The sequence below is a fragment of the Rhinolophus sinicus genome, chromosome 17 (genome assembly GCF_057876585.1).
Source record: "Rhinolophus sinicus isolate RSI-liver-muscle chromosome 17, RSI-T2T, whole genome shotgun sequence".
NCBI lineage: Eukaryota > Metazoa > Chordata > Mammalia > Chiroptera > Rhinolophidae > Rhinolophus > Rhinolophus sinicus.
Genome location: NC_142517.1, coordinates 194,001,153 through 194,289,510, shown reverse-complemented (window position 1 = coordinate 194,289,510; position 288,358 = coordinate 194,001,153). Strand labels below are relative to the sequence as shown.

The 288,358-nt window shown below is 36.1% G+C and overlaps 1 protein-coding gene across 1 annotated transcript; it reads left to right on the top strand.

Annotated features, from left to right (window-relative positions):
* Positions 1-55,824: 55,824 nt before the first annotated feature.
* On the top strand, positions 55,825-219,690 carry ABCA12 (ATP binding cassette subfamily A member 12). The gene is made up of 53 exons (XM_019727083.3): positions 55,825-56,210; positions 71,469-71,562; positions 109,983-110,136; positions 118,856-118,947; positions 121,047-121,144; positions 123,931-124,116; positions 124,505-124,683; positions 130,420-130,532; positions 134,959-135,034; positions 138,601-138,719; positions 139,765-139,871; positions 145,644-145,900; positions 145,993-146,105; positions 147,336-147,460; positions 149,104-149,277; positions 152,315-152,479; positions 152,810-153,020; positions 154,018-154,157; positions 156,648-156,767; positions 159,882-159,972; positions 162,127-162,306; positions 162,882-163,197; positions 166,469-166,583; positions 173,493-173,822; positions 174,916-174,985; positions 175,074-175,208; positions 176,086-176,241; positions 177,153-177,339; positions 179,445-179,663; positions 180,858-181,054; positions 181,761-181,921; positions 183,681-183,917; positions 184,284-184,434; positions 186,690-186,942; positions 187,538-187,624; positions 188,420-188,513; positions 191,166-191,293; positions 193,283-193,370; positions 195,119-195,224; positions 199,030-199,084; positions 199,656-199,833; positions 201,232-201,347; positions 202,298-202,457; positions 203,583-203,836; positions 205,884-206,088; positions 207,171-207,280; positions 207,584-207,725; positions 209,527-209,661; positions 211,632-211,735; positions 212,929-213,021; positions 214,132-214,237; positions 216,829-216,966; positions 218,299-219,690. The coding sequence occupies exons 1-53, from the start codon at positions 56,142-56,144 to the stop codon at positions 218,404-218,406; spliced, it is 7,797 nt and encodes a 2,598-aa protein (XP_019582642.3). The 5' UTR covers positions 55,825-56,141; the 3' UTR covers positions 218,407-219,690.
* The last annotated feature ends 68,668 nt before the right edge of the window (positions 219,691-288,358 follow it).

Genomic DNA, 288,358 nt, shown 5'->3' with positions numbered 1-288,358 from the left:
AATATGGACATTTTAATGATGTTAATTCTTCCTTTCTAGGAGCATGGTATGTTGTCATTTGTATTGTCTTCAATTTCTTTCTTCAATGTCTTATAATTTTTCTGAGTACAGGTCTTTTACCTTCTCAGTTAAATTTATTCTTGGGTAATTTTTTTCTGGAATTGTTTTCTTAATTTCTCTTTCTGATAGTTGTTTTTTTATGTGTAAAATGCAACCACTATCTGAATATTAATTTTGTATCCTACTACTTTACTGAACTCATTTATCAGTTCTAATAATTTTTTTGTGGAATCCTTAGGGTTCTCTCTACATAGTATCATGTCATCAACAAATAATGACAGTTTTACTTCTTCCTTTCTAATTTGGTTGCCCTTTCTTTCTTTTTCTTTTCTGATTGTTGTGGCTAGGACTTTCAATACTATGTTGAATAAAGTGGTGAAAGTGGACATCTTGTCTTGTTCCTGATCTTAAGGAAAACACTTTTAGCTTTTCATTGTTGAGTATGATGTTATCTATGGGTTTGTGTTGTAATATGTTTTTATGTTGTAGTATGTTCCCTCTATTTCCACTTTGCTAGGAGTTTGCATCAAAAATGGATGCTGGATTTTGTCACATGCTTTTTCTGCATCTATGATCATATGATTTTTAGTTTTCATTTAATGTGGTGTACCACATTAATTGATTTGCAGATATTGAACCATCTTGCATCCCAGGAATAAATCACACTTGATCAAGGTGCATGATCTTTTTAATGCTTTGCTGAATTTGATTTGCTAATATTTTATTGAGCATCTTTGCATCTATATTCACTAGGGATATTGACCTATACTTTTCTTTTTTGTAATGTTTCTGTCTCATTTTGGAATCAAGCTAGTGCTGGCCTTGTTAAATGAGTGTGGGAGCCTTCCTTCCTCTCGAATTTTAAAAAATAGTTTGAGAAGAATAGGTGTTAATTCTTCTTTGTATGGTAAAATTTACCTGTGAAACCATCTGGACCAGATCTCTTGTTTTTGGGAGTTTTATAATTACTAATTCTATTTCATTAGTAGTAATAAGTCTGTTCAGATTTTCTGTTTCTTCTTGATTCAGTCTTGGATGATTGTATGTTTCTAGGAATTTATTTATTTATTCCAGGTTGTCCAATTTGTTGGCATAAAATAGTTTATAGTATTTTCTTACAATCCTTTTTATTACTGTGGTGTTAGTGGTCACCGCTTTCATTTCTGATTTTATTTATTTGCGTCCTCTTTCTTTTTTTCTTGATGAGTTTGGTTAAAGGCTGATCAATTTTGTTTATCTTTTTAAAGAACCAGCTCTTGGTTTTATTGATCATTTGTATTGTGTTTTTAGATTCCATTTTGTTTATTTCTGCTGTGATCTTTATTATTTCCTTCATTTTATCCAATTTGAGCTTTGTTTGCTGTTTTTTTTTCAGTTCCTTTAAGTATAAGATTAGATTGTTTATTTGAGATTTTTCTTGTTTCTTGAGATAGGCCTGGATTGCTGTGAATTTCCCTCTTAGGATTGTTTTCACTAGGTCCCATAGATTTTGGGTCATTGTGTTTTCATTTTCATTTGTCTCAAGGTGTCTTTTGATTTCTTCCTTGATCTTATTGTTAACCCATTCATTGTTTGGTGGCATGTTATTTAGCCTCCATATGTTTGTGTGTTTTTCCATTTTTTTCTTGTAATTGATTTCTAGTTTCATGTCATTGTAGTCAGAGAAGAAGTTTGATATGATTTCAATCTCCTTAAATTTATTGAGACTTTTTTTTGTGGCCTAACATGTGATCTATCTTGGAAAATGTTCCATGTGCACTTGAAAAGAATTTACATTCTGCTGTTTTGGGGTGAAATATTCTAAAAATTATCAATTAAATCCATATGATCTGATGTGTCATTTAAAGTTGCTATTTCCTGGTTGATTTTCTGTTGGGAAGATCTGTCCAGTGGTGTCAACGGGGTGTTAAAGTTCTCTACTATGATGGTGTTACTGTTATTTTCTCCCTTTACAAGTATGTCAGTCAATATTTGCTTTATACTGAAGGTGCCAAAAAATGTATACAAGTGGACACTTTGGTCAACGTTGCTCAAGCAGTAGTTCGCTATAATCAGAAGTGTCTGGATGCTGATGATAACCACTTTGAGCATTTCTTGTAATTGAAGAAGTCAAATGTGACTTGTATTTTATCTTTTGTTATCGGTATATATTGAGTATTACAATTTTAATACAGTTCCTTTCTTAAAATGAGTATACCTTTTTTGGGCATCTTCTGTATATTTAGGTGCTCCTATGTTGGGTGCATAAATATCTACAAGGGGTATATCCTCCTGTTGGATCCATCCCTTTATCATTATGTAATGTCTTTCTTTGTCTCTTACTATAGTTTTTTAAGTCTATTTTGTCTGATATGAGTATTGTTACCCCAGCTTTTTTTTTTTTTTTCATTTCCATTTGCATGAAATATCTTTTTCCATCCCTTTACTTTTAGTCTGTGTGTGCCTTTCGGTCTGAAGTGGATCTCTTGTAGACAGCATATGTATGGATCTTGTTCACTTAGCACCCACAGTGATTACTCTAAGTGTGATGCTGGATTGTAGCTATCGTAGGGAGTGTAGAGATGAACGTGACCTTCAGGGCTCTTAAAAATCATGTGGTCCAGTGTGGAGGCTCAGACAAGATCACACTATCACAGAAATTTGTGAAAACACCATAAATGAATTGCAAAACATGAGAAAACCTACAGAACATTGTTTCCCAGACTCTGGATTGGCCAGTGTGGTAAAATGCCACCACTAACAAAAATGTTAGGGAAGTTTACGTACAAGAAAGATACAACCACCACCATCCACTTTGACTATCATTTTATAGAAAAAGGACATTTTAATACCAAAAAAATCTATGAAGGAGAATATCAAAGTAAGCAAAAGTTCTTAAAAATGAAATGAATTTTGTTTTACTGAGAAAAAAAAAAGACAGTAATAAAAGCTTAATGAGTGGTGCTAACCGGAGTTTTGAGAAAGACAAAATAGTTTTTTGTTCGTTTGTTTTTTAATTTTGAGGGGAAGTAAGACTCACCTGAATTCTTAAGCAGCTATGCTTGTTGCAGGTATTATAATATAAACAGCCTTTGGGAAATTCACATGTGGGTAACCCACAGACAGGAAAAAGACCAATTTTCTTTTATAATAGTACATCATGGGCATTCAGTGAGCTATAGATACATGATTGGGGTAAATATAGTAAATATTAAATTCAGTAATTTAATAGTGTCTCAAAGGCTTGAACTTAACTTCAAAAGCATTTAAGAAAATTGCTTCAGAGATTTGTTTATTTCAGATCTAAGTTCCTTATTTAAGGAAAGTTGGTTGTATAAGAAGAAAAATGTATAAATATATGTGCATATTTACATATACATAAGCATACATAGTTAGTTCTTCTAAAACTTTTTAAAATAATGTTTATAATTGATTGTAGAAATTCTGAGTTACGTTATGGATACTGGTCTTGACTTAATCTCTTCAAATCTCCCTAGTTTTAACTAAAAAGGGAAATATAATACCAGTATAATATGAGAAGAAAAGATTAAAGGCACAATATCACTAGTTGTATGAATATTGAAAACAACATTTTGGACTATTGATAAATGTTTCCAGTGAGTATATTTAAAATCAGGCTTTTTGACTCAATACAACAGTGAAGCTCATTCTTTTGGGCAATTCAATGAACTTATCATTTAATTAAAAAAGAAGCAGTTGCATGATAGTCAAGCAACTTTGTTGAAAAACAGAACAAAAAAAGTGGCTTCTTTGTGCCTTGTTTCCATTAATACCACGTTTGAAAACAATTAATTTATACATGGTTAAAACTTGCAGACATTGGATATGTATCCATTTTCATTGTATTCTTAAACTATTTCCTGCCAAGTACCCTAATGTAAGCTGTGTAGTAAACCACATTACATATCAAACTTTCCCAGTTGAAAAGTTAGGTTCAATATTAATGGCTCCTTCACTCTGCAACATCCTGCTAGAGCTTCTAGCAAGTTCACTAATGATGAAAGTTGTCTTCTGGCTTTCTGACTGCTGTGTCCTGGAGATGCATTGTAAAGAGTGAGGTGCATATTAAACAACTGAGTGGAAATCTTGCATGAAGAATGTCTGTCAATCAAAGTAGCCCTCCTGCTCTTTTTATTATCAGAAAAATGCAGATAAAGATGAATGCATTTGACGAAATAAACAGGAATGCAAAACTGGAAAAACTTGATCTCCTGACCATGTCCTTGTCACAGATCACTGAAATATAGTTGTATCATGATGTTATTAGAATCAGAAATGTATCTTATTGGATTTGTAGACAGAAATAAATATTGCTTAATATTCTTAAAGCAGGTGACCAGTTGCTCAGATGGTTAGAGCGTGGTGCTAATAATACCAAGGTTGCCGGTTCAATCCCCGTGTGGGCCAGTGTGAGCGGTGCCCTCCTGGAAAAAAAAAGTAAATAAATAAGTATTTAAAGAAACAGTATTCTCAAAGCATTTTGACTTTGCATCACTTGTCTAGTCCAGCCTATGGGATTGAGTAAGAGACTTGTTTACTGATCTTATACACTCAGTCTTTAATATACCTATACTATAGTTGCCAGCCATTGTTACCAAGATCTGACTATTAGCTATGCTATACCTTCTCTCAGAGGAAAAGGGACTTTGAAAGGGTGTTGCATCCATGTTGTTATCTTACCAGAAAACTTGAAAAATCACCAATACTCTACTCTGCCTCAGTTTTTCCATCCCCATTGGGATCATTTCCCACCCTTCCCCCGCCCCACACACTCAGGGTGTGAGCTAATAGCACCATGGACATTATGCTCACTAAATTAGTATCTTCCCTAATGATATGCCTAGTCTAGAAAAATAACTCATGTGGGTTGCAAGGCGTGAATAGAATGCAGGGAAATTTGAGGTACACATACACCGGGAGAGTCTTTCCTCAAACCTGCGGTAGAAAGACCAACAGCACAAGAAATTGATTTGAATAGATTAAATCCATTACTCAGGTATTTTCTGAACTTTGCTTATTTATCCACCATAGAGAAGTAATAGTTGAGAAGAAACACTGTCGGATAATGGGGAGTGAAGCAAGAAAAAATGGTAGGAGATGCCTCAGTGGTGCTCTTTATGGCAAATGCAGTTCATGCTCATGTTTCTTATTTTCCTTTTCTATCCTGAGTTAGAACAGAGTGCCTTTTCAGAGCGACTGTTTTTCGAAAAGAGTCCTTGGAATGTGACGTTTTCAGATTTAGAAGGAAACCACTGGGCATTAATGTTTATACTCTCTGTCCTCAGTTGTAAGGGGGCAGAGGAAAGTGCAATGATAATCTCAATGTAAAAAAAAACACCTAGTTTTGTAAATCTGGAGAACAGTTTGCGCTTTAGGGACAGAGAATCTTCCAATCCCAAACATAATCTTGGTTTACATGTGTGGCTTATTGGGACCAGTCATCAAATATTTTATTTACAAGAATTTAATTTTTTTATTCTGCAACTTTATTTGCAAATCCATAGAATTGATTCTATCTAAAATGTTAGCATTTGATTTCTAAAGCTCAATGCAGAGAGGCGAGAAGAAGTCTTAATAATTTTACTTTGGTATATTTTATATTCAAGTAAATTATTATAAGAGATGTGAACTAAATTGGAAGTACAAATGGATGGTTGGGATCAGTTTAAACTGTTTTCATTGATAACTTTAGACTCACCCAGGGGTACTTTAGGGCAAACCAATCAAATCAGAGTTCATTCAAGTGTCAGCCTAATAATGTAAGAAGAGCATCTACTTTGTGTGAGGGTGAGAGGGAGGGACAATGCATTATCTACCAATAAGAAATGCTAAGATGGTCAGTAGTGTCCCTATTGCTATTTTTGAAAACTATGTGGGTCAGCATTTACAAGCCTGGCAAACAACTATTTCTTCACAGACTAGAGCCAGCTCTTTAATGATCAGAAAGTACTGTGCTAGTTGATCATGATTATTGCTAAAGTGAAGTCTCTGCCACCATTTGATTTTCCTGTTATTTCATGTTAGAAAATGGATCACTCCATATTATTATCCTTATTTAACAGTTGGTATTACATTACATATACATCGCAGAATACATATACAAATGATATTGTAATCTATAAACTACTCTGTAACTTACTCACTTTAACAAAATATCAGGAGCATCTTTTCATGTCAGTGTACATTACCTGGCTCTTTGCGGTGGTTGCAGAGTATTTCATATTCTGGGTCTAATTATTTATATAGACAATCCTGTAATTGAGGTTGTTCCCCACCTTCATTTTTACCCTATTCTTAAAATGACTCATTTAATTAATTTTTTTAAGTTCTCAAGTATCTCTCTAGAGAGCAAACTTTAGAGTGATGGTGGTACTAGATACAGATGGCTTGGCATTAATTAAATACTGAAGTAAACCTAGCATGATCTCATTACTGAGTTCTTGGAAACATTTTTTGACCTGACAGAGGCAACAAAGAGGCTTGATAGTTCTAGATAGTTCTTGATAGTTCTAGATCTCCAACTTTTTAAAGTTCCAAAATATTTTAAAATAAATTATATATTCATTGAAACCTTTTATGCATTGGCCATAGTGCTAGTTTTTATTTAATATTAAACTTTTTTGAATGAGGTATAAAATTAAATAAAATAACAGTAGCTAACTTGTATTCTAAATTTTCAAATTTTAGTAGTGATATATATTATACATCACATGTACATATATGGTATATGCAGTTGTTGGTATGTATAGTTGTATATATCATATATGTACAAAGTAAAGAATCATAATAAAATGAACACTTATGTACTCACTACTCAAATTAAGAAATAAAATTTGATGGATAAGAAGAATTAATATAGTTAAAATGTCCATACTGTCTAAGGCAATATGCATATTCAACACAATTCCTATCAAACTACCAAGGACGTTTTTCACAGAAATAGAATATATAATCCTAAAATTTATATGGAACCATAAAAGACCTCGGATAGCCTCGGCAATCTTGAGAAATAAGAACAAAGTGGGAGGTATAACGATACCTGACATCAAATTATACTACAAGGCTACAGTAATCAAAACAGCATGGTACTGGCATAAAAACAGACACATAGATCGATGGAACAGAATAGAGAGCCCAGAAATAAATCCATGCCTATATGGTCAATTAATCTATGACAATGAAAACAAGAATTTACAGGGGAGTAAAGACAGTCTATTCAATAAATGGTGCTGGGAAACCTGGACAGACACATCCAAAAAAATGAAGCTGGACCACCTCCTTACACTATATACAAGAATAAATTCAAAATGGATTAAAGACCTAAATGTAAGATCTGAAACCATAAAATTCCTAGAAGAAAATATAGGAAGAAACTTCACAGACTTTACCCGGAGTAAGATTTTTACTGATATATCCCTTCAAGCAAGGGAAGTAAGAGAAAAAATAAACGTGGGATTACATCAAACTAAAAAGTTTTTTCACAGCAAAGGAAACCATCAATAAAACAAAAAGGGATCCTACTGAATGGGAAAAGATATTTGCCAATGATGTAACCAATAAGGGGTTAATATCCCAAGTTTATTAAAAAAAAGTCACTCAACTCAACTCCAAATAAACAAATAACACAATTGAAAAATGGGCAGAGGACATGAAGAGACATTTTTCTAAAAAGGACATACAGATGGCAAACAGACATATGAAAAAACCCTCAACCTCACTAACCATTAGAAAAATGCAAATAAAAACCACAATGAGATACCACCTCACCCCAGTCAAAATGGCTATCATCAATAAATCAACAAACAACAAGTGCTGGCAAGGATGTGGAGAAAAGGGAACCCTTGTGCACTGTTGGTGGGATTGCAGATTGGTGCAGCCACAATGGAAAACAGTGTGGAGGTATCTCAAAAATCTGAAAATGGAACTACCTTATGATCCAGCAATTCCACTCCTAGATATCTATCTGGAGAAATCCAAAACTCTAACTGAAAAAATTTATGCACCTCTATGTTTATTGCAGCACGATTCACGATAGCCAAGGCATGAAAACAACCGAAATGCCCATCGGTAGATGACTGGATTAAGAAACAGTGGTACATTTATACAATGGAGTATTACGCAGCCATAAAGAAGAAAGAAATCTTACCATTTGCCACAACATGGATGGACCTAGAGAACATTACGTTAAGTGAAATAAGTCAGACAGAGAAAGACAAATACCATATGATCTCACTTATATGTGGAAGCTAAAGAAAAGAATAAATGAATGAACTAATCAGAAACAATTTCAGAGACATAGAGGAAAAACTGAGGGTTGCTAGATGGGAGGGCGGGTGGGGATAAGGGGGAATGTGAGGGGATTAGAGAGCACAGTCAGTAACCACAAGATTGCCATGGGGTTACGAAAGTAAATTTGGGGAATGTAATCAATGATGTAAAGATTTTGTAGGGTATCCAATGGACACTTAGGGAGACCAACTCAGGGAAGAGGTAGATGCCTGATCACTGCACTGTACACCTAAAGCTGAAGCTGAACAATAATGAATGTCAACTACAATATATATATATAGTTACAAGAAGCAGAGTACAGCATTAGGGATAGAGACCGTGGAAATGCAATGGCTCTGTGCGATGTCAGAGGGTTAGTGGATGGGGGAGGGGGTTGTCACAGTGTGAGGGATGTAAATGATAAATGTCTAGCTATTACATTATGTTGTGTACCTGAAAGTAATAAAAAAGAAATAAAACTTGATAAGCACCTTGGAAGACCTGCAGTGCTCTGCCTCCATTGCATCTCCTCCCTCCCCACCCCAACCCTTGGTTACCACCATATTAATTCTGTCTGAATAATTCCCATGGTTTTCTTAATAGTTTTACCACCTAGTTTTGCTATGGCAGCACTAGCCATTTATGTGCTCCTAAACGCTTTACTTTTCCTTATTTTTGAATCACATATAAATGTGGTTCCATACAGTATATATGCTTCTGGGGCTCCCTTTTCCTGATCATTCTGTTTATGATATTTATCCATATTGATATTTATAGTAGAGTGTCTGTTCACTTTTACTAATATACTATATTTCATAAATATACCACATTTTATTTACCCATTTTACTGGCAATGAATATTTGTGTTGCTCCCAGATTTTTGCCATCACAGCCTAACATAATATTGCTACAATCAACATTTTTTTACTGGTTTCCTGGCACACATATGAGATTTCCTGTAGACAGTAGTCTTCAAACATTTTTGCCCAAGATACATAGTAAAAAATATATTTTTCTTCACAATCCAGTTAACATACACATATATAATGTGTGAAAAAAACAATTTCAAAAAATAATACTTACCCTTACTAATTGCAGTGCAGTTTGATTTTTCTATTCAATTCTATTTTGGTTTTAAATAAGTGGGTCACAACCCACAGATTGAAATATACTGCCTTAGAGTATATACCTAGGAATGGAAGTATTGTGTCACTGTATATGCCTATGTCCTATTTTATTAGATAATGTCAAACTCTTTCCTAATGGCCTTTTTTGCTTCTTTCTTCATTCATTCTTTCATTCCTTTGACTATTTTTCAGTTGGTCTGTTCATCTTTTTCTTATTGATTCAGACTTTACATATTCTGGATGCCAATCCGTCATCAGTTAAATATATTACAAGTATCTTGTTCAATTTGTAACTTATTTTTTCACCTTTTAATGGTGTCATTTAATGAACAAACATACTTAATTTTTTAATCTTTCTTAAGGTTATTGATTTTTAGGCCTTAAGAAGTCCCTTTTTACTCTAAAGTCATGAAGACATTCTCTTATATAATCTTTCCAAAATGTATATTTTGCCTTATAAATCTTTAATCAAACTAAAATTGAATTCTTTAAAACTTTTTTTTCAATTACCCTCGACATTCAATATTATTTTATATTAGTTTCAATTGTAGAGCATAGTGGTTAGACATATATATGAAATTGAATTCTTATAAAGTGTGAAGTAGGAGCCAAGTTTCTGTTTTTCCGTATGGATATACTAAATTATTTCAGAACTATTTCCTGCAGTGCCTTTTCTTCAGTTCACTTTCAGTGCCAACTTTGTTATATTATCTATGTGGCTCTGTTCTGGACTCTCTGTTCTAGTCCATTGATCTATTTGTCTATCTTGTTCCCATCCGTAATACCATCCCTCTGCTGATGGCTAATACCATTTACCATATGCCAGGAAATATTCACACTATCTTAATTATAGCTTTATGATAAGGCTTGATATCTGGTAGGGCAAGTTTCTTTAACTTGCTTCTCTTCTTCAGTTTGTATCTTGACCTTGGTCCTAAGCTCTGTATACATTTTTAGAATAAGTTTGATAATTTCCCCAAAATAACTATGGAGATTTTGATCAGAATTGCATTGAATCCCTAGATCAATTTGGGAAGAAGTAACTTCTTTAGGACAGAGAGTTTCCCTACCCAGGAAAATGGTTTAACTCCCCATTTTATTCAGGTTTACTTGACTGTCTCTTAGTACGCTTTATAATTTTCTCTACAGATATTTTTCTACTCATTGAACTTATTTATAGGTATGTTGTGTGTTTTGTTGTTATTGTACATTTGTTGTGTAAAATGTGATGTATTTGTTGATATATCTGTAAGAAAAGAAGCAAAAATAATGAAATTAAAACAACCTTGATTTAACAGTAACTTTCCTTAAAAAGTCTTAATGGGGGGTGGGGGGTGGGAGATGAGGGTAAGGGGGATCGAATATATGGTGATGGAAGGAGAACTGACTCTGGGTGGTGAACACACAATGGGATTTATAGATGATGTAATACAGAATTGTACACCTGAAATCTATGTAATTTTACTAACAATTGTCACCCCAATAAATTTAATAAAATAAAATTAAAAAAAAAGTCTTAAAATACTTTATAGCATCACTGGGTTTGATACTAAGCCTTTGGTCATTATACTTTGAATAGCTGAGCAAAATATGTAGGCTGAAAACAGGGTATCTCTTTTTAGTCTAATATTCTATCTGTAAATCATTTGAGTTTTATACTTACTTTAGAGGGTATCTTTACAACTGTTTATCACTCAGTACTATGCATATGTGTTTAAATTTTGTGGTAGTGAGGTCGTCTTTGAGCGACACTATCAAAATTTGCCTTCAGCACTTCTTACCCTTGTCCTGCTTTATTTTTCTCCCTTAGCATTTACCGTTATTGGATATAACGGTAAATGCTATATGTTCCCCCTTTTTTATTTTGGATGCTATTTCTGAAGAAAGAAAGCCATGCAACTGTCTGTGAAATTGAATGAATATATGTTAGCTATTTTATTTGCATTTTATTCCAATTATTTTTATGAGCTATATATTCTAGATATTTATTTTGTAAGGCCATGGAAAATTTCTCGAAGTTGCTTTAAAAAAATCACTATAACTGTTTTTATTTTCTCCATCAACCTGATGATAAGCCTATTCTTTTTTTCTAAAGAAACTATGTTCAAGACACATTTTGGAAGTTTCTTGCAGTTTTGATATTTTTTCCTCAGAAATGATATTGTAACAATGGTGTTTGACACAATTGTCTATAGTAACTTCACAATGTTTAAATTATACATCTATCCTATAGTATTAATGTGAACATTTATCATATTTTCCTCCCTAGGAAGATTTCCAGTTCTGAAAAACCAATGTACAATTGGATCAAATATTACTCTATACTCTGAATTTAACATATGCTTGGTTTGATTAAAACTCCCCCCATCCTGTTACAAAAATTTTAATGAGACTGAAATGACTTCATTTTAATATTTAATTTGAAAATAGTTCTAGTTCAGTCTAAAATTATTTTATATGTTGCAGAAAAAGTTATATTTTCACTAATAATGAATTAACTAAGTAGTTGGATATATGTGAGTAAATGAATTCTGGGCCTCAGATTTTTCATCTGTGAAAAAACAGTTGGTATGCTGGCTTATTTTCCTTTACAATCTTCTCCAGTTTTGCTTACCAAGATATCTTCCAAAATAAAGTTGGCACTAGGATTCTTCTTAGAGAGGAACAATATTTGTTTTGAAAAATAATTCTTTAAGTCTGCCTGATAATGAGGAGCAGTGTACACATAGCGAAGTGCCTTGTATAGGGATGGGGACGAGCAGCAAAAAAACAAAAGCATCTGGGTCTAACAACATGGTTGGAGGTTAGAGCCTGAATTGATAAAAATACCTAAAAAGATTTTTATGGAGGGTGTTTAATATTCAATTTAAAATCTTTGGTGTTTCTTCAATATAAATATCCTGCATTTCCCAAATGGTCAGAATGTTACAGTGTAATTTTCAAAAGTTAATAATATGGCTCTCATGCGATTATAAAATGAAAGATTTTATTCAACTCATTCATTAATGCTGGAAACTATGATATTAAGACTAGTTCCAATGAGAAGAAACAATATGATATCAGGAATGCTTAAATAAATTTGCTAATAGATGCAAAATTGGCTCTTTTCTTATAGAGCAGTAAGATATTGTATATATGTATTATATGTATATATATATTATGGAGAGAGAGAGAGAGAATATGGATAATGAGATACATTGTAGATTTTTGTGAATTCTTTTTCTATTAAAAAGGAACTTAATGATAAAGAAAAGAAGAATTCATATTTAAAATGTATTTAGTACTATATTGCATATCTAATTACCTATTGGGCTTGTAACATATAACAAAGCAATTATAAGCAGTGCTTCACTCTTTTATGGCTCTGTTACATGTGTATAGGATTTATAAACTTCCATTTACTGTACTGCAGGGTCAGGCGTACAGGCAGGAAAAGGTGGACCTATTAAAACACGAAAGTTTCTTTAGGAAGTGAGATCAGGTTATCATGATCCATTGCTAGATACTACATAGAAACAAATCCTCTTCTTGTCCAAACCACAAGCAGATGTCATCACTCAGCAGGATCTTTGCTAGCAAGTTCTTTGTGGGTAGTATTTGTTGAAGGTTGAAATGATTTCCAGTTTAGTATCTATAAATCGATCCTTCTTTGATAGACTTACATTTTTTAACCTTTCTTAAAAAGAGTTGGAATTCTAGGACAAGCTCAATCTCAAAAAGTTCATAGGTTTTAGAGCAAAGTCTGTGAAATACCTGAATTTCTTAATCTGCAAAATTTGGGATTAACCTTGTATCACCGTGAAGAGGGTTATGCATTTCTCCATAAGGTTGGAGCCACTGGATGGCAGGGACAGTGTACTTGTTTCTTAGGCACTATAGTACTTGGCATATGTAATAGTGGTAGCAGTTATTTCCATTTATTGAACATTTATTTAATGGTCAGCAATTATATTCATTTAATAATGTCAAAATGTTAATTAACTTAATGAAATCTGTTTACTTAACGCAGGCAAAGCTCTAGGCACTTTAAACACATCACTGTGTTTAAGGCTTGCACCAACTTTGCACGGTAGATTTATTATCTCCATTTTAAAGGGGAATAGACCTAGACCCTGAGAAGTATAAGAATCTAAAGAATGGTAGAAATAAATTTCAAGGTGCGATCCGTCAAATTACACTAGGTCTGCTTCCTTTCTTCCATGGGGTCTGCACTCAATAAATGTTGAATGAATGAATGAATGGTCTTCTTTAAAATCTTTATAAACTATGTGACAATTACCTGGTCTGCATTTAATTTTAAGGAGCTAATAGACATTTAAGCTTGAAGGAATTGTTGCCAAGTTCTAAAGTTGACATTTTGTTTCTAATAGAACGAGAGCACACACCCGGTATTACATTCATTCATAACCTTGGGAGTGTTCCAATGATTCCGATACACCTTGTTTGTCCACACCCCCACAAAACACATTGATTTGCTATTGTACACCTTCCAGGGAGGGGACTCCTCCTCACTCACACAAGATACCTTCTTTTCAGATCTCCACTTTGATAAACCCATGTTCAACTGAAATCATCTTGAGTAAGATTTGGGACATAAAGGTGCGATGAATTGACACATCATTCTCATCCTGAATACAAAGTGAAACATGTACAAAATCCTCCTGAATCTCTCTAGGCAAAGAATTTTGCTAAACACTCTGTAAGTGTCTCATCAATATAGGAAAGAGTGCCTGAGACAGTTTGCAAACTCAGTCATCGATCTCCACGCTTGAATCAAATCTTGAAAGCAAACAAAGAGGAAGTGATCCTATCTTACATGAGGATAACCTAGAATTTTTATATGGGTCTTTACCTTAAGTAAGGTTAAATAAAGCAGTGAGCAGACAGTAAGGTTTATGGTTTTATATAATACCATTTACCGTATGCCAGGAAACATTCAAAGTGGTCTGCTTGTATTTTTTCATTTAACCCTGTCACTTATACTTTCTATGAGGGAGGCACTAGTAACTGTATTTTACAGATGAAGACATTAAACAGAGAGAGTAACTTGCCAAGAGTCACACAAGTAGCAAGGAGTGAAGGCAGGATTCAAACCAACATCTGTCTAAATGCAGCACTTCTTTCCAAAGTGCTTCTGAAAAGTTTTCCTTGACTCAGGGATTGGAAAACATGGACACAGTATAGGATGTCTGTGAACATCTGAAACTTTACAAGTTCACAAGTGACTTTTCCAGTCTCACCATTCTGGCCCTGGTCATCCCTCTGCTTCTTCCTTTCTCCCTTATTTATTTTCACATGGTCCCCAAACTGAAAACACTGGTATCTCTCCATCGCCCTCATATTTAATTTGTCTGTAACTTCTTTCTGTAGTGTGCCTTGACTCTGTCTCTGAGTTGTCCTGTGTAATCCCTACTACTTCCTCTCAGAGCTCATTGCTTCTCATCTAAGAAGCTGCAGTCATTTTCTGACGGGTTCTCCCACCTCTTTATTATTGTTGTTGTTACCAGTACATCCTATCATTATTCCAAGATTCATCTTAGAGCTAAGCTGTGATGATTCCTGTCCTCTGATGTTTAAAACAATTCTTTCATCTCTTTTGCATATGAAATTTTGTCCCAATTTTACACCTGAGGCTTTAGGGAGATGAATTGAGACCTCCTTTCCCAGCTTCTATCAAGAAAAGACTTGGGGATTTTCCCAACCATGCTCACGTAAGATTGTAGCCTCAAATTCAAACAGACACAGGGAGTACTCACATGCTTTTTATCATATTAAGCCCTGGGTTGTTTTTTCACAAACAGGGCGATCAAGGCCATGTTACGAAGACAAATATGATTTCCTCATAGGAGACTAAACTGTGTTGTTTTTAGAAGGCAATTAATGTTTGCTCTAGTGAGATGAGTTTCCCTTTGAGTAAATTGGGAGTAACCTAGCTGTGGCCTTTGGTCGTTCAGCTTCTTCCCCCACCTCGAGGGAGCAGAACCTACTGCCCCTTCTTCAGAGTCTGAAAATCCTAAACAAAGGAAAAACTGCATTAATATCTGGCTGCAGATCAATGTTCCAATGCCTGCGAAACACAAGAAGGGAAGTAGCTTTCTGTTCTTACTGGGAAAGAGGTGAAGCTTTGAGATGAAAGGGATTAGAATTCCATATGCGGAGAATTGAGATGGAAAAGGGATTATGAGATGACATGCAGAGGGAATTAAAAGATGAACCATGGTTGTGAATGAGAGGGACAACCTCTCTCTCTCTCAATATACACTCTTATTCTGATTTTATTGTTTTCTTTCCTTTCCTTTGCTCCTCCTTCTCCTCCTCTTCCTCTCTCTTTTTTAGCATTTATCACCCCATGATTTAAATCAGTTTGTCTGATTATTGCCTATCTCTCTCTACTAAAATGTAAGCCCCATGAGGTCAAGGAATTTTATAGTACTCACTGCTCTCTCCCTAAAGTCTAGAACTGAGCCTGGCACAAATTAGGTGCTCAGCGAATATGTGAGGAAGGAAGGGAGGGAGGGAGGAAGGGAGGGAGGGAGGGAGGGAGGGAGGGAGGGAGGAAGGAAAGAAAAAGAAAGAAAGAAAGAAAGAAAGAAAGAAAGAAAGAAAGAAAGAAAGAAAGAAAGAAAGAAAGAAAGAAAGAAAGAAAGCAGGCGTGAAAGAACTTCAGAAAGCACAAACTATGAAATATTCCCCCCTCATGTATACTGTAAGGGGTTGAGCTGGGCTCTATTTTTCTACACCATTCTGCTTTAAGAAGCTTACCTGATTCTTTAGGACGTGAACTGCTTCAACCTAAAATACAGCAAAAGTAGTAAGGCACAAGAGAATGCGTACAATATGATTCCATTTCTATAAAGTTAGACAAAAGTAAACTGTATTGTTAAAGGATGCCTTCAAAGTTGGTAAGACTTAAAAAAAAGCAAGATGATGATCAAAAATGCCAGGATAATGACAGAAAGAAGGTGCGATTGGCTGGGCTATTGTTCAGCCACTGTGCACCCACACAGCTGTACAGGTTGCTGTCAGTTGGTGATATTCTGACTTTCCCATGAACTTGAAAATATGTTGAATGACACCCGTAGTGATTTGGAAGGTTTTACAGTTACTATTACTGCATAACAATCCCTCTCCCAAACTATTGCCAAGCGGCAGCCTACCCATCTGTCTCCTTGTACCTGCCCCTAAAGCAAGGAGAGTCTGTGAGACGGATCCTTTCAGGGACTTTGCTTCACCTTTGTGCTTGCACCTTATGTCTCCCTGTTTGGCTCCAAAAGATGGCTGGTCAGCTGACGAGTAAGACTCCCCACGGGGGGGGGGGGGGGGGGGGACACAACTCTAGCCAGGCACAGTAGAGTGGGGACCAACAGGAGAATCCACGGGGTTCATAGAGGTGGGCACAGCCCCCCCCCCCCCCCCCCCCCCCCCTTCCCCAGGCTAAGGAGAGCCTCTGCCTCTGTGGCAGCATTCCTTCCCACAACCTGCAAGGGAAGCGATTTGGTGTGCTCTCCATCTATTCATATGCATAAAGGTTTTGTCCTTTGGGAAAGTACATACATCCTGAGACTCTTGGTTCAGCTGCCTGCAGGCAAGGGTGATTGGCTTGAATCAGTTTCCTATTATGATGTGTGGGATTCACAGATCTTGAGATTGACAAGCTTTATCTCCTTTACTTCCCCACCTAACTAATAAAAGCTAATGTGTAGGCCCCATTTGGCCTGTCCAGTCCTTGAAGCTGGAGGTCCCTTGGCCTTGCTTAAACTCTATTCATGGCTACTGTCTTTTCTTAACCCTGCGCCACCCTCCTCGCTCCCCACAACCCTCGTCGTGCTGTACGTGACACCAAACTTAGTGATAAAAAACAAAACAAAACAGAAACAACAACATTTTACTATGCTCACAGGCTTAGCCAAAGATTACAGGACTAATTAACGGCTGAGCTAGGGCTTGAATCAAGGATGCCTGAATTCCAGTAACTTCTCACACTCTGGCCCTTTGCTTTCCTTTCATTGCAGTTTTCCCTCTTCATCTCCAAGTATTTTGGTGTTCAGAGAAGCAGGAACAATAAAGGAGGCAATTATTGTCTCATGTTGTTCGTTAACCAGCCTCTGCTCAGACCAATACTTGGTCAAGATGAGGAAAGAACAGAAGAACCAAAGATAAGTTAAAGGAAACAAGTCAGCTGAAACATTATAATTAGGATAGGAGGAAGGAGGAATGGTTTATGCTAAATTAACTGGTCAAAGAAAAGTTGTAGGTGAGGTTAGACAGAGAGACACGCACATCCTAGAATTCCAGACTTTTAAGCAAGGAGGTTTGTTGCTTTGACTGTAGAAGAGATCAGTGTAACTCATGGTAAAACCTAAGCTAGGATTCCCTCTGGGGTTTAGCAGATTTGTACTGGGATGCTCCCTTAGATATGACGGTGACAGATTTGTGGATAGACTGGTTCTCCCCTCTGTCAGGAGCACAGACGCATTCTGTATGTGGTGTCTGGGGGAAAGGTCGTATGGTAGAAAAATTTTCAGAAGAGTAAAGCAGCATACACTAGGCTGGCCATTTATACTCAAAGTGTTCGTTACCAGTTAGCTTTCTTTAAAATGGATTCTCAAAGTAAAAAGAAACATATACTCACAAAACACTGTGCCAGGTTCCTTATGCCCATGCTAGTTATTGGTAAGAAAATTTCAAAATTTTCTTACACTCACATTTGTCTACCCAGCAGACAAGTGGACATTATCATAGGGCGTGCAGTGAAATTTTTTCAATTTAAAAATTTGTAAGGCAAAGGAACAATAATCTATTGCTTTGGGAGCTGCTGCAGAGGTAAAGTATCAGATAATTTGTCTACAACCCTTGTTCAGGATAGTTTACATTTGTGATCAAAAATAAAACTCCAATGTTTAGAAGGTTGAAGAGAATATAAAATACCTTTTAAAATAATTTTTTTTTTTTTGGTGTGACTGCTAATATACTAAGCAAACGTGTGGGTTAAAATCACAGTAAAATTTTTCGCAGAGATGACTTCTGAACCCTCTTCCTTCAAATAGTGTATGAATGGCCTCATTGCGCTAAGGGACTTTCCTCTTACCTGTGCCCATCAGTCCACATGTTCCTCTCATTTCTGGGTGACCAACTGTGCTTCTTCTCTGCTCCTGTGCTTTCCTACACCTCCTCGCTGGCTCCAGGTCACACATCTCTGGACCTCTTGACCTCCGTGGAGGCAGAGGGCCTCTGCACGGGGAAGGTCTCAGCTCACATTAATCATGCTCTTCTTTCTGGCTCTTCTTCATGATATGGATTTTAAATGACATTCAGTGGAAGTTAGCAAATAGTCACATATCAATAAAAGACTGGCTGTAGGCCAAAAATACATACATACATACATACATACATACATACATAAATAAAGCCAAATAAATTATTGTTAATCACTTTTTTTTAAATGGTAAGAGTAAAATTTTAGAAGTTAGGATATGAAGAATTTTGGGTCAACCAAACTGAATCCAATTCTTTCTCTTTCTGATTTTTTGCTACAATTTGGCTCATGGTATTTTTGAAGTGAGATGCAAATTATATGTAAAATAAAATAGTTGAGTTTGATAGTGCATGCTAGTCCAACAATCTCTAATGTACTTTATTAGGTGCCCAAGGGTTAAATATAATTGTTTTAATTCTTCACTTCAGAAATAGAAGGTGCAACGATTTGTATACAACGTCACTTTTTGCAATATGTAATTTGGTAACCATTCCTAATACATCTGGACTTAAGGGCAATAATTGAAAGAATTGAGCTTCCAGTTATGTACAATATACTGGGCATTGAAATATGTTCCGCAGGCTAAGTATAGATACTGAAACATTTTAGACCATCTAGTACATTTTTCTTTCTGGCCATTTGGTGTATACAGGCTCTATTTGAACGTCCAAATTAAGCTTTTGGAGCATGAGCATATTTTTGCCTGCTAGGCAGCCAATCACCAGTATTGTGTTAAAAAAACGAAAACAAAAAGCATGGTGTGAATGTGAAAAGCTATAGTGAGAAATGACCAGGATGGATTGAGAACATTAGAAAAGATGGAGAGAATGTGGATATTTTGTAGTTTAAAACTAGAAGGAAGCAGCAAGCCACATTTCAACACAAGCTAGATCCTATTTACACAATTGTCCTATTAAAGCTGAAATAATATTGTAGTTGATTGTCTACATTTAGGAACTTTATTACGGAGTAAATTTAAAATCAATACATGTGAAGTTCAAGAGAGGGTTATTCCGTGAAAATGCTGGTAGTTGTAAAATCTCCTGCAATAAATGCCTAAAACACGAAGCTTGACACTAAACTTTGCATTTAGAGGTGAAGCTAAAATAAAGACTAATATATAAAAATGAGTTCACTTAGAGAATTCTTGAAACTTACTTTTTAACAGAATTTTGGAGTCTTCTTGCCAAAACTCGTACCTTTCCTCTTCCCTAGCCTCCACCCGGTAGTCCATTTAACCCAAAGGCCAGGTTGCTCTTTGCAGTTCATCAGAGTTATCCTTTACAGAGACCACGTGGTGAGAAGTGGGATGGTCTCTCTCAGAGACCATCCAGAGACTAACAGTCCTGCTTTGTTCTTTCACTGGGATTTCTCCCCCACTAAGTCAGATTTGTTATTAGATCAAGTGCATGTGTTTTTTATCAGATGAAGGTTATACAGCCTGGACTAGACTGCAAAGCCTCAGAAAGGCCCTTCCAGCCATTGCAACTCCTCTTTCCCTGAATTCTCAGGAGACTCCTTGATAAGGTTTTTGCATTGTTGTGTTGTCTCTTCCTTTTTGTTTGAAATGAAAATAACTTTAATTTTTGTCTATGTTACGAAGTTTCATGATATAAAATATTATAAATAAAATATAAAATAGCATCGTTCCTTTTTGTTGCTGTCACTTTGGTGGGCGATACCTAACATCAAAGGTGATATGTCCTTCTGGCTTCTGGGATTCTTCCTCTTTAGGTACCAGGCAAGTACTCCACCGACCCAGCCAGTCTGCCATTTTGTTTTAGGGAAATCTTGGGCTAGTGTTTGTCCCATTATGAAATCATAGATTTCGGGGGTTTTTGAAAAATGTACTGAGCTGAACTGTTGGTCCAACACTGAAGGACTTTTAGACTCTCCTTTCTGCTTAACAATTAGCACATAGTCCATAAAGCTCACAGACTTACGTGGTGGACCACCTGGAGGGCTTATTTTTTTTTTTATTCTCCTTTTATTTTAGTTTTTGAGTAGACAATATAGGTATATAGTTGAAAACAGGAAAATATTTTAAAAATGCATACTCAGAGAAGTATCACTCCCATTTACCCATTTCTATTCACACGTTCTCATATAAATAAACTTTGTCATTAGTTCTAGTTTATTTTTCCTGTGTTTCTTTTTGCAAATATACTGTGTTTCCCCCAAAATAAGACCTAGCTGGACAATCAGCTCTAATGAGTCTTTTGGAGCAAAAATTAATATGACACAGTATTATATTATATTATATTATATTATATTATATTATATTATATTAATTATATTATATTATAGACCCAGTCTTATTTTACTATAAGACTGGGTCTTATATTAATTTTTGCTCCAAAAGACTCATTAGAGCTGATTGTCTGGCTAGATCTTATTTTCGGGGAAACACGATATGTACATATGTTTATCAATATTATATATATTATTTACCTTCTCTCTTATGCAACAGATAGCATAGTGTATACATACTTTTGCTCTTTACCTCTTAGACTTTTGCTTTTTAATAATAGCAGTTCATACATATCTTTCTTGTTTTTTTGTTAGTAGTTGCATAATACTCCATTATGTAAATACTATAATAAATATTTTTAGTAAAAATCCCCAAATAAACTTACGATGGTGAAAACTTCATATTATAAAATTTGTTGAATATCAAAAATCAATGGAAAAAGCATACTGGGAAAGATTAGACAAAATTAGAGTTAGTGGAAATAGTCTTCATAAAATAAAACTTTAAAAGCTAAAACTTTACATGATAAGGTTTATCAATCACTAAGATATGATACTAGAATCATATCTTTTTGATAAAACTTAGATATATCAAATTTGACCTGGAAAAAACTGGGTTTGCTGGAAGAGCTGCTGGAGCTAAAACACAATGGTAGAATATACAATTGGGAAAATACAATGTTCTCAAGAAATTTGATAGAACAATCGTAGCGTCAGAGTAATATTTAAGTTGGAAAGAATCGATCTCAATAAAAGTAACTTCAGTTACATTAAAGATAAAAATGGAAAAAAAATAACTGCACTGTATAGAAAATTGATCAAAGAATCAAATTGTCTTAATGGAATAAGCTCCAGGAAATATTTTCTTGATGAAAATTGATCATGTTTGTATAATTCAGCTTAAAATACTTTACGCAGAATCAAATTATCTACAAGGACATAAGGTGGTATCAAAACAAACTATACTATTAGGTCCTGGGCTCCTTTTCTACAAGTTCTGTCTTTGACTTTTTTCATCTCCTCTTCTCTTTACTATCTTCTAGAGTCTTTGATATATCATTTCAGAGCTGCTTAACTATGAATCAACAAATCTTTTCTTTGAAGCACTCTTTTCTCCCTCCACTTTCTAAGAACTCCAAGCCCCTTGTAAGCCCCTGGCTTCATCAGGTAGCCGCCTTCCTTCTTTCCATCCCCATCAGCAGTCACTTAGCATCTTTGCTGACATTTGTGTATTTCAAATATTCGTTAACATGTTGGAGAAAGCAACCAGCCTTCCCTGTAAGTGCACTTAACACCTTTTTAAGAAACTTACCCAGCCTCCAATCTGTTCCCTAACCTAAGTTCTTGATTCCCCAAGGCATGTTTAGTCCGTCTCTTGCTAGGGCCAACCCTATTCTTGGCTGGGTGAATTCCAAAGTCCTTGGTGAGAAGCTCCAATGATTAAGCGCTCTCACTAATCTTACTGCCATTTCTACATTGGCACTATTCCCTGAACTTGGTAATCATATTTATTATGCTTTGATGAATCTTTTATCATGTATCCCAATTCCAGACCCTGTATTCCTGTCTTGTTACTCTTTGCCTTAGTTTCTATTTTGATAGCCTGCTTGGTACTCCAGTCTCACTGCATTGTCAGCCTTTGTAAGGGCCTGGAGTCCAACACTTGAACTCTAGCCTCAGGTCTGGGATCCTGTTTCCTGCTTCCAGAGCTTCCTGATGCTTATCAACCACCTACCTGTCTAGACATCTGAATATTACGTGCTCCAGACTACCCATCTCAAGTTTCCTCCTGTGTACTAGAACACCCACCCTTTATCTCATGTAGAACCTCCCAGGTGTTGACCACTTAACTAGATTTCTCTCCAGATGGGGTGTAGGTCAGGTTATGTTTCTTTCCATTCTTGAACAATGGCTCCACACTCTAGGGTCTGCTCAATTCTAGGAAGTAATTTCTTATCCAAGTCTCGGGTTAAGCGTTCCTTTCAAAGTTCCATTTTGACAAAACCTTTAACACATTTAAGTACCGAGATTACCATTTTATTGTATCATTGTCCACTTTTTTGAGGGGGTTTACCCCTTAATGCTTATTGTCTTTTGGGAGAGATGATTTTTTTATTTGTTGTTTTTCTATAATGCTTTTATTTATCCTGAAAAATTATAAATAATCTGCTTACTATCTACATTTATTCAAAGATTCCATATCATTGCTGTTCCTAAGATAGAAAGGTTGTGCATGCTTAAGTTATTGAAAACTTGCTATGTGCCAGAGCACATGGGACAGACACAAAGATAAATAGGATATAGTCTTTGTCCTTAAGGAGATTACGCACCATACAATTGTGATACAATTGTATTCACAATACAAGTATACACACACATACAATAACAATACAATGTGATACAATTTCCACACGATAGGATATGCAAGGAAATCTGGGAGCACAGACATAAGCTTAACTTACCCGCATTGGAGTAAGAGGATCAGAGGTTGCCTCACAGCTTATCTGAGCTGGTTTCCCAAAGATGAGTAAGATTTTGCCATAGAGGGCAAGGTTATACCTGGCTGAAGAAACAGGAAGTAGATACTCAGGCATGCCAGAGCATGATCTATTCCATTGAAGGAAGAATGAATAATTTGGGTGGCCCCATTGTAAGGTCCTTTGAGGGGGAAGAGGCAGGAAATATGGCTGGAAAGACAGGTTGGGGACTGATGGTGAAAGGTCTTACATGCTATGCTAAGGAGCTGAGACCTGATTCTGTTGATGATAAGGACCTAGCCCCGACAGTTGAGCAACTCCTCAACTGGCTTATGGGGTAATCCAGTTCTTCTTGCCTGCCAAAAAATGTATTCACAGCATTTTAAGGAATCAGCAAGACTTCTATGCTCTGGAAGTTACATAATATTGCTATGATTCTTCCAAAAGGCAGGTACCATTCTAAACTTTATCCTTACAAATATCTTTTCTCACATTTTGCACACAAATGCCTTTCCTTATTTTGTGGACACCTTGAGAAAACTACACTTAATATCAGATTGTCTTGATATCTTGGTATTTATTCATTCCCTTATATTTTAATTTTATGGTGAGTATGGAAATTTTTTTATGGAGAGAATAACCTTGTGTGTGTATGTGTACATGCATCCTGTGTGCAGAGTGTATGTGAGCAAAAGGAGGGAGGGAAGAGAAGAGAGAGACAGAGAGAGGTGGCAATGTACATTTTATATTTGTCAAAGTTGTTTTGATCATGTATGGCTTCTTCTCTGACTTACTCATAGGATAAACTCTCAAAATTTTCTGACAGAAGACTAATAACTTTAATTTTATCATATAGTTCTATAAAAGACATTGTCAAGTAACCATGAATATATTTTCCAAACCTTCCCTTTCGCAAATAGTTTTCAACAGCTGTGCTCTAAAGAAGTATCAAAAAATGCTCTCCTGAGAATGGTTGGCTTTCTGCCTTATTTGTACAGGTGGATTTTAATGAAATGTAGCAGGATGGGTCATTTATTTGTTCAACATTTATTTATTCAACATTATTTATGTACTATACACAAGACACTTGGCTAAGTGCTAGTTTATACAGATAAAGGGTGAGTCTCTTCTTTCTGCTGCCATCTTGGTATCTATTAGTGACTTTCTCCTCTATCATCTCAACTTGAGGCTGCTTTACTCTTGTGGACTCGATTCTGCATTCTTCCTTAGAAGACAGTTTTTGGACCCCTGAAATCCATTGCCAAGACCAAGCTGAAACATAAAGTATGTGGGAATTTATGTTCTCCCAGGGAGACAGTAGCCAATGACAGAGAGGTGAGAATTCATCTAAAATTTCTTCTGTGTCCAACTCTCCCTCCTCTCTCTTACTTATTCTACTCTCTACCAGTTTCTCATAGGAACACTCGGGTAATTTATAACCTAAGACAATAGCCATGTGTATCAGTCAGGGTTCTCCAGAGAAACAGAACCAATAGGTGGTAGATATAAATATATGTATGTGAATGTATATACAGTGGATTCTTGTTACAATTCACAGCAGGTATGTTCTATTAAGTTGCTGTAATTAAGTTCCTGCAAACAGTTAAATTAGCAAATACTGAACGATTGTTCCCAGGGGAAATACAGGGTTAGGTTCCTGAGATCATTGGTCACAACATTTTCATCAAGTGATTAATATGTAACCTTGTTCCTATTTAAAGACGCTTTATTTTCTATGCATGTAAACATACATATTTATAAATATAAATTACATATTTTATATATTTATAAATATAAATTACATATATATTACATGAAATATATATGTATATTTCATTAACATTGAACTCAAGGCCAACAGAACTATAACTCATGCCTGAACAAAGCTAATCTAACACATGTTTCTGGTGCAAGATGGCACGTCACAGCCTTCTTTCACCAGAAACACTAGATAGCATTTCAGCACTATGTTGTGTTTGTGTGTGTGTGTGTGTGTGTGTGTGTGTGGGTTGTCAACAAAAATGCATAAAAATCCAAGTAATTGTGGCATGAAATGTACCACATAAAATGACATGTGTTTACAATATCAAAGCTGAAACCAGGAGGCTGAGATTTGCCTGTTTGACCTCTGATGGGAGCATGTGCATTGAGCGGCTCAAAGCTTTTGCTATTCTGCACACATCCATGAATCACTTCAAAAGCATCACAAGTATTGGTTTTGGGGTTACTAATGAGCTTTAGAAAGTAGGCAATAGCAAATATAGAATCCACACATAATGGGGATCAGTTGTATGTATGTATGTTTTATACGTACATGTGCAGTACATACATATATAACTGTGCATATATTACCTACATATATGTACATGCTGTCAATGTAAGAACGTCCAAACTTGTAGAGAATTTTTATAAATGCTTATTTGAATTTGAGCCAAACTGATGACATGCCAGGAAGCAAGATCTCAAGTGCTCCTGAGAATGACAGTTATGCAGTTCCTTTTATACTTTTGAAATGAAAGAGGAAACGTAAGGAAGATTACCTGAAGATGAGAAAAAGCAAGGCAGGGAACTTTCTATGAATGGATTACAGTGTAGTTAATAAGAGTATGTGCTCCCTTGAGGGTGATCATGCCTCTAACTGGTCTGAAAAAGAAGATTACTCTGGCATTTCAAAGGTGTGTTAACCTAGATACACAAGAACAATGGACAGGGCTGGACTACAGAAGTAATAGGCCTGGGGCATGACTACCCACCATGACCCGCTCAGTTAGGTATTTATGATCAGATCACCCTGTGAGGTTATTCTTGATCATAAGACTTGTCAAATTTGTTACAGAGCCCCCTTTTTGTTCACAATACAAATACAGACACACACACACACACACACACACACACACACACACACTCAGAGCTATATACAGGCTGGAAACTCAGGCAGGAGTTAATCCTGCAATCTTGCAGAATTTCTTCTCTGGGAAACCTGTTTTTGCCCTCACGCCTTCAACTGATTAGATGAAGCCCACCCATATTATTGATGGTAATCTCCTTTATTTAAAGTCAACTGATTGTAGATGTTATCCACACTTACAAAATACTTTCGAAAGAAGACCTAAATTAGTGTTTGATTAAATAACTGAGATAACTATAGCTTAGTCAAGTTGACAATAAACCCAACCCTCATACCATGTAAACAACTTCAATCTGAAGTTGTTTTCTCCATTCTGATAATATCTTTTGACTACTTGGTCACCAGATATCTCCATTTGGCTGTTTCCAAATGGCTGTTTCTCTACAAAGTTTCTATTCTACCAATGCCTATAGACCTTTCCTTTTTTTTAGACCTAACTATCATTTTTTTCTTGGGATTATGCTCCCTGGGCATCATCTTCCATATCAAGGAATTTAACTAAGTATTTTCTTACACAGCTGTAAAAAAATAATACAATTTTCATCTTGTTATATCTAGATGGGACTCAGCAATAGAGGGTTAATGGTTGTTTTGAGATGGTACTTGAAGAATGAATAGGATTGAAGAAGGCTGAGATAAACTGGGTATGATACAGTGGAGGGAAAAGTGTGAAGAAAGGCACAGGGATGAGATAAATGCAGAGGATAATTATGGAAGAGAAATTGTTCTGGGCTGGTTGGACTTTAAAATTCATGTTTGTGAGCTGTGGGAGGTGGAGATGAAGAAGTGGGCACGGTCCGTATGGCAGAGACTTTTGAATGAAATGATAAGTATGAACACAGCAGCTTAGGCATTGTGTTTTTGTTTTCAATTGTACTTACCTTCACCCCCTGACCTCCCTCTCTCCTCCTTAAAGGACTAACTCGCTGCATGCCTAGCCTGACTTTCAATTAAAGTCTCTAAATACAGGCTGTTGGGAAGCCAAATTTGCTGCCCCAAAATGTGTCTCTCTGGCATGAGGATTATTTTATTTTTAAGAAACTAAAGACTCAGGAAGAATCTTTGACCATTCTCCTGACTGCCTAAAACAGAGAACATGTTTCAGGAAGGGAGCTATCGCCATTGAGAGCTGTAATATAATACGAACTAGGTGTGGTAGAGGATACTCGGCAGGGTCTAGAAATCAGAGTTCACTCTGTGTCCCGTTGCCTCTGCATGGCCCCAAAATTACTCTGAAGCAGACATGTGCTTTTGCATCTTCATGTGCTTTACCTTCTTCAGACCCTTCGAAGTTCCAAACCACGACCACCTTCTCCTTAGCTCAACATGGCACATAAGCCTCACCTGCCCACCTTGCCCATCGGCCCCACATTCTTACAGAACCACCATGTGTATGTACATGATTACATTTGTTTATTTTCTCCTGCTAAACTATCTCATATTAATTTAATTATTAGACCAGCCAGAAGAACCTATAAAGGTAGAGGTAATTTTTACCTCCCCGACAAGGCTCTTGGCTCTGAATGCCAGGCTGAACGTCTAAGACCACTGGGTGTAAGAAAGAGAGAGATAATACGACAAAAGGGAGAATTTGGGGGCTAAACGCTTAATAAGTTACTAAAACAGAGTGATATTTACCCGACTTTTCACTTGCCACTTGAGTGAAAAACCAGAAGAAACTCCTGTAGAGAGTCCCATGTGAAAACATGGCTGTCAGGGGAAGTTGCAGAAGATTGAAAGGCAAATCAATTTAAAATGTGAAAACCAGCCTACTCCTCTTTATCCCAGAGAGTGACCCTGAAGAGAATTGAATGCACCCTCTATTCTATTCCCCAGTCTGTGAAATACAGAAATCACTAAGTACTGACTGAAAATGGCTGTTTCCTTTGTTCTCCTTCTTAGAGCTAAGAGACTTTGGGAGGTATTTACAGGCGGTTCAAGTGCAAATGGATGTTGAGTAGTTCTCACTTTTCAGAAAAAAAAAACCACCAAAAAACCCTCAAACAAGTTGCCTCCAGGTGCATCCCAAATGGCATGTTGATTGACTCAGTTCAAAAAGAAATTAGGGATGCAAATGTGTTTGAGAAAATTATTACCCAAATCACAACATCCTCTTCAGACAGTTGTTTGATTAAATACTGAAAGGAACATTAAAAATCTTCTAGCAAAAGCCTTTGCCAAAGTATTAAATGATAAACTGGTGTGAATTCTCTTCTTGTCCTCTGAGAAAAGATCTTCTTTGCCTTTGATATTAATTCAGGTTTGTTTGCATGTATAATTCAGACACATTCATAGGTGGCCTTCTGTCAAAATGTCATGAGACTTAATATTTAGAATTGTGAATACTTGAAGTGATATAATGAGTATTAAAATTATTGGCCTAGACGACTGTGACTGGTGTCTTAAAGCAAATGGAGTGCAGACAATGTGTCCCAAAGTGAATATGATCAATCTGAAATGACAATAAAAATTTTTTTTTCATTTGTATGTTAGTTAACCTTTTCAAAAAGTACATTTATTCCTTTTTTTTATGGAGACCTAATAAATACCTGAAGTTTCTCTTGATCGAAGATTTCTGCTTTATTAATTGATCAATTCATTCCTTCTATATAATTAAGGTCACTTATTGTACCCTAGAGATATGGTCGTGCACAAGACAGGGGAGGAAGCTGTTCCTGTGGAGTTTAAATTCTTCTGTGGGAAAGCAGACAATAAAAGTTAAACAAATGTGTAAGAACCTCTCAGAAAATGAGATTCCTCTCCTGCTTCTTACCATTAAATCTGCCATTGGTGATTAATTTCATACAATAACATCATCCATCATTTTAAATTATTGCTTATTTGGTGGAGTTTCAGCTGTAATTTTGTAACACACGTGTGTGGAGTTAGGAGGAAGGAGGGAACGAAAAAGAATGTGGAATAATTTCTGACGTTGATTTTTTGGACTTTCCTGTGTTTGCTCAAGGATGGTTAATGGATAATTCTGGAAATACATGCTGTTATTTTACTATTAATATTACATGGCTGTTTTTTCCATCGTGCTCTGTTCTCGCAGATTTACAAGGGCCAAGGAACATGTATAAAAGCCCATAAACAACAATAAAAAAAATTATATTGATCAGCAATTTATTTATTTGGTCAATGAGCCAAAATTATACTTTGCAAACCTTTCTAAACAATGTCCTGTAACTATTAGGTTGCTGCAAAAGTAATTGTGGTCTTTTCAATTATTTTTAACCGCAATTACTTTTGCACCACCCAATAATAACTGTAGCTTTCAGTACTCAGCCAACTGGAAATGGAAAAAAAATCCATTATTACCTCTTAGTTGGACTGAGTCAGTCTCTCTCCCTCTCCTCTCACTCTCTCCTTCAATGACTCAAGTCTCTCAGGAGCCACAAGTTGAAGGCAGAAGGTCAGTATCTGCATGGCAGGGCCATTTCTATCCTTAATGATTTACCCCATTTGTTGGGACCTTGTCCTCTTTTCAGGGACAATACACTTTTTTTTTTTGTAATATAGTAAATGCATACCAATACTTGAGATTTGGTGATACAGTTAATTGAACAAGTTGAGGTCAGAGAGCAAAATTTCTTAGGAGCAAACCAAGCAGTAACTCACTGAACTGAAGAGTCCGCTCTATATTTCTTTATGCAAATGTGACATGGAGCCCACGCCTTTGATCCGGTTTCAGTGCTAATATAACTTTCTAGACACACGAGGTGGGAGAGAGAGACTCAGCTTGACTGAAAACTATTAATGGATTTTTTTTTTTCATTTGGCTGACTTCTGAAAATTACAAAATTATAGCTATTAGTAAAAGGACATTGTTTAGAAAGGATTACATCTTGCCACTTTAATAAAATTTCCAAATATATGTATATTTCCCCCACTGTATTACAGAGTGCTTAAACTGCACATTGAGTTCTATATCCCCTGCTTTGGAAAGAACAGCAAATCGTAGTTTTGTAGAAAAACAATCCAAAACAAAACACTGGACTTTGAGGCAGAAGACTAGATTAAACAATTTAATAATTCTGTGACTTCTGGCAAGTCACTTCATATCCCTGGGCCACAGTTTTTCTCATCTGTAAAATGAGAAGCATTCTTACATGATCTCTAAACTGCTTTTCAAGGTCCTTAATTTTTCACCCACTTTGAATAATCAGTCAACATTAGTCTACTAGCTGTGATGGATTCCCAGATTCTGTCCTTGTCTGGAATCTACTTCCTTCTTGTCACTTCTTATTAGGTATGCCAGTTGTCCTTCAGTGAGTTACAGGACTACCCATATAGTGAGGGGAAGAACATATTCTTAAAATTAATTATTTGACCCATTTCTGTGAGTTTATTGTGTTTACATAATATTTTTATTAAAAATTCTTTTCATGTGGAACAGCTATATGGAATGCTGGAGAAAATGCAAAGTTCAATTAAAATCAATTCCAAGCACATTTTGTTTTGCTAACTGTCTCCACCCATTTGTTACATGGGACATTCTTTCCATGCCTACATTCCAGAGACAAAAATCAATGCACAATCCTGAAAGGATGTTTTAAAATAAATGAGACCCGATACTTGAATCACGAAATGCTTCTATTTTTCATGACTTCACTCATGCCTAGACTGTGTAACAGAGAATTAACTTCTGGCAAGGCCTTTCCTTTGGCCTTGACTGACACCATATTTCTTAGGTCTTCTCTGTCTTGAAACTGCTTAGAACCTGGTATAGCCAAATTTCATCTTGGATCAGAGTTAGGGTCTCATGTCAGCAAGAAAGGAAACTATGCCTATAGTCAAAGTTACTACTGAAACTCCTTTGGGGTGATGCCAAGTTTGAGGCCACCATCTCCAGCTTTGGAACACATTACTAGTTATTCAGTTGAGTACCAGATGAAGGAGTTGGCTTCTGTTTAGGGGCCATGTTGTAAGAAAACTACTTCCGTGTCTGAGTACCAGAATTCTATTTAGTGTACCTGATTCTTACACTGTGAGAAGCTCAGAGGAACTGAGATAAACTGAGAGAACAGATGTATATCTCCTAGTTTTACTCATCCTGGGCATCCACCCAGCATATTGAGAGATGGCAGGTGGAATTTCTGGCACCATTTTAATTGGTTTTTTTTTTTTTTTTTTTTTTTTGTCTTTCTTGCTTCCCTTTGCCCAACCTCCCTACAAGAAAAATGTTACAAATGTTTGTAAAACTACTTATCTATACTGGCAATATGGTAGCTATGTTGCTACGGTATTCTTTTCCATTTCTTCACAATGAAATGGAAAAAAGTTGATGGACTTTATATACATTTTTGTGTCTAGTGGCAAACTTGGCCAGCCCGACTCTTGCCCTGGGCAGTGCCCCCTGCAAGCGGCACAGTTGATGAGCTTGCCCACAGAGCAGCCATAACCAACACTGTTCTTGCAGGAGTGGGAGACATTCTGCTGCTGCTTCTAGCCTGAAGCTATCGAGTTCTCCTCTTGAGGTCTGTAAATGCTCAGGCAGATTATAGAGTTGGGCTCATTAAAATCTGGCTCTGGAGCGATGGTGGTAACAGAATATGCGTTATTACTTACATTTTCATTTTCTGAAATGACTATGGCATTACTCATTGGAGATGTATTAGACTTTTTGGACATATTTTTATGCAATCAACTTCATGGAATTAAAAATGCCAACAAATTTCCAAAATATGGCAATGAAAATTTTCAAGTCTGGTTTAATAATACAAAATAACCTATAACCTTTATTACATGCTGTTTACTAACCTCTGTTTATGTGTAATAAACAGTTATAATAAAATGTTAAAATGCATTAAGACTCATAAACAAAGTTAATAAACTATTTTAAAAATAGATAAGAGTTAAAAAATTGCTAACACAAAGCCTTACATAGCAGGCCTTCATTAAATATTAATTTCCCTTGTTTTCTTTTATTTTTAACTGTCTGTATTTAAAACATGGTTTTGTTAAAGTCCTATTCATGCCAAAAAGGGGGAAAAAAATGCTGAAGTAAGAACGGTTAGTCCTTGGATCACCCATTTCATTGGAAGAGTGTGTGGTACAACAGAAATAGCAGACAAACCTTATCCAAATCCCAGCTAACTGTGTGACCTTTAGGCAAACTTTAATTATCTGAGCAACCATCTCTTATTCTTAGAATAAGAGAATATTTTGAATACTTATGGCAGTGGCTAATGGCTCTGCCTTACAGAATCATTGTAACAACTGAGAATGAGGCCATTAAACACTCAATTCATTGAATTTATTTAGTTTGGGTTCCAAACAACCTTGTAACTATGCACTTTCCTAGGTAAGTCACTCTCTCGAGAGATTTTGGGGCTAGCACCTGGGCTTCTGGACCTTCTGTCATTTCTTAGCTAAACCAATGATTCTCACTTATCTAACCTTGTTGCTTTACCATAGAAAGATAACACATCATTTTTGCAGGCATAAGCATGCTGGCTACCAGTGTAGTGAGTTCTCATCCTAAATTATTATACCTCATCTCATGAAGGTGATTAAGTGAGTTTCACTGCTTCTCCCAGAGATGGACCTGCTTTTTATGTGCAGGTGAAATTAAGGTTTTGAAGCTGCAAAGCTGAGGACTAGAAGGTGAAGGTTATATATTTAGCCTGGAAAGGAATGTCACCCAGGGAGACCTGAACAGAACTGGTAAACCTCTTCCCAGACTACTCTACTTCAGCATACCCATTAAAATGCAAATTTAATAATTATTAAAGTAATGACTGGACATAATTTAACAATAAAAGGTGGTATGTGGCTTATAATGAAAAGCTCCCGATTCCTGCTACTCTTTAAGCTTTCTTCCAGCTCTTTAAGCTATTTTATCTGGTGTTCACCTCCATATTTCCAAATTTCATGCTTCTTGAAATGATTACTTGATATTTAAAGTTTTAAGCATTTTGTATTTATTTCATACTATGGAAGAAGAGAATTTTGCTATCCTATAAATACCAATCAATCTATATCTCTGCTGCTAACACACACACACACACACACACACACACACACACACACACACATACCCTGTATATAAATATATCACAATTTTTGTTTGGAGCAATTGAATCATTATAATGGTTATATAAATATTAGTCACAGCTGAGGCATTGTGAATATTATAATTACATGTCTTCCTTGCACAATTTTTGCTTTTTTGTAGAATTCACATTGAGGAAGGGCCACACCGTATAATCCCACTGTATGGCCTGGTTAGAAATATATGTATTTAAGTCCTGGAAAATATTCTTGTTTTATTCTAGTCTCTGTTTTCTATTTATAGAACGATTATTATTTAGATGCTAGATTTCTCAGATTGATTCAAAAAATTAAAATTTCCCCTAATTACAATATCTCTGTATTTTTATTTCTACTTTCTGTTTTATTTTTCAATGCTTCTTTTTGAAAGGGTTCAGAATATGCCACCCAAAATATGCTGCTTTGGCATATTATGCTTTTGTGCAAACTGCACTTAATAACAGGTCCCAGAAAGGCACACTGACCTCCCTTTTTCTTTTTAAAAATAGGAGATAAAACTTTCATGTGAAAGTCACTTTTCCTGACCTGGTGGAAAAGAACTTTCTTATCACCAGAGACTGGGAGGAGAGGCTGAAAATAATCTTTACAAGTAAACTTTGTTAAAAATAACCATTATCTTCTTTTCGCCTTCTTATGTATTTCAGTTACTTGTCCACAATTACTCCTCTTTGTTCAACTTAGTATATGAAGAGTTGGCCTAACCACTTTTTGAGTCTTTATTTCTTTCTATGAAGTCTTCTTGTACATGTAAAAATAAAATTTGTATGCTTTTCTCCTGTCAATCTGTTTTATGTTAAATTAATTCTCAGGCCCAGTGGGACACTGTTAGAGGGTAGAGGAAATGTTTTGCCTCCCATGCATGTTGAAATATTTATTTCTGCATCATACTTTTAATTTTTCTTTCTTTCCTGCTTTCTTTCTTTCTTTCTTTCTTTCTTTCTTTCTTTCTTTCTTTCTTTCTTTCTTTCTTTCTTTCTTTCTTTCTTTCTTTCCTTCTTTCTCTCTCTTTCTCTCTCTCTCTCTTTCTTTCTTTCTTTTTTTCTTCCTTTCTTCCTTTCTTTCCTTTCTTTGCTTTCTTTCCTTTTTTTGCTTTCTTTGCTTTCTTTCCTTTCTTTCCTTCCTTTCCTTCCTTTCCTCTCTCTCTCTCTCTCTCTCTCTCTTTCTTGTTGTAGCAAACCACCCTTTGCTTATTTTATGGGTGCTGTATCTTCTTTTTCATTGTTGCAGCATCTGCTCTTAGATTTTTAACTAAATTGATTTAAGTGTTTTAGTTTCCTCCCTTAACTTTGTTTTCTCTGTGTTTTCTTTTTCTGTTTGATCAGTGTCTGTATTTCATGTTAAAGCTTCCTTGGGTTAGCTGGTGATTTCTGGCTGTTCATTTTGAAAGAAAATATTATTGGGGGTTATGTTTCTGGACATAGTTTGCCGATTTGTGGACCTTGCCACAGAGCGATTGAATGTGGGCCTTCTTATGTATTTCAGTTCTGGCTCTTTCATTAGGAAACTCCCAAAATAATTTCTGAAGTCTTTTCTTTTGGATGGATCAGTTTCCTCAGAAAGAATGTCTTCAGCTTTCTACCTAATAATATAAAATTGGCTGCAAATATTTCAGGAGTCCAGTAGGGAAAAGGTGCTAATGAAGAGAGTGGGGCATTTTACCAGCCCCAAAAAGTTAAGAGCTCTTTGGAGAATGAGCCAGATCTTATTCCTTCTAGTATCCCCTGTGGCATTGAGCTAAATGCCTTACATATTGTGACATGAGGAGGTGTGAGCAGTTTGTCTGGGACATTTGTCACACTACTATTTGTCAGTATTGATTTGACAAATCAAATATGTCTATCCCTTTAAACACTGAAAGAGGGTGGATGGCCTTAACCAATAGAGAAAACCTGCTCTTTGATGATGGCAAATATATTGCTGAGCTTTTGGCTACAAAATACAAGATAAAGTAGTAAACATATGTATAAAGTACTTAAGATAGTGCCTGGCATGGGAATTGTTATATTATTAGATTCATAATTATGAATGACTTAAAATCAATTAATTAAACAAATACATCCTTTGAACCTATAATAGTTTTGCTAAAGTGGTCCTTATTTTGAATAACACTGCCCTCAGCTTACAATTTAGGAAAGATGCATGAAAAATTGACCAGTTGAATAATGAGACTTATAATAGCATTAAAAATAATAAAGTACTTAGGAATAAACTTAACCAAAGAAGTGAAAGATCTGTACACTGAAATTTACAAGACACTGATGGAAAAATTTGAAGAAGATACAAATAAATGGAAAGATTCCATGTTCACAGATCAGAAAGATTTTAATGGTTAAAATGGCCATACTACCCGAAGCCATCTATAGAGTCAATACAACCCCTATCAAAATTCCAATAACATTTTTAATAGTAATAAGAAAAAAATCCTAAAATTCAAATGGAACCACAAAACAATAGGCAAAGCAATCTTGAGGGGAAAAAGAACAAAGATGGAGATATCAAACTTTCCTCCTGATTTCAAACTTTATTTACAAAGTTATAGTAATCAAAACAGTATGGAATAAAAATAAACATATAGACCAATGGAACAGAATTGAGAGCCCCAAAATAAGCACACACATATACGGTTAACTAATAGTTGCCAAGACTCAATGGGGAAAGGATAGTCTCTTTAATAAATGATATTGGGAAAATTGGATAACTGTGTGCAGAAAGATAAAATTGGCCCCATATTTTACACCACTCACAAAATTAACTCAAAATGATAACAGACTTAAATGTAAGACCCGAAACTCTAAAATTACTAGAAGAAAAAAACTTCTTGCCATTGGTCTTGACAACATTTTATTTTTTTATATGACACCGAAAATATAAGCAACAATAACAAGATAAACAAATGGGACTACATCAAACTCAAAAGTTTAGCACAGCAAAAGAATAATTAGCAAAATAAAATAGGCAACCTAAGGAAAAGGAGAAAATATTTGCAAACCATCTATCTGATAAGGAGTTAATGTCCAAAACATATAAGAAGCTCATACAATTCAATAGCAAAAAAATGATCAATCCAATTTAAAAATGGGCAGAAACTGAAAAGACAGTTTTCCAAAGAAGACATACAAATGGCCAACAGCTACATGAAAAGATGCTCAATGTCACTAATCACCAGGAAAATGCAAATCAAAACCGCAATGAGACACGACCTCATATCTTTTAGAATGGTTATTATCAAAAAGAGATAATAAATGTTAGTGAGGATGTGGAGAAAAGGGAACTCTTATACCTTATTAGTGGGAATGTAAATTGGTACAGCCACCTTGGAAAACTATGGAAATATCTTAAAAAAATTAAAAATAGAATTACCATATGATCTAGCAATCCCACTTCTGGGTGTATATTTGAAGGAAATTTAATCACTATTTGAAAAGGATATCTGCACTCCCAGTTCATTGCAGCATTATTCACAATAGCCATACATGGGAATAACCTAAGTGTCCATCAACAAATGAATGGGTAAAGAAAATGTGGTACACACTCGTATACATACATTGCAATATTATCGAGCCATAAAAAAGCAGAAAATCCTATCATATGTGATAATATGGGCATTATACTAAGTGGTATAAACCTGACAGAGAAAGACAAATACATATTTTATGTTCCCACTTACATGTAGAATCTAAAAAAAGTTGAACTCAAAGAACTAGAGAGTAGAATGGTAGTTGCTAGGGTCTGGAAAATGGGAGAAATGGGGAGATGTTTGTCAACAGGTACAAATGTCCAGCTATAAGATGAATAAGTTTTAGAATTTAATGTACAGGACGGTGACTATATTTAACAGTGCTGTATTGTAGACTTGAAAGTTATTAAGACCATTGATCTGAAATATTTTGAGCACACACACACACACACACACACACAAATGGTAGTTTTGGGAAGGGATGGAGGTATTACTAGCTGTGTTGTGGTAATCACTTCACAGCATATACGTATATCAACTCATCACATTGGATACCTTACACTTACATATGTCATATGTTAATAATATCTCAGTAAAGGTGGGCAAGATATAAATAAATAATTAGGAAAAAGAACCACAGGATGATACTGAGGGTAAAAAAATAAATATGTTATTAAGGCGAATAACAGCAACCCAAAGAAGTCACCTTGCTCAAGGGGAGAATGAATCCTTTCTGACTCAAAGAGAATCCAGGATTCCTTCCTCCCAGGTGTCTGGGGATTTAACCAATACACTTTTGCTTTTGTTTTTATTGTACTTCAGAGAGCTGCTCTAAAGCTCTTTAATTCAGGTAGCCCAAATATTTCCCTGTGAGAGGCCAGCTCACTCCCACCTCTGTTTCCTTCTTAATAGATTTATAATTTTAAAGATGTGCTAACATTTAAGAGCAGGCTTTATTTTCAGAGAAACAGGAAGCGTATGCCACCCAGGACACTTTTGATAAGAATTTTAGCTATTTTCTGTTACCCTTAAAGAAACAAGCTGCCCAGAGGACTTTCGCAATAGGAAGGTAAAATGATTAGGATTATCCCACAAGAGGATTAAAGAGGGTAGAGGAAAGCATTAGCACATAATATAAAATGATGGAAAACTAAGTTAGACCTTTCAGCAGGTGGGACTGTTGTCCTTTGAGGGGCAACTGTGACAGCCACTGCGTTTCCACAATGACTATAGATCATCACTGCATTTCTATTTCTTACTGAGATCAAGGGCAGCTTGTGTTCTCAATAAAGATGCCAGGCACAAAAAGAAGTTGGTTTTTTTAAAAAAAGATACCTTATTGAAAGAAAGATCTTGCATAGCTATCACATCATTACCAATCTATTGCTTTGCTTATTTGTAATGTGTGCAGAGATGATGCAAAGAAGGAAACATCTCCCCTGTGCAGTGTCACTTGACCGCCTTCAGTTACAACAAAAAATAGTAATGATTTAAGTAAATATTATTCATTCAACAAAATTTACTGACAGCCTCCTTTGGGTCAGGCACTGAGCAAGCCCTGGGATACAATGTTTCTAACATGTCAAGAATTTTGTTCACAGTCCGGTGAGGGAGACAGACAGCAATGAAATAACCACACACAGAAATGTAAATTGCAGCAATAATAGGTGCTAACAGGGTGATAAACCCGGTGCTATGGATGTTAGATTAAACATTTTTAAGGAAGGGACCGAAAAAAAAGAAAGAAAAGGAGTGAGTAGCTATGAACTAGGAGAGGATAGAAAGTGTGTGCAAGGCCCTGGCCCTGGGATGAGAGGGAGCATGTTGAGAAGGCACCGAAAGAAGGTAGGTGGAGGGAATTTGGGAGCAGGGTGGTATAAAAGGTAGGCATCATGTCATAGTAGGTTTGACCATATTAGAGTTTGTGGACCCTTAAGGAATTCTGTCTTTGTCCTAAACATAAAGGAAAAACATTCAAGGACTTAAAAAGGTGTGTGTGTGTGTGTGTGTGTGTGTGTGTGTGTGTGTGTGTGTGCTTTGAAAAGATAATTGTGGCTGCAATCCAGAGAATAATTTGGAAAGGCAAGGGTGGATGACAAGCACAAATCACTGATCAAACCTTCCTGAGAACAGTTACATGAAAGCAGCATTTAATTTATAAGAGAATAAAGCTGTAAAGAATGTCAAGAAATTTAATCCAACGGTCTCCTTTCAGACCAGTGGATGTTGCAAACTTTCAGGACAAATGACTTCATAAAGTCACCAAGAAGAGAAAATCTACCATATCTCTTGGGAACAGATGCTGACATTTGACTTTATTACGGAGGAGCCTGTTTCAGTGTCTTAAAATGTTATGCCTCTTATTGGATAACTTTCACAACAATATTGAGAAGCAAGTTGGCATCATAATTTCTACTTTATAAATGTAAAGTTTAAGAATTTAAGTGCAGAGAGTAAGGACATTTACTAAGTGACGAAAAAAATTTACTAGCAGTGCTAATTGGTAACTTTCTTCCCAACTTGCCAGTTCTCTGGCTTGTCTAGATGACTTTGCATTCAACAGAAATGTCCTGAAGCACTTAAAGTTGGCTGGAAGTCAAGTGTAATGTTTTAGACTTGTTGGGCGTCTCCCTGAAGTTATTCCAAGCATGAGGCTACACCCTTGGCCTCAATTTCTATTTTGTATATACAGATTATGTGCATTTTCCCACTTGATCTCACCAATCCTTCTAAATTACTTATTAGGCTTTAAAGGCAGGTTTGCGCACAATCGTTTTACACATTTATAAGAATTTTGCTAATACCCTGTATGGATTCAACAAAAGCTGTGTCTCCAATGTAGTGTAAATGGTAGGCTTTTCAAAGGGTTGATGCATGTTAATCTCATGGAAAATTGTGTAGATAAACTTTGGCCTTCTCTGCAAAATTTCTCTTTAGGTAGTTTTTTTTTTCCCTTCGGTAATAAAACGTGATGTCTATAAGTATTTTAAAACTTAAATTGTAGCAGTAAAATTCTTCCCTAAAGGTTGATTTTAACTAACATCTTGTTTGATCTAATTTGTAATATTGACTCCCATTTTCTAGAGTTTCTAAGAAGCTTTAAATGTATATTACATTCTAAAATAATTCCTGGAGAATGTCAGTGAGAGCAAGTTCCTATTTTGTCTCTCCTTGCAATGCAGGCATACTTCTGGCCTAGAATCTGAACTCAGGATTTTTCATTAGCTCTTTTTAAATTGCCTCAAGGGAAGTAGCTTGAATAGTTTGATTATCAGGGAAGAAAGTATTTTGTATCATAAAAATATGCTATAATAGATACTAAAATTTATCTTCAAAATGCTGGCCAAGCATATAATGCTCCATCTGGGTTACTGTAATTACCTGAATAATTTAGGCAAAAGCTGTTTATTTGTTTTTAACTAAAACACCCAAATAACAAAGATAAACCTTGGGTTTTGTTGAAATATATATATATATATATATATACTTAAATCTCTATACCATGTCAGTCTGGTACATTTTCTTGAAGAGACTGCTAATTTTACCATTATTTAGTCAAAGTATTTTGAATCCACTGGATCCTGTGATTAAACAGCAGTCTGGAACAGTGAACTTAGTTGGTACAATAAGTAGATACAAGTTTAAGGAGGAACAGGATACTAACATAGTCTAGAAGTATCTTTTCCAAAATAGTTAGTAGACTCCACCTTAACCCAGGGTTCAAGATTAATATCATGACATATGATATGATGGCATTAATGCTGTGTTCTGGAAAGAGAGCCCAACAATGTTTATAAGTCAGGGGCATAATCTTTATTCAACATAGTTATCTATTATACTTTAAGGGCTTAATAAGTGTTCAATTCTAAGCAATTACTAATTTATTTGATATTTATTGAGCACCTACAAGCAAGTCTAGTATAGAACACACAACAAAAGACAAATGTGTTAAGACAGAATTCTGTAAAAAATTCTGCTATGCAGCTTTGGGCCTATACTAGGTTGCAGAATTTTGACTTGAAGTATTCACGCTGAGTCTTCTTGGTCCAGGTTTCTTTACCTCTGGGTTTGATAAAACCAACAAAATTAGTGAAATATAATTGAAGTTAACTCAAAGAATAAAACATCCATGAGTCAATAGTGACATAAATAAATAATTAAATTAACATGTCAATGGGAAACAAGGAACCACACTTCTTTATAGAAGAATTCCATTTAGTAAGGGCTAAGGGGAGGTAGGAAATAGAAAATCACCATTATAACACCAGAGTAATAATTACTGCAGGCAAGATCCTCCAATGGATGCTGAAATTAGTGGGTAAAAGCTTAAGAAGGGATAGGATATTTGTGTAGCCTGAAAGTATTTCTTCTAAAACAGTAACTTGACAGTAGAGAAATCTGGCACAGCCCACCTTGACCAAGGACTCAAGGTTCACATCACCAGCGGTAACATATATTGATATCATGTGCCCTTTGATAGGATGTCCTGAAAAGGGTTCCTTACCTCTGTGCTATCATTCCCAGGAATGCAAACTTCATTCTAATTATGAGCAAGCGAGCCAAAATTGAGGTATATTATATTCTATAAAATGAATAACCAATTCTATACAAGAGTCTCAAAGTCATGAAAGACAAAGAAAAACTGAGAAACTGTAGTAGAATAGAGTCTGGAGAAATGACTAAGCACTGTGGGATCCTGGACTGGTTGGATCCTAGAAGAGAAAACGGTCTTTGGTGGAGAAAAGAGGGAAATTTGAATCAAGTCTGTAGTTTGGTTCACAGTATTGTGCCAATGCTAATCTCCCAGTTGGGATAATTGTGACTATGGTCATAGAATATTGGGGAAGCTGAATGAAGTATATACGGGAACACCCTATGCTATTTTCCCAACTCTTCTGTAAGCCTAATTTAATTCACATTGAAAAGGTTTATTAAAAAAACAATGGAAATGGAAGTGGACACTCTGAAATGAACACAAGGTCACTGTTGAAGAAACACCTTCAGCTGGAAGTCTAGGTCGCTTGAATCCGTCACCGCCTGTCTTCTCCATCTACAATACTTGAAACACGTTTGTTCCTTAAATATTGGCTTTTAGATATTTGGTGATAGCACAATGTAACTGTCTTGAAAGGTAAAAGAATATTCCCTTGATGTTCATCTGTATCTTAGCTTTTATTGCATACAAAACCAATTTCAGAATTTTTCCTTCGAGAAGAATGACGAGAGGATCTTTAGAACAGGTAGCATGTGAGAAATACTTCAGAAATTCTTTCAAAGAACTAGGGTATTAGGTTGGTGCAAAAGTAATTGCATTTTAAAAGGTTAAAAATGATTGCAAAAACCGCAATGACTTTTGCAACAACCTAATGAGATGCAAGGGTGCTTACTTCTTCAGCAACTTCTGGGGCTCAAAGTACTTCCTTTGCAAACAACCATTGGTTGTTAACAGGCCTTATTATGTGGATATTGTTATCTGCAAAATACAATATAAGACTTTTTTATTGTTGTTTCAGCTGACTTATAATATGTAACACCTAATAACACTGTTCCATTTGCTAGAATATGTATATTATAATATATATAATATTATGTATTATAAACATTATATTATATATATTATATATATGCATACATGACAGAGCAGTTCTCAAATCTCTTATATAGCACCCACTTTGGAAAACAGTCTGGCAATTTCTCAAAATGTTAAACAGAGAGTTGTCATATGACCCAGCATATGATACTGGCATACTCCTAGGTATATACCAAGAGAAATAAAAGCATATGTCCACGCAAAAATTTGTGCATGAATGTTCAGAGCAGCATTATTCATAATGGCCAAAAAAGTATAAGCAACCTAAATGTCTAATCATTGATGAATAGATAAAATATGGTCTATTCATACAATGAAATATTATTCACCTATTAAAAGGAGTAAACTATTGACAGATGCTACAGCATGAACTTTGAAAACATATCCTGAATGAAAGAAGACAATTACAAAAGAACACAGTTTTCATGATCATTTATATGAACTATCCAGGATAAGCAGATCAATAGAAACAAAGTATATTAGTGACTGCCAGAGGTAAGAGCAGAGGGAGAATGAGGAATAATTGCTAACGAGAACGGTTTCTTTTTGGGGTGATGACATGGTCTAAAACTAGTGATGATGGTCAATGGACTTCGTGACTATACTGAAAATGATGGAATTGTATACTTTAAAGAGTGAATTTTATGACATGTAAGTTATATTTCAATAAAGCTATTATTAAAAAAAATTCTTGTGTCTCATACGATTATTTGTTGTAAAAGAATGATAAGAGCAGCTATTATCTTTCTCTTTATGGCTAGTATTTTGCTATATTATGCTGTTTCATGATTACATATCTGTTTGATGTATGTTTCTGAACATATGCATACACAAATAGCATATTCAATATTACCAGTACAGTGGAATTCATATAATATTCATAAAATTAACATAATTATGCTATAATACAGCTGATATGATATGATATGATATAATTCAGGGAAAAGATGTTCATATTTTCTAGAAAGAACTTTGTACCTAGGATTCATATCTTTCCCAACCTCAAAATTCTTCATATTCAACCATGAAAAATGTTTCTCAGTCTATAGATTTTTGTTTGCATTTTTAAACTTTTTAGACTCTGAACTATAGGACAATTTCTTTAGTATTAGTAAAGCCTGCTGTTTTGCAGTGATTAATGAGAACAAAATGTGTTTACAGTACCTCATTTTCTTTAATATTTTCTTTTATTCATAGTTCTTATTAAAACTGAATCAAAGCTAATTTATCATAGAATTTTCCAATAGAATTTTGGAGGGTTTTTTTCCTGCTGTAATTCTAAAGAAGTAAAATTGACATTTTGTTTGTAATTCTTCCTCTCAGTATATGCAGATTCCAAACTAAGACTTTTTCTTGAAATATTCAAGGTTTATATGTAATAAAATAACTAATATTAATAGTTAAGTGTCATTCTTAAAAGTTATTTTATTTAGTGCTATAAATACTTGTACATTAAGTAATTCTACAAAGATTAGAATTATGGTATAATCTAATCTCTATTATTGTTTTGTATTTTTTTTTTATAAAATGAGGTGTAATTGACTTACAACATAATGTTGGTTTCAGGTGTACAACATAATAATTTAACAGTTGTATATATTGTGAAATGATATGTCTACTTAACATCTGTCACTGTACAGTTACAGAATTTTTTCCCTGTGGTGAGACCTGTTAAGATTTATTCTCTTGGCAACTTTCAAATATGCAATACAGTGTTATTAACGACAGTCACCACCTTGTGTGTTATGTCTCCATGACTTATTTTATTATTATTTAACTTAAAAACAATTAGTTGGGTTAGGAAGTATTATCTTTGTAATAGTTATGTATTGCTGCGTTAGAAGTCACTCCGAACTTAGAGGTTTAAAACAGTAATAAACATTTATTATCCTCAGTATTTATGGGTTAGTGTCTAATCTTGGCAGTTCTGGTTCAGAGTCCTTGAGATTGCAGTTCAGATTTTGGTCTGGGCTGCAGTTATCTGAAACCGTGACCGCTGAGGGGCCAAAAGATCTGCTTCCAAGTTGGCTCACACAAATGACTGGTTAGCTGGTGGTAATTGTTGGCTATAGGCCTCATTTACCTGTGCTTTTTCACAGGTTGCTGGAGGGTCCTTACAACATGGTGGCTAGCTTCCCACACAACAGATGATTCAAGAGCCAGCAAGGTAAACGCATCAATGTCTATTTTGATATAGACCTAGAAATCATACTATGTGATTGCTTTATAGCAAGCTCAGTTTTGTTCAATGTGGGAAGGTACACACCAAGGGCAGAAATACCAGGAGGTAAAGATCACTGAGCACCGCTTGGAGATTTGTTATCACAATAGTCTTTGTAAAAGTAGCAAGCTTGTGCATTGTCTCTTAACATTCATATTATCTGTCGCTCTGTTTTCCTATTAATGATTTCAAGGTTCTTAAAAATTGTTTTTGTATATTGAATTAACAGCTTTCAAAGTACATAATTGTAACAACATTTTACTCTTGCTATAATGAATATGTATTTATATTCCAATTGACATAGAATTTCCATATGACAAGCACATAAATAAATTTTCATTCCAAATTACATCTAGAAATTTTACCAATATTTGAAAGGAACAATTAAGATAATAAATCCAATGACATATCCTATTCATATTATTATGAAATTCTGGTTAGGTATAATGGTAACATACCCACCAATCACACACAGGTTCAGGGATGTCTGAAACGTCATTTGCTTAAGTATTCAACTCTTCATCTTCCAGTGGCTGAGGCTGTAGGACAGATTTTGGTCAAATAATGAGACCAAAGCCAAACCACAGGGCAGTTCTACTACAAAACGCCTTGGTGAATTCTGATATGAAGCTCCATTTCCTCCTCACTAAGGAACAAGTGCTAACCCATATGGGACTTCAACTGTCTTACAACTGTCTTACGGGGTCAGTCTGGATTGGTTGGATCTCCTTTGCCTTATTCCCTCTCCACATTTGCTCTATGACAGAAGGTTTGATGTCTGGAGGGGATTTAGGCATGTAATTCCTGATTGTAAATGGCCCTCAAACTTTGTTTGGCAGGAAGACCAGTCTTGTTCTTTTCATGCCACATTTTACCACGTGGGTAACAAAGAAATTCTGCTTGTACTGAGAGTTTTACAAAATCTTTTGTGAACATTTCCATCAGGTTTTGACTCAACCCTATGACCTCACTGATTCAAATTTAGTCCAGATTATCTGTAAAGGAACAGATGCCATGAATTCCCTTCCTTTATCTTTCTATTCTAACTTATCCTTAAATAAAATTCCTCCCTCTTTTTACAGTTATAAAACAAATACACACGTAAATATAACCTGTAGGGATATTCGTGGATAATAGTTGGGGAACAGGTTTGGGGGAAAGTACTACATACCATTAGTATTTCAATCCGTTTTTTTTTAAGTAAAAGAACCCAGATCACTTATGTTATCATGAGGTTGAAAATTTACTCATACTGCCATAAAATGTGCAAATAAAATGCAGCTTCTCTATTTTTCTTTAATAGATCATGTCTTCCTTACAATAGGTTAGTCCACTGGATAACATCTACTACCCCTCTGACATCACACACAGCCATTACATTTCCACTGTCTCTATTCCTAATGCTGTACTCCGCTTCTTGTAAGTATATACACATATATATACACAAACTTGTAGTTAACATTCATTATTGTTCAGCTTCAGCTTCATCACCTGATATTTTTTGATATTTAAATGGATTGAGTCTAACCTACAAAGCAGAATCAGTATATTCTAAACGTAGGAAATGCATGTTCATACAAATCATACATAATTATATTAATTACTTTAAATCTTTGTTTGCTAGTTCAGACTTTATATTTAAACAGAGCATTCCAAAGAGCAATCTTCTCTGGATTTAAAGTATAACCACAAATCTCGATTTTTACTTAAATAGTATTTAGAATGTTATGAACAAGTCATTTACTGCTAATTTCCGTTCTCTCTGCTGAAACCATACATTTTTAATACATTTGTATGCGTGTGTTCGATACTATTATAAATGCATAATTTCTGTATAAAGTCCACCTTCTTCTTTTCTCACTGACCCACAATTAAAGTAGTATTTGCTTTATTTCACTATATCATGTTAATAATATCAAATCAATGCCTTAAATATATTAAAAAATGAGAAAAATTTCAGTTATAAGATATCATTGTGGGGTGGTTGGTTAGCTCAGTTGGTTAGAGCATAGTGCTAATAACACCAAGTTTGCTGGTTCGATACCTGCATGGCCTCCTTAAAACAAACAAAAAAAGTTATCATTGCTACAGAGAAATATTATTTTTATAACTTGTAGAGGAATTTAACAATTCTTTTGAGTTACCATAGCAGACATGTAACAATTGTCATTTTCATATTAGAACGAAGGGACCTAAACAAGTTTATCATTTCACTGAAAGATTAAACATTTCTATCACAGATGATCACTTGACGCTTAATTGTTCATAGAGAAGTCATCCAGATGAAGCAGAATAGGCTTGCTTTAAATTTTCAAAGAGAATTCACGGGGCCCTGAAAATATATCACAGATCCCAGAAGGGTCTACACTTCTACTCAAACTGGCTGGGGGGAAGAAAAAACAGAAAGTGACACTATTTCATCTGTTCTGATATGTAATTGAATGTTGCTTTGAGTTTGAAATAATTGCTGTGGAATTAATCTCATTATCTTCCCGGATTGTGATAATTCTAGAGGTTCCAAGTGATCAAGCATTATTTTAGCCAGTAATAATAGTAATTAACGGTAAGGAGTTGGTGAAGTTTTCACTCCTCCAGGAGCTGCTACCGGAGTTTCTTATAGAGAGAAAACAGCCCTTATTCTAGTGATGGAGAAGTGTGGGGGTAAATGCATCCTCTGTAGTCTGGAGGTGAGAAAGAACAGAAGCTTCAGAGAAAAGGGCAAAATTACTCAGCAGGAGAAAAGGAAAGGAATTTCCTTTCTTCTAGAATGAGAGAAGGAAGGATGGAGTGGAGAGAAGGAAATAGGAGTGGGATAGAGAGAGGGCGAGATTGAGAGATCACACACTACTATTTGTGACCCACTAATCTCCAGCAAGGGTAGTACACTCACCAAATGCTTTGTGTGCTGTTTAGGTTTTGTTTTCCTGTACACACCACCAATGGGTTGAGTAGGGTATTAACTGAAGCCACATGCATAGATGTAAGATCTTGGGGACAGAGAGGCCTCAGCTAACATCTAGGTTGTTTATCCTTGTTCTATCCTTTCATTTAATTCCCCAACAAATATGTGCACTAAGCATAACCCCTTTCTAGGTAGAACATTTGAGCCTCAGAAATCAGCCTGCCTGGGAAGCATCCGAATGGCCTGTATATTCGTCTCCTCACTAGACTCCCTGTACTCTTTTCTTTAAGATGATATGTGCTCCCTTGGCCCAAGTCTCCCTTAAATAAGCTTTTGTAGTATTCTCTCCCCTTACAGTAAGTTAGTACTTTCTCTTTCAACATGATTTGACATTTCTCACAGAGCCCCTAGTTTGAGGAATGAAGTTGCTATATCAAAATGGCATCTTGCCAATGACCTCCTGAGACTGCAGAACCACAGCGTCAACAGAACTCCATTTCATGGCCTCCTTGCGCTACACAACATGCTTGTTGTTCGCTCGAAGCAATGAACTTTCATTATTGAAGGAAGGCTGAAGATTTGAGGGTCAAGCTATAGGTGAGAATGGGATTATGGTTCCTATAAGCAGCCTCAGTGGAAGGAAAGTTTGCGTAAGCCTCTTGGAAAATTTTGAGCAAGTTTCTTCTTTATTATAGGCTGTATATGGAGGATGATCAGCTTTTAAAACAATTCCCTGATCCAGAGAGAAAACCAGAGTAGGAGCAGACTGGGCAAGATTAGTTTCATTGTAGTCATTCAAATTATTTGAGATTGAGATATATTTGTGCTGTTACATGTGAGTGCCTCCCCTTAAGAAGAAGGCAAATGTAAAACTTAATAAAAAAAATAATGAGTATGCAGTTATTCAATTTAGAATGGTTTTGAATTTGTATAGAAATTTGGTTAGAAAAATACTGTGGGTGTATTTATATACTACAAAAAAAATTTGGTTCAGGAGATCTGTCCAGTTTCCTGTAGCAAGAGCTTACTGATATCATGACCATATGCTCCATTTTTCATATGCTATTGTTAAAACACTCATTAAAATGCCTATCTGGAGGACCAGATGTTTCATTTTTATTATATACCATTTTCTTCATATTTACAATCCACGCATGCTTATATAATAGCTAAATTCTTGTAGATGTTTCTTTACATACCTATACATATGCTCTGTATCTCTAGTTACATGTTTGTAAAGAAGCATACATGGATATATATTTATGTCTATATAAGCATATACAAAAATGGGTATTTTTTAGTATGGACTTGTGAATTTATTTTACCCTATTTAAAAAAGAAATTCTCTTGTTCAAAAGTAAAACTGTCAAATACCAATGTACATACAATTAGTTACTCCTTTCCATGTCTACCTGCTGTCTTTCCATCTCCTTTGTTTCCAAATATTGCAGGGAGGGGGATGGGGTGGAGGCTGACGAAAGGGAAATGCTACTAAAGGAGCCCAAATGAAAGGGCCTGAACACAAGGTGTTAATTCCATGTAGACTAGCCAATCAATGCTTTAATCATCAGACTTTTCAACTAAAATATTTTATTGTTGCTTTGAATTGAAATCATTGACCAGTCACTTTTCCCAAGTTCTATGCTTTCAAAATAATTTAATAGTAATATACATAGAACACATGTATAAAAATTGTGCGTTGCTTAACATTGAAGGGACAGATAATTGGGTGACTTATTTTTCCTATTCGGAAAATTTGGAGTTTCAAAAGGCTAGGAATGATCAGTTTCTAGTTTATTTAAGAAAAATCTGTTTTTCTAACGTAGTTTCTGTTGCGTTTAAGAGAATGCTTGCTGCCATATAAAATACAGAAACCTTTAATATTTGTGATATTCTTTTTTTAATTTCTCTGGGAACAGGCTGGTCACCAAAGACTAAAACACATGCAGAAATTGGTTTGTTGTATTATTATTATTTTTTCAATAAAGAAAGAAGTGATACTAGATGAAAACAGAAATTTGTCTCTTAAACTGCTTTAGGTTTTACGGAAGAAAAGACATTTATTTTTTCCTCTAAAGTGGAGAATTAAGACTTCCGCTGCAAAAACTTCAGGGTTTGATCTTTCTTAATACTCTACCTCATTCCCCCCCCCCTCCCAGTTTTAATAGATTGGACAAAAAAGACCAGTTATTTCTTATTTCTTATTCCCATAAGATTATAGCAACACGTGTAATAAAATTAATTAATTCAACATACTTTACCAGTTTAACCAAGCAAATTATTACTCATCCTGGATGAGTGGGTGAGTAATTCTTTGCAAGATTCTAAATCACCCTGAAATTCCCAGACTCACACAGCTCAATGATAATAAGTAAGATAATCGATTCATTCATCAATCTGGCTCGCGTAATAAGACCATGTTGTTTGTGATGGAGCATTCTGGACCATGTATCACCTTGGGGAGAAAAGCTGCCTTGTGACTTAGCTTGGAGTGCATGAGTCTTGTTTAAGCCCCTTCAAATATGTCTCACTTGGTTTTGTGGATCTTTATAATTGTTTCTTGAGGTAGTTCTTCCATCACTATCATCATTGGTGTGTCTTGGTGCTGATAAAGCACATGAAAATCCTGAATCTGATACCTTCCTCACGCCTACCTGTTTCATAGCACTGGCTATCACCACCTTCCATCGTGGGTGGATCTTAAGTAATGAGGTATTAGCAATTGGAGCCTCATTATCTTAAGCCTCTGGTGCAGCCCCACCCTCCTCGTAAAAGAAGGATGCTGTTATTTTTGCCATGAGTTAGCTTCAGTTTCCCAACTTATTGCACATTTCCACCTGGGTTAAATGTATACACTTGCCATGTCTTCTAATCCACGCTGGCTTTATGAGGTCCTATTGTAGAACAGGCTTTGCAGACAGAGACCTGGGTTCAAATCACTGTTCTGACCTGGGGAAGCTCCTTGACTTATGCTTTCTCATCTATAGAGCAGAGATAATAATACTGACCTCACAGGTTTATCATAATGATGAGATCCTATATGTGATGAGCATCCCATAGGACTTAATATCAAAATCAATTAATGGATGGGAAGAAAAAATAAGTTGTCACTGATGCTACGGACAGAAACCAATTTGTAAGTGAAGGAGTACAATTATGGATCTGGTTATCACTAAAACTCCTAAACGATTTCATTTCACAATTAACTTAATTCTGCAGTTTTTTCCCATTCAAAATAGAGGTTTTTAGGTCTAAACTTGAATCTCATTCTACCTATATTTCCATCTTCCCACAGCAGCAGTTTTATCTTGCTCTATCTCTTCAGATAACTTGCCACAACGTGCCTTTCTAAGTCCTCAGTATGGCATCCTCTGTTCTTCACCATTAAGGTCCCTCCCTAACTTTTTAAGCTTTATCTTCTACTACTTCAAACCAGCTCTGAGATCTAGTCAGGCCAGAGTTCTCACCGTTTTCCAGGAATATATAATTAATCCCCAACTCTTAGTGCTTAGAGTGTAGATGGAGACAGACTGACTATAATACTAGAAGCTAATAAAGAGTTGACTATCTTTAGGAACAGAGATCCATGCAAAACAGATGAAGAGGTGATTAATTCAGCTGGGGGTGGAGGTGTGGTGGGTGGAAGGGCTGGGAAAGGCTTTGGAGAGGAAGTAACATTTGAGTCATTCCTTCAAGAATGAGCACAATTTCATTTTGGACAGAAGGAGCAGCATGACCAAAGCCTGAAAGTAAATATCCTCATCCAAGACATTGCAGCAGATGGCAGGAGGGATGGTTGAGAGTGGAGAGACACACCTGATGAAGCTGGCAAGAGCCAACCAGGGAAGGTGTTTGATGCTCGCCCAAGAAAGCTACAAAGAGCAGCCTTTCTCTTCCTGAATTTCTGGTGCAATTATTCTTTGTGAACTTATTTTGGTATTAACTTTTCATTTTTAATAAATATCTACATGTGATTTATAGGCTCGTGGAGAACCAGAAACTACTGCAGTTATTGATTTTCCTTCTCAGTTCTTCCACGCAGTGCAGTGCATAGGACTGACTGTAGGCAGCACATCACAGAGATGAGAAATATAGATTTAGGATTTGAGTTCTCTCGCTGCTGTCCCATTGCCCTCACTTCTAACTGGGTGAACGTAGGGAAGTCATGTTACCTCTCTAAATGTCACATTTTTCCTTTGAAAATGGGGATAATATCAATTTCTATATGATCGGCCTTCTACAATATAATGATTCCATTTATGCTTAACAAATGTTTGCTACTCAATTATTCAATAAGCATTAATGGACCACCTACTATAGTGCAAGACTTGTGCTACACTCCTACTATACAGTGATGAGTTAAATAGACAAGACAGGGGCTTTATAGTCCAGTATTTGTCATTATTATTACTACTATTATTAATATAGATCTTTAATAAGTACTACTAGGATAAATTAATGTGTTTCAGCTACATCAGTATCATATGAATGGTTGGATCAATTCCCTCTTGTCCTGGTCCTGGAGTATGCTACATGACAATTGGCTGACAAGACCTTCCATATCCAGTGCTTATGGAGCCTGTCAATTACGTGGTTGTGCAGCCTTGGCAGGGCCATCATTCTAACCAAGTTCAATAAATGCAATGACTCTGGAGGTGGCCCTAGATAAGACCAGCCTCAGTGGGGTGACCATGCAGGCTCAAAACTAATTCTGGGCCTGGCTGAGTCAAATCTGGGCTGCTTGAACTGTTCTCCAAAATTTGTGATCACTAGAATTCAGGACGCAGAACACTAGAATCCTGGGATTAGCTCATTTGGGGGCAAACTTTTTCAAGATAAAGCTATATTTTTGTTTTTAATGCTGCTCAAGTGAGGGCACAAAAGCAAATACTGCCTACATTCTGGTAGACGTGCCAATTCCTCTCTTGATAAAAAGGAATGAATCTGTCAATCACCAAGAAGTAGAGTCACCAACAACAAAGAAAGGGACTGGAGACAAATACTACGCACTGAGACTTAGAAGTCAACCTAAAGACAACCTGGGTCTGCTGGCCTCTGGCAGAAGCACTGGGACAACTGAGTAGTGAGGCCGATCACCATAGTCCTGCCAAACAGAATAATTTAACATCTCGGTACAACTATAGGAATAAAATCTGTAAACTGTTTCCTGGCAAACTTATTCTTTCATGGATTGTATTTTTCTAACTTTGCCTCGGTTTATTTGCTGCTCAGTTCAGCTTTTTGCTTTTTAAAAAACACTTTCCAGCATCTGTGTGTGTGTGTGACCTGGGTACAACTTATTTCTAGTTGTTTTTTCTTCCCTCAGGGGGAAATCCTAAGATACCTGCCCATAGCACCCCAATCTGCAATCAGGAGTGGAGCTCAGAGCTACATCTTTCTCTTTAAATCAATAAATAAAATAGAATTCACTATCTTTAATCTCCTTCTACATTTTCTCTGTCCTTTCCTTTTGCTTGGTCTTATAATTACTTCAAGTTCTCTTCTGATCAGTGGTTATAATTCCTGATTTATGTAAGCTGTCACTTCCAAGATTATTGTTAGCTGAGGCTTTTTCTATAATGAAATCTTAAAAGATGTTTGTAAAATTAAATTTTGAAAGAAATTTGAAGACCTTTAAGATACTACAAGCAGATGTGATCAATATAAATGCCAAGGCATAGAAAAGTACAAGAACGATATGATTTCACTCATGTGGGATATAAAATAGAAAGCAACAAACAAAACAAACAAACTCATAGATACAGACAACAGGGTGTTAGTTACCAGAGGGGAAGGGATATGGGGAGATGGTGAAGAGGGTAAATAGAGACAAATACATAGTGATGGAAGGGGAGTAGACTTTGGGTGGTGAGCACATATACAATGTGGTGGTGAATACAATATAAAAATGACATATTATAGAATCATACACATGAAATTTATATAATGTTATTAACAAATGTCACCCTAATAAATGTAATTAAAAAGATACAGCTATTCAGAATAGGGCAAAATTTGGAGGTCTCGTCTATGTACCCCAACTTTAACTAGTTTGAACTATGTTTTATCAAAGATTAAAGATTACCCCAGTCCCCAAGGAGGTATGTGTGATGTTTGGTGCTATGACATTTTGTGTCTTCAAGTATAAAGGAATATTTGACATACATTAAACACCAAATACATAGTTTTGAAATTCCTTTGAAGAAATAGGTCTTCTGGGTAGTCATAGAATGTGATAAAATGCATCATCTTCATCAGAAAATTAGAGGTAGTAGATGAAGGTGTCTGGGCAAGAGGACAGCCTGAGAGAGACTCTTTCACTAAAATTAAACAAATGACATCAAAACAATCCCAAGAATACACAGGAGAGATGATGAGCAGCTGCTGGGAGAAATCATCTGATACTTTTTGAGTTGACCTCTCGCCTGCATCAGTCATGTGGTGAGTCAGTACTTTTTAACCTGACTGAATGAAGTGACTCTGCCGGTCATTTCCCAAGACACATAGAGTCACATCTCAGATCCCACCCCATCTTCACAACTGAATAATGTTTATTTGTGAATCAAACCACTAGTGAGTTGCAGACTGTGACAGATGGCAGAGAAAGGAGGAAAGGAAGCAGGAGTTCAAGTCTTCCTCAAAGCTCAAGGAAGACAGATGAATCTTGACACTGCTTCCCAGGAGTGATAAAGGAGGGTATTATCTCTGAGGCTGTCAGCTATCTCAAGAACACTTTGTCTTTAACCTTGCCCAGAAAATTAAAGGGCCAACTTCTAGATATTCAGGACTGACTGTCTCATGAGGATTGAACTCATCACAGTAGGGACAGAGCCAATCTTGAGGCAATGGGCATGTGCCAGCATGGCTCTAATCAGCCCCAGGGTGGCTGACATCAACATTGCAGAGTTGGTGTGGGGACCAGGAAGCTGAACATGAGGGACCAGGAAGCAGTGCTCCAGGTTTGAAGGGAGAATTCAAATAGTGTTTTAACCGCTTTCACAGAGTAATGGAAAGGTGTGAGTATTGAAAGGGAGCTTCACCAGCCTTGGCTCAAGTAATCTATTCAATTAAATTCAGCAGTGATTATTGAGCACTGATCATGTGTGAAGTATTGTGAGACAAAAAAAAAAAAAAAAAGAAAGAAAGAAAGAAAGAAAGTCCAGGCTCTCAAAGAACTTGCAATCTAGTGGGGAAAACAAGACATACAAAAATAACAATAAGGCAAAAATGTAAGTTCCTTGAGAGTGACAGAAACAAAGAATTACCCTGGATTCAAAGGCAGAGAGAAGATATGCAGTATATCTAAAAAAGTCTTCATGGAAGATGTTAACTTGGGAATAATTTTGAGAGGTAGGAGCTTAGAGAGGGAGAAATGCATCCCAGGTAGAGGGGGTACCATAAACAAGTCAGGGATCAGAAAGCACAGGTTTTGTTCACCTATTGTAATATATACCAGTTTGGTAGGTGGCCAAGCATTTGTAATAAACTATTGCAAGATGAGATTGGAAAATTGGCTGGACCTAGTTTGTGGAATCATTGAGTATCAGAGGGAATGGGCTGTCATTAAGGTGTGTAAGAGTTACTTCTAGAAGCCTTTATGCCAAATTTATCCATTACATATACCCGTAAAATCACTTAGTTTGCCCATGTCTCCTTTAACCATAAAAGCCTGAAATAACATGGCTTCCCTAGAATAGAGGCGTGAATACACACCTCCCAAATGAGGAATCTATGGGTATTTGCATCAGCTCTAGCCATCTTTTATTTTCTGCATTTTGCCTAACTTAGCAAACTGTGATGGAAGGTGAGACCTGGCCAGCATAGTCTCTTCCCCCCAAATCAAAACAGTCAACTCAACTTTAGGATGAACATGAGACTTTTTCTATGTGTCAAATGATGGGCTGAGGCTCAGAGGTTTTCAGCTGAGCTCTGTCCTTATTGGCTTAAGACATCTTAATGACACTTAAATATTATAAGAGTCACTGGGTTAGAGTCTGTAAAGTGCTCCTCATGCCCTAGGAGCTAGAGCAGGAGCAGGGCACTATGTAGTAAAGAAGGCGAGAGAATGTAGGACAAGTCCTACTGGCCTGGCAAGGGTCCCACCTAATTCCTCATGACGTGTTCAGTGCAGGTGACACCTTCTTGAAGGTGTGGATAGGCAGTTAATTTCATGGAGAGTAGGAGGTGTAGCTTCAGCTTTTTTTTTTTTTTTTTTACAGTGGGGCATTATCTGAATGACATTCATTCTCTCTTGAGTCTGGACTTCACGCAACAAGCAGCAACTGGATGTTCTTTTAAAATAAGCAAAAGCCACTGAAAGATACTGGGCTGGGTCCTTGTTTAGGAAAAAGAGTTAATTGAGAAGTGCTCCCTGGTCAAGAATTAAACCAATCCTTGCACAGGAAAAGAAGATCTGTGGGGAAGAAAATCTGTGGGTTTCTTACCCCAGCCATCAAGAAAGCTATGCCGTGAAAAGGCCATTGACACATTGACACACAGCAAGTTGGACCAATTCTTCTTTTGAGGGGTGAAGGAAAAAAGAGAAGTTCTCGTTTGTGGTGTTTGGAGGATGGCCTCCCAGTTTCGCCAGCTTCGCGTCCTGGTCTGGAAAAATTGGCTAGGAGTCAAGAGGCAGCCGGTGAGTAAAAAAAAAAAAAAAAAAAAGGGGAGGGAGCCCTAAGGGCAATGCTCCAGGCAATCCGAAAATGTGATGTTAATGAGAGGTAAATAGAGAAAAGTTTTAAGGCAATTTTTAAAGCAGAAATAAGGTATTTAGAAACCATCCCTGCATCTATCCTCTAGCTAATGGAATGAGTCTGAACTTGTCCCTAAAGCAGCATTTTGATTTCAGTAAAGTAAAAGGGTGAACCTGGATATGCCCTGGTTAAAGAAAAGGATGCATCTTGTTACTGGTTGACTCAGAACTAGTGTTGAATTCCAGGTTTCTGGCCAAGATGCTTTCAGAAATTTTCTTGATGAATGTCGTTAAAAATGAGCTGAAGAAAAGTATCAAGTGGAAGGTTCAATAAATGTGAGAGAAGAGTACTTGAAAACCAAAAGCAACAGAAAGCTTGGTTGAAAAGTAAGATATAGAAAGTTGATAGGTTGAAGGCTGTTGGTATAGAAAAGCTATGAAACTTTAGTATCAAAAAGTGATTTACTAGAAATGCCAAGCAAGAACCAATGTGTGTGTCATGTTTCCAGAGTATTATTGAATCACTTAACTTTACTGCTGCAGTCTGTCTACTCTGCTCACTGCAACATCTTTTTTGTGCTCTTACATTCATGTTTGCTTTTTAAATTACGAAGCCAACTATTAGATCCTCACCAGATAGGGTCCTGGAGGTTGAGAAAAGATTTGGTTTCTGTGAATTGTCACATATTCAGACGTTTGAAATCCAGAGAAATCCAAAAAGGGACTCAGTATACTTCATTTTAGAGTGGTACTTCCCAAGCTTAAGTGAATAATATAAATATTATGCAAATAGTATGCGTCATAGAAACCAACATTTTATCTGTGTACCTTATCTCACTCTATGTTTGCTTACAGCACCTGACACCTTACTTAAGTGTTCTACTGTATATAGTAAGAGGGAGAAGTTAATGTTCACTCACCTTTGTTAATTTGGTGGGTAGGATTTTAAATCATAAGGCATGTGTGTGGGGTTTGGACATGAAATTTTAAATCATTACTATTTTTATTTCATTGTTTTTTAACTGGAAACACACAAAAGTAAAACTTCCCATAATTATCCCATGGTACCTTCTGTTTGGAGTTCAACAGAGAAAGAGTCTTGGGTAGGTGGATATGGTCAGAACATGAGAGTTGAGTTCTTGGTTTTGCTCCCTACCAGCTACAAGATTGAGCAGTTTACCAGCTACAAAATTGTGATATCACAATTTCTCTGAGCATTGGTTTTTCCATTTCTAAAATGGCCATGTGATGTACCGTATCTATCTCATAGAGTAGTGAGAACCAAATGTGTTTCAAAGTGCTTTATAAATGAAGCACTTGGCAAATAGATTATAGAGGCAGCTGGGGCAACATGTGTGTCATATTTTATTCAATGTAAGGATGAAAGGAGATCCAGGAGAAGGAATTGTGGGAGAGAGGAAGAAATTTATATACAGTAAAGTTCTTAGGTGATGAAAATTCAATAGTCAAAAATAAAAGCAGAGAGGAACTGAAAGCATCAATTATTGCTGATAAACAGAATGCTGAAGTTATATATTTTCCTTACAACTCCATTTTACCTAAAAATTGGAAAAGAAAAAAAAAGCACTCCTCAGGTGAATAAAATTTTTCATTGAGACATTTTATCTTTAAAAAGTTTCTTCGAACTCATCTGTAAAGTAGATGGTATATCAATTTTCTACTTTAGAGTTTATTTCGGCTTCAGTCAATTTCTGATGGACATGGCATATTTGGAGGAGAAGGAAGTTAGGCTTGCTAAAATGTTTCCACTATGATACCTTACATTATTCCTATTTGGCTAAGATCCCTAAAAAACCCCTGGTAATTCTATTTTTGCCTAAGGCAAGAGAATATATATGCTATTAGTTCATTTTGGGACTAATATCAAATGATACCGAAGTTAAGTGCAACTTGACAGACTGGGATCCAGGACAGAAAGTCTTTGTTGTAGGAAGAGAGATCAGAAAAAGACCAGAATTGGGGGTAAACCAGAAAGCTGACCTGAATCCATTACGACCACAAGTGACCTGTAGGAAATAGTGGTGCCAAAAAGCGAAGGACAGACAATTCTAAGTGGCAAGCAAGGGGGGCAAAAAAAGATATGTTTCTTTTTTCATAGTTTTGCCTAAGGCTAGCCCTTTTTCTTGGTATTGGAACGAAGACTCAAGGGCACAGATGGAAAGGCTATTCATGTGCCTGTGTTATTTAAGAGGGGAAAATGCGAAAATCAAGAGGTTGGAAAAGTTAGGATTAAAGATCTAAAAGGAGATGAAATAAAAGAAAATGGTGAACAGAGAAAATACAGACAAATTAAAAGACAGGGAAAAGCAGGTATATATAAATTTGAGGAGAAGATGTAGTTTTTGTGTAGGAACTGGACTTTATCATCTATCAAGTGATTATTTAAAATGCAAGTATTTTAATCTCTGTCTTTGCAATTATTCTGAATGTGGTACTTTAAAAATATATACTTAGATGGAGGAAAACAGAGTCAGTGTGTGTGTGATACTGAAAACATATAGTCCTTACTGAATGTCAAAGAAAAAAATGCTAGCATCGCCACCATGATGCTCACCTACAGTCTTGTTTGAATAGATTCTATACAAAGAGAGGTAGTGGAAAGGACAGTCTATAAAGGAAGAAGTTAGGAATTTATTCATGGAGAAACAAATGCTATATGAAAAAGAATAAAAAAGGAAAACAAAGATATAGTGAAAATATTAAATCAGAGTGGGGATTACTAAGGAAACATAAAAATATATACTACAATAGAAAGTTAGAGAAGAATTTTAAACAGCTATACAGTCTAAAAGATAAAATGACAATGGGATAAGCTAAATGTTGGGTTTGGCTGCAAAAGAGGGAAGATAGGATCTTTAATTCTTGAGGTGAATGCCTTCAAAATGGTTCTTAGAGTAAATGTATCTATCTATCTATCTATCTATCTATCTATCTATCTATCTATCTATCATCTATCTATCTATCTATCATCTATCTCTGTCTCTCTCTCTGTAAAATCATATATGAGAACTCTGGAATATTTGAGATGATGTAACTGCTTTAATTTTATAGGGCTTCAGAGAGTTCAAGGGACTTGTCCAAGGTCACAAAGTGAATTTAAGGACTCAAATTTAGACTTTCCCCAAAATGGATCTATTCTTTCTGTTACTTACTGAGTTGAGCTTCTTTATTGCTCCTGAGTTGAATTTCCTTTCCCAATATTCTCTGATCCCTGCTCAGAGTTCAGCTCACCAACAAAGATATCATATTTGCTAAGGAGGCCTTAGATATTGCTGTTTTTTAATATTAGTGGTAATATCAATTTTCAATTACATTGTTTTAATCTGAAAATAAAAAAGCAAATTAACAGGCAGCAGTGTTTATTTGAGCTCAAAGAGTAGAGCTCAAATTCTGGAAGCACTAATTTAGGCAGAAACACAAATAGTGTTCTGGGTTGAAGGCAAGGGGTTTTTATGAGAAAGGGAAGGGAAATAATTACATAAATAGAAGGAAGGAATTTCTATTGGTGCTAAAAAGCTAAGTTATTCCTTTTCTCTTCATGGCTTTTATTGATTCTAAATAAGGTCTTCAACCTTCCGTCTTTGTGATCAAGATGTTTACTTTCCTGTTAGCTCTACAAACAGTTGTTTGGAAGACAAGGCTGCTCTGGCTCAGTCCAAAGATTATTTTGTTGTTATAGTCAAGCATTTTAAAGGTTTAAGGAGTAAGATGTGCCAGGCCTTTTCTCTGGGAGGGTGGCTCCGGCTCCATTTTGAAATGGCTTCACTTATATCATTTTTCTTATTTCCCTCTTTTGATTGAGATGTTTCCTTGAAGCATCGCTGATCAACCATGATCAGTTGTTGAAAGCTTTGTTGATCTGTCACAGGGAAGGCTCATATCCAGTGTATCACGTCCCATGGAGGAGGGAAAATTGTTTCCTTAGGAGTCTTAGGCCACATTTGAACAAGAGCACCACAACAGCAAAAGGTCTTATGGTCATACTTCTTTACGGGCAAACATCTTCGGCAGTTCCTTTAGGTTTTTCATATGAAGTCTCATAGGCCTTAGTGGTTATCTCAAAGCTCTGAGCAACCATTATGCAAGTGGTTGCTTTATAACATCAAACTATGTAAAGCAGACAAAATTTTATAACAAGAATTTTGATGACAAACAAATTGCTAAGTGGATTTGGAGACGTGACCTCAGGAGGAGGCAATACGTGAGGGTAGCCAGCTAACAAAGTCAAGGACCATGGGTGTCAGTGGGCATTGTACTTAACCCATTGCTCTGTGCTGAATTTTATCTAGTTCTGTCTCTACTTCCCCAGAGGTAGACCTGTGATGTCAGCAATCGGGTATTTAGTTTGAGATATGTCTATGGAAACAAAAGAAAAACAAAGGCTAAGGGTGAAAACACAGTGTCTGAGCCTAAGGGGCTGCCAGTCAAGAAAAATTTTAGATGTCAGGGTCGAAGCATTGTTCGCATTTTGGTTTCTCTGATGATGTCACCAATTGTTCAGGTAAACTTTCCAAGTGGCTTACAGTGCATCAAGCATGAAGATTGTCTAAGCATGAACATTTGTGGTGATTTCTGTGAAGTTTATATTAAATTGTTTACGTTCAGCTTTCAGGGAAAATGGCAGTTTTCGTTCTTAATGATTCCAAGTCAAAAGTGGGATAAAAATTGTAAACGTTCGTTTGTAGAGTTGTAGACCAATATTTGAGGAGACTAGAAGAATTCAGGATGCAATCCAGTTTACAGGTGGAAAACAAAACCTCAAAGACAATTAACGCACCAATACGCATAAGTGTGTATTATAGTTTTAATTGAAACATAATTTTTTTCTCTTTACAATTATCCCCATTTTTACCAAAGATGTCTTGCAAGCAAATTAGTTTATTACTATAACTAAGTCTAGTAAACTTGGCCTGATTAGTTACATATATGCATTAAGTATAACAATTGATCATACAGACTCTTTTAAAGCTGCTTTGCTGGAAGATTTCATAAGAAATCTCCAGGTTGAATTTTTTAACAGCCTCTTGAGGCTAAGAGGCCAAGCCAAATACGTGCCATCAGACTTCACCTGCAGTACCTTTAGATTTGGGTTTATTCCTCTCTTCTTGAGGTCCCCAAAATATCCCGAAGTTCCTGTGCCTGCCAGGAAGTGACCTTCCTTACTCTCCTGGTAAGGCTGTGAACCCTATAACCTATAAGTAAGGTGCCAGGCTGATTTTTCAAAGGAGGCTTAATTGGCTTCCATAAGTCAGTCTTAGTTTCTTAAAGCTGCCTGATCATATCTGAGTCTATGCATGTCTCTCTCAAACATGACATTCCAAACAAAGCCTTGGTAATATAATCAGTGTTTTTAAATGTGTCCAGTTACAAGAAGAACAGATTCTTATTGCACTGAGGCAAATAACGATATGGCCATGAGAATAGGAATACTCACTTATTAAGAGTTTCCAAATTCTGGAGGGATCAGGTAGGGAGAAAAAGATAAGTGTTTCAATTCTGCTCACAAGGATATAATTTACCAAATTGCTCTAATTCATGGGTAACTTAGGAAAAAAAAAAAGAGAGAAATGTTTGCTTAAGTCTGGAGAAACAAAACATAAAAATTCGGCAATATTTCAACAAAAAGGCATAAAAATTGTAATCATCCTCTTCAGTTCATTTAATCTCATGTAATTAATTGTTGTCAATCTTTGTCCTTTCTATGAAGCCAATTAGAGCTGTGTAAGTTCTTACCCAGTTCAGGGGTGTGATCTGAAAGTTAGTAGAAGCCGTATTCTAGGGTACTTCACGTGAATTTTTTTGAAGTTGAAGCACATTTGTCAAAGCATTAGAATAAGACAATATCTGTCTGTAAAAAATAAAGACTTAAGAAGGCAAGGGAGCCTTTTCAGGCGCTTGTACTTTATAAAAAAATTCTACTTTCCTATTTTATTTTTTTCCTTTGGTTTCAGGTTCTATTAATTGAATTAACTGGGCTCAGTCTCTGGCAGTTGTGGACTATGTGTACATTTCCAATTTTGTAGAGATTTACAAGACAAAGTTGTTAGCCCTTGGACATTGGCTTCCAGCTGATCTACTTCCTGATTATATATACACTGGCCTGGGAAATAGCTGAGGAGGCTTAAATTTTCTGTCAGGTTTAGAATATCAGCTTTCAATTCTGTCAAATTTCTGATCATAGAGATATTAAATTCTTTAAAATATCTTATCAGATTTCAGGGAGGATAAACAGTAAAAATATTTTTTGAAGTCTTATGGAGACTCTTGCATTTAAGTGCCTCAGATACGGTTACCTGCTCAGATGGCCAAAGATTTTTTAACAATATCCTAGGGCTGTTTTTGAAATCATTTTGTCTTTTAGAAGCTCCTGCATACCAATCAAAGAATGCAGTCCTTTGTCTCTGAGAGGTTTGGAATCCTTTCAGATTTTGGGGAGAGGGGGACTTTAGGTTGCCTTACCAAAAACAAAGTTTGTGCAGAATGGCCAATAGAATTTTAAATTATTTTGGCTAAGTTGGTCCATTTTAAAAAGGCACAAGAGGGGGGACCAAAATGTATGTACATATAAGCAGCTGGAATTCCTCAGGAAGGGACTTCTTGGGAAATTTTAGAGGACGAAAGTCCCATGTTAAAAATTCCCCTGGGAGCTGGCACAGTTGGGCAAAAAGATAAAGAGATGGAAGTCATAAGCCCAGATATTTCCTGTGCTTCTGACCTATGGGATGCAGCTGTTCCAAATCCCCAACATACTTGTCGGGATGCCAGGTCCCCACCTTCTAGAATGCAGAGGCCAAAGAAGGTATTCTCATAGGGCAAAAAGCCAATGTCTCAAGACTAAAGGAAAAACTTCATCTGGTTTCTTCAAAATGCACATTAACAGCTTTAGCTAAGCCTTGAGTCTCTTGGAGCCAAATTAATACCTAAGAGGAATATGCTGTGGGGTTGGGAATTATGTGATGGTCTACAGAGTACCTCATTGCACCGAAATTTTCTTGAGGTTGGTGGGCCACCCAATATTAATCTAACCCATTCCGTGACCAGTTTATCACAGGTGCTTGAATTTCAAGTGTCGAGCGCCCTTCTGGCTCTTAAATGTTCTACCTGTGTCCACTAATTTTGCAGCTTTGCCTTCCCAGATTCCCTTAGCAGCAGCTTTTACCTCATTTGCATTTAACCCACAGTAAAGTTTGTTTAAATAGACTCTGGTCTGGTGAGATGTGCAAAAACTGTCAGTTTACAGGTGGTGGGGGGCAGCCTGGACAACAGGTTTATAGGATTTTACCTATGTTGTTCCCTTTGGAATCTCTTTCTTATGACAACACAACAGACAGATGCAAAGAGAAAGAAAAACAAAACAGCATGCAACAAAAGTGCATACTCACCCACCAGGGGAAAAAAAGTCCCTGTGAGCTGCTCATCCCCCAGGGAACTTTTTATAAGCATGAAACAAGCCCCTCTTGAGGAAAATTCTTCATGTGATAGCAAGCACCTATGGCAGCTGTCACACCAATTCACATATAATGGTCCCCAGAGCAATGCCTGATCTCAAAAGAAGGCACTGACCTCAACCAAAAAGGAGGGAGGTCAAAAACCTGAGAGGATTCAACATCGGGGTGCGGGGGAGGGGGAGTGTGCAATCTTTGGAAGCACTGAACACAAAAGAGGCTCGTGTGGGTACCTTACTAGGTTTTAGGGGACTCTGGTCCATGAAGGGAAGGCCACTTCAGGTCCCAATTCTGACACCATATTTGTTAACCAAAAAGTAAAAAGCCAAAGTGGAAGGCAACAAGCATTTATTTGAGATAAAAAAATAGCTTTTCTGGAAGCACTGATTCAGGCAGAAACCCAAATTGTGTTCTAATTATGGGGTCAAGGCAAGGGGTTTTTATGAGAAAGGGAAGGGAAATAATTACATGAATAGAAGGGAGGAATTTCTGTTGGAGGTAATAAGTTATTCTTTAGCTCTACATGGCTGTTTACCAATGCTAAAGAATAGCTTTAATTTTCAGTTCTTGTAGTCAGGATGTCCAGTTTCCTGTTAGCTCTACAAACAGTTGTTTGGAAGACAGTGCTGCTCTGACCTGACCAAAGGTTATTTTGGCCAACTCAAACATGTCAAAGTTTCAAGAACCAAGATGTACAAGGCCATTTCTCTGAAATGTTGGCTCCAACTCCATTTTGAAATCATTTCGTTTGTATCATTTTTCTCAATTGCAATGAGTACTGAAAGAATGTGAAAAAAATACTTTAAGCACCAACAGAAATGTTAGGCAATAGAGAAAAATCAATTAGATGTAGTTGCTACCCTGCTGGGTTTGTAATTTAATTCTAAAAATAATGGAAAAATGCAGATACATTCCACTGGAGATGGTTAGCAACAGGGAGGCTCACCTAATGAGATGCTAGTTAATGACAGAAAACAGAGTCCTAGGACAGCAAAGAGACTATAGGCTGAAAGACTAGATAGTGTACGATAAGAGTTTATCTTTCATTAAGAAGATGGATTCTAAATAGGCATATCAAGGAGTGAGTTCAAATGTCTATTGAAGTGGAATCTAATTCCAGACTTATGACCTGAAGAAGGAAAATTAACTTCAGCTGTTTATTTTCCATTGTAACGGTTTATCTCATGGGTCACACTTTAGCTCAGTTGGTGATAGAACTATTTTTGCTATCATAGACATTCCCACAGCTTGATAAACTTCTAACACTTTGGATGAAATTTGACACTTCCTCCCCAATCCCTGCCTTGCTCCTATAACTTTCTCTCTGAGTGGCAAAAGAAAGAGAAAGCCTTCGCTTCAAAATTGTGGAGCAGGTTGGTCTATAATTTTTTGATTAAAACAATTTAGGATTAAACTCTGATCCCAAATTTAATCTAAATCATATTAAAATGAACTAGGTCTTAAATAATTCACTCAACTCCGTGCTCAAATGTTGCAGGACCTCTTACCTCTTCTGGATCTGTACCATGTACTCCCTTAATACCTTTTAATTATTCAAAAAAATTAGATCTACCTGTTGACTATGGTCCTTGGCACATAGACATGCACACTTTATTAGGTCAGTCAATCAATAAAAAGTAAATGAGATGAAGATGTTTTAGAAATGAGAGCAATAGAGAAATAAATTAGCGTAAAGTCCAATAAAAATGTGTTGTTTTCACATACATCATAGACAGTTTTCCAAGCTCCAAAATGTATTATAATCTGTAAGTACAGAAAATTTCCTTGATCTCAGTTTTTTGATGGGTCGTGTACATGGATGACAGTGTTAAATAGAAAGCCCAATTAACAGAGAACGCTGTGTCACTTTCCCCCATTGTTCTGGGGGTGGAACTAAGGTTTATTTCAGATCTAACGTATCCAGCTCTTACTTCAGAATGTGAACTGTGGGATCCTCTTGTTACCCTCTAGCAACAGTCATCCCTGACTTACGGGACAAGGCACCAAGGTAGAAATAGAAGAGGAAGGAAGAGACTGTACTTTATAGAAGGTTGGACAAGCTTTATTTTCAAGTTTGTAATAAAAAGTTATGATTTGAGGTTACAGGATGACCTTTAAATGACTTTTAATGCTCTTATAGGCTGAACTAATACAAGTATAGTTTTGCGGTCACAGAGAGCTTATAATTTGTTCTGTAGTGGTTTGGCTACATAGCTTAATGGCTAACCATACAGGTGCTGAAGCCAGGCTCCCTGAGTTCAAAGATCAGCTCTACCATTTAGTGGCTTATAGAATGAAGGCTTATTTAGTCTCTTTAAGATTCTAATTTCCCATTTGCAAGAGGAAAATGTGATGATTATATTAAATAAGATGATGTATGTTAAGTCTTTGACAGAGCATCTAAGCAGTCAATAAATATTAGCTGTTATCATTTATGATACGGTATTGAATTCTGATACTAATTATGAAGAGACCACTTGACTACAAGAATTTATCCTGGGAAAGACATTTTCAAATCATATTTAAAAGGAATTGCTGAAGGAACTGGCATTGGTACCCAGGAGAGGGAACTTTGTCTCTCTTTGAATACTTGTAGAATTCTCATGTGAAAGAGGAGACCAAGTTAAAACAAATAAGTGTTAACCACAAGAAGGGAGATATCACCGTGATAAAAGCAAAAAAAAAAAAAAAAAGTCAGGTAATATGAATTGTTCAATAATAAAGAAGTCTTATGAAATAGTGAACTTCTAGTCACTAGAGGCATTCAAATAGAGGCTGGATAACCATATGGCAGAGATGTTTTTCCTGACTCTTGGTGCACCAGTTGTTCGGGATTTAATTCTTTTCTTGGAATATTTCACCCCCTTTCCCATCTGTGGGTCTTCACCCGTATGTTTCCTCTGCTGAAAAGACTCCCACTTCTTTTTCACACTCCATCCAACATGCATATCTTTTCTTCTGCCTGACCCTTTCCATCTTTTAAAATTTAGACTCAACTCCCCTGCGTTTTCTTCCTTCCATACGCTTTACTTCCTATGTCTTAGCATTATCTATTACACGTGGTTGTAATTTTTTTTTTTAATGTTTCCCTTTCTCAAAAGGCTGAAAAAATTTTTTTTTAATTTGAATTTTTCCCTTTTTTCTTTTATTAGTTTCAGGTGTACGAAACAATGTAACAGTTAGACATTTATCATTTATATCCCTCACACAGTGATAACTCCCCTCCCCCACATCTACTACCCCTCTGACATCGCATACAGCCATTACATTTACACTAAAAGACTGAAAATTTTAATTACCTTATCCTGAGTGCCTGGTATATAGTAGATCCTCAATAATTCTTGTTGTATGAGAGAATATATAAACCTTATATAAATGATTACTGCAGTTCATGTTAAACCCTAAGTTTTCTTAAGACTCTCCAAGACTACGATTTCATGAAGGTGAAAGCAGAATTTTCATCCTAAACATTTTACTTTTATTTATTTTCAGTTAGGCAAAGTATTCCCCATTGCAATTTGAAAATTATAATGATAATCACTAGCATTCATTTTGGATACAACCGACTACAAACCACTCTAGTGCAAGAGATGCTATCACCTATTTATTATCTATCTATCTATCTATCTATCTATCTATCTATCTATCTATCATCTATCTACCATCTATATTTATCTGTCTATCATCTATATCTGTGTCTCCATATATTCTACATATATTCTATAGCTCTCTCTTGGCTGGAAAACAGTGATACTCCAATAGCAACGGGCACACTTAGCTCTCATCTGTCTACTAAAAGAACTTAGCGTTTCTTGGAAAATGGGTATTTTCAGGGCTGGGACACAGAAAGTACACAACGAGGCAGAAACAATTGTGGAACCAGAAAGAGGGAAATAAGTAAATTATACATACACATTTATAGCTATATTTCATGTCTCTATGTGTTTTCGAAACCAATTCATACTCAGATTCTTAATTCTAACCAAATACTAAAGAGTTTATTCTAGTTTTCTCCCTTTTTCATGTTTATAATTCCCCTGATGGATAGTGAGAAACCTGGCTCCTCTAATTGGGCATATATTTACTTTTGGCCAACCTCCCTATATGAAACCAATCGCCTACTCCTCACCCTGCACAGACATCCTCCTTACCCCACTTGGGCGCTGACACCCCCTTTCTGGCTACTGCTCTGTGGTGTCCTCTTTACCATACTAGGGGTTCACCTCCCTCACTGTGTCACTGTTGTGCCCCAGGTCCTAGTGTGGACTTCCCTTGCTGGACTCCACTTAAGGACTGTTGGGCAGTGCATTTTTCAGGAAGGGGAAGGGAAGAGAAAGAGAACAGAATGGGACATCTCACAAGAAAATAATCCTTGGAGAATAAAAGGAGACAATTGCCATGGCTCACTAAGGAATATAAACTACTCTATAGGCCTATGCCCTTTGATGTCAAGAACGCAGGGTGGGGGATGGGGGGATGGAATGCAAGTGAGGCAAGTTGGTGGGGATAATTAAAATATCAGCCAAAATATGAAACTCTTAAAAACTGCTTTTCCCAAAGTTTCCCAGTAGCCCCAATATCTGTATGTGTAAGATCAATATATTAGTCCTTTCTCTAAACAAACAAAAGAAAAGCTATGGCTCATCTTTTAGTATTTGGACCCTTGGCACTACCTTTGCTTCTCAGTTATTTATGATAACAATTAGAATAGAGAGCAATACTGCTGTTATGAAAATTTACATTCTGTTTATTTCTTGCTTTTGTGAACAACTTGTCAAGCTTAACATTCCTGAGATCACAATGTGAATGACTTTGTATTTATTATCCTTCTAAAATGCTGTGTGCAGAAATGTTCTTCAAACCTCTCTGACCTACAATCCCAGGGGAAATCTTGTGATAATAAATCGCTTATGGGCTTGCTGTGGGTTTTACCTATAACAGTCTAAATTGCCTTAAACTACTCTGTCTAGATTACATTTTGGTCTGGATTTAAATCGTGTCTAAAATGAATTTCAAAGCTTACCAAAACATTTTGATCACTTAAACGATATCCCACAACATATGCTCCTTATTTGAATGTGAAGGTATATTTTTGTTGGTGCAATTGAACTCAGCTGCTCAATGAATTCTCATAAGGTTACTAAAGAACAACGAATAGACTCTCCTGAAAGTAGCTCTGGGGGTACTAAACCCACTTAGATGAATCATTTCTTAAAAGAATAACTATGGCCTCAAATATAAAATGAATAAATCCACAAACATTACATTTTTTTTAACCTTTATTCTTCACTCTCTGTGTTTCAGATGAGTCACATAGAATAAAAATGATATCTTGGATCTAACAGCTTTGAAGAACAGACTCTAATTTTTGAGTATATGAGAGACTAGGCTAGAATAATAATCTATCTTATAATTCTATAGCACTTGTGTTTTTCTAATACACTTTCTGTAATGTTCTCTTATTTGTTCCTCAGAGCAGTAGGATAACTTTTTTTTTTTTTTTAATTCTAGCCTAAGTATTTTGATATTCAGATCTTGTCCCCTGCTCTGTTTCCCAACTGGGTACATGGCTTTGGATAATTTATGCTAACCTTCTGTACCTCAGAGAAGAAATAAGGGAGTTGAATCAGATCAAGGTTTCTTAGCCTCTTGTATGCTGTGGATGTCTTTGGCAGCCTGGCGAAATGCATGGCTCTTCTAAGAATAGTGTTTTTAAACCAATGAAAAAGGATTGCAACTAAAACCAATTATATTGCCATTCAGTTATTAAGGTTTTCAAAAGCAAATTTATCCTGTGGTAATATGTGTTTCTTTATTATAGCATTATATAAATAAATACATCTCCTGAACCTATAACTATTATAATTTTCATGGCGTGACCAAGTATAAACAGCACTTGGAAGTATCTGCAACAATGTTAATGTGATTTGAAAATATCTGAGGTTCCTATTGGTGGCCAAGTCACCGGTGCTTCTAATACATTGTGGTTCTTCGCCTACTTTTATCATCAACGGAAATGCTAAATTTCAATCACACGCTAGAGAAAATAAAAATGTAATCTTTTTTTTTTTCTAGCCAAGTTTAAGAATGTCCTGAATTCTGTCCAGTAGATGATCTAAAAGAACTTTCCCAAATAAGTAAATAAATAAATAAATAAATAAATAAATAAATAAATAAATAAATAAATAAATAAAAATTCTAGGACTCTATAAACAACCCTGCTAGTTAGACCGGGTGGCATACATTTAGAACTGCTCTACTCCAAGTGTGGTCCTTGCACCGCAGTACCAGCAGCGCCCACCTGGAGCTTGTTAGAAACGTAGACTCTCTGCCCTCTCAGGTCTACTGGGTCTGTATCTGCATGTGTACAAGACCCCTTGGTGACACAGGATGCACGCTACTGCTTGAGAAGTGCTCCGTAGATCAGGCTGTTTGGCCAGTCTGCGGCTATGATCACATCCAGCACCTTACATCAACAGTAAACTTCTGTTTTTACAAACTTGCTCTGAAACCTGAAGTCTGAGAAGTTGGTGACAGGCCTGCCAGCAAAGAGAGTGGTACTGTTAGACACACAATGGAGATTTTCATAGAAAATTTAGGTTCAGAGTTTCTTAAGGGTTAATAATTAGGTGGGTCTAGACTGTTTTGGAGAATTGAAGAGCCCCGGGCAGTAGTTTGAAGTTTGGCAGAAGCAAATTGTCTCTGAAAGTGGGGGAAGAATGATAACAAGTCTGACTACAGAACCAGATGGAAACATAGTTCCAAGTTTTACTTGATTAAGTACAGGCACAATCTGTTCGGTACGGTTTGGTTTGAACACGGTAACAGCTTGCATAGCTTGGTTAATATTCTTGTGAATACATGTTTGAAAAAGTGTATTTAAAAAATTTTAGGCATGTAAAATATTAATCAGTTAATGTCTTATGAACTAAGTCATGTCTATATGGGGGAGAAAAGCCACTTCTGAAGTGTCTTACAGTGACATTTTCTAAAGAAATTTCAACACAGTATACATTTTTTGAGCATCTCTTTCGTACTAGTGAAAATTTAGTGACAAATAAGACACTGTTCTTGCCATGTAAGAATTGCCAATTTATTTTGTGAGCCAGTCAAAAAAAAAGTATTGCTGATAGGAGTATGTTAAGTTCCATGATAGAAGCTGACACGATACTATTTATAGTGGTACGGGGGGTTGCATACAGCTTTTAGTTCCTGTTTACTCATTGACTCAATTATTTATTCATTCATTTGTTCAACAATGTATATTGGGCCATTATCCAACATCACACACTAATCTTGATGGCTGAGGCATAGAATGTTGACATTGGATGTGGTAAGATAGGTCTGGATTGAAATTACGTTGGGTTTTGTGTGCCCTGGATATAATATTGAGCCTGATCCAAAAGCTACTGGGAAACTCTTAACAGATTTTAAGACAGGAAGTTACTGATCAGACTTGAATTCTAAGATCATCACTCTTGGAGCACCTCCCTCATGAGAGGTGCCTGGGAAGGGGTCTTCAGAAGATCATTTTAAGGTTTTAAGCCTGGAAAAAATCATTCTTGTGTTCATTTCTAGGTCTCTTGAATTTTTAAAAATCTCTCATTTCTTTTTTATTAACAATATTTACAAACAAATACCTGTCGCGTGTTGGAATTTTATCATACGATGTACTTGTCAGGATTTTTTTGTTTCAACAATGAAATTAACATATTTTCCTATCATTATTTTGCAGCTTTGGACACTTGTCTTGATTCTATGGCCAGTCATTATTTTCATAATTTTGGCTATCACACGGACCAAATTTCCTCCAAGAGCAAAACCAACTTGTAAGTAAATGAGATTTGTTTGTTTCCCTAACTTTTAAATTCCAGTTAAAATTTATTTTGATACCCCTTTGGTGTTTCATTATAAAATTTATTTTTTTGAATAGTGTTTCCACTTGAAAGTATTTATACAATACTTAGCATGTTTTTTCTTCAGTTTTTTGAATTAGAAAGGTGAGCCTGTAATATTTACCTAGAAAAATACAAAGCATGTAGGAGCCAGAATATATTTTAAATTTTACCTATAAAATTTCGACTCCTTTATTATTCACCTCATAAATCTCACCATGTTATGTACAACAGAAGAAGTAGCAATCTCAGTTAGATCATTCTTTACTTTTGTGTTGTAGCAGAAACCATAGCCTGGTATTTGATTAACTGAATGAACGAAATCCAAAGCACTACTATAAAAATCTCTTATCTCTCTTCAAGGCTAATATTGGAGTGGTACAAATATATAATTTAGTTTAAAAGAGGATTGTTTCCAATTAGTGTTGTTTCAGTTACATTAAGCATTGTCAAGTTATAAATTGGGCATAATGCCCAGCTCTGTCACTATTTTCTTTTGGATCCAGAATGAAAATGCAGAACAGACTCAGACAAGTCCTCAGAACTGAGGGGGATGAGTTTTTTTAACCCCAATGATTTGACCAATGTGGTTTTTGCTTTTGTTCTTAAGCTTTGGAGCCAGTTTTCTTCGTAGAAATAGTTATTAAGTATTTTTATAAGAAACACTTATTAAGTATTTTACTCAAGTAAATGCTTTTACTTAAGTGAAAGTCAGGTCAGCTGTTTTACATTTCATAAAGCAGCAATCTTCTAAAGATTCTTGTTAATCAAATTTCTGCAAATCAGATTGTATTTCATATAAATTATAACAATTTGCTATGTGAAAGAATAGTATGCTGAATTATTTGTAAACAGAATAATGAGTTAGTGACATTTAAAAAAGCACAGTGCTTTTCAATTATCTAGCCCTAAGAAATAAAATGAGAGACAATGTATTGAATTACACCCAAAAGGATAACTGAAAAAAAGAAAATCAATTCAATTAGTGTAAAGAATAAGTAGTTCTTTACATTTGAATAACACCTTGTCATTTCTAAAGGACTTTTGCCCAAGTCATTATGTAGAGGTGTTGATGAGATTATATTAGGTTGTTTATAAAATACAGCATAATTTTGTGCTCTTCATATTATGCATATATTATAGCAGATTAATTCCATTGTATGCTGTTGGAATTAATGTATTGTTGCATATCTTAAGTAGCATGGACTTCAGAAATAAATGCATTCATAACTTAAGGGCAAGTGACTCTTTGAACTATTCTGATTTAAGATGCTAACTATTAATTTGCTAATGATAGTGATAGAAGGAGTTTATAGCTCCTTTCCACAACTTATTTCTACCAATTTCTTGTTTTAAAAGATTTTTCAGTTATGTAATATTCCTCTTATGAAAGTTCCAAGAGAGAAATATAAGGTGTGTTGAGTGAGCAGTCTTAATGTAATTGGTCCTACCTGATAGGATTCAGAAAGATTCATGGAGAAAATCGTGAAAAGCTCTTACAATTCCACTTACTTATGAAGAAAATATTGGGAGGACCATGTGCCAAATGTATCATACACCTAATCTAAAAGGCTCTGCAAAAGAAGGTGAATAATCAATTTTTACTATGGACTCATTATCATATTCTAATAATAATTAGCTACGAGGTGATTACCTTTCTGTTTGTGGGTAGGAGAGAACAAAATTATCGGAAAGTTCAAATATTAAAAGTATTTTTGCCAGTCTCTCAGATTTTATAAGCTTAGTCTAGAAAATAGTTTATTGGTTTGTTATTAGAATTGAAAGGGACATTCTGACTTTACAGATGAGAACACTGGAACCCAGGGAGGTTGCAATTTGCCAAAACTCAGTCATGTGAGCTAGGACAGAAAGGTTTCAGAAACTGCCTTTACTTATTCTTTGTCCATGAGATTTGTATCATATTTTACCCTTTTATAGACAAAGAGCCAAATCCAAATTATGTCCAAGATTTCAACTCATCCTGTAATCCATAGGGTATAAAATGTAATCTCACAATTGAAGGTGTTACTTTGTAATATAGAAAATCTAACACTAGTATAAACAGTTACTTTTTCTCTCTTATGACAGAAAATAACCCTGAGATGACAATTTGGATTTAGGTATTTTTATTTATTTATTTATTTATTTATTTAGTTAGTTAGTTAGTTGTTGTTATTTTTCTTTGTTTCCCACACCTATGATACTAAAAGATTAGCATGCACTACTATGTATTTTTTTTTTTTTTTATCTCATACTCTGTGCCAGGCACTTAGGGAGGTAATAGCAAAAGCTTTTCATTTCCCAGTTGAGAAAACCAGTGCACAGCGAGATGAAGTAACTTGACCAAGGTTACACAGTTAAGAACGGGTGGCGTCAGGATTTGAACCTAGGTAGCCTGGCTCTGGAATCTGGTTTTAAGCTCATGGACTCATTTTTTACATGTGGTAGTCAGTACTAGTTTCTCAGATTGCATTATCTAGGATTTGCAAAAGTAGCCTAAAAATTAGAAACGATTATCTGTATCATGAAATATAGAAATTTGGGGAAGAGACACAGTCCAATATATCCATCAGAGTTATCCTAAATATTAGTATTCAGTGTAGAATGCATGCTTCCTCTGTCTCATGAATTCTGCATGAGTCATTGTAGTTGCAGTACCATAAAAATCAGGTCCCTCTTAACAGAGTTAAAACCCTTTCTGGGCTACAGTGACTTACTTCTTCAGTGCTAGTTGGGCAATAGAGAAATGAAACTTCAGACTACACCCCAGCTGAAACTCAGTTGTGGTGAGAACGGGAGTTGTCATGCTGTGGGCACATTCTACTCTCAGAACAGCCCAGCAGGTCTGTAGGACGGAGAAGTCATTCAGACCAAACGTAATTAGCAACTCAAAGGACTCTCTCTGTTTTTTTGAATGATAGGTGTCTGGATTTTGGGTGAGTAAGGTAGCTGCTGTAGCCTCTGCCATGGTGAGCGCCAGTCCAGAGCAAAATGCTTACTTCTGGCATCTTCTGCTTTCGCTTACTCCCTTTGGTGTTGCCACTGACAGCTTATGTAACTAGCCTTCACAAATAGTAAGTTCCAAGTAAAGAAAGCTTCCAAAGCCTGGCAGGGAGGCCCCAATGCTTCGCGTTCACACAGGGAAGAAATGGGCTGAGGCACCAAATTTGAATCCATTCCAGCCTCTTAGAATCTCTACGTGTTGTGGCTTGTTAAGAGGCAAACTTTAAAGTCAACATACTATGCTTAGGAGCAAAGGCAAACAAAACAACACTCTCCAAAACTCATTTAGACTAAGCCAAGCTCTCATGTGCAGTGAGTTAATTTTGTCTCTTTTTAGCACATACATGCCTCTGAAAGTGCAGGCAACCAGTTCCTAATTACTGCGGAACTGACTACTTTTCAAGAACAGTAAAACCATGCTATAATGAGATAAGTGGACTCCAAAAATGCAGTCTTGCCAAACAGGGAGTCTCATTTTTAAGAAGCTAATGAAAAACGATATTTTTCAAGTGGTTGAAAATATCACTAAAAGCACAATGGAAATTATACTGTACAAGTATAACCACAAATTGAATTAAACCCTAACTATCTTGCGGCTGTCACTTTCTAAAACCTCTACACCTATAGAAAATAAGAAATTCAGCCCATCCCACACCTGAAAATAGGGGCTGGTGGAAGGCAGAAGCCCACTACTAACTGAATTACATACACATTTGTGCTATCGCATGTATTTCCTTAGTCAGGACTCACATCATCTCTTTGAACTCTGGTATTTGATTACCCCTATTTTACAGATGACAAAACTGAGGCCCAGAAATGTTAAGTAACTTACCGACGTTCACATGGTTACTGTATGCCCGAGTCTGGACTTTAACCTTACAGTTGTTACCTACAGACAGAGTGGTTTTATCCAGGTCATGAGTGCCAGCAATAGCAATACTGAGGTCTGGCTCGTTTGAATTCACAAACTGTGAATTCTTCATACCACTCACTAGCACTATCATAGATGGAACATGGCTGGAAAAGAGATCTCAACAGTGTTTTCCACTTGTCAGCAGCACTATGGGAAAAATGTGAAAAGGAAGATTGAAATTGTTGATTAACTGGTGGCTTGTGGGATCCATGCATATTGTTATACCTACACTACCTGAATTGTTAAGAGGAAACTACTGCGTAGTTTTAGGTTGAAAGAGTCTACGAGGCATCTCTCTGGTGAGGGTTGTGAAAGTCGGAGGAGTGAGGTTTCGTCTGGTCCTGCTCTTGCTGCTGATTTTTCATGTGGTGTTTCATCATGGAAGTGAAGGCAAGTGCCTGAGGAGAAGATTCTGGGTGCATCAGCACACTCATGATTTAACAGTAATAGTTACAGTAGAGGGACCTATAGTAAATAATTTCCTTTCCTGTCTTGATTGGCTCAAAATTAATGTAGATTTTGTTCCGGGAAGCTCACAAGTCATCATCATTCTTCTGCTGTCAGGGATTGCCCCATCCGATTTCTCCATTCTCACATGTGCCAGTAACACTAGGCAGCCTCTCAGGTTAGAAACATCTGAGTCATTTTTGACTCCTCCCTTTCCATCACCGCCCATAACCACTGGCCTTCAAGTCAGAATCTATCTTGTGAAATGTGTCATGGAGTTAATTCTTTCTTTCCATCCTTCCTGCCACCCCGTGGCCCCGAAATCTAATCGTTTCATGCCTGGATTTCTTCAATTGCTTTTTCAAGTTTCCTCATCAGATAATTCCCTTAAATATTCTTCGGGCTTATCAAGTTTCAACTCTTCTTTACGTAGCTTTCAAGACCTTCATAATCTGAATTCACCTAACTTTCAGCTCTGCAGTACGATGCCTGTGATTAGAGAAGCAGTATCTGATTGTGTCCTGCATATGCCGTACTCATTCCCACGTGAACCCACATGCTCATGTACCATCCTCAATGTCTATCAAAAGACAAGATCACATCTAAGTCTTATCCTTTTGCTTTCCCTGCTCATCCAAACTCCAATTATCCCTCTTTTATATCTCTCTTATTGATGTATTGTATTATAGTGGTCTTTGAGTGCTTTATGCTTTAATCTTGACTCCCTCGTTGGAAAGACAGTACATTGATAGCAGAAATCACATCATAACATCACACTCATATTAGATACAGCATGATTCCTAACATAGGAAACAAAATAGGAGTTCAATATATTGGTCAGAATTTGATACAATTTGAAAGATTGATATGGGCAATTGAACTACAAAAGTCACCCAAAGACAGATAGTAAAAATAATTCAGAGTGAGTCTGAGAAGAATAAAGGGCAAGAAGTTAGCTTGTTTCTGCTTTGTTTTACTTCTCAGGTCCAGGTAAATCTCACTGTGTTATCAAAAATGTCTATAATGCTAACATTGGGGGAGGGGTGAACATAAAGCCCCCTGACTACCCCCCAGGTAGATCCACCTGGGAATTTCCATCCTGACTACTTAAGTGCTCTTGTGAATGCATATATAAGATTTTTGTGTGGGAGAGACTTACCATCTGCTTCTTGCTTAAGTGCTAGAAAATGTTGGAACAGCTTTTGATTTCACAGCCAAAGCCCCATCATTTACCTCTTCCATCAGCAAGTCAGGAGTTAACAACTTTTCTGGAAACATTACTGACCCTTTCGATGAGAGCATGGAGATAAATTGTGTGAAACACATAGAAACTGAGATTGAGATTAGATTGTGACGTTGCTTTCTCTAGCATTCTCCACAGTTACAGGAAACAGGCAGAAGGAAGGGGAATATGGTCTCATCCCACTCGTACACAAGGACGGCTATAACTCCTGCTGGTAGTTGCCCATCTTTCCCAGCCCCTGACTTGAAATTCTTCCATTCTCTCATGCAATGCAGAGGGGCACACCCTAATGCCAGATGGCATGACAAAAGGATTTCCCAGCTAATGCCCTCTTAGGCTTACTACAGAGTTGCATCACAGAACTGGAAGTATCTTGAACTATAGTAAAACTTAATTCAACAAGGAGAAAAGTAAAGATGAAAGAATAGCTGTTGATTGTACAGTGGTGGATTTTTTTGTTATTTGTTCTTTTTTTCTGTTCATTCTACATCATTCTTACTTTTGATGATCTACCTTACAAGCTTCTCAGAGATGACTGCCTCACTGAAATCAGCTCTAGGAGCCACATGTCTTTTCTTTAAAACTCCTTTTCTCTTCCCTTCCCTTTATAAAGATCAAAGAGGCTCCTGTCACTCTCAGAGAGGGACCTCTAATATCCAAGTCTATATGATGCATAAAGATAAATAATTGATAATTTCTAAAATTCTCACAAGTATAGTAACTTGCTGAGACAAGTATGTCACTTGCTGAGGTTGCCAATATCAGCTGATGTTTCCAATATGGCCTTGAAGCTAAGAGCCAGATTTAACAAAGTAAATTCAGCCAATTCGCCTTCACTTATCAGAGAGCAGAGAGCCCAGACACAGGCTCACAGTTAAAGGTCTGGCTCCATGCTTGGCTGACAGTGTGTTTTCCTGAGTGACTGTTTTATTAAACCTTCTTCTAAGCATCACCCAGGAAATCTGGTCTACCAAACCATAATCATTTTATGCTCCTCTTAGTATTCAGCGTTTCTCTTTTTTTTTTTTTTTTTTTGATTGGGTCACATCATTTCCTTTGCTTTGATAAAAGAACCAGTGTATTTTTAGAGTACAGTAGCCCTCATAGAAGAAATGACACAGCACACAATTTTCACTGGTCTCCGGTCAGTTAGAATTTCATTGTGAATTAGAATTAGAATGACCTATAATATTTTCACCTTTTAAAAAACAAAATTTTTGTTTTAGTTATATATTTACATATTTATAAAATTATTATTATTGAGACAGACAATAGAGGGGATTAGAGCATAGATCCATATCCAGACTTCTTGGGTTCTCATATATGCCTTAAATAATCTCTTAGATGCTCCAAGCTTCAGTTTCCACATCTGTATATTAAAGCTAATAATAGCACCTACTTATAGATTAGTTGTGAGAATTAAATCAGTTAATACTTGTTATATACTCAGAAAAGTGCCTGACACATAGTAAGAGACACATTAGTGTTGGATATTGTTTTTTGTTATTTATTTTTGTGTATGTTATTTTGTTTATAATATTATATAACATTATAATATTACATACACATTTTAAGAAAGGAAAAAGCTGTATTAAAATTATGCTGATGGTAACCACTTTGAGCACTTCTTGTAATTGCAGAAGTCAAATGTGTATTCATCTTTTGTTAGCAGTATATATTGAGTATTACAATTGTAATGCAATTTGTTCCTTTCTTAAAATGCATATACATTTTTTGTACCCTCTGTATGTATAGAGCATAGAACCAGTCATTGAGTATTGAGATAACCTAGTATCATATTATTATTTGACAAATAAGGAAACTGAGGCTTAGAAAACTTAAGAGAATTGAAGTTTCACAACATTTATTCTTACCATTATCACATATTTAAAGGGTACCTATTATGTTTGTGCTGACCATGAGCACAAGTCCATGAGCCCTCAGAGCAATCAAGTCTATAGGAAAGTAATAAATACATGAGAAACTATAATGCAATGTGATAAATACCACAGTGGAGGTACGTCAACGAGCAGAGACAGCAGAGAGGATGGAGTCCAGACAACTTCCTCGGGATCAGAGCTGGAACTGTGGAGAGGCAAATGCAGGGCAAAGTTTGAGGGGTTGACAAACAAACAACCATGAAAAACAGTAATCAAGATAAATCTTATCTCAATACAATATTATAAATATCAAAATTAATTTTTAAAATCCACAGTGAACAAAATATCACCATTTTAAATAAGGTCAAAATCAGTATTATTGATTTTTCTTTTGCATTGGGCCCTCATGTGGCTCATATAGCACCGTCCAGGATAGCAGGGAAAGCTTCACATGGAAAACCTTCGCCTTACTTTGACTCCTGAAGAATGAGTAGGAGTTTGTCAGCTAGACAACTAGTGTCTCTGTGTTCCTGACAGAGAGTGACCAATATAACTGAGGATACAGGATATGAAAGAATTAGATGTGCAGGAATTGCCCTGGAAATGCTATGGGGCTAAAAATTCTGTAGATTTCTCCATCAGAACTAGCTATATTTCCCTAGAATTTTTTTTAACACCGCCTTCTTCAATCCCTCACTTTCTTTCCAGATTTATAAATCTGGTTCTAAAAAAAAAAAAAAGAGAGAGAGAGAGAGAGAGAGAGAGAGAGAGAGCGTTACCCTTTATAATAAGGGGGTTTTCAATGCACAATTAACCATGAACCCCCAATTTAATATTGTCCAAATGAGATTAACACAATCTAGGACAAATTTGGGAAGTGGAAATGCAGTTAACTAATGAGAAAATAAATTAGAAATCATACCACATTACCAGTATTATTCCTCTTTGCCTTTTCTCTACCTTCATGATTTACAAATAGATATATTCAACCACTCTACCTTAATCAAAATCATCTCAATAAGCCTGTTGAAAGATGTAGATTCCAGAGTCTTACCCCAGGCTTTCGGAGATGCCTTCTGGTGGAGATGATGAGACGCTGATGGTCATGTGTGGGGTGATATTAGGACCCGACCACTTAAGGAACTCTGGTGACTCTTAAGCAAGTTAACGTTGGAGAGTGACATTTTCCTTTCTTTTCAACTACCTTTTCCAATTTTAAAGCAGTTGTATTTTTTACGAGCTCACTAATGTTACAGCAAATCAGGAATGGATTTAATTCTTTGAACAATTTCAGGGAAGAATTTGCTCTTGCCTGAGTTACATTGCAGCACTTAAATGATTGCCAGCATTCCCTGCTTCATTTCAGCACTGGATCTTCCTCAGAAAGTCAGGAGTCTTACACCATTTTTCATATCTTATGTTGACAACATCTTCAGGACACTTGAGAAGAGGAGAATGCCTCCTCTCGAAGGGAATTGTCAGACTGGTGACTAAGGAAGGAGGTGTTCATAATTTTCTGAATTTTTATGCACAGGTGTTTTTCCAAGATGATTTCATGGTTGAGTTACATGCCCAGGGGTACCCAGTTCCACTTAAAAGACTGCTACTTCACACTCTAACATTGTATTACTATGCTTTTTAGTTTCCTGAATATCAGGATAATAAGAAAATGATAAAAAAAATTGTTTCATTACCTTGAGATTGCTGCCCTGTGTGGAGATGGTACAAAGATGCTTCTGGAGAATTACATTCTGTAAGAATGTGCCAAAGGCTATAAAGAGTAGGTCTGCTTTCTGTCCTCAATTGCTTATACCCTAATTGTGGGTGAAGAAACACATACACACACACACACACACACACACACACACACACGCGCACAAAATTGTGTGCCATAATTAGATTTAAAAAATAAAAAGTTAAATATAACTAAAGTGAAAGTGTTAAGTATAGCTCTCGGCAGAGGGCTTTGCATATAATAGGAACTCAGATATTTGTTGAATAATTAATAGTGACATGTAACAACAGTGCAAGTATTTAGGGAAATATGTATTAAATAAGCAGCATTGGTAATAAAAACTACTGCACATTTTAAAAAGGAAGATATTGATATGAATTAGTACAACCAAGAATTACTCCAGGATTTAAATTAAGCTTGGAAGGGAAAAATTGAAGATGCTGAATATAGAACAAGAAGAGAGGTATCCTTGAAGAGGGGGAGAAAGTGATCAAAATCTCAGAGGCAGGGATTCTCAGGGGTAATTAATTGGCTGAGGATAGGTAGACTTGTCTGTCTGAAGCAGAGTTTGTGCTGGAGAGGAAAGGTGATCAAGTTGGGTGGGGTCGCTCATGTTCGGTTTTCAATACTGGAGCTAAGAATTTGGATTTTCTTCTGTAGTCATTGAAACACTGGAACTCTGTGAGGAGTTATGTAATTTTTCTTTCCAACATGGGTGGTAAGCCAAAGAAAGTTTGAAATCTTTTCCACCATAATTGTTTAGATTCATCCAGATGTTTCTATCACAGGCTATACTAGTTATCTATTACTCCACAACAAATTGCCTCTCCAAACTGAGCAGTGACAAAAATAAATATTTATTTTCCTTCAGCTCCTATGGGTCAGAAATTTGGAAGTGGCTTAGCTGTGCAGTTTTGGCTTGGGGTCCCTCATGAGATTGCAGTCAAGATTTGGGTTAGGGCCACTCTCATGTGACAGCTTAATTAGGGCTGGAAAATCTGTTTCCAAGGTAAATTGCTCCCATAGCTAGCGAGTAGGTACTGATTGCTGATGAGACACCTCAGCTTCTCTCTACAGGCTGCTTCTGTGTCCTCGTGACAAGGCAGCTGGCTTCTACAAGAGACAGTCAGGCGGAAGCTGTCCTTTTTATGACCTCGCCTCAGAAGCCCCAGAGCGTCACTTCTGCCACATTCTGTTCCTCAGAAACAAGTCACTAAGCTTGACCCATATTCAACAGCCGGGCAATTATGCTCCACCTTTTGAGGGAAAAAGTGTCAAAGATTCTGTGGGCACATTTTAAAAGCACGACTCAGACGAGCAAGAGGCAGTGGTGCAATAACAGTGTGCACTAAACATGCTTGAAATATTCAACCCATTGTGGCAGAGTCATAATACACTTGGGGGCCACGCTGCATTCCTCACACCTAGCCCAGGACCTGCACATGGAGGCATCATTAAGCATTTTTTCAACTATTACTGTTTTAAGATGAAGACGCTTATTTCCAAGGGTTTTTGTGACAGATTTCACTAAGTGTCGAAGCCAAGATGTGATTCAGCCTTACTACACAAATCCCCTTTCTCTTCACCATGCTATCTGTCAAACTGAATGACTCATCTCTATTCGAAACACTCACCTTGCTGTTGGCGTAGCTAACAGAACCACTCTCTGGAATATCGCCTGCCACTTAGTAGTCACCCAAAAAATATTTGTTGAACAAACAAATTTGTGGCAATACATGAAAGCTAGAGATCTGAAGAAATCTGTACACATTTACTTACAAGTCAATGGAAACCTAAGGAACGCAGGCCACAATGCCTGCCTCTTGTGCAGGTTATTATTTTGTCACTTTCACTGGAAGGATGCCATGTTTAAAGTGAGAAGTTAGATACTAAAAATACAGAAGACGTGGAGCTCCTGTGTTTTGAAAAGCAGATGACCACACACAAGGATTCCATTAAGAATGAACTTTCTATCATTACAACATTATTTTAAACATAGTCTTTTCAAGAGTGAGAGTGGAGTAGGGGGGAGACACAGTATAGTTCAGCCGGTATTCCTCTCCTATGAATAGCATTAAGCTTTGACATTTAACCCACAGACAAAGGGAAACCAATGCATTTGAGTAAGGCTTGGCGTACCTAAGCCCTCATACACCTTTCTATGCAACTTTAACACTATTTATTCTGGCAAAATTTTGTACCAGAATTGAACCTAATCTGCTTTGCAAACTTCACTCACTTCCACTGAATCCTGTTAGCTTTAATTAGCTGTTTTTATGATTGCATACTAAGCAGAGCTCTGAAAACCCGGGGAAAAAAAACAAACCAAAACAGAACCTTTTACATGGATTACATTTCTTTCAGAGGCACATCAAAAGCTGAAAGTTAGTCTTCATTTTGTTGATTTATTTTTAGTTTTATGTGCAAATTTGGCATTAAATATGTAATCTGGAGGGTAAATGATAGGGACCAGTGAATTTCATAGGCAGGTTCAGTTTGCAGGTTATTATGAATTCAGTGTTAACATTGGGCGATGAAGCCAAACCTCCAGAACAATGAGAGGGTTTTCTGCAAGGTTAATGCAAACAGTAGCAAATTTAAGCTAAAATAAAACCTAAAGCAAATGAACAAGAGTGGGATTAAGTTAATCTCAAACATTAGGAACATTGTTTAAGGTATTAGAGCCACGATTCTGATGCCTACTTCTGTTACACAGATTTCTAAATATCTAGCTGTGTACACCCACTAAATACTCAGCTATTCATTAAATGAACACTCCCATGTTATAGCACTATGTGAAATCTAAAGGAGAAGAACACAGGATTTTTTGATAAAAGCATCAATAATTAAGTTGTGGAGGCAAGATATACTGTCCTTGATCCTAAAAGTCATCATCTATTACATAAGCAGCTTTAATAGCAGGAACGAAGAACCAACAAATGCATTAAGAATTTTTTAAATTCGATCTTTGGAGCCTTGAGAAGTTAGCAAAGCTAAATATTATATATACGTAGGATTTAAACTGCATCCCGAGGGAGACTAATAGGATAGTTGGGTTTGCATGGAGAAGAATGGGGAGTTTTTCAAGGAAAGAAAGAATCAACCAAGTTCATGGTGGTGGAATGTAGGTCAATGGTCTTATTTTGCCTCAGGGAACCTTTTATACTAGGTTATTTTTCACCCCACACTACCCCTTCTTTATAATTGTAATTTACTATGTGTCTGTTTATTTGTTGTTTGGGTCCTGATCTCTTCTTCATGAGTCCTATGCCTAAGCCTGTCTTTCCTACCAAATAACAGCAGCTCCAAGCACATAACAGACACTTTATAAATAAATGTCTCCTCCTGGTTCCATTAGCTTCTACTGAAAAATGAGTTTGAATGTGTAATATAGGACCAGAGACCCAGAGTCTCAAATACCAGGGTGATGAGGTTGGGAATATCTTTATCTGATAAGCAATAAAGAATGACACAAGGAAATAGGAAGATGGCACGTTGTGTATATTAATCAGATAGTGTGAGAAAGGAAGATTGGCCAGGGTGAGAAAAGGCTGGAGAAAGAAAAAAGGTTCACACAGTTATTGAAATTATGAAAATTGATGGACACGTACTAAAGTAATTAGAGAAACAGAAGTAGAAAAGAATGAATGTCTTAAAGATATTGGGAAGAGAAACTCAATAGGCTATGGTGGAGATAGAATGTGGGGGACAAAGGAATGGATGGAAATGAAAGCACTCTCCTAGATTTTAATCTGTGAGTCTGAGAGACTAGAATAGCAGTAACTATAACAACAACAGTGATCGCTTTTCTGTAATATTGTCTTTTAATTCTTGTAAAAGCCCTGAGTTTCATTATTGTGATTTCCATTATAGATGAGAAAATCAAAACTCTTGGAGAGGTGAATAGGGCCTAGTGATCAAACCCAAGGCCATTTGGTCAGGATGCTCAAGTCAAGTCCCAGCTTGACCTTGAGGAGACATTTCACTTCTCTGAGCCAGCCTGTTTCTTCATCTGTAAAATGGGAATAATTAAAGAGCCTACCTCATAGCATCTAGGGGGAGAGTTAAATAAGACAAAAACATCTAATAAGATAGCATATAAGATAATTTGTGATATCGCAGGGGATGCCTGTAGTCTACAGGTTCATATAGTAAGTGCTCATTAAAAGATTATTATGATTAGACGACTTGGCCAAGATTAAACATTAAATATTTAATAAGTGGAAGAACTTCGGACTTGAACTCAGGTCTTTTGATATATTTGTAATACATATCATGTTGCTATTAGAGAGGAAAATAAAGGCACGCGATAGAGCTGTGAAAATATTAATTGTTTACTACCCAAAGGATCCTACTTGTTTATTGCCGTCCATGTTTTAAGAACCACTGATCTGGTGTTTGAGGGGGAAAAAAATCGTTGGTCCTTATCTTAGTTCTGCCAATCTAGCCTCAGATTTGGGAAAAGATATAAATTGTTGTTTTGTTTCTATACTTACGTACTGGATCATCTATATGAAATTGTGCCAAGAGAAAACACACTTGGTAACAATTCTCTTAATGCTAAATTAGTTCTATAATCTTTAGCAACAGCCACTGTCAGTGAAACTTGTTTCTCTTTTTGAGTCTGTACTTTAAAACTGAAGTCAATAAAGATGCTATACCAACTGTTTATAGTTGTGAAGCCAAGTATATTTTAATAGAACCAACATCTGAACGAATTCTACTGCTTCCAGTAGGCCCTAGACAACAATCACACAGGAGAGGGAAATTGATGTGAACATGTTTTCTGAGAGCAGCAATAGTCAGAGGCTTTCTGGTCTGCACACTGATATGTGAAAGGTAACCCTTGTTTCACTAGCATATCCTTCCTAGTATTTGTCTTGATATGCTTGGATATAGGGGTTTCTAATAGTTTTAGACTAGTAACAGTCACTCTTCATTTTGACATGCTCTTTTCCCATTCTGAGAAGAAGGGACATAAATGTCATGAATCAATCAGCAAGGAAAGACTATGTCTTTTGTAAGGAACTTCTTTGAGCATAAGCAATAATTGAAAAAAAAAAACACAGCAACAACACAGCTGGAGTCATCGCTAAAAAGAATTCAATCAAGCCAGAGAAGGTGTTAATTTATATTAGTTATTCCTATCACATCTCTGGGTCCCTTATTTATACAGCGGAGGTCTGAAGTACCAAAGCCTTCTCTGAGTGTGCTGACCAAGATTTGTTTCTTTTCTTTTTAAGTTTGCTCAAACTCTTGCAGCTCTTTCAACATGCATTGCTCTTAGCAGATGTTCAATGCATATTTATTGATGGATGAATGCTTTGTGGAATAACTAAATCAATGCGTCATTGAGGTTTCCCCCAAAATACCAACTCCTTGTTTGCTACTGAAACTCATTTGAGGTGCCATTTTTGTCACATCGCCAGCACCAGTCAGCATTACTAATGACAAATGCATGATCATAACTCGGAATTAACTAGGAATGTCTCCATTCTCATTTCCTTTTTCTTAATAAAATAAACTTTTCCTCCTCCCATTTGTTAAAATCCTAGGTTGGGTTGCTGACAAATACCCCCAAACTAAGCTTCTGACAGCTTGGTTTCCAAATCTGCCAGTCAACTCATGATAAATGAATCTAATCCAGCTCACTTCTAGCCATTGAAATCTAATGGTTTTTCATTAGGTTAGGCTAACCTAATTTCAATGCCTAAAGAAAAATAATTAAGGAAATGTGTTTGCTGTAAGTGTTCAACAAATCCATTCCTAAACCCTTTTATCTTCCCTTTCTTCCACAATGGCCAGTGTGGGGAGGATCCTCGTCCTGACTCATCCAGAGCAGCACATCTATAGCCTTCCTTTCTCTTCACTTTCACATCCTTCAGTCACGAAGTCCTGTGAATTCTTTCTTCTTAATGTCTCCATTTCCACCGGCACTGCCTTAGGTTAGATCTCCATCCCATCTCCTGCTGTAAGTACAGTAGCTTTGTATCTGGTTTCCATCCTGATCGAGCCCTCTTCTTTCTCTCATTGACACGGATCCAGTTATTTTTCTAAACGCACATCTATTCATGCCATTTCTGTACTTAATAGCCTTCTGATTCAACATTGCTTTCAGGAGAAAATCTAGACTCTCTCATGTGGTGCCTAAGACCTGTTCCGGTCAAGTTCTGACCTAACTCTTCAGCACCATCTTTGGCTATGATCTCACAACCACATACTTTACACTCAGCCACTTTCAACAAACTGAAAGGAAATGCTGCCATAGCATTGTAAGTGGGGTCCAGAACATTCAGTCATGTAAAATGCAACAATTGCCTGTTTTGCAACGATAATGAAATGACCTGGTGAGCCAATTGCTTTATATCTGAATTCAAGTTATTGCATTATCATAGGGTTTTATTGTACTTCAGGCTCCTCAAGGGCTTTCTGACATTTATGCCTTTGCATATATTATGTTCTTCCTTTCCTGTCATTCTCTTGGCTACCTCTAACTTGTCCTTCAAAACTCATGGCAGGTACTGGTACTACCTTCTCTAACTCTCAGCTGCTCACATTACTTTCTGCCACTAAATTGTATTTGGAGTCTAAATTTCATCCTTTAATAGCATATCCAGTGTACGGGCCTATCATCATAGCATGCCTTGTGCCAGTTGTAATTGTTTGGACACGTGCTTCTCTCTTTGCTTTTATCTTCCCGAATCCCTCACCACACACACACACACACACACACACACACACACAGAGCTTGTATGCCCATTTAGAGTGAGAATTTTATTTTTTCTACATCTTTATTTGCTCTTAATATGCAGTCCAGTGGCAAGCACAAACAATACATTTGTGACCTAAATGGAAGCTAAAGATTTGCATTTGCAGTAAACCATTTGAATCAGTATTTGCTGTTCGTGTTTTCCAATCTGTTACAAATATCCTACGCCAATTTGGCCTTTCATGATCATTAGGTTCTTCTTGGTAGATAATATTAATAATTGTCTGATAACTTGAGTAAGTGAGCTCTGTGGGTTTCCTGCCTCACAATCTTGCTGACACTTGGTATATTTACAATGAAAACAAGTCTCACAGTTTGCCATCCACAAAAACATTTATTAGCAAGCATGCACAAAACTCAGTAAAGTCCTAGCTCTTTGTCCTTGCAGACACTCCAGCATTGGCGGCACATGCAGCAATATTGTTAGCATCCGTGGACATCAGCCCCAGAATCACTGAGCCAATGCTGGAGCACAGGGCTGAATGGGACTCCTAGGCTACACATGCTCTCTGGAGGGTATTAGGACCCTGGGTTTGCGGAATCCTACACCCTTTCATGCATAAGTGGACGTGCATTTACAATATTTCTAGCCAAACCACATTAATGTGGACACCACTCATTGCACTGATGAAAACTAACTTCGAACACACCCTCTGCTATCGAACACACTCCAGGGATGAGGAAGCAAAGGTAGGAGAAGCATTCATTGACTTTATAGAGTACCATTCTGGCTCAGGTCCTCCTAGAGTTTCTCATTTAGATTTGACTATTTCTGGACTGTGTGGATTTGAGAACTTCCAAAGTTAACTAACAGACTCTGGATTGGAGATTAGAATTAACTTTAAAAATTAATGGATAGGATAGCTGCTACGTTAAACTTAACCAATGCACTTAATCGACTGTATCCTGATGCATTTCAACATAAAGCATAGGGTATATAATATCCATTAACTCTTGGTAGACCATATAACATCAATTAACTCTTGGATCCTTTGGACAGTCACAATGGATTTTACCAGCCCCCTCCTAAAAATAGTGCACTATAAGTGCTGCTAACAGTAACTGATTCTCGCTGGAAGGCTTGTTTAGCTGAACAAATACTCTCCCATCATAGTTTAAAATATTTCCCATTCCCTACTCCCTCCCTGTGTTCACCTTACCTTCAGTTGTGAGTGCTCTCTCATTGTCCTGTCGTCAAGGTAGGGGTCCTGACTTCCTCCACCACCATCATTACCTTTTATGCTTTAAATGAAAACTGTATAATGGTGTTTTCACTTATATCTGAGGTCTGTCAAGGATACTTGATTCTCCAAGTGCCATGTGTTCGATTTTCTTGTGGAAGCAGAGTGATGCTATGTTGACCATTTCTGCCCTTCCTCCTCCCTTCTGCTTTCCCCTCTGTATCACAGTAACTCTAGTGCCCAGCATAGATAAATTATATATTTACAAATACAAACTGCTCAGATGGTTATAGAATGGTTGAGTGACATTCCAAGTCATAGAAGGGAGAAACTTATCCTTGTGTACATAAGGCTAAGATGAAAAAGACAGAATCGGTACACATAAAAGCATATTAATTTAAGTCAGGTCTTGTTGAAGTCAATCTCATCATAAAAAATATTTATGTATGAAGAATTAACATTTATTGTGCTCAGGACTCTGGTAAACCTTTTACATACAACGTCTCATTTGTTCTTGATGATATCACTTGGAGGTAGATTCTGTTGTCCACTTTTTGCCCCCGAGGAAAAGAGAAAGTGAAATCAGTTGGTTAACATTGTGCACTGTGAAAGCTGGAGCCGGCTTGGAGTCCAGGCCTGGGCTAACGTCATACAAATCCTCATTATACCCTGTTGCCAAAAATGTTGTGATATCTTGATCTGGTTCACTTAATTTCAATTAATATTTGCAACAGTGAAAGTCTAGTACATGTGACGTACAGGGAGCTTATTGTATCTGAGATTTGGAAGTTATAACATGAGCTTCTTACATAGGCACCAAACAGTGTGCCATTCACTCATTTGTTCGTTTGTCCCTTCAACAATGACTTTCTGTGTTCGTACTTCAACCACGTTATGACAGATCTATCTGTGGTGGATACACATATGAAACCTTGCCAGGAAGGCAAGTTGACCTTCATGGCAAGTAGTAACTGTCAACAGGTTCATAGGATCAAATGAGCACACTGATCTTTGTGAAGGCGGCATAATATTTACAAGAAACGTCTGGACAAGCTCCCTCTTTTGATGGTGAAGGGTTTCAATGCAGCCTTGGTAGTTGAAATGCTTTAATCTTACAGCCATTTCAGGTCAGTAGAAGATGGTCTTTGACCTTAGCTTCTGCAATTTCTTCTCCAATTTTTTATCTTTGGTTTTAAAGAATCACAGGAAGACAAATACAACCATTTTTTAAAAAAATTTAAATAAGACAATCAACTGTTGAGACTCAGATTGACATTTGATAAATGAAAGGTGACTGCACTTTTTTTTGGTGTCTGAAATAATGCTGTCTATAAGTACAATGTACGATTCACATGTAAATTCTATATTGACATCTTGGATGCAGATTGAAAACATTCTTTATAAGAAAGATAAAAGATAGAAAGAGAAACCCCATAATGATTTCATGAAAATCATAAAGACCAAACCATACCAAAAATATTTCCATTTTGAAATGATAATTTAAGGGCAAAATATGCATAGCAGTTAAAGCTAAGATGCTTAGCATGGCAGCCCACATATGTTTGTCGTTGAATTGAATACCCAAGCTAAGCCACTTGGCATGTCATGGGAGCTACTCTGCCTCAGTATACCCATCAACCTCATTGTCCCCAAGAGAGCACCACAATGGTAAAGTGACTTCTAATTAGTGTACTGTAGAGAAACAATGAAAAAGCAGTATTACACTAATCCAGAAGACAAGAGATTCTGGTTAATTTTTGTTCTCTGTTCTTGCAAATGTTTTGCTGGTTGTCCAGTGTGAAAGGATATGACACATAATCTCTTATGATGTCCAAAGGCCGTACTTTTGGACCATGGAACCCTCTTAGCCTTTCTCCCTGTTTCTCATGATACATCCTGGCCCTTTGTACCGAACCCCGATGTCTAGATCTCTCACTGTGATGTACTACTTGGGGGCAGCCTTGTGTTCAGGAGTTCCCAGCTGCCTTTCTCTATCAAAATTTCACATTCCTTCCTCCATTCATTTCTATAGATATCTATTCTGCTAGGTGACTCTACATTTTAATGTCGAATAGACAGTGATCCCTGTGGATCTGTCAGGCATCCAATATTTTACACGTCTTAGATAACATAATCTATTAATCTGGTTTAAATGCACACATCTCTAGGGAGCCATTACTATATGGAAATGCCTAGCATATTGTCAACTTAGTGGAGAGGATTTAATTAGAGGCGGGAGGGGGCTTCCAGCATTCCATCAGCTTTCAGATCACACAATACAAACAGAATGCAAGAGTAGAGAGAGTATAGGATTAAAAATCAACTCCTTGTTTAAAGTTCCAACTTTATCTATTTACAAATGTCACTGAGCTTTTATTACCTAATCCATAAAAGGGGAAATGATGCTTTCCTCCCACAGTTATGTGAATAAAGCTAAAATGTGATGTTATTTGTGAAAGTACTTTTGAAGCTAAAGAGCATTAAAACATGTTATAGTTACAGTTGGTTACATATGTTATGGTTATAGTAATTGAAAAAGAGACCCCCTTGAGCCAATTCTTCAAGGAGATATAACAGGTTATATGTATTCCAGAAACTGCAAGGGACTGGCAGTTAGCAAGCGGCTTGTGTGTGGAACAGTGGGTCACAGACTTTTATGCCTCAGCCTCTTCATTGACTCCTTTTTTTTCAATTACAATGGACGTTCAATATTATTTTATATTAGTTTCAGGTGTAGAGTATACTGGTTGGACATTTATATAATTTTACAAAGTGATCCCCCAATAAGTCTAGTACTCACCTGGCACCATACATAGTTATTACAATATTATTGACTATATCCCTCATGCCATACTTTACATCACTGTGACTATTTTGTAAATACCAATTTGTACTTCTTACTCCCTTCACCTTTTTCTCCCAGTCCTCCAACCTCCTCCCATCTGGCAACCATCAGTTTGATCTCTATGAGTCTGTTTCTGTTTTGTTTGTTCATTTACTTTGTTCTTTAGATTCCACATATAAGTGAAATCATATGGTATTTGTCTTTCTCTGTCTGACTTATTTCACTTAGCATAATACCCTCTAGGTACGTCCATGTTGTCACAGATAGTAAGATTTCCTTATCTTTTTACTGCTAAGTAATATTCCATTGGATAAATGTACCAAATCTTTATCCACTCATCTATTGATAGGCACTTAGGTTGCTTCTATACCTTGGCGATTGTAAATAATGCTGTAATGAACATAGGGGTACATATATCTTTTTAAATTAGTGTTTTGGATTTCTTTGGATAAATATCCAGAAGTGGAATTGCTGGGTCATAGGGTAGTTATATTCTTAATATTTTGAGGAACTTCCATACTATTTTCCATAGTGATTGCACTAATTTTTAATCCCACCAACAATGCGCGAGGGTTCTCTTTTCTCTGCATCCTCGCCAACACTTGTTGTTTGTTGATTTATTGATGATAGCCATCCTGACAAGTGTGAGGTGACATCTTATTGTGGTTTTAATTTGAATTTCTCTGATGATTAGTGACATTGAGCATCTTTTCATATGTCTTTTGGTCTTCTGTATGTCCTCTTTGGAGAAGTGTCTATTCAGGTCTTCTGCCCGTTTTTTTAAATTGGATTGTTTGTGTTTTTTGGTGTTGAGTTGTATAAATTTTTTATAAATTTTGGATATTAACCCCATATCGGATGTATCATTAGTGAATATCTTCTCCTATTAAGTAGATTGTCTTTTTGTTTTGTTGATGGTTTTCTTAGCTGTGCAAAAACTTTTTAGTTTGATGTAGTCCCATTTGTTTGTTTGTTTGTTTATTTATTTATTTTGTTTTCCTTGCCTGATGAAACATATCTGAAAAGAAACTGTTACTCAGAGCAATGTCAGAGAGTTTACTGCCTTTGTTTTCTTCTAGGAATTTTATGGTTTTGGTTCTTACATTTAAATCCTAGGAGGGAAATTTGTAGCAATACAGGCCTTGTTCATTGACTCTTTACAGGCCATCAGTCCTTCTATCCACTCAGCTCAGCCTTAAGACCATCAGCCTCCTGGATACAGTAAGGAGAAAGGAGTCAAGTGGTTGAACAAGAAATACTGACTGTCTTGAACCTATTTTTCAATGATCTCTGTGGCACAATTATAAAAGTTTTGTTGCAAAATATTTTTTTTAATGATTTATTTTAGTAGGTGAGAGACATTCTGTTGATGGAAGTTAGTAGAGGGTGGGGGTAGTAGGTGTATTACTCAGTGCGAAGGGTTGGACTTTGTCCTGAAGTTGGGAAGGCTGCTCAGAAAAGAAGGCATTAAACGGCCAGGAAGAATTGGGCTACTTCAGTGTAGTGTCTACATAACACGTTAACTGCATGTGGACTTGAGAAGAGGGGCTCACACATTCATCTGAGGTTACACAACTGTGTAACACTCTTAATAAGGACAAGTCTAATAGTCTAGTAACAAAAAAATTTCCAGCGCCTTTTGAATATTGGTATTGTGGTAGAAACTTCAAGATCCTCTGTTTAATTGGGGAACAACACTCCATTCTGTACCTTTTCTTCCTGAACACCCCTTCTGTATCCTGTTTCAAAGTCCCCTCCTGCATTCTTTTGGGCTGTCCTAAAGACACACGCGCACACACACACACACACACACACACACACACACACACATAAAATGTTATATAATACATAATGAAATATATATACCCATATACTTAAATGTACAATTCTAAATATTAGCTTCTGTGATGACTTATAAAGTAGTGTTGTCAGAGTATCCCTATGTCTAAGAGTAATTCAAGAAGGGTTATGATAACCTGGTCACCTTTATTTAATGGGGGGAGGATGTGCTAAATCTAAATCCCTTTTTCCCATTGTTGTTTGATCATTTTATGAAAGAAAAAATGAAGGTAAGTAGACTAAAGAGCCAAGTAAGATAAATTTTAACTGGAACTTTTGAATATAAATGTGGACAACATGAAACTTAGTTGATATCTTTCTTTTCCTGGGCAGATATTGGCAGCAGAAAACTAGGCTTACTGTAGGAAGCAAAAATTAATAATAAACCAAGCATTTTTCAACTTCAACGGACTAATTCTCAATTCTTGATCAGATAATCAGGAAATATCTCAGCACTGATCAAGAAAATATTAAAACTAACATGGCTCTAAGGGGAAAAGAGAGGGGCTTGATTTGAACTCCCTTGGAGGGCTACCTGGTATTTCTAGTATTGTCCGTATGAAGCCCAGTTACTGCAGCAAGGAGGAAAAATGAATCACTGAGTGGGCTATGGCACTGAAGGTACAATTCTGACTTCCCAGTGGAGCAGCCCACTGGACACGGGAAGGAAGGGATGCTAGTCATGCCCACTGACTGGGCTGCTTCCATCCAGCGTATCATTGACTTCTGCAGTGTCTTTCTTTTTCATCTATAATGTGTAAATAAGTAATTTTTCTCTTTTAAGCAGCCTAGGACAGTTGTTTCTTAGATTTAAACATATGTTTTAAAAGCATTATGAAACTTAATTAGGGCTATGTCTTAGTTCTATGATAAACCCTTTTAAATTTTGGATTCTTTTCGTTACATCTTAAGGGGGTATCCACTTTATTTTATTTTATTTTATTTATTTATTTATTTATTTATTTATTTATTTATTTATTTATTTATTTAGTGAATATTGGGGAACAGTGTGTTTTTCTAGGACCCATCAGCTCCATGTCAAGTCATTGTTTGCAATCTAGTTGTGGAGGGGTGCAGCACACTGGCCCATGTGAACTGGCGACCTTGGTGTTAGGAGCACTGAGCTCTAACCACTGAGCGAACCAGCCTACCCTCACTTTATTTTTTAAAGGAATTCTTAAAAATTACACTAAAGGTATTAATTGCAGACCTCACTGCATAAACAAGCAGGAAAAAATGATGTGAAAATGAAGATGTGAAACAGGCTTTCCAACTACATATGCAGGAATCTTTGGATTACTGTAAGTAATAGGAAAGAAATCTCCACTCAGAAGAGTTATTATAAAAATTAGAAACAAATATGTCACATGAAGAAGTAGATATTAATAATAGACTAAATTGTAGTTATCCATTTATTCATTTATCCATTTGTCCATTGGGGCATCCAGACACAACCAATATTTTGGCATTATTTTTATTAGTATATGTAACATTAATTTCTTCCCAACTTTCTATACTGTACCTAATTTCATCAGCCTTTTTTAATGTTGAAAGTCACTTGTCTTGAATTTAAAGTTTCTGTTATTTTTTTTTTCTAAACATGTTATTAAGTAACACAAAATGAAGAGCTGTGCAATGTTACCAAAATGAATAATTCAAAAGAGTCTGGTGCTTATGGGGAAATCTGTGTTTGTTTAGTAGCAATAAGCAAAAGCTGGCAACTCATTTGTTGACATGAATGATACAAAACAAGAGAGACAATGATCAGGAAAAGATAAAATTGCATTGGAAGAAATTAATGGGATTCACTCTGAGTTCACTGTTCCTTTAAGCATATTACTAATATGCAGTCAGTAAAGTTGTACCAATTCTGATATTTGAAAATTGGACATCAGTTTGAGCTTTCAGATGTCTTCTATGTTTCATTTTTATTATTTATCAATATTCTCCAGGGCTGGCACTGATGATTTGATACTGGATATTTAGAAAGGCCCATCTCATTTGTACTTTATTGTCTCAGAGCCAGAAAAAAAAGCGCTATGATTTCATGTTCTAAATCTTACACAGTGGGTCACCTTTTTCTGAAAAGAGACCCACCACTGTCCACAGGAGGATTTTCTTTTGTGTTACAGCACAGCTTTATGCTTCATTCACCCTTTCCAGATATTGAACTGGGAGGAGAGAATGGTGTGAGGAATGCAATTTTAGTATCTATTATCTCTGAAGACAAAACACTTGAAGACTGTTCACATCCTTCTGTTTGTCTCCACATCATTAGGCTAAGAGAATAAAAGCATCTGCTTGCCTCAGACACAAAAGGGGCTGCTACAAAGTCCACTAAATGTGCATAAAAAGGGACAAGAAGGAAGAAACAAAAACTTCGTTACTCACCTAGTTCATGTACTGATTCACATTCCAGTTTACTGATTGGACTTACGGGGAGGATTTTATTTCATGGTTGCCTCAGAGACATCTAATCCCCCAAGGCAGTTAGAAAATAGAAAAGAAGGGTTATTGCCTGGAGGTTATTGTGTTATTAGGAATAATTCTCAGATATTAATGGCCCCAAATCAAGATGGGGTGACCAGGGTTTGTTTTGCTAACATGATGAACCCCATGTTTCCTCCTGTCACTCATTGGACTTCCTTATGGTAGAGACAGTAAGAGTTCTCTTGTCCACCAACAGCATTTCCATGTTAGGTACATAAAAGGTATTCAGTGGCCACTGGGGAATTAATTGAATGAATGAGTCACGGTGCCACATTCGCGGAGGTAGACACACACATGGAAACAATATCCACTCAAGAAAGGACAACAAAAGGCACACATCAACAGGGTTGTGTAAGAACTAGGGCTTTTAAAATTAAGAAGGGATTTGAAGGCAACGTTGCCCACAATGTATCAGAATAACAAGAATCTTAGGATAGCATTAGTGAGGTCAAGTCAGAGGAGTCTGTTAGATCAATACTCTTTCAAATAGTCAAGGCTAAGCTCCGGGCTCCATGATCTTGAGTGACTCTTGTGTCCGCAGTGGTGGAGACAGACCACTGACCTGAATTTGGCAATGAAAGCTGGAGGAGTCTGGGGGAATGAAATGGCATTGTTCCTGCCGGTTATCATTTTTAAAAATCTGAAGAGACTGCAATATGAAACTGACCCACTAATGCAGCTGTGTCATTTACCATTAATTGTGCGACTATCTTTAAAGAGCTGCCAGCTGGCTAATGGCTAACCTGTTTTTTTAAATGTGAGGAGAGAGATCATGGGAATTCACATTAGGTGGCAGTAAATTTTTTTCTTTAGCAGGGAAAAAAAAAGACTGCTCAGGCAGCTCACTTGGTGCAGTTTTAATAAATGAAATGATGTCTTTCTGACCTATGGAATTTCCTTGAAAGAATTAACTGAATATTTGTAGTTAGGAAAGCCAGTGTTGTGATCTTCTCACAAGGCTCAGAATGAAGGATCCTCTAATTAATTGAGTTATAACTTAATAGTAGATGAAAGGTCAGATCCAGGATAGTTCCAAAAACTCAGTTGAGATAAGCAAATATATAAAGTGAGAGCAGGGTAATCAATGTGAACAGTGAGATGACTTTTAGAAACCTAGAAACAATTTAAAAACATTTATTAATAATTCAGAAGCAATGCAAATAAATGGCGCAGATTTGCCAACAACAACAAGTTTGGAGGATTATGAGAAACTCTTGAAGGACTCAATTAAGCTTGGTAATGGGGTAAACACAATAGCAGATGAAGCTCAATAGAGAGAAGACAGAGGTAATACATAACGAACAGTTTGGAGTCGTGCATTTAATGAGTTCTGAATTAGCCCTGTCTCTCAGGAAGCGAGATTCCAGCTAGGTCATAACAAACAGGGCAAGGAGGATGCAGGCAAGAAAACCTAGGTCAAGGAGTTACAACACTTGTGAACAGTGGATGGAATTTATCCAGCCAGAGAGCGTTGTTATAAAGCTATTTTGAACTGGCTTGTAGGTAAGATTACATTATAATGAGTTTTCTCTGGTACTTTTCAGTAACTAAAACCTCCTGGTTAAGGTCTAATGTAATTCCAGTATATTATCATTAAAAAGAAAAGTGTGAAGTATTTCAAACACATTGGCAAGCATTAAAATAACACAAACATTCATGTGTCCGCTACCTAGCCTTATCAAACCGTAACATTTTTATGCCATGTGTCTTTCAGAATTCTGTTTTTTGTTTAACAGAAATCACACATCAAGGTACCACTGAGGGCCCTGTGTAAACCTCCTGGAACAATTTCTCTCTCTTCCTGCCTGCCTCCCTCCTTTTCTTCCTGAAGGAACCTGTTCTCAATAATTCAGTGTATAACATTTCCAAGATTTCTTTATGTTTTTTTACTACATATTTATATGCTTGACTACTTACGTAATAGTACTAGGTAGGTTTTCAAACATTCTGTGATTTCTGGATTTTATTTAATTTTGTTGTTGTTGTTGTTGCACCAGTTGTGTCTTTTACTCCTTGCAGCTTGGGAGAGTTCACACCATGGAGAACTGTGGCGTATCTCAGTCAGGGGGTATTAACAAGAACACGTTATAGGATTTGGACTTCGGGTGATAATTGAGGAGGGTCCTAGGAAGCAGGGCTTTGTTCAGAAATGGGTACTGTTAGGAATTGGGGAGAATTTTATGATTCTTTTTAGAAGAGTGTCTTTGATTCATTCCTTGCTGTGTAGTATAATCAGTTGCTCTTTTTCTTCTTTTCTTATTATGAACAATGCTGCTCCGAACGTTTGTTTTATATTTCTCCTAGTATAACTATAAGTTTTTTTGAGCTATAATTGACAAATAACATTATGTTAGTTTCAGGCGTGTAACATAATGATTTGATATATATATATATATATTGTGAAATGATTACCACAGTAAGTTTTGTTTAACATCCATCATCTCACATGGTTACAAATTCTTTTTTGTGTGTGTGTGATGAGAACTTTTAAGATCGACTCGCTTAGCAATTTTCAAATATACAATACAGTATGGTTAGCCATAATCACCATGCTCTACATTAAATCCTCAGGGTTTATTTACTTTATAACTGGAAGGTTTCACCTTTGACCACAGATTTTTAAACTTTATGTAAATAGTACCCCAATCAAGCATCCTTTTGCATTATGCCTTTTGGGTTGAACACTGTGTTTTGCTCAGCATTGCATTTTGTATGTTTATCTCCATTGATTTATGATGCTTCAGTGTATTCCTTTTAACCACATACTCCATGCATAGATGTGTCACAATCTATTTATCCATGATCTTGCCATAAGCATCTTGGTTCCTTTTTCAATTTATTTCCAATGGTATTTGATGAATATTCTTTCATATTTCTCTTTGGGCACATGTATACCTAGAGCTATGCACGTTTTAAACATTGTTGAACGTGGCCAAATGCTTTTCACAGTGGCATTACGAAGTTACTTTCCCCCTATCATGGGATAAGAGTGCCCACTGAGGCATATCCTTCCCAGCACTTGATGTTGTCAGACTTTTTAATCTTTGGCCAACCTGATAGGTGTAAAATGAAATCTCATGGTTTCAATTTGTATTTGTCTGAAGCATTTTGTTTTCAGAAAAAAAGAACTTTTTTTTTTTTGTTAGACACAGTAGAAAATACTAATTGCTATGTTAGTATGTTTTGGCTCTACAACTTAGGAGAATGCCACTGGGGAATTTTTCTGTGTTTTTTTTTTTTTTGCTAATGAGATGGTAGCTTTGATGAAAAGTGATTCTACATCAAGGGAGGGAGAAGGCCAATAATATGTTGCGGGTTACAAAGCAAGTCACAGGTTACTTAAATTGTCTCATTCTGATTGGCAGAGGCCTTGGTAAGAAAATCTTTGGTGTAGGAGAAAGTCAAGCCTGACAAGAAGATGAGGTTGCTACCTGCCAGTAGTCGTCCTGCTTGAAAGAAAAGGTTGTGACATACATTTTCCACTGGCAGGCTGTCACACCTATCATTTGTAAATAGACAGAATGTGAATACCAAAGACCTAAACATTCCACAAGCTATTGAAGAGTGATGGGACCCAGAACCAGACCCTGTTCTTCCCAAGTGAACAGACTGTTGAATTAGAAAAGTTAAAAAGCTTCTGCCTTTATGGGCCTTTTTCCCCCTATACAATGATCCTAGCAATACATTTCACTGGCTTTTTATTTTTACACTACAATACACAAAATTCTCTGTGATAATAACTGAGTCAAATTTCTGAATGAAAAAAATTGTTGTTAGTTACATGCCTCTATAGGGGTAATTATTGAAATCCTTTTCTCTATATCATTACTCTTAATGGGTTACTAAGATTACATTTTAATTTCTAATCATAAGTTTTATCTTATATTAAGTGCTTATACTTTAACATGGTTAATTTCCTTTTAGAGGAAAATCTTCTCCATGTAATTGTGTGATGGATGGGTAGTCCAGATTTACTTTTCCTGTGTAAATGAGGAAATGACAAGGTAGAGGGTCTTGGCTACAAAACAAATCATTTGCAAAACTGGGATTAGAAGAATGCTTTTCAACTCTTGTCCAGTACTTCACTCATGAGAGTAATTCTTAAAATTTTTGCCAATATGTAGCTCCTGGCAACAACTCGTAACTTAGCCCAGGCACCAGAAAGGCAAATATTTGAGAAGTTGACTAACCACCAAACAACTTTACATTATTTTCATTGTCTTGCTTGGTATTCTGTATACCATACCATCATGTGGCACCACTTTCCTAAGTGGTGTACAGAGAATAGTCCCTCAGTTTCTCCCTACTCTTTGCTTACCTTCAGATTGGGTCACTCACTCCCCATTAAGGATGGGTCACTGGGATGGTGGATCACTTTCATTGGTGCTCCTGTTGTGGGTTGGGGCAAATACACTCAGACCCACTGAAACACAGTTCTTGGTGACTGAGAGGTAAGGTTTCTCTCTGTATAGAAAAAGCTATACGTCTCCCACTATAGTTATTTATTTTTATTTTATTTTATGTGAACTGGGTAAATGCTCGTTTCTTTAGTTCCTTAGGACATTCAGATTCAAATTTACAGTCAACTTCTAATAACACACAGACATGTGGCACCTACTATTGTGATGGCTTTGTTTTTTCCTACCCTTGTTTGCTCTTATTCTGATTTCCTCATTATCTTATTTTGTTCCCCATTATAGTGTGTGTAATTTTATAAGCCTCCCCAAATCCTCTGGGAATGAAATTCTCTTCTCCAAGCAATTTCTGAGACCACTTTTGCTGAAGGGCTACCACCAATAGTGATGCTGGTTTTGTAATGGACTCCCACAAATAAACGCTAAGGTGCTTGCTGAACAGCTATAGCTAAGCCAAGTTGGTCAGGTGGCAGTTTTTAAGTAAGTTTTAGCACATTAAGGTTCAAAGCCAAAATATTTCCTTATGTAAAAAGTTTCCTCCTGGGGGAAGATAAATACATTTTCAGTTCTAGGTCCCTTTGCAGTTGGGAATATGTGAGATCATGGGTTAAGGCCCTGTTTCGTAAAGTGTACCCCATGAAATATTTGTTCCCAGGGTATTATCCTTAAAAACAGGAAGAAAAAGAAAAAAAAAGAAAGAAAGGATACAATATTCTGTGCTCACATATGTGCAAATATGAATTAACCAAAGTTATTCGGGTTTTTATACTGAAAAACTTCTTAGAGACTTTAATATGAAAATCTATTCTGGCTTTCCCAGAACAGGAGGCAGAATTTAGTTTCCTAAACTCATTTGGACCCAGAGTCTGGCTTATGTGAGTTCTGATGCATCCCACTTCCCTATCCCAGCATCACATTGGGGACTGTCCTGGACGGAAGAGGAGTTAATTCTTCATTTCATTCCCCCAGTGAAGGCTTTGGTAGTTAACGGCCTAGATGGCTGAGGGATAGGGTTTCCGGGCGGGAATTCCTGCCTGTTCTCGGGAATTTTTTTCACTTTCCCGTTCCCGAATCCCAAGATATAAACTGTTTTCTGTTCTCCATAATGAATCGTTTCCACAAAGTGATGGCCGATACTACCAACCACCTGGGTTCAAGGAGCTGATTTTCCCGATTTCCTGACCAACTTTTCTCGGGATTCGGGAATGGGAAAGCGAAAAATAATTCTCGAGAACAGGTGGGAATTCCCGTTTGGAAACCCTACTGGGAGACACCCGATGTGGTTGACAATTAGCACAGCACTTGTATCACAAATCAGAAGAACGTGGTGGCACTGGAGAAAGCACCGTTGGTCCAGAGTCCCCCCTCTCTTTGCTAGATGTTAACTAATTGCAGGATCTGTGGAAATGGGGAATGTCTCAGGGGAGGGGCTGCAATGATGTGGCTCAGCGCAGGGGCTCTCAGCCTACCAGAACCAGCCCATTCAGCCTGGTCATACCTGTGTGTATCCCGCTTCATATCAGCCATGCCTCAGAGGTCATAGGGCACTTCCCTGGTTAGCCACATCTAAGGAGAATCAGGCCACTAAGTTTTATAGGAAGAATGTTCTATAACGAAATCAGGACCTCAGGTTCATTCCTCTTTGAACTAATTTAGATTTAGAAGGAAATAAAAGAGTTGCCAAGATTGTGTTTGCAAATGGCCGTTGGCAGGGAGATTTTTTAGAATACAATTGTGAGTCTTGGTTATTGAAAGACAAGCTTCAGACAAGCAAAATGTTAGTTACTATTAGGCCCATCTAACAACACAGACATCTTGTCACCCAAGATGAGCCATAGGACTCAACATTCCTTGCCAGGTGGGAATATTTTGAATTTATGAGATTTTTATTTTTAAACTTTTCCAGGTTCAGTCCATGTGGGAGTTTATTATCTGGCATCTGTGTGTTACTGTGAATGCGTCCATGCCTTGAATCAAACCATTTCGTTTACAGTTTAAATAGATCAGGCCATGGCCGTTGGAATCCATCACCCAACAGGACCACTTTAACAGTCAGAAAGGTGGGAGGCACACTCTGTGCTGGAAGCTCAATAAGGTGGATCAGAGCCCTTTGGGCCGACCATCCATTCAAGTGTGCAATTTAAGATCAAAGAGGTAACATTTAAAGCGATAGCAACATCCCGAGCGATAGCAAGTGCCTCATCTTCTTATCTTAAAAAAATAATAATAGTAGTAAGCCAAAAATATAAAGGAGGCAGGAGATATCTTTCCTCACTTCCTTTGCACCTGCCGTGTCATACCCAGAGCCCCAAAATTATCTCCACAGGGACATTTTTTGCACCTTTCAAAATCGGTTGGCTGTGGTACTTGAAAGAAACTCTGAGGAATGTACAGGATGTGGGAACATCTCAGCATGTAGGACAATATCTCAAGTGACCCAAGGTTTATTCTTGTTCTCTGTGGCTCTAGTCATTAAACATATACAGATGCCAAATTTTGAGTATAGGATCTCCTCACCCACTGCGTTAGAGATTAAGCATCTTGCTTCAGCCTTTACTGACCCAAAACAGTTTACCTTTTTGCCGATGGATTTGAACTTGGAAAAGCACCTGCCCTATGAAGCAAGACTTGCCTGGGGAAAATTAGGAAGAATGTGTCATGGCACCACACCCACTGAGCAAGCAGTAATTGAAGTATCACACCAGTTGTTACAGGTACATATTATGAATTAGTAGGGAGAGAAACACGTCATGCAATACTCCTAACCAGTCATTGGTTCAAGGCACAGAGAAGGGAGACAAGGCAGAGCAGCAAAACCCCAGCCACTGTGTGGAAAATAAGACAAATGTTACAACAGAAGTCTGATGAGCAATAGTAACTCATGATTCTATGGGGCCTTCCCTCTTCATAGCACCTTACACAAGCTTCATCTAATTAATCTTCCTTGTACCCTGTGAGGTGGCAAGGCCCATTATCCTCAATTTGGTAGATGAGGAAATAGAGACATAAAGAGGTTAATTTACTTCTGGTGATTCAATGAATCAACAGGAAAACCAGAAGGGGTACCTGTTTTTCGAATTCTCAGTCTGTTCACTCCAAAATATACTGAGACTTAGCTGAACACAGTGTTGTTTTCATTAATGTCATATATCATGTAGTTCTAGCTCCATCTCTGGTATTTTATTTTTCATGTGACCTTGAGCCAGCTACATGTTCTCTCTGAGGTTATCAACAAAATGGGTATAACACTTGCCCTGCCTATCTTATAAGACTGTTATGGGGCTCATATGAAATGATGACTGTTTACTTCATGTAAAAATCATGAAGTTTCTTTAAACCAATGTTTTACTATTTACTTCCAAGTATATGTTATTTTCATACATAATATTTCTGACAATTCAAGGAAACAAATGACTTCTACTTATATTTTGTTTAATGAAAGTGTGATGAGCTTTGAAACCAGGTGTGCGTTTTCTCTCTACCTATCTATCTATCTCTATCTCTCTCACACATACACATACACACACGCACAACCCAGAGTTGTATTTTTTAATGTTTAAATGGGAAAAAAAAATTAAATAGAAGAATGAACCTTACGTAGTACCTTACTCAGTGCCAGATACACAGTATTTGTTCAGTAAATATTTATTGAATAAATGATGGACGGATTCACTTTGTGGATAATAAATTCAGTGGTTGATATTATGAATGACAATGTGTAATAGCTAGATTTTTTCAGGACACCAAGATAAAAGCCTATAACAATAAATGCTATTAGTTTTATTAATCAATATTATCTATTTTTTATAAGGCACATGAATATAATGCAGCATTATCCAACGTACTTACTACCATTGAACTTACTATATCTATTGTTATCTTTTGACCTTACTATAACGTTGGGTTCAATTTTGAAATTTTGTCCTACAGATAATAAAGATAAAGATGCATATTATGTTAAAGTTCTAAATCATGCAGTCTTCCTGTGACCCTCGGGGGGTTCATCCATTCATTGATTCATTCATTAATATAATTAATAATTTATTGCAATGTGTCAAACATTGTGCTAAGAACCATGTGAGGACTTTCCTTTCTTTCAAATAGCTTATTCTTTATCTAGTCTCTCAAAAGTGCAATTTTATTTAAGAGTTAGCGTCCATCTGCAGATTCAAAGTCGTATCCGTATTTAACCCTAGCCTAAGGTCTCTCTGGCTCACAAAGGTAAAAACCAATAGCCCTTATTCTGAGGGACTGAAGTGAGAAGAGCGAGTATGTTTGCTCTAACCTGCAGATGGACGGGGAGAAGGACACCTCCCCTCAGGAAACAGCCCGGTCCCACAAATGGAAAGTATTTGTGAAGGAGAACAGTGACATTCCTATAGCTTCCTGATGTAATGTTATGAAATAATTTGAAAGGTTAGTGTTATGTCATTTATAAGTTCAATTACATCTTTAAAAATGTAATTGGGAACAAAATATGCTCAAAAACTACAAGAAGGGTAAAAAGACTTTATTTTAATAAAATATTACAAATATGCTTCAGAGATTCATTTCCTTTCCCATATTTTCTTTATTCATATTAGGCTAGTTGATTATTTGTAGGTGATGATTCTGGACATGCTTGTTTTATTTTGTATGCTTGTCATGGTGACACATTCTTATCATGGTATTTCACAAGGAGACTTATCATTTGCCTGATCAGAAGACGTGATACTTATTCTGCCCATGTGACTGTGTATCCGAAAAGAAAAATATAATGCCTCAAATAAATAACTTCATATTTTAAAAAGTCAGATTTTTTTTCTTCCAAGATTTATAATTCAGGTCTTCACTGGGATAAAGACCAAATTCTTTTAACCTGGAAATGCAAAAATACCACCTAGGTGGGTTTCTGACTTGCTTTGAGAAAAACACAAAGAAACACAGTGGAAGTTCTCCAATTCTACAGTTACTATGATATTTACAAATGTCACCAAGGCAGCCTACACAATGCTTCCTGAGCTTAATGATGTCACATGGAAGTAGCTTCATTACAGAAAAGACTGTGGCATTTCTTTAATAATGCAAGAAACAGGAAATAGCACTTCCGTATTAGATTTTGCCAATGAGCAACATACTCCTGAATTTATTATGGAATTGGGTAACAATCCTTCTGCGGTGGTGAAACAGGAAAAGGAGTAAGGGAAGATGTTGGAAGAATGTGCATTCTTGGCTGTGTCAACGAGTAAAGAGACAGAGGGGTAGGCGAGAGAAAGAGGAGCAGCAGGAGGAAGAGAGAAAAGATGAATTGAAAACTAAGTAAATACAGGAGGTGGTGAACAGAAAGGAAAGAAAAAAAGATAGAGAAATAGAGGTAAAAGCATAGTAAGTAGATTAGATGAGATGAGGGAAGAAGAAAAGAAGTGAAAACAAGAAACGGACAAGACAGGAAAGGGACAAGTGTAAGAAACGTTATCCTTCCAGGAGTCAACAAACTACAGCCTGTCGGCCAAATCCAGTCTACTCCCTTTTTTGTAAATAAAGTTTTATTGAACCATAACTAGGATCATTGATGTACACGTTGTCTATGGCTGCTTTCATGCTGTAATTTCAGACTTAAGGATTTGTGATGGGGACAGTAGACTGTAGCTTAAAATACTTTCTGACTCTTATGAAAAAGATTGCAGTCTAATTCAGTTGTTCTCAAACTTTAGAGTATAACAGAATTACCTGGAAGGCTTGTTAAAATAAAAATTGCTGGACCTCACCCCCAGAGTTTCTGATTAGGTAAATCTGGGGTGGGATGTCAAATTTTCATGTCTAATAAATTCCCAGGTGATAATAATACTGTTGGTTCAGGGACCACACTTTGAGAACCAGTGTTCCAATCTTTACGTTATGGCACACTGAGCTTGTTCTAAATAAGTGCTTTTGTGCAGAAAGGGAAAGGAAAATCAAACTGGATCCTTCTATTAGGTAAACATAGATGTATTGCTTTATATCGCAACTGTTTACAAATTATCTATTTTTTAAAAATTCCTAGAGTTGGATCTTTTTATAAGACTGGTTTCATTCTCAACGAAAAATAAATTCAATTTAGTTAGAAGCTTAACTCATTGGTTTTTTCCTAAAAGTGTTTGATAGTCTGGTTTGATTCAACTCCCTGAAATAACATTGAACCCTGTCAATGTCATTACTGGACTGGGTCAATAATGTTGACAGTATCCATTTTATGAGAATAGCCTCTCCCCACCCATGGATGGCTCCTCATACAAACTCATTGTCTTTGAGCCCGGAGCCCCTAAGAAACGAACCGTAAGTGGTTTGAATTTTGTTACCTGCTTGCCCCACCTCTCTCCCTATGCTGGAGTCTTCTGACTCTAATTTCTCCATGAAATTGCAAGTTCTTTAATAGCTTTTCTCCTAGAGAAGGGCATGACTTTTCTCCTGGGTGTGAAACCTTTGGGAATCAGGATACCAAGAACTTTATTCTGCCTCAGCACTCTATCTCAAGACCTTGAGCTCTGTTTTGCTTTCCTCCCCTACGCAACTATGCCATGGCTTACGCAGTTATGAACTTTCTCTATTTGTATCCTTCAGTCTGTGCTCTGGCTGTAAACATGGGCAACCAATTATTAGCCTTAACTTTGCATGATCCACGCTTGATGCATGGAAGTTCTGTGCGATAGAGAAATGTTTCTCCTTCTCTTTTATCCAAGCATTTGGGAATGCAGAGAAACATAACTTTGGAAACGGAATGTGCCAGAGACACCTTCAGAATAGAATGAGTTCAACTTAGAATTAACAGCTTTTTAAAACAGAGGATGGTTTCATTCCACCATTGCTCTGAGGGGTTACTTTGCACACATAACCGAGATGGGCAGAAGATTAAAAAATCAATATGGTTTACAAGAAAGCTACAATAAAGTTTAATTTTAGTTAATTCTGACTTGTTAGCTCTAGAAGATTTATAGACTTTGTGAAAGGTTGATGTGCATCAGAAAGTATGTTATGGATGTCAAAGAAGGATGCATGACATAAATGTATATATTAGATGTCTAGAATAGCATGTGGAATACAGCAAATGTTTAATAAATCAGTGCTAATATAATTGTTGCAACAATCTTCCTCATCTTAATGAGTATACACTTCTTGGTTAAAGGATGATGGAAAAATAAATAATGTAGGCAGCCCTTGCTCTGCATTAGCACTGTGCTAACTGAAAATTGTGCACACCTAAACCAATTCCTCATTTACATTAAACCCATAGTAACTGGTTAAATACTAGTTATCAAAAAATAACCATGCAAAGCATGTACTATCTGGACTTTGTACACCATGGCAACATGTTTTTAAGGAATTACTGTGATGAATTTTCCTGTGTAGTAGGCATATGCGTACCTATAGTTAATCACATCAAAGAATATTGTGGGTTTAAATTCTTTCAAATTCCTCTCTAATAATTTGCAAATTATATTCAATGCAGCATAAGTAAAATTGGATGTAATGTGCCACCTCTTCTCAGGTCTTCTTTCCTTGACATCGCTTCCCTTTTTTGCCTCTCTTCCTGTTACACTATGGCTCCCCTTGAGCTTCCGTTGTTTTCAGCACTACCTGGCTCACTCCCACCATCACCTTGATTAAATAGCATAGAGCAGAGGGGTCATCTTTTCGGTTGCCCTTCTATTTGCCTTCCATTTCTGAATGGACTCACTGCATGTATTTGGAATAAGAATAAGCCCATTTGCAGACCCACACCCCAGTAAGTGACTGCAGTTGTGATCTGTGTAACAGGGTGGATCACCATTAAGGATGAAATTTCACTGCCGAATTGTAAAGGTCATGCTATGTATGCAGTTCACTGTGGCAGAATGTTGTTACAGGGAGATGATGTGAAACCGCTAATGGGCAATTTGACTGCTACTCTCTAGCTTATTCAAGGAGTTGCACTACAATGAAAACATTACAGGCTCACTGCAGTTTTCACTTCGGTTTAATATTAGGAGAGACACTGGTGTTTCTGGTGTCAGAAAGAGAAGCTGCTTAGGTAGAGGTAGTGAATAATAGAGTGGTGGTCTTTCTAATTTCTAATAAATTTTCAAACTTTAATTCATACTGGTGTTATTTTATGTGTTAGTTTTTCCTTTGACTGCTGTAACAAGTCACCGCAAACTTACTATCTTAAGAACAACATCAACTTATTGTTTTACAGTTGTGGAGATCAGAAGCCAAAATTTAGTCTCAGCAGTTAAAAATTATGGTGTTGGCAGAGCTACATTCCTTCTGGAGGCTCCAGGAAAATCTGTTTCCTTGTTTTTTCTAGCTTCTAGAGGTCACCCACTTTCCTTGGCTTTTGTCTCCTTTTTCCATCTTCAAAGTTAACAACATAGCATTTTCCAATCACTCTCTCTCTTTTTTTTTCTCTTGACTTTTCTTCTGGCCAATTTTCCTATTGCCCTTTCCCTTTTATTTCCAATCTTCTTATTATTTTTTTAATGTAGATCTGTATTTAAATTACTTAGATCAAAATTCTATTTACTATTCTCTCTGCTAATATATTAATGCACTCTTAGCCATATTGCCCTTACTGGGGTTTTTATTGTTTGTTTTTGTTTCTACTTTCTTTCTCTCTCTTTTTAAATAACAAAAACAAATCTTTTTATAATGAAAACTGATACTCATTTTAACAGACTCATGAGGAAGTTAAGGTTTTGCGTTTTGGTCTTCAGTTTGGGATTACCCTTATAGTCTCTAAATCTGCTTTTTTGTCCTTGTGTTCTCCCAAAGGGGAGAACCTAGTGTTTCAATATCAAAACTAACTGTGGAAAGATTTGTACTTCACAGCTTGCCTATTGTCTTGACTCGTGTATGCCATCGTCACATTTTATAAAGCAAATGTTAAAGTAAAGTTTACAAAACCCTTTGCTGTTATAGTTCTTGTTTTCTGTGGCAATAATATTGGGGAAAGTTTGCATATTCACTCACACTATTATTATTGGTTTTTAAGTAGGAAAAATATTGTGTATATAGGATAATTAATTTAGCCATTGTGTTTAATTTTGAAGAGTCCAAAAATATCTCCTGGCATCTGGAAGATTGGCTGTATTTATGACTTTGATTATAAAAGAAGATAAGTACATTGTGGGAAAAATAGTTAATATATAGTCAAATAAAATAAACAAAATTCATGTGGCTTATACCACCCAGGGGAAAAAAATCCTTCCAGATTTTTAAGTATGCATATATTAATATATATTTTTTTTAAATTAGGAATATTCCAGTGATACTATTTCTGATCTGCTCTTTTTAATTAATAATATATTATAAACATTTTCTATATTATTTGACAACATTTTTATTGGCTGCATTGTGTTTTATCACATGGGTGTATTGTGATTTATTTTAAAAGCACTCTAGAAAACATTTTTGCAACTATTTCCTTAGAATAAATCCCAGGAAGAGAGATTTAGGGAATTTTAAACTCTTGGTACAGGGGACCCAGACAGTCATAATCCAGAAGGTAATTTCACAAAACAGAGTTACTGCATCTGTTTGTCTTCCTAGGCAAATGTCACAATGATGTCATTATTGTCTGTTTGTTTTTTCCAATTTCAGGTTACCTGGCACCTCGAAACCTTCCCAGTACTGGTTTCTTCCCATTCCTGCAAACCCTACTCTGTGACACAGACTCTAAATGCAAAGACACACCCTATGGCCCCCGAGATCTGCTTCGTAGGAAAGGGATAGATGATGCGGCATTTAAAGACAGGTAAGAGCCCTTCCCAGGTGTGTTTAGTGGTTTTGAGAGGTCAGAGCTTATTTCTGTATGAGATATCCAGGAAGACATCCTAAAATAAATATACCTTTATTTTATGTATCTACAAATGTGATGATCTAAATATGAATGAACAAGGTTCTTACAAACTGGAATGACGATGTTTATGTGGGATTAAGCATAATCTACTTTAGATGAATAATCCAAACTTTGCTTTTCAAACTGGGTGGCCAAGTCCTCCATTACTTCCCTCAGAGTTTCTCTATCCCACCTCAAATTGTCAGGGACACATTTCCTACAACTTGATCACAAATATAAGATGTAGGGAGATGTTGCGGCATTATCTTCTGGAAGAATCACATCTCTATAGTACTCTATGTGGCACTTCCAGATATAATAGAAGCCAGAAAATGCAAATAAGGAAATTATGTGTCTAGAGATCAAAGTAATAAAATTGAAAGTATACTTAATTAAACAACAACATTTAAATGAGTTTAATGTGTGTCCTATTTTATGATGAGAGAAGCAGATCAATGAAAATAGAGAATCTAGACAATGTACAAACTGACCAGCTATAATCTCAATTTTCCATCCTGGGATTCTATACCTAGAGAGACTCCCAAACCCCACAGGGACCCACCTGTCTATGGAACTGAAAACAATATTGTAGTCTGAATTGACCATGATATAATTCTGGCACAGATGCTTTTTTAAGTGTCTCAAGAAAAGATTATACTATTCTATACAGAGTTATTTGTTTCTAAAATTTTAATTTAAATTCCTTGACATGTAGCACCATTTCTCCTTTAATATCATCATTGTAATTTTGGTCATCAAAATAGAGAGAGAAACTACAGGCTGTTTAGCATAAATAAAACCATGTGAAGAATTGTCATGGGAAGTGACTTGAAACATACATAATTGTTGGGTTGCTAACTCACATTGGTTTTGTTATTTCAATTAGGCTGATGTTTAAAACCTCTGATGTTCATTCATCCACTTACTACTTTATTCAAGAAATAATGACTGAGAAATTTCTATATGCCAGGCACCATTCTAGGCACTGGGACACAGAGGTGAAGTAGACAAATTCACTACCTATTTGTTGCTTGCACTTTAGTGGAAAAACAATTAAAAAAACACACAACAGGGCAGGCAAATAAATAAACAGCATAGTTACTGATCATAAGTGTGATGGCAAGAAAATAAGCCAGTTCAAAAGATAGAAGTTGAAAGGTACGAATTTATTAATAGGGTGGTGAGAAAAGGTCAAGGAAGATGACATTTGGGTAAAGACCAAAAAGGACAGAGAGAAACTAGCACCAACATGTGAACATCTGTAACAGAATGTTCCAGGCAGAGAAATACCAATGATCTTGAAGTGGGGACAAACATGACCATTTAGAGGAACAGAAAATCAGCTAATATGGCTAGAACATAGTGAGGGTTGGTGAAACTTGTAAGAGGTTTGTTGAAAAGGTGCACAGGAGTTAGAGCATGCAGAATCAAACATGTAGGGAAAGGGAAAGCATTTACATTTTATTTTTAGTATAAAAATAAATTGGAAAGTTTTAAGCAGAGAAATGACATGACATAGTGTCTTTGAGACTAACATGTTCGAGGCATATACAAGCATTTCCTCCACTAGCACTAGTTGGGTTTCTCTGCAAGGAGACCAAAAGCTAACTAGAGCCTATGGCCCCTTGTGTAGTTAGGGTAGAGGTGAGGTGGAAGCATGGTGCTTTGGTTGTTCAACCAGTCCACGGATGGCCTATGTGTCCCTGTGTGACTGGTGAGTTGGGCATGATCTATGCCTGTGTTCTAGCAGGGGAGGGAAAATGTTAAATCAATAATGATAATAGTAGAGAGTATAGTGAAGAGTGGCAGAAGGATGCTGAAGCTAGATACCCTCCATATTTAAAGTAGAAGGACCTTCAGCTGGGGTAATCAGGTTACTCTTCATGAAGAGGTTGTACTTCAGACGGGCATTTCATGAACCAAGCGTTAGAGAAGACATGGGGAAAAATGAATATCCATTATTTTAAAATTATATTACAGCTACACCTGGGGCTCTTGTCTTTGTAGCTTTTTCTTTTAAGTGAAGGACAAAGTAACTATGAGGGAAATAGTTAATAATATCTAAGAAATATATAAATATATGTCCCCCCAAAGGAGTATTTTTCTGTTATATAATAGAGAACCAGACTCATGAGAGTTGCCTTAGATGAGCCATTGAATTGGGTTTGGAACTAGGATTAAAGACCCGGCTTATTTCATCCTCTGTTGATTGTTCTTTAGACTGCTGGCCACGTCTGCTTTTTAAAATTTTATTCTGACTTCCAGATAGTTCGTCTCTCTCAAGCTGTGTGTTGCTGTATATTCAGTATTTTCTCTAAACTACTAAGTAATTGGAGCTTAATTTAGAAAATTATGTACAATAATAAAATTGCATTAATGATATTTCCCACCATGCTATTAACTTTTATGCTTTATATAGCCAGGCAATGAAACTGGGCATGGTTAGTGGGTAAGCTGTTCCACTAAATTGCTTCCCTTTGGTGAAGAAAAATTCACCAAAATAGCTTCATTAAGAAACAAAACAATCTTCCTTTTCTCTTCTGTAAGTGAAGGGGGGAAAATGCCATCTTTGGTCTCATCAAAAAAGGCCCACCATGTTTATTACAATAGAATACTCTCTGAAAGATATGATCACACGGCAGTAACTTCTTGCTGGCCAGTTGCCAATTGTTTTGATATGTTTTTGCATTGGCACTAGCCTTCTGTTATTAAATTCATACTTCTCTAGGCATTAGCATCAGAATGGAGTGCTTTAAAAAAAAAATCCAATGCTATACTCATCCTCAACTCTAACTAGCTTTCTGAAAAAAAGAAATGATTACCTTTATGGTTTTTTTGCTCATTTGCACAACGGATGATCCAACATCACAGGGCGTACCCTTGTGATCTTTCCACTCAGCACCGCCTCTAAGAATACATCAGAACAGTGGGGGACCTGGCGGTGCTCTTGCTCACACAGCTGGCGAGTGGCAAAGACCATTCTCCAGAGCTCAGGATCATTATGTGGAGAAGTGATTCAGCATTCCTATAGCTCCTGTAAATACCCTATGATTTGCTCCCTATCTCTCATCCATGACCAGTGGTTTCCAAATTCCTACCTCTGCTCCTATTACATGGCTCCTGTAGAATTTGAAACATAGCTAATCAGGTTTTATTTCGGGATAGCTTTAAAGTGCCAAGGCTTTTGTTTAGTATTGAAAACTATGTCTTCAGAAACTGACCTAAAGATATTATTGGGAATGTAAGGTAAGGGGAAGTAGAAAAGCACGGGTCCTCCTTTGACTATAAAGATGAGGTAGGATGTATCCAATATCAGGCCTAATATTGGATTCATTCCAGAGTAATTTATAAACACTTAGTAATCATTTTAATGAGTATTTGTGTAAAAATACAAATTAAAATTTTATTTATCAAAAAACAAAGTGGCAGGATGTTTCAACTGCCGTATATATATTTGAATTCTCTCCTTAGAATAGAAAATACCCTAGGACAAAGTAACATATTAAGGTATTTCTAAATCTTCTCATCTTAACTGATATAGATCGTTGATTGGTAAGTGAGCCACCTAGAAGACAGGTATATTTTGAACATGGGCAGGCAGGATTACATCTGAAACGTGGATGGCCCTGAAGGAATAAATGTCAGAATGAAATACAAGAAAAGAATGAAAAAAAATTAAGAATTTTTCTTATGAATGACTTGTGTTTGGGGGTAGCCAGAAAAGACAACTGCATGAAACCCCTGAGAGGGTCTTGAAGCCATTACAGTGTCCTTATTTGTAGTAACAAGTCAATAATGAATATCACCTGGACCTGGGATTGAACAAGGACTGGTGCACAGCCCACACCTTTCTTCCAGGTGTCACTACATACTCATATAATTATACTTCTGGGGAAAAAGAGAAAAACGTATAAAACGTTTAACTAACCCTTAAAGGCAAAAAAGAAGAATATCAGAATTTTCTTTCCAGAATTTGCCATATGTGTCTTTTCTGGTAGGAATTCCTTTTATAGACAGAATGTACCATGGCACACATGGATACCACCTACACAGGTAGTCTTTCCACTCACAGGAAGTACAAAGACACCCAGTAGAACTGCATAAGATGATACAGAATTTATAGAAATGTGACATTTCCCAAATGTAACTCTTGGTAGACATGTCTGAGAAGAAGTAAAATCTTCTCTGGGCCTAAGTCTCCTTCCCAGTATCTGAAATTTAACATTTTTGAGTCCAAGATGTTTCCTTGCAAATTCTGTTCCAAAATAGAGCCTTACAAGTGCTGCTGAGGCAGAATTTGCTTCTTGAGCATCTTAGAGGAGAGGCCCTTAGTGATCTCCATGTTACTGTACCTGTGACTGAGTCTGGTAACAGGTAGTTAAATGGTACCATGGGCCACTTGGAGATTTGATTCAGTCTTTCTTGCTTCATCCAGAAGGATGAATTTTCTGGACTCATGTGAGCTTACATGTGGGATTCAGGAGGCATCTAAGTTTTGCATAATGCTCTAACATACTGCCTAGAGGTATCCAGTCTGAGGCAGATTCTCTGAGTCTTCATTAGAACTCTTCAGAGTTCCTGAATAGGATTTGTAATCTCCTGAGTTGGTCCTAGGGAGTAGGAATGGGAATGAGTCATCATGGAATAAATTCATATCTGTCGTAGCCTAGTACAGGGTGTTTCAACCTCAGCATTATTGTTACTTGGGCCAGATAATTCTTTGTTGTACTGTGCATTGTAGGATGTTTAGCGACAGCCCTGGCTTTTACCCTCCAGATGCCAGTAGCACTGCCCCCTCTAGTTATGACAATCAAATATATCTCCAGACATTACCAAATATCCCCTGGGAAGGAGGGGGCAAAATTATCCCCAGTTGAGAACTACAGGTCTAGTACAAGGGTGAAGAAAAAATTTAAGGTAGCAAGAGGTTTGAATTAAAGTTATAATTCTATAGGATCTTGCTCTATAAGAAACACAAATGATAACTCTGATTTAGTGGCCCCTATCATTTGTTCAATCATCTCTTTTGCATACTTTTACTTAGCTAATACCATTAATGAATTATAATTCTTGGATTTCTCATTGGACTTTCTCATTATATTATATAGAGTGGGAATTTAATAATTGTTGGTAAGTTAATGAATGAATATGGTGAGTACAGTGTAAGATTATACATTTGTGTCTGTGGTGCCATTCCTGGGTGTTCTAGGACCTTTGCCGAACCAGGTATGCAGCATAAGTGGGCAGACTAGGCTATGTAAAACACATGCTTCCTTAGCTATTAGTTCTCCTAAGTGATAGTCTTTATTATCTAGTATTAAATGCTTGTTATGGTTATGTACTAAACCTCCTACTATCTGCCAACACAGTGCATGGTAGACTTTTCTCAAATGTGTTTAAGTCTAAGAAGGGGAAAATTAATCATTACTATGAATGGAAAATTCATTTTATAAGTAAACTGGTAAAGAAATTAAATAATAAACCGAACAAAGGGTTACAAAACCCTGGGTGAGGTCCTTGGCCTTGCCCCACCTCACTAGCCAATGCTTGCAGGTTCTCTGAGTAGACACCTGAATAGTAGGAGTGCATCCATCTGGTGTCCAGAGACAGTGAAGGTTCTAGTGTTCTACAGGGGTTGTATGCGGAGCATAGGTGCTTAAGTATGGGGCTTCGGCTCCATATTCATGGTAAAGGCTCTGTCTTTGCACCATCTTCTTTTGTGGGTACTTTGACAGTCAATATTAGTAAGTGCCTATGATGACACGGCACTTACTAATGTGCTTATACTATATAAGCACATCTCATATAGCATTTACAACAACCTTGCAAGGTAGGTGTACTATTCTTAATCTGCAGATGAGGGAGGCAATGACTGAGATCTTTTAGGAAGAGGCAGAGCTGGGAGTCCAAAGGTATCTCCTAACTCCAAATCTCTTTCTATCACTCCCCAGCAATATACAGTCTTTTTATTTTATTAACCATCAACATACAGTCTTTTTATTTTATTAATGCAGCAATATACAGTCTTTTTATTTTATTAACCATCTGATCTTATGGTTCAGTACTGTGTTAGGTGTTTGGAATAAAAAAAAACAACACACGAATGAGACATGTTGCCTACTTCCAAAAATGTTATAGCTTAAAATGGAGAAGTGGTAAGAATAGGTACACAAACAAATATATTATACTTAAATTGGTATAAAATATGCACAAAGTGTTTAAATTGTGTCAAATAACAGAAAGGGGACCATTTTCTCACCTGTCGTTCTAAGAAGCTTATAGTGCTCTGTCTAGAAGCATGGTCATGCTGGTTACAAAGTTCAGAGTTTACCATTATTAACTCAGTAAGATTGGCTATTTCCCCGCCCTCCTTTAGTAATTTAATGGGAGTTAATAGAATTAATTGCCATTGGATGGATGAAGTAGCTGTATTTCAACCTCTGTTTTACATTTATATTGTGTTTTCCATTTTAAGAGTTTAAAACCATTAGTTTTGTTGCGCAGTGCCAGTGGGCACATGCCATTGTACTACACGTTGTACATACAGAATGAAACGGGAAAATCTGTAGGCAGACGCACATCAAAGCACATGATATCCTGAGCTTTCACCCCAACAAAAAGACCAGTCAAGGCCATGTAAAAGGAGATGCACCACCTCCCCATTCCTGGTACATGGCGTTCATTTGTAGGATACCATGTAACCATGTGCACTTCCAGATCATGGACAGGTTCTATTAGAAAACAGTCCTCCTGGTCTGGAAGCAGCCATTTTACTATTCAGCAAATTCAGAACTGCAGATCCGTGGCTTGCTGGGAAGAGGTGAGCTTGTTTTTCTTTGGTGTTTAAAGAATAGGAGTAGTTTCAGGACTCTTCCTTGAGTGTGGGAAGATGGGCAAGGTGTCCTCTGTAGAATAGATGCAGATTTTGTTTCCGAGCCCACACTTTCTTCGTTTTCTATCTCCTCTCCTTTTTCTCTGTCTTCCGCTCCCATTTATTATGCAGTCTCTGTTTTCTCTTGCTCTTTCTTTATTCATTTTGATCTTTGTCATTTTCCCTTTGATTTTTGTTGCTGTCCCTAACCCTTAAATTTTTTATGAAGGCAGTTTTTCCTTGTATTTTCAAAATGTGTTGATATTCAACAGTCTTCCTTGTAGTGTTTCAAACTGAACTTTTAAAAAATGTTGAGAAAAAGTAAAGTGAATCTGACTTTCTCAAATTTTCTAAAACTTCTGTGTGAGAGAAGGGGAAAAGTTCAGGTCAGTTATTATTTTTAGCTGAGTGCTTTCCCATCCAAATAGTCATTGTAAGGAATGTAAAAAGGTTTAGGGAAATACAGTCATGGTCATGAATAATTCAGATATGCATTAAGAATGCAAAACTTTGGAAGCAACCAGTACATTTTATAGAAAGTATTGAAAAAACACTAGGGAATGAAAACAAATATTACCTCTTCTTATCATATGTCTTAAAAGAACACAGTGAAGGAAGAAAACACAGATTTTTTTTTCCAATTACAAATCACAAAGTACCCTGGAACCAGGATTTAGATCTCATTTCTAAAAAGGAAGTCAAATTGAACCAACGGTAGTAAGCAGAGCTTATTTTTCCATTATTGTTACCTTTTTGTATCCATCCTTATATACCTTAAGTAAACTTTTTTTTTAAACAGCTACACAAAAGTCACCAACTGGTAGGCATTCTGAAAAATATTCAATTCAGGCATCTGGACTGATTTCACTCTTGAAATACACATACATTTATTTTAGGCAATATTTGTGATATATCATGCTTTCACGAAAATAAGATTATCTCCATTTTAATAATAATCAACTAAACGGGAAGTGAATTTTTAAAAAGAGGGTTACTAAATTGTGAGGATGGCCAATAATGTTTTTTTCCAAAAGCTAGTGTGATCACATTGTACAGGGAGCCCTGTCACCACGATGCTATTATTATTGTGTTGATACATTCAGTACAATTAAAACTCAGCTTATATCATCATTTCTTTAACACTTGGTGCCACCTGTAATGATATCAACCACAGTGCCTGGAACAGACTAGACATACAATAAATGTGTGTTCTTTTCCCTCTTCCTTGAATCTGTCTTACAAGTATTCATCTTTGACAATCTTCAAAATGTCATCTATAATTTAATATAGAAAACTTGTTTTTCTTTAAAGGTTGACAAATAAGCAGACCTTTGATTCCATTCCCCAAGCACCCTTGGACTCTTATCTATTTGGGATCTATCATCTTTTTAAAAGAAAAAAAAATATTTACTTTTCAATATTTACTTCCAATGTCTTTTTTATAATTTCAATATTTACTTTTCTATATTTACTTTTCAATATTTACTTTCAATGTCTTTTTAAAATAATTTCCTTTCTACAAGATTAAAGTAAAAATAACTAAACCTCATCTAGGTTATTTTCTCTGAATAAAATGAACCTTGTAGGAGACCTTATGTATCCATTGGTCTATGGTTAGGTGAGTTCTTTCATTAAAATCCTAGAAAGTAGATTAAAAATTTAAAAGTCCTCAGAGAGCCATGGAATTCGGCACATAATACATTGCTGTAACTAACTGAAGTTAATGTGGGTGAAGTTATAGAGTTCTTGCTTTTTCCTCTCCAGTGCAATTCTGAGAAAGTCATCCAACCTGCAGAAGCACAGCAATTTATCACTCCAGAGCACCGAAGGTCCAGAAAGAAGGCACACATCACCGGGTATGCTATTCTCTTCTGCCGCATTTAGAACGGGCCTTTTGGAACAGCTGGTAAAGGTCCACTCTTTAGAAGGGTTTATACTTTTAACTTTTCAAACGAAGGCGGAATGCCTACAATATCCCTAAGAGATCTAAATGTTTATTATGGCTGCCTAAGTGTGGCAGTGCAATTACACAAAGTTCTCAAGAATAATTGGAAATTAAGTTCTTCCTGAAATACTCTCTGGGAGCAAAAGCTTAGTTGGTAATCATATGATGTTGAGAATTGCATACTTTCCCAGGATTGCCTAGGGACTCTTTTTCTGTGATTAGATGATGCTGGGATGGTTAGAAAGCCCAGGAATAAAAATTATTGGCTGGAATCGCAGAGATTTATCCAAACGTTTCATCTTACAGATGAGGGATATGAGCCGCAGCAAGGTTAAGTGCCCCGTCTGTAGTCATCCAGCAGACCTGGTATTGCAACCACTGCCACGCTGGGACTCTCTCAGCTAGATTCTCACCATTCCCACCCAACGTTCAGTGTCACAGTCATTTAGTGTGACTGTACTTTCACCATTCACAGCTAGGGCAGTGGCCCTCAAACTTTAGGGCAGAAAACTCTCTGGCAGGGCTTCCTGAGCCTTATGCCAAGTGATTTTGATGCAGACCATCCTGAGAAACACTCATCGAAGCCACCCACTGAGAACAAACTCTTGAATAGCAGGACTGTTATACATTCATTTGACAGTTTTTACTGGGTGCCTGCTATCATGTAGGCCCTGTCCTAAGTCCTGGGGGTATATTAGTGAACAAAACAAAGATTCCTGTATGTTGGAATAGGACTGTACTCCGGAAAAAAAGAAGTACCTTTAAAAATGCCATGGAATATTTAAGATTTTATGACATTAAATAATTCCAATACAAGTTGATGGACAAAATGAAAAAAGTCCTGGGTTAATGTGGTAGGAATAAAGTGGTGAGTGGTTCTGAGGAGTTAATGTTCTGTGGCGAATGATCTATGGGTCTTTGGCTGAGTAGGTTAAAGCAAAGAGCATAGTGTTGCAGTCCAGTAAGCTTTGCTTTGCTCGGTAGCCACAGATTACGTTTCTCATCCGGGCCAGTCCTCTCGCAAATGTATTGCCTTGGTCAAGAAAAATGCATTCGTAATGTTTTGAAATTGAATTTTTGGGGGTGATGTTGGTTAATGACACTGTATAAGTTTCAAGTGTATAGTTCTATAATACATCATCTGCATATTGCACTGCGTGCTCACCATAGTTGGTAAATTCTTCAGCCCCGCAGGCCCTATAATCAAGCCTAGGCCCTAATGGTGATAAGTTACCATATCTTTGAATATTAAGATTCTTTACTGTGAAGATAACAAAGTATTTTTTGTCAAAAATGTATAAAAGATAACATACTGGCTTAGTGAGCGTCCATGCTATTGATCTGAACATACTCTTCTCACCGATGTCCCTGACCTGGGGGTCTGTGCCACACCACACAGAGTACTAGATGAAGCCACTTTGGGAACTACTTAAGTAAAGTATACTATAGTCTGGACTAATTGCTTTATCCCATTTATTTGATCTGAAATATCATTCAGAAGCCACTTTGGGGAGAAGAGAATTTATGATCCTAAGCAGATTTCAGCCTCCCAATTGAATAATTAAAAAGAAAAGCATTACTGCCAGATGTGCATTGGCAGATCCTTTGAACAGATGTTGGGTATGATGGATCTGTGGAGCTAGTGGAGACACCTCACATCCTCTAGGCCTGCACAGAAATGATTCAGTTTATTAGGCAATAATATTGGTGATGAAGTTTAACGACATAAACTGGAAGGAAAGCAAATCACATCTGAAATGATTGGAAAACAACCAAAACCATCACAATTTTATGGGAAAAGAAAAAGCATGGAATTTGCCATTTTGCCAGTATATAAAACTTTCGTGGAAGATGCATATTTGAGCACATTCTTGCTGTGGGGTATATGAGGGTGCAATGATATTTCTGGATTCTTATGTGAACCTGTCCCTTTATATTTGTGTGTGTGTGTGTGTGTGCATGCGTGCATGTGTGTGTGTAGAATCTAATCTGTTCTTTCTTCTACTACAGCCACTGTACTCCCCAGTCCAAGTTCTGATTTGGAAAGTACTGGAACAGATTCTTTCAATGGTAGTCAAGTCCTTGCCAGGATCCTTGATTTGGAAAAGGTAATGTTACTCAATTTTCTAGTGAACTGATAGTATAGAGCAGTTGAACGAACGCCTCTTAAGTTAGTAGAGGAATGGTCTAAATAGGAAGAGATTTGGGCCATCTTTCCCATTTGGAGAAATATCTCAAGAAGAATCTTTTCTTAGGAGCTCTTCAATTAAAAACAAACAAACAAACAAACAAACAAAGCCAGCTTAATTCTGAGACATTCTGAATTCTTTAAGATCTTAGATATTTATTTACTTTCCTGTTAAGTTCCTTAACTAAACTTGAGATTTTCCTTCAGTAAGAAATGGGGTGGTATATATGTGATCTTTTTATTTTCTGAAGCAGGGAAGGGAAAAAAGCTATATGAAAGCAAATGAAGGTATAGCACTCATTAAGCTGGCTGCCTCATTCATACTGATAACACCTTTGGAAAAATTAGAGCAATGGAAAACATCTCTCTAAAGTAGTAAAATCCTTTTCCTTCGCAGAATTTAGAGAGCTTATCTATGGATCTCCCTCTGTCTACTAGTCATTTTCTTTAAGATTCCAGATTGCAAGATAATACACATAATTTCTGTCAAAGGTGTAAACTGGCAGCCTGTGAACTAAATGTGTGTGCGTGTGTGTGTGTGTGTGTGTGTGTGTGTGTGTGTGTGTGTAGGGATTTTAAGAAATGGAATTTTAAGGCCTTTAGGCAGAATAGGTACTCTTCTATTAACTATAATCCCCACTGTCTTTCATCCATCCAGTTTCATACATTTAAGTTATTTGGCTGGCCCCTATAGGCATTTGAGCCCTGCTTTACATGCTCTTCAGAAATTAAGAAGAGGTCATGTTAAACATTTTGCAATAGACAAATCTCTCTCTCTTACTTACACACAAGCATCTTAAATAATACATCCATATCTTACGTAGTAGATGTTTCTGCTTTCTGACTCATGGGGACATATCTCTGACTTTTATTCATATTCCAGTGAACGTAACCACTGCAGCTCAATGTGTCTCTGTTAGTTACCCTTGAGTTAACACTCTGTGTAACTCAGGCATCTCAATAAACAGGTCTATGTTAATAAGGCAAAGGACAACACAAAAGTGGATGCCAGGAAAAGGCACCATACCCACCAAAGCAATTCTGCCAGTGCTGATTGAAATATAAGACTTTTCCATTTAGCCCAGTCTAGACCTCTAGTTTCAATAATAAATAATACTTGAGATATGTAAAGCACGCTGTCTGGCCTGGAAAGCCCTCAATGTGCCCAGTTAATCCCAATTTAAAGCCATCCCAAATCAGACTACTGTGTAAACTAGGGAAAGTTATTCTATTATTTTTTCCATACTGGTTCCTAGAAGTAAAAGTCTTGCATTGGATCAGTTAAATTGTTTAATATCTAGAAGAGCAATGCTATTCACAAAAAACTCCATTTCTTTTGTTGAAATTCCCAAGGTCTCTTTCTCATATGGAATAAAATTACAGAATTTCGTGAGGCAGCGCAGAGTCATATATCCAGTGGAGATAAGTCAGAAAGGAATTTTCTATGTATAGATATATATTTTTAGAGTAATTGGAGCAGGGAAGGGATGTAAAAATTAGGATGACATATTGATGCCCATGTCAGCAATCTCTCTGATTCCTCTTTCTTTCTCTTTACTGCTTTCTGCAACTCTTGCAAGAATAAGTGGAGAAATCATTTTGGGGTGAGTTTATGTGCAGCGTTAGGGAGGAGATATGGATGAATGACTGGAAAACCGGGCACTTACAGTACATCCTAGAATAAGTGTATCCAGTTTTTTCCCCCATTACCTTTAGAAGCTGGGTCACTGGAAAGCAGAGTGTAGATTTTGTGATGTAAACTTAAGGGGAGGATGAAGTTAGTTGGCCACCATTTCCCAGGGCTACAAGAATTAATTATTAAGAAGGACCCATTCACTATTACTACTAAATATAATTGGCTCTGTAGTTATCTAAACACATTCATAATGGTGAATGTGCTCAATATTATAGCTGAAAATAGTTCTGTATCTGTGATTGGTCTGTACTATGAAATACATGGGGGGGAAAAAAAAAGAAATACATGGGGGACTTATAATGATTCCATGATAAAAATGCTTTCCATTTGCTTTTGGTAATTACATATCTTTATATATTTTCATATATGTTTTCCTTTTTTCTTCATATGTATAACTCTTTTTTTTTAATTAAAGTTTATTGGGGTGACAATTGTTAGTAAAGTTACATAGATCTCAGGTGTACAATTCTGTAATACATCATCTATATATCACATTGTGCATAACTCTTAAATGAAATAATTGCTTTACAAATGAAACATAATCTATGTGTGTCCACTTCTCTAAATGAACACTGTTGGTCTTGAGAATAGATTCTTAAGCTCCTACTTTCTGGAAATCCTCCAAAGATCATGGCCAATTTCGCATGAGACACCTGAGTCTCTGCTGATAAATGCCCAGGAAAAACCAAGATTTTTAAGTCTGAAGATTTGTGTCAGAAAAGATCTGGTGCATTTGTGTTATTTGGCCACAGAGGAAATGAGTGCAGTTAAGCAAATCATATGAAAATCATTTCAATCATAACAATGACAAGAATGACTACATTCACACACTCTCTCAATGACTTTTCATGGGTAAACCCAGTGTTTTTTAGTGTTATTTTCGTAATTGCTATAATGCAGGACCTTAAAATGACTATTGTGAAGATAGGTCAGTTTACTTGAAGACTTGAATACTTTAATATCTATATTTGCTAACATTATTATCCCACTCTTCTCACACACAATTTTAGCTGTTAAAGCAAAATTCAACTACGGAAGATATACGAAGAGAACTGTGTGAGAGCTATCCAGGGTATATTGCTGATTACGCCTTCTCTTGGACCATTCTAGAGAAAAACATTTTTAATAAATTTTGCCTGTCCAACATGACCCTTTTAGAATCTTCTCTCCAAGAACTAACAAACCAGTTTTCTCAGGTGAGTGTCAATATTTTAATATGAGAAAATCTCCCAAACCAGGTCCTAGGGAAAAACAAAAATATTACTCAGAAGCTAATTTTATTTTAAGAAGTTCATTGTAATTTCCCAAAATACAATTTTAAATATTTTGTATTAACTACAGCTCTGTGACTCAAACTTTAAATATGCCAATTTCTGTAGGTATAGGAAAAATATGCAATTATGTTTAAGAACATTAGATATGTGTGTTTTTTTCTCCCAAGTAAAAGATGACTTCAAACTGAATGAAAACCCAAAAGAATTATTTATGCGAAAATCTAGAATTTCAATGCTTTCAAAGTCAATAAGCCATGTGATGACGTGTTGAAGTTTCATTTTGTCCTATTTGTGGTTTTATTATTTTAAGATATCGAGGGATCCCAATAACCAGAGGACAGTATTTCAGGAAATGGTGAAAGTACTGTCCTTCTTCTCACAAGTGCAAGAGCAAACAGCTGTGTGGCAGCTTCTCTCTAGTTTTCCAAATGTGTTTCAGAATGACACAACACTAAGCAACGTATTTGATGTTCTTCGAAATGCGAACAGGTAAGAAAATGTAAGAATTAAGTGAGATGTACCTATTCACACAAAAATGTCCTTTTTTTTTCTTTAAATGTTACCTGTGAGGGTCACGGGTAGGTAGGTAATTTAAACACAGACCAAATAATCCTTTGGCACCTTACTGCAGATTTTAGCAATGAAGGTAAGGATATTAGTTAAGCAAAGAAGAAACACACACTGCGGTCATCAGGGTTATCAAAACATACATGAGAAAGTGAGGAGGGTTACTAATCTTAACAACGAGATTGTTAGTTGGTATCCCGAGCTTTTGAGAAAGAGGTACATAGCAGGACCAACGGTAGATTGGAACCTTGGCTCAGGCTCATTCAGAGACAAGAGCTCTGTGTATCTAGCATTGAAATTGCCCAAGAATAAACTACCTCATTGGGTTTTTATTGATAGCATCCAATGTAAAACAGCACTGTTGGTTAGAGTTTTGAAACAAGCCACCTCAAGGGTGTTGACATCCCTCATGTGCAGCCAGCCTATAAAATGATCTTTCTAAGCCTGCATTTTGGGATGGCTTCATTTGACATAGATGACAAAAATATTTGAAAAGTTTTATAGAAGAAACCCCTTTAAAGGCTGCTTTCCTCATAAAAGAGATCAGAGTATTGCCAGCATTTAGAGTTTAATAGTCTGGCACTTAGATTTTGACTGCCCTGTCTAGTTAATTTGAAAATGTGCATTAAAAGATCAACAACTTGATCTTTTGCCGGTTGGCTCAGTTGGTTAGAGCGCAACAACTGTTGCCGGTTGGCTCAGTTGGTTAGATCGCAGTGCTCATAACACCAAGGTCACTAGTTCAAGTCCCACATGGGCCAATGAGCTGCACTCTCCCCAACTAGATTGAAAACAACGACTTGACTTGGAGCTGATGGGTCCTGGAAAAAGACACTATTCACCAGTATTCCTAAAATAAAATAAAATAAAATAAAAGTAAAGTAAAGTAAAATAAAATAAAATAAAATCAGGCCCTAGGTCATAGTTAAAAAGAAAAAAAAAAGATCAACAACTTAATCAACAGCTATCAGTTATTGAGTGCTGATTACAAACCAGACATTTTACTAGGCCCTTTATATATACATATATATACATATATATGTATATATATGTATATATATATATATATGTGTATATATGTATATATGTATATATGTATATATATGTGTATATATATTACATTAAATCCTACAACTAAATTATTATTTATTTTATAAATAAGGTAACAGAGGGTCATAAAATTTAAATATTTGACGATCACGCAGCTAGGAAGGTTTAAATCTGGGTTTTCTAATTCCAGAACCCAGGCTGCCTCTCTCATATGTTATTAAGAGTACATTCCATCTCTAATGTCTGAAGCACCAGACGAGAGTATTCTCATCTTCTTTGGAAAACTTCCAAGAGTTTATGTTTGTTCAAAGACCTTATAATAAGTCATTATGTTGGCACATTAATCTCATTTAATCCTCACAGTAGTGCTTTGAGATTTAGACAACAGATATCCCCATTTTATAGAAGAGGAAACAAACCCTCATGAACATCAAATGACTTCCCCAAGGTTCGGCAATTAGTGCAAAGGCAGGACCTGAACTCAAGGAATCTGAATCTCAGTCCTGTACTCTTTCAACAATAGCATGTTTTAACTAAAACAGGAGCAAGATACTAGGAAGTCTGAAGTTTGAATCTCTAGATTGGCTCTCATTTTAGCACTTAGGGACATTGTCACTCACCCAGAATTTTGACACTCGATCCTCTTCCTCCTATTTATATTCTGTCTTAGAAAACAAACAGATAAATCAAAGGAGAAGAGGGATCGTTTGAATTGTGTAATATAGCAATGAAAAGATTCCAAATAATAAGCATATACAGTAAGATATCACTACACATTCACTAAAGTGGGTAAAATTTAAAAAGATGGACAACCCCAGTTACTGGCAAGAGTATAGAGCAAATCCAACTTACATACATTGCAAGTGACAGTGTAAAGTGATACAATCATTTTGGAAATCAGTGTGACAGCTTCTAATGAAGTTAATAGATCCATATGAGATAGCATTCTACTCTTGGGTATTTACCCAAGAAAATGAAAACATGTCCACGTGAAGACTTGTATGTTAATGTTTATAGCAGATTTATTCATAATAGCTAAAAATTGGGGAGAAAAACAAATATCCATAAACAGAATGGCAAATAATTGTAGTTTTTTCATACATTGGAATTCTACTCAACAAGAAAAATAAACAGATTACTGAACCACACAACAAGATGAATAAATCTTATGAATATTCTGCTGGCAAAAGAATCCAGACCAAGACAAAACAAAACAAAACAAAACAAAACAAAACAAAACAAAACAAAACAAAACAAAAATCCCACACACATACTGGATGTGTAAAATATTGTATTATTTTATTTATGTGAAGTTCTCAAATTGACAAAATTAATTTATAGTGTTAGAAATTAAATCAGCGCACCCTGGAGCAACTCTTGGGAGCATGAGGAAATTTGAGGGGGTTATCTAAATACTTTGTATCTTATTAGCATGGTGGCCACATGAGTATATACATTTGTCAGAATTTACTGAACTGTAACCTAAAATCAGTGCATCATTGTGTATGTGAATTGTACCTCAATGAAATTTGGTTAAAACAACAAATAAAAAACAGAAGTCCCCCAAAACAATATTCAGGAGAAGGTAGAAAACCCAGAAAGTACTTTAGGGTCAAGAAGAAATAAAAAAAAAATACTTTAGGCATTATTTTGGTAAATTACATAGGAAGGACATTGCACTGTGGCTTTTTTAATTCTCTTAAAATTTAAAATATAATGATTGCATATTATAGCATCAGGCAATAGAGTAGGCCGTAAGGTAATGATTACAAATGTTGTAAACCAGCCTACGTAATAATAAAGAAGAAAATAGAAATAGCTGAAAGAAATAGCTTCAAATTATTTATAATGCAGATGACATTTGACTTTTAACCAATCAGAACAACTCTTTTTTAAGTGTTCAACTTATATTTATTTTTTAATTTACTTTTATTGCTAATTTATAATACTTGTTCTTTCTAATATAGTAGTCCTTAGCCATATGTGGTTTTTGACTTAAGGAATCATATTTTTAACTTTATTTACCTTTAATTAATTTAAAATTTAAACAGTGACACTTGATTTAGTAAATGGTAAAACTTTTAATATGTTTAGAACGACATGGGTATGTGAACTTACTTTTTCACTTGTAAATATAATGAAATCTAAATGCAGATGAATTATTCTTAAATGAAAACTTAGCATCTGAATTGAGATGCTCCATAAGTGTGAAATACGTGGTGAATTTTGGAGATGTAGTACACCAAAAGACTTAAAATGTTTCATTAATAATTTTTTATGTTGTTTAGCTGCTTAAATAATATTTTTCAGATGTATTGGGTGAAATAAAATGTTATTAAAATTAATTTCCTTTTTAATGTGACTACTAAAAAATTTAAAATTGAATATATGGCTTGCTTTATACTTCTGTTAGGAAGCCATTTTTTAAACATTTTTAAAAGTTAATTCTTCTTTACTATTGTTATTAAACTGACAGTGTCATTAAAAGTCATAATTTTCTTACAAATGACTATATGTTATCACTAAATTATGGTCTCATTGACTTATCTTAGTCTATGAATGCCATACACATTTTCATCACTTCTTGCAGCAACTTTTTTTAAGTTGCAAGTTGGTATATAACAAAATGACCAAAACCATATTATAAAATGTTAGGGTTATGATAAAAATAGCGAAAGTGAGCAATCGCAAAACATCAAGAAGTGTATATGAAAATATATTCATGATTTTCACCATTTATGAGGAAGAAGCTATGTTGAGATATAAATCAGAAAAACTATGTTTTAACTTATTTTTATTTAAGAGGCCACTTGTTTTGGGTGACTTCCTTTTTTATATGATGAACAGCAGGAAATAAAATCTACTGACATTTTATTAATGATATTCATAACAATAGTGCTGACAGTTTTAATGAAATTGCCAAGTATTTAGTCTTTGAAGGTGTTACTTTAGGACGGCAGATCAAGGAAGTCAGTCCAAGAACCAAGTTGGGAGAAGGCTGGCAGAGTCTATTTAAATGGTTACCATGAACATCAGGGGTCAGATACAAACTAAAGTCTGAGAACCAGGAAATTCTCGGGGGCAAATATAAAAATGTCTGAGGTATCAACTGTTATGTATAGAGAGCAGAGATGAAAATAAGACAGCCATCTCTATGGCCAAACACACAGCTGGCATAACAAGTTAACAATGCCTGTGGGCTATGTGCAGAAATGCTCTGCCCTCCTCCTCCCCTGCCATGTTGGGGCAAAGTTTCTGTGCCAGAGGCAAGGCGTGGAGTGGAAAGAACACAAACAAGCTCTACTTATTATTAACTCGGTAAAATTGTGTAAGTTATTTAACTTTTTGAACTTTAGTTTTTCCATCAGCAAAACATGTAAATAAAATTGACTTCATGGAATTATTAGAGAACTAAATAAAATTATGTGTGTGTGTGTATACATATATATGTATACATATATATGTAATATGTATACACATACACCCTTATCTATATGTATATACTGGAAACTAGAGGAAACCCAAAATTTAGCACTCTAAATATAGCTTTCACTCATTCCTAGAAAGGTAAAATTAGAATAATCTTAATCTAAATATTAAAAATTCCAGAAATATTATAGACTACCGTGAACGTATATGCACATACTATATCTATTGCTAGAGTGAGCCTTCAGTTGGCTAAGATACATGGGAAAAAACTATTAGCTAATTTGTACTATATTTATGATTACAATGCAAATTGTTAACAAAGCCTTTTGTTCTAGTTACTAATGTAAATTGAAGCATTGCCTCAGCCTTGAGCATTGGCATAAAACACAGTCTTTGTGAAATTCAGGAATATATGTACAATGCCAGCATTTTTTAAATGTACTAATAACAAAAAGGGGATTACATTTCTTAGGTAACTAATTGCTTTTTCGAAATATGGAGTGAACTCAAGCATAAGTGAATTTGCTGATTGTCCATCTCCAATGCAGACTGCCCTTCTTATTGGTAACAAAATAATCCTAGGAAGACAGTGCCAGTTAGGCTGGGTATTAATTTTGAGCTAAGTGCCTCAAAAGTGGGCCACTTAGAGGATAGAATTTAAGGTTAGCTCCATTTTTGTTTGTTTGTTTCAAAAACAGTACCATTTATTTAGCAAAAGACAAATATTTATCAAATGCTTAAACAGTAATTATTCCTGTAACTGAGTCCTTTATATGGGCTTGACTTTTAATGAAAATAATTTCCAATATTTAACTTTTCGCTTTAATTAAAAAAGAAAAAGAGTGGTATCCTTTTATTGGAAGTTGCTGTTTCTAACCACTTATTTTTAAGACTTAACAGAAACAACTGATGTGAACTCTACTCCCTTACTTTAAGTCCTTTGAATCCCAAGGTTTTAGCATCCTGGAAACGTGAAGTGCTCTGTCTGGTTCTGGGGCGTTTTGTTGGGATTTTGTGCATGAACGGACAAACAAGTAATTAAACAACAATAGCAGCACCTTGTTCTTTATGTTATAAGAATAATTTTCTGTATCATAGACATTTTCTCCTTGAATAACCTTTTGTTTCTCTCTGCAAACCTGGAAATGCAAACTGTTTCATTGTTTTTCGACTCATTAGTGTGCTGCTGGTTGTGCAGAAGGTTTACCCACGCGTCACAACTAATGAAGGTTTCAGAACGCTCCATAAATCTCTTAAACATCTGCTGTACACTCTGAACTCCCCAGCTCAAGGTATTATATTTTTATCATATTGTATTCACTTCTGTGTCTCAAAGCCTGTTAAAAATGTAAAACAAAGTGCGATGAAGTAATCATTTGTGGATGACATTATTCTTAGGTGGGGACATATGCTGTCGCTAAATCTGGACATATAGCTAATCAAAGTGTGGAGAAAGGGAGAAATGGCTGGAAAAGAGGTTGTGACTTACTAGGGCTTTTATTTAGGGGGAATGTTCTCTCTTAGCTTATCAAACTATGTTTATACATGGTAGGAAAAATAAATGTCAGGGAGCAAGCCTCAGCAAATAAATTTTTATCAGTAATTTTTAGAACAAAAGCCTACCCTGAATTTAAGTGTGTTTTTGCCCTCATTTCCAAATTTTGGCTCTTATTGGTAAAAATATACCCCTCAACCAGCCATCTTGAAAATGCATGATGGAGATCAATGCATGAATAAATCAGTGTACATCTACTGTCAATCCCAGGAAGACAAGCTATAGCATGTAACTAGTGAGTCAGGAAATATCACCTTTGCCTGTATAGAATAGCATATACCACACACATGGCAATACATGACATATACACACAGACACACAAACACAGAGATTCAGCGCTGTGAGGAATAAATCCCTATTCCCCAAATAAAATGTTTGGTTAGCATTTATCTCTTGAGTGAGTTTAGAATTAGGTTCTCTCAGCTGAATTTGTCAGCTTTTACGCATAGACTTTACCTTTGGGTTACAAATAAGTATCCTAAGAGCATCAGGTCATAAGCTGATTGTTTATTATAAGGTCTTAAACCATTAGTTTTTATATGAAAAGCAGATTTGGAAAGGCTTTAAAGAATTCTCACAGGAGGGTCTAATATGCTTTTGGATACCAATTTATATTAGTCCAGAGCATTTTTTTTATATCTAAAATTACAGAATTAATGACTAGCTTTCAAGATTGTTGTTAAATTCAACTGTTTTAAAGAACATTGGGCGGGGGGGGGGAGAAGAAAGGCTTACTCTAAAAAAAGTCCAGGTCAGAAAACCAGAGAGTGAACTAACAAACACCAATTATTTCCTCTGTATTTTTTAAAAATATATTTGCATTTTAAAGACTTGAGAACTTCAATTTTCTCCTTACCATTCTTTCCCTTTTCATCTTCACACTCACACCTGGTAATTATATAAAATAAAGGGACAAAGTTAAAAATGTTTTTACAAATAACAAAAGCTCATCAGTGCCTTAGAAGCCAGAGAAGTCGGCAGCACTTCCTGTTAACTCAGGCAAAAAAACGTTTTTCCTGGTGAACAACGTAACTCAGTTTTTCTGTATTTAACAATGGCCATGTCTCACGTCTATGACGATGCTAATGATTTTGGCATGCATTAAAACATGCCATTGAATGGTCAAGATGACAAGGCAGTAACATCAAGAAAACGTGTTTTGATTTGAAAATTTGATGTGCCTAAATCTGTTAGTTTCCTACACTTGTGACTTCATCAGTCTGAGAATACCGATGCAGTAACATTAACGTCAATTCCTAAAAGTCATTAACCCCAAGTCCCTACCTGCTTGAGTAGAAATTTTGTGGCCTTTGAAAAAAATCCTTGTAATTATTTTCGGAAATCCTTCAGTCAAGCCACACTTATGCTTGAAGGCTGAATCTGTGACTCTGGTCAACAGCACAGGGTTCTCTAGCCCCATGTATAGCCTCCTGCCACATTGCCCAGGCCACCCTGTTCTTAATGTTCATGGCATTTGTGAAGTGAACATATTTTTCCTCCTTAGCTTTATATTCAGTTGAGCTGGAGTGGGGTAGTATCTCATAGCAGGGTTGCTTGGGTCCTCTGATGTATGACAGGGTTGATATAGCTTTGAAAATCCTGCACCACTCTTTCAAAGAAGGACAGTAAAAAAAGATAGTATGTTTTTGTGTCAGTAAATACTTTGTTATCTCAAATCCCTTTATCATCAACACAATCCTATGAAATGTAGCTATTACCCCATTTTACAGACAAAGAAACTGAGGCAAAGGGAAGCTGGACTCTTTGCGTATGTTATACACTCAGCAAGTGTACAAACTGAGATTAAATCCTGGTTCTGTCTATGCCCAAAGCCAGGTCCCGTGAACTCTTTGCTAGATGACCTTGCTCATATTTACTATCTGGGACATATACAAACTTGCTTCCAGGATATTTCATGCAAATACCAGCCACTACCAAACCTCAGAATGTCTGCATTTTCAGCCACTGATGGAGTTTGACTCATTGTGCCAGATTCCTTTCCACATAATATGTTTTTCTATAGCCATGCCCCCATTCCTTTCCACATTCTGATTTCTACAACCTCCCCTACCCATGTTTATTTCTGATTCAACCTTGATTATGAACATACTTCAAGATTTCTTCAGGAGCATCCTCAGCAAGCATGAAAATATGGAGATGCTAATAAACTCTGAGGAAGGAGATTATCTCCTTAACTCTTGTCTTAAGGAATCTAATTCTCAATGAGAATCCCTGCTTCACAGTATAATATTTAGCGTTTCCATTTATAAGCACTCAGTTTTGAGAGCAAAGATTACCTTTGTGACTCATTGAAGTTTGTTCTTTTGCAAAGAAGTAAATTATATGCAATTACGTCTTTAACTAGAGAGCCATCCTTCCTGGGGAAAAGAGGTTATCTGTGCACTAGATTTCTATTGCTATGGACACCATTTTTAAGCATTCCTAATTCTATAAATTAAAAAAAAAGTAAAATCTCCCGTTTAAAAGGTCTATAACATTGCCCCCCTTCATTAAAGCCTATTTAGTACAGTATTTCCTCCAAGACACTTTATAGTCCAGAAGGAAAAGTGGCCAGAGGAAAAAGTCCCTGCTAACATCAGGGGCAAGTCTATCATTGATATGTATGAAGTTAATTTCTATTAGTGACCCATTATAAACACTTGATGAAGAAGAGAAATTCCATACAATATATTATACAAATGCCACTGAACTTGGCTGAGCATCACATACGAGTTCAACGTGAGGAAGATTTGGTCAGAGAAAAGTGGTTTTATATATTTTTACATTGCAAAAAGCAAAAATCACAACAGAGTCCTATCCTTGATTATTCTATATATGACTGTCAATAAATAATCAGTATTACCATCATTAATTAGATTGATTTATTCTGTGTATCTTCATTCTTGGTCCTTTAACTCAGTGATGCATAACACTCATTAAGACACTAATATTCAGTTGCACCTTGAGTAGTGCACAGGAAAATTCTGCTCTGCTGAAGAGGAAAACTGGAAAAGCCACTCTGCCAGTCACTAGGGATGGTGCAGACATTACTCAGATATGACTGATACAGACACAGATAAGGAGGTCTTTAATTCTGTGATACTCTTTACACACACACACTAATTTAAATAAACTAAATGATCAGCACGAGAAAAGTATGGATGATTGCATAGTTTTGCACAAGGACCTTTATTAGAAGGCTTTAGGGCAAGCTAAGTAGAGATAACGGGAGAATTATTAATGCTGATAATAAAATTTCCTACTGAAAGTGATTAGGCCAATGTTAAAAATGACTGCACCAAAACATACTTATTCATAAGGAATAAGTAGTGTCTGAAGAGAAGACTGAAATAAGTGATACCGTTTCCCTAAGGGTACTGAATGAAAGCATTGGATTTATGATGTTTTTGTTTATGCAGTAGCCACTTAAAGTATTTTCATTTTCTATTTTTCATGTGAATGCTAATGCACACTTACTCTTTAATGATACAGCGTTACGCGGCAAGCTGACTCAGCAACCTATTTAACTTCTAGGGGCAATTCTGTGTTGAATTAGATCTTCACATATGGTTTCCATTAGACCCAACTTAGTGATTACCTTCCACACTCCAAACATTCATATTATTTGAGACCAGTCAGAATCGTTCTGTTAACATTAGCCAATTTGCATTCACAGTTGCATTCAATTGAAATCAGTGGCTGCTTTTTGAAAGATAAAAAATATAGATTAGTGACAGCAGATGTTCCTGAATTCTAGACAACTGAAGGCAAAGAAAATTCAGTGATCCATGACTGAAACTGGCTTCATTTGATTAACAAGTCACATGGTAATCAATCTGTATTATAATATTCAAGAGTCATCTATGCATACAGGTCTTAGGATAAAATAATGTAACAGTTTGATGCACGGAGAAAGAATTTGTTAGAAATGCATGAGCTCGACGGTTGGGATTGTTTTAAGTATAGGCATCCATTTCCTATAAATATCCTAAATGTTTCCAACAAAAGAGCATAGACAACATTTGTAAAATCCTTTGGAGGAAAATTCTGCAGATTTTTTGCATTATCTCCCCGTTAATTTGACCTGGGATGATTTTTGCTAAGAAAATTAAATCATTTAAGCAAACATTAAATATTTACCTATATAAATGTTATTATTTTAGGTGGTGCTGATAATACAACACATACGTGGAGTGAAGAAAATGGACAGTCACTTTCCCCAAGCAGCCTGGCTGCACAGTAAGTCTCTCTTGGTTTGTTTCTAAATTAGTAGGTCACTTGGCTGAAGCAATGCAAACAATTCATAGACATAATTCTTGTATATGTGTAAGACCATGTCATAGAAAAATCAACCATTGACTGACCAAAGGAAAGGACGTAGTTGAAGTGTAGTAAAGTTGAAACTTATAAGGATCTCTTTTTCAGTTCTAAAATTGTACTACTAGATCCAATGTGTCCTGTCTGGATTGTGTACAATGTGTCAATAAGGAAAATCTAGTTGGAGAGCTAATATCCAACTCTTATAAGACCTTTTATTATGAAAAATATATAAGCCTCCAATTTTTCACAATACTATTTATTTCAGTTTTGTAAAACATCAACATATTCCTTATGCCCAGTTGAGGTAATGGAGAACTTTGTTTCAGTAGAATTCAGGTAGCAAAACTGTTTATAGGTAATTTAATTTCGGGCTCCTATTGGGGCATGTAAATATGTTGTCTCAGGAATAGGTAGTGGAAGTGACAGCTGCAACCTTGGCTTCTAAGGACCATGAATGTAGGCAGTTTCCTGTAGTAATTGTAATAATTATCGTAGGCAATGCAAGCAGTGGCCTGTAGAAGCTGACTGAAGTAAAATCTTATAGTTCAAGGCAAATTTAGAGACTGGATAGCCTGCTATATACAGGTTGTTTAGGCCTGATAAATTATACTATTGAAATTCTTTGACTTTAGTCCCAAATGATACATTTTTATGCAAATGGAAATTGTACTGTGGGGACAGAGCCCCAAAGAGCAATTTCCAGGTTCTCGGCTTCATATGGAAGGGTGCTGGCTCAGGTGGTAGATGGCCGTCAGCTGTGGCTGGTTGGCCATCAGCTGTGGCCATTGAGCCATTGGCCACTAATATAACTGCTGCGGCTACGGAGGAGAGTGGAGGAGAGTAGAGGAGCAGAGTGGAGAGTAGAGGAACAGAGTCGAGGAGAGTGGAGGAGAGTCGTCGGTCGGTTGGCAGAAAAGCGGACAGCAGGTCGCACGTCCTGTGAACCCAGCCTCCAGTGAGACCATAGTGGTATGACTTTCCTACCTATGGCTCCGTGGGTGTTCCTTTTGGGCCTGGCCACATCCTGCATTCTTATATGGGGAGCGGGACCAGACCCTGCATGACTCCCCGCACGACATGTACAAATAAAAACAAATAGTAAGACTTTTTTTTTAATCAGTTTCTTTGTCTACCGTAGAGTCTACAGTTTTTTATAAACGTCCTATTATTTAATAAGAACTTCTCCAACTTTGGGTAATTCTAGGCAAAATCCTTCCATAAATGACCACCTCCTATTTCCGCTGCCATGTCTCTTCTGCTGTAAGGTGGCTGAATCAGACGCTTCTCTCAGAGCAGTAGACTGCCCTTGGGAAATTTATCCCTAGCCAGGATGCCATCTTCCAAGTAGTCAGGTCTTCAAAAATAATTTTTTTTAAAAACCCAAACCTTTGAATTGAGACAACTGGATGCTTATTCTGAAGCCAGGTATCTTTATCAGAGCCTTGAGGCTTCCATAGAATTGATAATGTTAATGACTCAGACCTGCAAATTCTACAGCAAATGTAGTTAGTTGCTGACAGCTAGCTGACAGTTTATTAGGAAGAACTTAATACTTTTAAGATGATACTTGTTGAGATTGATCAAATTAAGGGATTACCTGTCTTTGGACTTCCTTTCCATTCCCCCTTTAAAATAATCACAGAGTGGCAATATTTGGTGTAGGATAATAAAAACTAAAACTAAAAAAAAACAAAAACTTTGGTCTGGAGTTTTCTGAAGAAAGTTGCTCAAAACCATTTTCTCTCATAGCTCTTCTCCTTCTTTATTATTTTTGTTCTAACTTTATTATTTTTATTGTTTTTTGTGTGTGCGTGTGTGTGTGCACACTCATGCATGCACACATCCGTAAGTTCATCTTTTATTGTAAGCATTTTTGGGAAGTAGATAGGATTATATATAAAAGACCTATCAATAAAATGGTTTGAAGGAATATTGGGTGTTTATGCCAAGACAGTGGTACATAGATATGGAATCTAAATATTGGGAGTGTATTAAATCTAATCTCAAAAATTTTGTCCATAAAGTGTTCTTTAGGACGCTAAGAGAATAGCTTAGATGATATTTCAAGGTCACTTCTAGCCCAGCATTTTTCTATTTTAAGCTTAAAATTTTACCTCAAGAATCTCTTGTACCATTATATCTGGAAGTTTAGTTCAATATTTTGCTATTGAGCATTGCACCAGGATAGAAATGGCTGTATGCTATAATAACAATGACAGAGAAAAAGACAGCATTGGGAAGAGAGTCTCTGGTCAAAGAAATGCCTAAGCAAAAGCAAGAGGGCTTGGAAATGGTTGCTAGTTTTTTTATTTATTATTTATTTATCTTTTTTCTTAATGTGGAGGCTATGAATTGTATTTAAATAAGAATCAGCCATCCGATCAATTAGCTGTGCTCTGACTGCTAAATGAGAGACTATCTTGATATAGATTTTTTTTTCCTTTTTTAGTTCCTTAAGGATCCATTGTTTTTAACCCACATTTAAACACCCTGAGACTTCTTTAATGTTAATGCAAATACTTTCCTAGCTATGCCAGGAAAATCTCTCCTAATAGTATTTGAAAATGTAAGTTAAAGATCGGACAAGACTAGTTAATTGGTGTGTCGTGCAGTTTGATTCAAAGTAGATGATCCCCAAATCAGCCATTGACATTCATTCTATGTCTAGCAATAAAATTCAACAGTAGAAATTAAGAGAAGTTATTAAATAAATAGAGAAACAGCCTCGCAGTTAAAGTGGCAGAGCATAAATAACACACACGCATTTATTCGCTCACATCCGTGTGCCTCAAAAGCTTAGGCTAGTCCTCGTATGCCAGTCAATGTTAAAAGAAAGTGGTTAATTTGGGAATACTAAGTTGGTTGTTGTTGTTGTTTTTTTAAAGAATTTATACTGTTCAGTTGAATTCCACTATTTGAAAACTCATAATGAAATGAATTTAAATTTATTTAGAGGATGGTATGGTATAAAAGATCTAGCAGATCATCCAGCCCCCTACCTCTCATTTGACAAGAGAAGAAACTGAGGCCCAGGGTGGGGGGGGTTGCCAGATTTAGAGGAAAAAAGGAAAAGAAGAAGTGAAAAAAAAAAAGAAAGAAAAAGAAAACCATGCAGGACTCATATGGGATGTACTCACATTGAAAAAACTACTTACTATTAACCTGAAAATCAAATTTAACTGGGAGTTCTGTGTTTCATCAGGAACCTTTCACCCAGTGAGTTTCTTCCACATAAATATGCCTAAAGATGATCTTAATATCACTTATGATTAAATCTTTAAATAATTAAATATAATGATACTGCCCACGGAAAAGGTAAGTACTCAGAGAACCAAGAACCACACTGCCATTGTGCAGTTGGGATGAGGGATGATGTCCTACTTCACCGTGTTTCAATGTTCAAGCCAACCATGTCAATGAACTGAAAAAATGGCTTTGCTCCTTTGTATATGACCTAACTTACATATTCTTTTCTAATTCTATAGGCTCCTAATACTGGAAAACTTTGAAGATGCCCTCTTAAATATATCAGCAGATAGTCCTTATATTCCTTACTTGGCATGTATCAGAAATGTCACTGATAATTTGGCCAGGGGATCACAAGGTATTACTCTTCTTAATAGTGAAAATGCTGCTCATGGTTTCTACTTCTGTCCTAAAGTAGTAACTCTTTTAAGACATTTGTTTAAAAAAGAGAAAAAAATTAAAAATCTTAGTTTCCATTTGCATCAGTTTCAGTTTGATGGTTCAATATATGAAAGGAATATGTAATCATATTATTATGTTATTACTTCTCTTGCTGCTGCAAGGACCACCTGGTCACCTGGAAAAACTTTATAATGACCATACAACGGATAATGTGATACTGGCCACCTGGACAAACTTTCCGAAGGTGCAGAGTCATGAGGGGTTCACACAACACTTCATGATGTTTTCTATGCCCTTAATAATCTCAGTTGTCAAAATATAATGAAGATTGATAATATAGACTTGCAAACGCAGTTGTAAATTACATAAACAAAGGAATTTTTGTGGCAGACAGTTTTTACTTCCTACCTTTATACATTTTGTTTTCAATTTTCTGCCTATGAAGATTGCATTTATCAAATGTGTCTTTTTTTTCTTTTAAAGAGAAAAGTATCTGTTTTATCACATTTTGTAAGAGATGTATATTCACTTTTCCTACACCAAAATCATTTTTTGAGACTTAACGAGAAGTAAATAGTACAACAAATAATTAAACATGGTCTCTGTTTAGCAGGCCTGAATTAATTGAGGTCACAAAGGCATATTTGTGTTACAATGATTATACAACCTGTTCTTCCCTAAACACTTCAACTTAATGGTATGTCCAAAAGTCATAAATAAAAGCATATTCAGTTCACAAAGAGCCAAAATTGTTGCACACCTTTGCTAGAAATATTTTTGTCTCTAAGCAGAATATCTATGAATATTTTAAAAATAATGAACTCTATAGTCTCCAGGGTTCAAGGAAAGGTTAAATTTTCACTCCTCTTAGATTTAGATTGAACTAGACTATTGTCTTAGAAAAAAACTTAGTAATAAATTAGGATAAAAGTGTCTTTCAAATGGGTTTCCTAAATGACCTTGCAATTTACATAAGGTAACTTTTCTTCCCTCCTTTACAGAAAATTTAAGACTCCTGCAATCCACAATTCAATTTAAAAAATCTTTTCCTGAAAATGGTTCCTATGAGGATTACTTCTCTTCACTTCCTGAAGTCCTGAAATCAAAAGTAAGCCTTGAAAAAACCAAAACAAAAGAAAACCTCAAAACAAAAGAAAACAAGACCTCTAAACAAAACAAAACAAAACAAAACAAAACAAAACCTCAAAACAAAACAAAACAAGACAGCTTTTAGTTTAAGTTTTAAGTCTGTATCTTCATAAATACTGGTCCTATTTTGACTAGGTTCATGCTGCAAAAGGGTGACAGAAGTGTTCTGGTGCTGTATGGTGGCATTTTGTTTTTAATCAGTGAGTAACTGCATGAAACAACCCATAACAGCCTTATTGCAGGATGCACATACATCCACAAAGGAATAACTAATAATATACTTATCTTATTAAGCGTCAGGATTTGCAAAAGCATTCATAATATTATTTCTAACTGGAGACGGCTTTCATTTCTAAAACTAAAATTCAACTTCAAAAGCTGATGTTTTAGACTTCACAGTGTCCAAAAAAATCTCAGAAGTTGACTCACCTTATTTTTATTATTGCCATCAGAAGCAGAAACTAATAATTCATATCAAAGTGTATGCCATTGAAGAAAAGCAACTACAAGCATTTAAAACTGAAGTTTGTCTGAATTGGTTCATGTTTGTCTGTCTATTCTTTGTTTAGCTCATGTATGTAGTGTGCAGGTTATCATGAAATTCACTTCATTTCTTAAATAACCCTATTAAATTTTGAAAGCAACTTTCCTAGTAAGAACAGCAGTTTAATTTGATTTATGTAGGCAGGGATAAAGTAAAATTAGAATTGGTTTATTCAGGGCAAGCATGACTTGCTGTATAGTCAACATGGTATAATTAAGCAGGCATCTAAAACATATGTCCATGTATATTACAAACAAATATACTAGTTAGATTACTTTCATTTTAGTCCTGGTCTTCTACACAAATCAAAATTTCTAGTGTACTTAATTTAGCACTATCTTAATGTGTTTGTGTGAAGGAGAAGGAAGTTATGCATTCATCTGGAAAATTCCTGCTCATCTTTCAAGGACAAGTTTAAATGTCACTATTATGATATTAGAGTATCGTCTTTCTCCCTGTTTCCCAGCCAGCATAATGACTTTGTGCACATATAATATTAATCCATACTTTCATTCCATCCATCATCTGTGCTCCCTTAACACTAATGTATTTCTTTAAAAGACATAATCTCTAACCCCGAAATCTTTATAATTAATTCAGTGGAGATGGAAAAGCAGACAGCAATTATAGCACAGTGAGATAAGTGTTGTGATAGGCGAAAGGACAGGATTCTGTGTATGGATGTGGGGTATTTAACTCAGCTTGCTGGGGATGAAGGTAGAGAGAAAAAAAATTGAGGAAGAAATAACGCTTACTCTGAGTCTCACAGGCCTGTGTAGGATTAGGTTACAGTCCTACATTCCAGACATAGAGACCTACATTTCTAAGACACAGATGTGAACCTGAAGGATAGATAAAGGTTACTCGGGGTCATATGTCCAGCTGGAGCTGGAGGGGCCTATGGGAGAGGCAAGAAAGCGGGATGCAGAGAGACTGGGCCCAGATCCGAAAAGCCTCTTCATGTTTAGTCAAAAAATTAGAATCTAATCCTGAAAATTGTGAATTTGAAGGTGACATTTGCATTTTAGAAAGAGATCTCTCTGGGAGAATCATGGAGAATCAGTTGGAACAAAGCCAAATATGTGATATTTAGAGTAACCTAAGCAAAAAGTGAGACTGTCAGTGGCAGAGACTAGAAGGAAGGGATAGTTTCAAGAGCAATGCAGGAGGCTGAGTTGACACAAAATGGCAGCTGGTTAGGTGTGAGGCATAAGAGAGAGAGTCTCTGGTGACACCGATTTCTGGCTTTTGGAACCTGTTACTTAGCATTATAGTTTGTTATATATGCAGGGTCTATTTCCCACACATGTAAACTCTGATGAAATTATGCCTTCTGCATCTCTAACGCCTCTATCACATAGTAGGAGTTTAAGACTTGACTTTTGAATGTATGAACAAATGAGGGTGTTAAAGTAGAGCCCTGGAGATGTAATTGTGTTACTTGGACAATTACTAATTGTAGTTCTGAATTTGCAAAGCAACTGGGCAGTTCACAACATACACTAGAGAAATGGAAATGGTACATTCTCAATCATCTCCGCTAATGGAATGGGAATGGAGCTAAGAATAATTTAAAACAGCATCCACAGTTTTAATATACTGTTCCCCTTGAGGGTTATACTAGGAAAAAAGTTCTAGAAGGCCCAGAAGTGGAAATAAACTACAATTTTGTCCCTTGGGTAGAAAAATCTATTGTCCTTTATAACAAGCATGGCTGCTGTTTGCAACTGCCAGAACCCATTCAACTAAGACTGCAAGATCTATGAGGCACGTGGCTAAGTCTGTCCCTTTACGGTTGTGTCCTCAGCCCCTGGCACATGGAAAACGTCCACTACGTATCACTGAAAGAGTTAAGACAAACACCTGGAGTTTCACAATAACGATGCTTTCACTTCCCTGCTTTGCCATCCTTGATAATGAGTGCCCTGATTGTGACAGTCAGACAGTCAGTTAGGGCCCACCCATTCCAAAACATCATTCATGGTATTTCTAAGAAGGTTTAGACCTTCCAGTATGTCACATACCTGTCTTTCCTTGGTGACTTTTCCTCTGTTTCCACCCCTCTGTCCTAACTCTAACAGTCTACACTTGAGGTTTTTTTTTTTGTTTTTTTTTTCCCCTTCTTCCCATCATTGTCTGTTTTATCCTTTTTCTTTCCAATCTCTTGTGGAAAAGGTCACTTCCTGTTTGGGGAACGACACATAAAGTGGATATTCCTCCTAATGGGCAGAAATAATACAATATTTTCTTTGTCACTCCTTTACATTTTTATATAGTCCCCTTTCCCCTGCCAAGAGCCCAGGACTGTTGCTGTTTTATCATTTTTATGCCTATGATATTTTGAGGTGTAGACCACCGTGTCGCTTACAATCCTGATTCAGATGCATTTGGGAACCATAGACGGGGGAATTCAGTTGCAGCTGGATGTGGAATTAATTATGGGTCATTGTTCAAGTTTAGGCCTGAGCCCTTACTCACAATGTGGACCAGAGTGGTGATAAAGGAGAAAGGGGCTCTCTCTATCTGAGGCTGTGACAAACCTGAAATCTGGACTTGACACATACTTTTGAAGAGAGAATTATAATTCTCTGAGCTTATATTGATTATCAATGATCCATAAAGCTTCAAAAGGTTAATGCATATATTGCTTTTAGAAGACAGTAGTAAATGACAAATACTAAATGACCATCATGTTGCTTCTGCACTGAAGACCCTGAATTAAATTCTAATTTCAGAGAACGAAATCTACTTCAGTAGCATGGCTAGATATCTACTTCTTCTTCTATAACTTTTATCAGGCCAAGATTATACTATATCAACGTGTATTGATCTCTCATACATACCATGTTTTACCGAAAATAAGACCTAGCTGGACGATCAGCTCTAATACGTCTTTTGGAGCAAAAATTAATATAAGACCTGGTATTATATTATATTGTACTATACTATACTATACTATATTATATTATAGTAAAATAAGACTGGGTCTTCTATTAATTTTTGCTCCAAAAGACGCATTAGAGCTGACTGTCTGGCTAGGTCTTATTTTCAGGCAAATGCAGTATATGTCAAACTTGCAACTAAAAATACGTAGTTTGGTCTCTACTGAGTAAAAGTAATTCAAATTTACTACACTCTCAAATACTCAATTCAAACAAATATATTGGGCTACCAGTATTTATTCTTTTATTTAAGAAATCACTAAAATAAAAGTCACTGGAGGATGTGGCAGGCAGGCTTGTCTCCATTCATTAGAAGTTTAATCATATCTAGTATTTGGAAAATCAAAGGAACGGAACTGAGTGGCCAACATGTAGTTATAGCTGGTAAAATGATTGGATCTCTTACATAATGGAAAATTTCTCATAGCAATAAGACATAGCAAGTAGAATTTTAATACGTATGAGGCCATTTTAGATAGTTCAAAGCCAGAAGTCATTTAGAATATTAAATAGGAAAATAGGCCCAAAATATTTGTTATCTAAGATGATTAGTGTTTAATTGCTACCGCCTGCATGTAGTTACTATAAACCTCTCATCCAAGATACACCCTTGTGCTTTTCCCTTTTGATATATGGAAGGAAATATTCCAAACATTTGCCTGTCTCATAAAACAATTCATTTCTGTCAAAATACAACTTCTGATTGGAAATTGAGCTGCCATGAATGACACATATATTTGCTTTTTCAGATGTTGCTCCAAATTATTTGACTTCTTAAAAGGAATAGCTGTAAGGGAGCTTCCAAGCATGACAGACCGGGCTTTCCCTGAGGCCTAATTTTTCCCCCAGAAAGTATGACTTGGGGATATATCCTCAAAACACACATAGCATAGTGAAGCGCAGAAAGTATAGGTGACGGGGTAGGAAATTAGTTGATTTCCATTTTTCTCCTTTTCCTCCCAGTGTGGTATTTTAAGCCTGTTTAAAGCAGATCCATAGAACAAAGGCACCTAGTTTCCCTGGATAGGTATCAGGGTAACGTCAGAAGATAATGTCAGTAACACATTCTAAATGCAGTCTTTTTAGTGCATGTGATTCTCAGGCTGCAGTTTACAAAGGCTTTTCTTGTCAGTTAAGTTTTTAAATTGTGGTAACATACACATAACATAAAATTTACCACCTTAACCGTTTTTAACTGTATAGTTCAGTCCTGTTAGTTAAACACTTCCACAACATCGTGCAAGCAATTCTTTTAATCTTGCAAAACTGAAAGCCTGTACCCTTTAAATAACAACTACCCATCCCTCTCTCTTTCTAGTCCCTGACAACTGTAATTCCACTTTCTGTCACTATGAATTTCACTAATCTAAGTAGCTTACTTTAGATAAGTAGGATCATCCTGTATTTATTGTTTTGTGATCGGCTTACTTCACTTAGCATAGCATCCTCAAGGTTCATCATGTTGTAGCAGGTGTCTGAATTTCTTTCCCTTTTAGGGCGGAATAACATTCCATTGCATGTATAGACCACATCATATTTATCCATTCATCTGTCAATGAGCAGTTGGGTTGCTTCCACCTCTTGGCTATTGTGAATAATGCTGCTATGAACGTGGGTATAAATATCTGTTCAAAATCCAGTACTTTGAGGTATATACTCAGAAGTGGAATTGTTAAATTGTATGGTGATCCTATTTTTAATTTTTCAGGAACCCCCATACTGTTTTCTTTAGTGGCTGCATCACTTTACATTCCCACCAGCAGTGCACAAGGATTCTAATTTCTCCACAGCCTTGCTAACACTTGTTATTTTCTGTTTTTTTATTTTTTTATTTTGATAGTAGCCATCCAAATGGGTATGAGGAAGAAAGACTTGAAGTTCCAAACCAAACCTGCTTTGCTATCTGCACTTACACCTGATTTAAAATATAAACTAAAATATAAAATCAGTTTAAGTATTTGTGATGTAAATGGGATAAAACTAAACTACATCTTCTTAAACTGTGAATCTATAAGATATGAGTTTAGCTGGGAAAGACAGTTCTAATAGGTCCAAAAGTTTTATAAAATTCTTAAGAGAACAATAAACTCACATGACAGAAAACAGTGCTTTGTGGTAAAACTGTTGCCAACTAAACACCTATGCAAAAATTGTTGAAGTGAATCAATTTTGGTTGCTCATTAGCAACTAAATATTTAAAATAATGTAACTAATCTATTTCCCGCTCTTTCCCCCTTCTGGAAAGGTGACTCAGCTTAGAAACTTGACTGAACTTCTTTGTGAATCTGAAACATTCAATTCAGTAGAGAAAATGTGCCAGCTCTCTAACATGAACTTCAGCAACCTGTGTGAAGAGAGTGTATTTCATGTGCAACTCCTGGAAGCAGCAGAGCTTGGCACCGAAATCACAACCAGCTTACTGTACCATGACAATATCATATCTAATAAACTGAGGGATTTGCTTACTGGGGATCCAGTCAAAATTAATTTAAATGTGGATCGGTAAGTTTTTCCATTGTCTTCTGCCTTGGTGAAATCCCTTCTGAAATTACTGAAATGCCTAGTCCAATTTCTTCTCTTCTGTTTCATTCCAGGTTTCTAGAACAGGCATTGCAAATGAATTACTTGGAAAATATCACACGATTAATGCCAGCCATAGAATCCATGCTGCATGTCAATAACACTGCAAACACTTCTGAAAAACCAGGTGTGTCCCCATCCATATTTTAAATGCTGTTTTATTAGAAAATGTGTGACTCTCATGCTGCAGTTTTAAGAAAGGCTTTTTTGAAGTTCCCCATGAAAACTGCTTTGTATCTGCCCTTGCCTATCAGAAACCTGAAGCTTTGAAATATGGTTACTTGTCTAAAGCAAAAGCACGGAAAGCTAGCAGAGAATGAAACAGGAAAACTTGATTTCACAGCAAAAAAATCTTCAAAAATTTAGCTAGTTAGACTACTTCCCTTTTGTTTCTCTGATATATTAAAGTGCATTAGGTAGTTGGTTGTAAGAGCTAGGATGAAATTTATTTACTTCTATGCGAATAATATGATTTAAAAAATAAAAAAAAGATGTGCTTCTCTCTATAGAAATCTCAATTCAGAAGCTCCTATTAGTATTCTGAGCATGATGTATCACACATACGTTTCTTCTTTGCACAATACCTCAATACTGAAAAGAAAGGCATTCAGAATTTTGGACAACAGACAGCCACAAAATTGGAAGGGCACTAAGTCCAAAAATAAAGAAAGTGTATTTGCATAAGGGGTACTTCATAAGGAAATCGAAAGGCATTTGCAGAAATAAAGGCATTTGGCAGAAATCATCATCTGCCAAAATAAAGTTGAAATATTATGCATTAAAAGACCTAGATATGAAATAATTATAATCAAAGAGTTTGAAGTTAAACGCATTCTATTTAAAAGTGAAGTAATGATTATGAAAACCCTTTATAAACTGTAGAGTGCTGGGCAAAGTTAAGGAAAAATGTCCTGCAGCATTATGTTGCGGAATTAGTTAACCTTGCCCTAAGTTGACAATATTATATGATCCGAGGTTAAAAAGCATTCTGAATTTGTGTGATGTTTTAAATCAAATGGAGAGAGGTATATTTAGTACAGTATGTGGTCTGAATCTATGAGGAAACCATATTTTCCTTGAATGAAACTTGAGTTGTAGACATCTAAGGAAAGTTTATAAAACAGATCAATCTGTTACTTTGGCTTAATGATGTCATTAATAGGAATAAGTCTAATTCAGATAGAAATACATCCTAAAAGCGCAAAGTTTTCCAGAACTGGTAGATTTCTGTTCTTGACACAAGGCATATATGTTGAATATATGTTTTAGTCAAAAAGGTTTCTCTGTGTTAGTACAACTAAAACAAGTTATATTGCAACCAACATGTGTTTTGGTTTTGTTTGTTTGTTTCTTGCAGGTCAATTAATAGAAATGTTTAAAAATGTTGAAGAGCTGAAGGAAGAACTGAGGAGAATGACAGGAATGTCCAACAGGAGTATAGATAATTTGCTGGCCATTCCTATCCCAGATAAGAGAGCTGAGGTGAGGTGGAATGTATTTGTATTTACATCCAGTTTTTTTCTTTCTTTTTTTAGTCTAAATAGCATTTAGTATTTGTTGAGCACTTATCAGTAAAATACTGAGTAGTTGAATGCAGTAGGTGAATTTTTCATGAAAGTGATAAAATTAGAGGCCTAATTCTTAAGTGAATAGAAAAGAAAAATCCTGAAGAATATTATCACTGTTCCTTTCCCTCTAGCCTTCCTTCTCCTTCTTCTTGCTTCCTTTGTCCTCTCCTTTTCTTTACCCCCAGGTGGTTTTCTTAAGTGTGTCTCGCAGTGAGATCTTTGTATTCATTATCACAGTCACATTATCTGAGGTAAATTTGCACATTCTATTATGATAATATCAAAATAAAATTTCAGTAATCTAATTGGGAAAAAAAAACCCAGACTATTTACAATTTGTTGAAACAAAAATAATAAAGAGAATACTCATTTTTGCTTTTTAAAAGTCCCAAGACAAGACACAGTATATAAAATATACATGGTCAAGGGAATTCTGGGTAAGTTTGTGGATGTAGTGAACATGTGTTGGTTGTGAAAATGAATAATGTCATTTCCTTATAGAATGATAACAGGGTTTTCCACTTGAAATGTCTTATCTTTTATCCACTGTCCAAGTCCATTGTCTGGAAGTGTCATAGAAATTTTCCAAAATAGATGCAAAGCTTAAGGCTTCCTTCATTTAAAACGAGCGTGTGTCATTTCTAAGCACATTCTCCAATATTGGATAATTTTTTTTTTAAACCTTTAAGGCTGCCTTTGGAAAATATTTTTACTTGTGTCATGTTAATTGGTTCTCCCATATAAAAATTAAAATTGCTTTGCCTTCACTTTTTTCCTCTTATCCCAGCAAATAATATTCATTCGCCTTTTCCCTTTGATCTCACCTTTTGCTCATTAGATCCTCAGATCTAATTTTAGCAATCATCTTTTTGGCTTCTGAGGAGCAGATGCATTTTAATAAATTAAAACATGTAAATGGAGAACATACATTCTTATTATCTTCAAAAGGAAAGAGACAAGTTTCTATAATCTTGACTTTCTGAAACTTTTCTCTTTATTTCAACTCAGTGGCACTGGAGATGACATCTTTTTTCCACATTCACACCTCATTTTTTACACAACCATTACTGTGCAGGATGGTTATTCACATTATGTGTGATTCTGGGCCTTTTTTCTTTGTCTTTCATCTCTGGATTCAAGAGTTTCATTGTACAAGATTATAACTTCAAGCGATTATAAAAATTAAATGCAATTCTAATAAACTAAGGTTAAAGTTTAAAGCCAGCACGAATCTTGTATTAGTATTTTCTACCAAATTACTCCATACCAATAATCTTTCTTGGTACCATCATTCACCCAGTCATTCAAGCTAGAAACCTGGGAATCATTGTCAACCCCTCTGTCTCTTTTCCCATCTTATTTCGTAAGCTTTCCAGTGAACTATGGGTTCTCTATAGTTTTATTGATAGTAATTAGTGCTTTAAATAAAGTATTTCCTTTTGAGGATAATGTCATATTCTTAAATGACGTCTAAGAGTATTAGAAAAACCTCTCAAGAGGGACAGATTGCTCTCAAAGGATTCATAGCTAAAATATTTTTCTTCCTTCAACTTGTAGATTATTTCTCATGTGTTCTGGTGGCATGCTTGTGATGCTAATATGACCAATCCCAAATTGGAAGATGCAGTGAAGGAACTCTGCAGCCTGCCTCTTCCAGAGAGATCCCGTCGGTCTTACCTCATTGGACTCACTCTTCTGCATTACTTAGACATTTACAACTTCACGTACAAGGCAAGTTGCTGTTGATGAAATAGTTTTATAGTCATTGTTTAGTATAAAAATATTTGATTACACGTGTGTGCTCTCTGATACTATAAGGAGGGAGATCTATGTATGTAGCTTTCGGAATTATAGTTTTATTTTAGAGTTAAATGGGACCTTTGAGATCAGATAGTGCCAATTGGCACATTTATAGGTGAGGAAATTAACATTATTGCCTCACTAACTCTCAGTTTGTATATCCAAGACCAGGAAATTAAATTCAATAGATACTATATTAAAGTGTAAAGCACAAATGTTATGATAATTTGTTTTACAGTAAACAAGCATTAATTTTGTAGGATAAAAATAAAGATAAGAACAAAGGTTATGTATTTATTTTTTTGAGTAAAAGAATGAGGGTTTTTGTGTGTTTAAAAAAAATTTTGTGTTTCCTTCATTGATTTAGGTAGAGGCTGCCATTAGTTATCCAGCAGAACAAAACAAATGGTCATTATAGGGCTTGGTAAAGTCAGCAATGACTCCATCTTGCAATAAGTAGCTGTTTATAAGTACTTATTTGATAAAAAATTGAAAGAAAAATATAAACATAGGAAAACTAAGCACTATGTTTATCCATATCTATAGTAGGTCAAAAATATTTACATGTTATTGAAAAAGCTGAAAAAAAAAAAGTCTTTCTTTTTTGGTAAGAAAAACCAAAAGCAACATGGCTGACTTATATTGTTGAAACATAACAAAGGGGATGGAATGTTTTAGGACTGCTTGTAAAAAATCCGTTTCTGAGTCCTCATTATCTCACACCTCTATTTCTGTAATGACCTTTAAAATTGGCCTCCCTGCCTCCACACTTATCCCCTCCCCCCTCTCCACCCCTAAGCAGCCAGAGTGATCCTTTGAAAACTGAGTCACATATCACTGCTCTGCTTAACACCTTCTAGTGGCTCTCCATTTTATTCAAGTAAGGCCCCAGATTCTATAAAGACTCCATCATCTTCACAATCCCTCCTCATCTAAAATTCTGTTTATTTGACTATGTCCTGGGTTGAGGGCTGCCGTGTAGCATAAGTGAGGCACCCTTCACATGATTTGCAAGGTTATTTGTCTTTACTTAACACTGACTTCAATAAGGCCAACTCTGACCACCCTATTTAAGATGCAACCAACCTCACCTATGGTACTCTCAAACCTCTTTTCCTTGCTCTATTTGTTATCTATTGCCCTTCCGGAATAATACTATATCTTTTCTTTAATATTCATTTTTATTATTTGTTTTCTGTACACACACCATTAGGATATAAGCTCTATAGTTCCTCTTTGATCACCGAAACACCTCAAATACCAAGAACGGTGCTTGGCCCATAGAGGAACTCAGAAAATACCTCTGAGCTAAACAAACATTTATTTCATGTAAACTATAACCTGAAACACATTTGAAATGATATTATTAATTTTGTTCATCTAAAATTTTAATTCTTATTTTATAATGCCTCAGCCGAGCAGATATCAAACCAAATATTTCTTGTTGAGTCTAGTAATTAAACGTGCATTTGATAAGCCGAAGATTGTACCTAATTCTTTTAGGTGCTGCACACAAAAATAATGAAGATTTTCTCATCACTAGTCAAGTTATTTCACATCAATGTAGTAATACCTAGAATTTTGGAAGAAATTGAACGAAAAATTAGAATGTTGATTCTAATTTAGAAAAATCTGATTGCAATTAGTAGCTGTGCTATTGAGGCAGCTATGTCTTCATGACATCTTTCCAACTGAATCTTGTGTTTATAACAGTGATTTATTTCTTCATTGGACATGCCAAGAGCTTTTCTTCCTAATGGACCTCACACATTTCCCCTTCTGCCTATAGCCTTCCTCTCCTTATACTAGCTATGGGTTTTTCTTTCTCTCTTTTGGGGTTCCATCTTGGAAAGACCTCTTTTGATTTCTTAGCTAAACTTTCCTTACCTCCTCATATCACCTAGCCTTTTGTTTGTTGACTTGTTTGATATCTGTTCCTATTAGACCAAATTTCCTTTAGTGGAAGGAGGATTCTAATGTGAGCACCACTGTATGCCTATCACCTCACCCAGTGCTGGGAGCACAGTGGGCATTTAATTAATATTTATTGAATAAATAAATGAATGAGATGATAAAATTATTTTAAAGTTCTAAACTATTTTCAATGTGTTTTTTTTTTCTGTAGCAGCAAAGCATTATGAGATTATGATTAAGCTTGATAAATTATGTGAGCTTTTTGACAGAGCCTTTCTGCTTTTAAGGAGCATGTTATATGGTTTTTGAGCAATAGTATACATGAAGAATTATATAATTGATATCTGCCTTTCTGACTTTTAAAATAATTTATTTTTGGCAACCTTATTGAGGTATAATTTATATACCATAAAATTCATTCATTTTAAGTGTACAGTTGAATGACTTTTTTTTTTCAGTAAATGTCTAGAATTGTGCAACTATTACCATGATCTAATACTGAAATGTTTCCATCAACCCAAAAGAAGCCTATGTCCATTTATAATCACTTCTCATTCGGACCTCTAGCCTTGGCAACCCCTAATCTGTTTTCTGTCTCTATAGATTTGCCTTCTTTAGACCTTTTATACAAATTGAATCATGCAATACGTGGTCTTTGTGTCTGGCTTTTTTCACTTAATATAATGTTTTTGAGTTTCATATGTGTTGAAACGTGTGTCAGTATTTCATTTTTTTATTGGAAATAATATTCTAGTTTAAGGATATCTCTTCTGTTTATCAGTTCACTTGGATTGTTTTTACTTGTTGGCTATTGCGAGTAATGCTGCTATGGACATTCCCATACAAAGCTTTGTGTGGACATGTTTTCATTTCTCTCGAGTAAATACCTAGGAATGGAATAGCGGGGTTGTATAGTGTATTTATGTTGACACTTTTAATTAACTTCCAGAATGTTTTCCAAAATAGTTGTCTTTTTTTATATTCTCACTAACAATGTGTGAGCGTTCCAGTTTCTTTACATAAATCATTTGTTTTGTTATTCTGTTTCTGTTAGGTGTTTTTCCCCAGGGAAGATCAAAAGCCAGTAGAAAAGATGATAGAACTCTTCATAAGGCTTAAAGCGATTCTCAATCAGATGGCTTCTGGCACACGTCCGTTTCTTGACAAAATGAGATCCCTGAAACAAATGCATCTGCCCAGAGGTGTTTCATTAACTCAGGTAGAAAAATCACCCAATGATGCTCTTGTTGGAAAATTCCTTTTGTCATATTAACTTGACAAAATTTAATTGAGATTAGTTATAATATGTTATAAATAAAGTACATTGAAAAAAATCTCCTATAGGAAAACTCTTCTCTTCTGGCAACATTTTTTGCCACTTAAATCGGTCAAGTTTAATATTCTGCATTTACATTTCGTATACATGTTTTAAAGGAATTATGGAAACTATAAGGGTTCTCTAAGCATTATCAGGTTTTCTTTCTGTGCTGTTTTCAGTAACGTTTATAACTCATATAATGTTCATACATCGTGGCTTTTTATCTCTCAGACAATGTATAGAAGCAACCGGATGAACACACCCCAAGGATCATTTAGTACCATCTCCCAAGCATTGTGTTCCCAAGGAATTACCACGGAATACTTAACTGCCTTGCTGCCCTCTTCCCAGAGACAAAAAGGCAATCACACGAAGGATTTTTTGACTTACAAATTAAGTAAAGAGCAAATTGCTGCAAAATATGGAATTCCCACACATACCAGTGAGTATACTTCAAAATTCAGCATGGTAATGTCACATCCTAATGTTGTCTACTCTGTCTTAGCTTTTTATAATATATGAAGAATTAATCTTCTCCAAGTATAAAAATAGAAAACAATTATAGAACACTACCGCACACATGGTATGTATACTAACTAATTCACTCTTCACAACAACCCTCTGTGCATGACTATATCTCCATCTTAGTAAAGGGAAAGGAGGCACAAAGAGGCTGAGAAAGCTGACCACAGTCACCCAGCTTGGAAATACCAGAGCCGTGCTTTGAACCCACGCAGTATGTTGCCGAGTCTAGCCCTTTAGCCACGACACTAAGAATTTGTCCGTCTTAACTACGCCTTCTTTGCCAATAGATAATACGAAAAACATACCTTAAATCTGCTCAGGTCAATATTTTTTCTTAACTTTCTAGAATTAGAAATTTGTATCAACATACAAGTTTCATGAATGCAGCAGAAATACAAATGTTTAGTGGCACATCAATGCCATTTATTTGATCTATAAACTTTGAGATGCGAAACACAACTAACTGAGCTCTTCCAAATGATATACAGATGTTTAGTATAGCAATAGGATTGACTCATTTGTTCATCTTTTTATTCATTCAACAAACATTTATTGAACAGCTCTTAGGTATCTGGTCCTTTCCTAGTAGCATAATTTTTTGTTGTTGTTGTTTTTTAATTAAGTGCTACTGAGGTAGATCTATTGGAAGCAATTTCGAAATGTGCTTTTCAATCTTTCAAAGTCCTCTTGGCAAAACGCCATCACTTCTTATGGGCTGTTCATTGGGTTAAACTTTTACGTCTTAAAAAGATTTGTTACTGTGTTTTCTAATTTTGATATCAAATCCTTCACATCTGTTACTAGCACTAAGGAATGTACTTTGGGGCGTAATAACAATAATCTGTGTCAATTTACCGTCAGGAAATAGATTCAAAATACATATACTAAAATATTTTATGATGCTTTCCTTCCAGCACCATTTTGCTTCTCCCTTTTTAAAGACATCATTAACATGCCTGCTGGACCTGTGATTTGGGCTTTCTTGAAACCTATGCTGCTGGGAAAGATTTTGTACGCACCGTATACCCCGATCACCAAGGCAATAATGGAAAAGGTTTGACTATTAAAATTCAAAGTTACTATCTTGCATATTAAGATGATTTTTAAAGTAACTTCCTAATTTACTCTAGCTGACTCAGATTTCTTTATATCTTACCTACTATTACCCTTGGCTTTCTGAAACTGTGAATAATTCTCCATTTCTGCCCTGCATATGTTTAAGCAACTTAGATTGGGAGGTAGCCCTTTGAAGAGAAATGAACCATATTGATGCTTAAAGATGAGGTTAGTTAAAGTAAGACCTCAGACTCTTCAATTTATCTCCAAAAGTTTTTCTACAACTTTTGTCTAACTTTCAAAGTATGTGAAAATAATGGCATTAGAAAAAAATAATATTGGAGCATTGCATAACTAATTTATCAAAAACAATCCCTAAATTATAGATTCTTGACTTTATATTTGGTTGTATGATTTAACATCTTATACAAAAGATAGACATTAAGAATGACAGCATTATTAAGAGTAACTAATCATCTACGTCATTTAAACATAATAGCATTACCTTCTCACATTTTTTTGTTTTATTATACTTTTATTTTGAAATACTTCTAATCTTATAGAAAAGTTGTGAAAATAATATAAAGAATTCCCATAAATATTTCAGCCAGATTTGCCACTATATATAGCTATCATTATATAAAACATAAGGGTTTTCTCCTGAGCCATTTGAGAATACATTGCAAACATTATACTCCCGTTACTTCTAAATACTTTAGTGTTTGTCTCCTCAAGACAAGAACATTGTCTTACATAACCACTGTACAATGATCAAATTCAGGAAATCTTACATGGATAGAATTCTGTTATCTAATACCAGTCTATATTCAGATTTCACCAGTCATCCCAATGATGTCCTAAATTACAGCGATTTTTCCCTGATCCAGTATCCAATCCATGGCCATGGATTTCTTTTAGTTGTAATTTCTCTTTAGTCTCCTTTAAGTCCTTCAGCCTCTTTTGTCTTTCATGACATTGTTATTTTTGAAGAGAACAGTACCATTGTTTTATAAAATATGTCTTAATTTGGGTTTGTCTGATATTTTCTCCTGATTAAATTCAGGTACATGGTAATTTTTTTTTTCAACTACAGTTGACATTCAGTATTATTTTATATTAGTTTCAGGTGTACAGTGTAGTGGTTAGACATTTATATAATTTATGAAGTGATACTCCAGATTAGTTTGGTACCCACCTGACACTATCCATAGTTATTACAATATTATTGACTATATTCCCTATGAGAGAATCCTTCTCACTTTTAAAATTGGCTTTCATGATTTGAATTATAAACTTAATACTTTAAAAATGATAGAATTAAAGTGAAAAAATACTCGCTTTACCATTGCTTGGTCATTAAACTATAGTTTGTGTGAATATCACATTATTTTAAGTCTTTATAAAAGTGGACATGAGGTCATCACCGATTTCTAGAATGTTCTTTGTTTTATTGTTTGTGTTTTAATACCTTATTTGCTTTATTGACTACACACTTCTGCATAATTTTGCATAAATTAAGTAATTACATGCTTATTTTCTAAGTGCAGTCTTCTTTTTTTCTTTCCTTTTTCCTAACTCTCATCTATTTTTGTTCCCTTTTGATTCTACTCTTTCTTCCATGTAAACTAATGAATGTTAGCATTCAAGGAAGTGCCTTTCTATAATTTATGCACATTCTTCTCATTCTTTATAAATTATTAAACTATGTATATATTTATATGCAGAGATTGTTTGCATTATTAAAATTAAGTTGTATTATAATACTTTTTTTTTTTTTTTGCTTTGCTTACACAATCATGCCTTGTGGAAATTCTTCTAACTCAATTAGTATAGTCTAAGTCATTCTTTTTTGAAGATTGAAAAATTTTTCCATACCATAAAATTTACTCAGCCAATCTTCAATTGTTGGGCATTTCTTTTTTTCTCGAGTGTTTGCTTTTGGTTTTGCTAATGTAAACAATGTGGCAGCAAATACTCTTGTGCATATGACTTTACACAATGCTATATTTATTTCAGGAGGATGAACCCTCAAGATTGAGGGATTGAAGGATATTATATATTATTTTAATGACTGTTGTCAGATAGCTTTTCAAAAAAGGCGGTAACACAGCTGTCTCCACCAGCAATATATGAGAGTACCCCCCTTATATCTTTGAACTAGGATGTTTCCTTAACAGTAAAGTTATGCTTATTTTTGGTAAAATGAATAATTTGTGAGAACTCCAGAAGGCATGCTTTCATTTTGGCTGTAATTTCGCTCTGTAGATGAAGCAAACCCTGCAATTTCCAGAGTTTTTATCAATGATCTTGACCCTATAAAAGCTTTCATTTAAAAAGTTTTAACCATGTGGTGAATTTCTCACAATATTTTTTTACCTTTTAGAAGTGTTTCTTAAAGTGATACAACAAAGCAATCTTAAGATATCTTTTTGAAATACAGGAAAAATACTAATAAACCAAATGTTTTTATTTATTTTTTGTCTTTAAGTCTAATGTAACTCTGAGGCAACTGGCGGAATTAAGAGAAAAATCTCAAGAGTGGATGGATAAGTCACCACTTTTCATGAATTCTTTTCACCTGTTAAACCAGACGATACCAATGCTCCAGGTAGGAGGAGATGGTTCTGTCATTCACCTTTGTCTGAATTATAATTCTTTGAAGTTATAATTGCCATCGTTATGGGAATGGGCAGGTAGAAACAGAATCCATATTCAACAGATTAAAATTGCCTGTCCTCCAGAGATTGAGACTGAAACAAGATAACAGATCTGTCGCTCATGTTCATTGTCATCCTCACCTCCTGTGTCACAACTTCTCTGTCTGTAATTCACAGATAAGCCCTTTTGCCAGTTGATCTTGAGATGTAGCTACTGGTGTAAATCTATTTTCCAAAAATGAAATTCTCAAAAAACTAGTTAGAATATGCTTTTTTATTTCTCTACTTTAAATGATGTTTTGCTATTTAACAGAAGCAGAATTCCTAAAATAGTAATATCCTGGAGAAGAATGATAAATGGGAGGAGATCTTTGATTGAAACCTGTGACACTCTAGTTTAAGTTAAAGATTTGACAATGCAACTCAAATACAGTGCATACCAGTTGGAAAGTGAAACTTGCTGTTCTTGTGAAAGATGCAAAATTTTCTGAATATGAAGCAAGTAATATGGGGAAATGTTGCAATCACAAATAGAGATATTAGTAATTGAAAGATCGAGCAGCAGAGTTAGATCAGTTATCAATTGGAGAAGAGAAAATCGGCAGAAAAGATAACACAGGAACTGCAAGACAGAATGGCTTGCCTGTCAGAGAATAGAGAGAGGCCCTTGGAAAATTTATGGAGTTCTAGAATATTTTTGAAAAAAATGCCCTTCTTTATAATCACACTCAAAAAGTTAAACATAGAATGAGGGATTTGTATCAAACAACTTTGTCAGAAAAATTATATTCGAAACATGATTTACTCAGTCTTTGACTAATAATCAGCACACAGTTACAATTACAACCTGACTTTTATTGAAAATAATACAATAAATTGCGAAAATATAAATGTAATCCCTTTAATTAATATGAAATAAACTTTTCATCAAATGTCTTCCCCACAATTACTGTTAAGTTTGTTTCTAATTATAAACATGTTCATTTTAAGTGGCCTTAAATTTTTAGTGAATCTGAGATAACAAAGGCTACTTAGATGGTAGTTCATTGGCATATGCATTTTCTGAAGTGTAAGGTTGCTCTTTTCTTCTTAAAACGTTTTTTTTTTTCCGTGAACAGATAAAAAGCCCACATGTATGATTTCATTAAGTTTTGCTGACTAGAGTGATAATTAACCAAGGACATGGCCAATTCATAGTAATTCCCAAGTACAATCATTTACTAAAAAGAAACTCTGTGACCATGTCTTCAAGTGGATCATCACCTAATGAAAGTATCTTTATTCTGTTCTAGACCAAAATAAATCATTATTCTCAGTTATTGAGCAAAAACTTATTTCTAAAAATGTGCACGGAATTTGAAGTTTCCCACTTTTTAATGCAAGGCCTCGCTTTGCCATCGTGAGCCCTTAGGCCAGTGCCTTCAAACGCTTGATCTGAAGTTTATGAATATCTAAAATGGGTATTTTGCTAACCACTTCACAGACGTGTGAGGATCGTATGTGTGGAAATATTTAAAAATAGTATTGCATATCATAGAGAGGACTGATTATATGACCCTCTAAGTTAAAGATTAGACAATGCAACTCAAATACAGTGCATACTGGTTGAAAAGTATAGTTTGCTATTCTTGTGCAAGATTCAGGATTTTCTGAAAATGAAACAAATAATGAGTGCTAGGGGAATGGAAATAAAGTTCGATGGATCATTTCTGAATTGCAGCTAACACACTGTTTTGCTTGTTAATAACACTCTGATTCCGATTTTCCATGATGCACAAGTTAATGCCTGGTAAACAGATTTTGAAGGACTCTGTTTGTCATGTGTGATAGGCATCAGACTCATGCTACCAACTACTCTTAGACCCCTCAGCAGCTATGAATTTAGTGACTTCTATTACATATACATATGCTCTATTAATAATAGCATTCTTAATTATGTATCTCCATGATAACAAAATGGAAAATAGTGTTGAAAAGGACAAAATAATAAGCAGTACTGTACTGCCCTCTAAAGGGACAACCAGCTTAAGCCTAGTTCACATAAAAACTAGGCCATGAATTTGCATGTAGATGAATAAACATTTCTTTAATCAAGTTGAATTCTCTCCCTTCAACTTTCCCCTTGGCTCTTATTGTATGTCCTTAAAGGATTTTAGACAGTTTCTTTAGTTCTAGCTTTGTCATCTATTAACTGAGGACAATAATACCACAAGGTGTTATTAAAAATTGAGAAAATCAAGGAAAACTCTATTTGACCATGTTTAGCACATAGTAGGATCTCAGTAAGTATTAGCCCGTAGTACCTCTACAGTGATAGAAGTTATGTCTCCTAATTTGGAAGATAGCTATAAAAGCCTTGATATTTTAAAGCATTTATGGTTTTTAAAAAAATTTTCAGTCTTTCCATTGACATAGAGTAATGTAGTTTAATCATCATTTTATTTTTTCATGTTCACATCATTGCATTTATTACAATATAAACAATATTATAATGATTTACATCTGACTATTCTGATGCATCATTCATCCCTACTTTATAGAAAAATAACCTGAAACTGGAAAAGGCTGAGTGCTTGCTAAAAGATTCCCAGCTAGAAAGTAGTAGAACAGGTATACAAATGAGTGGTGGTGTCAAATTCCATGCAGACATCACAATTTTTGAAAGTTGTTTCTGTTTGTTTCAGTTGAACAAAATTCAACCATGAACCATCAAAATTGTGTGTGCTATATGTTAAAAACAAATACTACAATACCTATGGAAAAAAGGACTGTTAAATTGAATACAATTTCCTAATGTTGATTATTATGGTCATAATTGGTCATTTTAGCATGCAGACCAATTTGTGTCTATAAACAAGCAAAAGCCCAGCCTTTCAAGCCATTACTAGCCACAAACCGACCTTCTCTTTCTTTCTCAAGGATATGTATGTGAGCCTTTGCAAGATGATGCGTTGATAATGCTCAGTGGGTGGTTACTTTATTTCACAGTGGACGATATTAGAGAGATGACGATTAAACATGTTTTCTTCTTGTTTTAACACTGATTCCCTATTATTATTTGTTAGAATACTCTGAGGAACCCCTTTGTGCAAGTTTTTATAAAATTCTCCGTGGGACTTGATGCTGTTGAACTATTGAAACAGATAGATGAACTCGGTGAGTCCAGATTCACAAAACTTTTATTCACTAGCCATGTCAGAAACGTAAAAAAACGTTGTCGCATATGAGAACTTCTTTTTCTTTTCTTCCATATTTGGTTTCTAGCCAGTTTTTCAAAGAAAACTAAAATCGTGGCTATATCCATCCATCTTCTTCTCAGTTAGTTAGTTAATTATAAGTAGTAACGATTATTTGGGTACCCAGTGTCTGTAGTTAGTTTCAATAATTATAATACATTATATTCTGCTTAAATGCAGCTTTTCTGCAATCATAGGTAGGTTGGTGGGTTGCTAGACGTAAGAGGACACTTTTTTTTTCTTTGCTAGCTTGATGAAAAGTGAGTCCTTAAGGACAAAGAGAGATGAAATGGTTTATTTCTGTCTACATTTAACATTTTATCTCTACTGGTCTCAGCATTACTTTGACTAACCCAGAATGTAACTGGAAGAGGTTATAGAGTTATCAAAAGCAAAACAAAAGCAACGCAGAGACTCAAAAGAAAATAAACCTAAATCAGTAGTCAGGTTGGATCCTCCTCTCACGGTTATTTAAAAAGACCAGGTAGAAGAGGATCAAAGCAAATCAGCTGAACTTACGCATTCCCTCTGCCACATCCCCACCTTCAACCTAAGGGATGCAAAACATCTAATTCAGTCTGTCTGACTCACTGTTGCTATGCAACCACGGGTATGAGGAATGAATTGAGAGCATCAGAATTTGGCAGCGGTAGAGCAAATGTCCCTCTTCCTCCTGGAGCTCCAGGTACATGCCTTAGGTAGCAAACCAGTGGGGAAGAATTATACCTACATTTGTATTGTACAGTGTATATATCTGTATGTACTTTACAATAGCCCAGTTTGATTAAAGAAAGATATTAGTGGATTTATTCTCTAAAAGTAATATTTGGGTAAGGAACAATTTGATCAAAATATCAAGCATATAGTACAAACTTCTTATATAAATTTTGTCATTCCTAACTTTGGCTGTAGGAGGGGATTTTTAGAATTTAATGTAAGACTAAAATGAATATAGCAGCAAGCTGATGTTTGTGTAATTGTATATGTAACTCAGTGTCTAAGAGGTTGTGTAATTTGAATTTGGGAGACGCTGACCCTTATAGCTCTTCTTTGACTCTGTCTACCAGCACCTCCCAAGAACCCTTGGTATACTGTTGATTTCCAATGGCCACTGGAGGCCACTGTTCAACCACAATTTTACCCCTCCCCCACCAACATCTTCATCACGCAAAACATTTCACTTTAAATTCTAATGAGAAATTCATTGAAGAACTTGCCCGTTGTGAGAAACTTAGTCTTATAGTGGACAATGGAAGAGACCTGTGTGGGTTTTGTGAGATTTACGATAGTCATAGCCTTCTCAGTGTCCATGATCAAGTCAGTGAAAATTTCATTGGCCAAGTGATTTATTAACTTGCAATTTCGTATTTACCCTTAGTCTCAGTTGATTTCCTCATAAAGAATCATGAAATTGAAGAACAATTAAATTCTCTTTCTTCTAGAGTAATTATCTGAAATAAAGTCTTGATTGTTTTGTCAAGATTAATACAGATATTAATAGAGATAATCCACATAATATTTTAAATCAAACAACATTAGAAAATTGTAAATTTGTGGCACAAATTTTCATAGTCTTCTAAGAAATGATTCTGTAGCACAACTTATTGAATGATACAATGTATTTGTTCTACACACTCTGCATAGACTTACCTTTGTTTAAATTCTTGCATTCACATTCTCTGAACCCAACAGGCATTATTGTTTATTTGAAACTTTCATCTCTAGTTTATAGTTTTCTTCCTAACTGCATGTAGATATATTTTTAAAAATTATTCATGTGTAGTCATGGGTTAATTACATTGTAGCAGAATACACTTTTAAATTAGCCTGTATCATTTTTTGAACTTGGGTTTACTGTACTTGCACCTATCAACATTCTCCTCAATGAATATTTGCACAACTGGGCACATTTTCCTAGATGTATAGTACTAGATATTTTTAGAGTAAATTCTTCAATTTTCTGTTATTTCTAGTTTAATGTATACTTAACCAAAATTGGAGTATTTTGTCTCATTGCTACTAGAAACAACATTATAACGCATTATGTTTTCTCTGTTTTGCTTTGCTTCTTTAGATATTCTGAGGCTGAAATTAGAGAACAGCATTGACCTCATTGATCATCTCAACACACTATCTTCCCTGACAGTAAATATTTCCTCCTGTGTATTATATGACCGCATTCAGGCGGCGGAAAGTGTAGATGAAATGGAGAGAGAAGCTGAAAGACTCTACAAAAGCAACGAACTCTTTGGAAGTAAGTGCTATGCTACTAGAATTTGAGCTTCTCTTTGTACTAAAATTGGCCAAATTCTTCCCTCACCTCTTTCATCCAGAACTCAGAAAAGTAGCCTGGGATCACTGTCCCTTCGGATGTCCTTAGAAACAAGAACCTTTCATGTAGTCAACCAACCATACCCTCTCAGAAGCTTTCCACTCATGTGTAATTTTGTTGGTATGGTTAAAGTTAAGACTGAAAAGGATTACATAGTTACAGGGTAATGTGGAATCCACCATCACAATCAGTCAAGATTAGTCATTTCAAAGTGTGTGTGTGTGTGTGTGTGTGTGTGTGTGTGTTTAATTTCAGTAAGCAGCTTAGAGTGATACGTGTAATCTCGTCAGTTTGTGATTATATTCTCAAGCTCCTGTGTTGAATCTCTGAGTCTGTCACTCTTAGTTAACGATCTGTTCTGTAAATTAGGAGCCCAAACTTACTGTCACACTACTAACTCAATTGTCTGTTTGGCTTTCCCCTATATGTACCCTCTAAACAATAAGTAATGTCAATCATAAAATAACCTTTCTGCTGTTGTTGCCATTTATTTTTAGGTGTTATTTTTAAGCTTCCTTCTAACAGAAGCCAACACAGAGGCTATGACTCTGAAGATGTCTCTCTTCCTCCTGTCATAAAATATACCATCCGCATGAGTCTCAAGACCTCGCAGACAACAAGAAGCATAAGAACCAAGATTTGGGCCCCGGGGCCACATAATTCTCCATCACACAACCAGATCTATGGCAGGGCTTTTGTTTACTTACAGGATAATATTGAAAGGGCAATCATTGAATTGCAGACTGGAAGGAACTCCCAGGAAATAGCAGTCCAAGTCCAAGCAATTCCTTATCCCTGCTACATGAAAGACAAGTAAGTCTGTGCACTTCTTGCCCTTGTTAATAATCAACCATTTCTTCGAGAACTCATTTCTACCTATTCAATCACGTGTGTCAAGTGAAAAGGATCACATTCATCAAACCTTTGTCAAATGTGTGTTCCCAGGAAAAGGGTCCACAGTACAGAACCCTGCTCTAACCTAGCGGCTCATCATTACCAAAATGATGGGAATATTCTTACCAAATGACTTGTGTTGTCTTTGTCATAACGTTTAGTTTTCCAAGAACGTTGGTGCCAGAATTTGGAGAATTGATCTCCAGACTTGAGTGCATCATTGCATGATTTCGTTGTGATCCCTTCTCTGCTGTTCTTACCTTTCTCTAGTCAAATGAGGGCGTTAAACAAGACTCATATTTAATTAAAAATCTGTGAGTGCATTTTAAGGAAACATTTGATGGAACACATCATTGATCAATCTCTAAGATAAATATTGTGTTATCTAAAACTGTGTTATGTACTATCAGTCCCCTTGCTAGGACTCTTTATCTAAAGTGGTTTTGCTAAATGAACAAGAAATGTAAAGGTCATGCTTTTAGACAATTGAATTTGAATGTTCAATAAATCTCCCAGTCAGGTAGCACTGAATGGCTCCTCCATTGTGACCATGGTAAAAATCCATAATCAATCAATCGATCAGTCAATCAATCAATCATAAATAAGTTTGGAGGACTTTTTTTTTTTAAGAACTGGGGAATACTTCTTTTTTTTTTTTTTTTAAGATTTTATTGGAGAAGGGGAACAAGACTTTATTGGGGAACAGTGTGTTCTTCCAGGCTTTTTTTCCAAGTCAAGTTGTTGTCCTTTCAGTCTTAGTTGTGGAGGGCGCAGCTCAGCTCCAGGTCCAGTTGCTGTTTCTAGTTGCAGGGGGCACAGCCCACCATCCCTTGCGGGAGTCAAACTGGCAACCTTGTGGTTGAGAGGATGCGCTCCAACCAACTGAGCCATCTGGGAGCTCAGCGGCAGCTCAGCTCAAGGTGCTGTGTTCAACCTTAGTTGCAGGGGGCGCTGCCCACCATCCCTTGCGGGACTCGAGGAGTTGAACTGGCAACCTTGTGGTTGAGAGCACACTGGCCCATGTGGGAATCGAACCGGCAGCCTTCAGAGTTAGGAGCATGGAGCTCTAACCACCTGAGCCACCGGGCCGGCCCCTGGAGGACTTTTTAAAGCTCATCCTCCTACACAAAATCTTGAGGCTGAATATTACTTTAAAGGAATTCTACTCGTTATTCAGTCCAGTTATTAAAGTTTATATAAAATTCAGATGCTTCTGGATGCTTTTTCTTTTTCTTTTTCTCTCTATTGGTGCTTCTGTCTCCCCTGGCTGCTTCAAGAGCTATAGAGGAGATGAGGTTATGTAACCCTTTGTGCAGCAATGATACAGGCAGACAGGCAAGGATCTCTTCAGTGGGTTGTCAAGGTGAGCTGCTTATTGGGGAGGACTGTTAGAACTTTGCAGCCTGAACCATGTGTGAACTGCAATGGTCCTTGCAGTAACATGATAACCTAGGGGTTCAAGTAAATGAAAATTCTCATCTATTTTCCTGCTCACATTTTTTCCCCTTGTAAATTTTGGTACCTGGATGTTTCTTTTAAGAATACAAATAAATGTACTCTGAGTTCTTTTTAGGAGTACGATCATAATGCCTTATATAAACATGTAAACTCTTTGCTGCATAGTAAGTGTTTTCACATATAGTGTTTCATTTGTTCCACTCAACAATCTCCTAAGGTAAATGGGAGCAGGTATTATGAGCCATACTTTTCAGATGAAAAAAACTACAATTCAGAAAGGTTAAGTAATGTGTCCAAAGTTGTACAGCTGGTACCACACTGGCCCTTTGATTACAAGACCAGAATTTTCTCCTTTATCCTATACCAAACCTAAAGTACCCAATCACTTGGAAGAAACATTACAGGGGATTTGTTATTAATGAACAAGGAAGGGCTTTTGCCTAATTCTAGAGCCAGAAACAGCATCAAGGCTGGACCTGAATCAAGAAAAATTCATTAAGCAAATATTCTTTAAGTGCCTACCCATGCCAGACAGTTTCCCAGGGACCAAAAAAATTGGATATGGCCCCAACTTTCACTCCTCCCCCACAAGAAACCCCTCACATCTCTGATGGTAATACACATCTGATGCTAAAGTGAGAATGAATGATGATGATGTCATGTTCCATTAATATTTGCATTTTTCATGGAGAACTTAAAGGTAATCCCTTAGCCTTACGATTAAAAAGGAAATGGCTTTGGGAAACTTTCTCTAAGTAAAAGCTTCAGTGGAGCTTACTATGCAAGGCAATCAATTTAGAGTTTATCTCACTGAAAACTATTCATTTACCTTAGCCCATAGAAAGGTGGCTAATGTAGAAAACCATAGGTCTTAAAGTCTGGTCCCTGGCCCAGCAGAATCAGCATCACCTGGGGAATTGTTTAAAATGCAAATTCCTTACCCCACCCCAGATATAATAAATCAGAAGCTTATGAGTAGGGCTCAGAAATCTGTGTTTTAATAAGCCCCATAGGTGATATTCAGAGCATGCTCAACTTTGAGAAACACTGCATTTGAACGTTCAGGTATGATGAGGAGGCCACGCAGGAATATATTCAGGTCCTGATGAAGTCTTCCAGTGAACCTCTAGTTAGCATATTACCAGAGAAGACACTTCTATACTGTTAATGAAACATCTCCTGGAGCATTATTTGAGGAATATAAGTTCTTTGGCTGCATATTAAAATGAATGCTTTTAGTTTTATTGGATTTTATTTGGGGAAATTTAGTTTAATAATCACTGTGAGCTTCCAAAGAGTAGATAAATACAGTAATTTGGGAAGATATAGCTTTTACCTAGATAAACCAATTATCATCTAATTCTAAATCTGCCTTGTTAGATAAGAATTTAGTTTAGGCAGAAGGATTTTGAGCCTTGCAATTATATCTGTGTAATAATTATTTTCCTGGACAGGACATACTCAAACATACTTTAAATGATATGGGAATTTTATCTAACAATCCAGAGCTGTTTTTCATTCTTGCAGCATTACAGCAAGAAAATCTGGGTCCACTGTTAAGTCAGCTTCACACTTCATAAGTAAAGGAGTAATAATGATTATTCTCAATTGCAAATTGGGAGTATGATATCAGTGTAAGGAGGAATGTGTTCCTTATATACTACAGTCTGCAAGTATGACATTCATTTTGGTCACTGGATTTGTTTGTTTGTTTGTTTTTGTTTTTTCACAGCTTCCTAACCAGTGTCTCTTATTCTCTTCCAATTGTGCTCATGGTTGCCTGGGTTGTATTTATAGCTGCATTTGTAAAAAAGCTTGTTTATGAGAAAGACCTCCGGCTTCATGAGGTATGTTAAGAATCTCTCCTTATTATGAAAAAGTTATAATTGTGTAATAATTAATTACTATGATTTTCATCATGCCTATTCGAACTCAGAAAGCCTGGGCCATACCTTGTGAATTAGAAAAATACTTTATGCATCATAAAGGCAACTGATAAGATGGTATTTTGCTTTCCCAAAAAATTACATAGAAGTTATTTTCTAAGTGCTTGTGAGCTTCTGAATAAAATATTCTGAATAATTTATAGATAATAATTTATATATAATAATAAAATATTCTCAATAATTCTGAATAAAATCTAAGTATGATTTAGGATCGTAAGAGTAATTTTTGCCCGCGACATTAGCTATAGCACTTAGGATCGATCAGAGGAAGTTTAAATAATACAAATAGTACTATTAAAGCCAAAAGATTGTTGTATGGTAACTAAATGAGTCCCAATACAGATATAAATATAGATATAGAGTTGACCCTGTATAATGAATGCATGGGTTAGGGGCACCAACCCCTATGCAATTGAAAATCTGTGTATAACTTTTGACTCCCCCAAAACTTCAGTCATCCCTTGGTATCTACGGGGGATTGGTTCCAGGATCCCAGCAGTTACCAAAATCCGTAGATGCTCAAGTTCCTTATATAAAAGGGTATATATGAATGCATACAGTCAGCCCTCCACATACCAGAGTCCTATCCATGGATCAAAACCACTGTTTTTGATCTACAATAGATTGAATCCTAGGATGTGAAACAGAGGGCTGACTGTATATTTATTGAAAAAACTTTGCACGTTAGTGGACCCATCGTGTTCAAACAGGTATTGTTCAAGGGTCAACTGTAGATACACAGCTAGACGTAGACATAGACATAGACATAGACATAGACATAGACATAGACATAGACATAGACAAACAGACAGACATAGACATAGACAGACAGACATAGACAAACATAGACAGACAAAGACATATATAGAAATAGTCAGAGACATAGACAGACATAGACAGACATAAATATAGACATAGACATAGATATAGACAGACATAGACATAGACAGGCAGACATAAACATAGACAGACAGACACAGCCATAGGCATATGGCTTGTTTCAGCTCTCAAGAAACAAATTCTCTTCCCGGTGTACCTTGTCTCCTTCAATTACCATCTCGTCTATCTCGCACTGACTTGTGCTTTATAGACTAAGAATTTCATGGTATGGTACTGATTAGGTTAATAATATCACAGTGGAAGACAGGATCTAGGATGTAAAGCACTATCTCTTTAGCATATTCTTCATCATTATCCCCAAATCCAAACTCTCTTACTTCTTTTGAGAATTTATGAAAAAGCACTGTGTGAATTTTGGATTGTATTGGAATAGAAATTATTTTATCTGTTCATCCTGTAATGAGTCCATTCTTATACTCATGGCTGGAAAGAAAGTGAAAACATTTCAAAACTGGGGCACAATAACTATTGCAAGGCCTGGCTGACAATCTGAAATAATGAGGTTAGAGTAACCTGCTAATTCACTTATACTTTTCAGATTTACATTGTCAATGCTTCTAGGCAATTGACTATGTCTCCTTACAAGTTATAAATCACTGCTTCATATTTTTATTAGTTCAGCATCAGCCTCACAGGTTTGTCCTAAAGTTCGAACCTGAACTTCTTACCTTTTCTGTTTGAATTCTGGTTGATCTTCACAGCTGAAACATACATTTTTATATTTCAGTTACAATTTGTTAAACTTCTTATCAACTGGTTCGAAGCCTGTTGTATTCAAGACTTGTGCAATGGTTTTTAAATTTCAATTTAGAGACTTGAATCCATGCCCTGAACCACAATTTTGATTGCAAACTCCTACTTCATATTTTTCTTTCAGGCGTCTGGTACTCAGAAGTGAATCTTTACAAATTAAAGGAAAATTTTGAAGTAGAAAACCGTGATAAACACTAAGTCATTTTCTACTTCAAAATAAATACCTACTTTAAAAATATTGTTTGTGGTAGAAACACGCAGTAAATATGTGTGTATATATACACATGCACATGACATATATAATATACACATATATGTATATAATATATACTTATGAGATACACACACAGTGTATTATTTTGTGTTTGAAGATTACAGTTTCTAAGTGCGTCTGTGTATGTCACCAATTATTATGAAAGCATAATGAAGAGCCATTTCTCAATTGGATACATGAAAGGCATTTTTAATGAGGAATCAATTTCTGTTTGGTAGCTCTGTGTCTTCATTTTTCAAGCATCCACTTTCAAAATGTAGCCACCTGATCCTGGGGGTCAAAGTCATAGGATAAAGGCTCACTCAACTTGGAAGCAGAGAATCAGGCTTCGACTCTTCAGTTTCATATTCACTTGGGCCCAATCCCTTAAACTTTCTGAGTGTTATGATCAAGACTTCACTCAGCACTGTATTTCCAGAAGGTAGCTCTTTCATTGCCAGAGCAGAGGAGGCATTCGATCACACATCTTTTATCAGTTGCAAGATAATGATTTTTTTCTTCACCTTTTAAAGCCTCTGAAATGGGATGCATTTGATAGGGTGTCATAATGTATTTGGCAGTGATTTTTCTTTCTTGGTTGCATGTAAAATAATGGTACGTCTCAAAAATCAGTAGTATCCTAAATTCAAAGGAACATGGTTTATTTGTGAGATGAATGAAAGCAGGTGTGGAATGAATAGAATAGTCCCAGTGCCTCCTGCTTGGCCTCCCTTCCCTGCTCACACTTCTAAACTAACTTCCTCCCTTGTAAAGATGAAAAAGCTGAGTCCAGAAAGTGAGAGGGGACTTGTTGAAAATTATGGAGCCCGTTAATGGTAGAATTGGAGCTAGAACTCAAGTGTCTTGACTTCCAATCAATCCTTTTTCGTATCATAGCTACCTTCCCTCTCCTAATCTTATTTTAGTAGCATGGACTCATAAGGACTTTTGAAGAGGTTGAGAGATAATCTCATAGGTTACATGAGATTCAAAATCACTTTTTAATGCTATTTTTTTATATTCTGTTAAAGTCTAAAGCTACCTAATTCTCATTAAAGCTACTTCCTTCTCATTACAAATTAGATCAACAAGGTAAAAAACAAAACAAACAAAACAAACAAAACAACTTTTTTCTTCTGTAATTATTCTCCAACTGGGCAAGAAAACCAAGTTAGTTGTTATTTCAATGAAACCATTAGTTTAAAAAATTTTTTTTTTTAAATTAGTTTCAGGTGCACAAAACAATGCAATAGTTAGACATTTATCATTTACATCCCTCACACAGTGACACCCCCCCCATCCACTACCCTTCTCACATCGCACACAGCCATTACATTTCCACTGTCTCTATTCCTAATGCTGTACTCTGCTACAGATATATATATCTGTAGTTGACATTCATTATTGTTCAGCTTCAGCTTCAGGTGTACAGTGCAGTGATCAGGCATCTACATCATCCCTGAGGTGGTCTCTCTAATGAGACAAGTGTCCAACGGATACCCTACAAAATCTTTACAACATTATTGATTATATTCCCCAAACTGTCTTTCATATCCCCATGGCAATATTGTGGTTACTGACTATGCTTTCTAATCACCTCACCTTCTCCCTTTTCCCCACCTCCCCTCCCATCTAGCAACCCTCAGTTTTTCCTCTATGAAACCACTAATTTTTGACCTTGTTATGGTATCACTCCTATGAATTCCTTTAACTTGCTGAAGAAATTAGGATAAATATTAATGACAAATAAGATTACTGATGAAATTAAACCTGTAGTTTTTAAAAATATATATTTCAAAATGCCTTTCAATTGGGTTTTGTTCTGCATTCCTTGCTTTTAAAAATTAAAATATTAAAGCTTTACAAAAGCTGCTTTTTATAACACAGGAAGGGTACTTTTTCACATTATTTTCTTGATTTATGGGTTACTTTCATCTATTTGGTCTAATATAAGTCATTTATGGGGATTTCAGTACTTACATTCATTTAGCTGGAGACAAAATTTTGGAGTTGTTGTTTATCAGTTTAGACAGGTAACCTAAAATATCTGTGTGCTGCAGAGATGTTACCAAGAATGATGCAAGGATTCTTAGTCCTTTGGTGCTTCACTTTAGACTATTTGTTGTGCTTTCTTAATATACACTATCCATCCTACTAGTGAGAATTTGGAACACTCCAAGTAATGATCACAACATCCTTTATATCTTACTAAAAAACAACTTAAATGTCTATTGTTAAGAAAATTTTTTAAATTGAGGTAGAAAATGTTATTATTATTCCTTACAAATTAATGCTTGACATTGTTGTTGAATTGAATGAAGACATTGCTATCAAGTAAATATATAAATATTTGTAATTTCTTTTTTGGATAGCGTTAATGTCAATCCCTGGGTACAAGCTTCTCTTGAGTATGGCAACACATTTCTGCCAAATCTTACGGAATCTCTTTCTTCTCATTGTTTTCTGCCATAAAGTTTGTCCAGGACAGACTTTAGCCACTGTCCAGAGGGGTTTTCCTTGAGCAACAGGGTAGCAGGTATTTATGAATTGCTCTGGCAGGTTTGGAGGTTTGAGACATGTGACTGAGATTGCAACGCTGGCACCTGACATCTGTCACTTTGAGAAGGAACTAACAGCATCCAAGAAAGCATAGTATTGCTGTGGGCCATCTTCCATCAGCAAGTTTGGTCTTGTTTATTATAACAAAGTTGGCAGTGAATCTGGATAATTTATGGATGACTTACATGCTCTCATTGCTCTTACTCTTTATGCATAACAGCTGTTCTCCTCATGGCATAAAATCCAAAAGTTTAACACTGATGTTTCATGCTAGAATGTTAAGTAGTGAATATTTTTGGAAGCACCTAACTCAATTTGTTTCAATCAAAGGTGATAATCAGTCTCCAACTTTCACCAGCTCTTGGGAATAGAGATCTGATCACGAATCTAAAAAATTTCAAAATTACAGTGATCAATAGCTTTAGTCCTGGTCTTTGGATTTGTCGAATTATCTTTCAACAAGGTTATGAATAGAGGATTTTCTAAACACACACACACACACACACACACACATGTATAATGCAGCTATCAATTGTCGGGAAAGGAAAACACATGTATACTCATGAAGTCAGTTTTATTTTAAGTCCTTGGTAGTTTTCTGGATATTTTATATCCATTTTGTGAAATATATTCATTGTCCCTACTGACATACTTTGGGATGAATAATTTTTTGTGTAGGTTACATGAACTTGGGTGGTGAATATCAGCTTCGGAGTAGATATGTTTGTTCATAGCTCCTCATTTAATTCTATTCAAATAGGCAGAAACTCAATAAAAACCTCAAAATACAAATAGCATGAAAGATAAATATAAAGCTAATATATGATGATCATATTTGAATAGGTGAGTATCTCTGAATTGTTGTCATGAAATATGACACACAAACTTTCTCACATGGCTTGGGGTGCAGGGAAAGAATTTCTAAAATAAGTTGTGTGATGTCTTTTTTTCACATCAAAATGTAACTATGTTTTCAATGATAGATAAGTAGCAATTGGAGGAAACTTCCATACTGAATCTTTGCTCCATGATGTTTTTTTAACTTTGATCCCGACTTTCACTCCTATGGAAACAATAGATTGAGTCTTTACAACCAAGGCTGATAGGGTCTGGGAGGAGAGAGGCAATAGGAAGAAACAAAGGTAGGAAAGGGCAAAGATCTTTAAGAGGAAAAGTCAGAGGCTTTCTCAGTGGTGATTAGTGTAAGGCCCATAGCTTAAACTGTTGGCAGTGAGGTAGCTGTTTCCATGGTAACAACCAGAGCAGCAGAGTTATCAAAATGTGACAAGTTACAAAGGCAGAAAGTAAAATTCACTGTTTTGCTTGTAGAGCAGAAGATCCAGCCCTTTTCCTATTTTTTTCCTAGACAAGTTAGTTTAAGAAGATGGGGATTAAAAAGTTAGTGGAGCATTTGTTTTGTTCTCTTTTAATGAAGCATTGGATTCATAAGCTTAATTTTAATCATGAATTGATACCCAGGTTCCCCCAAAGTACCACATGTCACCAAATTCAAGACAACCAAGGTCCAGGGGACTTTCAGAATCCTTTGAGTTAATGTACAAACACATCACACTGGTCTGTTTTTCTACCTTGGTGAAATGCTTTGGCCTCTAGGAGTATTACTGAACTGACTTATCAAAGCATCTCAACTGAGAAAGACAAATAGATCATGTATGATACATGAGTTCATTTTGAGTGTATGAATGTCTTTTGGAAAACAAATATGATAAACCTGACCTAGACTGCCGGTGATTTTAAGGATGGAGAAAGTGTGGCAAAGGGCAGAAAGTATCCCTTTAAAGTTGCCATGTTTTAAACTTTTAGGAATCAGGTCTGTTCTAGTTCTCCCAGCAACATGAATATTGATTGCTTAGTACAAACAAAATATGTAGTTTTATTATATAAGTCCCTACGTTGAATTTGAAATAAACCATGTTTTTTTCACCAGCTGGAAATATTCATTCCACACAAATGTCAAATGCATGTTGTAAAATTCTGTGGGGATACCATAAATTCTGATGATCTACTCTAATTTGATCTGGAGACATCAGTTAGATACCAGTTATAAACTGAAATTATAAAAGAAGCTCACCATCCAAATCATTCATTATTTCATTAAATTGGGGCACTGTGGGAGCATACAGTCTAAGATGAGTTGGAATAAATGGTCATACTAATTTCACATAGCAAGCATGGACAGATACTTGACTTATGAAAATCATTAAGATGCCTAGGTCCATACTATATGTGAAGACTCTCAAGGGCATTTTGGCATGGTGCAGGAATAATTGTTAGTGGAGAAGGTATCAGTTTAAGCAGCAGCTAACACTTTTTCTTTTTTACAGTACATGAAGATGATGGGTGTGAACTCCTGCAGTCACTTTTTTGCCTGGCTTATCGAGAGTGTTGGATTCTTACTGGTGACCATTGTCATCCTCATCATTATACTCAAGTTCGGCAATATTCTTCCTAAAACAGACGGGTTCATTTTATTCCTGTATTTTTCGGACTACAGCTTCTCGGTTATTGCCATGAGCTATCTCATCAGTGTCTTTTTTAACAGCACCAACATTGCAGCTCTGATCGGAAGCCTCATCTACATCATTGCTTTTTTCCCATTTATTGTTCTGGTTACAATTGAGGATGAGTTGAGCTATGTAGTAAAAGTATTCATGGTGAGTCAACTGGTCACAACGGAATGGCCAGTGTGTGAGAAAAATGGACGCTTTTTGTTTTTAGACTCTCAAACTGAAAGTACACTTATCTAAATGTAGACGTTTAGTGATTGCAAAAGAAGCCTAACTGTCCTAATGATAGTCAGTTTTTCTACATCACTGTATACCATTGTATACAAGTACAAGACTATGAAAAGGAAACATTTTCCCTGCAGTTTCTAAAACCATAATAGGTGATGCTGTTAATAGTTCCTGAAGAAGTGGTAGTTAAATGTAATATATCACATTTTAAAGATCATCAAGAATTCTGACTTCTCTCTGGTCCAATTCCTTAAATGTCTTAAAGCCTATATTACTGGAATTATTCTCATATGTGAATAATTGTCATGGTTTTCATGACATACGATATAACTTACAGGCATAAAAATAAATGCACTGACAGCATATAATCAATTTTGAATCCTTTTCTGCGTTTTAATTCAAAAGGATTAAGTTAATTTAAGAATTTTAATGAAAGCATTAAGATTATAAAATTTGGAAAGCAGAAGTAAACCTCATCATTGACTAAGTCATGTTAAAACTTTGCTTTTGTAAAAGAAATAGAAAGTGATAAGTAACTTTCATCTAACATTGACCACTTTGGATTTAAACACAATTTAAATGTTTAATTTGTTGCAGTAGTCAGTTTTTCAATCTACATTTTAGTATATTTTCTCAGAGCACTTCTATTACCTGAAATCAACTTATGAAGTAAAAACCTCTTTTGGCCCCTAACATTTCATTTGATTTTAGTGTTAACATTGCATTACTTTGTAATTACCTATTTTATACAGTACGGAGAAACATTTAATAAGTTCAGCTATATATTTTGGGTTTCTGAAAAACCTTTTCCAAGTTACAATTTTCTTGCTTTTGTTTGTTGCTGTTCCCTCTCCTCTTCTTTCAGTTGTAGCGTCTTGGTAAGGGACCCTTGTATTTTTTTTTAAATATGATTTTATCTACATGTGTCCAAACCTTTAAGTATATTAAGATCCATCTGAGTAAAATGTGTGAAATCTACAAGAATGGTCACTCCCGTTTGTTCTCTTCGCAGAGCCTGCTGTCGCCAACAGCATTTAGTTATGCAAGTCAATACATTGCGCGATACGAGGAGCAGGGCGTTGGTAGGCTCACTTTCTTTAAAATCGGGTTTTATCTTTGACAACTGCAGTCCATCTCACACAAGAATAAACGCATGTGTTCATTTTTTAGGTCTTCAGTGGGAAAATATGTACAGTTCTCCTGTTCAGGATGACACCACCTCATTTGGCTGGCTGTGCTGTCTAATTCTAGCTGATTCTTTCATTTATTTCCTTATTGCTTGGTACGTCAGGAATGTTTTCCCAGGTATGAACATGCTTCCTACAGACGCACGCTTTTTATGGTTTTCACCATTATAAGCTGGCTAATGTATGTTTTCTAATATTTGATTTACCGTATATAATCGCCAAAGAGAAATACTTAAATCTCAAAACTAACCCAACAATTTTCCAGGATGAGCTAATACACTAGTGAGTTCCTTCTCTGATGTTTCTATAAAGGATGGAGTGAATTAAGAAAGCATGGAATCCAATCTTGCCAAATGGGATTATAAGGCAAAAACCAAATCTTCTGATTCTAAAGAGAATTTACCAAATTCTAATGGAAAATAACTACCTGTGTTCCCCATCCTATGTCTCAAGTGGTCATGATTTCTAACATGCTAGGGAGTTTTTCAACTAAGACATTAATATTTGTACATTTTTTTCTGATGCTGTAAGTGAATAAAAGAGTACTATTCTATGCATATGAAATTTCTATAAAAGACAAATCTGTAGAGACAGAAATAAGATCCCTGATTGCCTGGGAGTTGGGATGGGAGCAGGGCTTATCTAGAAATGGGCATGAGAGAACTTTTTAAAGTTATAGAAAATATTCTAATATGTGGATTGTGGTGATGCCTGCACAACTTTATGAATTTACTAAAAATCATCTTAACTCTATACTCACAATGAGTAAATTTGATGGTACAGAATTATACCCCAATGAAGCTGTTTAAAAAGGAAAAAATAAAAGAAAAACTATCTTTTTTACTTTACTTTGAAAACCAAGACCATTGTTTAGTTTTATATAATATCAAAAAGAAAAGAAAGAAAGAAGAGAAACTACTGTCTGAAACTAGCTTCTGATGCTTAATGTTAACAATCAAATAATAGTTATTTTTCCTAATGCATTTTTATTACAGGTACATATGGCATGGCAGCCCCGTGGTATTTTCCAATCCTTCCTTCCTATTGGAAGGAGCGATTTGGATGCGCAGAGGTGAAGCACGAGAAAAGCAACGGCCTTATGTTTACTAATATCATGATGCAAAACACCAATCCATCTGCCAATAAAACAAGTAGGTCAACAACATGCATTATTATGAGAAAAGTGATATAAATTTTACATGACTAGTGATTTTAATTGTTTTTCTAAATGGCAACAGTATCCTTTTGGTTATGGATGAATATGTCTGCACATATATGTTTGGACTCTTACGGAGATTAAATTGTGGCTTTTTCTGGGCTATTAGCTCAGTTGGTTAGCATATGGGGCTAATTAGGCCAAGATTACAGATCCCTTTGTGGTCAAGTTAGACTCGCATGGAGAAAAATTTTTTCCTTCGCCACAGTATACACCCCTACCTTTAGCCATTTGTCACTAGTCATAAGGAGTAACCAAGTAACAAATATGGCATAACCCATAATTTGGCATAACCCATCATTGACACTGGACAAACAGTTTTAAAACTTATGTCTCACTGACATTGGGTGAATAATGTCATCTTTATAAAGGGAGGATGACCCATATAAGTGGTATTTTTGTCATGTCTGAAGGAGATGTAGAGATTAATTAATGAACTGGATTCTATAAACCACAGATCTGAGCTAGCCCTGCTACTATAAAATCACACCTTATAGTTGTTTTTTTCATAAGTTGATATCATTCTGTCCAGTTAGAGAACTAAGCCTTAGGCTTGTTTTTTTTATACTTGAGATCTGTTCAATAATACTGAATTCATTATAATGATACCAGATTCTGGAACTACTCTTTCTGACAGAGAAGGGTCATATAAACCTTAAAGAATGTAATTCCACATTCTCATTTATTCTTTAACCACATGAGAAGGAAGCTGAAGGCTATAATAGATCATTTGTTTCTAGAATTAATTTTTACTTAGAGAGCTATATTTTTATATAGAAAAAGTCTAGCCCTAGCTGCATTTTCTTTCTTTGTGAGCTTATAACTCTTCTCTTGATTTCTCTCCAGGTCCTGATGGCATGTTTCCCTCCAACATTGAGCCTGAACCTAAAGATGTCACGGTTGGGGTTGCCCTGCATGGAGTCACAAAAATCTATGGCTCAAAAATTGCTGTTGATAACCTTAATCTGAACTTTTATGAAGGGCATATTACTTCATTGCTGGGTCCCAATGGAGCCGGGAAAACTACTACGATGTATGTTACTTTTCAATACTTACTGTCTCGGAAGCATATTGCTTACTATTTCCTTGCCTCTTTCACAAAAAGTAAAGTCATTACATCTCCCAGATGGACTAAGATGGCTCACGTTGCATACTATGGGATGGAGTCTAAATCAGAGATCAATCCCAAAACGTGAGCGCTAAGGCCAGATCAGGCCCACCAGTTAAGTTTATTTATTCTATCTAGTCTTGGTCCACTAAGTACTTCTTAAAAATTTTAATTCAGTACCAATATTTTAAAATAGGGAAGTTTTCTAATAAAAAACATATTCTTGGTATCTCTTAGATAAAAGGACATTTGACAACATTGAGTCTACAGGTTGGGACAACTGGCTGGGACTTATTAGTGATACTTCTCTTAAAGGGGGCGTCTGCTTTCTGGTTTATCCCTAGTCCCCACAATCCATACTACCTCACATGCCCAGTGTGTTGGACTTATTTGCATGTCTGTCTTGGCTCATGTACAACCTTGAGTTTACACACTCTGGTATAAACACACTCAGCCCCAGCTGCTCCCTCACAGGGAATCCTTGCTTTGATTCATAAAGAAACAAAAGAATGACCAGCTATCAGATAAAAAAAGATAGGAGCACTACATGGTCTGTTTTTTTCTCACTCTTCACTGAACTAGCATTTTCCTGTGTTCTAATGGAAAAGAGATTCAAATATTTTTAAAGTGGCATTCTTTTGATTGATTGATTGATTCACTTCTAATGCTCCACATAGCTTAGCTGGGAGTTGCTGTTGGCACTCTAGCCCTTATTGGAAAATAATGTCAGTTGCTGGATATCCTGCCTGTTTACTGTCATCATGAATAAACTCAATGACTGCCAAAACACATTCAAATTAAACTTTTTTGTAAATAAAAAGGGGCAAAGAAAGGTCATGAAATGGGTGAACATGGAGCCCCTCTGATTTACATGACCTGTTTAAATTCAGAGTTGGCTTTCCAGTGTGATGCTATGCTTAAAAGGCAAGATTTCTACCAGGCAATAAGAGGCTATGAAGAAAAGAGATAGAGAAAGCTTTTGAAGAGGTTGCAATTTTAGCTGAGATAGTCCCTATTTTATTTTTCTGAATATAAGCCTTTACTATAGAGAATGAAATGTTATTTATATTTCAGTGTATTTTTATGGGAAGAATTGCATATTATATTAATTCCCTGTTTAATCTGTAATTGTCATTGAAACTCTGTTAAGTGCAAGGCACTAGTTAGGTACTGAGACAGTATCTTAAGAAAATAGATCTTTTCCTGACTTCATGGAGTTTACATTTTAGTGAAGAAAATGGATATTAAATAATTGCCCCATTTATTAGCCATCTGAAAGATGACAAGGAATTAGCTACGTGAGAATATTCTGGTCACAATGTGGAGAAAGGGACTGGAGATGGCCAACGAGCATGTAGGAAGTCAAGAGAAAAGCCTACAGCAGCAGTACGGAAGTAGTGATGGCGGCTTACGCGGTGGCACTGGGAAAATGGAAAGATGTGGGCAGAGTTATGAGACTAAGATAGGAGAAGGATACAAAAACAACTGGATTTGAGGCCAGTAACCACTGTATGGATTTACCATATGGGGAAGGGGTGACATGAGGACACGAGCTTGAGTGCAAAGATCATGGGTTCAGTTTTAAACAGGTTGAGTTCAAGGACCTTGTAAGACATTTCATGGAGAAGCGACGTTGCCTGCTGGATGTATAAAGCAAGCCTGGAACTGAGTGGTGAGATCTGGGCTAGGGATGTAAATTTGAGACTTAACAATCTATGGAAACTATCTGATCATGTGGAAGTACATGGGTTTGCTGAAGGAGACAGTGCACTGACAGTGAAAAAGCCTTTCTGTCATTATTGCCACCACCACCATCTTCATTTTGTAGTGTTTCTGTAACACTCTAAATTATTAAAAGCTTAAAAGTAATTTTTGTTTTTTAATCCCATTTAATACCATTTTATTTCATGATCTTGCCTGAGGAGATAGACTGTTAACATTTTTTTTCCTCTAACAACTGAGATATATTTGGTCCTGAAATCTAGCTTAAATGCGTGGTTTAACCTACTTTATGATTTCTTTATTTCCAGCTCCATGTTGACTGGACTCTTTGGGGCTTCAGCCGGTACCATCTTTGTTTATGGAAAAGATATCAAAACAGACTTGCACACTGTACGGAAGAACATGGGGGTCTGCATGCAACACGACGTTTTGTTTAGTTACCTCACTACCAAGGAACACCTTCTCTTATATGGCTCCATCAAAGTTCCTCACTGGACTAAAAAGCAGCTGCATGAGGAAGTAAAAAGGTCAGTTATGACACGAATGAGAATATGCATTGGTAACGCCTCTCAACGACAAGTCAAGCTATGCCAATAATACCAATAGGAAATATTTTCTCACAAACCAATTGATTTGTAGTTTTTCTACTTTTCTGATATTGAATACATTTAATATCATTATGCTCAGCAGCCAGTTATATAGGAATTGTTTAATTCTCTTCAACTCTGGCTCCTATATTGCCCCAAATCCTTTGTTTCTAATCTCCTTGATTACTGTATGGGTTCAAGCCTCCTACCTGGACTTCGAGGTTTTACTCTCCTGTATACACTCTACTCTTCAAAAAGCAGCCAGGTGACCTTTTTAAACTGCAGATCAGCCCATGCCATCCCTGGGATCGAAACCCTCTATCGGCTTCTCACCACACTCTGTGTGAAATTCAGGAATGTCCTTATCCAAGTCTATGAGGCCCTACCTGACCTGCCCCCAATCTCACGCCTGATTCATTTCCTTCTCCTCGCCCCCATTCACTCTGCTCTAGGCACACTTGCCCAGTTGTACATTTGATTACGTTAGGCCTGCTCCAGCCTCAGAGCTTCTCACTTATTGCTCCCTCTACTTAGAGCAGCCTTTCCCAAATAACCATTTGACTTACTCCTCCACTTTCTTGATCTCTGAAGACATGTCACATTCTCTGAGAAAACCACCAGATATAAAATAGATGCCTAAATAGAATGCCCAAGTACTACGCATCTCATATACCCTGCTTTATTTTTTTTTACATTTATCACCACTTGGCATATTATAAACTTAGAGAATATATTTATTAACTGAATTTTTTCTATAGACCTCCTTATATACACACTCATAGTGGAAATAATCTCTATGGATAGAAACATTATCTGTTCACTCCTTTTCACCTAGCACCTAAAATACAGTCTGGCACTAAAAGGTCAGATACTCTAAAATATTTGTCAAATGAATGAATAAAATAATGAGCCATATATTCCTTTGTGTTGTTTCCTGAGCATTAATTTCATACCTCCAATTACATGACAAATAATAGAAAATTATGACATGAATTTTTAGTAGTTTATTGCACTTTGCTGAGCACATAATGGTTTCTTAGTGAGTATCTATCATTTAGGGTACTTATTATATTTTTCCAATATTCACTTGTTCTATCTGTAAAGAAAATAACCACTATACCTTATTTTTTGAAGGACTTTAAAAGATACTGGACTATATAGCCATCGTCATAAAAGAGTTGGAACGTTGTCAGGAGGAATGAAGAGGAAGCTATCCATATCCATAGCTCTCATTGGTGGATCAAGGGTGGTCATTTTGGATGAACCATCCACTGGAGTTGACCCATGTTCTCGCCGAAGTATATGGGATGTTATATCCAAGAACAAAACTGGTACGAGTACCTTCTTATAACTTCTTTACCCCACAGTCATAATTTTGCCTTCTGGGATACACACAGACTGAAGTCTTTCTGTTCACAATCTCCATGAAAGGTCTCAGATAGGCTCTTCCTTTTCTCAAGTCTTCTTTTCTCCCAGCTAAATTTCTGGGTCAATTAGTTAATATCAATATAGTGCCCACTGTGAACTGAGTGCTTACCTGGCCTTTTTGAGAGCATGTAAATCCAATAGCAGTTCCACATTCTGCCTAGAGGAGCTTAGAATCTAATTAGAGAAACCAAACATACACAAATGAAGATAAACTGAAAACAGACTAAATAAGTGCTAACGGGATGTAAAGCAAAGAGCAATCAGAGTGGAGTAGATTAATCAGAGAGGAATATTCAAAAATCTTTAAAAATTACTGCTTCTTCATAGTGATGAAAGGAAGAGGGGAGGAAGAGATGGGGGGGGGGAGAGAGAGAGAGAGAGAGAGAGAGAGAGAGAGAGAGAGAGAGAGAGAGAGAGACCCAAATATTTAGGAACACTCCTTCTAAAATTTTTCTTTGACCTTTTGGAAGCTCCTCTGGTCAGATTTTCTGTTAGCTCATAAAATGTGAGTCTTCTCATAAATCACAAGATTTGCTTGTGCTAACTTGTGTATCTTGGGAACTGTATTTTCCTTTTTCATTCTTGGTTGTTCGCCTCTGTATTTTCAAGCCAGAACAATCATTCTGTCCACGCACCACTTGGACGAAGCTGAAGTGCTGAGCGACCGCATTGCCTTCTTGGAGCAGGGTGGGTTGCGCTGCTGTGGCTCACCATTTTACCTCAAGGAAGCATTCGGGGATGGCTATCACCTCACACTCACCAAGAAAAAGGTTTGTAGGGGAGAAAATATACCGTATTATGGGGTCATAAGTTAATTTTGTGTGAAACGGAGGCAGGATCTCTCTAACTTTATTTGTTGCTAAAATTCACTACCAATATGCTAGCTTCGTGTTTCTCAAACATGAGCGAGCATGAGAACTCCTGGAGGTCTTGGTCAACCAGACTTCTAGCCCCACCCCAAGAGGCTCTGATTCCATACGTCTGGGATGGGGCTTCAGAATTTACCACATTTCTAACAAGGTCCCAGGTGATGCTGATGCTACTAGTCTGGGGTCACACATTAAGAACCAATGTGTGAGGTAAAAAGTGATTTAGAGCCTCAGGTTACTGATGGAGGACCAGCCTTTTAGGTTCTGTAGCATTTCTGCCTGTAAGGCTAAAAAGTTAGATTTTCTGCTTTATCAAACAGTTTGGGGAATATAATCAATAATGTTGTAAAGATTTTGTAGGGTGTCAGATGGGCACTTGTCTTATTAGGGAGACCACTTCATGGACGGTGTAGATGCCTGACCACTGCAGTGTACACCTGAAGCTGAAGCTGAATAATAATGAATGTCAACTATAATTTAATATATATAATCACGGAATGTGGAGTACAGCATAGGGAATAGAGTCAATGGAATTGTAACAGCTATATACGATGTCAGAGGGGTAATAAATTGGGGGAGGGCAGTTATCACTCTGTGAGGGGTGTAAATGTCTAATTATTACATTGTTTTGTACACCTGACACTAATTTTTTTAAAAAAAAGAAGCAAATGAAGAAAAAATACCTTCACATATTCATTTTCTGATCAGTATTCCTCACATGGCAATGTGAAGACTACCTCAGACATACCAATGGTGGTTTTCTTTTACATCTTTTAAGAATGCTGACTAAGCATCTTTGTACCACCTAAAACAGAATATGATTTACCAAACTGTGCAAGGTGTCCATGCTGTTAGTCATATGACCACTGTCATTTCATTTTGACCACCATCATTTATTTTCTGTCTAATCATCCTGATGTAATTTCCAAAATAAAAAAAGTAGTGTATTGTTGTAGTCATTAATACAGTCAAAAAGTTTTGTATTAAGTGTGTATTATGCCTTATCATATATCCAAGACACTGTCCTAGGAATTGGGGATACTGCAGTAAATTGATGATATTAAAATCTCTGTCTTCATGAAGTTTATATTCTGATGGAGAGTGGGGAATTCAGATGACCCAATTAATAAGTATATTATTCAGTGCATTAGCAGATGATAAATGCTATGGGTAGAAATAAAGTAGAGGAAGGAAAATAGGGAATGCTGAGCGGTGCCATTTTAAGTAGGGTAGGAAGAGGGGTGGTGGTTTTTGAGAAAGTGACAGTGGATCCAAGAGTTGGAGCCAGGGAGAGAATGAGCCATGTCACTATCTCGGGGCAAAGAAACACTTGCAAAGGCCCTGGGGGGCTGTGCCTGAGCCCGAAGCACTCTAACACAGAGAAGAGACTGCGGTTGCTGGAGTAGAGCAAGCAACAGGGAGGATAGTGGACAAGGAGGTTGGAGAAGGGACTGGGAGAGGTGGGAGAATGGAGCCAGTAGAATAATGATTTGCAGACAACTATAGAGACCCCAAGTGGGACAGGTAACAACTGGAGGAGTTATTTGTGGTCTGACTCAGGTCTGGGGTGGCCTAAAAGACCTCACCACCCTCTGATTAGGGCCCTTGGACACTACAGTCTATAGACAAGGGAGTGTTTAACCTCTGATTTTGTCCCTAGAGTCCAAATCTAAATGCAAGTGCAATATGTGACACAATGGCTGTGACGTCAATGATCAAGTCACACCTCCCTGAAGCCTACCTCAAGGAGGACATCGGGGGAGAGCTTGTTTATGTGCTTCCTCCATTTGGCACCAAAGTCTCAGGCGCCTATCTGTCACTCCTAAGAGCACTGGACAATGGCATGGGTGACCTCAACATCGGGTGCTATGGCATTTCAGATACCACCGTGGAAGAGGTACACCTGGACATTTCCTTTCTTCTTAAAGCTGTAACTTACTGTTCTCTTAGAATAAATATGTATACTTGTTTTTAAAGAAAAGAGTATTTTTATATAAACAATTTACAAATTAGAAAATCTTAAAAGTATCTTAATATTATTCATTTGTAAAACCAACTTCTGAGAACAAACATGTTGCTCCAAATAGAGAGCAACTATTTTTTACGTATAAAAATAATCACTTAAAATTCTTCTCAAAAATAGTCACTTAAACTCACACGTCTCAAGAAATATGATAAAAAAGTCAAAATCAAAATTGAGCCTAGAAACTAGAAAAGATATGCATGTTTTATGTTAATGAAGCATTCTTACTTTTCTTTCTAGGTTTTTCTGAACTTGACTAAAGAGTCACACAAAACTAGTGATATGACTCTTGAGCACTTAACACAAAAGAAGATTGGAAATTCCAGTACCAATGGCATCTCAACTCCTGATGATTTATCTGTGAGCAGCAGCAATTTCACAGACAGAGATGGTATAAATCTAATCACATATTTTGCTTAATTCCAATTACAGGACAGATTTTGATTTTTTAAAATTCAACTTTAAATTTTCTTCCTAAATTCAAAAAGACTAAAACAATAAGCTTTCCTTTTTTAATATATAAAATATTCATTAAGCCAAGTCGAGTTCTCTATTTCAAAAATATTTTGAAGAATGTGAAAGAACCTCCTTGTTAGGGCAGTAATAAGTATTCCCCTACCTACTAGAAGTTATTTTTGAGATGTCATTTACTATAATCTCAGATTTGTGTTCAACAAGTTAAAATCCTTCTTGTGATTGTTGCTGTCCAACAGTGGAAAGAGTTACCTTGTAAGATAGTTCACTCACTGTTACTGGGCATGTACAAGTGGAGGTAATAATCATCAAAAAGAAAAAGTCTAAAAAAAATGGTCATCACTCTTTACGGGACCTGATTGGAAGGCATGTCTAACCTTCCACCTCTCTGAATAATTCAGGTGCTGAGAAAATTTAGGCTCTGAGAAAATGCTTTTGGAGGATGGTCTCTGAATTGATGGAGTTGCACCTGATGAATATGAACCTATTATAATAGATTCCCCCCATAATTCTTCACACAATATATGTTTGAAAAATCATGTTTCTTGACATGACTTTGAGGAATCTGGCTCTTTTAAAAATAACTTTTATCCTATTCTTTTTCTGACAGTTAATTTATTCCTTTGGAAACACTGTTTACTTAAGGGAGCATGTAGTAAAATGATATTTAAATTATGGAGTAGTCATACTCCATATGACTACTTAAATTGAGAAAAATCTCTAGGAACAGAACTTTTAATTAAACTTTAGTCTGGCTCTAAAACTCAGAAAACGTCATCTCTGATGTTTATATAATACTGGAACTTGGAGTCTCATTTGTTCTCTGCCATATTCCTCATTTATCATCTTTTGGAGAATATAATTGTTGAGTTCATGGAATTGAGGACTTTGATTAGAATGTGGTCATTTGCTTCAGGAAGTAAACGTTATGTATTTGCTTCTGCATTTGTCTCATAATTTGAAACTATTCTTTAGTCAAAATGTACCCCTCAGTTGACATTATCTTTTAGAATGCACATTTGCTCTGTTTGATACACCTGTAAGTCATCCACATGTAATTTCTCAAGAAACAGAAAAGCATACTAATTAACTTAAAATATTCAGCTCCTTCTACAATTCCCCTTTGCAGAGATATGAGTTTGCATTTAAACTTGTTCACTCTGTTTAATTGGAGTTCATTTTAAATTAAGCAGCTTTGTATTTTTCCTTATCAGCTAAATGAAGATTGTGATTTTTGTGCTGCATAATTTGTGGTGAAGAATTAAAACTATCCACAGAGTTGACGAATATCACACCTTATCACATGTAAAGGAATGTTTGGCGGCAGGCCTTAGGGGGAGAAATATTATATTTGAACCCATTTTTTAGAGGGGCCTGCTGAAATTATCAGTTGTAAGAGCATTATTGAGGAAGCAACAGTTTATGGCCTCCACAGCTGCTCTTACTCTTAGAAGCTATGACATTTTTCTCAGCACCTGAAGAGCATTTGAGAAGGGAGAAGCGGAGACATTTCCCCCAATATGTTCTTTTTTGTGACCGTAGTAGTAAAAATAGGGTTTTGAAATGCCACATAATTTCTATGGAGAATGTAACGAATAAATGCACTAGAATTATACTTTGGAGGAGAGCATTTTCCTTTTCCCACGTTAAGATGAATTCATTAGAATGAGAAGCACATAGAATGAGAACCAGTTAGAATTATAACCATTAAGTTACCCACCGTAGAAATGTGTTCTTAGACTAGGTTGCTGTTTTGGTTTCCATTGTTCTTATTTGAATTCAATCTGTTGGTAGAAGCTATCTCTTCAATATTAGTAATACATACTGAGACTGAGACAGAGACTGGAGATTGGGGACAATATTCATTTATAAAATTATAAATATCTAATTTTGCCTTGTACAATTACTGTGTATATGACTAATAATATTTTGTGTATAGTGATTTATCATTTTCAAAGCACTTTTACATACAGCGCTATGAGATAGAGACGCTCAGGCCCAAAGCTGATAAATAAAGCGCTGAACCTAAAATCCCAGTCTTTAAAATGTAAGCTCTCCCCAGCACATCACATTATACCATCTATCCATAGTTTATAGTTTTTGAAGTTACTTTATTATTTGATTGACCAGGACTTTCCGGAACCATATCAAATCTCTCTTTTTCTTAATCAGACAAAATCCTGACAAGAGGAGAGAGACTGGAAGGTTTTGGACTGTTCCTGAAGAAGATAATGGCTATACTCATTAAGAGGTTCCACCACACCCGCAGGAACTGGAAAGGTTTCATTGCTCAGGTTATCCTCCCCATCATCTTCGTAACGACTGCCATGGGCCTTGGCACACTGAGAAATTCCAGAAACAGTTATCCAGAGGTCCAGATCTCCCCATCTCTTTATGGTACCTCTGAACAGACAGCCTTCTATGCGTAAGTTTCTCTTCTTTAACCTAAGATGACATTCCCACAGTGCTTCCGAGGTGTGGTTTTACCTGAATGAATACCATGGAATGCTGAAGAATAAGAACTTAGGAGCCACAGTACTTAATTCTGCCAAAGGAATGGACAGTTTGATTTATTGTGACATGACACTTCTATCGCCAACAAATAACTTTTTGTTGTCTGTCTAAAAATAAAGTTATAGTAGATCTTTATTTTTAATGACTAGACTTTAATCAAGAAAGCCAGGTTAGGTATGGCTTCCAAATCGATTGTAATATGTAGCAAATAACTTTTTATTAGTCTCACTAATATTGAAAAATAATGTCAGAATTCTGTATAATATAATTTTATATACTAAATGCACGTGTCAATCAAGAAAATAACAAGGCAGCCAAATAGAGATTGTGTGCTTATTTTTGTGTGACACTTTTTTTCCCTCCTGAAACTAAGTCTTTCTTAAATTTTTAAGAAAACAGTCCTATAGAAAGCATATTTCATTTCTTCAAGTTATTCGTGAGCATGAGTTTCCTATGGGAGACTCATGGAGGAATCATGAATTTGTTTCTGTTCTTTAATGTTACAGGAATTCTAACCCAAGCACAAACGCACTGGTCTCAGCAATGTGGGCCTTCCCTGGCATCGACAACCTGTGTTTGAACACCAGTGACCTGTAAGTGGATCTTGTTCTTTTTCTTTTTTTCAACATTCCACTCTGTGTGTATGTGTGTGATGGTGTGTGGATGAGTGGGTGTATTGTATTTGGCTGGAGGAAGGCAGTGTCCTAATAGAAATCTGTGTTTAACAGGTTTTATCTATCTCCTTTAGTTCATTTCCTGGCTACACTTTGCTGTCATAATAAACACTGGATGCTTTATAACTTGTAAAGTTCTTTTGTGTACATATTCTTATTTAACAATCACAACAATCCTGTGAATTATTAATCCCATTTATAAGATAAAGAAAGTGAGGCTCATAGAGACTAAGATTCTTATATAAAGAAACTTAGGTAGGAAGTTGGATAGCTAAAGCTGAGACCCAAGTCTTGACTCCAGTCCCCAGGCTTTTACACGATGTAGTGTTGCTTATTCAAACTTCCAAGATAGTGCATAGCACATGTAAACTTGACATTAGTGCATCATTTTGCTAACGTATCCCCTTCCTGTTTGAGAAGAGAATGAAAAGAGCAAAGAGAAAAAAGGAGTCAATGAGCCCCATCCTGCCGTGTTAAGATAGTTCAATGAGTTTTGATCTTAACACTGTTTAATCCCTTAGTGCTATCCCTCAACTCCCCATAAAATGTCAGATCATTTGAAAACGGTAGTGCAATGTATATTCAAGTTGTGAGAAAGCAGTAAATTGTACCTGGGACTATAACAGGAATTTAATACAAAATAGTCACTTCTATGATCATACATAAACATGAGAATGCACACCGACCTCATGTCAATATAATTTTTACTTGCAGAAGGTGTTTAAAGAAAAACAGTCTGGGAAAATGGAATACCAGTGGAGAACGTATCACTAATTTTGGTGTTTGCTCCTGCTCAGAAAATGTCCAGGTAAGATGGAATTCACTTTTGGTTAAATAGAAAAAAGAAAGGAATAAATATCAAAACTTGAAAGATCTATCTAGGTTACCAAAGATTCAGTATAATTTCATTTAATGGAAGCTAGTGGACCTGGGCAGCTCAAAAATATTGGCTTTGAACTTCAGGTCGCTGTTGTAAATCCATCTCAGGACAAATTTCCAAAGGTAGGTAATTCTACGACGGTCTTTGTAGAAACTAACTGAAGATGAATTTTTTGTTTCAGTTCAGTTTTACCCAGAAAGCTCTATGTTTCATTCAGCAAAATGCCACCATAACTGTCATATTTGAAAACAGTGACAGTGAGACTGCCACTGTCGTGATCATTTGAGAAGTCAGTAATGTGTATGAGTCCAGAGCAGAACTCCAGATGTCTCTAAGCAACACATCAGGATGCAAGAAAAATCTATGTTCTGAAAGTAACAAAAAAGATTGTCCACTTATCCCTTTCCCTGTCTGTATTCTATACACACTTAGTTTTCTAGGCCTCTCAAGAAAGCTTTTAAGAAAATCAAATTCAGTGGAGAAATTAAAGGTAGTTGAAGATAAGAGGTCACTATTAGTTTCTGAGAGTCATTATATTGTTGACTTACTTCTCCATGGGGAGGAATCTAGCAATATTTTCTTCCAAATGTCACGTGATTGTACCCTACATTGTCTTGAGACAATATTTTAGAATGAAAATGTTTTCAATAATGCAACCTATTTTTTTGTGTTTTCATGAAAGACAGTTACTAACAATAATTGGGATGCAATGGTTATCTTTTAGAATCCTTTATTTAAATATTAGTCTTACCCAGTACTGAAAGAGTTTTCTAATTCCTCATCTAATCTAGTTAATTTGTGAAATCCTTTACATATTTTGTTCAACTTAGAGTAAAAGCCAACTAATTTAGTATTTAAAATTGGAATCTGGACACATTTTTTAATTAAAAAACCTAATAGATTAAAAATTTTCAACTTAATACTCTGCTGGTGAGAATCTAAATTTGTGTAAACAGTTTTTAAAAGTGATAGTATGTACTAATGCTGAAGATATACATGCCATACGGGACCTACAATTTCATTCCTATTATATACACATGAGAAATGTGAATATGTTCACCAAGAGACATATACTAAAATATTTATAACAATACAATTCATAATAACCACTCAAGTTCCCACCAACAGTAGAGTGGATAAATTGAATGTAATATATTTCCACAATGAAATTCTATATACAGCAAAACAAGAATGATTGATCTGTAACTAGACACATCATGTTGGAAGATTCTCACCAACAAATGATGAGTAAAAAAAAGCCAAATACAAGAGAATACATATAATATGATTTCATTTATACAAAATACAAAAACAGGCAAAATTATCCTGTGTCAGTTACTTTGGGGGTGGTCGTGATTAGCAGGGAATATGAGAGGGCTTCCAGGGTACTACTAGCATTGCTCTGTTTCCTGATCTGGTTTCTGGTTACAGAGGTTCAGTTTGTCAAAATTCATCAAGCAGTGAACTTATATGTGCTTTTCTGTATGTATAATATAATTCAACAAAAAATTAAAGCTAAAAGATTATATTACATATATATATAGAAGGGTATCTTTCTATTTGTGAAACCAGTGGCATTCTGGAATGTGATCTTCAAGTTGATACAACTTGATGTAAGGTGAAATTCAGCATTCGTTTCTTAAAGCAACTTGCCACTTTATGCTTTTGGTACACACGTGTGGTCTTAGGCTCAGGCTCTGAGACATCATGTGAAAGGTGGAAGGAAAAACTGGAAAAAATGCAAGGCTTTTCCCAAAGTAAACTTCATGGAGGTGAAGCATGAGAACCTTCCGTGAAAAGTAAGTGGTCAGGAAGTGCAGAAAGGAATGAGGATAAAAATAAGGGGTTAAAACTAAGTTCTGAGATTGGTTAATAATAATATACCAATGCATTTAATTTGACAAGTGTACGATGGTAACATAAGACACTAACGATAGGGGAAACTGGGCAAAAGTTATCCAGGGGCTCTCTGTATTATCTTTGCAATATATATACATGCAACTTTGCAACATATATATATATATATATACTTTTATTTTAGAATAAATTTAGATTTATGTATATAAAGATTAGAATTAGATTTATATAAAATTAAATTTAGATTTAGATATACGTAAAATTGAACTCTGACACCTAGGTTTGGGACCTTAAAATTAATAGAAAACAAATTTTTCATCCGCTGCTGTCAGTCCCTGAGAACTTAAGTCTGTTACTGTGATCTTTTCAATTTGGGGGCAAACATTTGTTTCTTCCCTGTGAATTATTGAGACTATTTTGAGTCATCTTAGTGTTAAATGTTTTTCTCCAAACATATCAAGCTTGTTAGTACAGTAAAAGAAAACTAACACATAGTTAACTTGTGTTCTTTTTTGACTCCAAGTGAGCCCTAAACACATATATCTGCTCTCTCTATATAATAACTATTTGTTCTAATTTCTTGGCATAGGCAAGATGCCTTCCTTTTCAAAGCTCTTTAATGTCAGAGGACAGATGTCACTTTCCACCAATTGTGAAAACAGACCAATCATGAAACTGAAGCTCCTTAACACAAAGAACTTACCGTTTAACTTTATTTTTCAGGAATGTCCTAAGTTTAACTATTCGCCACCTCATAGAAGAACTTATTCTTCCCAAGTAATTTATAACCTGACTGGGCACCGCTTAGAAAATTATCTTATATCAACTGCGAATGAGTTTATGCAAAAAAGGTAAAAATACTCTGTTTATAACATTTAATTTAGCATATCTTGCTTTCTAATTTAATGGTAACTGCCTTCTAGACTTGAAACAATAGCTGTACATTTCTATCACTTATTTACATTGTTAAACTCTCTGTTTTATCTAAACAGCCTTATGCACTAAAAGTTAGGTACGGGTGCTAAATGAAGATTCATTTTGAGCAAATCGAAAAGCATTGATTTGTTCAGGCCTCAAAAATGTGTTGTGAAATTTGTATGTTTTTTTTTTTTTTCTGGAAGCAAAAGAGAAGTTATTGACTGGATTATGCCAACTTGGAGAATTTTAAGGCGTTGCTTTTGGTGACAAGTAGCCTTAGTTCCAATATAAATATCTCAAAACTTAGAGTACGATGTGCTGTCTGCATGTGGATAAAATGTGTTCATGTGTAGTAAGGCCGCTTAGGCATATGCCATGGCTGTATGGTTGGTAGGCTTCATTTGCAACGTGGAGGGACCTGGAGGCCACTATGTTTGGTGAAATAAGCCAGACACAGAAAGACAAGTACTGCAAGATTTCACTTATATGTGGAATCTAAAATAGTCAAACTCATAGATGTAGCACGTAGAATGGTCCTTGCTGGGGTCTGGGGCAGGGGGGACATGGAGAGATGTTGGTCAAGGCATACAAAGTTTCAGTTACACAACATGAGTGTATTCTGGAGACCTAATTGACAGCAATGTGACTATAGTTAACCATACTGTCTTGTATACTTGAAAGTTGCTGAGAGGGTAGGTCTTAAGAGTTCTCAGCACATACACATACACACACAAACACAAAGAAAATGATTACTATGTGAGGCGATTGACATGTTAATCAGCTTGATTGTGGTGATTATTTCACAATGTATACATATATCAAAAGGTCAACTTGTACACCTTAAATATATACAATTTTTATTTGTCAATTATACCTCAATAAAGCCGGGATGGGGGGAAGTTTGTAGGCTTGCAGTAAGCTACTATTTTCTCCTTTATTCCATCTCTTCCCTCTTTTATTTCTCAATGTACATAAAGGATGAATGTTGCCTATAAAATACAAACCACAGAAGAGCAAAAAGAAAATATCATCTCTCTACCCAATATGCTATACATCCAATATTTACTGTATATAGTAACCAGTATATATAACCAACATTTACTATATATACTTTTACAATTTTTTGTCAGAAATATATGTAAATGTTTTCAATAAAATGTGACTTATTAAAAATAAACTGTTCTAAAGCCTGATTAAAAAAAAGTGAACAATATACTATAGTGTACTTTGCATGTCAAAAATATAGCTCTATGAAATCCCATTTACAATAATAGTCACAGGAAGATTAAACTAGTGTGACCGCATAATTATTTATTTAACCCAACCCTAATCTAGTACATTTAAACTAACTTATCCTTTAAATTACTACTTGGCTTTTTTAAATCCACTTTTTATTTTTAAGAGACCATGACCTGACAGGTAGTCATATAGATACAACTCACCTTCAAACATTCAGGAAGAGAGTAAGTATAGCACCAGGGATCAATCTAAGGGAAAAAGTTTGGAGAATTGAGGAAATGGAGCCACTTGAAAATAGATAAGAACTGATGTTATATCATTTTAGTATCAAATTACCTAAAAGAAGTAATTAAATTAAGCACACAAATCTTAAGATTTTTGAGACGGTGCAGATTCAGTTAAGTTAGAGAAATTGGTTAGATTATATGTCACTTATTTTCGGAATGATTACTCCACATTTGCTATCACTTAGAACTTTTTACCTCTAGTTATAATGTAAATTTTAGACTAAAATATGATAAAATAAATTGATAAAAACAGAATATATTTCAGGCAGTATTTATTTCATACGGTCAATGTGTTCTTAACGGTAAGAAAAAATTGAGCTTTTAGTTAAACATTTTAGATCTATTTATGACTATTTTCTCCACTAAAGCAAATATAAATTTTATTATTCTATATAGATATGGAGGTTGGAGTTTTGGGTTGCCTTTGACTGACGACCTGCGTTTTGATGTAACAGAAGTTCCTGCCAATAGAACACTTGCCAAGGTAAATTATATACTTTCTTCTGGGACGTCACATACATGAGAATGTGAACTTGAAGTGTTCAAGCATTTTCATGAGGTAAAAACAAAACATGGGGACCATCAATTTGAAAAGCAGTTTGGTATAATACATACCCCAAAGCACAGTAATTCCAGTCCTCTGTATTTCACCCAGGGAAATGTGTACGCATAAGTACCACAATTCATATATAAGAATGTACATGATAGTATTTCTCATATTAGCCAAAAATACAACCCAAAATGCCCATATACAGTAGGATAAATAAGTAAATTGTTATATTTTCATTCAATAGACCTTTCAGCAATGGAAATGAATGAACTCAGTTCTATATAACACACCAACTAATTTTCCCAAACATTATTAATAAAAAACAACAAAAAAAGATGAAAAGGAACATATAACTATAATTGCCTTTACTGTAAACTTTAAGAGTAGGCAAAACTCAACCATATTGTTTAGGGAAGAGAGTATCATCATTTGAAAGGACACAGAAGGTCAGGGAGAAGATGACCTGGATGCTGGAAATTTCTGTTCTCAATCTGAGCGATGGTTCAATGGATGTACTACTCCCTTCATAATTTTTTGTTAAACTGTACATTGTCTTATGCATATATTCTTAATATATGTTTAGCCTTGTTTCTTTAAGAACATGGAAACTTAACAGAACTTGATGGAGATAAAAAATTCAGTTGGCTTATTTCCCCTTCTAGATCATATCTATGTTTTGAACCAAGCTAGAGTCACAGAATCACACACATATGATTAGCCATATGATCAATGGTAGTCTTAGAAATTTTAAATTGCCCTTCACATATTTCTTATTTGGTAGTAAGAGACATACTCAGACGTGGGGGAAGTGGAGACCTAATACTCATTTAGTTATCAATATTCATTATAAACCAAGCACTAGTATCACCTATTACACGAACTAGCTAATTTCATCCTCACCACATCCCTGTGAGATAGACATTGAGCTGATTTTCACAAAGTTATAGAGAAAGTATATAGTACTGCTGAAATTTGAATGTCACCTCCTTTTGTTTCTTTCGTCTCTCCCCACAGAGTAAATATTCTTGCATAAACAAAGGAGTTCTAATATTAAATAATTTCTCTCTAAATCAGATTTGTAATTAAATTATCAACTGGGTTTCTTGAAGTGAGGCCCATCAGTATTTTAAATCCCTCTGTTTTTGACGTAGAAGGTTAAAATAAATCACTTCTGTCTGGGTTATAACTAGGAATAAAATGTTAGTGGGGGGAATTACAAGGTTATCAATCTTGTTGCTAAGGATACAATGCTTGCATTTGTATTCTGTTCTTATTACAGCCTGATATATACGCCATTTGTTGTTATTATTATTGTGAGATAGGATGCCGTAGTTCCAGTTCAAGAATCACTATAGAACAGCCTCAGAGATGGAGATAATAATAATTTCTCCAGTTGATTTAAAGCTTTGCCTATAGAGAAGATCAGGATAACTAATAACTTGGTGCTATCACACAGGAAAAAAAAAACACTATTTTCCCAATCTCTGCCCATCTCTAAGTTGTAAACTTAGAGGTCTGAGGTCAGCACTCTGGGGGATGGTTCATAATCTTCCAAGATGAAATGTGTTACTAGGAAAATGGTGCTCTTATTTTACATATAATTTCTGTAGGCTGTCAGATATAAAGACAGCCTAATTTATATCAACACAATTCTGATCTTGCCTTCTTTTGGAATTGAACAGGTGTGGTATGATCCAGAAGGCTATCACTCCCTTCCAGCTTACCTCAACAGCTTGAATAACTTCCTCCTGCGAGTTAACATGTCAAAATATGATGCTGCCCGACACGGTAAAGTTACTTACACAGAGCTTCTTGTACAACTTTTGCTGCTCTCCATATAAAAATGCATGTTAGATACCATTTCCTCCCAGTGGCAGGTATTTTATGGTACATAAACCACAGATCTTTAAAAGGATTTTGGAAGTTACCACTTCCAAACTCCCACCAGGTGAAACATTTGGGATAACCCTCTCAACTTCAGGTTAATTTAGTTTCTCATTTATCAATTCAGGATAGTAATGCTGCAGTCACGCTTAGTTCTGTTCTCAGACCTCATAGTTATACCTCAAAGGAAAATATTTTATAGCTATTTACTTGTATATAGGCTAAAAAAATAGTATCAATAAATATTGTATACAAATCTAAACATGAAAACAAAACTTTTAAACCAAAAATATTCTATATCTGATCAAAAGTGTTACCATTAATTGAGCACTTACTATATGAATATGCTTTCTATGAAGTATTGCTACTCCTTACAAGCACCCTTTCAGGATGAGTATTATTATTCTCTATTATGTCTCTGTGGCTCAGAAATGGGATTTGAACCCAGGTCTGAAGCCTGGTCTGTCTATATTCTGGCTGAGTATAGAGAAGTAATAAAAAAATGAAGCATGGAGTATTAGAAAATTTTTTTATTACTTCTCTATACTTAGCCAGATCTACTTCAATTGGATTTCCCAAAAGGCTTCCGCACAGTTTTAAAAATAAGGTTTTGAATTTGAAAGAGACTGATTTTTTTTTCCTAATTCAATGACTGCCCATCAGATCATTGCATCTTCTTAAGCCTTGCTCAAATTATTTTCCCATACTGGTCCTAAAAAAAATATTAAAGATGGAAAAAAAAATTGAGTGACATATTTGCTGGCCAAGACTGAGTTTCTAGTCTGATAAGTGGGCTAACAAATAACCTTTCAAGTAGGAAAGAAAGACACAGCATATCTTCGAGAAACACTGAGGCCTATTTATCTTTCATCTCCCTGCTGTTGAGCATCATAATGTATGCCGGGGGTACGGGTGGTTGGACCAGTACACTGTGGAGTCAAGTACTCATTCTATAAACAGAATCTTTTGGAGTCTCCATTTCAGAGAAAAACAGTATTTTTCCCCCAATTGCTCTGGCAGGAGGAACCATAAAGAAAATAACAAGATTTATACATAGTCCTGAGATCTAGAGCCTCAACAAAGTGCATAGTCAAAAGTGTTAAGTTAAATGGTGACTAAAACAAGGTGGGCCTAGTGTAACCTGGTTTGAAATACGATTGAGCACTCGACTTTCAGCAGGATGTCTTATGCAGAGCAAAAGACATTTGTTGCTGTGACAAATTATGAAAGTACAAAAAGTATAGAAATGACTAGGGGAAAATATAGCACAGGTACGTAGGTGAGAACAAGAGACCAATGTCACTTTTGATGGGTCAGCTTTTGAAACCTACATTCAGATTTCATTTATTATTAGTGTTCTTTGCCAAGGCCAAAGTCATCGGAGTCGCTCCGGACTCCAACAGGCTAGTCTAGTTGTGGTTCCTACGACTGTATTTTTAAGTTACAGAGTATAAAGAATTAAGGATTCTGCAACATAAACTATGTATTGACCCTAAAAGGAAATTTATAATTATTTCACTTAAAAAATAAGGCTTAGCTTGAGTAATGTAGAGATTACTAGTGAGATACCTTCTATTTTTAATTCCCTTTTCTTAGATAGACTCATGACAGTTGGCAGCTTTCCACCCTGTCTGGAAAGAGTCTGATGCCTTTCAAAGAAGAAATCCATGTTACCCTGAAATACTTTTATTGTTTTGTAATATATGTATGGGGTGTGCCATGATACTATTGTCTTTCAAAATCGACTCAACTATTCTCTTAGCACCTCCCCCTTCTCTAATAGTTGTTTTAAGCCATCTTTGTTGAATTCTACATGAACTAGGTTTAGCTGGAAAATTGATTTTGTTTGAATTCTCACATGCTATTACAATTTTTTAATTAGCTTTCCTTTGAAATGTTAATGTCTATTATATTCATGTAGTTTCCTCTCATGGTTAATTGAACATAAAAATTCTTCTCTTTCTTCCCAAAGAATATAGGTTTGCTTGTTTTTAGTACCAACTGTTATATGACTAGGCTCTTTTTCAAAAACAACTGACACATTGTTCCCTTCACCCTAGTTTCATTCTTATCCTTTACTGCATTAGTAACAACGGTCAATGAGAAGTATCTCATTTTAGGTTCACCATTGTACAGATAACATAAAATGTGTTGCCTTTAATGTATATTGTGTGTAGGGGAAATAGTTGAAATTTTAAGATTCGATTAGATTTAATAATTATTCATTAACTAATCACTGAACTGCTATCGTTATGTGGATGCTATAGAACCCACAGAGAAGATTTTGAGATACATGCCTAACTCTGACACGTTTCCTTAATCTTTCAGCTAAACATATGTATGAAAACAATTGGTTCAGCACCATTTTTCATATTGGGCTAAATGTATTTGCAAAGATTCCTCAAATGCAAATCAGAAATTAAAAAAAAATGTTTTCCCCTTGCCTATATTATAATTCAGCAAAAAGGTTTATGTAAGGTCCCAAGGAAAATTGAATCTCAGTAAAAAGCGAGGCCATTAATTTCTAAAAAAAAAAAAGACAAAAAAGATAAGAAAAGTTCACTCCCCCAATGATCTGATTAAAATTCTTGGGCAAGCTGGTTATTATTGTTGTTAGTTTCTTTGTTTGGCTTTCATGATATACTTATTTCTTTAACATATAACAATTTCAGAATTCAACTTCAAAACACGTCATGTTCTACTTAATAAAAATTATAATTTTAAATTAATGGAGAGAATGTAACTTTAGAATAATTCTATAATCTGGGTGCTATGCAAGGGCCTTAACTTCTTAATATAATGGACATATGCTATGTGAACAGTAAGTTTGCCTTCAGCTAATGACTCCATAGCAACAAATATTTAATGACTATCTTCCTTCCATACCTACCACTCTTTTCCAAAGTTACTCAGACAGTATAGACTTTGCCTTTACACTGTGGTCCTTTGGGAAACAGTTGCCAGCCCATTCTGACTCTGGCTAACCAACGTCCTCTAAGGAAGGAGAGGGGAAAAATCACTGTGCTTCTAACTCAGAGAGGATAACCAACTCTGGGAAACCCCAATAATTTAGGACTGTATTGGAATTAAGTGACTATTTTTCTGGAGCCAGCTAGTTTCTCTGAATCCTCCTGGATCTTTATGTCTCAGTGAAAATCTCTTGGGAGTGACTGAAGCTCAAAGCCCTACTGTGGTAGAATTCTAGAACAATAGTCATCTTAGAAATAGCAAAGGAGAAGGAGTGATCTTCTCAGATACAATATTTCTCCACTACAGCCAATAGTGCAATAAAGAGGAATGGGGGTGGTAAGTGTCTGTTCTTCAGGAGATCCTCCTATAATTGGTCTTCTACTGAGTTGCTTCTATAAATGCCATACATTTCTGAAGTGCAGAGGAGAAAGAGGAGAAAGTGGAAAACAATTACTTAAATAGAGAGGAAAGTGCTACATAGGAAATGTAAATTCTTGCCCCTTCCCTCAAAATTCCATACATGATGTGTAAAACTTTTTTTTCTTTTTATGTGAGAGCCACCAATTATATGGCATTGATGAGATTGGGAGAAAATCATTTCCCTTTAAAAGAGTATCTCTAAAGTAAAATTCTTTATAGCATAGCATCAGGAGGCAAGTATTGTATATTATCCATCTAAAAATTGGTATTTCTGATAGACTGAATATTTACTAATGAAAAGGACGGTCTCTTCTTTAAGGCATCATCATGTATAGTCATCCTTACCCTGGAGTGCAAGACCAAGAACAAGCCACGTAAGTAGATATATATGGCGTGACTTACTTCCTCCTTGGCATAATTGAGCCTCTGCATAAAGCATTATAATGAGAAATCCCAGTTGTATCGGAATACATGTCAATCTAGAAAAGCTGGTAATATAAGTCACTCACTGGAATAAAAGGAAGTTTCTGAAAGAGTGTACAGTGGGGTTGCCAAGTAGAGCTTGTTGACTGTAGATTCAAGAATCTGCTGCTTTTATAAGTCAAGTGCATAAGTGTGTCATCATTTCAATTTCTCTGCATAGCATTTAAGTACTATTTCTATGCTCAAGAACTAAATATCCCTTGATACACCCCACAACCCACGGAGACCGAGGTTTTTGTATCAAATAGCCCTAACCAATTCAGATGCACTAGAGCTACATTTATTCCAGGGTCACAGACAAGTCTTGGAGAAGATATTATCTGGCTGCCTTGTAGGAAAACTTATTTGTGTCACAGCCAACTCTTAGACTGTTTTGTTGATGGTTTTAGTCATGAATCTTTCTGGATGGAAGAGAGTTCCAAAAGCTTATGTGTGCTTTCTTCTCCTTGTTGCTCATTATAGAATGAGCAGCTTAATCGATATTTTAGTGGCACTCTCCATCCTGATGGGCTACTCTGTCACCACCGCCAGCTTCGTCACCTACGTTGTAAGGGAGCATCAGACCAAAGCCAAGCAGTTGCAGCATATTTCAGGCGTTGGTGTGACATGCTACTGGGTAACAAACTTCATTTATGACATGGTGAGTACATTGTTTCATGACAGGGAAGACAGGATTGATTTGTGTAGAAGACATCAGTTTTATATTTGAGATTTATTTATGCTAGTTAGTTCAGATTATTATGACAAAATAAGTAAATTAAGAAAAAAAATAATTTGCATCATGTTTATATTCATCCAGTGGCTGGAGGCAAGAGAAATCCACCTGTTCTCATCTCTGTGGTCTGAGGACCACACAGATTAGATCCCCCAGGACACTTGTTGAATGCAGGTTCCTGCGCCTTACACCAGACCTATTAGATCCATATCTTGGGAGAGGAACCTGGAGAATATGCATTTTGAACAAAATACCCCAAGTTATTTTTTGCACACTGAAGTCTGAGAAATTGAGGTTTTGCAGAATGGTGTTGCCCATTGGTGCCAAATAATCACACTTATAAAAATTTAATCAAATAATAGTGAAAATGTCAAAGTAGTAGGGACAGTAAAGGATGAATTTTATTGATAGCTTTCTCATTTGCATAAAATGGTCCTAAAGTTTAGATGGCTTTTCTTAACTCAAAATGGGCCAGTATTGGCCCACAGCCCAGGGTGGGTATGCTTTGCCTAGTTATTATGGCGAAATTGTCTGAGTTGGCTTAAACGATTGGAGACTAATTAACTGCATATCCATTTTGTTAATGTACCCAGTGAGGTCTGAAATGTGTTTGTTCTAGAAATCAAATCTAAAAGAATGCCAATAACTTCTCTGGACTTAATAGGAGCTCAGTGTTAAGAAAGTTTGAAAGTACACACTTCTGTGAAGGGCTGCTTACTATTTGGATTCTGTTGTCCAATTTAGGAGCCCCCCCAAATTAAATCACCATCTCTCTTATTGTGTGCATCTTGTTGCAAACTCTCAGCACTTAATATTTCTGCTTGTCGATGAAACACCGAATTCTTCCATACACCTGTGATTACAAGAATATGGAATCCTCTGCCCTGCTGTTTTGCACAAAGTGGCTCAGAGTGATGACCAAGCCTTCCAAATCAGCCATCTAGAGAGTTCCAGCATTCAAAACAAAATCAATAGTTTGAGGACTGAATCTAATACCAAGATACCTGGCTGTCTTATCTTTCTCACTGAACCGCTTGCACTGAAGAATCCCAAGTCGGAAAGTCTGGAGGCAGGAACACTAGCGGCTCCATGGATATCTGTGCACATGAAGGCTTGCTTGACCTCGTATTGCAGGAGACAGATTCTAGAATGAAATCAATGTAAAATAAGCTGAACAGTTACAAGCAATAGGAACAGAAATAAAACTTCATTTCTTTAAATATTTTTAGGTCGTCTTGTGACACTTTTAAACTAGATGGGCCATTGATTCATTAAAATAAAAAACGTGCCATATATTAAACATTTTTTTGCATATTCTTATAGGTCTTCTACTTGGTGCCTGTAACATTTTCAATTGCTGTCATTGCAATTTTCAAGTTACCTGCCTTCTACAGTGAGAACAACCTGGGTGCTGTATCTCTCCTACTCCTGCTGTTTGGGTAAGCTGCAGTGAAAGAAAAATTCATAGAATTAAATTCTCCTTGGCACAAACAGGACCTAAATCTCATAGGCTCACTTATAATTGCCTTGGTGTTTCATTAGCCATGAGTGATGACACTTGCTAGGTTCATATTTGTAAAGTACAATACTATTGAAAGTGAGTGTTGCTTTCAATAGCAGTATCTACCATTAATGAATACTCACTAGATACCATGTATCATGCTTAACAATTTACATATGTAATTTAATTTGCATAATTATTGAGGCTTTAGAATTATCAGAAAAATGTGTATAAATGTATGGATATTGACAAATTATGAATATATGTAGCATTTTTAAGGTATATATATTTATATTTATTTTATTTATATTTTTATAGCTGTCTAAAACAAACACATAATATTGTTACTATAGTAGGGTGATATAGGTAATATTGGTTGATAAAATCGATGCTTAGTGTAGCAATTCTTTCTGCCCCGAATGCATGGGTAGTATCCATTTAATTAGCAATTGCAGCTGATGAAGGATCTCTCTGTCTCTAGTTCTACTACAATGCCCCAAAAGTTGCTCAAGTATTTCTTCACACAAGACATCCAGCTTCTAAGCATGCCTTATGTGCGTATCTAACAATAATAACATTAGTCTTCCTCAACTTTAAATTGTAAGATTTATGTTGATTAAATTCATATTTCTGAGGAAAAAAAAAAAAAAAGTATTGCCTAGGTAGGGTAACACCAAGAGAAAAATAAAATAAAAGAGAGATCTAACTACAGAGCTTGGCAACTCATCACTAATGTTTATTTTCACTTTGGAACCCCATCTAAGTATGTATTTATGTATGTATTTATGTATGTATACATGTATGTATGCATGCATGCATGTATGTATGCATCTAATACATGAGAATAATTAGGCATCATTTTAATCTGTAGTATTATTAAACATACAGGTATGCCACGTTTTCTTGGATGTACTTGCTGGCTGGGCTTTTCCACGAAACGGGAATGGCTTTCATCACTTACGTCTGCATCAACCTTTTTTTTGGCATCAATTCCATTGTCTCCTTGTCAGTGGTATACTTTCTCTCCAAGGAAAAGCCTAATGATCCGGTAAGGTCCTTTATTACTCTGCTAAACTTCAGTGACTGTATCAAACATAGTCAGTGTGGAAAGATTTTCTGGATTTTGCATTCTCCAAATAGAAAAGAGGACTTTCATTAGATTCTATTAAATTCAGTGGAGGAGAAACTACAGCCTTTTAAAATTCTTTTCAGGTTCCATCAAGATTAATGCCTATGATTATACTTACCCAGCATCAAAACTATTGACATATGACAGGGCTTGAGTAGGGTGATGGAGGTGAAATCAGATACATTGTATGGCACTACAAAAATCATTCAACCAACTGGTCAACTAAAATTTTACTCATAACAAATTGTTATGGAGTGGTAGTGACACGCGCAATGGCTTAGTTATATGACTATGGGTTAAGATTCATTTGAACATTCGTTCGTAGAGAAAAAAACCTAATTCATTCCCTCTCAATCATGTATTGGAGCCTACTTCATCGTAAGCATCACTTTCAATTCAGAGCCAGCAATTAGGATTAGTGAGAAGGGAAGCACTAACATTGCCAGGCAATTGATTGGAAAAGAATAGGGAGGAAATGAAGTGAACTGAGGAGAAAACAAGCACACTCCAGAAGGAAGAAGAAAATTCACGAGGTGCAAGTGGTTTGCCCCAAGTGTGAATAACACGAAAATGAGCCATTTGCTTCTCCTTAAGATAGGTTGTGTCTCTCACTTCTCATGTCACCATTTTAGTCCCTCTTCAGATAGAAATTACCTTAGGTTTTGAAAGTGTACTGTATTAAATTCCTCTTTTACTTAGGCATCTACCGATAGCCCAATACTCCGCATGAGACAACAACACCCTAGCTATTCTTACATTCCTAGGATCTAAGGCAGATCTAGAAGTGATGCTGCCTTCAGGGTTTAGCCTGATGCCCTTAGATCATCTCAAGGGAAATATAATCCTTTCTGCTTGTATTTTAGTAATAAATCTCCACCATTTAGTTACAGGAAATATTCATATGTAAATTCCACATACATGTGAAATCATTGATAATCTAGATAAGTTTCTCAGGTTCCAATGTTTGTGTACATCCAGTTTTAAATTTTTGTGAACTTATTGGAAGTCTAACACTGACCTCCATTTTTATTTCTCTTGTTTCAGACTTTAGAACTTATTTCTGAAACCCTCAAGCGCATTTTCCTGATTTTCCCGCAATTCTGTTTTGGCTACGGTTTGATTGAACTTTCCCAACAACAGTCAGTCCTAGACTTCTTAAAAGCATATGGTGTGGAATTCCCAAGTGAAACCTTTGAGATGGATAAACTAGGTGCAATGTTTGTGGCTTTGGTTTCTCAAGGCACCATGTTCTTTTTCTTGCGACTCATAATCAATGAGTGGCTAATAAAGAAATTCAGGTAAGTATAATGAAAACAGTGTTTGACATCCACGCTGGGACTCAATTTCAAAATATTCACGGAGGGATCAATAGCCAAAGTTTTTCCATGAGTATGGAAATGTTTTGCTCAAGAAAACTTTTTTAAAAATGGTAGCATAATTCACCATTCATTCCGTTCAGTAAATAATTATCAGTCCTTATTATTTGTCTGTAAGAATGGCTGTAGACTGGAGAGTAAAATTAAGCACAATTGTGAGCCTTAAAGAGATCAAGATTCAGTGATAGAGAGAAAATAGATACATAAACAAAAGATGTAGTTTTTGTTTATGCAGAGTTTGAGTTTGGAGAAATAGAAAATAGAAATAGGAAAAGCAGATTGAGTAGGTAGCATATTAGCAATGAATTGGGGAAAAGAAAATTGAAAATGGACAGAATCATAAGTGAAAAGAAATATGCATGCCATTGACCCAGCAATTCCATTTCTAGGATTTTTTTCTATAGATATGCTCACAAATATGCAGAATAGTGTATGAATAAAATTATTCATCACAGCAACCATTTTCTAATAGAAAAAACAATCTAAATGGCCTTCATTTAGGGACTGGTTAAATAAATTATATATATATTCATAAATTAAACACTATGCAGCCATTAGACAGAATGATACACTTCTCCACATAATATTTGGCATTACTTCTACTATTTATTAAGTAAAAAAAATGCAAGGTTTAGAACTACATGTGTAAAGTATATTACCATTTGAGTTAGAAAAGAAATATATATTATTTGTGCATACATATGAATGACCCATCTCTAAATATGTGTGTCTTGGTTGAAGAGAATTGTATATGGTTAAAGGAGACTTACTTTACACTATATATTCTATAGTACCATTTTAATACATGATGTGCGTGTATCACTATAAAAAATAAAACAAGTTAATAATAATTTAAAAATGACAAGAGTAAAGATAGAGAAAAAAAATCTTTGGGCATATTGGAGAAATGAGCAACACAATTTATTAGAACATACAACAAATATGATAAAACAGTAGGAGCCAAAGTGTGGGAGATTAGGGAGTTTATTGGATGCTTGGTTAAAGAGATATGGTTTGGACTTTATTCAGCAAATAGTCGTCCATTAAAGGTTTTTGAAGAGAGAGCAACATGATCAGATGATACGTCAGGAGGTATGATTTTATGGAGGTAGCGCAGATTGGAATGGAAGAGTCAGAGACACTAGAGCAGTTTGAAGGTCCTGGGGAAATCTAGGTGAGAGTGAAAACCCGTGATGGTAATAGAAACAGACAGAAAAGTGATCGATGACAATAACTGAGTATTACTATAAGGCATTTCCAGTGCTAGCAGACTGAGTGCAAGAGTGGGTTTTGGAATGGGGAAGATTGAAAAAAAAAAACACAGTTGGAATCTCGGAGGATATCATTAAAAGAAACAGGGACATTGGGAGGAAGACCTGAATTGATTTGTTGGGTTATTACGTTTTGTTTGGTTTGCTTTGCTTTGGTATTCGTTAGGTAAGACACTGAGGTGAGTATGAGACTTAGTGAGTTTCCAGGGCTGATAACCTTAATATATTGGATATATGCCAGGTAAGACATTCACAGTAATAAGTATATAGAATAACATTCACATTATTGATAATAAAAGAATAAATGGAGAGGATTTTTTTTTAAATGGTCATTGACTGTGATCTTGTAAGTGTTGAGTCTTATTAATAACTCTAGTCTTTGTTAGGAAGTAACTTTCAAACCCAAACTGACCTCCTTGTTACTAAAATTAGGAATCTGAATTGTAACAGTGGATCTATAAGCATTTAAGGTGTGGAAAGCAAAAGCTATTCAAATATCATAGCAAATACAGTGAAGAGCATTCATACTAATTTTTAAGTTACTTGAGTAGCATCATGTATAACAAATTTAAAACAAACCCGGTATGTGATAGATAGCAGCATACTTTCAGTGAAGTGAGAACCCATTAAAACATGTTGAAATCGAGTGGTGCCATTTCAGAATCATTGATGCCAAATCATTGGGTTCATGTTTTTAGACTCTTCTTCAGAAAATTTAATTCTTCACCTGTAATTGAGACAATAGATGAAGATGAAGATGTGCGGGCTGAGAGGTTGAGAGTCGAGAATGGGGCAGATGAATTTGACCTGGTCCAACTCCATCGCCTCACAAAGAACTACCAACTTATTCACAAAAAAATTGTAGCTGTAAACAACATTAGCATTGGGATACCCGCGGGGGAGGTAAGGAACCATATTTTGTTTCTGTCTTTAATATTGGCGTGATAAATGACAAATAAAAATCTTTATCTTTCCTTAATGTTTTTTTTAAAAACATGGAAGCCAACCTCTGAATATGTTGATGGATTCTATATATGTAATTTACAAGTGTCCGTGTGTTTCCTATCCTATAAGTCTTTCCTCTTGATAGAGAGGATTCACCCCATACCGAGTCCTGAGCCCTTTCCCATGCTGCTGTTTTCCTGGGGTGGACTTCCAGTCAAGAAGCCTGTACAGGGTGCTTTCTTCAACTTTTAGTTCCTAGACCTCTTTGAAAAATAGTGTAAGGAAATCACTTGCTAGAAGTGAGTTACATAGGTTTCAGGTATACAATTCTGTAACACATCATCTATATGGCACATTTTGTGTTCACCACCCAGAGTCAGTTCTTTCCATCATCATATATTGATCCCTTTTACCCTCATCTACCTACGTAACTTTACTAACAATTGTCACCCCAATAAACTTTAATTAAAAAAAAAGAAGTGAGTTCTTAGACTGCATCCATATTTATTTTTACCATGTTCATAGCAGGTTTGAAAGGAGAAAGAGAATGTGGGTATTTCCCTGCTTTCCGAGCAGAGCTACAAAGTAAATGCATCAAATTTATTCAGCAGCATATAGAAATTATTGCTTCAGTAGTTTATTCAGTAAAGTTGTGATTAAAATTTGTGTGAAAAATGTGAAATCTATAAATATAATTACTTTGTCAGGTTAGCATATCTTACTTGGGGATTTTAACACGTCACACGGAAGTATGCTATAATATATATAAAACAAATCATACACACACACACACACACCCTCACACACACAAATTTTCAGATGTAGTTAAAGAGGGGCAAAAAGACACAGACGTACTCGTTCATTGTAAAAGAGAACGTTTTATCAAATGCCAACAGAGCACAATATCCATGAATAATTCCAGTGATTTATTTTTCTTAGTAATTTATTTCACCCATGGAGAAGTAGGAAAGAGATACAATAGTAACATATCTTTGCTTTAGATTAAGGTTTAACATCTTTTTTTTCCTCCCCCAAACCAGTGCTTTGGCCTTCTTGGGGTGAATGGAGCAGGGAAGACCACTATCTTCAAGATGCTGACGGGAGACATAATTCCTTCAAGTGGAAACATTCTGATCAGAAATAAGACTGGGTATGAAAAACAAATGCTTCAACTTACTAAGCATAACATAACTGAATGAGAAAAATAATTAAAACAAACCCTTTATGCTATTTTGTGGTTATCTTATTAAATCCTTAGGGGGAAAAAACAGCTATTCAAGCAAGTGGGAATTTTTAACCCTTCAAGTGTAACTATAACAGTGAGATTATTTTATCTCTTTTTATTAGAATCACCAGTCACCATGACCAAAACAGAGCTACCTTCCCAACATTTGGGGACTAGGAGGGAACTATCTTTCGAACCTCATCGGTGTTTCTGATTCTCTCATTTCAGTTCCCTGGCTCATGTGGACTCTCACAGCTCGTTAGTTGGCTACTGCCCTCAGGAAGATGCTTTAGATGACCTGGTCACTGTGGAAGAACATTTGTACTTCTACGCCAGGATACACGGAATTCCAGAAAAAGATATTAAAGAAGTGAGTATGAGCATGGAAAAACTAGTTCATTTGGAAATCATTATTGGGTTAAAAAAGGTGAAGGAATTAAGAAGTACAAATTGGCAGTTACAAAATAATCACAGGATGTAAAGTGCAGTATAGAGAATACAGTCAATAATACTGTAATCACTATGTATGGTGCTAGACTTATGGCGGGGATCACTTTGTAAATTGTATAAATATCTAACCACTATGCTGTATACCTAAAATGAATAGAAAATAATATTGAATGTCAACTATAATTGAAAAAAACACATTATTGTTTCTGCTTCCTAAACATCCAACCTCAAGACCAAGATGACATCTGGAAAACTGGCATTTTCTTCCTGACAATGGATACAGTATTAGCTTGATTGTGTATATCATATACATGCATATGAACTTGGATTTAGAAGCTCCTTGGCAGCTGTCTATTCAGTTACTTTTTAAGAACTATCAAGTGTGTGCCACAATTTCTTTAGCCACTCATCTGTGGGCACTTGGGTTGCTTCCATATCTTGGCTATTTGTAAATAGTGCTGCAATGAACATAGGGGTACATATATCTTTGAATTAGTGTTTTGGATTTCTTTGGGTAAATGCCCAGGAATGGAATTGCTGGGTCATAAGGTAGCTCTATTTTTAATTTTTTAAGTAACCTCCCTACCGTTTTCCATAGTGGCTGCACAAATTAGCAATCACCTGAAACTAATATAAAATAATATTGAATGTCAACTATAATTTTAAAAAGTATATATATTCACAGGAGGTAAAGTACAGCATGAGAATATAGTCAATGGTGGTACAATAGCTAAGTACGGTGTCAGAGGGGTAGTAGACTTGTTGGGGTTATCACTTTGTGAGCTGTGTAAATGTCTAATCACTATGTTGTTTTGTACAGCTGAAGATAATAATATAAATAAATAACTAAGTAAGTAAATACATACATAAACAAACAAAAACAAACAAACAAATAAATAAAAGAATTATCAAATAAAGGCTCACACTTGCCTTGGCTCTGGGTTGAGCATTGGTTGGCAATGCCTGTACATCCTTCAGTGTCCAGATAAGTATTAAAACATGGAATTACCTACAAAATGCCCAAGTAAAATAGAGTAGCTTCCAATTTGAATTTTTCTTTTTTTTACTGTGATTTTGTACTCCACTACAATTATTTGCCCTTGCAATGGAATGGCTAACCCTTAGGGTGTTTTCCTCTATTTTTACAATCTTAAGACCTATTGAAATCCTAGGATTCCACAATTTTCCAGGACTGTTTAACTACAGAAATAACCACAAGCACCCATGATTCCTCAGTTAACATAGTAAAGTTTTGATATTGGGTCAGTTTTTAAAAGATTTAAAGCCTTTGTGATAACTCACCACTTGGTTAAAAAAAAAAAAAAGATGAAATCATGATGACAATTAATGAGAGACGTGCTTTGAGAAAGGCTGATTTCTGTTTTAGCTCTATTAAGCTTTATAAGGAAGCTCTGTGTTGAGGTAACAGAAAGAACAATCTGCAATCATAAATAAACACACACACACACACATGTTTTGGGGGAGAAACATCCCACTCGAAAATGAGCTTCCATGAAATTGCTTTTATCCCTTTCATGATTATGAATTTTTAGGCAGACCTTTGAATATAAAATAAAATCTCTGTTGAGTTTAAATGTTTGAATTTTCCAGGTATGTATTTCCTTATTATAAAACTTTCTTTTCACAAACAGTTTTTTTGCCGTTTAGTGCTTTAAGGGTGTTAGCAAGAGGTCAACCCATCTCCCCTTTTCTGCCTACAGACTGTTCATAAGCTAATGCGGAGACTTCACCTGATGCCCTACAAGGACAGGGCCACCTCCATGTGCAGTTACGGCACCAAAAGAAAACTATCCACTGCACTGGCCCTGATAGGGAAACCTTCCATTCTACTGCTGGTAAGTGAGTCATTGTGAAAAAGCCTATTGCATAATTAGAACCTCCCTTCCAATTGTGTGTATGTGCTGTTTCATTCTCATTATTGGAATAAACATTTATGGAGGGCTCACTGTGCTGGTTATTTCACAAAGCACTTTACCTGTACTATTTCATTTAGGGAATTTATATCAGCAAATAATTTGTTGCCACAACAGTATGCCCTCAAAAATGTTTTTGTCTGAAGCTGTGTTGCAGCCAGTTTCAGAGGATACACTTGGCATGGGAATGGGAAGTAGGTGGAATAAATTCAGGGTATACAAATGAGTAAGTAAAATTACGGAATATGGTAGAATTTGATTCCCAATTATTGAAGAAATCAGTGCTATAAGTACCTGACCAGGTGAATTAGCATATTTTTAAACTTCTAGAAAGAAGCAAAGATACACTTTAAGACAATGTGTTGTGCTAAAATTGTGTTTTCCTGTTACTTAAAAATATGAATTACCTGCATTGGGACGTGATCGATAACATGCCATTCCATTTTATCTGAAAATTTCAAAGGCAAAAAAAAAATAAAATAAATAAAATGCATTCAACAGTTATGTTTTCATTAAGAGCTGGATTATTCAATGGATCACCTGGAAATGTAAATTATTCACAGGGGTAACACAGCATTCTGCTCCCCAGACCAAACATTGTAAAACATGTTTATTCCAGAGAAATAAGCTTGCCCTTAGTTTGGAAGATCCTCTTAGTTTAAGGACCTTCAAACTCCAAAAGAGTCTTAACTATACGCAATAAAAATCCACTTATAAATCACCACATTATTCCAGGGTGTAAGTCATACAGAGGATCAATTCATGTAAACTGCCCAGACAGAATGATGCACAGCCCATCTTTCTACAATACCAGAGGCTTATAATGCATTGTATCCCTGTTAGTCAATGCTTTTAATGGAATTCTATTGTGTAAGTGTCCCTTAAATTGAACAAAACAATCCTGAGGCACCCCTGTGAGATAATAGATGTAAAGTATTTCAAAAAGTTAAAAGCGCCATGTAAATGTTACATATGAATGAGCCTACCTGAAGTACAGTCTACAACACAAAGACACTTATTTTCTTCTATATCCATTTACTATATATGCTATCATCGACAAAAACAGGAGCAGTGACAATATTTCCTTTACTGTTACCCCAAATTAACATTCTCTCCTTTCTTTAAATGTAACCCCTCACTATAAAAACGAGCCTCTGGTGATCCTATCTGTGTGCACACTTTCTGTTACAGATGTATATTTTTAATTTTTACCTACTGTTGACCTATAATTTGTTGGTTTGATCATCTGTCAGGACCTATTATTGCTTGTTTACATCATCCATTGCTACATGTCTAATTTTATGTCTGAACAATTTTTCAAAACATCATTTACTTTTAAAATATAATTCCTATCTTTCGACTTGGCAGTTTCTGCAAATCTTATGCTTATTTCCCCAGGGGGTATTAAATTTCAATTAAGAACATGAAGCTAAAAATACACCACAAACACATTAACTGAAAAATCAAATTGTGTTCTTTCCACTTCACATAGCCTATTATCACTCGCAGACACAATTGTGCCATCAGCGAGGCAGAGATCTTGTTGTATAGCTTCACATATATAAGCAACAATGTAGTATTAAATGTAAAAACTCTGCTTTGTCAGTATGCGAAGGAGAATTTTTTTTCCCAAAGAAATACATAAGACAAGTGTAAAGTAACAGGGTGTCAACTTCAATGAGTCGCTTTTTAAAACAAAACGACAATTTTAAATGATTAATTTTGAGCTTTTTGACAACAGCAGAAAGGAGCCTATTAAGTATAAAACAAGTTAGTCACAGGACTTTGCCAAGTGATTTCTGTTCTAGGCAAGTGAGATGTAGTGATTCATGTAAAGAACCCCATCAAAAATTAATTAACTTGATAAATTTTCCTTGTAACTTTCTATTAAGGATGAGCCAAGCTCTGGAATGGATCCCAAGTCAAAACGGCACCTCTGGAAGATAATTTCGGAAGAAGTACAGAATAAATGTTCCGTCATTCTCACATCTCACAGGTAAACCGTGTGCAGGAGCTTTGAGGTCAACTGACGTGATTTGGGGATGCTAGGTGGGAAAAGGGAATCCCGTGTATATGTGTTGATAATGAATTCCACAATTAGGTGAAAGTAATTTATGTGTATAGTCTTAGGAGCAAGTCAGACAGGTTTCATGGTGAGAATCCAGCTCCTGAGGTGGGATAGGGCCTAAGCAAGCTTTTTGAAAACAAATGTCTTACGACTTCTGACCCTCTTAACTCAACTATGACTCCCTATCACCTATCACATAAAGTTTAGCATCTTTCAGCTTAGAATACAAGGCCTTTTATGATCTGGCCTCATCTGAATTTCTAGCCCATTTTTCCTACAATACCGTCTCCTATAAGTCAATCCGAAGGACTTCATATATGCTCCTTTATCTCTCCTGTCACCATGCCCTTTCTTTGGCTGTGCTTTCCACTGGGAACAGTCTTTTCACAAAATCTCTCCAAGTTCTGATCTTACCAGTCCTTTAAGAACCAGCTCACAGGCCTCCTCCATAAGGTAAACCCTTCTAATTAGTTAAGTATACAAGCTACTGAAGCATTTTATTATATCTGTGCCTTTCTCACAAGGTTGGCCTTGTGATAATTATCATATAATAGGAAAGTACTAAATTTATGTATGATCCAGAGACTTGTTTCTATCTTAGTCTTGGCCCTACACACTATATACTCTGGAGCCAATCATTCAATTTGCATGAACTTTTGAATGAAGTGGACAGGGTGATACTTAAGATCTGCTCCAGTTATACTCCATGAAATTAGAAATTACATAATCAATCTGGTTACCTAGTTACAAACACAAAAATATGAAAGCTAACTGAATACAGAGTATGAAGCATAGTGGGGAAAAAAAAGCCTCAGCATTATTTTGGGAACATTTCTTAGGAAATATAGGTCTTAAGACAAAGCTGGAAAGAACTTGAAAGAAACAATGTGTTGGATAAAGAGGTCATTCCAGGTGAGAGAGAGGACTTCAAGTGTGAGAATGAACAGTAATAAACCTTACATGAAGACATCTAATGTAGAGTAATTTTTGTTGTTGTTCTTCAAGGGAAAAGCCATTTTAAGGATCTTAAGGTGTCATAATGAAACAGTTAAGCTTTTATTCATGAACTGGAGCCCAATTTTCTTTGCCCAGAGTTCTGATGTGATTCTGCTGTCTTTCAGCATGGAAGAATGTGAAGCTCTCTGCACCAGGCTGGCCATTATGGTGAACGGAAGGTTCCAATGTATTGGATCTTTGCAGCATATAAAGAGCAGGTGAAAAACAAATGCACTGGTTAACATATAGTGTAGGATAATCAACCTAAAACTACTCCACCCACTTTCAAGGATTATCTCAAGAGCCCATCCTTCAATTAGTAGTGAAAATGGAATAGAGATGTGAATCATTGACTCATCTTAAAGTTAAATTATCTTAGCGAGGGTTGGGTGTATTTTTAGTTAATAACCCCAAAACCTACAAGGCCTAAAAGCTCTTAAAAAATTAGTCCACAACCAAAATACCCTCAGGAAGCACTTTCAAGTGTTTACTCAATAACAAATTAGACCTTGACAGGTATGTGAAGGCATAGATTTTCATCTAGCATGTTCATTTGCCATTTGCACAGGCATTCAGTAAGCTATTTGATATTTTTACCACATTCAAAACCTTGTAGTCAAAAATACATGGGGGAAATGTGCATAAATATCATACTAACAAATTAAAATTAAATTAATATTTTATATTTGCCAGACTGCACATATATATGTGTGTGTGTGTATATATATATATATTCATGTTAATCTCCAAACTTGATGCCATTATACCTTTATCTGTACAACTTGGCTTTCTTATAAGATAGTATTAACCAAGATAAGAAAAGAGGATGGAAGAGGCCTCATATGTGGTTCTCAGACAGTCTGTTGTGACTTGTTTACAAACTCTACACTTGGTGCTAACAGGTAGCTAGTATATGTATTTTTAAAACCTCAGTGATGTTAATCTTTATTGTTGACACCAAATCTCCAGTGACTTGCCTTTCAAGACCTTGTTTGCTTTAAATTAGAAAGTTTTTAACCCCAGAAATAGACATCAATTGCCAATTCATGGATGTCAAAGAAAGCCAAGATTTTATATTTTCTTTCTAATGCAGCTTTTGTCCAAAGAGTCTGACTTTGTATAGTGGTAGAAATAAATTTTTTAAAACCATGGCAGTGCGCTATTTCCAGTTTGCAACATGCCCTGAACTTTTATGGCAAAATGAGAGTCTTTATAGAAGAAAAAGGGCTGTAATGGTCAGCTTGGGTCCTGTTTCATTATCTAGAATTCCAGGGGAGCTATTTCAGCAAAATTTAACTCACATCATTTTTTCTACATTTTCTTTCTAGGTTTGGACGAGGATTTACCGTCAAGGTTCATGTGAAGAATACCAAAGTTAGCATGGAGGCCCTTACAAGGTTCATGCAACTGCACTTTCCAAAAACATACTTAAAAGTAAGTAAGAGACTCTCCTGCCTTTTGAATTTTGACTGCTTTTGATAGTCGAAAATCATAGTGGACGTTTGCAATTTTCAAGTTGATCATAGCTTTATTATGAATCTTAATATAGTTGTTAGTTTAAGATACTCTGAAACACACTAAGTATGAACAAATAGAATCTTCAAATTATTCTATTCTTCAAATGGAATCTTCAAACATTTTCAAATATAATTACAAAATTATATTTTTGTAGCTATTTAAAAGTAACAGAGTCTTTGTACATCTCTTGATTTATTTCTTCTTCACAAAGGCTTTATGACCATATTGTATTAGTTTTTCAGTTGTATACATAACTAGTTTACTAGTCATATCCTTAGGGAACACAGGGATGACAAATATTATGTGACCAAGTACATTTTTTCTTAGAAAAAAAAATAGAGTTCCCCAATATCACAGCCAGAAGAGATTATCTTCTGTACTCCCCTCATTTAGAAGACAAGCCCACAAAGTTTTGAGCAGAACTGCTTGAAAATCAAGTTCTTAGATGCACACTAGTTGAAACATTGTTCAATTAATTTCATCTTATCTATCCATATCTACAGAATGTAATGCATACATATCATACTAACAAATTAAAATTAAATTAATACAGATACATTAGTACAGATACAGCTACATGCCTATTTGGCTTACACAGTACATATTTAAAATAAATGCACTTGGCAAAAAAATGTTATCACTATATAACATCTTTCATATACAGATAATTTGTATAAGATGATTATAGCAAATGACTATTTTTAAAAGGAAATCATGTGTAGAATGGTGAAAAGAAACTGAAAGCCTTGGGCGAAGGTCCAGCTCTCGCTGTGTGATTTCCAGCAAGACAATGGAAGTCTCTGAGCCTCATTTTCCTCATTTGTAAAATAGGAATAATGACATCTACTTTACAAGATTGGTGTGAGAAATAAATGATAAAATTTCCACAATGATAGGGATCAAGCATAGAGATAGAAGGAGAACTGACTCCGGATGGTGAACACACAATGTGATAGAGGATATATTACAGAATTGTACACCTGAAACCTATGTAGCTTTACTAATAAGTGTCACCCCAATAAACTTTAATTAAGAGCTATTTCATAATCTATAAGGCATCATATCAATGTGAAGTGATTGTAGAGAGCAAAATAGAGTGCATTTTTTAAAAACAATTGTTTTATCTGTACAAAATACCTTTGTCTCAACCTCCCAAACTTTGGCTAACTTCTCCAGGAGATAATAGCTTTTATGATTATCAAAGCCCATTTTCTATCACCTATATCAAAATCAAATTTAAGAATTGAGTGTCACTTTCCATCCCCAAATCGTTTTGGGCATCGTGCTTTTTCCTTCAGTGTATTTCTGGATTGAAATCTGTGCTTATTCCCTGCTTGATAAGATTACATTTGCCATGGTATGCTTCTCCTGGGACCAGGGTTACACAAGACAAATGTAGTGATGATAAGTCTTATTTCTCCCTAAACAGACCATTCTTTATAAGAATGTGGTGGTTTCTAGATCTCTAGAAGGGAAATAGCAAGAACAATTTGGAAGTAAAAGTAAATAAGACAGCCTGATGGCAGTGACAGGTGAGCTGCAAACACAAGTCAATGAGAGGGGCTTGGCAGTGAGCAAAGGTGTGAGAAGAGGGGTTTTCAGTAGTGGAAGTCTTAAATACCGGCAGAAATACACAGTCTTGATCTGACCCATATAGGTTGAAGGGATGGATTCTGGAGCAAACATCCCGATCAAACTAGTGTTTAGGAAATACTATTCTGGCTGCTTTGTGACAGAATATATGAGGGTATATAGTTTCTAGGCTTCTGAAGAGGTCATTGCAGTAACTCAGATGTGGAATAATGTGTCTCAGGTTAATGATACTGATAGTGCAAATAGAGAGGGAAAGTTAAATTTGAGAGCTATTTTAGAAGAAAATAAATAGGATGTGATCACTGATTAAATATGCAGAAAAGCAAGGTGTTAAAGATACTCCAAGGAAATGAGTGTAGATTACTAAGTAGATGGTAATACTATGGACTGACATAAAAAAATTCAAGATAATTTTAGGGTGAGTTGTGAAAAAACATGCCGCTATTTGAATGAGGTTTTTCCTGGACAATGCTTTTGAACCTAGCCTCTTTAGCCAACATAAATTGAGCAGCTACCCCCCAGCTTTTTAGAAGAATTTTAACATTAAAAAAATGAAATTTCTAGCAGTGATCTCTGAAAATGCTTATGTGAGCTGAGTATAATCCGATATCTGAAATATCATTCCACAATATTTTTTTCCAGGCAAGACTCTAATGACTTTATAAGTGCACATGGGTATACAATACTTAGGAATTTTCATTAACTTTTTAATTTGTTTTCTCTTTGACATTCATAAAACTTTTCGTCTCATCTTTGTAAGCTGTTAGTTTCAAAACATACCCATTATTTACACAGTTGCATCGTTTTCAGGGGAATGAATTTCAGTATTTTTCTTGGCTCTTGCTTAAGTATCTAATCAAGTCAATATTATCTGACATTGCAAAATACATTGTTTTCCCTTTTGTTTCCCACAGGATCAGCACCTCAGCATGCTAGAGTATCATGTACCAGTCACGGCAGGAGGAGTAGCAAACATTTTTGATCTGCTGGAAACCAACAAGACTGCTTTAAATATCACAAATTTCTTAGTGAGTCAGACTACCCTGGAAGAGGTAAGCTGGGCTCCGTGGGCCATGGGCACATCACTACACATTCTGTTTATTTCTTTCCAATGACATTCAATTTATTTTTAGTTGCAGCAATATCTAATCTTGCACTGGAAAAACTTAGCTTAACTTATTTCTAACTGCATTTGGGGATGTTAGGGAAATGTTAAAAGCATTAACTATTTTTTAATGGAGAAAAGAAGATTTTTCCCCTTCTACAAGACATCTGGATCCATTTAGTTATATGTACATGTAAAGCAGCAAAACATTATTTTCACCTGTAAAACAAATAGCTGTTAACACTTTCCTTAGTTCCTCCTTGGTAGGTTTCTGAAATAACATTTACATTGATTGGCGTCCTGTATTGGAATACGATGGGGGCATCCAGAGGGAATTTGGTGCCAGACCTTTACATTTGTCAGATTCAGACAACCGAAGTGGCAAATGCAAAAATCTTTTGTTTCACTCACATCACGTCTTAATTGCATTTATATTTAATAAATGTAATTTATTGGAGCATCCTTCATCACCTGATTTTACACAGCTCAACCAACCTGATATATAGAACATTTGGTTGCCCCTACCACTGAAATGGGTCTGAAAGGGAGGTCTTAGGGACCTCTGAGTCAATATATGGTGCTGTCATTTATGGATAATTTTCTATGGGGACTTTAGGCAAGTGTGGCTTTTCCAACACAAAATATTTAGCCTTTGACTTGTAACCAACTACTACTGTGCTCATGTCTGGCACAAAATAGAATCTCAATATTTTCTGGATGAATCTATTTTCTGGATGAAATTAATAGGTTATAAGGATTTTTAAACAAAGTAATAAAGGTTTGCCTGTTACATAATTGGCTTACTGAACATAATGTTAACATAGACGTTCTATACAAATTTCATTTTAGGGCATTACCTCTTAAAACTAGTGAAATTTCTCTCAACATTACCATGCAAGCATTTGATAAGGGCTGGGGTTGGACTCCTTGTTTATACTTAATAGAGATATTGATGTAGGTCATATGGATGCAGATATGTGACTATATATATATTCAATTATGGCTTTAGATTTCTATTATGCTGATAAATGTAACTGTAGTTGTAGGTATAGGTATTATTTTCAAACTCCAGTTAAATTTGAATATGTAAAGGAAGGACTCCTAGTTAGAGTGTGTATATATGTGTGGGCATGCCCTTATAAAATCTAGTGTTCTTATTTGCTCTCCCATTGTGTGTGCGTGCATGCACGTGATTGTGCGTGCGTGTGTATGTAAATTAACCTTATTTCTTCCTTTGGTTTGCCAAGCACTAATGGCTTAATTTCCCTTGAAAAATCAGGTTTTCATCAACTTTGCCAAAGACCAAAAATCCTATGAAACTGCTGATACCAGTAGCCACATTTCCACCATAAGCGTTGACTCACGGGATCACCGGATGGAGTCTTAGTACCTCCAACAAACTTGATCTCAGCAAAGGCAATGGCTTCATTTGGAGGAAGAACCACAGAAGATACCACTTCTTTAAAATATCTTAATTTTAAAGTATTATATTGTGTAGAAAGTTACAATTGTATAAAGCTAGCAAGTAACTATAACCAGAACGTTTTCTTTCTAAGGTCAATGAATGCTATTGCTACTGAAATGAATTCCTATATGTTCAGTACTGTGAGTGTGCTACTGGTGACTCTTATGCAAAAATGGACTACCTGAAGACAAATGTCTTAATTTATTACTTTCAATAAAAAGACAGCTTAAAAGGCATGGTTATTAGTAGTTGAAAAGTAAGAGTGGGAAAGAAAAGTAAGGTCATCGTGGGGTAGGTAACATTGGGAGAGCAAACAAAATCATTTATTTCCAGAAAATAACAGAATGAACGTCATCATGAATATATAAATACACTGTGATGTTTCAAGTGCTAAGAGTCAGGTTAGCATTAGCAGTAAGCAGTGGCCATAATGTCTGCAATATATATGTCATTTTCAGTACCTATAAATAGTTGGGGACTTTCTGAATAATAACAACAATAAAAATGGCTTTCTACAAGAATGCCATAGGGGGGCCGTTTACCCTGGTGGTAAACAGAACTTAGACTTATTCTTGCCAGGCCTTGACGACAGTAAGGCACAGGGCAGAGCAAGACGCTACCTGCTCTTCAGGGGGAAGTGGATGTGTCAGCTAGACAGATACAAATCCTGAAAACTGATAGAGAATTCATGTGCTGCGGGCAGGCAATTTTTTTGTTTTGTTTTGTTTTTTCAAGCTCTGACCAAAAAAGCCTCATATTCTGGGTTTCTCTGCAGGAAACATTCCTGTAGAGAGAAAATGAAGATAATTTTCAGCTAATTACCCAGCTGACCCAGAATCATGTATTTGGCTATAAAATTGGTAGTAATGCCAAGTTATATGGCCCTCAGGGAAGGTGCTTTATGTAACATTTGCGTGTGTGTGTGTGTGTGTGTGTGTGTGTGTGTGTGTGTGTGTGTGTAAGTTTGTCAGCTTTGGCACAACTGTTTCTGTTTCAAAAATCAATAAACTCGAGGTTCAGAAAAAACAATTCTTGAAGTCATTTCATTTGTCAGAGAAGAGCCAGGAATCTAAGCACTGCAACCACAAGGTCCCATGTGACCTGGCTCCTGCTAACCTCTCCATGCTCATCCCTTTCATCTTCCTTTCCTCTTTTGCGTCTAGGTATTCTGTCTTCTTTTTGGTCTTTCCAGTGCTCCAAGCTCCTTCCCATCTCCAGACCTTTGCATATGTTGTTCCCTTGCTTGAAATGTTCTTCTACCACTCTTTCTGCCTAGCTAACACTCTTCAGAATTGTTAGTCTCTCTCCGAGAAGCTTTCCTTCCCTAGGTTCTGTTTAAATCCAGTCCCCTGTTCTAATACTGTACTTATTGTACCTCCTACTTTTCTGTCAGAGCATGCACCCAAATTTCTGATATATCCAGACTAACAATATATATCTTAACAGACAGGAACAGAATTTGTTATGGGATAGCAATGTCTGTGTCAAGTATAATACATAGAGAAACCTTTGGAGTAGAAGGTGTAACTAAGAGGATGACCAAACAACAAAAGAAAAAAAAGTCAGGCTTCATGAAAGAATAAAGGTATTTGTGGTTTGTTTATTGTTCATTGTGTTTGTTATTGTGGTGGTTGGTTTCTTGCTTGCTTCTGAGCAATGGTAGGAACAGAAGTAAAGGGAAAGGAGAGAAAGGAAGTGGAAGAAGGAGGAACCAGTGAGATGGTGGGAGATTGAGGATGAAGAGAGATGAAAGTCCAGTGAGAAAGTGGAGTGGTTCAGTGAACTGTTAAAACCATGAATATCCAAATACGTATTCACATTCATTTGTTGAGCAACCATGCTCTCTGGACTGTCCTCATTAGCCCTAAATCTTCACTAAAGTCCGCCACATTTACAAACGCTTTATGTGGATATCTAGTAGAAATCGAGGCAAGGATGTGTTAATGTCTTCTTTGAAAAGGAACAAGAGAAGCCTAGCGGCCAAGATCATGAGACAAAGAGCCCCAGACATGTGCAGAATAGAGCTTCTGAGCCCCACAGGACATGAACTTGGGGCATTCCATCCAATCTCATCTACCTCTCCTCGGGCAGGGATGCCCAAGCTGGCCTCCAGATGGCAGAATTGCACTTTTGTTTGAGTATTTAGTATTTGTTTCTCTCAATAGATATGAAGCTCTATGCGGACAGAAGATCTATTTTATCTTCCTTGTTTTCCCACCAGTATCTACACACAAGAAATATTTGTAGCACTCAATAAATATTTGTTGGTTAAATGGATGAATAAATAAATGAATGAGAAACAGAAGAGAAGCTAGACTGATTGGTTTAAAAACTGAGCAGCTTTGTTCTGTTTCAATCTCTGAAATGCAGTGAAGTTTCTCAGGAGGTCATTTAGTCATGGAGAGAAAAAAGAAAGACGATGCTTGATTCCATAATACAGAAATTACAGTGAATCCACCTAGATGGAAGGATGAAGGCATCTTTTTGGGAATCAGAAATCTAATGTTTTGTTTTTATACATTCCTGCACATTTATTTCTTCTTTGTCTTTTTGTCTGTAAGGATGTACAGTGTTAGGGTTTCATGGTACATTTTTGCATATAGGTAAGGAATATACATGAAAAACTATTTGAATCCACATCCCTTTGGGCTTCTTGGCAATAGAGAAAATGTTTTGAAAATTCCCAGTTCTTGGAGGATTGCCTTCAATCTGGATAACACATACAGAATCAGCTTTTTTATCTGAGGTAACTGAATTACCTCTGAGGATTATGGCAGTCTTCATTTCACCTATAAAACCTGATTTTTGTAATATTAAAACACTCGATGCAAAATCAGAAGAATGGAAAGAGATATATAATTAGCTTCTCCAAATATACTCTCTGCCTAAATGATCCATTCTTTTCCTCTGAGATGATAATCCCCTAGGCGAACAGCAAATGCCTCCTAGACGAAGGTAGGTATGGTGGAGCAGGCTTACATCCTTTTACCCCCAAAGGACTCTGGGAGCCTGGTTGCTTTATTAAAGTAACCTTCACAACATAAGATTTTAAATATAATGACAGCAAGCCAAAAGGGAATGATATTATTTCCTTTGGCATCATTTGTTACAAAGTTATTCTTATCACTCCCTTGCTTGTAAACCCAGACTGGTTTTTCATAATCCACAGGATGAAATGCAAACTCCTTCACTAATCCTCAGAGTATTTCATAATCCAGCCCCCAATGCTTCTACCTCTCTTTCTCATGCAGTCTGTGTGCCGACTTCAGTGAATTTCTTGCTCTTTCCTGTCATGTCAGATCTTTGTTCATTTCTGTACCATTTGGCTCACACTATTCCTTTCTCTTGAAAACCCTGCTTCCTTATCCCCACTTAACTTTTATCTAAAATCTCCTCTTTATCTTCCTCACCACCTCTCTCCCCTGTCTTCTCTTTAAGGAAACCTTCCCAGAGATCCTCAGGCAGAGTTCATTGTTCTATCCTGTTACAAAAGCATTTTGCGCATGCCTCTGAAGAAGCATTTCTGCGTTGCCTTATAAATCATTTCTCTCTGTGTCTTATTCTTCCCACTACACTGTAAGTTCTTTAAAAGTAATAAACTATTTTTCTTCATTATTGCGTATCCCATATTCAGCACAATATCAACATGTGGGTGTTCGATAAATATTTGAAGGACAAAAGAAGTCTCTTTCAATTTACAAATGTTTTCATAATTTTTAAAAAAATTTTATTGGGGAAGGGGAACAGGACTTTTATTGGGGAACAGTGTGTACTTCCAGGCCTTTTTTCCAAGTCAAGTTGTTGTCCTTTCAATCTTAGTTGTGGAGGGCGCAGCTCAGCTCCAGGTCCAGTTGCCGTTTCTAGTTGCAGGGGGCACAGCCCACCATCCCTTGCTGGAGTTGAACCAGCAACATTGTGGTTGAGAGGATGCACTCCAACCAACTGAGCCATCCGGGAGCTCAGCGGCAGCTCAGCTCAAGGTGCCGTGTTCAATCTTAGTTGCAGGGGGCGGAGCCCATCATCCCTTGCGGGACTCGAGGAGTTGAACTGGCAACCTTGTGGGTGAGAGCCCACTGGCCCATGTGGGAATCCAACCAGCAGCCTTCGGAGTTAGGAGCACGGAGCTCTAACCATCTGAGCCACCAGGCCGGCCCCTGTTTTCATAATTTTTGATTTAACTTTTTTTTTACAATTATGTTTGTTTTAGTTTTAGAAGACTAGCTATGAAAATTTAAAATAACTGCCGGAGAAATGAAATTAATTAAAATGTTAATTCTGTATGAAGCACACTTGATTAAAATGCCAAGTATTGGAAATACTATTAACAGTATTTCCTAATATAGCATTTTCCCAAGGATATAAAAATACTGTTTAAAATCAAGTACTTTCACCCAGATAGAGTTATACTTAGTCACTCTCATTGCACAAATGAAAAAACTAAGGTAAGACATAGTTAAAATGACAACAGCTACCACTTATTGACAATTTGTTATGTGTGAATCACTGGGTAAGGTGTGCCATATTTATAATATTCTTATTTAATTCTCACAACACACTTTCAACTTATGAGCCTTTTTTATTAACGAGGGCACTGAAGGTTGGAAAAAGGTCATTATCTTGCCCAGAATCATACTGAGAAAAAATAAATTTGACTCCAGGGACTATATTCAGACAGAGAACACCACATTCCCCCCCACACACAAAAAAAGACTTGAATATATTGACTTAGATACATAAGTTTATTAATAATTTAGGGGTGAGCTGTATGAGCTGTATTTTTTAGTGTATTTTTTTTAATTTTATTAAATTTGTTGGGATGACATTGGTTAATAAAATTATACAGTTTTCAAGTGTATAATTCTATAATATATCATCTGTATAGTGTGTGCTTCCCACCTAAAGTCAAGTCTCCTTCCATCACCATGTATTTGACCCCCTTTACCCTCATCTACCACTCCCCTCCCCCTTTCCCTCTGGTAACCACTACACTATTGTCTGTGTCTATGAGTTTTTGTTTGTCTTGTATGAGGTATATTTATATCTGTGTTAACCTGGTAAGGGAACCGTTGGCCCTGGTGACCCCAATTACTCTTCCCATGACTACTGCAGCACCGATCTCTAGTTCAGATGAGAAGATTCTGTCCCTGACTGTCCTCTTCCACCAGAAACCCTCAGGAAGGACTCTATCTTTCCATCCTGCCCCTTCTGAAATTTCTCACAAAGAAACCCAACCATGTCAACTAGACATATAGAGATTTACTAATCATTTACATTTAACTCAAAAATGTTTGCTCAGTACTTACTGGGATTTTCTTGTTTCCAATATAACTTAATTTTGTTATATTATGTATTTGATTTTCCCCCCCACTTTATATCTATTTCCATTTTTATGCTTTATTATTCAATTCACATAAGAACAAAAACTCCCAGTTTAAGGGAGCCAGCACTATGAAATGATATACGCCCTAAACAAGTTATATCCAAAGTGGATCTTTCAACACCTAAAAACAGATTTTCAATTCTTGTTACAATTCTACTCACCCTGGTCTTCAAGATGATTTTTCTTCCACTCTCTGCTTAACGTGTTAATGCTTTGATTGACTTTTGTTCACACCTATGCCATTGTTATAAATTATAGAAGGTCATCCTCTGTATCTATTCCTATTTTATCAGCTTCTGATAGACTAACCTCAATTTATAAGGTCTACAATTTCATTTTTTACAAAGCAACTTTCTATGAAACTCGGAGCAACCCTGTGAAGTGTTTTGTCCCTAGATGGAGAAAAAAAATCAAAGGGATTAAATAACTCACTTCAAGCAACAAATACAAACGTATTAAAATTATCATAGCTAACTATATTTTTTGCCTGCCCTAAATTCCTTGTGATTTCTCTGATTTTCTTGCTTCTGTTCAAGGTTGTGTCAATGAGGTTGCCCATGATGGTGTCTCCACTTCATCCCAGTAAGTAGATTGGACACATGACCCAAAACAGCCAGAGCACCTTATTCCCTTGTCTACTTTGATTAGTTTAGAGGCTGAAACGTGACTCCAGCACAGTTACTCGACCATCCTTGAATTAATATTTAAATTTGGGGAGAGTTATTTCCTTTTGCTGGGATTGCTAAACTAAGTGGAGATGAGTCTAGGACTCTCAGTTGCCAATGTCCATAACACAGAAAGAGCATGCATACTGAAAAATCAAGCAGAAACAAACAGAACTGACAAATGTATTAATAGACCAAGTCCTGATGACATTTTTTTTTAACCACAGGCTCCAGCCAACTCTGAAGGACCATTCTGAAAGCTATGGAGGACACACAGCAGGGAGGCAAAGTGGAAGGCAGGGCAACGTAAGAAGCTAGCGCAGCAGAACAAGGTGGTAGCTGAAGAGATGGTAAGAAATAGATTCTGGATATATTTTGAATGCAAAATTGACAGGACTTGCGGCCAGATTAGTGGGAAATGTGTAATAATAAGGAAGTTAAGAATAAATCCAAGAGACTTGACCTGAGCAACTGATAAATGGACTTGTCATTTATTGGAGAATGGTGATCTGGAGAGGCAAATGTAGGTTTAGGGGGAAAAAAATCAAGAGCTGAGTTAACGGTACACTAAGTTTGAGATGCTTGTTAGACATTCTACAGGAAATGTTGAGTGAGCTGGTAGATCTATATATCTGGAGTTCAGGAAAAGGACCATATTGGAGAAAAACAACAAACAAACAACTGTTGAAGTCATTGGCATATAGATGGAAATTCAAGCCACAAGTCTGAATGGGATTATTTAGAGAGATGAGTGTGCCTAAAGCAGAGAAACAGTCTAAAGAGAAAATCTTTAGGGCATTACACTATTTTTCAAATAGAAAAGGAACACCCAGAAATTATGTGTAACATGCAAGCCAAGAAAAGAATGTGTTTCTAAAAAGGAGGGTGTGACCAACTTTGTCCAGACAGCTGCTGGGTAGATTAAATAAGAAGTGCAAGTTGACCACTGGCTCTGACATGTTCATGGGTGACCTTGACAAGGGAAGTGTCTGTGGAATGATAGGAAAGAAAGCCTCAGGAATGAGTTCAATCAAAAAGCAGGAGGATAAGTGGAGAAGTATGTAGTTAACATTTTCAAGAGAGTAAGGGAAGGCAAGCAGAGAAATAGGCAGTAGTGGGAGGAGAATTACCAGTTAGTAGAAGAGGAATCTTACATATCCTAATGGGGGACAGAAGAGGATCGAGGTTGCCAAGCACAGTGCCCTCTGTCTCTGTTATTCTTTGGGATGGACAGTGTTCCCTGTTCCTTGGGTACTATTTGCCTTGTTAGGTTTAATGACTGAAGCCTGAGATGACAAAACTTGTGATCTGGTCTTTCTTGGCTCTGTCAAAGTCTGGTAGTGCTTCCTGGCTGACTCATCCTCACCCCTGAGTGTTCGTTACATCTTTTATTTCTCCCACAGGCACCACAGATCACCCTTTGCTCAGAGGTCACCTCGTCCTGTCAGGGTGGATACAAAGACCAGAATCCTGCTCTCAGATCAGTGACTATGCGACACCCAATTGAAGGGGGTTAAGCTGAGACCCAATGTCTCCTTTATTGTTATCATCCTGTACAGTCTAGTTTACTTTGACATGGAATATCCCAGGGTAATAGACAGCAGCTCACCTTCCACATTAAGCTCATTTAATGCATATTTTACACACAGAGACAAACATACTCCCATGTCAACGCCCACAGAGTAGAAAATTAGCATGACGTTTCTTCTTCTCTCCTTTTACCTTCTCTCTCTCCTTTCTCCTTTCCTTAATTCCCCAGAATGGAAAGTGGACATGCTTTCTATACATCAAATCCCCCTCCTATAATGAACAGCAAAATCTTAAGACAGAAAGTGTATTTTCTTTGCCTTACAGGAAAACTCTGTGATCTTGAATTCATTGCCTATTTTCCAGGCAAGATTGTTAATCTACTGCATGGACTGGAGGGAGGAAAGTCAAAGAAATTGAGCAAATGTATTCTTAAAATAATACCCTGTCCTTCAGAGTTACAGTCCTGCTGCATATTCCGATTTTGTTTGTCATAAAATGAATATTACCTTGGTCTTTTCCTTCACATCCTTTCTGGAACTTTTCTAATCCCTTAAATTCCCTCCCCTAAAATTCCCCTCAACCCCCAGTAGATAAATACCTTGGGCTTCATAGAAAGGGCATCATCATCAGAAAGGTAAATGAGAAAAAAGCTTCAAAGGAAAAGGGCTATGGCAGGTCTATCCAGACAGATCTTTCCCACACATTACCTTTCACTACACCTCAGCCCTGCAGACTCAAAAATCATACCTCAGCAGCATAAAGGGGCTATATTTTCCATGGGTGGACTCACATGAAAGTCTGGAACACTGATGGGTAAAATCTGAGCACTAGATTTTTGATTTACGATGAGAACTTTAACTGAATATCCCTATCCCCCAGCCAATGCATTTTCTGTCCCCACAAGCATACTGCATAGAAAGTCAAGCCTGAATCATAAGGTTCCTTGCTGGGCAGAGACTCAGGGCAAGTTTAGTTAATTATATGATTCCGATGTTTAATAGCATCAGGCTTCTTGAGCCCGAAGCATCCATCTCCATAGTAAGATACACCTTCAAAAAACACATCTTTGATTCTGGAAGCTTTCTTTCCTCATCAGAGCTGAGTGAGTTCTGAGCTCTGCCATCCTTGGTCCCTCAGAAGCTCTTTTCAATGCTTCTGTGGCCAACCAACTCTCTTTTGATGGATCCTTATTTCTTTAGATATGATAATATAGCACTTTCAATCAAGATACAGATTTTTAGATACAGTGATTTTGTGTCATCACTATTTATTGAGTGTAAAGCTTAACTCAGAGTAATGTTTCCAAACTTCCCTAATAAAAAGAATTAATTAAGGCCCTTTGTTTTAAAAATTATAGTAATAATACAGCTTTCCAGGCCCTTTCCCTGGAGATTCTGATTCAGTAGGTCAGTGGTTCGGGAATAATTTGTATTATTAACAAACACCCAGGTGATTTTTTTATCTTCAGGGTGATTGGGGAATAATTGTTTTAGAGAACAGTGTAATGTATTTTATTTCTATGTTCGTGACTGGGCTCTTCATTATGGCCAACATATACAACATATATAAACAACATGTATACTAATTATATCTACACTTTGTCATAAAACTGATCACCTCAGGTCTGAGAGGGAGTATAAAACAGGGATTTGGAGAATTGTTTCTCAAACTTAAGTGTACATATGAATCACTCAGGCATCTCATTAAAATGTAGGTGTTGATGAGTAGGCCTGGGGTGGAGCCCAAGATTTTGCATTTCTAACAAACTCACAGGGATGCCGTGGCTTCTGCTCTGCAGACACACTTCCAGGCTCGAGGTGGGCCTTTAAACCAGCTGTCTTGGTTCAACCCCCCGTTTTGAAGTTCATCACCCAGTGTTGAGGTTCACTTCCAGTTGTTCTAGCTAGTGGCCTTGGGCACTTTACTCAGCCTCTTTTTAACTCAGTGTCCTTATTTTAAAAATGGAGATAATCCTGACTTCACAGGATTGTTATAAAGATTGCATGGATTTTAAAAGATCACAAAAGAGTCTCCATGGTAAGTTCTACATAACTGAGCGCTCTCGTGAATATCTTGGTGTCACGGTTTGGAGTCAGCTATTGAGACCAGTAATTAATACAGATTTAAACACATTTTTGCTCATACTATATCTTGTAAATGAAAAATCCTGAATACAAATTTTCTATGGATGATATGATGACTGTTTTCACTTAACATAAGAGTCTTATGATGAATTTTGTGCATTTTGTTGATTCCAGAAATTCCCTTAACTGGGTTTCATTAAGCCCGTCCTTCTTAAATCATCTGTTCAAGCAGAAGAGAGTTACAACAGAAGAACTCTAGTTGACAAAATTACTTCCATCTTAGTCTGAACTCCAATTGTTAATAAAACTATTCCTTTACTTTATCTCTTCAGGTTAAATTCTCCCCAAAAATATCAAAGCATTATTTTTCAAAAGATAATTTTCCTAATTTAAGGTTGTAAACAACTCAATTTGGCACATATTGGAATTCAGTAAGTGTTTGTTGGATAAACAGATAAATAAATAGATGGATGAATACAAAGATAAATGAAGGAACAAATGTGATAATTCCTAAAAATCCAGTTTCAACTTTCCTTTAAACAAAAATCTAAGAGAACATTTTTAAAAAGAGAAGAAAATGATTTCTAGCATACCTTCTTAACTATGGTATCGTCTATGTCAATGATTCTCAATTTGAGCTGCCCATCAAAATTACCCAGGGAAATTATACTGATTCCAGAGTTCCACCCTTCCCTGGAAAAATCTGATATAATTGGTCAAGGTGTGGTGTAGCCATTGGGAGTCTTCAAAGGTCTCCAAGTGTTTCTAATGTTTAGTCAAAGTTGAGATTAATGTTTCTATTTGCTATGGATAATTGATATCTCTCCGAAAAAAACTGAAAAACAATATATATATATATATATATATATATATCAATCCCCAGGGCCTTATTAAATTTATATTAGTTTTTGGTTTCATAGATAGAATTATAAATTCTATTGCCTTTATATAGTAGATCCCAGGTACTAATACCCCTGAAAACTTATAATTATGCCACTAAAGTTAGAATTAGAAAGAAGTCTTTTGAAGTATTAAATTATGGTTTTAATTAAACAATGTAAAAATCAAATTATACCCTAGCCTTTTTTCTTTTAAACTTATGTTTAAAAACTAATGCAGCTTTCTAAAAAAATGTACATTCGCTCAACTGCCATATACAACGGATGAAACAGGTGAGCCTGTTAGAGTCATTATTTTCCTAAAGAAGCTCTTCCCAACAACTATGCTATATAAGAAGACTAACATGATCAACAGTCTTTTGCTTGTATAGCCAGGTGGTTCTACAACACTTATAGTTACCAAAACAGCTTCTAAAGTATTTTTCCCATCTGCTTTTGTGGTTGTTGCTCTATTCTTTCTTGTTTTCTTGAAATATAGCACAGAATATGAATCATGTTGAGCTGTTCTTAAAGAGGAAGCTTTGTCCCAGCATCATATGTGAATCAATTTAATCCTACCTAACAATCCAATTAAGGCATTAAGGAATTATATTATGTATCACTGAGTAGGAATTACCCCAGAGATATGAGTTTTCTTAGTAAATTTTATACTTTTAGTAAAATGGCAACACAGACGTACATACACTTCTATGTCTGTAGATTTTATTATTGGAAAAGTAAATGGTTCATTAGAATATTTCAGCAAATTAAACTTCATTAATAATTTTTGAATTTTAAAAATGTAAACATCTTTTAATAAAAACAAGAAGCACAACAATATAAAATACATGTTTAATATTTTTAGAGCTCTATTAAAGTAATGACATATCAATAGATGGATTAAGATTTAATAAAGGTAAAAATCATCCTTCAAAGTTAAAAACTAAAAGAAATAAAGCTGTAGGTTATTATAAAACACTTCTCATTCCTCATTCGCATTATGTTTTATTTCTTTAATGTTTAAGTAAATTTTAAATGACTGAATTAATATGTTTCTACCATCTCCCTTAAAACTTAAAATATTACATAAGTTTAAAATAATTTTGACAACACTCCCAATTTGGGCTCCCTCTTCCGTCTCCCCCGGGATAACCACCATAATGAGTTTAGTGTGTTTCACTTCAGACCTTGTTCGAGTTTTAAATAACCTTACAAATGTGCACGCATATGAATATGCCGATTGAAAAGAGAGAACCTGGCTTAACATCCAAGCTGTGCTGGACCCACCTTTACTGAAAAAACAGAATAATGGTAGATAAAAACTAAAAGATAAAAGAAAACCATAGCTGGACTCAAAAAAGCAAGATAAACAGCCTTATGGACCCGAAACAGCAGAAATAAGAACCACAGCTTGCTGAAACTCTGGGTCCAAGAACAGGCAAGCAATGGTTGCCCTGAATTCAACCCCTCGGGAGCAAAGGGGACTAAAATTACCCCAAATGAGATGAAGGGTACCAGAGCAATTACTTCTGCATCCTCAGTGAATCCCTCTTATTTAAATGAAAACAATAGCTTACCGTAGCATATGTAGAAAATCAGATCCAGAGGGTAGCCATAAGACAATTTGCAAATACCTCTCATGAAAGTGGAGCGGGAACTTGTGGGAAATGTCACATGGGTATATTATTCTCTTCCTCATCTATTTCTTTTCCTACTTCTGTTTATTATTATTCCTTTCTTACGACCTTTCAACGGTGGCAATGGGACCTGTCCACCCCAATGCAAAGGTAGGGTACAATGTTGGTAGATAACTTAAAAATAATAATAGAACCAACTAAAAGACCTTTTTCTTTTTTTCACCTAGCTCCAGCAATTTCAATCAAGGTCAGTGATAAAATCCCGCTACCCCTGAACATCTTTCGTCATATAAGTTCTAAATAATTGATGGGGTTACTACTGAGTTTCAATAATATGTAAACTTCAAATTGGAAGTTTTAAAAACTTATTAATCCTTTGATAAACATAGTATTCTACATGGATGAAAATTTGGAGAACTGGTTAAAAGTTCAATTTCTGTCTCTAGTACCTCTGGAACTATAGATATTCCTGCATTTAAACAGTAGATTTTAAATAAACAATGATAACACTATAACTGTAAAGAAGAAGAAACTTGTTACTTCAATTCTGTCATTCTATATAGCCACTTTGTGTTTTTATTTATTCAAAAATTATTTTATTCAAAAAAAATTTTTTAATTAAAGTTTATTGGGGTGACAATTGTTAGTAAAGTTACATAGATTTCCGGTGTACATCATCTATATATCACATTGTATGTTCACCTCCCAGAGTCAGTTCTCTTTCCATCACCACATATTGGATCCTCTTTACCAACATCTACCACCCCCTTCCCCCCTTTCCCCCACTCTGGTAACCGTTAAACTATTGTCTGTATCTATGAGTTTTTGTTTCTTCATTTGTTTATCTTGTTCTTTTGTTGCTTTCAGTTTTGTATACCATATATCAGTGAAATCATATGGTTCACAACTTTTTCTGTCTGACTTATTTCACTTAGCATTGCAATCTCAAGATCCATCCACGTTGTCACAAATGATAATATTTCATCTTTTCTTATGGCTGAATAGTATTCCATTGTGTATATATACCACCACTTCTTTATCCAATCATCTATCGAGGGACACTTTGGTTATTTCCATGTCTTGGCCACAGTAAATAAAGCTGCAATAAACATTGGAGTACGTATATCCTTATGGATAAATGTTTTCAGATTTTTTGGGTAGATACCCAGGAGAGGGATTGCTGGGTCATATGGTAATTCTATTCTTAATTTTTTGAGGAACCTCCACGCTGCTTTCCATAGTGGCTACACCAGTCTGTAGTTCCACCAATAGTGTATGAGGTTTCCTTTTTCTCCACAACTTCTCTAACACTTGTTATTTTTTGTCTTGATGATAGCCATTCTAACTGGTGTGAGGTGATATCTCATTGTGGTTTTTATTTGCATTTCTCTGATGATTAGTGATGTTGAGCATTTTTTCATATGTCTGTTGGCAACTTGTATGTCTTCTTTGGAGAAATGTCTTTTCAGTCCCTCTGCCCATTTTTTAATTGGATTGTTTGTTTTTTGTTGTTGTTGAGTTGAATGAGTTCCTTGTGCATTTTGGATATTAGCCCTTTATCAGAGGTGTTGTTTGCAAAAATCTCCATTCAGTTGGTTGCCTCTTTATTTTGTCGAAGGTTTCTTTTGCTGTGCAGAAGCTTTTTAGTTTGATATAGTCCCTTTCATTTATTTTAGCTTTTACTTTCCTTGCCTTTGAGGTCAAATTCATAAAATGCTCTTTGAACCCAAGGTCCATAAGTTTAGTACCTGTTTTCTTCTATGCAGTTTATTGTTTCAGGTCTTATGTGTAGGTGTTTGATCCATTTTGAGTTAATTTTGGTACACGGTGACAGATAGCAGTCTAGTTTCATTCTTTTGCACACGGCTTTCCAATTCTGCCAGCACCATTTATTGAAGATGCTGTCTTTTCTCCATTGTACGTTTTTGGCTTCTTTGTCAAAAATTATCTGTCCATATTTATGTGGTTTTATTTCTGGGTTCTCAATTCTATTCCATTGGTCTGTGTGTCTGTTTTTCTGCCAATATTATACTGTTTGATTATTGTTGCCCTGTAGTACAAGCTGAAATCAGGGAGTGTGATACCTCTAGCATTGTTCTTTTTGACTGCACAGATATTTGAAGCTTCTAGAATCAATCCCAAAGAAATAAAGATGTGGTGAGTATTGGAATAGCTGCATTTATTGTGAAATGAGATTTTTATAAGTCTCTGTCAAACATTTGCTTATTTTTAAAAGCTTTCCTAACTACTTGTATAATTGTTACTTTGAATGAGAAAAGTATTTAAAAAGTAAAATTAATTAAAAGTGTTCTTTGTCTCTAAAGAAAGGTAGATTAAACAATCTGGCTGTACTTGTTAATGAACTTAAATATGCAAAAATCTATTTGGATGAAGCTATTGACAAATTTGCAGATGGTAAGGCTTGAACACAGAAACTGTAATGTTATTCATTTAGTGACAGATTAGTATGTAGATATGTTATTTTTCCTTTTTCAAGAAAAAAATTAATTTAAGATTATTAAAAAGTATTAATCCATTACCTTTTTCCTTTATTGAGCATAATACTTATTTCATTCTGTAGATTTATTAAGTTTTAAATATTTTACTAGCATGACTACATGTGAAATTTAATAAAAGATCAATCTTTACTGCTTTCTTTGCTTTTCTGGTTACTATTGATTTAATTACATGATAATTATTAAAAATAACTTTGTCATATAAAGAAGGGAAATTTTTTAAAAAGATCCACTCTCAAAGTCAAACATGCGAGATAAGTCCCTGCTCATCCTACGGTCAAATCTCCCAGTTCCTGAAGCTGGTAGCTGCGGAAGTATTGATGTCATAAAATCTATTGTTTTGAAATTGAGAATGATAGAGATTAATACTCTCAGCATTATTTATGTCAGAAAAAATAATCAATTTATTCTAATGAATTTCCAACTGATGGATTAGAATTAAACCAGAGGTCACAAACGTGCAATCCAACCACCAGTTTCTGCACAAAGAGGTATTTTACATAAGCTACACAATATTATCAAAAAGAATAAAGGGCCAACATGTTATGTTCTAGGTATTGGCTTTAAAGTCAAACTTCTGGTTTTGAAAAATTGTAAAATCTGACATCACTGGACCGCCATCTTTGCTTGGCAGCGACTGACTGAAACTTCTCTGTAGCTTCAGATTTGGGGGAGCACAATTCCTACCACTGGCACATAGTAGATACAAGATTTACCCCTGCCTGGGTTCAATCTATCCTGGACCTGCCCTAAAAAAAGCATTTGAAACTGTGACTCTATGAAACTTCCTTGCCAAGATTTGCTCCTACCTATCTTCTTTTCAGCTTTTAAACAAATAGTATTTATTGCATATGAGTATTCATTTCTATTGAATCATTGATTCATTCAGTGATTCATTCATTTAACAAACATTTGTTGAGCACCTACTAAGTTCTGGGCAGTGAGGATAGAGCAATAAGCAAAACAAAGTATTTTGCTTCTATGGACCGTATATGGTGGTTGGGGAGGGGTGAGGGATAGAAACCAAATGTGTAAGTAATACATTATTTTCAGGTAGTGGAAACAGTAGCCCAGAGAGTGAAACAAGAAGTTCTTGCTACACTATTCCTCAGTAGGGGTTGGAGGAGTGAGGTAGTATAATTCATGTACATACTCATTGGAGAAGTTATTGATGAAAATTTGACTAGGTAAATTTTCCTTATTGACCGGAAAGGGCAATTGATTATGCTTTTGGCTGCAAATATGAACTCTAAGTATAAATGAGACTTGACTGATGGACTATTCTTTAGCTTGAGAATGTGATTTAGAGGTAGGAACAACATGCGTCCTGATTTGCACAGGACAGTCCTGGTTTACATCTGTGGACCGAGCTTAGTTGTTCATAATGCTACCTTACACTCTCAAAACTGTACAACAAATTATATGGTCAATTATTTATTGGGAGGACTATACAATATTAAATAAATTACGTCAAACCTTTTTGAAATTATACGGTTACACTATTTACTTAGAAGGCAATAAAATATATAACTTAAATATGCATTACATCAAATACCATTCATCAAATGCATCTAATTTTGAATGAACAAAATACGTTCAGAAGTTATATATTTCCTAGTAGCTGATGAATGTTGGTCTTGTGCTCATTACATCATTGTTCATTTTCTGTGATAAAGACTAGGCAGAAGGCTTGAGGTTGATAAATAGGAACTTACTCTAGATAAAGGTTATTAATAGTAGACTGTATGGATAAAGGAGGAAATAGAATTTCCTTCCATGATGTATTTTAATCAGTGGATGGGTCACATTAGCTGAGGTAATAAAGCAGATTTTATTTTATGCTGAAGGATGTGCCCTGGAGATGGAATGTTAAGTAGTTCTTTGGTGAATATGTTGTTTTTTGGTTGTGAAATAGGTAAGTAGTTTACATATGAGGATTTGAAAGGGGTTTTCTAAGAGCATGTAGGAACTGTGCACAGGAAGTCTGGAAGCTAAGTAAGGGATTCGCTTAGTTATTTGCTTACTGTCTTTAAGTGACTTAACAATAATCAAACTACATATTGAGCAGCCAAACTGGAAAGATAATAGGTCCTCAAATATCTGCTTCCATAGCCAAGATCCAAACCTGCCTGGCAACTGGAGTCATCCCACAAGCAAGTCCACACTCACAGCTCTCCATCTCGATTACAGCTTTTCTAAATAGTCTGTACAAAATCCCTCTTTGAACCAAGATCTTACTTCAAAACAGACTCATTTTGCAGAAAGAACACTTTGTATCCTATAATATCTCCAAATAGACGTTAGAACAGAGAGGTTAAATGGCATTCTTCAAGAACAGTTTTCTTCAGTTTCTTGGGAAGGAAAGTCTGTGCAAAGGATAATTTCTACCTGGATCAATATTATGCATTTTAACCTCTTTAAAGTACATAACATTCACTAAAACTTTCAAAAGAAAAATACCAAAGGTAATTTCGAACTGGTTGCATTCAGGGAGTAAATATACTGACTAAAACAGTATGCACGTCTTCTGATCATATGAGTGACCATGAAAATACCACAAAAGTGAAAACCAACGGACTAGAACAAAGAAACTAAAAGCAATTAAGGACTTTGAGTTGAGTGTGATTTTCATAGCTGTTTAAGTCTCATAGTAGATGGTTCTAGTTTGTAATTCAAAATAAATGTGTTCGCATGTTAGCTTTCTAACCACAGGAGAGATTTTTATCCTCATCATCACCATTATTATTACTGTCATTAGCATGATGGAGGATTCCATTGCCCCTTACCAATGCCATCTGTCCTTGGTGAAAATTAAAGCAAGATTTCCTTTAAAAAAATATTTTGTATTGTTTTTATTTGTGTGTTTCTTTCTTTTCTCCTCCTCCTCCTTCTCCTGCTGCTTCTTCTTCTTCTTTTTCTTCTTCTTCTTCTTCTTCTTCTTCTTCTTCTTCTTCTTCTTCTTCTTCTTCTTCTTCCTCCTCCTCCTCCTCCTCCTCCTTCTCCTTCTTCCTCTTCCCCTTCCCCTTCCCCTTCCCCTTCTTCTTCTTCTTCTTCTTCTTTATCATAAGCTATAAAGCCCAAAGGGGGTAATTATTTTAATTTTTAAATATATTTGTAATGTAAATAATTTGTTTTCCAAAAGACTATATCCTAGTTTTTACTCAATTACCATAATAGTTCTTTTCAAAGAAAGCTACCATTATTTAACATAATTTAGTATCTAATTCATTTTCATCAATTTTTGCAGATCTGAAATGTTTAGGAATTAAAAGAAAAATAAAAGTTGATCAAGTGTCTCAGAAATCATCACCTGACTGTAAAACAGACATAATGGAAGAAAATCTGCATTTGATTATATAAACACATGGAAGACTACGCTCCTGTATTGGGTGCATAGATGTTAACTATATACTCTTGTTGGATTGATCCCTTTATCATTATGTAATGTCCCTTTTTGTCTCTAATTGTAGCCTTTGTTTTAAAATCTGTTTTTTCTGGTATAAGTATTGCTACCCCAGATTTTTGATTTGTTTGTTTCCATTTGCATGAAATATCATTTTCCATCCCTTTACTTTCAGTCTGTTTGTGTCTTTTGATCTGAAATGGGTCATATGTACATGTATTGTTTTCTTATCCATTCAGCTACTCTATGTTTTGATTGGTGCATTTAGTCTATTTACATTTAAAGTGATTATTGATAGGTACTCAGTTATTTTCATTTGTTATTCATCTTTATGTTTGTTTCTTTTTCCTCCTTCTTCTTCTTACTTACCAACTGACAGGAGGAGTAATCAGATGGTGGGTTATTAATGGCTGCTGCTGGTTCATATACTCCACAGGCTTAAACCTAATATCTTAGGCCCAATTAGCCATAATTAAATAAATACTGGTTTTGCTGTACTGTGTCTTGTAGAAAAGCCATTTGTCACCATGAAGAATAATGATTGTTTTAAGACTTTTGACATACCTTTTTGGAGTATATTCAGCTCCAGCAATTTCAATATGATGCCAATCCTGTTTTTTCATGTTAAGTTCCATACACATTTTAAAAAGCAAATAAAAAGGTTCTCCTATCACCAGGCAAACCCAGACAGAATAAAACATAAATATTCATTAGAACTTCCCTTCACCTCCCCTTAAAAGCCCTCTATTGAAATGGAGATTTTGACTTTTAGGATAATGAAGACTATGGAAAGCCTTTATTCTTGAAAATTAATGGATTAATAAAATGGCATTTATCTATTTTCATTAGAATGAGCTTTTTTTAACAAATGTTAATATACTGTTTTTTTGTTTTTGTTTTGTTTTTTGTCACAAAAGCACCTTATCGTTCAGGGTGTGGAGTAGCTACTTAATAATGTGCTATAATTTTTGTATTCTCTATTAATTCTCAATTAAACATAGGCATATTTATGCCAGAATTACATTCATTTTGGTGCTTAGAAAAAACTGAAGGTCTTCTTTGTCTTTGGTTAAAATATAGTAGGCTTGGGCTCTCCTCATTTAGTTAGGGACTTACTAAACAAGCCATTTGAAGCCCCTTTTGCTTCTCTCAGAGTTGTTATCTTTTCTGTCAAAAGAGGAATAAAGGAATAAAACAATAAAGGAAGTCATTGTGGGAATTCATAAATCCCTGCTTACACAGTATTGTTGAGTAATATTTTGCATTAAAGCTTATTTGTTTTAGGGAAATGAACTATATTCATTTCAGATAAAACTAGAAAACTGAAAAGAGAAACATTCTTTCAAAATTTTTCAGAATAAGAACATTCGGGAAAAGGTAATTTCTTTTTGTTGTTCTTGTTTTGTTTTTTATTGTTTGATTCCTTTTCGTTGTTTCTTTTTTACTGAATGGAACTGTTCCACCCAGGAAAACCTAGATGTTTCCACAGTGAATCAAGCTAAATGAAGACAGATAATTTAATGTTGCCCTCTGCCTCTCAAACTGTGTCTATAAAATCTAGCTTCTGTTTGAACAAAACAGGTGCCCTGGTGCTTTCAGTTCTACATCTGTTTGTGGAATATAATTATAGCACTGATGTCTGTTTAATCTGATTGGTTTCCATTGGGCCACTGTTTATGTTCAGAGCCTTGTTTTCTAATTTTTTTACTAGTCAGTTGGTCTTTGCCCCATCCCATTGAAAGAATGTGATTTGGTTTCTCAATTCATAACACTTTATTGTGCTTTATTACTTGGAACAATAATATCACAACACAGTTTCTTTTCTTTTCCAAATATTTAATGGGAACTTCTAAAATTTACTTGAAAGAAAGTCAATAGTTTAATTAGAATTAATCTGTGAATCTCTCATACAAATATATGTAATGTATTAATACTAATTCCTTTGCAAAAAAAAAAACACAACAAAAATTACTTTAAGTAAAACTACACTTAATTCTTGGTAACTTTATTTTGCAAAAACAGTAATAAAATGTGATATAAACTATTGGTAGATAACTGTTTTCTTCCCAAGTGTCATATTCCTCCCTCTGTCCACTTCCTCCTTGCTAGTCCAACTGACTTTCAACTACAAAGTCCTAAAATGCCGCACATCATTTTCTTACATTTCCTTGCAGCTAGATCAAAAATATGTGACCTAATTCTAGTAGAAGGGACTCAAGGGAAAGATGGCTAAGAAATTTCTGGAAAAGCTTTTCCTTCCTATTAAAAAAAGATATGTAGAGGAAATCTGCAACTTTTTTTATGGCAGTTATTGCCATTTCTACATGTAATACCTAAACTACAGCTACACATCCGAGATATTTAAATAAACTTAAGGTCCAAGGCAATTCTCAGAAAATAGAGAGCTGAAATGTGGAAAGACCTGAATCCTTCCTTCTCAGTATTACTAAGCTGTTGAACCAGCCCTGAAAGCACCCAGCCTTTGGACTTTGTGTGTGAGTGTGAGATAATTGTATTACCTTTGTAGGGACAGAACCATGAGTGCAGTTTCCAGGCTCTCGGCCTCACGTGGAAAGGTGCTGGCTCAGGTAGTAAATGGCCATCAACTGTGATTGGATGGCCATCAGCTGTGGCTACTTGGTCGTCAGCTGTAACCAGTGAGCCATTGACCACTAATATAACTGCTGTGGCTATGCTAGCAGAATATGGGGGCTAGCAAGAAGGTGGGGGCTCAGCTAGCAAGCGCGGATTGCAGTTAGTATGGAGGATTGCAGCTAGCGAGGAGAGTCGGTCGGTTGGCAGCAGAGCGGACAGCAGGTCGCACGTCGTGTGAACCCAGCCTCCAGTGAGACCATGGTGGTATGATTCCCCTACCTATGGCTCCGTGGGTGTTCCTTTTTGGCCTAGCCATATCCTGCATTCTTGTGTGGGGAGCGGGACCAGAGACCCTGCATGACTCCCCACATGACAACCTTTGTTAAGCTGTTTAACTTATTTATTCTATTATTTGTAGATAAAAGAAGACATGAAAAAAATGATAAGAAATTGATTATTAGGATGTAATGCAGAGCTGGCTATCTACACCAAAAAATATTTTCCTGAAATTCTAAATGACATTTGTTTTAAAGGTGTCTATTATATACTTTTACTGAAGCTAATGCAAACCTGTCTAATAATTATTTTTATTCTGATTTTGTACTAAAAATCACATTTTCATAGATTCAGATTCTAATGACATTTTTTGACTTAAATGTGGTATTGATAATTTGGCTGGCACTCTTTGTAGAGTGGTTTGTGTTTATTTGTTTGGTTTTGGTTTTGTTTTTTACTTTAGGATATGGGGTTAGAAGAGAGTTTCTACAAAGTCAAACAGAGCTCAGAATTAAAATACACTGACAAGTGGGAATTTCTTTTTAATTAAGATATTGGAAAATTATGTAGGCGTACATCCAGCAACACAAACGACAAATTGCCAATGATAAGCAGTTTTTAAAATGTACCCTAATGTTGGATTCATTTCGAATGCACAAAGAAGTCCTCCCTTATTTTTCTCACAACCTTTCACATGTTTCTGGGGCGGAAAAGCCTCCTCTTTTAAGTTAATACCAACAAAACAAATGGATAACTTCTAAGCCTGTCACCTACTCACAATTCAGAATAACTGAGTTACCTGATTTCTTGCAAGGTCAGAAAAGAGTTCTAATCTACCATGGGTAATTTGGATGAAGAGACTAGCTTTATGAAGAAAGTAAACAAGCACTCCACTTTGGCTGATAGCCTAGATAAATTTAATGTGTGAGTGGGTAAGGATTAATGGAGAGAAGGAAACATGAATTTCACATTAAAAAGATTAGGGAAATCCCAACCTTTATTATAAAATATCTGTGAGCCTATAAAGATGATTTATAATACTGCAAAAGCTTTAGATATGCTTTGGCTAATGCTCCTGGGAGGCTCAGGAAACATAATCCAATTTACTAGTGGTGTACAAAAGAGACATACTTTAAAATAATTGCTATTTTAAACTGTAGCTTTCATGGAGCTATTGGCATCTAACCACAACATAAGGATTAGCAGAAATTGTTAAACTGCCGCTTTAAAAATATGATATTTTTGTGTCATGTATTCCATAGCCCATGGCGTGAAAAGCCAACTGTGTCAAAGAATTGTTTCAACTAATGCACACACCTTACCTTGGCTGAGTTACCACAGAGAAGGAAAAACAGAAACAAACTGGAAGTCACGAATCAATATCACCTCTTAATTAAACTTTTTGAGTCATCCAATTGCTGTTCTCTGGGAAAATAAAGCTGTGGCTATCACATACAACTTACATTTTTGAAAGCACATCCTTACTTTTAGGCATTTGTTTTTTCAAAACTCACTAGAAGATTCAGAAGCATTTTAGTTCAGGATCAATTGTAGAACTAAACTACAGGAATATGGGAGATATATTTTCTGTCTTCTCTTATCTGTTCACCAAGAGAAGAACAAGTTGCTTAGAGGATTTATCCCTTAACCAGTAGGAGAACAGGTTTCTTGAAAAATTTTTACATTGTGAATTATGACTTAGAAAGCAGTGGGCTCCAGAAATTTGACTTACGTCTGCTTTACTTTTGTCCAATCTTCAGCCTATGGATGGTTTTCTGCTACTAGCTATTCTAATCGTTCATTTCATCCTGACAGCCAGTTAGACAGTTTATGTATTAAAGTAGCATCAAACTAAAGTCAGGCAATTCTCTTCCAGCCCCATTATTTCCATGATGGACTAGTCAGTATTCAACCTAATAGAGACTGTGGGAAACAGCTTCTATAAGCTACACATTTACCATAGCTGCAGCTCACTTTTATGGCTGATTAATCCAGACATACTGCTTCACAACTAAAGCATCTCAGCAAGTAATTGAGTGATGTAGATCAGATTAAGGAAAATTTTAATATTTCTGAGCTTCTACCAACCCTCTGACAATAGTTAGAGAATAGATGCAGTATTGGAAAGAAGCTCAATATGTTCCTGTTTAAATTTACTAAAAAAGCTCAGTTCCATTAAATAGCTGAATCAAAGTAATGTTTTGTCATTGATGTAAGAACGTAAGATAAAATGAGTTCAATATAAAAGATAAAATTTAGTCACTCCAATGATTATTGAGTGCCTTCCATGTTTAGGCATTATTCTAAACACTAGAGATACATCTGTGAACAAGAAAGATATAGTTGCAAATTTGTTTTTAAATTAATCACTCTGTGTGTGTGTGTGTGTGTGTGTGTAGAGAATTTGAGAGGTGTTAATAGGTGAAACATGAGGGGTTTGGTTTTATGATTCTTACACATGGGCAGGGAATACACAAGGGTTTGTTATTCACTATTTTTCTTTATCTTTGCAATATTCCATTAAAACATTTTAAAACAATATGGAACATAGAGGTCCCTCCTCCCCCCAAAAAAAGAAAAAACATAAGAGAAAGAAATATGCTATCTCTGCTGTCATGGGGTTTACAATCTAGCAGGGAGGGAAGATAGACATTCTGCAAGTACTTAAAGGTATTAAGTAGAATTTAACTCAATATCATTAGTCATTGAAAAAAATAAATTAAAATTATAATTAATATCACTAAGTATCCATTAGCATGACTAAAATTAATAACTGAAAATACAAAGTGTTGGTAAGGGCATAGAGCAATATTAACTCTTAAACTCAGGTGGAAATATAAAATTGTATACTTTGGAAACCATTTGACCTTTATAAAATAGTTAAACATAAACCTACCATGCAACCCAGCCATTCTATTCCTAGGTATTTACCCAAAAAATGAAAACATGTTAACATAAAGACTTGTATGTGATTGTTCATGGTAGCTATTTACAATAGCCTAAAACTGGAAACAAACCAAGTATTCATCAATTCTTGAATGGATTAAACCATTTGTGACATCCATACAAAGGAATTCAATCAAAAGGAATGAACTACTGATATGCATAGTATACGTGAATCTCAAAAGCATTATGATAAGTGAAAGGGAGAAGTTATTGAAAGACTACATACTGTATGATTCCATTTATACAAAATTCTTGAAAAGGCAGCACTATTATGTTGGAAAATAGACCAGTGATTGCTTATAGATAGAATTAATTGCAAATGAGCCCAAAGGATCTTTTTAAGGTTAAGAAAAAATGTTAGATTTCATGATTGTGGCAGTGATTATATCATTGTATAATTTTGTCAAAACTCATTGAATTATACCCTTAAAATTGGTGAGCTTTAGTGCATATACACTATATATCAGTAAAGCTGATTTAAAAAAAAATAAAACAAAACCTTCACATAATCTGGAATTACAAGGTGCTGTCATTAGAATGAAACAGGAGAAGTAAGCAGAGTGTTAAAGGAATGGCTTTTCTGAAGTAGTGATATTTAGGATATTTAGGCTGAGACCTAAAGGTAAATAAGAGTTAGCTAAATGAAAAATAAGATGAAATATATGTCCAAGTTGGGAGAAAAAAAATATGCTATGTATTGTACTGGCATGAGTCAGGTTCTATTAAAACAAGGAGATTTTAACTAGGGGAGTTGTTTAATAGGGGAGTGTCTCCTTCCCACCCTACCCCCACCCCAAAGGTATATGTTGAAGTCTCAATTCCCAGTGTCTCAGAATGTAAAGGTATTTGGAGATGGGGCCTTTAAAGAGGTAATAAAGTTAAATTAGATCATATGGGTGGTCCCTGATCCATGCGATTGTATTTGGGGATAGCACCTTCAAAGAGGTGATTAAGTTAAATTGAGGATCTTAGGGTGGGGCCCGAATCCAATATGACTGAGTTTCTTATAAGAAGAAAAGGAAACACCAGGGATACCCTCACAGAGAACAGGCCATGTAAGGACACAGTGAGGAAGTGACCATCTACAAGCCAAGGAAGAAACCGCATGAGAAACCAAACCTGCAGACATTTTGATCTTGGACTTCCAGCCTCCAGAGATGTGAGAAAATAAGTTTCTGTTGTGTAAGCCACCCAGTGTGTGGTATTTTGTTAGGGCAGCCCTAGCAAGCTGATACAGGGAGTATTCGTTTCAGAGAACACCATATAAAGATCTGGGAGGGAGAAGAGGTATGGGAGCATGAATGTTACAAGTGATATTACAAGATATAACAGATATTACAAGTGAAAGAACTTTGATATAGTTCAAATTATCTTGGACCACTAATGGTCTTCTGCCAAGTTAAGATATAATGATTTAGAGTTTTTATCTCAGAGACAAGACAATTGCTGTATTGAATATGTAGAAGATATTTAAGTAGCTGGGATAGAGAAGGGAGGTGACTCCCATTTCTTGAAAGTCTACTCTTTATGAGTTATAATGTGTTGGTTTTGTACAGTATTTCTACTATGCATATACAAGCTATAACATAACACTACTCAAATGCTGTGATATGACGTTAGCCTACAGTAGGCGTGGCAAACTTTTTCTTAGAGTTAGATAGAAAATATGTCAGGTTTTCAGGGGCACATGGTCTCTTGTCTCAACAACTCAGTGCTGTCTTTATAGCCCCAAAGCAGCCATAGACAATACATACATATAAATAAATGAGTATGGCTGTTTTTCAAAAAAACTTTATTTACAAAGTGGCCAGCCCAGCAACCACAGTTTGCCAGCCTCTGGCCTTGATCATTATTCTCAAGCTTGCTTCACTGTAGAGAAATTTTAAATACACCACCAATATCCAGAGCCTACACCCTCAAATCCTGATTTGGTCATTCTGGGTTGAAGCCGAAGCTTTTGTTCAAAGGTCTTGTTATAATTCTCATGTGATGCCAGGGTAGAAAAATGCCCACCATACGCTGCCTTTTATTTCAACCATTACCAATGTCAGGAATTTATTTTTAAAAAAACAACAACAGTTAAATGTCCTGGATGTCATTATTATTATTATTATTATTATTATTATTATTATTATTATTTATGTGTTTTTAATACCCTTATCTGTCTTTCTCTGAAAAGATTTATGACAGAATGTTTTGTTTAGTTAGACTTTCAGTGGTCTAAAAGCTCTGGATGCTAACAAGATAATATGGCCAACAACTCTAGACTGATGTAATTAAATCATGATCTGTAACAAACTAAGTGTTCCTTAAGTGTAACATAATTGGAATTCATTTTTTAAAATTTTATTACAGTATAGTTGGCATGCAATGTTATATCAGTTTCAGGTGTACAACATAATGATTCAATGTTTATATACCTTATTATGTTATCACTACACTAAGTCTATTAGCCATCTGCCCCTATGTGAAGCTATCACAACAATATTGACTATATTTTCTCCTTTTTCATGAACCTCCTCCCCTTCGAAACCATCAGTTTGTTCTCTGTTTTTGTTTTGTTTGTTCATTTGTTTTGTTTTTGTAGATTCCACATATAAGTGAAATCATGCAGTATTTGTCTTTTTCTGTCTCATATATTTCTCTTAGCATAATACCCTCTAGGTTCAACCATGTTGTTGAAATGGTAAGATTTCATTCTTTTTTATTGCTGAATAATATTTCATTGTACATATATACTGTATCTTCTTTATCTATTCATCTATTGATGGACATCTAGGTTGCTTCCATATGTTGACTATTGTAAATAATGCTGCAGTGAACATAGGGGTGAACATATGCAGTAAACATATATATCTTTTCAAATTAGTTTTCAGTTTCTTCAGATAAAAACCTAGAAGTGGAATTTCTGGGTTTTGTATTGTAGTTCTATTTTTAGTTTTTTGAGGAACCTCCACACTGTTTTCCATAATGGCTGCACCAATTTGCAATCCCACCAACTGCACAAGGATTCCTTTTTCTCCACATCCTCACTAATATTTGTTATTTGTTAACTTCTTGATAATAACCATTCTGACAGGTGTGAGGTGAAATCTTATTGTGGTTTTGATTTGTATGTCACTGATGTATAGCATCTTTTCATATGTCTGTTGGCCATCTGTATGTCTTCTTTGGAAAAATGTCTCTCCATGTTCTCTGCCAATTTTTTAAATTAGGTTTTTTAAATTGAGTTGTATGAGTTCTTTATATATTTTGAATATTAACTCCTTAGCGGATATATCATTTGAAAATATCTTCTCCCATTCTGTAGGTTGTCTTTCCATTTTCTTGATAATTTCCTTTGCTGTGCAGAAACTTTTTAATTTGACGTAGTCCCATTTGTTTATTTTTGCTTTTGTTTCCCTGCTCAAGGGAATGTGTCCAAAAAACTTACTAAGATTAACGTCAAAGAGATTACTACTTATGTTTTCTCCTGGGTGTTTTATGGTTTCAGGTTTTACAAGTCTTTAATCCATTTTGTTTGTTTTGTATATGGTATAAGGACTTGTCCAGTTTCCTTTTTTTGCATGTATCTGTCCAGTGCAATTCGTTTTTAAATAAATATACGAGTAGTATAAGAAAAAAAGTTTATTTAATCAACTGGCCAAGCTTTTAGAAAAATAGAATTGATGTTTATTATTAAAGTTCTACAAATGTGTTATGAAGGGAAAATAATAACAAATTATTTTCAGTTAGGGGTGTGTTATTGTCTTTTAAATATACCACTTTTGGTTATTGTTGATCTTAACTCTGAAAAGAGCTATGAAATCTAAAAATTCGGAAGCATCAAAATATGTTACACCATAAATAAAATTGTTTTTGGTGTAACTCCAGAAATATATTAGCATAGATAACTATGCCCTGTAAAGAATTAGGTCTAAATTAAATATGTGGTATAACTCAAGCATTAAATGAACCTGATAATGGCAATAAGACAGTAACAACTCATTTTTATGGTGCTCCCTAAGTTAATTTTCCAAAGAACAGAAGCTGACCCTTCGAAGTGCCATCATTTTTAATAGATTTTGAGAGAATGCTTTGAAGTGTCTTATACAATTTTCTACCCTATAGTACGGAACTGAATTACTCATTTGATGACTTGATGACTCAGGACCATCATTATGGGCTTGAGTAATCATACCTGGCCAGGACACATTGACATCTTTTGACACCTTAGTACCTCACCAAGTTATTGTGAGCATAAAATGCATTCACACATGTAAAGGGCCTAGAAGACTGCCTGGCACATAGGAAGTGCCCCCAAAAATGTAAGTTAGTGTTACCTTTATTCTTGAAGTGTTTGTTTACAAAATAATCCTGCATTTGCTTTTGATTTTATACTTGTTTTAAATTTATTTTTTCCTTCTGCTTCTTTAATATGGGGGATGTTAAGATCATATCTAGGACATCAAGAGGGCATGCGATTGCCTAACCATCTAGAGGACAGAATGATGGGGCAGGCAGGAGGAGAAATAACAATTACATTACCTAGCACTGGACCTACCACTAGGGGGCGATAAGCACAATCAGACAGCAGATAGTGCTGACAACAGAGATTCAGGCCAAGTAACAGAGAGTCAAGACTTGGTCAACTCCTTGGCCTGTAGAGTCAGCAATCGAGTTTCACAATGAAAAATCGTGGCATGAGGATAATCTGACATTGGAGGTTTGGGTTAGACCTACGCAGTAGTTCAGCAGACAGGAATTTGGCATTGGAAATGCCCTCCACAGGGTGAAATAGACCTCCTGACTGAACAGGGATTCATAGGTTGTGGGTAACCCCTAGGAAGGCAGAACCCCAATCCAGGAGAGACTTGAATATCAGCTGTCAAAGTAACATCCTGAAAACAAGGACTTAGACTGAACCCCGGTTGGAAGAATTGACAGACTCAGGAATGAGAGGATTCTCAGTTATTAGAACAGAGACAAAATTTCAGGGTCAGATACACACCAAAGATAACCTAATGCAGAGCCTCAGAAAGTGATTATTTGTTTAAGTTGCTATTGACCTTGGGAATTGGGAATAGAGATGAGCTTGTAAAGAAAGACCAACTGGTCCCAGGGTCTTGTATGGTGGGGAGTAGGGTATGGGAAGGTAGAAAGATGCTGGGATTAAGAAGCCATTAAGGCTTAACAGCTAAGTTATTTCTCGTTGCTGTCGGTGAACTTACCTCTAGCAGCATCTCCCAACCCTGTCTCCACCAATCTACTAAGCCACTTAGAATTTATTATCAGCTAAAATACCCCTGCATTTATTCTGTAAAAAGTAAGAGAGAATGAGTTCTCTGAGTCAAGCATGGAATGGCCCTCTTATAAGTAAGTAAATGCACTTTAACATTTAGACTTTGTACTATTCTGGCTGCTAAGATGAGAGTATAAGAAGCTTTGCCTTCACACTTAGAGTTCTCAGCTGGTATTTAAAAACTTGATTTTCCTAAAGCCACCTTGATGGAGAAACTCCATGAAAAGACCGTGTGGAGAGGTCCTGAGACTGCATTAACAGAGAGAAATACATGGCTTGATGCTCCAGCCCTCAGCCATGCAAGTACCCCTGCAGACATCCTGCCCAATTTGCAGATTTGTGAGCATAGTAATATTTTTGTTATTTTATACCTTAAAATATGTAGGTGCTTGATGTACAGCTACAGACAACCACACCTGCCACTCTTTCCTGGTGTCAGAGCTTCATGGGATAAGAAAGCTTTCTTTCCTTTTATTAACCTGTCACTTTAGCCTCTTAAAAACAACTGCACCAGATGTTTAGCCAAATGAAAATTTCTTTATTAAAAAATTAGGGCAGTTTCAGAAGAGAAGGTTAACAAACAGTGCAAAACCTTATATTTGAGTATTAAAAGGGAAGAGACCTAAGAATTGTATCCTACAAAGAAGGTCCCCTTCACAGGTTTCTTCATGACTCCTTTGGCTCCCATGCCCTCAGGTACACATCCCCTCCTCCAAGTGTCTCTATCTTTTAGTCATCTGCCTGAATGTCTACCTACTGCCACAGAACATTCCTCTCCCTGAATCCATCCCCCCTCCTGCTAAAATAAGTGCCCAAGTCTGATGATTCAAATGGAGTAGCAGCTTCAGTGTTTGGCAAGATGGTCAGTGAAGCGGGTGGTACCCAAGCCTCACAGAACAGGTGAGGGACAAATGGCTCTGACTCATTGGTAATGCTGAAGCTGGAGCCTCCTTGTTTGATTTTTATATGTGTGTGTAAAATTGAAGGGTTACAGTTATTAATGTTTATTGTTCCACATAGCTATTTTTTAATTAGTAATCAAGACATTATTTTAATTACATTTTGTCTTTACATATTGGTTTGTTCTTGGGCATTAGGTTTCAACATATGTATTTGTTTATGTTTTTATTTTAATTTTTTAAGATTTTTATTAAAATATAGATAACATAGAATATTATATTAGTTTCAGGTGTACACCATCATTATTCAATATTGATATACCTAAAGAAGTGATCACCATGATAAGTCCAGCAACCATCTGACACCGTACCACATATCGCAATATTATTGACTATATTCCCATGCTGCATATTACATCCCGTGACTTGTTTTATATCTGAAACTTAGAACATCTTATTTCCTTTTATCTTTTTCCCTTGTTTTTTAATTTTTCAATTACAATTGACATTCAATATTATTATATATTAATTAAGGTGTACAGCATAGTGATTAGACATTTATATAATTTAAGAAGTGATTCTCCCCCCAAGCCCCCCAAAAAAGAAGTGATTCCTCCTAACTGGTCTAGTAGCCACCTGGCACTATACATAGTTATTACCATATTATTAATTAGACTCCCTATGCTTTACTTTACATTGACTATTTTGTAACTTCCAATTTGTACTTCTTAATCCCTTCACCTTTTCCATCCACCACCAACACCCCCTCCCATCTGGAAGCCATCAAAATGTTTTCTGTATCTATGAGTTTGTTTCTGTTTGCTTATTTTGCTTTTTAGACTCCACTTATAATTGAAATCATATGACATTTGTCTTTTGCTGTCTGACTTACTACACTCAGTACAATACCTTCTAGGTTCATCCATGTTGTCACAGATGGCAAGATTTCATTGTATCTTTATGGCTGAGTAATATTCCTTTATATAGATGTACCAACTCTTCTTTATTCATTCATGCATTCAGGGACACCCAGGTTGCGTTATCTTGTCCCATTCAGGGACACCCAAAACTTTCATATTTGTAAACAATGCTGCAGTGATGTTTGGATGCACACATCCTCTCGAAATAGCATATTGGGTCTCTTCAGATAAATACCCAGAAGTGGCATTACTGGGTCCTTCTTTGTCTCTTGTTATAGCCTTTGTTTTAAAATCTATTTTGTCTTGTATAAGTATTACTACCCCAGCTTTGGTTTGTTTGTTTCCATTTTCATGAAATACATTTTACCATCCCTTTACTTTGTCTATATATGTCTTTCGATCTAAAGTGGGCCTCTTTGTAGGCAGCATATGTATTAGTCTTATTTTCATATCCATTCAGCCACCCTGTGTCTTTTGATTAGAGCACTTAACCATTTACATTTAAAGTAATAGTTGACAGATATGTAGTTATTGCCATTTTTTGTTTCATGTTTCTGATTTTCTTTTCTGTTTTTTTTTTTTTTTTCCTCGTCTTAATGAAGTCCCTCTTAGATTCCTTGTAACACTGGTTGAGGCTGAGGAACTCCTTTAGCTTTTTCTTGTCTGGGAAGTTCTTTATCTGTCCTTCAATTCCAAATGATAGCTTTGCTGGGTAATCTGTTTGTGGGTCCTTGTTTTTCATCACTTTGAAGATTTCCTACCATTCCCTTCTGTCCTGCAAAGTTTCTGTTGAGAAATCAGCTGAGTCTTATGGGAGCTCCCTTGTTGGTAACAAACTGCTTTTCTCTTCCTGCTTTTAAGATTCTGTCTTTGCCTTTAACCTTTGGCATTTTAATTATGATGTGTGGGCCTCTTTGGGTTCATCTTGTTTGGGACTCTTTGTGCTTCCTGGGCTTGATTATCTATTTCTTTTGCCAGATTAGGGAAGTTTTCTGTCATTATTTCTTCAAATAGGTTTTTAATTCCTTGCTATCTTTCTTTTCCTTATGGTGTACTATGATACGAATGTTAGTATTCTTGATATTGCCGCAAAGACCCCTTAAACTGTCTTCATTTTGGAGGGATTCTTTTTTTCTTTTTGCTGTCCTTTTTGGATGTTTTATGCTACCTTGTTTTCTAAATCACTGATTCGATCCTCTGTTTCATCTAATTTACTAAAATTTCCCTCTAATGTATTCTCCATTTCAGTTATTATATTCCTTATTTCTGACTGTTTCTTTTTTTATGTTTTATACCTCCCTTTTTATGTTTCCTATCTGTTGAAGTTCTCCATGAGATCATTGAGCATCCTTATAACCAATGTTTTGAACTCTGTGTCTGGTGGATTGCTTGTCTCCATTTTGTTTAGTTGTCTTTCTGGAGTTTTGTTCTGTTCTTTTATTTGGGACATGTTTCTTTGTCTCCCCATTTTGGCTGCCTCCCTGTGTTTGTTTCTATGTATCAGGTAGGTCTGCTATACTTGTTGGTCTTAGTCGATTGGCCTTATGTAGTAAGTGTCCTGTAATGTCCAGTGGCTCAGTCTCCCTGGTCACCATAGCTGGGTGCTCCAGGTGTGTCCCTTGTCTGGATTGTGTGTGCCTTCCTTTTGTAGTTGAGTCTTGGTTGCTGTTTGCATGAAAATTGGAGGGATTGACCTTTAGGCTCATTTGTTGTAAGGATTAGCCATGACTATAGTGGAGGAATTGTGGTGCAGGGGCCGATCCTACAGAGTAGGATTTGCTTTAGCAGGGCTCTGGTGCCTGTCCCATCTGCCCTTTGGGTTTGTCATCCTTGGAGATGGCTGGGTAATGCTCCAGTTTTGTTCATAGTTGGCCATTGGGTGTGCTGTTTCCAGGACCACCTGGGAGGCGACCCTCTGCAGGCTACCTCAGCCACAGCTTGTGCCCTGCCTAAAGCCACCTGGCATGAGTCACAAAGCAATCACAGATGGATGCTGACTGTGCTGTGCTTCAAGGTGCCTTGAAAGGCCATGCTGCAAACAAAGGCCAGCTGCTGCTAGTGTTGGACTTAGGGCTGCTCAGCCAGAGATACAGGATATGCTGAAGTCAGATGCTGTTTGTTGGATTTTGTGAACCTTTGAGAGACTTTAGGAAAGTCTGCAGCATAAGCTGAGGTAGGCAGTTGGTACGATGAAGCCACTGAAAGAGGTTTGGTGGGCTCAAAAGTTGGATGGGGCAGGGTCTCAGGAAATCAGGGTGAATGAATGGTGTTAGCCATATTGATGAAGACTCATCTATTGCAACAACCTGTGTTTGCACACCAGGAAGGGGAGGGCTCAACAGAGAAATAATGGCTTCCACCAGCTCCTCTGTTTAGGAGAATGTTGACTCTCCAGCCCTCACCCTGCAGCCTGTCAACTCAGTTCCTCCCCATATGTCTCTGTCGCCTTTCAAGCTGCTGCCCCAGCACTGGAGTTCAGAGTGAGTGAGCCATCAGTGAGTAAGTCCATGTGTGGTCCCTTTAGGAGGAATGCCTAGGAGTGTAGCTGCCTTCTGGCTCACTTAACCACAATCTCCACTGGTTTTCACAACAAGAAATTATGGGGACTTTTCTCCCCAGCACTGAAATCTTGGGCCAGGGACCCTGGTATCAGGCTGGGCCCCCTTCTCCTCCAGGGGGAACCTCTGCAGGCAAGATATCCCTTCCAATTTTTAATGGTCACGCACGGGTGTGGGACCAGCCCGTTCCATGTCTTTGCCCTTCCTATCAGTCTTGAGGTGGCTTCTTCTGTATGTCCTTAGTTGTAGGGCTTCGGTTCATCAAGATTTCAGGAGATTTTCAATGATGATTGTTTTGTAATTTAGTTGTAATTTTGATGTGGTGGTGAGAGAAGGTAAGCACGTTTACCTACTCCACCATTTTTACCAGAAATTGGAATTTTTCTTCAGTATTTGTACCACAATATGCTGCTGTTGAGTGAACTCCCATAATTAAAGAACATTTAAATGAAATACAGGTCTAAGAAATGTCATCAATGTGGGGGGAATAGGACATTCTAAACCAAGAGTCACAGATTGAGGCATTCAGATTTTAAGCAGATAAAATGAATGAGTGAAGTGTACTTGGTGTTATTAATGGGCAAAGATGGGGATTAAGGCAAAGTAGAATGAGCTTGTATGCCTTTGCAGAAGGCATAACAATTGTTGTTTTCAGGAATATAGGCAGTGTTGTCACTTCCCTCCTCTCACTCTCCTCTCTCTTTCTCTCTCTTTTTGGAGATCTAGATTTACATGTAAAATGTCCATTTTTTTTAAATACTGAGGAGGCCAAACAAAATACATGTCTATCCATTGAATTTGGGGCACTGGATAAAAATAATTTTGAGAAAGTATAATAATTTTCATAATTATCAAGATAACTCTCACTGGACTCCATAATTGTATAGAGTAGAATTTAGAGCATTGCTGTGCCTGAGTGTTCTACCTGAATAATTAATTACATGAAATTTACTGAGAGTCCCTTTTTTTTTTTTCAAAGAGCGATTCCCAGATATGATTAATTCCTAAACTTTAGCCGTCTCCCTCTGGTATGGAGAGTGGAGTGCTTGCAATTCTTTTCTGTACAAATGTTTTAAAGGCTTAGGGATGAGACCTTCACTACTGATATGTTAATTCTGAAACTCGACCTCTTTTCATCCTTTCTTAAGCAATATTGTATTTACCAGGTAGCCGTTGGTCCCTACACTAGATATTTCTGCTAAAGTACTTGGTTAAGCCTCTCGAAAATGGGATTTTAAATAAAAAATAACTTGATGAGCATCTCATGAGAAATTATATTTAATGTGTTAATAATTAAGATAAGCATAAAAATTAATAAGTTAATAAATCCTGCATTGAATTTTTACCACCTCTGTCCCCCAAACTCTCCTGGCAATAATTTCTTATATTGGGATGACATAATGTTCTAAGATTTGCCAATATTGGAGAACATCCCCTATGCTAGTCTAGGCAATACTTTGAGTCTTTGAATCACAATGATATGAATAGGGTGGGTCATCAAGACCCACCCTCCCTATCAATTGCAATATCAGTATACGTCCAGATGATGTGACAATGTTTTCAGCCATCAGGTTCTTGAATCATTTCAATTTCTCTGATTCCCCAATCTAGCATTGCCCAATCTTCAAGAAGACAACAATAGGTTTTATCCAGTCAGAAGCTTACATAGTTTTTATAGTCTTGAAGCTTTTACAGCTTGAGGACTCCCCTTAAGAAAAAGGAAAAACATAAAATTACCCAAACCTAAATCCAAAATATTCTAAAAAGTAGACATTACACTCACCCCATTTGAGATTTTTTTTTTTTTTTTTTTTAATGAGAACTATGATAAGAGGGGCAATCTCTTAATCCTTCTCAAGGGGTAAAACCAGGAAATACAAGTCAAGGATTATCGATGGCTGGCCCCCAGAGGTATTGACTGATTGCATTAGTCCACACATAGAAGCAGTTATGATTCAGTGACAGAATGAAATGTCCTAGTTGTGGTTGTTCACAGGCCTATTCTATAAACATGTTAAAGATGTTTCAATGAAACAAATGAAATGTTACTGACAGGTACTTAGACTATATAAATAGTGCCATCTTTGTCACACATCAATGTATATATTAAAAAACTGAGAGAACTCAGATAAAAATAATGGAATATGAAATAAAAGGGAGGAAGAATGATAAAATTAATAGAAATTATCCTGACATCTAAAAGAATATTAAAACAACAACAACGAAAATCAGATCATATCCAACACATATACTTCTGTTTTGAGGCCAATACAAGTGGGGTGGCCATAAGCTTGATCATCGTGGACCTCGCAATCAGTCTGCCTCTGCTTTGAAGCACCATCCAATTTCCTACACAAGATTCCCTGAGGCCATTCCAGCACAGAGGAGGTTCTAGCCTCTTTTCACTACTTTCTTCAATACAGAATGTGTGGGTTTGGTAAGATCCGATTACAACTTCCATTTGTCTTAGTTAGGAATACAGTGTTACACATTTCTAACTCATCTATGAGACATGCAGATAAGAGGAAGAAAGAGAGTCTTTAACAAAGCCAGTTTAAAAATAAGAGTTGTAACTCTTACTCATGCTCTCTTGGGACAAATATTCAGCATGTATTTCAGAAAGGAAATTCCTTCTGAGAAAAGTTTAATGTTAGATTTATTCTCTTAAGAAAGAGAAATCATGTTATGTATCAGGGACAAGGTTCTCAGACTTCAGTTGGATAGTTCCAGAAGGATCTTTTTCTTCTGTCTTCTCAATTGACTTTTCTCCTTACCTCTCTCACAATATCCAATTTCATTTTACCACTTGAACTTTCAATCATCTTCAGGACAGCTTCTATCTATATTTGTATTACTACTGTAACATAGAATATGCCTTCTGCCACTATCTCAGTGTCTAGATATGACCATTTTTACTAGATCTTTGATAACTTTATTGAAAATTGTTACAAGTTCGCTCTACTTTTCAGTTTCTCTTCCTTTTTTAAATTTTGTATGCCTCTTATTGCCTTAATGTTTTGCTTCTCTGACTCAAGTTTGTTTTTATTTTGTTATTTCTTGTAGTTTGTACCCTCCATGCTGTTTCTGGTTCTCCCGGCAAGCTTTCCCTCTTGTTACTGATATTTGCCCCTAGGCGATATCTTTTATGATTTCTTCTTTGGTTCTTTCTTTGAATAGTTCTAATTCTTGATATAATGAGAAGAGATGTTCATATGCCCTTTAGGAAATGTGATCACATTGTAATAAACTGACTTGCTCAAAGAGACCCTGCTTTCTATCTGCATTTCCAGGATGCTATTTGTCATTCACTTTAAAGCGTCCTTTTGGTCTCTATTTTGAGACAGACAGAAATGACATTTTGGATGTTCGTGAAAGCTTTTTCTGACCATGTAATTATTTTTAAATGGGCATTAGTTGAGACTAGTCAGAAACAAATAACTGATTAACAAGAAAGAGTTTTCATTGGAGTTATGTAGCCCTCAGGTAAACTCATTAAGACTCTATTGCTGGAAGTGTAGACATGCATGGCTACCAATTTGCTGCTCTATACCCAGCTTTATTCCTTTTAGTAGAGGGATGAAGATTCTTTTTCAATGTTATAGAAATAAACTGTTCAAAATATATTGTTGTTGTTTTTTCATTCTCAATCCAGAAAATTCATAGTATATCTTCTGTCTGGGATCCATATCAGACACGGGAGGCATGATCGTTGCATGAAATGAAGAGTAAGCATAAGTGAAGGCTCTTAAAAAGGATTTTTAAGGAAGATGGTGATAATCTGTGTTGTTTCTTACTGGCAGTTGCAGAGCAGTGGTCGTGGTGCAGAGAAGTAGTATTTAGGGGTGTGAGATCTCCAGTCTATTAAATAAAGCACAATTGAGCTGAGTCACTGATAATATTATTATACAAACTGTAAATTAAATAATAAGTGGTATGAGAAGTTATAATTTTTTTTACCTCATTTTTCCACACTGATTTTTGAGACTTTACCAATAGTGAATTTACTATATTTTCCACAGAGCCAATTGATATGCTTGTGGTGAATGATTTGAATTGTAATTCATCTTATGCACATATGCAATTACTTTTCATAGAATAGGTTCAGAAAAGTTCCCAACCCACCAAAGGAAGCCTAGACTTTAGAAAATATGCATACTTCAGTGTTTTTCAACTTTCTTCTTAATAAAATTTTTTTTAAAGTAAAGTTCAGCCAGCCTGTAACAAAATGTCATGGAATGACATTAGAATAAAGGAAATTTTTTTTTTAAAGCCTTTGTCTATAATTAGAATGTAGTTTCTCTCAAATTTGGAATATTGTCTCAAACTTTAAGAAAAAATTAGATAATGTTAACTAGGCTAACTCTCCTCCCAAAAAGACATATTGAGTTACCATAAAAGTGAATTAGAGTCTAGACCAGGTTAGATTTCTGGCATACACTGAAGATTTAGTGTGAACCAGTCAGAGGTTATGTCAGGAAGCTGTGAGAAATGAATTGCAATTTATTGGTAACTTGAGAAAATGGGATTCAGGTCACAGCAATATACTATGGATTGGTTCAGAGGTTGGCACTCTATTTAGTTCTGAATGACTACAGAAAAGTGAGGTAGAAAAATAAGAAAAAGAACAGCAATAGGAGATTTAGAGATAGAGAGATAGACCAGGGAGAAGAGGGAGGAAAGCAAAACATGGGAAAGGAGACGCTATAGGAGAAATGCCAGGTAAAACTAGAGTATTGTGAACTGATTCAGGTTATGAGGGTCAAAGTTATGAGGTGGAGCAGAGTATGCCACACCAAAATATGCCTTTTGGGATATTGATTATTTTAAACTGGTTATTTTTAAGAAACAAAAGTTTCATAAATTATCTTTGACCTTCCCACTGTCTAAAATAATTTAAATAAAGGACCTGCTCCAGGAAAGGAGCTATTAGCATAAAAACTAGTTTAATATGAACTAAGTATGATACACAGGGAGGAAAGTCGCAAAGTCCCTGTAACCAAAGTCCTTTCTGTGTATTATTGCTAAAGATGGCCCAGCAAACATTCATTTACCAAACATTTGCTTTTCTATCCCTATGTGCATTGCCTTCCTGCCCTTTGAAGTCCCAAACCACAACTCCCCTTTCTCCTTAGCTCAAGATTGCATATAAACCTTAATAACTACTTAGCTTATCTCTTATAGTTGTATGAAACTCCCGTATGTACATACGAAATAAATGTAGTCCTTTCCCCTGTTAATCTGTTTCATGCCAATTTTATTATTAGTCCAACCAGAAGAACTCCGAAGGACAGAGAGAAAATTATTTTCTCTCTCTCACATTTACCCGTGTGAGTTGTTCTCAAACTTTTCTGGTTGCGTAACTTCTTGTACTTAGTCATTACTGCAGGCAGAAAACGAAGTTTAAATTTGTCAAATTCACAGTCTCTAAACTCTAGGCATAGATGAAAGGATAGTGGCATTCAAAAACTGGGCATTAACTAGGTATCCAACACTGGGCCTTGACTATTAGTGAGATAGAGGTGATGTGAATGAGATAAAGGACTACATATAAAATTGCTTCCTGATTTAATATCTAGGAATAACACAAAATACTTCCACCAAATGTTTTTCCAGTGTGTGTATGACCGTGATAAACTGTACCCTCCCTCCAGGCAAATGATAGCTTGGGAAATCAACCTGTCTTAGCACAATGAAGTTGAGATTAAATCAATGTCCTGAAAATATGTGATAATATGAATATTCTAAGTTTCTGCAATATTTCTGAATCATGAAAAGATGGAATTATACCAAATGGAAATTAAAAGCAATTAGGACCAAACCAGGATAAAACTGTAAACTATGGAAGTCCAGACCATCTTGGCAACAATCCTGTCTCATTTTTCTTCATGGTAACATCCCATATTCCCAATGCACACTAGCTAAATGTGCTTTCTACTTCCACATGATGGAAACCTTTTATTCTTTCTAAGGTATACTCTGACAATTAGGTATAACCTGACAATCTACTAAAGTATTATTCCCCCTATGGATACTTTCATTGCAATAGGAATCAAAGCAGTAATTCAAAGAAGCATCATCCATATATATGTGGCTACTTTTTCTCTTTGACCATAGTAGACTTAATAAAACATGACATTCTCTCCCTCTGAGACAAGATAAGGGCACAGAATCATTCTCAACATTGATGTTCAAGCTGGCAACAAACACTCAACAAAGTGAACAAGCACATACAAGCTAATTTATAATTTAGAATCTATGTCGTAAAATTGTAATGGTTACATTCTAAGTGTCAGTCAAGATGTATGAATATGGAGAATGTATGAACTGTATAGAAGGATAAAACGATAAGGACTGAGGGATAATAGTCCCCATAATTATAAATCTAATCCTGTTATTAAATATGATATTGAAGGAAAACATTAGAGAAACCAATAGTTAATGACAGAATTCATGGTAAGAGTATCATAAACCCAAATAACTGAAAACTACAAAATGCAAAAAGGTTGTATTCAGGATCATAGACGTCGATTGTTGAGCAAAGATGGAAACACTGTTTGAAACCTTTTACTTAATATTTTGTTGTTTTATTTGTTATGGGATAGATGGTTATTTTTTTCTACACACTTGATATATAATGTTTCTACTCTTCAAAATATAAAGCAGAAATTACAGATCCAAATTACTATATCCCATTTCAAGTAGCTGCCCTGACAGGATATACATTTATTCCAGCCATACTACCATTGCTTAAAACAGTTTAGAACTCCTTTTGAAATTGCTTTCAGAGCCTGAAGCTAATATACTTTTTTAAAACTATCCTCAATAGTGGCAAATCTTCATTCTTTGACAGGAGATTTGATTTTTCAGAGATTGCCAAAAGTCAAGACTAGTGAATAAAGTAGCTAGTTAAATTGTATTATACTGTTTGAGTTTTCAAAAATAAGTTGTGCTAAAGTTATGAGCCTAGTTTCTCATGTAGCTCATAAAATATTTTAGAAGGCAATTACAAAAGGGAATTTTTAAAAGTAGATTTTTAGTTCTCTTTTGTAAAATGAATGGATACTGCTAGCTGATCTCTAAATTCCCTTTCAGCTTTATGATTCTGTGATTTAGTTATTCATTTATTTAAACATTTTGAAGGAGTTGGTGCTATCTTAAAGAAAAATAAAACAAATCTCAACGTGATTGAAAACTTTTTATCTTAAAAAAATACATTAAAAGACCATGTTTTATGTTCTTAATTACACTGGTATTTATTTTACTCTGCTTTAAAATGAGGGAGAGTCTTGGATAAATGACTCTCTAGTTGTACAACAACATACAATTGTATTAGTATCTACTGTTTTATAACAAATTAGTCCAAAATTTAGTGGCTTAAAACAAGTTATTATTTCATAGTTCCCGTGAGCCAGTGATATGGACATATTTATCTGTGTCCTCTGCTTCAGGATGTCTCATAGGCTACAATCAAGTTGTCATCTGGATTGCAGTCATCCCAAAGACCAACTCGGGAAAGATTTGCTTGCAAGCTCACTCACATGATTATGCCACTACTCAGTTTTTCATGGGCCTTAGTCCTTGTTGGCCATTGGTTGAAGGCTATCTTCAGTTCCTTTCCACATGGGCTTCTCTATAATGTATCTCACAACATGGCAACTTGCTTTATCAAATAAGCAAGCAATAAGAGACAAAGAAAGAAAGAGTATGAGCAAGATAGATCTTTATAACCTGGTCGTGGTCTTTGTAAGATGATCTCAGAAGTGACATCCCATTACTTTTACTATATTCTGTTCTCTAGAAGTGATAAATTAAATCCAGTCCATACTTAAGGGGAAAGAAAGGATTACACAAGGGGAAGACTACCAGAAGGTGTGGATGACAGGGAGGCATCTTACAAGCAGCCTTTCACTGTATTTCCTCTGGACTCCCATGATTCTATCTATTCCATGTGAAAAATATACTCACCATCTCTCAGGTTCCTATGAAGCTCAACCCATTACAGCATCAGATCAAAGTGCAGTATCATCTCATCTAGATCATGTTCAAGTATGGCAGAGTCTCCTTGAGTGTAATTCCTTAAGTACAGCTCCAAGAATACAGTACTTTGACAGCTGTGGACTTGAGAAACCAGAAAGATGAGTTACCTGTCCCCCACATATTCAGCAAACAATGGTGAGAGTGACATAGGATAACAAATAAAAACATTCCTACTCAGAAAGGGAGAAAATGGGGGACACATACATTGTGTACTGCTTCTGTCCATTTCAGTCCACGCTGGCAATGTTTTTGCTGCTATAGCGTTCTCAAAAATGTTGCGGGTCTTCTGTGAATCTCATTGGTGTTTCTCTGATGAGAAAAAAGCCACAGCTACAAATTTCTTTCAGAAAAGCTCTTCTCTATCTTGAACTTCCATTGAGATGGCTGAAGAGCAAAGCCTTTAAGCTTCCTCGCGGCCCTATTGTGCAATTAAGAGATCTGGAAGGACACTCTTAATCTCTTTAAAGAGTACTTTGTGTATCTGAATAAAACTCTGATCCTTCCATCTGCTTAAGTCTTTTAAAAATGTTGTACAGCCACAACACTATTCACTTATTTTAGGTGTCCAATGACTAGGCACTACATATCTACCAGTGCCAGTAGCACATCAAAAGACATTTTCAAAAAAATATATATATATTTCTCCACTGTATTTGGCCTGCTCATGCTTCAGAAACCTAGGCTCTCTGGAACTGTGATTCTCCTATTATCAATTTGTGATTGATATTGTAATTCTCCTATTATCAATTTCACAGCTACCCTACTACAGGTGCCTCTGTACCACAGAGTCTGCTGCACCTGGACCTACTTTACAGGCTTTGCCTATTCTGGGTTCCATTCAAAGCTGGTGCAATAATGTTCCAAGGGTGCAATAATACCTTGAGAACCCCCCAAAGCTACCAGCCATTGTGTATGGAAAATGTGAGGACACAGTAATTTACCCTTTTTGGAGGGATTTTCCTAGGATGCCTCTGATTAATGAAACTCTAAAAATTTAATTGATATGGCAGGTCCTTAAATCTTCATAGTTTCTATCGCTTACCCTCTGAAGCCTATGTCTTACATAGGTTTCTTATATACTTACCTTGCCACTTTTTGCTCATCTAATCCAATTAATATTATGTAGTCAGTATAGTGGAACCATGTAATGTTATATGCTCATAGATGGTTGAACTGTCCAAGTCCCTCCAAACAATATGACAGAGGGTTTGAGAATTAATCTAGTATTGAGGCAAGATCATAAATGTTTATTGCACATGAATACAAATTGTGTCTGATTCTCCTCTCTGATAGAAGAAAAAGGATATTTTGCCAAATTAGTGACTGCATACCATACTCCTGCAGCTATATTAATCTGCTGTAGCAAAGATAACCTGTTCTATAATAGCAAATGCAATTAATGCTACTGCTTGGTTGGTTTTGCTGTAGTCTACTTTCACCTTCCAGGATCCATCTGGGATTTCCAGAGGCCAAATAGTGAATTAAATGGAGATATAATGAAACCATGACTTCTACATATTTTAGGTCATATGCCATATACATAGAAATCAATCTATCTATATCTATCTATCATCTATCTATCATCTATCTATCTATCTATCTATCTATCTATCTATCTATCTATCTATCTATCTATCTATCTATATCTTAGTAGGTTGTACAGGTACGGGGGGCTGGGATAGAGGGGAGCTTTAAAAATTTCCACTTGACCTTCCTACTAGACTAACTCTTATTCTGCAGTCTAATGAACCATTAACTACCAAGTATCTCCATTCCAATTATATAGCCGAGGACCAAAGAAACAATCACTTTGTGAGTCAGTGAACCCAGTGAAGCAACTACTGTGAGTTGGACCTATGCCAAAATTCCATTAACTATCTGGCCTTCATATGCCTTCCCTTTAACATACAGACAGGGATGAAGCTTTATGTCTAGTTTCCATGTCGACTCAGATCTGATATCTAACATTCCTCAAAATGTTTGTATATTCCCCTCTCCCCGGAATTTGGTTATACCAGTAAATGACTACCGTTCCTGTTGGGAAATGACTTACCATTGTGTTACAGGGTCCCTCCTTCTTCAGTTGATAAGTTTAATGTCAGAAACTGATTCTTGGTAAAGAAAATGAATATGAGTTTATAGCTTTTTACTAAGTTGATTGTTTTCAATCTCTGTCCTGATCATGTATCCTTTATTTATATTAATTTCATAGTTTAAACAATATCCTTCTTGGCTACTCATTTCCCATCCCTCAGAAATGTTGTATAGACATTGTGATACTTGCACTGAGGTGGGCATACTCCAATAAATCATGTCATTGTTTAATCCCTTCTCCTTTAGTGCAAGTAGAATCTTTGACTTGCTTCTGACTAATAGAATTTGGCAAAGGTGATGGAATAGCATTCCCTTGATTCAGTTATGTTTTATGGCAAAGGCAATGATATGTTACTCACATGATTATGTTACCTTATATGATTCTATCTTAGCAGACTTAAAAAAAATAGATACCTCTGATGGATTAAAAATTTTTTTTTATTTGTTTTTATTTTTATTATAGTTGATATTCAATATTATTTTATATTAATTTCAGGTACACAGCATAGTGGTGAAACATTTGTGTAATTTATGCAGTGATCCCCTGATCAGTCTAGTACCCACCTGGCCCTAGACATAGTTCTTGCAACATTATCAACTATATTCTCTATGCTGTACTTTACATGTACTGTACGTGACTATTCTGTAACTACCAATTTGCATTTCTTAATTCCTTCCCCCTTTTCGCCTATCCCCCAGCCTCCTTCCCATCTGGCAACAATCAAAATGTTCCCTTTATCTATGAGTTTGTTTTTGTGTTGTTTCTTCATTTATTTTGTTCCTTAGATTCCACATATAAGTGAAATCATAGGGCATTTGTCTTTTTCTGTCTGACTTACTCCACTCAGAACGATACCCTCTAGGTCCATCCATGTTGTGGCAGATGGCAAGATTTCATTCTTTTTCACCACTGTATGTATGTACCACCTCTTCTTTATCCATTCATCCATTGATAGGCACCCAGGGTGCCTCCATATCTTGGCTATTGTAATAATGCTACAATAAACATATGGATGCTTATGTCCTTTGAAGTACTGTTATGGGTTTCTTTGGATAAATACCCAGAAATGGGATTAATGGGCCCTTCTTTGTCTCTTGTTATAGCTTTTGATTTAAAGTCTATTTTGTGTTGTATAAGTATTGCTACCCTAGCTGGGTTTTTTTGTCTTTTTTTTTCATTTTTATTTGCATGAAATATCTTATTCTATCCCCTTACTTTCAGTCAGTATATGTCTTTTGATCTAAAGTGAGTCTCTTGTAGGCAGCATTTGTAAGGGTGTTGTTTTCTTATCTATTCAGCCACCCTATATCTTTTGATTGGAACACTTAATCCATCTACATTTAAAGTAATTATTGATAGATAGGTAGTTATTACCATTTTATTATTCATATTTTGGTCCTTTTTTTCTTTTCTTTAAAGAAATCTCTTTAACATTTCTTCTCATACTGGCTTGGTGGTGATGAACTTCTTTAGCTTTTTCTTACCTGGAAGCTTTTGATCTGTCATACTTGAAGAAGTAAGCTACTACGATGTGAACTGCCCATGAAGAGAGTCACATGGCGGGGAGCAGAAGGTGACCTCTAAGAGGTCTAACACTGAGGGCCTCAGTGTTGTAATCACAAGAAATTTGAAGCAAATAAAAAGCATAAACGACATAGATAGAAAAAAATGGTAATTATATAGATATGGATGTAAATATAGACAGATGATAGATAGATAGATAGATAGATAGATAGATAGATAGATAGATAGATAGATAGATGATAGATAGATAACAGAATACAGTGTTTTGGGAGATAAATGAAAACTGTCACTATCTGAATGTTACCAAGAGGAGAAGTGGATTTCACAAGTCACATTCTTCCAGGTCACACCTTTCCTTTTAAACCTCTGATTTCCTTATATTAACTGCTTTTCTCCTCTCTGATGATAACAAAATTTATGAGTTATGCACTTGTGCCTGGGAAATAGTTCCTTTCCCATCTCCGGAAGTCTACTGTGCATCTGAAACTTCAAAGCCCTATGAAGTGCAGCATGCTCTAGCCCCATGCGTTTATCATTACTCTGTCTCCTTTCTCTGCCCTGTTCAAGCTGTCTATCACTTTTGCTACTGCATCTTCAAACCCTGCTCTTCTTTGGTGTCAGCTATAGACTAGCAAAGTGGCAGTCTTAGTGTGGCATTAGCTGCTCACCATATATTTTCTTTTTTTTCCCTCCCAAGTATATTTTACTATTGTTTTCTCTCATCCCACTTGAAGTTATTTGTGGAAGTGGACTTGTTTTGGACAATAAAGTGTGAGTAGAAAGTAAACAAAGGGATGTGTATTACTCTGGACACAAGCATTAAACACCGGTATGCAATTCATCACACTTTCTGTTCACGATGAGTAACTTGCAAGGCTCCAGGTAGTGGTTTCTTATTCAACTTGGGTTCTGGAGGCAGAATATTAGGGAGCAAAGCCCACAGCCAGCTTGCGATAGACATATAATGTCTAGACATATAATGAGTTTTTGAGATTTTGAGCTTTTTATTTTAGAATAACCTCATGGTTGATATATGTGTTGATAGTTTTCACCACATCTCTCACTTATATTCTCTAACTTACACAAAGGAGTCATGTTACTGCCACTGTCCTTGAACCTATGCCTTATATTTTAAAAGAGCGTTGTTGTTTTTCTTTCTGCATGTACATATTTTATATTTGAATTTTATATCTCTCCAGGTCAGTGGTTTAACATAATATCAGTCATGATTACTTGTCTTTCTTTGATCAGATTAATGTGGATGCGGTGGATTACGTTCTATTGAAAGGAATGGAAACCAAATTGTCAGGTTTGGCACAGTAAGAAGTAGAACAGTGTTTTCCTAACTCGACCCCTTTAACTACCCCTTTGAATCTGTTATATCAGTAATAGTTGTAAGCCCATATTCGATCAAAACTACATGCTACAAACTTGGTAGGAAATAGTGTATTAAGAGTCTATTTTTCAGCCCATTAAGGTGATATGAGCTTATCTATGAGTTCACAGTTTTGGTCTCGACTAAAACAGCATGAGTCATTTTGGGTTCTGCACATGACCCTGTTCATAGGTAACAAATGCCATAGCATACCACATTTGTCTTAGATTCTTTTTTTATGACAGATAACATGTTTTTGAAAGCTTTGGAATAGAAGTTAGGTTATCTGTGACATTTCCTGGCTCTAGTTATGGCAATTATATCTCAACTTCCACAAGAAAATTGATATAGAACAGAGTTTCCAATCTCATCAAGATGCCCTAATGTGCCTTAAAGCAATAATACGTGACTTATATTCTGATTTCGAAAAGCTTAAATGTAAATGACATATCATTATCCAAAAGATTATCTTTTGAATCTGACAGATATTACCTTTCTAAAATCTTATATGGCCTATATAAGTTTTAATAAAAATAGTAAAATTCCCCATGAAGTGGCTAATGCATAGTTATGTTGATCCATTTCAAATTACCAGCATTTGATAGCTTTTAACCTATGAAAATGGCAATTTCATATGATTCAGGCTAATAACTTTATATATATTATGTTGTTGCATTTTTCTTTTATACACATGATGAAAATGTACAAGAAAAATCAGTCATTTTCTCCCTCAAACTCTTCTTCTATTTCTATATTCCTTATCTTGATGAATGCACCATTGACTACCCAGTTGTCCAACTAAACCTAGAAGGTATAATTAAGTCTTCCATCTTCCCTTCCTTTTATATCTGATTGCTAATGAACTCTATTTTTCCTTTAAATATTCTAAAAATTCTATGCGGGATTCATTGCTGCTGCTACTGCCTTGGCTCAATTTATAATATGTCACAGAGTGTGTTCCTCTGGAAGCAGACTGAGATAGAGATAATTTGCAACAGATTTATTAGGGAATGTTCATGAGATTTCGCCTGTTGGAGAGAAGAGATGGTAGTGATGGTAAGTGGGTCACTTCTGCTTCTAACTCATGGGTCCCAGACCAATGTATTTCAATTACAGGAAAATAGCACCCTATGAAGGTCATCAATTTATAGCAAGGTTTCTCAACTTTGGAACTACTGACATTTTGAGCTGGATAATTCTTTGTTGTGAGGGATGCCTAATGTAATGCAAGATGTTTAGCACTATCTCTGGCCTCCATCCACTAGATGCCAGTAGCAAACCCCAAGTTGTGACAACCAAAAACGTCTCTAGTCTTTGCCCTTGGTTGAGAAGCACTGATTAAAGTACATCCTGGAAGATGGCATTCCATCATTACAAGGTACAGCCTCTGGTATTTCTGCTGGGTCACCAGCTCTCTAGGTGGTATAGAATGTGACATGTCCAGTGGATCCATTGGTCATGCCCTCACTCCCACAATTCCTTTGTCATCAGATGTGTCCCTTAATCTAACACAACGTATGTAAGATGCTACATAAATAGAGCAAACAGCTATGTAAACCCTCAGACTGTGGAACTGGCTGAGGCTCTGTGGGCAAGAAAGGTAAACCAATACCTGATGGATCTATCGCTCCCTGTGAAAAAGCAAACAGCACCAAAACAATAACAACAACAACAACAACAAAACAATTGCTTCTTGCAGAGTAAAGTGTGTTTAATGGAATCCACTTGCTGCTGAATAGTTGATTGTTTCCTTGAGAGATGATGCCATGTAGAGGGACTCAGTGTTAGTTTCTGCTGCTGGGAGATTGTCCATTTGGTAGCAACAGTAGCTACTGCATCAGTCTTGGTAAATGAGAGTTCATGCAGCTGGGTCCATGCATAGCCTCTAACCTTGCCATCATGGCTACTCATTCATATGCCCATTGTGACAGCACTAGTGCAGGTGAAGAAGAAACTGGCTATATCAACTGAATGAGCTTTTGGTCTACCTGATTGTTTATTGCCATGGTGAACACTTTCTGAGTGCATTGTATGTAAAAGAAATAGTTCCACACTTTGTGCCCATATGTGTGTATCCACCCATATGCCTCTACCCCAGATCTTCCAGGTCCCTGTCAAGGTTGCCAAGTTATTTGCTACTGTCCATGAACTTGTATATTTTCTAGCTTCAGGGTATGTCTCCTTTTACACACAGTAATAACTAAGTGCACTATCCAAATTCCACTGATTATGAGCATTTGCTCTCACTATTGTCTTTCTAGGCCACCCCTAAGTGGGACCCTAGTGTATCTGCAATCCATAGCAGCTTGAACCTACATACCAACTCAATCCATCCATGAGACAAGATTTAATTTTGTCTTCCCTACATCAGCTAGTCATAAAGGAACCAATATGTAGTCATGGGCATGAACTGAGAAAGAGGCACTAATGAAATTGTGGTGGGTGATACATGGGTCTAGAGAAATAAGAATTTTCAAATATCAATATAAATAAACAATAAAATCACTGAACACTTAAAGAAAAACTATGAACTAGAGGAACCAAACTCAACAGAAAACTCACATTAAAGGAAGTAGTTAACAGAGGAAAACAAGACTAAGCACCTATGCAAAGAACAAGTAGAGATCATAGGAATGAAAAATATGATCCCTATAATAAAAGGATAGGTAGGCAGTAGGTAGGAGGGCTGGAAACAACTGAATGCTGACTTAGTAATAGGGCCAATGAAGCTAAGTAGATTTTCTGAGAATGTAGCTCAGGAAAAGAAAGAGGCAGAAAGTCCAACAGAAAAGTGAAGACTGGAGAATACTCGTACATTCAGATGTTCCCGCAAGCATTCCAGAAAGAGCAGAGGAAGTGAAGAGGAGGAAATTATGTTTTAAAAGAAGAAGAGGGGAGAAGGAGAGGAAAATAAAAGGAAGACGAAGAAAAGGAAGGAGTGGGAATAGGGGACGTGGAGGAAAAGGTAATTTACCAGAGCTGAAAGGCCCTTCACGTGCTTGAGGTGTGATCTAAAAGGACCCACATACAGACACATCCTACAAATAGTTCACGCCCTAAGAATAAAGAGAAAATGTGTACAGACTTTCAGAAAGCAAATCAACAAACATGTATCTATGAAGGAATGAAAATCAAACTAGTGTCCGACTCGGGACCCCAGTGATTTTACATCTCCAGGGGGGACAGCTCACACTGTGCTCCTGAGGGGCCAATCACATAAGACTGCAATACAGATGGTACTTCCCGCAGGTGTTCAGTACTGTGCCCTGTTCAACCTTGTCATTGCTAACAATAAAAACTAGAAAACAGTGGAGCAGCCACTTCAAAGTTCTAAGAGAAAATTAGCTCAAATCTAGAATTCTGTGTCCACTCAATTTAGTGTGAGAGCAAAATAAAGACATTTTTCCAGACATACAAGGCTCAAAAAGTTATGTCTCTTTCTTCTCTGAAAGAATTTCCAAACTCCAGCAAGAGAGAGAAAAAAAATCCCATTAACAGAAGTAAGCAAAGACATCTGAGTGGTTGATGTACAATATTTAACACAATCTAATTTGACCACGGGTAATGATGAAAAAGGAATGTAGAGTGTAACTGGAAGCAAACTATTATCTTGTTCAGTGGGAGGCTATATAGTTAAGAAATGCATTTGGCTTCGAGTAATACAGAAAGCCAACTCACGGAGGGATATCTTTTTCTCATAACAATTCTGGAGGCAAGAAGCTGCTGGATGTTGGTCAGGATAGTTGCCTGTGCAATTCTTTTGGCATTTCTCTCAGGCTTAGCATCTCAGCGTTACAAGGATGCCTGCTGCAGCTTCTGATGGTAACAGCCATGTTGATAGTAGTAATGAGCAAAGTAGATGGTAAGTCATTTCTGTCTCTCTCATTAATATTTCTGTATTTCTTATTAAGAAAGTCAGAGAAGATTTCCAGCACGTCGTTTTGGCCACAACTCATGTCATAGGACCACTCCGTCTAGAAAGGAACCTGGAAAAAGTATTTAGGTTTTATATGGAAGAAGGCAAGGGAGAAGGGATTTGGGAATGACACTGGATCATCAATTTGAGTGTCTGTCTCAGAGGCTAAATATGCTGATTCACTGCAGATGTTGGTAGTGAGGGGTTCTGGATATGCCACCTCAAATATGCCACTTTGGCATAAGAATTATTTTGAGCTGAAGACAAATAAGAATCAACAAATACAAGAAGAGTTCCCTGCCCTCCTCTGATCTACCTAATAGCAGGACACAAATTTCCCTTTGTGAAGGTGACATAAATTTTCCCCCTGTCCTGTACCAGAATGAGGAGATGACCCTATCACCAGAGACAGAAAGCCAGCACCAAGATGAGCTCATATATTCAAAGCTTACTAAAATAACCCTTATCTTCCATTAGTTCCCCTATATATTTCCTAGTTATTTTCCCACAATTTATCATCCTTGGAGCCCAAACCCTCTTTCCTTTGGGAAGAAGGGTATACGAGATCTTGAGTCTGACTACTTCTTTGAGTTTCACTTCTTTTCTGTGAACTTCCATGCATGTAAAAATATTAATACATTTGTTCCTTTTCTCCTGTTTATCTGTTTTTTTCTTGTCAGTTAAGTTTGCACACTCCCAGAACGAATCCAAGAGTGTAGAGAAAAAGTTTTTCCTCCCTGACAATAAAAAAGTATAAATTCAAACATATTTGCAAATCAAGGGTAATTATAAGTGTAAACATATGGGGAAAATGTTAGCAATAAGACATCAAATACCTACATCCTAACCCCCCAAAAAGGGGACTAAATAGCTTGCTTTGCCACTTGGAGATGAGTATGACATTCCAAAGATGCAAGAATGAGACAGCTCCTGAACTATTCCTCATGTGGGTAGAATAAGTTTATTTACAGGACTTCTGTTTTGCTGAATGTCATACACAGAGCTAAACTGTTCAGAATTTTGAGAACCAGGTAGACGAGAAAGGAAAAAGGGGAGAAATTAGAAGTGCAGATCTCTAAATACTTTCACCATTCATCAAATAAGTTTTCTGGTGCTCTGAACTTTGAACTCCAAATACAAGGGCAACCCAACCCTATCTGTAAAAATATATCAGCATGCACCTTTCATGTGGGTTTTTAGTTTATAAATACATACATGCACCATTATACAGGATATTATGTAAGGACACCAGTGTCAAAGGGTGTTTCATTATTGATAAAGCTTAATTTCTTCTGTATGTTTAAGGTGCGAAATAAATATAGCCATCCTGATCTATATATATATTTTTTTTTTTCATTTATCTCACTCTAGAGATCAGTGCTCTTGACACCAGATTTGGACAGAACTTTAAATTCTACTTGGAAAAACAGACCTGCCTGCTATAGAAGCCCAGGCCTAGCGCAATATACCCAGTCTGCTCCAAGGAGGTGTTCCGGTCCCAGGAATACAGGCATGAAGGTGGGAAGGCTGCGGGAAAATAAGATTGTTTGGGGATTTCTTTGTGCAGTGATTTTTCACCCTGATGACTGTGAATGGAATTCAAATCATTTAAAACAAGCAAAGGAATTGCTGAGTCACCTTGACTATATGCTTGCATACAGTAAAGAGGAGGGGCAAAAAGTTAAACACTCTGTTGAAATTTCTAATATAAAAATGCAAAGTTGAATTTCAAATCTTTAATTATAATGAATTATATGTGAAAACATTATTAGTTGCTATTCCTGTGACTTGTAATAATTCACAGGCAAAAGTCATTAAGATATATTTATAGGACTAATATTTTCCCAGAGAGGGCTCCCTCAGATTTTTCTTTCCTTTTTTTTTTTTTTCACATACGATAAAGGACCTTTTAATTTTGGTTTTATGATGTTATCATTTGAGTTTACCATTTTGGTAGTGTGAAACAAACATAACCTTTACTTGAAGCATTCTTAAATGATGTCAAAATCTAATAAAATGAATGGCCCGATTCTTTCCAATTGCTCCAATATATTTCCTTTCTCAAAGCAAAATTTTGAGTAAAAATGCCATTTCTTTTTAAATGATTTCACATAATAAAAATATGAAGTCTAGATTAAATTGATATTTTTACTGCAACTCATTGTGCTACATTCCCTTTACAAAATTGATGTTTCATGTTCAATTGTTTAATTTTTACTGAAATTGGAAGACCAAAGCAACTTAGGCTATATAATAAGAAAATTACCTTACACTAGTACAGTTTCATATCTTTCAAAGCACTTTTCCATTATTGAATTTTGTCTTGCAACAAATGTAGTTATTATTATTTCCCTTTGATATACAAGTATGTGGAAAATGAGGCACCAAAAGGTTAAGTGACTTGTTTTTAGTTACATCATTTAATTAGTGATAAATCTAAGGCTGGCACCGAGTACATCTATTATATAGTTCTTTTGTTCTCTGATTATTGCATGAAACTTAATATTTTCACGGAATTGAGCGAGGAATATACCCTCACCAGATAAACTCTAAGCTCTTCAGTGCAGAGTTCAAGAAGATTGTCAGTTCTTGGAACACTCTTCTAAACTCTGCAAGAGATTGTGGAAACTATAATGAGGTTGGCAATCTAGTTTTGAGGAGAATGATGAAGATTCAAGATTATACCTGTCCAGCTGAGAATCACATAAATGCTGTATTAAGTAAATGGGTCAAGATTAAATCCAAAATACAATCTCATGAAGTAGCTAGAAATTGATGGTTAACTCGTTCTCCATGGATGTTTTTTAGAAAGAGAGGAACATCAGAGGTTTGAGGCAGAGAGAAACAGGCTAATTCAGGGCCTTTTCTGTTCTTCAGCAGCTGAAATAGGGTTATGTATCAGGTTATTATACCTTCTACCTCGCAAATGAAAGTGACACGTTTCTAGAAACATGTCAGAAGTCAGAAGCATTTTTAGGCACTCAGTGCTAGGTACTGGAAGGGAAGTTTTGGGAATTAAAATACAAATGCCATTGTCTGCCATTCAGAATCATTCAAGGCTTCAAAGCCTCAAATGTCTCCTGTGCTTTAAACAGGTATTCCTGGGAATACGGATCTCCAGGAAGATGGGGATTTATCAGAGATGGCCTATCAGTTCTGACCACAGTCACTGGGAGACAAGGCTTTGGCCTGTGTACTAGGACTAGAAAGACTGTGCCTAGATGGAGTCACACAAAATGCTCTGGGGTAAAAGCAGAGAGAGCATCCCGATTGCTGTGGGTAGTTACTGGAGCAATGTACAGTACGATTTTTCTGAAGACGCTCAGATAGCAAAGAGACAGAAGCAAGGTGGGAAAGAAATTTGCCCAAATTTCACTATTGGTGAGTGTACTTTACATAGAAGGAAGAAGAAAGGGAGAGATTTGGCTGCTTTCAGGTTGTAAATAAACCAAAAAGGGAGTTTGCATAGAGAAGTATCAGTTGAAACTTAGGAAACAGGTTACTTAGATTCAGTTCTCCAGGTCCAGTCTAATTCCCCACAGAAGGAATTCCCAAAGAAAGGAAAACAGCCCTCCACAGAAGGACGTGCAGAAAAGCTCCAGGCCCTGGTTAGACTCCACCCACTAAAGTACAGGTGAGGCAGGAGGCCTATTCACTGACAGGATAGGTGTGTGACCACCTGAGCACCAATCCCCTGGCATTCCAAGGGTAAAAAAGGGGTGCTAGGGACTCTGTTGAGAGAAACAATCAGGTTTTTTTTCTATGGGACAGATAGACATCTTGAAGTAGAATACACCTGTGAGGCAATCTCTACCCTGGTACTCTAGAAATTGAGACCAGGAAATAAGGCAGGAAGGTATTCTAGCTTGTTAGACTTACCTATCTTCTCAGCCCTCTTTCTTCTTATTGGAGACAAGGAACCTGAAGGAGGGGCTGACATATACCCAGTATAGTCATGTATCACACAATGACGTTTCTGTCAACAATGGACCAAATATATAATAGTGGTACCATGGAATATAATGGAACTGAAAGATTCCTATCACCTACTGACATTGTAGCCATCATAATGTAATAGCTCAATGCATTACATGGTGACGCTGGTGTAAACAAACCTACTGCACTGCCGGTCATATAAAAGCATAACACACTCACTGATGTGCAGTACATAACACTTGAGAATGATGGTAAGTGCTGTGTTGCTGGTTTATGTATTTACTATACTGCACTTTATTATTATTATTTTAGAATGTGCTCTTTCAACTTACAAAAAATGTTTGCTGTAAAAGAGTATGCCACATTATGTCAGCAGCAGCCTCACACTTCTCCTGTTTACTGTGGAAAATGCTCTGGATGTTCTGGTAAGTGAGGATATGTGAACTGGAAATTAGATAATCCCTAGAAAATTTCATGGTGCGTCAGTGATATGTTTATGGTCCAATGTTTTGAGGAACACCAGGACACTCCTTTAATGCTAAAGGACAAGTTATTACACCTTCTACCCCAAAGAAAGAGGCACAGCATTTTAGTCTTTCTTGGATTTGGGAGGTATTCTATCAGTTGTGTTAATGATCTCATGTTCCTTGCTCCTTGGAGAGAAATTTCAGAGACATGTTCCATTTAGTCTCTCAGAGGATCCCCATCCGGATTGCGCCCTGGCTGTCCACAATGGTAACCCACTCATTAACACTAAGTCTTTTACTGGCCTTTTCTCCTTACCCTTCTCTCTGCGCCATGCCCTACAACACTTCCCAGGATCACCTCCTAAATAAGTTACACTCAAATCCTTGCTCAGGGTCTGCTATCGGAGGGACCGAAAACCAAGACAGTCCACAAGGGTAGAAACAGGAAAAGTAGTTCCAGAGTTATTGCAGTAATCCAGACAAGAGATAATCATGGTTCCATCAGGGTGGCATCACTGGAGGTAATTGCATGTGATCAGGAGTGATTGAATTCTGGATGCATTTTGAAGCTAGATGTGTGAAGCTAGATGTATGCCATGAGGTAAAGAAGGGCTCCAGGATGTCTCCAAAGATTTGGCCTGGATTTACTAGAATGATCGAGTTTCTTTCAAGTGGGATGAAAGTGACTTCAGGCAGAGCAGATTTTCTGGGGAAGATACAGCTCTCAATTTTGGTCAGCTTAACTTTGAGATACTGCATAAATATTCAAGAGAGGCTTTCAATTAGGCAGTTGGACACATGTATCTAGAGTTTGGGGGAAGTTCCACAGAAGAGATGTAAATGGAGTCATTGGTATATGGATGATATTTCAAGCAATGAAATTACCAAAGGGCTGAATATACAGAGAAAGGGAAGAGGACCAAGGCCTGAGCCCTGCATCCCTCCAATGTGAAAAGGCTGGGGGAAGAGAAGGAACAAAGGAGATGGAAAAGAAGCTATCAGTGGGACAGGACAAAAAAAAACCCAGGTAAAGGGATGTGAAGGAGGCCAACAGGGAAAAATAAAAGTATGTCAAGGAGGAGGGAGTGATCAGCTATATCAAATGCTGCTGCTAAGTCAGGTCAAATAAAGACTGAGCATTTGTGAGTGGATTTAGCAATGGAAAATCAGTTCAAACCTGATGACAAATTTTTGGTATCCAAAACACTTTATGAATCCAGAGTGTCAATGGATATCTAAGCATTCCTTGTACTAAAGACAATCCAAGCTTTCTCAAGAAGATGGGGAAGGTATGCATGGAAAGAAGGAAGGACTCTTAAAATGAACTTTGGCTACCTTGCAATTTTGCCTCAGTTCAGCCATGTCATTGACAATAAAACACCGGGAATAACACGAATAATATGAGCTCCCCGTGGTGCCCTGGGGGAAAAATACAATAGCATGAGAATCTCCTGACAGTCAAGCCAGATTAATTTACCAAATGCTTTTGTGATAGATTTTGCTGTAAAATAAATTGGATACTAGATGCTATTGAACAGTGAGTGGTACCTAAATTTCCAATTGCACCATGTTTGGCTTATTACAATCAATGGGAGGTCCCTAGATGCCCTGGAAATAATGGCTGGATTCAGGATGATGCAGCCACCTGATGATAATGCATGAAGTCATCTGGCAATAAACCGAATGTTCGTTGAGAACCCAAGAGGGATAATGCCCCAAAGCCTTATATACACAAAGCAAATGACTCCCAGAAAGTAGAGGGCAAAATAAGCTCATGTAATTTTATCCATTCCCTATGTGGTGAAAAGTCATTCTGTGTCTAGTTTCAACTTCGGTACAAATAATGATTTTTTTTTTTTTTTTGATGATATCATTTGAATTTGGTCCAGGAATTACCTTTAGCTGACTTCATCAGTGCTCAATGTCATCTTCTCTCCTGATAGAAAATGCTGTCTATTTGGTGTTTGCATTTCCTCACCCACCATCTTTCTCTTGGCAATAGTCACACCTGGGATAAAAATAGAATCTACATATAGGGTTGTTAAGAGGATCAATGTGACTTAATCTAGCTAAATCACTTTGAACAGTACTTGGGAAAAAGCTGGTGCTACGTGTGTTACCTCTTATTTTTACCTTTACCTGGGAAAGATTCCACCCTCTGCATGGCTTACCTTTATACGGGTTTCTGTTCCTTGTGACCATGACACTTGCAAAACATAGAACTTATCAAATCATTGTGTAGGAAATGATGATCCTGAGATGTTCAGAAACCCTATAATTTCTGGAGACAAAAGTAAACGTGAGCTGCTTAGACTCCAAAAGCCTGGATTAGTCTTAAGACATCTGAGTCTAAGGGAAGCAATTGGCATACCCTATATGGGTATTTACAGCAATTGATTGCACATTTCTAAGAAAACTAAGACATATATCCCTTAGATTCAGCAGGTCTTATCTTTGGCCCACACAGGTTATAGTCCAGGCCTGAATTTTCTCTGTAATGAGGCTTCATTGGTTACACGAACTCTGAGATCCTTACAGAGGCTGGGAGCTTTGGTGATTGGGTCCAGCCATTCTTCTTGGAGCTAACCCCTCCTGGAAATGCAGTGAGGGTGTGTAGTGCAGGTTAGCTACTTCCAGAACCCTTATCACCCACCCTTCTGTAAGCCTCTTTCAGTTTTGTCATGTCCAGTTCCTGATCTTAGAGTCTCAGAGTCCATTCCATTTTCTTGGACTATCTTTTACAAAACCAGATTTTCTTAACTCTGCAAGACAAGCCCAGGTCTCAATTCAATTGAAAGCCTTGCTGGGACTGAGGAGAACATAAGGCTGAGGGGAAAAAAACAAAACAAAACAAAACAACCGGTTCTTGTGTCTCTTATCCATCTTCAACTGTGCAAAGAAAACACGGATTAATATCTCAATGAATTATTCTGGCATATATTCGTAAAATGAACTACACCATCGTCTGCCTCTGCCCTTCACACATACTACTTCCTTTCCTAAAATATGCTGCTCTTCTTAGCCTACTTTCCTAGTAGGCTAACTCCTACTCAGTCTTCATATCTAGTTTAAAAATCACTTAGCAAATTTAAACTGTGTCTTGATTCATTATTTTAATCAGCCAACACAGATTAAAAGTTTCAAGAACCTAAGTATACTTTCACATATGGAGTTCACTACCATAGTTTAAAGTGAGGATGGGGTGGCTCAGAAGACCGATGAATAGGCCAGGTTTTCCCTGAGGATTCCCACATCCTTCCTGCAACCTCCTCCCAAGGACACCCACCCTTTCAAGACCTACTGCTCCTTGATCTTTTCCTTCACCCCTCCCCAAAGTCTTCCCACTGACTTTTGTCAAAGGGACAAAACATCTGCAATCATTCATTTGCATCTCATTTGCAGTGGAAATGTAAATTGACCTGTTAAGTCTCCTAGGACTTTTGCAGGTAAACTAGGTACTGTACTCTGGAATGAGAGACTTTGTTCCCAAGTAGAATAATGGGAAGTGGCAGGGAGGACTTTATTTATTTCAGTGCAGTACTGAGTGACTTTGCATCTGTCCTAACCTCTCCCTATCAGTAAAACAGCACTAAATGTATTCTGATGTTCCCAAGGGCTATTTTGAAAACCAAATGAGATACTGTATTTGAAAGTGTCCGTAAAATGTAAAATACAAAGTATTACACAGATGTTAGTGCTGTTGTTAGTAAGTTTTACAAACTTCACATTCATTGGCATTCAAGGCAAAACTGGAGATTCCTTATTTATAACTCACGGATCTCTCAGGCAAAGTTGTTGCATTCTGTTCTGCATTTGGTACAGGTTGGAATTCCATGTAGATTTAAGGGTAGGTTCTGAATATTTTTATAAAGCAAGAAAACATTTTTCTTTAAGAATAAAAGGATCCATTTGTCTTGCAATGATTTTTTAAAAATCTTTTTGAATTTTTTCTGTTGCCTCAATGGGTATCTTCAGAGGCTTCCTTATTCTTGTCCTAAAAGCGCATTTTGTTTTTTTATGTAACTTGAAATATTCTTTTTCTGTCTGATCCAAAAGCTAAACTTTGATATTTATTAAAATAACTCATTTCTTCATTGTTAATAAAAATTGATTAGAATCTCCATTACCTTCTAATTAATTAGGAAAAATACATTTTTTATGTCTTCCAAGTGAATTATACAGAATCTTACCTTTTAAAAAAATATTTTTTTCTGCCATAACCAACATGTACAGTTTAAACATTAGTATGCATTTCGTATTTCCTGCATATTACTACGGCATTAGATCTTCCTTTGGTCAAATGTTATGACCTTGCATGATTCAAAATGATCAAGGTCTACCTATATTGAAAGTTTGTTGAAAGGTTCCCAAGTAATTGATGTGTTCCTGTTGGTAGTCTTTGTGAATCTGTTTTTCCCTAAAGCCAGAGATAGTTTCAGAAATCTGGTAGTGAATTATGCTGGGGAAAAAAGAAATAACAGTATCAGTTAGTTTATTGTCTGTTAAAGTGATGTATACAAGGTAAGAGTGTGACTACTCCTATGGCTAGGTCAGAGGCAATGCCCTCTCAACCAAAACCAAATGAGCCACTGAGCTTTTCTCATGCTGATGCACTTACTCAGCACAGCCAACAAACAAACAAATCCATCCAACCATTCATCCATCCTCAAATTCAACTACCTACACCGCGGGTGTCAGAAAAGTGAGCTGCATGTCATGAGTCAGCAGATTTAACTCTGAGAGGGTTGATCTTTTTTTTTTTTTTTTTTTTTTCATTTATTTTTATTCATTTGCTCATTCACTCATGCATTCAACAAATATTTTTGGCCACCTATGTGCCAGGCACCCATTTAGTGAACAAGTGCCTGATCCTGGTGTTCAGATGAGTCAGAGAGACACAGTCCCTTGTGTCCAGGGAGATTATATGCAAGTAGGTAGAAGCAGACAATAAGCAGATTTTTGAAACAAGTCTTGTAGCTAGGTAATGGGGGAGACTGATTTGCATAAGAAGGGACGGTGACTCATTTAGATTAGATGGCCGGGAATGACATGGAATTTTTTTGAAGATCTAAAAATAAGAGGGAGCCATGAAAACAAGGAACTAAGAGAAGACTGTTCCTGGCCCAGGGAACAAATGCAAAGGTCCTAAAGCAGAAACAGACTTGGCCTTTTCAGTATTTCTGTAAGAAGCCAGCGTTAGCCAGCAGTTCAGCGAGCAGAGGGGAGAGTGGTAAAACATGAAATTAGAGATGGAAGTGAGGGCTGCATCATAAAGCACATGAAGACCAAAGTCAGGGGTTTGAGTTCTACTCTGAGTGGAAGAAAGAGCCATAACAGAGTTTTAAGCAGTGGAGTGACAGGGTCTGTTTACATTTACTGCATCATTCTGACTGCTGTGTGGAGAATGAATTGTAGAATTATAAGCATAGCAATAGGAAAACTAATAGAAAAGTTATTTGTAGTGGACGGGATGAGAGATGGTGTGGACCAGGGTAAGAGCAGAGGTGATGGAGATAAGTTAATAAATTTGTGATACATTTGAAGGTAAAGCCAACAGTTATCAAAATATTAGGTTAGATATTGAGGAGAAGGTGACCGAAATCATGGATATCGCCTAAATTTTTGAACTGAGGCACTGTGTTAATGGCTGTGCCAGTCACTGAAATAGGAAAGCAAGGGGAGGATAAGTTTGTGATGGAAAATCAAGAGTTCTGTGAAGAATATGAAACCTGGGTAGGAGAAAGCGGCATACCAGAATAATATGTCTACCAGGTTGGAGAAAATAATATATCGATCAGTGTTGGCTGAACTGCAAGTAAGGAGAAAAAAAAACATGGTTCTTTTGGAGTTATCATTTTTATGCATAGAAGACAAATAGACACAAGTAATTTAATGGGCTGTGGTTTGGGGGAGGGCAGTGATTGTGCTTACATGCAGAACACATGGATTCACAGAACTTTTTACAGAATATTTTAAAACACTGATATATTTAACTTTACCATATAAGTTAGAAAATATTTTACTAGCAGAAATACTCATGCTATAGAATTAGAAAAGTGCCTGGTAGATAACATATGCTCAAGAAATATTTGCTGAATCAATGCAAATTTGTATAAAATGTAAAATAATTATGAGCACATGTGCTCATGTAAAAACCAGCTAAGCATCATAAACTATTTATAGATACTCGTATGTCTATTGACACTTGCTTGTTAGACAAAATGGTATCAAAAAGTAAAGGTGAATACAGAACAACAGGATTCCAGCAGGCATATAATTTGAGAACCACTGGGATGGTAGATTCCTTTCTGAATGAGAGCCAAACCTAGATCCAGTTACCAGTTTCTACACAAATTATTTAATTCAGGACTCTCAAACATAAACATGTATACCATCTAGGAATGAAATAAGTGGAAAAGGGGTCCAGAACTATTGAGAGTGGTGACTACACACTAGAGGAAAATTGCTTAGTTCCAAGGGGTAGCCATTTCTGAGCTATAGTACATAGTTCTATGATGCTGAAATGAGAGACCCATATTGCCAGATTTTTCAGTTTTTCCAGACCTTTAAACATTGGCAATTCAATTTTTTAGAAAATATTGTGTGAGCTGAACAAAACATATCAACAGGCCAAATTTGGCTCTTGAACTCTTACTGTTGACTTTGTACTTAATAACATCATTTTAAAAACTAGTTCTTAACATTTTAGGTCACAAACTCTTTTAAGAATCTGATAAAATTATAGTTACTTTCCTCACAAAAATCTCCATATAAATGATATTTTGCATAAAATTTTAGGAGGTTCATGGGCCCCCTGAAGGTTGTGAACTATTAAGGCTTTCATAGAACCCATTTAAGAAGCCCTGCCTTAAACAAATACAAAAATTAAAATACTATAATAATGTATCTTTCTTCTTTAGCTGCCAGGAAGCTCAGAACCAGCTCTGTGGCTCATATATAATAATTGTTTAAAATCTTCTAATGTCTACTTTTCTGTTTGATTTTTTTTCCTTGGTCTTGACCTTCTAACATTTCTTCTGTTTTTTTTTTTTTTTTTTAATTATAGATTCTTTGTGTTATAATTTTAGTTTTCTATTTTATTGCCAGCATTTTTGGCAATCTACCTAAAACTCCTTGAGAAATAAATAAATAAATAAATACCAATAGTAAATTGTAACATGAGTAATACTAATTTACACATATAATTCTGTACCAAGTAAAAAAGTAAGAGTAATTGTGAGCTGGAGACAGTTTGTCTTCAATGTCTTCATAGCTTTCCTTTCCCCTCTCATTTACTTCTTGTTGGTTGTTCCTCTCCCTCTCCTCCCCGCCGTGCTTATGCCACTTTTGTTGCTCTGAGTTCTCCACAGTTGTCCAGTACTCAAATCTGTTGTTCATGGTAGAAATCTATGTCCTCAACCTGCTTTGGGCGGACTCTCTTAGACCCCTGCTGAGGTCTTTCTCTTTCAGTAGAACTTCAAAAGCATTTCCAAATTGTATCTCATCTTGACACTTAATCATACTGTGTTTTTTAATGTTGCTCAATATTTCACATGATTGTGCCATTGGGCTGCATAAAGTTTGCTGCTTTGCCCGTCTTTTATAAGCCCCAGAGCATTTATCAAATTGGTGAGCACAGATAAAGCCTTAAGAGACACAGATTAAGTTCAATTGTAGTGCTGCTGATGGCAAAGCCTCCATTTTCCACTTTGTTCAAATAGGGCAACTCGTTCAAAGAACACGTCATTTTAAAAACCAGCTTTCACCTGGTGATGCGATGAAACCTAGATTCACAGGGAAACATGAGAATTTGCATAGATGGAAGGCATTCCTGTCAGGAAGCTGTAAAAACTAATGCTGTAATTGATTTGATTGGATTCTGGGGATGATTAAATGTCCATAGATCACTGAGAAATAGAAGATTAACTAGAGAATATGTTCTTTGCTATAGAGTAATAAGCTGGGAGTTTATGGCTTGTGATAATTTCTCAATCCATTTTGCATTTTTATTAAACCTGTGTTATTAGAGTACAGGTTACCAGATGTTAGACGTAGCTGTTATTCATTGCAAGGCAGAGCCTTCAAGTAAATGCTAATATGGTTTCTAAAAGTTAATATTGCCAGTGTCAGATCTTTCTAGGCAACAGTTTAAAAGGCTTTGCATTTGCTGAGTAACCCCTTAGAAAGAGTAGCCCTCTTTTTAAAAGTGCTCCTCCTCCTGTAACAGATTCATTCAACAAATATTGATTGAGTGCCCTCTATAGACTAGGTGTGCTGGTATGAGGGAAAATGAGTCCCTGCCTCTGAGACAGTCGAGATACAGAGATTAAATAAAAACAAACACCTACCCCTGGCCTCTTCCCTGCTGTGTAGTGGAGAAACAGCAGAGCAAGGACAGGAACCTTGAGAATATAAATAGCATCATGCCCACGAGTGACCGTGGAGGGGCCAGAAAACCTTCCTGGAGGAAGTGACAAAGCAGCTGAGTTTTTCAGAGATGGGTAAGACTTAAGGAGTTTACATTTCTGACATTTATCACTACGATGTGTTAACTGTCCGTTGTTTCTTACATATTAAATTTATATTGTGTAAATTGTCACCTAAGGACCAATATTGTCTTAACTGAAACTTTGCATATTCAAACTACAAGAATTCTAAACTTGAGTGGAGATGCAGTTACTCTGACAACTGTGCTTAACTCATCCAATTGGTGAATTCATTGTAAAGATTGTATTTATCAAATTACATCCCAGAACAAAGGTTTCTGGGAATACCTGTAAAGATAAGGTGTACATGGGTATGGATGTTGTAAGTTTTCTTAGGCTTTAAGAGACAGTTTATTGGGAAAGTATTGTTAACTTAGTTATGCAAGGAGGCCACTAGACTGATGTGGCTCTAAATGCCATGGTATCCTGTGTAATCAAACCAAAAGCTAAGCCTGTAAATGCCGCAAGGTTATGAAATATAAATACTAAGGACAACTAGTCATAAACAGCCAACTAGTCTTTACATGATAGCCAATCAAATAATTTCCTTTCTTGGCTTCTGCACCTTCTCTGTGTGTCTTTCCCCTGGCTCCTCTTGGTGGCATGCTCTCAACCACTACCAATTTGGCACTGCCCGATTGGAATCCATTTTTGCTCAAGTAAACTCTTAACATTTTAAACATGCTTCAGTTTATCTTTTAGCAGTATGGAGGAATAGAAAGCCATTGCCTAGCTAAGCCTCACAATGACTTTGAATAATGTTTCTCAATCTAGCAGCTTTTAAAATAGCTTTCAAAATAGTAGCTTAGAAAGGAAAAAATAGTTTCAAACTCTAAATGTTGACTTAAAAATGAACAATGGTAAGACTAAGGCTTAACTCCTTAGCCTACTAGCTCTTATAAACTAAAGTAAATAATAAAATCAATAAATTTGCAGATTAAATATAAAACAAAGTATAAAATGAAGGCAATTTAAATTAAAAACACTGACTTAATACGATACGTTCTACAATTTTGGTAAAACAAAATAATAGAATGATTTGAAAGATACAGACTCAATCAGATTTTATATTTATGTATACATTTTTAACCTCCATAATACTAATACAGACAATGCCAATTCACATTAGTACTAATAATTTCAAGAATGTGCTTGCTAGTTGAAAAGAATCAGACCTCGTACTTAATCAAAATTTTGCCAGGAGCAACCCTTTATTGACAATTTGTTGAAATTTACACTAAATAGGTACATAAATCCAGTTTGCTTGTTTTTTTTTTTTTTTAATTGGGGAATATTGGGGAATAGTGTGTTTTTCTAGGGCCCATCAGCTCCAAGTCATTATCCTTCAATCTAGTTGTGGAGGGCGCAGCTCAGCTCCAAGTCCAGTCGCCGTTTTCAATCTTAGTTGCAGGGAGCACAGCCCACCATCCCATGTGGGAATTGAATGGACAACTTCCTTGTTGAGAGCTTGTGCTTTAACCACCTGAGCCATCAGCTGCCCCATAAATCCGGTTATTGATGAGGGGAAGAAAAATAAAATACTTAAGGTGTATCCCCTACTCTGTTTACTGCATATAAGATGGAATATGCATATCCATCTCCATATTATTTTCCTATGGCTAATGCAATTTACCACAAACTTGGTGGCTTAAAACAACACATATTTGCAGCTACTCCTCAACTTAGACTACCAGCACAGTGATTCGTGCATGTAGTGCTTTTATTTTCTTTTGTTGTTTTGTTTTTTTCAGACTATCACGTATTTCAGCACGCAGTATCAGTCTGGTCTATTTGCCCTCCATCACAGTGATTTAGCTCCTACCAGCCTGAGTTTTGACTTCTCCCACAGTCAGGATCTGATTGTCTGCCCAGCAGTATTCCTGTAGGTCCTCTGCATTAGACAGAGCTTTTGTGCCAGGCTGCCTAGCCCTGGGCTAACAGTTACAGGATATACATCAGCAGACCCAGTTATGCATAAAGAACTTCCTACAGAAGCTTCTTTCAGAAGGTGGCGCAGCGCATAGTAGGCAGTTTCTCAGAGCTGAGCAGCCTAACGGCAAGTTTAATTGCATAATTTCTTTACAAAGAGAACGGATTCCATGATTCTATGAGCCTATGGACTAATGAGGGTCACTAAAAAGCTACAATTGAGAAGATGTGATAAATTCAAGAGAGAATGCCAAAATTCATCAAACGTTTTTCATTATCACTTACAGTTACATGCAAGGCTAAAAGGATTGCTAAGTGCTTAGGGTGAAGAGGAAGGTGGGTTGAGTTTGGGAAAATGGTCCATGAGTTGTTAGTAACTCTTTATTGATTTTTATTGCATGGAGAAAGGTTCTTCTCTTTGGAAGAAAGGAAGGGGAAAATACTTTGGGTGTAAGAATAAATGTGAAAGCAAGTAAAAGTGAGAGAATTATGTAGAAAAAAACAAGTTGCAATTTGTCTGACTTAAGCAGACAAATTAAGTTGGAGCAAAGCAGATGAGGGGGTAAAATATAAACTTAAATATATGAGTATTGTGACTTCTCTAGAGAGTGGGAGCCCAGTTAAAAACTCCGGCATCAATACCCACAATTCAGAGATCTTCTGCCATAACTTGGTGTCTGTGATTTATATTATCATGAATTTGAAAGCTTCAGCAAGGTAGGGTAAAATGACACCTGATGTTTGCAGTTTCCATAGAGATTGTTTGAAAGAAAAACACAGCAGTTACCATGGTCCAGCATTTTCATAATCTTTTTTTTTTTTTTTGTACACCTCTCACAGTAATATATAATTTTTAAACCTCCTTGGGAAATTTTAAATTATGTGGTAATTTTTATGTACTGTTAAGTCTCTAGGAACTTACTATATTTTGATATGTATAAACAAAAATTGCGGTGTAAGTTTATTGAAGAATTTAATTCAAAGCAAGACTAACAATAATTGAGAATCATTTTAAGACAACACTCTGTTTATATTATTTTTGTAACTTTGTTTATATTATTTTCGTAACCTGTCCCTATACAGTGATACTTCTTTGTTACTCATTCATGAAAACTGAGAGGAATAGTGTGTATCAGACATAGAGCATATTGCCACTGCCGTGGACCACTGTGTAAACAATTTTTACAGCCACTACCCTAGGGAAATTGGTTGGCCACTTCTGATAATTGCTAGAGCATGCTTGTGGCTGACAATAGGGGACAAGTAGAATAAACAAGTCTGTTGTTAAAAGTAGTCCCCACTGTTAAAAACAATGAGAAGGTCCACAGAATTCTAAACAAAGAAATGACTAAAAAAGTGGATGTGTCAAAAAGAGCATGGTATGGACCAAATTACTAGAATGGGAAAGCAGGAAAAACGCCACAGAAGAGCTGCATCTTTATTTGTTTCCTTTCATTTATTGATTACCTGTTGGCTAACAATGGTTTGGCTTCTAATGCAACCAAATGCAAAGCAATTTGGGCTATGAAGATGCTTTTTCCAAAAGCAAGCCTTTTTTGTAAAGCCAAACAAATTTTATAATACATTATAATATTTTTCCTACATCAATAGTAAAAATAGAATGTAGAGATTTAAAAATAAATGGGGTTTTCCAGATTGCTCATTCTTAATTATTTTTTAAAAAAACGTTCAGTAGATTTAAGTTTGACTTAATTTTTTTATCATCTTAATTTATTATGTTAACATGATTTGAAAATTCAAATTAATCCAGAGAAATTTTCAAAATGAATCAATACATTTCTTTAATGGAAAATTTCTAGAACTACTAACTGGTAGAGACAGCTTTATTTCATAGCAATAAGTCTCATGCCAATGCTACATTTTTTCTGTGAATATGCATTGTATTATAAGATTATAACTGCATTTCAAATTTTCGTAATTTTTACTTATTTTTTTATTACATATGCAAACAACAAAGTTAAAGCAAACTTGACAAACTGAGTAATAATTTTTTACAATTTAAATTACCATAGAGAAAAGCAATTTAAGTAGAGACTCTTTTCTTTGTTGACAGCTTACCAGCCATACTTAGACAATAAGTAAGCAATTGTTTTTTCTGCTTTAATTTTTGTAGTTAAATTTTGAGATTAATGATTTAATATATGCCTAAAGACTAGGCATATATTCCACGAATATATTATTATCACTTAGGAACATCAAAACAAGATTTTTCAGGGTGAAATAAAAATATACTTCTCAAGGATTATATTTCTTTTATATAAAATTGTAGTCACTTAAAAGATGTTTGGAAACACAAGCCATTCTTGATTATTCAGAGATCAGAGAAGTCTTTCCTCTGAGTTTTCATAATCAAATTCCTGGACTTACGGAAAATTGTATAGGAAAGCACAACACAAAATACTTACAAAAACATAACACAGAACTGGCCATTTATAAAATAACACAGAATTCTCTATGTCTAACACTAGCCTCTATACAACCCATTTTAAAGTATCAATATCTGGACTAAAATACAATGCAAATCAAATTCAAAGTGAAAAGGCAATATTGCACAAGATGCAAATTTTCTTGAAGTTACCAAACGTGATAATGCAGAACTGCTAGAATTACAGGCAAATGAGAATTAAACCATTCAACCACTGGAGAAGAGAAAGCAACAAGTGTGATGACAAGATCCATTTAAGCTTTCAAAAGAGAATTATTAGAATTATCAAAGGATTGGGAAAATGTGGATTGGGGATATCAAGTCTTACTGTCAAAAACATTTCTTTTCCGTGTTACACTACAGACCAGCATATTTTTGGCTCATTCTTTATTCATTCTCAAAATGAACACATAACAGCAGTTATAACCTAAATGTTAAGTATGATCATTTATTTTCACAATTTTTATTTCATTTTTCAAGTTAAAGAGCCATCAAATATCTTTCATCTCCTCTTCTTCCTTTCCCTTCTTGTCTTCCTTCTCTTTTTTTCATTCTCTTTCTTCAGAAAATATGAAATTTTGGTGCCAGGGTTAAGAGGATCCACCTGAAGTGGACTTTGCCTAGCACCAAATAGTGTCAAATCATGAGGACCTTCTGGCGATAAACTGAAAAAGGAATGAGCCCGAGCCGTTTTCAAATCTCAATATTCTGCAAAATATGAAACAGCAGCCTCCTTTGGAACAAAGGTAACAATACGTGTTCTGGAATGCCATCGTCTTTTGGGGATGGGATATCCAAATTGTTGGTCTTTTCCCAGTTCTCAACCCTTGAGCTCTCCTAGCACTGGAGGAGTCCTTTGAAGAGAAGGTGACCAGGGATATTTTTCAGTTTCTTCTTCCCCTCATCCACCATATTCAGTTAGAATCCCAAACTTTCTTTAAATTAAGGTTTTCAAAGCTTAAATAATGTTATGTCTATGCCTTAACTTTTTTTCTTTTCGTTTCTTTTAATCTCCCGGATTGTCTTGCATCTCCTGACTCATGAATGTTGGCATTCCCTAAGATGTTTGTCAGTCTTTTCCTCAATACTTTCTCCTTGAACGTCCTGGAAATCAGGGATTTTTTTTTAAATTTATTGGGGTGACACTAATTAGTAAAATCACATAGGTTTCAAGTGTATATTTCTATAATACATCATCTAGATATCACATTGTGTACTCACCACTGAAAGGGATCATGTTTTTTAATTGCTTTATTTTACCACCTGGTAAACAGCTACATTTTAGAGATTTTTCTAAATACTTTTTTGACCGAATTTTTTTTTTCTGCATGAAAATCAAGTTTTAACAAATGAACAGGTACAATATGTAAAATCTCAGGTGGCCATTAGTGTTTTATTACTATTCTGTAGTGTGTGAAAACAAATCTCACATTCTTCCTTTTTATCTGGATTTGAAACATTCTTCTCCTAGTTAATGGATTCTTTTGTTAATTCTAAGTTATCAGAGAATACCAGTGCTAGAATAAAATTTCAATCTCTTCCCAACTTGAGTAATTGAAAAAGGGGATACGACTCAACTGTCTTGCTCATTATGATTTAGTCTAGAACATCCATACAAAGTGAGGAATAAGAAATACTGGTACCTAACCTCCCCATACATCCTAATGAATTACAGGTAATTAGTACTTGATCTTTTGGTCTCCCCTATTTCTAGCATAGATGTATCATAGAAGTGAGGATTAGGCCTACATTTTAGATTAAGTTTGATAAGGGGCTATCAATATTTGCAAATTATATTCTTCAGATACCCTACAATTGATCTTAATAGATTATTTTAAAGAAAACTCCACCAGTGATGTAGCTCAAAATATAACATGCAAAGCTACTTTAAAATATAGAGGCTGCACTGTAATCTACGTGGAGTATGATTGTGCTTCTCTTCCCAAAAGCTTTGTGTCATTTTTCACCCTAAGTCTTTTTTTTTTTTTTTTTTTTTTTTTTTTTGAGAAGTGCATTGTTTGGAATTCATATTAGTCTCTTAGCCCAGTTGGAGTCTTTGCTGCCTTGACAGGATATGGAGGTCTTGATTCATGTT

Bases quoted from the DNA above. Each gene is read 5' to 3' on its own strand.
- ABCA12 (XM_019727083.3), top strand. From the start codon at position 56,142: ATGGCCTCCCAGTTTCGCCAGCTTCGCGTCCTGGTCTGGAAAAATTGG. The intron at 173,823-174,915 runs GTGAGTCAACTG...TTCTCTTCGCAG, and splicing joins ATGTAGTAAAAGTATTCATG to AGCCTGCTGTCGCCAACAGC. The intron at 188,514-191,165 runs GTAAGATGGAAT...TTTATTTTTCAG, and splicing joins CCTGCTCAGAAAATGTCCAG to GAATGTCCTAAGTTTAACTA.